General features: G+C 46.7%; 2 protein-coding genes across 2 annotated transcripts; one reads left to right on the top strand and one right to left on the bottom strand.

Annotated features, from left to right (window-relative positions):
* The first annotated feature begins 125859 nt into the window (after positions 1-125859).
* LOC119460638 (leucine-rich repeat neuronal protein 1) lies at positions 125860-233111 on the top strand. The gene is made up of 2 exons (XM_037721670.2): positions 125860-126256; positions 228787-233111. The coding sequence occupies exon 2, from the start codon at positions 228925-228927 to the stop codon at positions 231100-231102; it is 2178 nt and encodes a 725-aa protein (XP_037577598.1). The 5' UTR covers positions 125860-126256; positions 228787-228924; the 3' UTR covers positions 231103-233111.
* Positions 186412-189321, bottom strand: LOC125939738 (uncharacterized). Its single transcript, XM_049655116.1, has 2 exons — positions 187213-189321; positions 186412-186580 (listed from the first exon to the last, which is right to left on the bottom strand). Exons 1-2 carry the CDS (start codon positions 188286-188288, stop codon positions 186556-186558), a joined length of 1101 nt encoding a protein of 366 aa, XP_049511073.1. The 5' UTR covers positions 188289-189321; the 3' UTR covers positions 186412-186555.
* Positions 233112-288358: the final 55247 nt, after the last annotated feature.

Raw genomic sequence — 288358 nt, 5'->3', positions numbered from 1 at the left:
ATGGGTCGAAAAGACGTTGCGCACGACAAGACAGACAACAAGGGTGCTGCGAAAGCTCACAAGCAGTGCATGGGGCCTAAACGAAGGTCAAATCAAACGGCTCGCACAAGCGCTGGTCCACTCAAGGTTCCTCTATGGCCTACCTTTCCTTCCAATCACGCCGACCCAGCTCAATACAATTGAAAGCATCAACAAAACATGCATCCGGTTCGCTACAGGGCTGCCGAAGTACGCAAAGGACGAAGATATCTACGGAACAGGTCTACTTCTCCCAATAGGCGACTATACGTAGAACCAACACTGCAAGCCCAGATTGAGCGCCTCAAACTGACCCGCGCAGGAAGAGTCATCAGAAGCGACATAGGCGTTTGTAACGAAGACCGACCTAAAATTCTGCCCACCACTCCTCCATGGGAAGATATCACAGTGACAGACAACCGTCCATTTCCAAAGCATATGAATCAAGCCTCGGGTAAAGAGATGGATGGATGGAAACAACTTTATTCAAATCCGGCGAAGTTTAATGACCCGGGCTCAGGTCTCCCATGAGGGGACTTCGAGGCCTTGCCTCGTCGCCGCCTCCCGGGCCCGCTGGACTGCCCACGTGCAGTACTCTCTAGTAAGGGGGAGAGGCCACAGCGTCTTACGCAGCCGTTTACACATGCCGGAACGTGCACCGCGTTAGCCGACGCCATCAGCGTTTATGAATACGGGGGTGAGGCGGAGAGGCCACAGCGTCTTACACCAGCTTCTTACACGGGCCGTAACGCGCTAGCACAAACGCGTTAGAAACGCGCAGTCTTTCGTTAATGTTGGGTATTTATTGCCATCGTGGTGCGTGTGTACATGTGCTCTTCGTGGCGTAGTGGTTAGCGCCGTGCGTTCGGAAGCGAGGGGTCCCTGGTTCGATTCCGCTACGGACACAACTTTCGGAATTTTTTTTTCTCAGAAAAGTAGACGTGGCTACCTACTACGACTACGACGACTACTACTACTACATACTACAGCGGAGGGACAGACCCACACCCTAAGGAGCTTCGCCCCTAAAAAAAAAAATTCCGTAAGTTGAGTCCGTAGCGCGGAATCGAACCATGGACCCCTCGCTTCCGAACGCGCGGTGCTAACCACTACGCCAAGAAGCGCACATGGACACACGCACCACAATGACAATAAATACTCAACATTAACGAAAGACTGCGCGTTTCTAACGCGTTTGTGCTAGCGCGTTACGGCCCGTGTAAGAAGCTGGTGTAAGACGCTGTGGCCTCTCCGCCTTACCCCCCTATTCATAAACGCTCCTCGACTTGAACTTGACTTGCCACCGCCTTGGGCAGCGCGTTCGAAACGCGTTGAAGGCGGTGGCAAGTCAAGTTCAAGTCGAGGAGCGTTTATGAATACGGGGGTTATACTCTCCCAGCAGTGATGTGATGGCGTCGGCAAACGCGGTGCACGTTCCGGCATGTGTAAACGGCTGCGTAAGACGCTGTGGCCTCTCCCCCTTATAGAGAGTACTGCACGTTTCTAACGCGTTTGTCAGCAACCCGGCTGAGACGTCTGGAGCAGCTACACAGAGGCTTCATCAGGAGCGTGCTGGGGCTGCCCCGGACCTCTCAAATAGCAGCAACGCTCGCAGAGGCGGGGGCGTGGCCTCTGTCCCTAGTGCTGCAGCAACGTGGCCTGCTGCACATCGACAGGCTGACCCACGCCCCTGACGGAGAACGCCTGCTCACCCGCCTGGCGAGCCGTCCCTCCTCCAGGATGGGGAGCCTCGTCGACACTTACCTGGCAGTGGTCGGCCAGGTACCCCCAGCACCACGACTCCCGCCACCACACGAGAGGCCCCTGGTCATCACCACCTCGCTTGAAGGACACAGCAAGCGGCGATCATCCAGCTGCGTACTCCTTCAGGTGGCTACCTCCAAGCTGGAGGAAGAGCTGGCGGGGAGATTGCTCGTCTTCACGGATGGCTCCGTCCTCCCCGACAGTGGCTCAGCCACTGCAGCCTGTGTGGCCCCCGCGCTCGGCAGGGCATCGACCTGTCGACTTCCCTTCTCGGCCAGCTCCACCGCTGCTGAGATGGCGGGCCTCCACCTGGCCGCAGACCTGCTGGCAGCCGAGCCTCCTGGGGTACCGGTCGCAGTGGCCAGCGACTCGCGAGCTGCTCTCCAGGCTGTGTGCCTCCCGGAGAGGGCTGGCTTCAGTGCAGCCCTCCTGGTGACGAAGCTTCACGCCCTCCGTGCCAGTGGTACTGATGTCTCTTTGCACTGGATACCTGCTCACGTGGGGATCCCGGGCAATGAAGAGGCAGATGCCTTGGCCAAGGAGGCACACGGCACGGACACGGCACCCAGCCAGGCGGTCGTGTCATCGGACTACTCCAGGAGCACCTTGCAGCGACTGCTGCTGAGCTGCCACCCCGACGCATGCGTGGCAAGGCGGAGCCCTCCGACACGGCTGCCTGACAGGGGACTGACCAGAAGGGAGAGATCCCTCCTACTACGCCTTCGGATTGGCTGCTGCTGGACAGCCGCCCGAAGCTTCCGCCTGGGAAGAGCAGACTCCCCAGCCTGCTCTATGTGCGGGGCAGACGAAACACTGGAGCACCTCCTATGTTCCTGCCCCGCACTCGACCAACACCGCAACACCATGGTGGCTCAACTCCGCCGCATGGGCCTACCTTCTGGTACCAGCACGGACCTGCTGCATCCAGCCCGCAATCCCAGCCAAGTGTTCAAGGTGGTCCTCGGCTACCTTGCGGACACTATGCTGGCTGACCGGCTGTAGAGACACCCTGCCCGAGACGAGGACGACTGCCCTCTCCCTTCCACCCTTCTCCCACTATTTCCTTCTTTCTCCCCCCCCCATTCCCCTCCCCTCAGATGCTGAGCCGTGCTCCCTATAAGGGCTGCAGAAATATGCATCTTTTCCCACTCCGAACCTCTACTAACGCGTTTGTGCTAGCGTCCCCTTAAGCGGGAGATGGTGCAATTATAATGAAGGGCGCTGTTATAAAATAGGAATGACGTCACATATGGCGCGTGTCATTGGTGGAAGTCAATCGTCCGATTTAGTGCGGCGAGACTGGGCGAATTACACGGAAGATTCACGGTTTAGCGATGATTCCCTCCGGAGCTTCGCCCACTCATCATCATTCACCCCGTGGATATGCGGTGTTTTTTTTTTTTTTTTTTGAGCTTCAGTACAGGTGAAGCATCCTCATTCTCTATCACACAACCATGCAGGCTACCCGAAGCAGCCGAAGGGTACGCAATTGCGGAAGCATTAGCTTATTAAACTCAAACATACTCCTCGCCAAAAGCTATCGACGTCTTCACAGACTCTCAGCAAGTAATACAAACACTCCAAACACGAAGGAAGTTACCGGCATACGCCAGGTTCATCCTCAGCCAAGCCTCCCGACTACAAAATCGATTCATCCGAGTGAGAATACATTGGATTACTGGACACACCGATACTCCGGAGAAGGAGCTAGTTCATCAGCGATCCTTGCAGCATCAAAGCAAGGAAGAACTCGGAGATGACAGTTCGAACCAGTCCGAAACGTCCATCCAAGGCGACGCTTATGAAGCCAACTACAGAGCGAAAGTGCACCGCCGGCTAGAATTACGAGCTAACTAGCTTAGCAGACGCAACGAAACACGCAGCCCTACCACTAAGGTCCACCCGCCTCTACGATGTCATACTAAGAATAACAATAATTAAAAGGGACACCGACCACGAAAGTTGAAAAAATATAATAAGACGTTTCGGCTCCCGCACGGGAGCCTTGTTCACAATGAAGTTGAAAGCGGAAATGGTATGGTTATGTAGGCTTTAAGATGTGACGTAAGCAATGTGTGTACACGTGGGGAAAGTTGCCGTCGTTGCGATTAAGTGTGTGTTCGGTGGTCTGAATTGTCAGGGATTCAAGCAAAAGCCGAGAAGTCCAGTTCTTTTCTTTTTCTATTATCTTTGCGTTGTCCCAGTCTATTTCATGACGAGTCGCTTCTGCGTGTTCGGCCAGAGCATTTGTAGTTACGTGCTTCTTTCTTACATCATACATGTGTTGCTTGAGTCTTTGCGGAAAATTGCCTGTCTCGCCGACGTAACTTCGATCGCAGTCTGCGCATGGGATGCTGTAGACAACACCTGGGAATTTTTCTTTCGGTAGCTTGTCTTTTATGTTTACAAGGGAGTGTCTCAACTTTTTTGTAGGAACATGCGCTACTTGTACACTGTAGGGGCGTAGAACACGCGCCAAGTGCTCGCTGATCCCAGGGACATACGGCACAGGAGCACGCTTCTTAGGGCGCGTGCTGGAAGTGTTAGCTGACGTTCCACGGAGTGCACAAACGAGTCAGGGTAGCCGCTTCTTGAGAGTTCCCCATGCACGTGCTGTATGTCGGCAGATAAGTCTCCTGGTTTTTTGCAGACCCTGTTCGCACGGTTCACAAGCGAGGCGACTACGGATCTCTTGTGACAGGCAGGGTGAACAGAATTGAAATGTAAATAGCGACCCGTGTGGGTACTCTTTCTGTATACGCTGAACGACAAGCTATTTCCTTCGTGTTTGACGAGGACGTCGAGGAAAGGAAGCTGGCCATGCTGCTCCTCCTCTACGGTAAACTTGATTGCCTCATCCATGCCATTCAAGTGTGCTGTAAACGCAGTCAGCGCCTCCTTCTTGATTATGCTGAAGCAATCGTCCACGTATCGTAGAAAGGTTTTGGGTGCAGGGCTGAACGAATTGACTGCACGTTGTTCAAGCCATTCCATCGTGAGATTTGCTGCCGTAACTGATACAGCAGCACCCATTGCTGTCCCGTGTACCTGCCTGTAAAAGGAGCCCTCGAAAGTGAAGTATGTGTTCTCGAGGCAGAATCTCAGGAGTCGCCTCAAATCTGGTAGGTCAATAGGTGTAGTGTACAAGTAGCGCATGTTCCTACAAAAAAGTTGAGACACTCCCTTGTAAACATAAAAGACAAGCTACCAAAAGAAAAATTCCCAGGTGTTGTCTACAGCATCCCATGCGCCGACTGCGATCGAAGTTACGTCGGCGAGACAGGCAATTTTCCGCAAAGACTCAAGCAACACATGTATGATGTAAGAAAGGAGCACGTAACTACAAATGCTCTAGCCGAACACGCAGAAGCGACTCGTCATGAAATAGACTGGTACAACGCAAAGTTAATACAAAAAGAAAAGAACTGGACTTCTCGGCTTTTGCTTGAATCCCTGACAATTCAGACCACCGAACGCACACTTAATCGCAACGACGGCAACTTTCCCCACGTGTACACACATTGCTTACGTCCCATCTTAAAGCCTACATAACCATACCATTTCCGCTTTCAACTTCATTGTGAACAAGGCTCCCGTGCGGGAGCCGAAGCGTCTTATTATATTTTTTCAACTTTCGTGGTCGGTGTCCGTTTTAATTATTGTCATGCATATGCCCGACCAGACGGGTTTCCGTCCAACTCTTGACTTCATACTAAGAATACCACAACTGGAAGCCTCGCTACAATCCCAGCACTTCACCAGATTCACCCGACTAAATACCGCGACCCAATTTGTGCCTAAATACTTCCAAGCCCCTGCAACCACGGAGCATATTCTCTGTGTATGCCCTATTCATAACTCAAGCCGAGCCGCTTTTATAACAAGAGCCCAAACTACGCTACCAAACCTACAGCAAAAAATGCAGTAAACCGCCCACTGGATACTCGAAGATCCGCTCATGAGAGCCAGGCTGAACATATGGCGCAAAGCCTCGCGCATTGTGGCCATCCCCTGTCCAGCCCTTACAAGCTCACCCACTTAAGCTTTACAGGTGTGTTTTTCGACCATAGTGCTGACGCCGACAAGCGAGAGCACGCTGTATATAATCAAATAAAGTTTCATTCAATTCAATTCCCATTACGGAGCGAGCGATTGCACTGGCATTTAAAAAATAGAGGAGGCACTGGCTAGGCGACCGCATTGACGGAGCGGGTCTGCTGGAACGCGGTGTCGGCATTGGAACACGGTGTCGGTGTTGCAAGATGCGCTATGCAACGCGAAGTGACGCCATCGCTGGCGCGGCGGCAGAGGAGCGTTGCCGGAGCTAGGAGGAGCAAGGCGCAGCTTCGACTCGGCGCCGTCGCTTGGCTGGCTTCCTCGGCTCTCTGTGCAGGATCAGCTCGACGCCGGCGATTGTATTCTTGTTGGGCCAAGCGGCGTGATTCCCGGAAAGCGGCCTCTTCCTCGGGAGTGCGGTTCTTCCTCGGTCTCCCCATGGCTGCTACTACCGCCCGCACACTAGTACCCCGCCTTCACACCTGCAGCACGGAACGTTTATGGCAAGCGGAGCAGACGCGCTGCGCGCAGTGTCTAGGCGCCGAGTCTTGCGAAGCTATCGCACAGCTGGTATGGGGTTGCTAGGCAACGCCATGACGTCATAGCTCGGCGAGGTTTTGCGGCTCGCGGAACCAATTACGGCCGATTTAAACAGCTCCGCTGTTAAACGTTTTCTGCTCCACTTCTGCGTAAGCGGTGCTGTTGCTATTTCGCTGTTGTACTTTTTCGATTTTGTAACATTGTACTTTTTTTCTTCTGTACCTACTCCCGCTACATCCTGAAGAAAAGAAAGCAGTATGGGTAAATACAAAAATTTTAGTTTAAAGAATTTGAGTTCACTTTTTCCGATAGTGGAGAAGAAGGGCATATATATTCGTTCGCCCCTTTCCACCTACACTTCTGCTAAACATAACTAGGGCCCATATTCATGAAAAGCTCTTACCCTTTCTTTCTTTTTTTGTAAATTTTTTGCAAGAGCAATTTCTAGGCAATCCTGATGCTAGACATACAATTAGCGAAGGCAGTTGGCCAGCGGGAACGAGCACCTACGAACGAAAAGTTTAGTGAATTCGGTTCCAGGTGATTCTTCTGCACAGTGGCCGATTAAGAAACATGAAGCTTGTCTATAAAGAGGCGCCACCCATGCTCAACTTCTTGCAGTTATATTTGTTACGCTCACCTATACACGCCGTGGTTGCTCAGTCGCTATGGTGTTGGGCTGCTGAGCACGAGGTCGGGGGATCGAATCGCGGCCACGGCGGCCGCATTTCGATGGGGGCGGAATGCGAAAACACCCGTGTACTTATATTAGGTGCACGTTAAAGAACCCCGGGTGGTCCAAATTTCCGGAGTCCCCCACTACGGCGTGCCTCATAATCAGATCGTGGTTTTGGCACGTAAAACCCCATAATCTAATTTTTTTACGCTCACCTATACTGTAACCAGCTATCACAGTAGATGAGCGTCTAGTTTCAAAGCTCGAGCACGGCCGCTTTTAACGCAAGTTTCTGTAAGTTCACTAATAAAGGCATGCAGGCTGGCACGCCGGCAGCAGGCAATGGGCGCTGCTCCTCCAATTTCAACTACCGCTGTGGCGTTGTGCTGCGGTGCACAATGTCACGGGCTTGGTTCAGGATGGCAACGGTGGCCGCATTCAGATGGGCCCGGAACAACAGAAATTTTGTACTGAGCACTGCGTGCACATCAGAGAACACCGGACTGCTAAAAGTACCTGCAGTCTTCCATTATGGCATCTTTCGTAGCGCCAGGTGTGCTTTAGGAGGCTAAACACCATCAATTAACATTCACAATTGTAATATCCAGTAAATCCTCGTTTTAACCAATTCAACGATACAGAAAATTTATTTGATTATATGCGACATTTAGTTAAAAGCGTGACAGCAATAACAGTCATAGTAACGTGTCAAAACGAAAATACTGCAAATGATGCAATTTTTTGAATAAAGCGATATCGTTAAGACTAGAGCTTAATTAATGTATTTGCCTAGGGAAGTCCAGTAAGTTCCACGCAATTCATCGAAAAAAAAGAAAGAAATAATAAACCGATAAAATTTCAACAAGGGTTCCTGACGAGGTTATCTGCCCTAAACACGTTTTATGGCTTTAAACATAGCCGGCTTCAAGCTTGGAAATTTCTAAACTAATCAAGTTCGATCGCAAGTTAGTGCCTTAATGACTTTTAACACACAAAAAATGAGGTAATTGTTTCTGGCGCAACACTCTGGAGAATTCACACATTCTTCCATACATTTTCCACGAGCTGTTACAGAAAAAGAAATAAATGCAGAAGCTTGTGGTCCAGGACACAGCTCGAATCGAACTCAGCGGAACTAAGGCGGGCCCTCAGACCGAATACACAGCCTATACAGTAATGAGAAAACTGAAAGAAATTGTAGACAGCCGAATAAGGTAGCACACTAATGAGCACAACTTTCTAAAACTCATCAGAAGTACGAGTCGGCCTCGCTAGAAACGATTAAATTTCGCGGCGGGTAATAAGGCGCCCAAGCGCCCTAATAGGATCTCTGTGCGAGATAATTCGAAATCCTCTCTTCTAATTTTGTTTCTTGCTACCACTAATTACCGGCCCCGATATCTTGTTTCAAGCCCAAAAACTAAACAAGAAGAAAGGGAGACGCACCAAACCTGCCTGCACCAATGGAAAGCCATTTTATATGCGCTAAGGTTGAGCGCAGTTGGAAACAGTACAAAACCAGCAGCAATGGCTGCTTCGTGAATGTCAGTTGCTCATATGTTTTGAGCACGTACTTTGCCGTACGAACGTGAATGGATGGATGGATGAGTGAATGGATGGATTGATGGATGGATGAACGGATGGGTTTGACAGATGGATATAAGCTTTATTTAGTCTATCGGAAGGTGGTTGGGCCCCTAAATGTCCGTGAGCCCCTGGCCGACATCTCCAGACGAGCCCGGTCCACCAGAGAGTGCTATGGAGGAGGGGAATTTAAATGCGCAGTACGTAATTAGGGACCCTCGCGCTTCAGTTTTCCGAGTTCGCTAGTTCACTCTTTTGTCTCTCAGCAACAATAGACGCTTTCCGAGCGCTAAATAAGGCTCGTAATTCATTGATCTATATATAAAACGATAATAAGAAACCAAAAACATACGAACCACCCGAAGTGGAATATACAGAGTTAAAAGGTGGAGCAGCTTTCGAGGCATTAAGGAGAAAAATTGAATTTCCTTCCTCTCTTCCTTCCTCTCTTCCTTCTCCTTATTTTTTTTTTTTTTGAAATATATACTTGATGCCCAACTTCACCACAACCGTTCCAAGTTGAGCAGCAGGTATGCGCGCTGTTGTTAACAAGAAATGAAATTACCACTATTATTGCGAATCAAAATAAATAAAACCAAATCTGAATTAAATATAGTAGAATGAATCTGACACCATTAGCAATAAAAATGTTGCCACTTGTTAATATTGAATTAGCTTAAACAACCTAGGTTTGTTTGTTTTAGTACTAACATTGACCTTGTGAGTACACAAACGCAGATTTATTCAATAGTCTAAAACCAAAAAGCACCGAGAGACTGCCGCCTCAGCAGAGGAACTGCAATGACGACATTCACAACATGAAGTGAGCTAGTGCATGAGACACAAGGAAGGAGAGGGGGAAATGTTATGCAGTTAAAGAAGGAAAATTCCATAGATATTAACGCCTGGTCGCATCTGCATGCAGAAGATAATTTGCAGCCAAAAGAACACAGGGAGCTTTGTTCATAATTGAGTTCGCGCACAGTCGTAGACTTTACAGCGCATAAGCCACTTGCGCAACCCACCAACGCTTTTTGCTAGGCTCACAGCCCAAGCACTAATTGGTAAAATATATGTACTGTCCATTAACGCCTGTATGTGTGCAATGCTATTCTTGCACACAAGCTGTGCGTTGCCCGGATAATCTGGCACAGAAGTCTTCTGCGACATCACGTTTCATCAGCTTCCCGCCACCACGTGACCCCCGCATGGATCTTCCATTTTCAATCCATGAACTCAAGGCGGCGCTAGCTTTGTGCAGACACATGTCGTCACCCGGACCTGACGAAATTTCTTACAGAGCTTTGTGTCATCTGGGTGAGCGGGCGAGGAGTGCTCTTCTTGAAATCTATAATGAATCCTGGCGAGCTGGCACACTTCTCACAAGCTGGAAGACAAGTCGCATAGTTCCGCTACTGAAGGCTGGAAAGTCTCCGTTGGAGCTTTCATCGTATCGCCCGATTGCATTGGCGAGCTGCGTGGGAAAAGTGATGGAGCGGATGATCCTCGGACGCCTGGAGTGGTACTTGGAATACTACGTCTACCCAGATGCCATGGCAGGATTCCGACGCGACCGCTCGTCGATTGATAATGTCGTCGACCTTGTTACCTATGTTCAGCACCAAAAACGGTGTAAACGTCTGTGCGCTTCTTTGTTCCTCGACGTCAAAGGGGCGTACGACAACGTTACACATGAATCCATCCTCGCCGCTCTCGAAGAGATAGGCCTCAGTGGTCGGATGTTCCGATGGATTCACAGCTATCTCTCTATGCGATCTTTCTTTGTGAGCACCGAGGATGGCAGCACTTCTTTGCATTACACCTACTGTGGCGTCCCCCAAGGTGGCGTACTGAGCCCTACGTTGTTTAACCTTACGCTGATTGGTCCCTTTCATCACCTTCCAAACACAGTTAAATTATCAATGTACGCGGACGACATATGCGTTTGGGCGTCCGGAGTGACACGCCTATACTGTTGCGCGCCAGGCTCCAAAAAGCTGCCACTCAGACTGTACACTATCTCCGAAATCAAGGCCTGGAGATTTCATCTGACAAATGTGCACTTGTGGCATTTACGCGTAAGCCTATGACGCGCTACAGTGTTTTAATCAATGGGCAGATGATACCATTTGTACGGTCATATAAATTCCTGGATGTCATAATTGACAGAGACGTCTCATGGAGCCCCCATGTATTGTACATGAAAAAACGGTTGACAGGCGTCTGTCACCTTTTGAAATTCTTCGCTGGAAAGACCTGGGGAATGTCGACAAGCGCTATGATTCGACTATATAGAGTACTTTTTCTCGGCTTCTTGCGGTACAGCTTGCCAGCATTGGCAAACGCAAGTACAACAAGCCTACGTACTATGCAAAGTGTGCAGGCCCAGGCGCTCTGGATTTGTCTAGGTCTTTCTCGAAGTGCGTCAACGGCGGCAACTATTACAATCGCCAGAGATCACCTCATAAAGACCCACATCGCAGTTGAAGCAATAAGAATGCACCTAAGGCACCTTGCACGGACTCCTTGCCACCATTTAGCCTCTCTACCTGCGGAGAGACCACACGCCTCGTTCTGCCGAATGGTATCCGCACATCGCGTGAGGCTATACCATCTTGCTTCACACCTGCCGCGAGACCTTCCACTCATCCTTGGTGCCTCATTCAGCCAACGATCAACCTGACAGTACCTGGCGTCCGGAAAAAAGTAGATATGTCATCGCCGGCTCTTAAACAGCTTACCTTACTCCTATTATATGATAAGTACCGGAATTACACCCACATATACACCGACGGTTCCGTCTTGCAGAACAGCTCTACCGCCGCTGTCGTTATTCCAGAAAAAGCCACCACTATCAAGATGAAAACATCTCACTTGACAACGTCGACGGCAGCAGAACTAGCAGCGCTTCGAGTCACACTACATTTTATTAATGATGAACCAGCACACAAATGGTCCGTTTTCTGCGACTCGAAGACGGCACTGCAGAGTTTACTGTCAGCCTTACGGCGCGGTCCACAGGAACAACTGGTTTTCGAAATCACAGAGGCCATACACCACCTGACTGAGAAAGGAAACGAAATAATATTTCAGTGGCTGCCAAGTCACTGTGGAATTATTGGCAATGAACGTGCCGATCAAGCTGCTCGTTCAGCTCATGAACAAGACAACCGCCTATCGATCCCGCTGTCTAGGACAGATGCTGCAAGGATGCTCCGCCTACTTGCACGCCAATGCACTTCATTAGACTGGAATAAACCGCATTTTATGCACGCCCGATTATACACATTAGATCCAACCTTAAGCCTTCGACTTCCAACAAGACTTCCCCGAAGAGATGCGACCTTTCTGTGTACGCTATGGTTGGGCGTCGCGTTCACCAATGCCTACGCGTTCCGCATAGCGATGGCCGACAGTGCAGCCTGTGACAATTGTGGAGACGCGGAAACGATTCGTCATGTTCTTTGTCAGTGCCCGCAATGCAGTGTGCAGAGACAATCGCTCTCCGTCGTGCGGAAATAGTTGGACGACCAGCCGTTATCTGAAGAAAGAATTCTGCAACATCGACGCGACTCAACATCGCATCAGAAGGCCGTGCAAGCGCTCCTGCGGTTCCTGAAGTCCACTGGCCTGTGTGAACGTCTGTGATTGGGACGCCTGCTTTGTTACCTATGCCTGTGTCTTTTTTTTTCTTTTTTTCGCTCTCTCTCTCTCTCTCTTTAAACTCTCTCAAACCCATTTATCCCCCACCCCAGTGTAGGGTAGCAAACCGGAAACTGACTTCTGGTTAACCTCCCTGCCTTTCCTCTCTCGCTTCCTCTCTCTCTCTTGCATATAAAGCGGATGCAGATTTCCCATCATATGTGAGCTGAATACCGAGACCAACATCTTAATTATTCACAGCCTTCACACTTCATGCAAGCATTGCCAAGTAGTTGTACTACAGGTGTTATCGTATCGGTCCGGTTTCAAAAGCGCTGTACAAATATTCAAACGCGCAGCGTTTCAGGTGCAGTTAACTTCAGTGCCGTCGTTCAAAATGGAATCATGGTTTAGTGCACCCGTCTCGCTGCCCTTTTGTCAGCAGCTACGGCGGTGTGCACTCGTCTGCCTTAATGTCTCGTCGCGGAACAACAACCTCTCGCACAAAAGGAACACCGCGAGATACAGATACGATGCCAGGCAGACTGAAACGCAATAAAGAAAATGAAAAAATTCGAAAGCAGGCCCTATTTCCAGACAGGGGCTTTCAGTGCTTTCGGGGTCGCTTTCCCTTTAACAAGTGCGTAAACAAAGTGAGTTTTTTAAACGACGGCGAAAAAAACAGACACATCAAAAAAACTAAGCATTTTGGTTGCGTGCCTCACTAGTCTGGACGGGAGAGGCCGGGTGTCGGTCGGAAAGGCTGCGACTGTACGCCCTAAACAACGACCCCGGCAAATGAGCGCGCGGGCTCGTTGAATATTTAAAGCTGGCGTGAAATGGTGGAGTATTAGCGCGGAGCTTCTACCCATAAGCCTCGAGGAGCGACGCCAGCGGAGAAAAAGCTGGTGATTGATCAGAGTGCGTGCACCCAGGCGCTACTAAAAGCCTTCGGATAGAGTGGCCTTGCCTTGACTGAATACTCCCAGGGGCTTAAATAATTCTGAATCTATGATCCGGCGACGCTGCGCAGTCAACAGCGCATTTGAAATTGGAAGAAACAGCATTATGACGTCGCTTCAGACTCCATAGAGAGAGAGATAACTTATTCCGAGCGAAAAAGTTAACACAGGGAGCCGGGGAGGGACCCTCAGTCCAGGGCTCCTGCGGCCTGTCCGTCTTCCCGACCCGCCGCACCAGCTCTTGCTGGTCGCGCAGGTCCGAGCTGGACAACGTGGCTTTCCACTTCAAGACAGAGGGGCCGGGGACGAGGGGGAATGTTAGGTGTGTTGTAGCATGTCCATGTCATGTGCAGTAACGACGCGTGCTCCCCGCAGAGATGGACCCGGGCCCGGCGCGGGCCCGGAAATAATCTACGTTACCCGCCCGGCGCGTCCCGCCACCCCTTTACCTTAGGCCCCAGCCCGGCCAGAGCCCGGCCAGAGCCCGGCTCAAAACCGACCCGAACCCGGCCCGAGACCGAAAAAGATCACCGAGTGGCATTAAAAAAATAAAATAAAGAATAGAATGAAAGGAATTTATTCTTAAGGCATAAATACATGTCATATGCAATTACGAACACCATTTGAGCGGTCTGAGCGTAAATACCAGCGCGCGAAGTAGTACGAATGAACCTGCCGAGCAGTATCGCCAGCAGTTTCCAGCGGCGCGACCTTGATGCGGCCCAATCCACTTCTATCGCAGCGCCGCCACAGTATTTTTCCAACGTCGGGCGCCTCACTGCAAAGAATGCGCTGGCCCAGCAGCTAGGTCCCACTCAACCGTATTCTAGTACACTATAGCCGAAGCGCAGCCCCGACCGGTCGTTAGCGCAGCGCATGGATGGAGTAAATGGAGAAAGAAAGCTTCTCATTAATCCATGGTGCAGCGTAATGCGCTGCTGCTAGGTGGCCGGTTGAGAACATGCGTGCAATAATGGATGAACGCAGTGCCATATTTCAGCCGCATGACGAATTATCTTATCTTACCAGTCATCGTCGTTTTACCAATTAGCCTTTGAAGAATCAGCAAGTCGCGAACGCCCTTACACCGCGCCGAAAGCATGAATTACGTTAATTTAGGTAAGGAATACAATGGCATCCTTTGGTTTGAGGTGACTTCGGTCTTTCTGGACTTTTACATTCTGTTCAAACAGCGCAAAATACGCCAAGACAAGGGAAGTACAAAGGAGTAGCACTGCTAGCTTCCTGCTCCGCCGGGGAAACAGGTTTTTCAGAGTCGACACGCACGAGGATAACTCGCTGCACGTTACATGCACACCACCAGAAAGTCCGAGAGCGGCCGGGTCAAAAAGCACATGCCGTGCCCGAGCCCGGCCCGAGCACGTGAAAAAACTGCCCTACCCGGCCCGGACTTTCGGGTAAGCCAAAGCCCGTGCAGTGCTCGAGTTTGCACAGAAAGGACACAGGTGCAGTTCTTGAAGCAAAGAAGCGAAATACATACCTCGTATGCCCACGCACGTATACACCAAGATGCATAATAACACAACGCAATCACACGACCAAACACATTTTTCTCCAGACCTAGATGAGGAGTCGAGTGCATAAAAAGAATTGTGTAGTAATGGAAAACGTTGAAAGGCTACTACTAACACTTGAAGGGCGCCTTACTGCGCTGCGCTAAAACGCTGGCTTAACATGTGAAGAACTTCTCAACATCAGCAATCCCTCGACGCCGAGCGTGGAGCGTTTAATGTCACTATTCTATAACCACATCCGAGGTTCTCTCAAGCGACGTTTCCATCTGCATCTATCTGTATTCGCCAAGTAATGTTTCAAACTTATGTCATATTCGATGTAATGCTTCGGTATACCCAAGTAACATTTCTCGCCGTATCCCACAAACACACCTTACTTTACACAAGTATACACAAAACGAATTTACCAACAACCATAATTTTGATAATTCTGGACACTTGCAGAGGTGGCACGTTGATTTAACAATACAAGTTATCTCTTCGTTTGCGCAAAATATCTGGCTCAAGTGGTTGTACGAAACGTTTTGTTACTGTAATATTTAGTGTACCTTTTGTGTAAGTGCTTGGTACGCAACAATTTTTCAGTATGCCCAGAATAAGTAGACTAACAGTCTCTCAAACAAAGAACAGCAGGATAAAAAATTTAGCGTAGCTTGCACTAGTGGCGCAAGGCTAAAGAAACAGCAGATCTGATCGGCAACTAGCACTACCAAGTCATCCCCAGAATTTTCCGGAATTTATTGATATTGATCGATTATCGATTAGCTATTGTATGGCTGTCGATTGGCTATCGCAAGGTATTGGGCACGTTTTTGGGCTAGGCCTAAACACCTTCGCTATTTCACAGGGGCATGTGCCATTGCACTTGGACCCTTTCTGCACTACCGCCAGGATCGGCCCACAATTCTGTTCGCTCTGCACGGACTAAGGTCGCCTTAAACAGCTCCGCTGTTAAAGAAAAAAAAAAAAAAGGGGGGGGGGGAGGGGGGAAGAAAGAAAGCGTACAAAAAAAAAAACTATCGGCTTGCAATCAATGTTTGGAAATTTTCTATGCATTCTGTTTAAACTAAGTAAGAATCTGAGCCATTCCGCTCCGTTGTCGTCCGCTAAAAGAAAGAATACCTAAACACATTGCTTTTCGGTTGAAATAGAACTACAGAAAAACCATGTTGCCCTCTAGTAGTATAACCCGCTAAAATGCATATAGATGTGTCACTGTTGAAATTCCCTCTGATTATTTTAACAAGCAAAGCGCAATCATACAATTCTATTCCTCTCTGACGTGTGCTTTAGGCTAGCTTTTGGCCACCAATCGCAAAGCTTATACCTGGCCCCAAAGCGATGAAAAATAAATCGCACCACTTTATTTTGAACTATTCTCAACGTATTAATAATAACATAAGCAAACTATGAATTGGACTTTTGAAACTATGATATAGGTAGAGAGTCTGTGTATGTACACACTTTAATGCTTTTATGTCAATGCATACCGTATAGTGCTGTGTGTCTGTGTGTCTGTGTGGATATATCTCGTGTCTCCGTGTGCATTTATCAGGGATACTGATCAAGTAAATTATCCGGCAGCAGGTTGTTATTGCATTGTGTTATTGATGACGTTGAATCCTTTTCAACAAGGCCCATACCCGCCAGGGGATTGGACTTGTTAGTGTAAGTTATGAATGTAAGTTATGAATTTAGATCATAACTTGGAACGCCTAATTCTCGATAGCATACTTAGATTGTGACGTCTCGACAGCTGCGCGCGTGCGCGTGACCTAGCGCACTCTCATTTATCAAAGTGACGCTTATATACCTCATATCTCTTACTGACTTGCAATTTCGTGCATACTGTGACGCGCTCTTTCTTGTACGCTCGCACACCTCGAGTTTTCTGCTAGATATCTCCAAAGTGGGTGATGTCCTCCTATAGTGTTATAAATACATGAGTGACCGATAGTTCGACTGAACCTGTGTCTTCCAGCACAGCAGCTTAATGATATAACCACGCAGCCTCGATCGCTGGCATGCTTCTCGCGCTCCAATGTCGCTCTTTTAAACGTCTGGCGCAGCGTCACTTGCCAGTTTCTCGCATTCTCCTCCGCTAACTGCTAGCGCTATGAGACGCGCGCTGTCTGTCTCCGGGATTGGCCCACGTTTTTAGACCAGGCGATGATTGCTCTAAAGTTGGTGAATTCGACCTACAATGCTATTTCACTAAAAGGAAACATTTCAATGTTCCACTTTTTCTGATTTCACGTATACTATAACAACGACATGCTGTAAATACGCTGGAAATTAACTCCCAATATTTGAAACGGTGAAAAGCGTAGAATCATTGCATTCTACCGGTGCTAACATATGCGGCAGAAACTTGGAGGTTAACAAAGAAGCTCGAGAACAAGTTAAGGGCCGCACAAAGAGCGATGGAACGAATAAATGTTAGGCCGAATGTTAAGAGACTGGAAGAGAGCGGTTTTGGATCAGAGAACAAACGGGGATAGCCGATATTCTAGTTGACATTAAGCGGGGGAAAAACCGGCAGATCCCACGCCCTGTGGGAATCAATGTTATACGAAGCAGTGTGCGGAGGAGCCTACCAAGTTAACGAAACGACCATGAGAGCACCAAGACGTAGGCGGCTTTTTCATGACCTACATGACACAGCATGTCATGACATTCCCGTTATGTGTCCTGAGGAGTCCCTTTAGGAATGCCTAGGAGAACTTAAAGCGAAAGCATGAACCAGGCTCATGACTATGACTTCAACCACTGGAAAACCATATCGCCTGATAGTACACCGCAACAAATATCTCTTCAACGATAAGAACATTCCCCTAACGGACAAGCAGTGCTCATCTGAGTTTAACAAAATTTTTCATCAGTATTCACGAAGGAAGATTGTCTCAACGTTCCCTTGGCTCCGGAACTAGATTATCCATATATGGAACCCATAACGGTCTCCGCTGAAGGCATTGCATGTCTTATAAATAACCTCAAACTATCTACGTCAGCCGGTATAGATAATCTTAACGCTAAAATATTAAAAAATACCCTACCCATATCTAGTGAAATTTTGTGCTACATATTTAGGCAATCATTGTCGACCGTACAATCACCTAAAGACTGGAAGGTGGCTAAGGTAATTCCGGTATTCAAAGCAGGAAGCAAAAAAGTGCCAGATAACTACCGCCCTATTTCCTTAACGCGCATTTCATGTAAGTTGCTGGAACATATAATCGCATGCCACGTCTACAGCCACCTGGACTCTAATTATTTCTTTTTCATTAATCAACATGGCTTTAGAAAAAATATTTCCTGTGATACGCAATTGCTTGAGTTTACAACTGACTTGCACTTTAAAATGAACAATAACTTACAAACTGACAGCATGTTCCTTGATTTTTCCAAAGCTTTTGACCGTGTTGCTCATTGCAGGCTGTTTTCAAAATTAAATTCTCTTGGACTGGACTCTGCTAGTTTATCTTGGATTTTTTATCATTTCGACAACAATTTACAGTAATTAATAACCGCGCTTATTCTTTGGCTGATGTAACTTCAGGAGTCCCTCAGGGAAGCGTCCTGGGCCCTCTACTTTTCCTAATTTACATGAATGATCTGCCCAATAACATTTCTTCAAGTATAAGACTATTCGCTGATGATTGTATTGTTTACAGAAAAATAAGTTCTCCAGAAGATCACGTTATTCTGCAAATGACATTAACCTAATAAGTATGTGGTTTAGTAAATGGCAAGTGGTTCTAAACTCGGGCAAATGCAAACTGGTTTCTTTCAGTCGCAAAAAATCCAACTCCGATTTTTCCTGCTATATTAACAACTCTGCCATGAATCGTGTTCAGTCATACAAGTATCTAGGAATACACCTGACTCTAAACCTCATTGTCACCTCATTGATGAGTCATTGTCGTTTTTGCTGAGTCATGGTCATGACTATGACTTCTACCAATATCCTTCAGTGTTTCCTTCACTTAGCACCCACGTCAGAACCAATTTCAGTGGTTTCTGAGTGTTAATATTTTTTCGCTGAGTCATTGTCATTTTTGCACAGTCACGCTCATGACTATGATTTCTACCACCATCCTTTAGTGTTTCCTCCACTTACTACCCGCGTCAGAAGGCGTTTGAGGTTTGAGCGTTTTCTGAGTGCTAATATCTTTTCGTTTAGTCATTGTCATTTTTGCTGAGTCATGCTCATGACTATGACTTCTAACATAATCCTTTAGTGTTGCCTTCACTTAGTACCCACGTCCGAACCCATTTGAGTGTTAATGTTTTTTTCGCTGGGACATTGTCATTTTAGGCGGCTGTTTACGACCTACATAACACGCATGTCATGACATTCATGTCATGACCTATCATTTATGTATGACCTGTTGTCATACTATGCCATAACGAAACGACCATGAGAGCACCAAGACGTAGGCGGCTAGCTAGCTAGCTAGATAGATATAGATAGATACTGTTAAGTTACAGAATGGATAGAAGGGATATAATGGATATCAGGCGAATGGAAGAGAAGGGAAGCCCAGTCGAGGGTGGCAGAAAACTAGGGGGGGGTGACGAAGTTAGGAAATTTGCAGGTGCATGATTATGATTATTTGAAAACACAGGCGTCAAACTCACACAATCACAAATCCGTCCTACAGTGCCAGCACTCGGAGAAGACGGTAGCGGGGCCAACTGTTACCGCTTTGACGGATGTGGCCCATTCCCTGATGAGATTAGTCCTTGCTAGGCACTTAATTTCTTGAACTAGTTTTTCGGTCAACCAGAAATGTTTGTTTTCGGGGCGTGCGCAATGATGATTAATTTTAGGTACGAAGCACCTTATGCGCCCAGGCTGTCGGCGTCTCCTGTCGTCATCGTCGTAGTCACGGTAAGCAAGCGGCTCATGCTAGCGCTCGGCACGCGCTCGTGATCTATAGAGAGCTACATGGCTCGTGCCGAACGCGAGCCGAGCTTCCCGCGTGCCAAGCGCTCCCGCGTTCGTCGTCGTCGTCTTCCACACCTGGCTGCGTTGCCGCTCATCATTCCAGCGTAACATTTCACTTCTCTTCTGTCGTCGTAATGGGGAGGCCGCGTTTACGGGGTTTTGAGCCATTCCTTAAGGGTTTATGAGCCCATTAGCGGTGCATCATTGCAGGCTTCGCACCTCGTCAGGTTTCACGGCAGGGGAGCTGCATTTCGCTCAATGGGTCATTTCACAGTTACGTATACATTTAATTTTGTATGTAATATCCGCTGACAATCCTAATAACCAAGTAATTTCTTTGTTTTGAATTCAGGCATACAGTATATATATATATATATATATATATATATATATATATATATATATATACTTAGTGACGCCACCATGATTTCCTATATAAAATGGAGACCCGTCTAGCAACTCATTCAGGTCATTCTAAGAACTGCCATGGGTAGACCACGGAAATTAAAGACACCAGAAGAACAGCGTAAATACAATGCTCGACCATGTGTGGTGTTTGATACAGCATCGCTGGACATTCACGTTCGCAAGGCGAGATGGCGGCCAATTTTTAATTTTTTTTTTTATTGTGTGTACACGCGTCTGGATCTTCTCAGTTATTATGTCCCCTCTCATACACTTCTGTAACCATAACAAGAAAACTATAATTTCATTTATTTGCAAGCAGGCATGTCACTGTCTAATGTTTGATGTTTAAACATGAGGCACTCTTAAACACTGTTCAATGTTTCGAACGACGCTCACACATCTGACCCATTCCCAGAGGAAGATGTATTACCCATATTTGGCTCATACTAGCACAAACTAACTATGGCATTGAAAGGAGAATTAAGCAAAAATCGCAGATTTCTGAGCAACCTTGCTGAGCTTCAACACAAAGTGGCGTCATGTCCCATTCGACATAAAGATATTTAGAAGGTGGCAATTACCAAAACGAGTTACCCAAAGGAAAATTGGCAAATACACTGCATGTACTTTATAATGAACACAATAGAACTGGAATTTATACTTTAGGCACTACACAACGAAACCCTAGAATTAATTTTGCTCTGCGTAAATAAATAATTTCTTTTTAATTAGCTAATCATCACGTTACTTTACTTTATCGATGCACGTGAGGTTTGGTGTCAATCTGCAGCTTTCGTTAAGTTTACTTCTTTTTCGTTTTTCTTGCCATCTGGTTGATATGTGTTTCCACATTTATAGCGTTTGCTGATATTGCCATTTACACTGTACTGAGGGGTATGTGGGCTCCTGTCAAGCTGCTATTAGGAGCAGCTTCCACCCACAGCCTCCTCCATCATTTTGATAGAAATGAAAAATAAAATGCTATATTCTACATATTCTATACGGACCTCACGTCTTGTTTCGTCGCACCTGAAATCGCCCGCGTTGTCACGCACAAGAAAATTAGGAGCAAAATCATATACCATCGTAGATATTTGTAGGTCATCTACGGTCAACTTGAGCAGACATAACCTAATGCATTCTGCGAGGAAAACGAAGTTTCATTAAAGAAATCCAGCTGAGTTCCATCAAGTTGGAAGAGAGGATCTTACTTTTGCCATACCCGGTCCATCAGGTGGTCATCAAAGAGCCACCATAACGTCGTCCATTCGTGTCAAGCAAAATACGAGCGCTGAGCAAAGCACAGCGGAGAAGACATGCGCACGCTAGGCAACCGGCACGCGAGGCCAGATGGTCTCTGCAGGCCCTGAACACGGCCCAAAAAGGTTTGGTTGGCTCACTTCGTTCAGGGACGGAAATAGCCGGCGCGCCGTCCGAAAATTCGGAAGCGGGCACGCCATTGTTCGCGAAGAACTGCCGCCTCGGAGGCACTTGACTGTGTTTGTTCGAATGTAAGCTCATTATTTTTTCTATTGAGATCAGCATTGGATGATCTGGTAGCTCCAGACAGACGCTGGTTACTCCTTGTCGTATGATTAAAATTTAGAAATAGAAAACGCTACTAACATTCAACTACCAATAACACAAAGCACACTGACGCAAGTAAAAAAAAGAAGGCTGGTTCCTCCCATATTAAACCAGCAAAAGCGCGCTATGGACGGGACACACGCAGAGGGACAAGTACAACATAGATATCGAAGTGCTTGTTGCCAACTTGTTTTCTGTCCATAGCGCTTTCCCAAGTTTAATATGAATTACCAACTCACCAAAATTCGCACCTTGTTGATACGACTATCTGAAATTAGTTAGCTACTTTTGAAACACGTCACTCATGACATCATTCTTCTAAGTAAGTCTGCAACGCAGCTGATCGAGAGAGTGTGTAAATCGTATTTATTGCCCCCAACGTGAAGTTCTTGGTCAGCTCTAAGTCACAACTGGCTCAGGACAAGAGCCTTCCTACTTTTCAAACGCGAAGACTCCGTGCCTCATATCGAACAGTGGAATTTACTTGCGCTGCATGCTTAGCCGTCAGCTGCCGGTTCTGGCGTGGGACTAGCCGGGTGCGCGATGAGTGCCCATTGTCATATAAAGTTCTTTCACTCACACTGTCAGCTGATATATTACAGCCAAGGAATACATGGACGTATTCTAGCACAAAAAATCGCTCTATTTACGAACAGTGTTTTCATTTTTTCCACACAACAATTCTCATAAAGCAACGTAGTAACCTTACTGTAGTCTAATATATATTTACGAATCCAATGAATTTGCACTAACAAAATTTTATTGAGGGTTGGATGGGATATATAGTCTCTTTATATATACGAGGGACGTTCCGAAAGTAAGTTCCGTCATTTTTTTTTTTGAAGGGGAACATGGTACACCATGTGAAAAAACAATCGCCATAATAATCCACGCTCGTTGCTGGTTCAACGATGGAAGGAGCGTCAGCGGATGAGGAATGACGCATGCGCACAGCGCCGAAGAAGAGAGAGTAGCAGCCGACCGGCGTGCCCAAGGTTATTCGAGTACAAATCACCATGGCAGACAGACGTGTGCTGACAACGTGGTCGCCAATGGAAGTGTGCGCTATTATCCGGTATGAATGGGCACGTGGAACAAGTGTGTCCGTCATCCATGAACGCCTACACATCGTGTAAGGTGAAGAGGTCACGTTTCGTCAAATGGTTGGTCGCTGGTGTTGAATGTTCAGTGAAGGAAGGCAGAGTGTGGAGGATGAAGGTTGAAGTGGGCGTCGCTCCACATCCATGAGTGAAAACAACATTACTGGAGTACAGGAGAAGCCGCACTCTCGGGACGTCACTTCCAAAACAATGCTGAGGTGGAGAAGGCTGTGCGACAATTCCTTGCATCGCAGGACACCGATCTTTACCAGAGTGGTTTCTTAAATTGACTGGACGCTACGACAAATGTCTGAATGTCGGTGGCGACTATGTGGAAGCACAGTGCAAGTTGTATAGTTGACGATGCCATGGTGTAATGTTTTAGCAATAAAGCTTCCGTGAGAAAATAAAAGACGAAACTTACTTTCGGAACGTCCCTCGTATTTTCTACTAACAAAAGTATGACATATTGTGACAGTGAAACCGCACATGCCGTTAAGAACATCTACAAGTACTGAAGCTTTATGCTGTGGCGTTTGTTTATGTCAGTTACAAATTTCATGGTTATCCAAAATTTTACCAAAAAATATTTTTCAGTACATGAAATGACCCTCAAGAGATTTCTTCATAACACCAGAAAATAAATACGTATCGTAATATTTGGAGCCTATGACTTCAAAGAAATATTCATTGCTTGAAAATTTACACTAACTGCAAATAATGCATATTTGAGCATATGGAACAGGTCACGCTCACGACCTTGCTAAGTTATAATTCTCCATTCGCAGAGACTTATTTTGAATGAAACAAGGCAAGGGGGACACCAGCGCGGACAACTTTTAACGTAAACGCACTTTGCTCCTGTTCATCGCTCGCCCCGACCTCAGGAGTTTGCTTCACCACAAAGCTATAGGCACCTATTACCCGACCACTCAGAGTTGGCTATAGCGTCGGTACTACGCAGACACTGGCACGAACGATGAGTTCAACGGTGGTTTATACTGGAAGCCGTGGGAGGTTTATACTGGTGCAGCCTACCCTGTGTGTTTTTTTTTTTTCTTTTTCTGTGAGATCACCGATGCTATAGTGACACCTGTGACTGTGATTAGAGCCAGCTTCTTAGCAAGGTGGAATAATCCGCTCCCACCATTTCAAATCTACCTTTATCTACCACCATGACGGTAGATAAAGAGGATTAAGAGGAGCCGGTTGGGTGGGGAGTGTGGGCTAGTATGTCTATACCGGAGAACAAGGCAGCTTCTCGCAATATAAACGGCTGCCTGGTTGACTCGACGCCACCGTCATCGTTCATCAAGCAGTGCGGTCGCAGAGCGTGCGCAGTAATTGATAAAGATGACCTCACGTGTGGTCGTTCGCTGGTGACACTGATGTCCTCAACTTGGTGACAGACGGGGTTCCAACCAGAAATGTTTCCGGCTGCTGTAAAAGAGAGGAGTTCTAAATAAAGGTGACGTCGTAAATTACGCACGTATATAGTTAAATTTCTTGATGGGGCAGCTTTAAGACATTATAGAGATATACCGTGTGATATCTTTTTTATGAAAACAGATTAAAATAGGATTTAACGGATATAATAATGCTTTACTTGCTATCGTTCACTCAGCATGGTGGCCACTAGATGGTCGAGTAGCCGTCGCTGCTCGTTCGCTATTTACCAAAGGTTCATCATTAATTTTAACTCCAGCTTGTAATGGTAGTATTGGAGGAGGACGCCGCGGAAGCTGGCAAAGGCAATTTACGCAATTTTAAGAAAGCCATGGGTTGTTGAGATATTTGTCGACAAAAATTCGCCTTTCACCACTCTGGCACCAAAACTGTACGTGCGAGCGATGCTGTCGTGACGTAGAGCAGCTCACTGCGATGTCATGCTGAGGCGTCCAATCCGTCGTCACACGCCTGCACCGCATGCTACTGTTGGTCTCCGACACATGGTTTTCGGGAGGTAAAATAAGAAACGGGCGCGGGCGGTCCACTGTTTGACGTGAACAAACCAAATTAGGCGGGAAGAATCACATGGGCAGTTCTTCCAACGCTCCTCGTACGCCAGCTTTTGGTGTCGACGAGTATCGACGTGTTTCATCGACGAATATCTAAAGAACGGATAGCGTTTTTAAAATCACTCAAATTAATTTTACCTCCTGCCGCGTCCCTCTCCAATGCTACCATTATAATGTTGGCTTTAACATCAGTAATAAAAAGGTAATTAACCAGTCTTAGTTAATTAGCGAACGGATGAAGACGGCTACTCAATTATCTAGTGTCCGCCGTGCTGATAAAGCGAACAGTGAAAAAGCATCACAGTATCTGTTAAATACTATTTTTCCTTAAATTTGTTTCCGTTAAAAACAAATCACACGGTATATCACACAGTGCTTGCGTTATTGGGCCTACAATAAAAATATTAATAAAAATGATGGTTAGTTAGAGACAGAGAAAAAAAAGAAATATACAATAATGAGAACAAAATAAATGAGACTGGAAAGTGGATAACGGTTAGATTAAAGCCTCGTCACTTCTCTGGAAATGAAATATATGCTACATAAATCAATGTTCCATAAAAACATGTGACCTATTTGGAAGCTGACGTAAAAAATTAACAGGTGGCTTAAACAGCGACTGACATGTTCATTATCCTATTCAAACTCAATATTGTGCTATGCATAGGTTGTATTTTGGCCTGGCCCTTTAGAGAGAGAGACATAAAGAGGAATAAAGGCAGGGAGGTCAACCAGAGAGAGAGAGAGAGAGAGAATAAACTTTATGCAAAAGAGCACACGAGCGTAGGTAGCTCCTCCGCTCTGCAGTGGGTGGTCCCCTCAGTCCAGGAGTCCAGCGGCCTTAGCTGCCTTGCTCGCTGGTCGATCAGTCGAGTCGGAGCTGGACAGCGCTACCTCCCATTGCCGTGTGGTGGGGTGTGTTATGGGTGTGAGCTGTGGTGTGCTTGCGCAAGCCCATACCATGTGGTAAAGCGTTGCGCATTGATCGCAGTGTAGATATTTATAGGAATACAGCGCAGGGTGTATGGCGTGGCAGAGACTCAAATGTGGATGTATGTTTGTTTGGAGTTTTCGCCATATTACCGCTTCCTCTAGCGTCAGAGCATCGTGAGGCGCCGATAGTGTTCTTCGTGAAAGGCGATAGTGTCGTATGATGTGCGTGTAGGTTAATGGTATGCGCTCGGGATGGAACTGCTCGGCACGGCCCTCTCGCGGCTACCGGTGTGCATACGCTCGGGCGTAGGCGTGTGCCTGCTGATTGTCGCGTAAGGACTCATGCCCCGGAGTCCACACGATTTGTATGTATGATGGGAGCTGGTGTGCCCCATTCAGAATGCGATGTGTGGTCAGACAAGCGTCCAGTTTGCTCCCCTTCTCCGGGGGTAGGTGGAGAGAGGGAGCACTTGGTGTGCATACTGCACTGTGCGCTACAAAATCAAACCCAAGCAGCGATTATATGTCGTGTGCTGTAAGCACACGTTGGCTTGACGTCGTTCAAATCATACATATATCATAATCGGCAGCAAAGGAGACAAGAAACTTGCCTCTGGAGTGAATCTTGGTGCTTCCCCATTGCTGGTGATGCGAGTTGAGGACCCAGGGGTCAGTGGTGGTTAGCTGTATGTCGCAGTAGGTGCATTATGTGGTTAGCAGTTAATGGCGGCCATTTTGACTTCAGTGCGAATATTGTCACTGATCCTTTAAAACTTCAGAGCCCCAGTATGGTTACACAGTGGCTCACTGTTTGAGCAATGAACAGCACCTTAGCGATAGCAAATTGAACGAAATGAACGAAGATCGCGAGTTGAAACGCACTCTTAAACTCTCGTCGAAACTACCATTTCATGGGTGTGGGTCATATTTCGCAGGATTATCACCCACTTCCGGGAGCTTTCTTTTTTTTCCGCCCTAAAACTTGTCCGTAAAACAAAAATGCGTCAAAACCAAACATAAATTTCGCAGCGAGTTTTAGTGAGCTAATCTCGGGTGAATACGCTTTCTGCTATGTCGCACACCTCCACTAGAAAGATGGCTGCCTCCTTTTGCACAATACTATACAGACGAAAAATTCCAAGACGAACAACACCGAAGAAGGCATATTTGGCGAGAGAGAGAGAGAACTAACAGGCAAACTGCCACGTTACAGAGCGAAAAACTGCATGCGCCCAGCCAAGCATGAAATAAAGTATGGGTTCTTAGCGCCCGCGTGTTTCTTCTCTCGAACGCGTGTGTGCGTGCTACGGCTCCGAACGCACCAAGAGCGCGCACTAGTTCCCCCATACCGACGCCATATGGTGCCACAGGCTCGAGGAGTCTTTTGCTTCTGCTCGGCTAGCGCCATTGGGCCTTCGTCACAGTGGCTGCCCGGGCAATGCCAGCCCGCCCCTCTATCCCCCCCGTCACTCCTTCGTTCTCCCACAAGTAGACATACGCATGAAAGCGGGAGCAGTTATAGCCGAGACTAGCGACGGCAGCGCCAGCAAAGGCACGGTGCTGGCTCCCAAATGCTGCGGAGCTATCGAGAACACATGTCGCCGGAGCCCCTATTTTCTTCGCATTTCTGCGGGCAGCGCCAAGCCGTCGGCCTCTTTTTCGCTAGCGACGACGACCTCCCCTTTTGGGATCAAAGCTCCCCCGGCTTGTCGTTCCCTCTGCCATGAGTCCTCCCTACCCTTTCTCATGCCTCCTCTACCCCCTCCCCTCTTTCCCTCAGCCTCGCCAAAAAAAAAAAAAAAGAAAGGAGTGCTGCAACCTCCCGTTTCCCGTAAGGCGACGCAGCCAAGCGGGTTTGTGCGTTACCTTCTTTTTTTTTTCTCCATTTGTGAGTTCGTATTCTGTTGTTTCTAAGGGCTGCGAGAAAAAAGCATAGATGCGGTAAACGCTGCAAACAGCCAGTAAAGAGAAATAAACGAATCCGATACGTTAGGTCGTCAAGGGGGCGTTGGGGGCCAGCACCGGCTGATTCTTTATGAGGCCCTCGTCCGTGGCGCCGAAAGGGCGTACGTCATTGTTGTCTACGATGCCCGATGCGATCCGACCTGCACACTTATGGAACGACGCCGCATTCTGTTCTTTTGTTACTTTTGCCTCTCTCTATCTGCTCGTCTTTTTCATCTCCTCCGATATCGGGGTGCGTCCGCTTTTGGGCGCAACACACGCATGCACTTGTTTCTGCTTGCTCCATTCTCATGTTTTGTCTAAGCCTCGCCCGCCACCGGTTTCTTCCAAAGTTACTACTACTACCGCGACGTCGCTCTCTCTCGCTGGTGCCGCAGAAACGGGAAACTGCTTTGGCTGAGCACTGCTCGTTACGAAAAGTGCCATGTCATCACGTTTGCATCCTGCGTCGCCTCTCGTCGTTGTTTGTGCTTACTCGCCACGCTTTTATTTATCCGCCTCCCTTCTTTTGCCGGGTGTTCTCAGGCTACGCAAAACACGAAAGAAACGATCAAAGTAAGAAGATGCGGAAATTTATGTTTTCTTCTTGCCCGACGACGCTCACATACGTTCTTGGCCGATGGCGGGAACAAACTTTTTCTACACGGGCCCATTGAGGCAGCAGGGAAAGCGGAAACCACCGGGAATAGCGTCTGTTGTGCAGCGGACGTGCGCCGCCTATAAATGGAGCCCGCTCTTGGTGACAAGCAAAGATACGATGACGCCGAGGAGGCTGGTCGTCGACTGGTACCTTCGGCCTCACAAATAATTTTGCTTTGTAAGCTTTTGTGACCGAAATGGGTACTTTACTCGTCTGTAGTGTTGCCTAGTATTTGACTCGGGCATTCACTTGTTTAGTTAAATTGCATAGCCTAATCTGACATTAGTTGCTAAGGCCTCGAATTTTTGATGTCTTGGGAACGTACGTCGTGAAAATGGAAGCGTGGCAAAATAGAGAAAAAATGTATCGCATTAAAATGTTACGAACTTGCCAGTGCACAATTTCCCTTGCCAACACTAAAGTGTCAAATGTGGAGTGCGCAGAAGGTACCTGCGAGATTATGTGAGTTGGCAACATAACGTCTTACATTAGGAAGACACTTCACACTTGTACGGTATTTCCAGCTTATTCACTAATGTTAGTTTTGCGGAGTGCTTTCGGTACTCAAGAAGGACTTGGCAAACGATCTCGATTTCATGGCATTTCTGCACTCAGGAGAAGTGTAGCGTTGAAACCTGTGAAGGCTACCGGTGGATGCCATTTCTAGTCAAAGTGGAGAGATTAATGTCTTTGTCGATTGCGATCTGCCGCTATGTTGAATTTCGTACGTGGGTCATTCCACGCGAAACGTCTAAGCCCAAAAAGCAACCATCGTTGATTTTCTTGAGAAAAAGTGGGCTAGATGGCTATGGTATGAATAAGGTTTCACCAAAGTATTTTGGTCGAAAAATATTTTTTGATCACGTGAGCGCTCTTTGATGTTTCCGCAAAGAAGCAATAGTTGGTTGGATTGATGGATGGATAGATGGATGGATGGATGGATGGATGTAAAACTTTAATGAAAGTCCTGAGGTACGCGACTCAGCGCGCAGCGGGCCGCTCCTACGTTGGGACAGTCAGGCCATGCCCGACCGCCGCATCGTGGGCCCTCTGGACAGCCCATAGTTGCGCCCCGGCATCGGGGCTCTTGATAGCGGAGAGCCACTTGTCCTCATTGATTTGTTCCGTGCCTCGTAACGAGTGGCAACGCCAGAGCATATGGTCTAAGCTAGCGAAGATATTGCAGTGCATGCAAGAACTACTGGCATAAGTGTCGGGATAAAGCGTGTGTAATAAAGCCGGGCTGGGATACGAGCCTGTTTGCAATAATCTGAGGGTCAATGCCTGCGCTCTATTTAACTTCTTGTGAGGAAGGGGAAAGTCTCTCCTGTCGAGATAAAAGTGCTGCGTAATTTCATTATATGTTGTCGGTTGATCACTGTTCTCCACCACTGCGGGCCGGCCGGGGAGTTCTCCATGGTCGCGGAAAGCGAGACCTCGCGCCTTGGAGTGGGCCAGCTCGTTGTGGTTTGTGGGGCCTTCCATGATGGATCCCATGTGAGCGGGGAACCACATGAGAGTGTGGGTGGCGATGCTTTTGCCGTCGAGGATGCGACAGGCTTCCTTACACACGGCGCCAACGCTGAAGGCGCGGATGGCTGCCCTGGAGTCGCTGAAGATATTGGCATGTTTCTCGTCCAGGAGGGCCAAGGCAATGGCCACTTGCTCGGCCGCACATGACGACGTGCTTCGTACCGAAGCTGCGTTAACGGTCGAACCCCTGTGGTTGATGGACACTACTGCGAAATGTTTGCTGTTGCCATATTGGGCCGCGTCAACGAAGCAGCTGCCGCCAGGAAGTTCAGTCGCCCGGCGTAGGAGCGCCACGGCCCTGGCCTTCCTTCTTTCCACGTTGCGCTGGGGATGCATTTTGCGCGGGGCGGGGCATATGATGATGTGGTCTTTCTGCTCTTTCGGAAGGCCCTGGTAGGAGTCTTCGACCTTAGCCGGGGGGACGCCCATCTCTGTTAGGAGTCGTCTGCCCGCCATGGTGCCGGAGAGTCTGAGAACCTGTGCCATTTCTTGTGCTTCTGCAATTTATTCTAGTGTATTATGAATACCCAACTGCAGAAGTCGGTCGGTGCTTGTGTAGTTTGGTAGTCCGAGCGCGCTCTTGATCCCCCTCCTTATCATGGCATTTAGCTTGTCTCGCTCGGCCCTCTTCCAGACGTGCATGGCCGCTACGTACGTGAAATGGCATAACAAGAAAACGTGGACTAGCCTTATCAGATTGTCTTCACTCAGGCCTCTCCTTCTGTTAGCTACCAGCTTGATTAGACCGATGGCGCCAGCCGTCTTCTTTGCTAGTTTGTGAATGGTGATACTATTTGTGCCCGCCCCTTCAAGTGTCATTCCGAAGATTCTAATGAACGCGACTTTGGGAATCGGATCTCCGCACTTGATGTACAAATTAATGTCGATTTCGGTGGGGTGTTTTCAGTTCTGTGGCTTGCGGCCCTTTCTAGTTGAGCTGTAGAGAAGGAGTTCCGATTTCCCTGAGGAGCAGCGGAGTCCCGTGTCCGTTAGAAAGCACTCTGTAGTGTCAACAGCTTCCTGGAGAGCGGCCTCGACGTGTCCGTCACTGCCTCCCGCGCACCAGACAGTGATGTCGTCCGCGTAGATCGTGTGACCGATGCCCTGGATCTTGCCTAGGTATCTCGAGAGGTCGACCATTGCGATGTTGAAGAGGACCGGTGAGATGACCGACCCCTGCGGGGTGCCTCTTCCTCTCAGCTCCATTTTCTATGATTCCAAATCTCCAGCCTTGAGGATGGCGCATCGTTTGCTCAACAAAGACTTGACGAAGGCATGGAAGGACGAGCCCAGGTCGAGTTTGGAGATGGCATCGAGAACGAACTCGTGACGGATGTTATCAAAGGCCTTCTCCAGGTCCTAACCAAGGATGGCTCTCGTGTCCCGAGTGCAACGTTCCAGGATTTGGATCTTGATAAGCTTCATGGCGTCCTGGGTGGAGAGGCCTGGCCTGAAACCTATCATGTTGTGAGGGAAAAGGTCGTTGGTCTGGATATACTTGGCAATTCTGCTATGGATGGCGTGTTCAGCCACCTTCCCTACACATGACGTCAGTGAGATGGGGCGGAAGTTGTCCAAGCTCGGCGGTTTACCGGACTTTGGGATGAGTATGACCTTCGCCTCTTTCCATTGTTCCGGTACAATTCCCTCCTCCCAAATGCGATTTATCTCATCTGTGAGAAACTCGACCGATTCGTCCTCTAGGTTTCTGAGAGCCTTGTTGTTAATGTGATCCGGGCCGGGTGCCGACCGACCATTGAGGTCGTGTAGGGCGCGGCGGATTTCACGGACTTGGAAAGGCTCGTCCAGCACGGAGTTCGGCTTCCCTTTGTATACTGGGTATGCCGCCTCATCGGCCACAATTTTGAGCGGCAGGTACTTCTTAGCTAGCATCTCCAGCACTTCTTCTTCCGAAGACGACTTCTTGGCTTCGTATAGCGCTTGTGCGAGGACACTCTTTCGTGCGAAACTTCTCTGGTTTGATTTGGTGCCGGAGTCGTCGAGCAAGTGTTTCATAAGATTCCACTTCCCTCCCGTGCGCATCTGCCCGTCGATTGAATTGCAAATTTCGTCCCATTGCTGCCTAGACAGGGCTTGGCAGTGCAGGTAATTTTTGTTATTCAAGTCTCAAACTAGCTGTAATAACAAAGTTTATTTTAGAGCATTCTAGGAGCATCCTTCTTTTATATAATGTGATAACTGAATGCATTTTAGAATTTATCGCGTTTATTCGGCTCAGTAAAAAAGCATGAGATGTTGCGTTTTCAGAATTTTTTCACATAAACTGCGCAAAATTTTCAACTACAATATTTTTTCTTCCTTTTTGCATGTTGCTATAGTGTATGTTAAAAGTAATTTGAAATTCTTAGGGCATATATTTTCTTAGAAAAGCAACTCCGAATTTGGCAAAAAAAATGAATTTTTTGTGAGATTCAGGCCACATTTAAGCTTTAAGGCCCTCCAGATAAAAATATGTCAGATAGCTCAATATGCGCACCGACCTCTTAGCTTGTGATTTAGAATTTTTTTTCGAGTAAATTTTGTTTGAAGCGAGAAAAAAATTTTTGAATTCAACAACCAATATCACCAGTAGGCACTGCGTATGTGCCGCCGCTCCCTTCATCGTCTGCTCGTTGTCCGCTGCGCGTCGCCGTCGTGATCATTTTTAAGATTTATGGAATTTTTACAAATCGCCTGTAGCAGATAGGTGGGCGGTTACTTTTGTGCTTTTGTTAAATAAATCAATAAATCAATTTTGTTAAATCAAATAAATCAAGTAAATCAATTTTGTTAAATAAAGCATTTCGTTAAATAAATCGCAGTTCCGCCCGAAAGTCGAAGCATGGATTGCCATAGCAAATTAGCGGACAGCTATATAGGACGTAAGGATAGTAGTTTTATCGGTCGTATAAACTTGTAAACATAGGCATACAAGAAAATTAACAAGCATGGTGTCACGCATGCACAAGCAAACATGAACACATCTTACTCGATGACGGCTAAAAACGCGCTGTCAAAACGCTGGGGTGAGGCAGCGCGGCGGCAGCAGCGAGCGAATTGACCTTCATGCTGGCACTCCCATCAACGCGAACTAAGCTGCGAAAACACAGCGCAGGGCGGACTCTGTCCCCGACGCAGATCGCTTTCAAGATACAAGCCGCCCAGAGTAGAACGCCCCCCCCCCCTCCCTTTGTACTCCCCACGTTCCCTCCCTCCCTACTCGCAGGGTAGGGAGGGCAGAAGCCTTCTACTCCGGGCGGCACGAAGTTCAATTCGCTCGCTGCTGTAGCTGCACTGCCTCACCCCAACGTTTTGACAGCAAGTTTCTGCGCTTATCAAGTGAGATGTGTTCATGTTTGCCTGTGTGCGCGTGACACCATGCTCGTTAATTTATTTGGTACGCCTACGTTTACAAATTTATACGACCGATAAAACTACTATCTTTTCGTCCTATCAGCATCATCATCATCACCATCAGCCTATATGTCCACTGCAGGATGATGAGTCTCCCTGCGATCTCCAATTACCCCTTTCTTGCGCTAGCTGATTCCAACTTGGGCCTACAAATTTCCTAACTTACTATAGCTGTCCACTAATTTGCTATGGCAATCGATGTTTCGACCTTCGTGCGAAACTTCTATTTATTTAACAAAATGCTCATATATGCATTGAAGCACAAAAGTAACCGGAACACCCACTTGTTTCGTCCCACACTTTAGAATATATTATCTCAAAATTGGTGTCATCGTGGAAATGAATTTTAAGCGGATGCGTCTTTCAAACTCGGTAGCTACAATTCGTAAATTGCAATATGCGCTGTAAATTAATAATTAGGAAGTTAATTAGCATTCTTTGTTAATTAGTTCAATATTCGTTCCAATTTTTCGTGCAACTATTGTCCGCCTCAGAACAATCCAGCTCAGGGACGAATTACATCTGCTACAGGCGATTTTTAAAAATTCAATAAATCTTAAGAATGATCACGACGGCGACGCGCAGCGGACAACGAGCAGACGACGAGGGGAGCGGCGGCACGTACGAAGTGCCTACTGGTGATATTGGTTGTTGACTTCAAAACTTTTTTTCCAGCTTCATACAAAATTTAAACGAATAAAAATTCTTAAATCACATGATAAGAGGTCGGTGCGCATATTGAGCCATCTGACATATTTTTATCTGGAGGGCCTTAAGGCTTATATGTGGCCTGAATCTCGCAAAAAAATTATTTTTTGCCAACTTTGGAGGTGTTTTTCTAAATAAATAAATGCCTTAAGAATTTAAAATTATTTTTAGCATACACTATAGCAACATGTGAAAAGGAAGAAAAATATTGTAGTTGAAAAATTTGCTCAGTTAATGGGACAAAATGTCTGAAAACGCAAAATTTTTTGCTTTTTTACTGCGCTAAATAAACGCGATAAATCCTGAAATGCATTCAGTTATCACATTATATCAAAAACGGATGCCCTAGAATGCTCTAAAATAAACTTTGTTATTACACCTAGTTTCAGACTTGAATAAAAAAAATTTACCTCCAACCAACTATTGCTTCTTTGCGGAAACTTCAAAAAGCGCTCACGTGATGAAATTTTTTTTAACAAAATACTTTGTTGAAACCTTATTCACACAGTAGGCATCTAGCCCAATTTCTTTCAAGAAAATCAACGATGGTCACTTTTTGGGCTGAGACGTCTCGCGTGGAATGACCCACGTCCAATAGTTTCGTATAACAAGGTTCACTTAGTCGTATCACCGCCAGGCCACTTCGCCATAAAGAAGCGGAAAGATACTTGTCTCAGTATCATCCAATTCTTCCGCTATAGGCGTCTGGATTCCATCTACTAAAGCAACAATTTCGGTGACGCTCCGCCATAGCACGTCTACCGCTACGACAGATATCGCTGCTGTATGTGCTGCTTTCACTCACATTTTGGCACAGCCAGCAAATCGATGGGTGATCTTCACTGACTCTCGGGTGGGCCTTTTCTCCTCGTGGTCACCGCAAGCAAACAATTAGCTCGTTCGAGACAACCGTCTCGACACTACAGAGGCTTGTAGATTGAACCACGATATTGTGCTTCAGTGGTTGGCCACCCACAGCGGCGTAGGGGCAACGCTAAAACCGACCTGGCTGCTGGAGTGGCGCATGACATCTCATCGCAACTGGTGCCTGGGCCATTCTCTAAAAGGTACCATCAGCCCCGTGAGTGCTGTTGCATGGCGCTCTCAGCATGCTCTCAAGTGTGATGCGCTGCAGAAGTGTGGGCCCATTCCAAATATTGACCTCACATGTAATTTTGACATGCCGAGTGGCCTTTCGAGGTATGACAAGTCGACACCGTATACGTTTAAACGTCGCCTATACAAGCTACTTTTTACGCAAACTGCAACTGATGCGATCGCTAGTGTGTAGTGTGTGCAATGTGTGCGATGGCATAAACCATGTCTTGTGCGTATGCATGCGTTTTGCGGCTAATAAAGCCGTCCTAAAATCAGCTTTAGATTTATGCTAGCCACTCTAACAGGCTGTGGAGCTGCAACGTATGGGGTTTTTTGTTTTTGTTTTCTTAGCTGTAGGAATTTTTTTTATGTAGCAGGTAGCACAGTTTGAAACCTTCAGCTAAATTATTTGATGAGGTTGCCATTACATCTACGATAAATCATTAATTAAAATCAACACAAGTACACTAATTAACTTTTTAAATTAAGTACTTTACGACACTTAACTTCAATGTACGAATTGTAGATAGTCAGTATGCAAGGCATATCGACTTGGAACGAATTCTGAGGATGACACCGGTTTCGAGATATGCGCCATCAAACTTGTGGTAAAAAGGCACTTTAGCGGTTACTTTTTTAAGAAAACTCTTTTATGCATTGAGGCACAGAATTAAATGGAACGCCAGTGCATTTCGTCAGACCCTTTGAAAATTATTATCTCGCAATTGGTGTAGTTTTGAGAATTCGTTCCAAGTGAATATGCCTTGCAAACTCACCGGCCATAACTCGTAAATTTAAATATGTGCTGTAATGTAATTTATGATAGCGTTAATTAGTGTAATTAAGTTAATTATTTATTTAAGTCTTTCGATTTCTCGTAGAATGACCACCTCACCGAGTAATTCATCTCAATGGTTAGAATTGTGCTATCTGCCATAGGAAATTTTTAAATGTTTGGCATAGCTAAAAACAAAAACACCTGGTATTCTTGGACCTTGGAGCAGGGCTCGTACCGTTGTACGCGTAACGAAGGCGCCATTAGTCTACATCTGGGAACCTGGCCTGTACCTGGCGTGCGTTTAGGGTCTTTGAAGAACCGGCTGACCGGCTCTTCAAAGGCCCCAAACGCACGCCGCCTACGACACCTCTGAACGCTCACTAACCTGTCGCTCCCCCAACGCCCTCCTATGTCGTTTTTTTTAATATTTTTTACCCTGCCGCTTTCTCTCTGGCCCGTTCTTGCCCCCTCGTCTTAGAAACCACGCCTAGAGACAGTCAAACGACAGCGCTCATTTTCTTTTCAGTCTCTCCCTTTACAGCCAGCCGCCACCGACATCGACGTGACGTCACTCTACTAACCCGTTAAAGCTAACCTGCCGAGGATGACGAGGCCACCTTTGACGAAGGTAGGTCCTCTTATCGAAACGTTGGCCAGCTTTTCTGAGGCACCTTATTCCTGTTTATAACCTTTATATCACCTCCGCTGTGTTAGGTAGGCGTTCACTCTGTGTCAGGTGGTTTGTAGCTCTAATTAACTTGTTTTTATTTTAATTCGTCATGAGCGGGTACCCCTGGCTTAAGTGTGACGTCACTGATGACGTTCCTTCTGGTCTTGAAGTTTCACGGGAACCTGTACTGATGGTATCTAAAGTGTACAATTGTGTGCTTTGGTGTACGGCAATTGAAATTTCCTTAATTGTTTCTAATTATTCCTGACACATAATTAGCCCTTTACTGTACTAAACCTGTGCTACGATGTCATATCCTATCATCCACAATTATTAGAACCATTGATATCTACCTATTTTTATTTTTCTATGATTTATGTTTAATTTCGTCCCACCTCTGAAAAAGCGGAAATCGGTCCCTAACCGGAAGTTGTTGCGCAAGAAACAAAGAGTGTCACTCGGTGCTCGTGCCACTAAAAGAACAATATTGTAAACAAGAGAGTACATCGAACAGGGCGGAAGGCGAATACAAAAGAAAAATAAGGAGAAGGGCAGTTGAAGAATGTGCGAAACTATGAAACAACAACGCTACAATTACAAGCACCAAGGTACACTTATAAGACCAAGGGTATTCGGTCGTCAGAACTCTGATGACCGAAAACCGTAGGCCTTGAAATCGCAGCCTGCATTATGTTTTCCTAATATTTTCATTTTCGTTGAACAATTTGGCTAACGTTGGCTGGAACACCATATGTGCCGCATTTGTACAGCGGCATGAATAGCAGGGATCTTGCTTGAACGCTCCGTCGCTGCAGCGGCCGCCGTGGCCGGGATTCGAGGCCGTGGGATCAAATCCCGGCCACGGCGGCCGCACTTCGATGGGGGCGCAATGCGAAAACGCCCGTGTACTGCGATTTAGGTGCACGTTAAAGAACCCCAAGTGGTCCAAAATATTCCGGAGTCTCCCGGTACGCCGTGCCTCATAATCAGATCGTGGTTCTGGCACGTAAAACCCCATAACTTTTTTTATCTCGATACTTATACTCATTTGTTCTTCTTTCCTTCTTTTTTTGCGGTAAACGGCAAACAAATCGTGTAGCCGAGGTATCTTCTATTTCACTACAGCAAAGCAATTATAACGTAATAGAAAGGTTGACACAGCAAGTGCCTCGTATGCAGCAACTGCTGCATACCTTTATCTTTATCCCAGTATACAGAGTAGCCAACGGAAGTTATCCTATGGTTAACCTCCCTGTCTATCCTTTGCTAATATATATATATTGTCACAATGCACAAACAAACAGAAGGAACTGGAAAAACAGGGCAGGACACTTTAATTAGGTAAACTGAAAAGCGATCAGGCATGAACCTCGTCTTCTCTTCCCCAACGCGCGCTGGCGCAAGGAACCCTCGTTTGGGACCATCACTGCTGCAGCGCTCGTCGGTCCAGCGCTGGTCAAGCGATCATACTGGCCGCAGCGTAGACGTCACGCGTATAGGCCGCATAATGAATGTGGCATTATGTATATCATGCCCTGCACAAAAACGCTTCCATACCTTCATTGGACGCATGGCGTTGAGTCCGAATTGAGCGCTTATGCAGACATTGCAAGCTGCTCCCAAAAATAAAAGTTAGTCAGAAGTGTAAAGGAATACCATCACCTCACCAGCAGTACGTTTTCACATTCATCATATCTAAACAGAGTTCACGCCATTCTCGGCCATGCAACGAGAAATGTGGAGGAGTTTTCCATGAAACGGTGGCCATTGTTCTCTATAGTTTCTTGCAAACGGAACAGGAGAAATAAACAAAGGCGCTGAAGGCTGTTCATCGCTCTTGTATTGCCAGCTGTGTCAAGTGCAAGCCGAACGCGGAGAGGCAGTTTCTTGTCTTTCCAAGAAGCAATTTTCTCTCATAAAAGCACGAATTGCAGCGCTCCGGCGCTATGGAACATTGATTGTTCTTGCGTTCAGCGGGCAAAATTACTCTTTTCTCGATATTAAAAACAACAAATGGGAAATGCTGCCGTTCTTGATACCGTAGCTTTCATTATTTGCTCGAACAAGCGGCAAACAGTTCTCTGGACATAAGCCTACTATATGGTGCTTACGTAAAGGAACAGCGAACCATTCGCTCAATATCGTCAAAGTAAATAAAAAGGTAGAGCAATATTATGGGCGGATATTACGCGCCTTCGCTGAACTGCGCTTCGGCAGGATAAATGTTTGCTCCTGTCCAACTCGGTGCCGTTTCTCAAGCGGTCTCTCATTGCTCGAAGTATTTCTGTACAGTTAGCTGGTCGGGTTGGAGCGCCTTGAGGCACCGTTGCATCGTGTGCCTCGCATAGCCGAAGGCCGTTATAGTGGTGTTGATGGGTGAAGTGGGATCATGGCAGAGAAATAGATTATAATAATGTTATACAGACATCTACATCGTGAGCGATGATTTTAGCCAGGACTGCAAAAGAATATCAACACTATTTTGCGGTCGGATCTAACATTGCCCGTGTACCGTTATGCCATTCAGGAGAATGCTCTAAGCTGAAGCATGTCCAATGGTATTTCATTCTGATATTCGCATAAGGTATCCTGAAGTGCGTGCAAGGCTGCAAAAATCTGCGACGTTGATAACGGCGTACCTTATAAGGAAACAAGGACTAAGAATATCTCCAGAAAAATGTGCATTGGTGGCATTTAGCCGGAAGCCAATGACCTCGTACGCCATATCCATCGATGGACAATAAATCTCTTATCTAAGGACGCACAGGTTTTTCGGAGTAATCATCGACCATGAACTCTGTGAGAGAGAGAGATAAATGAGATGCGAAAGGCAGGGAGGTTAACCGGAAGGTAAATATCCAGTTTGCTACCCTACACTGGGGAAGGGGTAAGGGGAGACAGAAAGATAAAGAAAAATGCACACACCTAGAGAGGGAGATAAAGAAAAGAAAAAAAACACATACACACACACACAAAGGAACTCAGGAGCGTGACAGTCGTTCAAACAGGTCGCTTGACCGGAGGAACTTCAGTAGCGCCCTCGTCGCCTTCTGCTGTGAAGACCGTATCAGTCGGCATTCTAAAATCGTCTGCTCAGAAAGCGGCCGGTCGTCGAGGCGTGCCAACTCCGTTACGAGCGACTGTCTCTGGGAGCTGTAGCGGGGACAATGACACAGGATATGTTGGAGTGTTTCCTCGCTGCCGCAAGTATCACAGGCAGCACTGTCGGCCATTCCGATGCGACAAGCAAAAGCATTCGTAAAGGATACTCCAAGCCACAGTCGGCAGAGAGCAGTTGTCTCGATTCGAGGAAGTCCAGATGGAATGCGTAGTCGGAGGTATGGGTCCAGGCGGTGCAGTCGAGTATGTTGGAAACCAGGTGTGTTCCACATGGCTCGTGTGGAATCACGCGCGATTATGCGAAGCTTTGTTACTGCATCGGCTCTTGATAGCGGGATGGGTTCCTTCACAGCATTTTCGTGAGCCCTCCTCGCAGCTTCATCGGCCTGTTCGTTGCCCATGATGCCGCAGTGGCCTGGGAGCCACTGAAAAGTGATGTCATGTCCTTTTTCTGCCAGTTGGTGACAAAGGTGCCTTATTTCCAGCACAAGTTGGTCTTGTTGTCCACGACGTAGAGCGGATAGCAGACAATGCAGGGCGGCCTTTGAATCTGTAAATATGCTCCATCTTCGTGGTAAGTCTTCGTGAATTATGTGAAGTGCGCAGCGAAGTGCAGCAAGCTCCGCCGCAGTCGACGTTGTCTGGTGAGAAGTTTGAAACTGAAGGGTCACAGCTTTTGCGGGGAAGATTACAGCCCCTGTAGATCCGTCAAGAGTTGTCGAGCCATCAGTGTAAATGTGAAAATGGTCCTTGTATGTCTCGTGCAGCATGAGGAGAGATAGCTGCTTGAGAGCTGGGGACGAGAGTCCTGCTTTCGTTCGAATCCCTGGTACCGAGAGTCGAACTTGCGGACGAGCCAAACACCAAGGAGGTGATAGCAGTCTCTCGGCAGGCGTATAATCTCGAGGGAGGCAGTCACGGTACGCCGATATCGCCTGGCAAAAGGAGGCATTGGGTCGGTCATTCGGCAGAGTGGCGAGGTGATGGAAAGGGGAGCGGGCAATGTGCCTGATGTGTGCTCTGAGCACTTCCAATGCCATATGAGTTGTCACAGGGTAATCTTGAGCTATTGCAATTGTTTCCGTTGTCGATGTGCATCGTGGCAATCCAAGACAAACCCTTAGTGCTTGCGCCTGAGCACTTTCGATTGTGCGGATGTTGCTTCTGCAGGTATTGCTCAGTACAGGTAAGCTGTATCTCAGATATCCGAGAAACAGTGCCCTGTATAGTTGTAACATTGCGTGTACTGACGCTCCCCACGTTTTCCCTCCAAGAAACTTGAAAACGTGTGAAATGGCCATTAGGCGCTTCTTCAGGTAGGTCACATGGGGACTCCAGTTGAGGTCTCGATCAATGATCACCCCTAAGAATCTATGCGTCCTGGTGTAACAAATGTTTTGCCCATTGATGGATATGGCGTAAGGCGTCATTGACTTCCGCGTAAACGCGACCAGCGCACATTTCTCAGGTGAAATCTGGAGGCCTTGTTCGCTGAGATACGCCGATATTGATGTCGCAGATTTTTGAAGTCTCGCGCGCACCTGAGGACGTGTTACACCTGACGTCCACACGCAGATGTCATCGGCATACATTGGTATATGGACAGCATTTGGTATGCGTTCCACGAGACCGACAAGAACAAGGTTGAATAGTGTGGGACTCAAGACGCCACCTTGAGGAACACCACGGTATTTGCAGTGTAGAGACGTCGGACCGTACTCGGTCTGCACAAAGAATGACCTCATGTGTAAGTAGTTGCGGGTCCACCGGTACACGCGGCCACCAAGGCCAACCGATTCCAGAGCATCAAGTATGGCATCATGAGCAACATTGTCATAAGCTCCTTTTACGTCCAGAAACATAGCGACCGATAATCGTTTACATCTCTTTTGATGTTGGACGTACGTGACCAGATCGATGACGTTATCGATGGAGGAGCGGAGACGTCGAAAGCCGGCCATAGCATTTGGATAAACTTGGTAGCGTTCCAGGTACCACTCTAATCTGGCAAGGATCATGCGTTCCATCACCTTCCCTACGCAACTTGCCAGCGCGATTGGGCGGTATGACGCGAGCTCGAGTGGTGACTTGCCAGGTTTGAGGAGTGGCACCAGGCGGCTTGTCTTCCATTCTTGAGGAACGTTTCCATCCTGCCAGGATTCATTGAATATATCCAGCAAGGCATTTCGCGCTCGCTCACCCAGGTGGCACAAGATGCGGTACGATATGCCATCTGGTCCAGGAGACGACGGCCGATTACACAAAGCAAGAGCCGCATCAAGCTCCTCGGTGGTGAAAGGCAAGTCCATGCGTGAGTCCCGTGTATGCGGCTCAATGCTATCCGTACCAAGGGGGCCTGTGTAGGTTGATTGACCTGCAATCTTTCTGCAGAAATCTTCCGCTACCTCGATGTGAAGTCCCCATGGGGCCTACCTAAAGAAGCGCCTGACAGCCATCTCTCATTTTTTTTTAAAGTTTCTTGGAGGAAAAGCCTGGGGTAGAGCACTGCACGGGCTCAGGCCCAACCGAAAACCCGGGCCCGGCCCGGCCCACAGGCCGGGCTGGGCCGGTTAAAGTAGCCTTCACGGCGGGCTCGGGCGGGGACCGGGCCTGAAGCTGTGAAGCTGGGCCGTGAAGCCGTAAAGCTGGGCCCGGGCCTGAGGCGAGTAAGCCTCGGGTTTGAGGTGGCGGGCTCAGGTCGGGCCAGGCTTGTTCTCGCGTGGGTGCATGCATGCGAACGTTCCCGCGAGCGTTTCTGTGCTTGCACTTTCCGTCGTGGACAAAAAAAAAAAAGGTACAATTCTTTCATCGTTCAGGAAGGCGCACCGCTTCAATTTTGCTTCAATTTCACTACGATTCACCTCAGGAATTCCAAATGCATGCATCGCTGTATACGGTGACCAAGCTGCACCGAACCCTTTATACTGAATGCTATGTTTCGCCGGTTTCTCGATGATATAACCAAGGAATGAGTTCAATTATCAATGTGACGAAATCTTAGTGCTAATTTTATACTATCACAGCGAAGTAAGTACGGGGGAGCTAAAACCTCTTTGAGACACGGCCATATTACTCAGGGGACAAATGCAGGAGTCCCAACAAAGCGCTCGCATTGGTACACCTCTTGGTATACTGAACACTCCGCTGCGCAATCCATGCATTTTCTTCCATCGCCTTGCCTCCTCACGGCATCGTTTCACCATCTCCTTCTGCCTGGCTCTGGAAAGGTGGTTGCCATCACAACTTCCATCGCGTTATTAACGCGACAGCGTTAAGGGCCCCATGTCGCAGAAAATCCGGTGTCGGCGTCAGCGTCGGTATCGGCTTTGGCGCCCGCGGCCGAGAAAATCATCCCCAATCACACAGGCCCTCCAAATATATTTAGGTATGCCACACCATTATATCATTAAAATGACTCATACCTTGTCTTGCATTCTTGGCAAAGCTATTCCTCGGAATTTTGAGAATGACAATCCACAAACAAATGTCATGAAACAAAACACCTACAGAGCATGCCTTTTGTGTTAAATCTTCTCAGACTGAAATATTAAAAGCACAACACAAAAACGGAAACCTGAAAATTATGCATTCTTTTTGGTCGCCCCACGCAAGAGGCCGCGTTTCTACCAGAAAGCTCGCCTTCGTGCATATCATTCGCCGCCAGTGTTTCCCGGTAACCATTACGGTTGCTTAAGCTGCAGTTGTCGGGAAGCGTGAGAAGCAGTCAGGGATCTTTGAATTCCATCGCGTTCCGCTCTTAGAAGTGAAGCTTAAGCGTCCTCCCAATTTTATTTTAACAACGAGGCTGTTTAAGCCAGCCGTAATTTGTGGTTCGTGTCAAGAAACTATCATCATCAGCAATGAAGAAATAAATAAAAGGAAATAAATTTTCTTGCCAAGGCGGAATTCGAGCCCGCGTACCTACGGTCCCAAGGCGAGCATCGTAATCACTAGGCTATACAGCCACGCTTGCAGAACATGCATTTATGCGAACCATATGCTTGCGTTCGAGCGTCGTCGTGTTCGTCCACAGCTGGCGCGTTCGCACGCGCTCGTGCCAATGCTCTGCTAGCTGAAGAAGAGGTTTTGCGCGCTATGCTCGGGAGAGAGATAAAGAAAATGAGAGCGAGAGAGAGAGACGCATTCACGGAGCGGGTCTGCTGGAACGCCTTGTCGGCATTGCAACGCGGTGGAACGCGGTGTCGGCATTGGAACGCGATGTCGGTGTGGCAAGCGCAGCTAGGCAACGCACAGTGATGGCCGTAAGTCCGAGACGCGCGAAAAGACATTATCATCATCATGAGTAATAAGAGGAAAAGTACGCGCGCACTACCGGAAAATGATGGTCTACGATCGCCCAGCTTCGCTGTTTCAAGCCTTGCGCGGCCGAGTGCAAGGTTAAGCGTTTTTTTTTTTTTTTAATGTGTTTCGGGATTTGCCTCTGGTGGTGGCAGGATCTTCGCTTTACACAAATTAAGTTAACCGCCCTGAATTACACTAAGTGCGACAGATAAGTGGACAAAGAAAGCGATTGTCTGTAGCGCCGTTGGCACCTAATATCAGCTCAGTTTTAGCTGCTATGACTGTTTAGAGCACCGTCTCCACAAGACATCCTGGTATTCCGTAGAAGCTCGCGGAAGTATTCGGTACTCTATTGAACGATACAAAAACCGGCGCTGAGGGTGACTAAGGCCGACCGTGTGCGTGTGAGGCAGCAGCGCATCACTCCGGCTTGCATAGGCCAATCCCCGCATAAGCTGACCCGCAGATGGCTCGGGTGCAGCCAGAGGATTTCTAACGACGCGATGTGAGCATGACAAGTGCCCCATGCAAATCTAATTGTCAAATAATTGTTTTGTTGATATTTTTTACTGTATAGATAAGAAGCATATATATATATATATATATATATATATATATATATATATATATATATATATATATATATCATCAGCCTATATTTTTTATGTCCACTGCAGGACGAAGGCCTCTTCCTGCGATCTCCAATTACCCCTGTCTTGCGCTAGCGTATTCCAACTTGCGCCTGCCAATTTTCTCACTTCATCATCCCATCTGGTTTTCTGCCGACCTCGACTGCGCTTCCCATCTCTTGGCATCCATTCTGTAACCCTAATGGTCCACCGGTTATCCATCCTACGCATTACATGGCCTGCCCAGCTCCATTTCTTCCGCTTAATGTCAACTAGAATATCGGCTATCCCCGTTTGCTCTCTGATCCACACCGCTCTCTTCCTGTCTCTTAACGTTAGTCCTAAGATTTTTCGTTCCATCGCTCTTTGTGCGGTCCTTAACTTGTTCTCAAGCTTCTTTGTCAACCTCCAAGTTTCTGCCCCATATGTTAGCACTGGTAGAATGCAATGATTGTACACTTTTCTTTTCAACGAGAGTGGTAAGCTCCCAGTCAGGATTTGATAATGCCTGCCGTATGCACTCCAACCCAATTGTATTCTTCTGTAAACTTCCTTCTCATGATCAGGGTCCCCTGTGAGTAATTGACCTAGATAAACATATTCCTTTACAGACTCTAGAGGCTGACTGGCGATCCTGAATTCTTGTTCCCTTGCCAGGCTATTGAACATTATCTTTGTCTTCTGCATATTCATCTTCAACACAATTCTTATACTTTCTCAATTAAGGTCCTCAATCATTTGTTGTAATTCGTCTCCATTGTTGCTGAATAGGACAATGTCATCTGCAAACCGAAGGTTGCTGAGATATTCGCCGTTAATCCTCACTCCTAAGCCTTCCCAGTCTAAGAGCTTGAATACTTCTTCTAAGCATGCAGTGAATAGCATTGGAGAGATTGTGTCTCCTTGCCTGACCCCTTTCTTGATAGGTAACTTTCTACTTTTCTTGTGGAGAACCAAGGTAGCTGTGGAATCCTTGTAGATGTTTGCTAAGATATTCACGTATGCCTCCTGTACTCCTTGATTACGCAATGCCTCTATGACTGCTGGTATCTCTACTGAATCAAATGCCTTTTCATAATCTATGAAAGCCATGTAGAGAGGTTGATTGTACTCCGCAGATATATATATATATATATATATATATATATATATATATATATATATATCTTAATTCATTTTTAAAAATAATCAACTTGATATTTAACTAATCGTAACAGCAATCGTAAGAGCACCTGATAATTTTACATGTATACAGAGGACAATGAACATATGCTTGAAAGAGTACATTGCTTCTGGGAAACTGAGGCTTGTGTCAAAGCACGCCCAAAGTAACGTTTCGAAGAAGTTCCTTTGGGTTGTTGACTACAACACGTTATCTCAAGCAGGACGTGTGCAATGCACAGAGTGCAAGATCTTTCTAACCTCTGACACCAGTGAGACCGCAACGTCTCACCTGCACAGGCACAAGTGTAAATCAACGGGAAGATCTGCTGTGCTAACTTCCTTCTTTTCTGAAAGAAGCCTGCGGTTACGGCCAGTCTAAAAGATAGCTTGGCGGCAGCATGCGTCAGCTGGTGCGCTAAAGTGACCCTTGGATGCAGTGCGAGATGATCGATGTTTTAAGCTCGCCGCTGAGCTTGTCGCTGCTGTTGCGCGGTATGGAACCATATCTGCCAAAGAATCACTTGCGCACCCCACGACGGTGTCCCGCAAGGCAGCTGAAGTGGCCGGTGATTTACGAGAAACGCTGAGGCCAGTGGTCAAGGCAGCGATGGAGGAAGGCCATTGTTCCATGAAGGTCGACATGTGGACTGACGATTATCAGAAAACGGCGTACATCACAGCCACTGCTTACTGCGTGAACGACGACTAGGAACTAAAAAGTTTGCTATTATTTACGAGTGATTTTCTCCCCGAGCAAACGCCATCAGTGCAGGAGCAAGCGTCATCAGTGCACTTCGACCGTACAGGAGCATCAGCTGCACCGCACACGTCCTCAACACCATGCTCCGCCACATCTTTGAATGGTTTTTTGAATGAGCATCTACCACACGTGCGTGGGCAGTTGCAGAATGTGAAGGCCATAGTCGCCTTCCTGAGGGAGAGCGGGCTGGCTAACCAGCTACCCCACGGTGTAAATCAAGAAGTTAGTACCAGGTGGAGTTCAAAATGCACCAGTTGAATTCTGTGTACACGCAGTACGAGGAGGTAGAAGTCCCCTGGATTCCAGAGGAAGCTCGCTAATGGAAGAAGTTAGCAAAAGTACTATAGAGAATATATTGGACCGTTTTGGTGCCGTTTAAAGACGCAACTGACATGCTCGAGGAAGAGAGGCAATCTACCCAGCCACTCGTTCTGCTCTGTCAAACAAAGATGAAGAACCACGCCAGTTGACGCATCAACAATTGCAGCAGGGGAAACTGGAGCTGAGTGAACTCCACAAGACAACCTGCTGTTATAGCGGGAGCAGGTTCTACAAATCATTTTGTCTGATGCAAACTCTGCTCCAAACCGCCCTTGACGATTCCCACCACTGTATTTGCAGAAAAAGTACAGAATGCCGCAGCTGAATAAAGGCTCCTCGTACCTGTATGTCTGGTCATCTTTTAATAGCGAAGCTGTTTAAGCCAGCCGTAATTTGCGGTGCATAGCAAGACCTACCAAGAAAGAAAAGCAAATGAACTTTCTTGCCGAGGCGGGCGGGATTCGAGCCCGCGTACCCCAATTCCCAAGGCGAGCGTCGTAACCACTAATGTAGCTGCATCAACCACTACGCTATACAGCCACCCCTGCAGAGCGTGCATTTATGCGAACCATATGATTGCGTTCGAGCGTCGTCGTCTTCGCGCACAGCTGGCGCGTTCGTACGCTCGTGCTCGGAGAGGTGAAGAGGTTTTGCTTGCTATGAGAGCGAGAAAGACGCATTCACGGAGTGGGTCTCTTGGAACGCGGTGTCGGCATTGGAACGCGGTGTCGGTGTTGCAAGCTGCGCTATGCAACGCGCAGTGACGGCCGTAAGTCCGAGATGCGCGAAAATGAATTATCGTCATCATGAGTAATAAGATGAAAAGTTCGAGCGCATTTCCGGAAAATGCTGGGCTACGATCACCCGGCTTCACTGTTTCAAGCGTTGCGCGGGCCGAGTGCAAGGTTTTTTCCTCCATGACGATGTTTTCTAAATAAATTACTGAAGGTTAAAGTACTTATTAGCGAAGCATGCGCCAACAAAACATTGGTTGTTGGCACCTTGCTCTAGACGGCCTCCGTCGGGCCTGATTTGCGATCGGGCCGGGCCGCGTCGTGTAGGTAAAACAAAACCTTGCTATAGTAGCAAATACTGACTGCCAACATTGCTTCCTTTACATAAATAGTGAAAAAGACTGTTTTGGAAGAGATTCAAAAACTATCGAAAAATATGCGATATTCGATTCGAATCGATTGGCTTTCTGGCATATTCGTTTTTTGTTGAATTACGTCTCAAACATTACTGCTTGCCCCTACCAATTTCGTTCTCTTTTTACGCACGTCTTTCTAAGCTCATTATTGATTGGAAGGGTTACATGTCTTCTGCAGTATACAAAAAGTTCCTTCGCCGCCTCGTACAGTTCGCTTTCGTTTGGCGGTGGTAGCGATCAGTGTCCAGAAACAACACCAACAAAATAATAATAATAAAGTAATCAGAACAATAAGAAGAAATAACAAACTTGTCGAGAGTGAAACCCAGTATAGACCGACCGCTTCACCGCACCTGATCCAAGACCATGGAAGCTGTGACGAAAACCAGGCTTCCAGGCTTTCACTGTGGCTTAATGACAAAAATACGGGGGGGGGGGGGGGGGAAGAAATAAACAAGAAAAACGTCTAAACATACCAGAAGTAACATACAGCATGCTTCCACGCAAAAGAAATACAAACACGCACTTGAAGACGCTGAGGAGGAACGCTACGATGCTCGAAACAACAGCGAGAGCGGGACTCGCATGAAAATATTTTTTTTTGCGATCTTTCTTTCTCAACGCGGCCATAATCGTCATGATATGGAAGAGCGAGTGAAGAAACGGCAGAACGAGCAGAGAAAACACACATATGACGAGAGTCAATAGAGTGCGTTGGCTTAGAGAGCGGCTGAGGCGCAATCTCAAAACCTGGCAATGGCTGCCGTCCAGAGTCGCTCGCCTCTTCTCAGGATGAAAAGGGACGCTTCGAGCGGCCAGCGCACCGTCTGAAATCATCTTGGAAGCTAAATGCTCCGGTCCGCTTGCGGCGGGACGGTAAGCAAAAATTAAATGGTAAAAGATGTGTAACGCAGACCTGAAGCAACAACACAGGCTTGCCTCCATAGGAGCAGTCTCCCGGATTGCTCTCAATAGCTGAGCTTAGTACTCCAGAACTGCAATTGAGATTTTTTTCATACTTCTTATTCCTTCTGATCACTTCGTTCCAGAGCGTCCTCGCTCGCAGATGGGACAAAGGATGTAGGAGCATTCGGAGCGAGTGCCCGCGGCTTTCATTCGAAAGAAGTCCTTTTCTGTTCAGCTTGCGGCGCCAGTAAACGGCTCGAAAAATTGTCCCGTATAAAACGGGAGAGGCGTTAGTGCTGTAATAAGAGATTACAGGTTTCTCTTTTTCTTCTCGCGTACGCTCGGGCTCGCGCCAACGCTCGGGATGCTCTTGGAAGCTCAGGAGAAAGATAACACTAGATGGCTCTGTTTAGAAAACGCTGCCTCTTATCGAAGCTAACACGCCCATCTTTTTCTTACGCGTGTGTAGTGCCCGTGTGTGCGCGTTTGTGAACGTGTACAGGAGTATCTCTTCACACTTGCGTTCTTCTTGTTCAGTGTTTTGGTCGCGTAAAGAGAGCTCTCCGTTCGGAGCGCCATTCAACCCCACTCAACGACCACATCGTGTCCAGAGGAGCAACTTTTCTTGAGCGACATAAAAGAAATATTTAAAGCTATTTTTATTTTATGAAACTTTCGCAGCAAGACGTTCCGCTACACTGATCAGTTCAGGTTTCTGCCACACTGAACTATAAAGCACGCCTGTTTTGCGTGATGCAGTCATGCCAGCAACATGAGCTGAGGAGTTTGTAGAAATGCTGACGACTGCTTCCTGTGTGCACGTCACCATTCTAAGAGAATGAGCATTAGGGCATCGCTGCGAGAGAGAACATGGAGCACGAATCGTGAAATCTAAGCGCACCAAAGGACAAACTGCTGCTGAAACACTAGTACGATCGATAACCGTGCAGAAACGTCTAATCCTTCCTTCCCAGTAAAGATAAAAAAAAGCCCATGGCTGTAAGCAAGAAAGAAAAACACACGGCATAAATGCAGCAGGCGAAACCTAATCTCGGCACCACGCCGACGTTAACTTTTGGTTTACTCCCAGCTTTATGGATTTTTCCCGTCGCCGGTTGAAATAACTTGTATGGCAAGATGCACGCCCTCTCTGTTGCCAGGACAGATCAGGCGAGCGGAGGAGAACTCTGAAGGCAAAAGAAGAAAGCGGCCGGAGGAAAACATTGGGCGCCCTGGGATTACGAAAGAAAGATAGCCCTTTGATCTATGCGAGAAGGGTTGTCTTGGGACGAAAGATTTTCCTTTTCACCCACTTGTTTATGTGACCTATGTAAAAATTCAAGTCACGCGCCAAACTTTTCGGCCGATAGCTGAAGTCATCGGGGAGGCAGCGAACAGAGCGGTGGGCGGCGAATGCAATAGCAGGGTAGGCTCCATCGGCACTTTGGCGCCCTCGGGGCCTCCGGCTATCATGTTTTCGCATCGTTTTGATTCTCTGGTTCTCCGCTCAATTTTTATTGGCTGTCACTTTCTTTTCAGCCTGAGCCTCAGGAGTGCGGCGCTGTAGTACGGGCTGTCACGGAGCAGTACAATGTCGGATAACTCGCACTAAGACATTCTCGTAAAGACCGCTTCTTGTAAGTGCCCTCGGGCCCGCCTGCTATCTCTCGCCTGTCTACGGGATACCCATGGGACGCAAAGCCCGGAAGGGAAAAGAGAAGGAAATGTGCCGTAATTTTGCTCCCCGAAAATCAGCCCGAGTCAGACAAACGACCAGAGAGCCGAGAATCTTGGAAGAGGCCACACTACACGGATCTGAAAACCGAAGGGCAGTTCAGAACAGAGTTGAAACTAGGCGAAAAAGAGAAGTGGAAGTCCACAGAGACAACCACTTGGAGCGTGATAGAGATAATAGCACCTTCGTGTTACGTGGCTCTTAGTTTAATTAATCGCGTGCCGTGAATATTCTGCCCTCAGGAAGTCGAAGGTAATGGACAGACCGTAGTTACGCTTCCTTTACGCCGCGTACAGTCGATAGGATCATTACGGTTGCACTCCGACAGCAAACAGGGGGGTATTGAAGGAGTCCAGAGACACCAACCTTTGTTTACTCAGCTGAACAGCCGCGGTACTACGGAGCGCCGAGTCATCAATGGCGATGGTGCTGCAAAAGAAACAAAGGCGTCTCGTTACATTGGCGCGCCAGCGGAAGCATTACCTTGTTCTAATATTGATCCTCGTCACCGATGGCTGGGCAAAGCTATATCAAAAGAAGTGCGTGGAGAAAAAGAAGAAAAAACACAGGCGAGAGAAGGGGGGGGGGGGGGGGGGGGGGGGGCGATGGCTGATCAAACTTGTTTCATTGCTCTTGCCAGGGAAAGCGACCACAGGCACCAAATCAACGCGCTGCAATCACTCGCCGAAACGAATTGCGAGCGCTTCGCCCTGCATCGAAAGAAGGAAGCACACTGCATGCCATTCAGCTAAACAACTGCAGCGGCCAGCAAACGGCCGCTCGCGGAAGGATGCGGCAAAGGAGGCCATAAAACACAAGAGCGCTTTTCGGCGCACGCCGTAACCCGGGCCTGCGAAATTGCGTCCTTAATTACACGCCACTAAACAAGGAGGGTGCCGGGGCGTAGGAATGGCAGGGCGTCGGAAAGGGTGGGATGGCGACGAGGAAGGGAAAGGGAATACCTCCTCAATATACAGACAAGCATCCCCCACGACGGCGAGCACTGTACACATAGCGGTACGCCTTTGTGCGCATGCGCTCTCGGGCGCTGCGGCTACCGTGGCTGCTGCTGCGGCGGCAGAGTACGCCGGGGCTCTCTCATTAATCAGAGCCATTCTCGTGAGAAACGAGGTGCCCATGGCTATGGCCCGCTTACGACCGGGAAGACAAAGCGTCTTCAAGGCGCTAAAGAGAAGGCACGCCGTGGGAAGAGACCCATGCTACAGGATCTTGGGGAGACGCAGAGGAGGAACGTTGGGTGCCAAGGAAGTGGACGGCCCCGAAGGGAACACTCGCAGTCCTCCTCTCTCTCTCTCTCTCTCGTGGTTAGCAACCAGTGCTGGGGAAGGAGATCGTCAGCTTTGTTCCTCGACGCTGAGAGCAACCCTGTAATCTGGTAAAGCACGAACTATATGAGCCTTATTCGCTGCTACAGCGAGTAGCCACGCTGAGAACACGGAAAGGTGGAACGAACGGGCAGGTACGCGCTGTTATGGATGATCCCTTCCGCTAGACCCACGGTAAGAAGTAGCAGAGGTTAATACCGACCGTTAGGCACTTCAGTTCAAGGACTTGTAACGCAACTTGCGACGGACTTGTGATGCAACAACTGTGACGCGACAGTTGTTGCCCCTGCATATTGGGTGGATAGCTGCTCAGCAGACATTTTAAGAACTTTGATTTACACAAATCTCATTTTGCAGAACACTGACTTCCACTAATGGAAGTATCATGAGTGTCAATAAAGCAATAACCATTTTGAAAGAAATGACTTCACCATTTAGGAACTGAATATACAATAAGCCTAGTCGATGCAGCTCTCGCGGTTTCACTTCATTATATGTTCAGTTTCAGCGTCTTTTGCCTTGGTGTTCTGAAGAGTAGGCAGCCATTGTGTCCCTTACGCTGGCAGTTGCCAGCCTGCTCCTATCTTTCCCTTTCCTGTCTAGTGTATCATTATCATCAGCCTAAATTTGTGTCCACAGCAGGACGAAGGCCTCTCCCTGCGATCTCCAATTACCCCTGTCTTGCGCTAGCTGATTCCAACTTGTGCCTACAAATTTCCTAACTTCATCATTCCACCTAGCTTTCTGCCGTCCTCGACTGCGCTTCCCTTCTCTTGGTATCCATTCAGTAACTCTAATGGTCCCACCGGTTATCCATCCTACGCCTTACATGGCCTGCCCAGCTCCATTTTTTCCCTCCTAATGTCAACTAGAATATCGGCTATCCCCTTTTGCTCACTGCTCCACACCGCTTTCTTCCCGTCTCTTAACGTTAGGCCTAACATTTTTCGTTCCATCGCTCTTTGTGCGGTCCTTAACTCGTTCTCGAGCTTCTTTGTTAACCTCCAAGTTTCGGCCCAATATGTTATCACCGGTAGAATGCAATGATTGTACACTTTTCTTTTCAACAACAATGATGAGCTCCCAGTCAGGATTTGGCAATGCCTGCCGTATGCCCTCCAACCCAATTGTATTCTTCTGTAAATTTCCTTCTCATGATCAGGGTCCCCTGTGAGTAATTAACCAAGATAAACGTACTTCTTTATAGACTATAGAGGCTGACTGGTGATTCTAAATTCTTGTTCTCTTGCCAAGCTATTGAACATTGTCTTTCTGTTCTGCATATTAATCTGCAACGCCTCTCTTAGACTTTCTCCATTAAGGTCCTCAATCACTTGTAATTCGTCCACATTGTTGCTGAATAGGACAATGTCTTCTGCAAACCGAAGGTTGCTGTGATATTCGCCATCGATCCTCACTCCTAATCCTTCCCAGTCTAAGAGCTTGAATACTTCTTCTAAGCATGCAGTGAATAGCATTGGAGAGATTGTGTCTCCTTGCCTGACCCCTTTCATGATAGGTAACTTTCTACTTTTCTTCTGGAGAACCTAGGTTGCTGTGATATCCTTGTAGATATTTGCAAAGATGTCCACGTATGCCTCCTGTACTCCTTGATTACGCAATGCCTTTATGACTGCTGGTATCTCTACTGAATCAAATGCTTTTTCATAATCTATGAAAGCCATATAGAGAGGTTGATTGTACTCCACAGATTTTCCGATTATCTGATTGATAACATGGATATTATTCATCGTGGAATATCCCTTCCTGAAGCCAGCCTGTTCTTTTCGTTGACTGAGGTCACGTGTTGCCCTGATCCTATTGGGAATCATCTTGCTGAATATTTTATACAATACAGAAAGCAAGCAAATGGGTCTATAATTCTTCAGTTCTTCTTGGCCGCAAGCTTTTCAAGCACGATATCTCCTCCATCTATGATTAAATCGACTGTTATTCAACCTTGCCTAGCAGCTTTTCCCCTGGTCATTTCTTGAAAGGCCCTTCTAACTTCACTGCTATTTATAGAAGGAGCCTCTGTATCCTGTTCATGATTACTTCGAATGAAAGTAGCTTGGCTGCTCTGGGCACTGTACAGGTCAGTATAGAATTCTTCCGCTGCTTTTACTATGTCATCGAAATTGCTGATGATATTGATCTGCTTATCTTTCAATGCATACATCTTGCCTTGTCCTATGCCAAGTTTTCTTCTCACTGATTTCATGCTGCGTCCATATTTTACTGTTTTCTCAATCTTTTCCACGTTATAATTTCGAATATGCCTAACTTTCTTCTTGTTAAGTTTTGACAGTTCAGCGAATTCTATCTGATCTCTCGAGTTTGCCACTTTCATGTTTTGCGTTTCTTTATTAGGTCCTTTGTTACTTGGGAGAGCTTACCTACTGGTTCTACTGGTCTAGTGTACATATGCTTTCAAAACGAATAATAATAACAACAGGTGTGCAAGTGAAATATGGTGAGTCATTTATAGTCGTACACGAATTCCCTTCCATGTACAAAAATTTTCAGTGATGAACGGGTCTAGGTAATGAAAAGAGGACAATCGAGACAAAATGCTAATATTTGCTGGCAAATGTTCTAAGAAATTTCAGACATCAGCATTCATGCGATAATTGTCAGTGGGAATCGGCGAGTAGGTTAGGCTTGATATATAATTAGCTGTTATCATTATTATTTGTATTGAAAACATGTATACACTGGACAGGAAAGGGAAAGCGAGGAGCAGGCTGCCAACTGCAACGGGAAAGGGCAAAACGCCTGCCTACTCTGCAGAAAGAAGGAGACAGAAACATACAGGAAGAAGTGGACGACAAAGGAAGTAAAAGAGCAAGATGACAAATTTCAAAGAATAAAGCAGAACACACACAGTAGGGCCCTGTCACTACTGGTAAAGCTACTAAAGAATGTTAAAAAATAAGAAATGGTGTCGGAGGTCTTGCCATTTGCAAACAGAAATAAGCTACAAACTTGAACCTAAATTAGTTACTTCTAAAAACGTAAGGAGAGCGCGATGAGCCTGATTGCTTGATGAGCCCTGATGAGCCCTTTTGCTTTGTATCGAGGCTACGGCGTTTTTGGTCTACGCGCTCGGTCTAAGCACGCAGCGATCCACTGGAATCTAGCGCATAACAGCTCCGCTGTAAAATTCGTAATACGCTTAAGCTTCGCTTTCCGAGTGGAACGTGATAGCAGTCAAAGATCCCTGACTGCTTCTCACGCTTCCCGGCAACTGTAGCTTATGTAACCATAATGTTTAGATGCAAACGCTGCCGGTGAACGCTATGGACGAAGGCGAGCTTTCTGGTTCTTTCTTTTTTTTTTTCTCTCCCCTGCACGGTGGGCGCCGCCACTGCCGCCGATACGCAGAGGCGAGCGCCATGTTGATGGTGCTGCAAGGAACCGAGAGGGACGCGCCGCTCCCATTAACATAGACCTGAAATGGCAGCCGGAAAAGGGGATTGTGTTCGAGTTTCCGCGTAACGGAATTATGTTTTCTCGTATATTCATATTATAATCCGAGTCCGACGCTATCATGTATGTAGGTTGTGTGTAAGTTGTACTTTACAAATTTTCTGATGCATTTAGCTTTCAGAAATTCAATTAGTTCACTAACGCCTTTACGCCCCGCGGAGGGCCTGCGTGGTTCAGGACATTTCTCTATCAGACAACGCCGCCGTCGCCGACACCGACGCCAGATTTTCTGGAACACGGGGCTCTAATCGCTGTCGTGTTAATAAAGACGCCTTTGCGCGATCATCAAACGTTTTTTCGCAGGGAGCAAAGAAAACTCATAGCATCGGGTGTCTCGTTTGTCGCGCTGTTATTTTCTGTCAATACCCAAGTATGACAATAGCTCTCGTGTTCTTGGCTGCTTGCGTCCACGTTTTTACACCGTTCCTTTTTATGATAATTCTTAATAAGATTATTACTTACCCAATGTTTGTTAATTAAATATAATGCAATAATTATGTGCCCACATTCGAACTGTGTAACTGAAGCCAGTTAAATGTGCAAGCCGTACCTATTGTGATAGGAAACAGGAGACCGGCGTCTGCTTCGACATATCCGTCTTGAAACATCCGGCTAAATATGCCAGCGTCGTACTAGTTGTTTTATTGCGACAGCAATTATATGGACACTCCAAGCGCATTTTGCCGTCGCCGTCGTCGTCGCCGTGAGGTTCCTTATCAACCCAGATATGACCGAAGATGAGAATATCAAGAACGTCTTGAAAAGCATAGAAGATGACGCCTTCCAAATGCTCTTGGCAAGGAATCCTCAGACGCTCAATGACCTCATAACGCTTTGCCAGAGCTATGAAGAGCTACGCAAACAACGGCTTTCTACGCGCCGAGCTCTCGTTGCGGATGTCGCGCTTTCAGCTCTGAGCGACAGTGCCAGTGCTACTCCTTGCATTTCAGCCATCTTCGACCAAATTAACCAATTTGTACGAGAATAAGTGGCATGCCAACTCTCTCTTCTGCCAGCCAGTCAAGCGTCAGTGTCGCCCTTGTCTCCCGATCTGCGTCAGCTGCTCTATTGTTCTAGTCGCGAACGCTTACTTCCCAAAGTGCTTCGCCACAACACATTAAATAAAATACATCTTTGAAGTAGTGAGAAGAAAAGCGTAGTTCTACGCAATACGCGCACTGGGGCGACGATGGCTATGAGATGGCGCCAGTGTCGCGCGCGTCGTCTGGGAGGGCTGTCTGAGGAGGCTGCTGTGAATCGCGCCCACGCGTCATCCACGCGTTGCTTCTCGCGATCTCCCGATTAGCGAGGCAGTCGCGCCACACTTCGCTTCGTTTGCTACGTGCCGCACGAGACAGATTGTCCCCGCCAGGCAATACATCGCCAAATGAACGCACCTATACAGCTACACTCAAATTTCGCATTAGGGAGTGTCATAATCGTCGGTGAATTTTATTTTCTGGTGCATTCAAAGTGCCATGACGTCACTGCGAGCTCAAAACATTTTCTTTAACGTTATTTGCATTGTCATTAATTCATAACTGCTGTTAATACATTAAATAAAATACATCTTTGAAGTCACTACGTGATTAACTGTTGTTTCGAAAGGCGGGCTCCCATCGCTGGAAAAGAAAGAGGGATGGAGATCCGATAAATGGCAAGGATTTCACAATTGGAATTCTTTGCTTCCAGGGAGTTCTAAATGGCACCGGTACTTTATTGTTGAGTATTCGTGTGCACTGGTGTGCGCAAGTGCGTGCGTCAGTCAGCGAAAGGAGAGCAAGAAATTATACAATTACTGGTAAAAACCATTAAAAAATGCACAAGAATCACCCAGCAAGAAGCATTGCACAAGCCGTTCCGAAGTAGTGCCCATAATTTTTGCGGAAGTAACGCGAACGCACGCAACGTATGTTTCACACAAGCTGTGGGAGCGAAAACGAAAGCCGAGCTGTCTGCTGACAGAAGTAAGAGTGCTACACCGAAACACTCCGAGAGTGAAGCATACGGAAAGAAAACAAATGTTAATAATTGAAGACGCAAAGCTAGACCAGACTAGAATGGGCAGCAGAGCAAGCTGGTTGAACTTACGACATCTGCTCATTTTCTCCTAATGACTCAAACAGAGGCGAGTAAACGTTATTTACGGGGCGAAAACGCTCAAAAGTGCGATAAATGAAGTCCATGTTCAACAGTCTGAACATTCGCGACCGAAAGCATCTTGTGAACGACGACAATGTTGAGCATCCAAAGAGACAAAGAAAACACTCAGGATTTTAACGCTGACAGGTGGGCTTTTGTCTAGAGCGAGCGAGACGCTGTTGGAGCCCATGTTTTTGCCTGCTTCTGCGTTCATAGAACACGTAGAAAGCAATACGCTGAGTGCCAAAAAATTGGTATAGATGCCTCGCTGTAATCAGGATAAGTCGTTGTGCGTCTTACACCGTGCGCTTTTTTTGTGCTTTTTTTTGTGGAGGAAAACTATCATATCCTGGGCATCTGAGATTCCGTTCTGTCTTCCATTTTTGGCTCTGTACTTGATCGGTGGATATTAGACTTTGCTTCGTCTCCTTACAGACGAAGGACAGGCGTTCAGTCTATGTATTCGAAGTGCAGTGCGGCGCAATATTACAAAAAGCTCCTAGCGTGTGCAAAGGCGAGAATTACTTTGTGAGTACGTTAGCAATGTGTTCGACTGAACTGCAAATATACTTGCATGGTGCACATCCTACATTCACCAGGTTTGAAATCACTTAAGACAAAACAAGGTTCGATGCATGAAATGCTGGTATTTTCTAACATATTTCCTGTTAATGAAGAGAACAACATGCACTTCTACACGTGCGCTATCTGCAATTGAAATTTTTGAACATGCGCATCCATGTGGACAATCGAAGGTGAACCCTGAAAAGGGAAGGAGGTGGCGAACGATGGACATGGAGCAAGCGATTCGAGGAGCCCTAACAAGGCTAGCAACCACTCGGCTACGCCATGTGTGAGAGGAGAAGGCAGGAAGAGGAAAACGTGGTATGGTCCATGGAAAGTGAATGCGCGCTCATAGACAAAGGCACATCCGCCTCACCTGCCCCCCCCCCCCCCCCCCGCTCCTCTCCCTCCTCGTGAATACCACTCCAACACCCACTTCCAAGAGCGCATGCTCAAATTGAGTCAAACATTAGGTCTTTCTTTCTCTTCTCCTTCCCTGCCTCCTCCCCTCTCTCCATGCCACGTATCTGGACAGAACCAAGATAATGCTTTTCGACGTCGCTCGGAGATACCCAAATTATTTTTTTGCATTTTGCCTAATTACATAATTAGTCTTAATGAATTATTCATCTTCTCAAGTATTATAATTACATGAAAAGAGTCAATAAGAAAATTGCACAGCAACATAAAAAACTCCCGATACAGCTTTCTGTTGTTAAATATGTGCTACATAAAAGTGTTTTTCCGAGCGTGAAAGAAGCCCGCGAGTACACGCAAAGTGCCCCGAGCGGCCAGTCGCGCGGCAATTTTGCGTGTATTCGCGGGCTTCTTCTATTCGAGGATAACAGCAATATGGAAATCTGGAATACTTGAATGAGTACCTGTCTAGAAAGATTGTACTTAACCTATACAGACTAAGCATTTATCGTTCATCACTCACAACAAGCTTCCTACTCCTGCGAAATTTCAACACCGTGCGTTGCATAGTTCACCGAGGAGGCTTGGGAAAGCAAATGCATGCATTGCATAAATCATAAGAACTGGCAAAATATGAGTATTCAGTAAATATATTCGAAGCGCATAATCACTTCAATTTTTCGTAAAGGTCACCCATATCATCATCATCATCATCATCATCATCATCATCATCATCATCATCATCATCAGCCTACATTTATGTCCACTGCAGGACGAAGGCTTCTCCCTGCGATCTCCAATTACCCCTGTCTTGCGCTAGCGTACTCCAACTTGCGCCTGCGAATTTCCTAACCTCATCATCCCACCTGACTTTCTGCCGTCCTCGACTGCGCTTCCCTTCTCTTGGTATCCATTCTGTAACCCTAATGGTCCACCGGTTATCCATCCTAAGCATTACATGGCCTGCCCAGCTCCATTTCTTCCGCTTAATGTCAACTAGAATATCGTCTACCCCCGTTTGTTCTCTGATCCACACCGCTCTCTTCCTGTCTCTTAACGTTACTCCAAAGATTTTTCGTTCCATCGCTCTTTGTACCCATATAGTACCCATATCTTTGTACCCATATAGTATCTCCAATTTGCTCTAAATGTGAGATCGCGATCATTTTAAGTCCTCCCAAAGAAGCGGGGAAACTTTTTAGGCGTTTCGAATAACACCTTTAAAAGAGAGAACGAAGGCTTAGCAATTTTCACGTAAGCATTAATTGACACATAGTTTCGAAATTTGCCAGCATATTGCCCCTAACATACTCCACATGCTCTATAAATATAAACTTCGTGACTGATATACTTGCTTCAGAAAAGTATCAAAACTGGCATAAAATATTTTTGAGCGCTTTTAGTCGCGTTAACAACGTAGCTGTACATTTACAAGAGATTGTTGGTGCGGTAGACCTCACAAAATAAAGCAATAGCAAGCTTTCGCGGCACGGGAGAGAAGCATGACTTTTCCTTACGAACAACACTGTGGCAAAAGAAAATCGCGACACCAGTGAAATCGCACGCTGTGTGACCTGGCCCCTCACATGGCGTACTATCTGCTACAAGTACTGTGCATACCATCATCGAGGTGACATGCATAACGGGAAAACCGCACGTGACTGGGGCGGCGTTGTGTTCCTAGAGCAATGGAGTCAAACTTTGACAACTGAGCATACGAATTTGTTTCTCTTCGCCTAGTAGTTGGCCTGTCCCGGCACTCGAGTCGAGGCGTCTATGCAAAGCGTTTCCGTCGTCGTCCAGGCGCTGTCAGGTGCACGACGTGACACTAAAGGCTACGCGCACGAACAAGCTGGCCCTCAGCCAACGCCTGCCAGCAACCAATACCGGCTGGCATTGACATTTCGACGCTAGGGTTGGGTGGAGTGGGGAAGGGGGGGGGGGGGGGGGGGAGTTGCATCACTCTACCTTTCGTTTTCAGCCCCTTTCCGCTAAAGCCAGTTCAAGGAAATAAGAAAAAATTAAAAAAAAACACAAAAGACAACAAAATCGAGCGCGAGACATTAGCGCTCTAGAATGTCCGGAATAACTTCAATAGATGCCGACGCAGCCTCGCTGAGCGCGGAAATAAGTACGAAAAGCAAGAAAGAGAGGCAATAAAAGAAAAAGCAACCGCAATCAGCATAAAAAAACATGAACATAAAGGCAGAAAAGTTTGAGCAAAAGACGAAGTTCCTGATGCCGCGGACGGCTCCGGTGCCGTGTGCCTCTGTGGTGCATTCGGCGCTTGTCACGCTAACAGCCTGCTTCCGCCAGGTGCGCGAGACAACGGTGCCTGCGAGTATAGGCTGCCAATTTTCGGCGCTGCGAGCTCACGCTGCGATCGAAGTGAGGCGAAAGGCATGCGTGGGCGTGCGTGCGTTGCCTCCGGCCGCGCACACGCGGCTAGCACACGCGACAAAGAAAATGAAGAATGAGCCGTCTCGCTTTCCGACGCTGCGCATCTGTTGCTAGCACTTCCGTTCCTTACGCCTCTGCGCCACTAAGACCACGTTGCACTGCGAAAGCAAGATGCGGCGCCAGCTAATCAAGCGCCCGCGTGCACAGCGCTGCAAGCTCGTAAAAAGGCTTCGTGATTATCCGACGCCCTCTAAGTAAGCTGTCTTGATTGACCAGCGCATGGGCACAGGTACAGATCTTAAAGTCAGAAAATTTTTATACGTATGAAAAACTGGGTGAATGTGGGAGAATTCATGAATGCTTGAGCTCATAGAAACCGTTTACTACTGGCCGACTGACTGCCTTCGCTAATGCGCACTTTGAACACAGCGATCGACGGCAGCAGAACTCGCAGCGCTTCGAGTCGCACTACACTTCAATAATGATGAACCAACACACAAATGGTTCGTTTTCTGTGACTCGAAGACGGCACTGCAGAGTTTACTGTCAGCCTTACGGCACGGTCCGCATATACAGTTGGTTTTCGAAATCACAGAGGCCACACACCACCTGACTGAGAAAGGACATGAAATCATTTTTCAGTGACTACCAAGTCACTGTGGAATCATTGGCCATGAACGTGACGATCAAGCTGCCCGTTCAGCTCATGTAGAAGACAACCGCCTATCGATCCCGCTGTCTAGGACAGATGCTGCAAGGATGCTCCGCCTACTTGCACGCCAATGCACTACATCAGAGTTGAATGAACCACATTTTATCCACGCCCGATTATACACCTTGGATACAGCCTTACAGGGTCCCGAACCACCCCTCAGGCTTGGTGAAATAACATAGCCTGCGGGTAGCATACGCTGCCATGAACATCTCAGCCAAGTTTTGCTGTTGTAGGCGGTGCGTAGAGATCGCAATCGGAGCGCGAAGTTACATTTCTCTCAAACGCTTTCGTTTCAACAGAAACCATGATCCTCACTCTCTTTTGTGTTCTTTATTACGTAATAAAGCACATTCCAATACGCGGCTGCTATTGGTCGCTCCGGTCGGCTACACCGCGGCCGCCGTGGGGTGCCGCCACGAGTCCAGTGGCTGCTCGCTGTGGACAATCGCGTTTGTCTTACGTTTAGTACGTCGTAGGCACCCAAATCGGAAGTCCTGACGTCTACGTTAACATTGAAAATGAAAATTGAACTGCGCACCACGGTGACATTTCGAAGGCGGAGCGTTGTAGCGCCCCGCTCCACTCCGCCGTAGCCTTCGCAGTGCAAGGCATTGGAGGAAGGGGAGCACAGCGGAGGCTGCGTTCGATTGCCAATAACTCCGCCTCTGCTGAACGCATTGAAGTACTTTTTGCGGCAAAGTATTTCTGAAATAGCCTATTTTCACTTCAAAGTTTTTTTCCACTTCGATAAAAAGTGGAAAAATTTAATGCTTTAAGCCCTTTAAGCCTTCGACTTCCACCAATACTTCCCCGAAGAGACGCGACCCTTCTGTGCGTGTTGTTTACCAATACCTACGCGTTCCGCATAGGGATGGCCGACAGCGCAGCATGTGGCGATTGCGGGGACGCGGAAACGATTCGGTATGTTATTTGTCAGTGCCCATAATATAGTGTGCAGAGACAATCGCTTTCCGTCATGCTGAACCAGTTGGACGACTAGCCTCTACCGGAAGAAAGAATTCTGTAACATCGACGCGACTCAACGTCGCATCAGAAGGCCGTACAAGCGCTGCTGCGCTTTGTGAGTTCGACCGGCTTGTGAGAACGCCTGTGATTGGAACGCCTTTTCTGTTACCTTTTGCTGCGTTTTTTTTTTCGCTTCCTCTTCCTCTCTCTCTCTCTCTTTGCCCTCTTTCCAACCCCTGTATCCCCCACACCAGTGCACGGTAGCGAACCGGAAACTCGTCTCTGGTTAACCTCCCTGCATTTCCTCTCTCGCTCGCTCTCTCTCTCTTGAACACAGTGATGATTGACCTGCGCCTGTTTTTCTGAAGTGCTCGAATGTATAAACTGCTTTGTGAAAACAGGCCCATAGACTGAATTGGATGTGTTTTTTTCTGTAAGAGCTCTTGGAGATGGCTCAGTAGTTTTACCACCAGTGACCGGTGCATGTTTAAAGAATCGTTATAGCGTTTACTGAGTGAACTCCGAAATCCATAAATGCTTTTATTTTATTCACAAAATCTGTTTACGAATGGCCGGTAAATTCTCTGTACTCTTGTACAGTTTCCCGTTGATTTTTTTTCACGTTTTAGCAAATGCTTTCATGAACAAAGGGTAGTGTCAACCAGTGTTGCGTAATTGGCGCCCCCATTCCATTCCAATTCCATTCCGGGGAATTAGAACTTGCCGCAATTAAATTCCTTTCAATTCCTCGGAATTAAAAAAAAACATCCCATTTCCACTCCGGGAATGGCCGGGCAGTTCAATTCCATTCCTGTAATTCCTCAACGTAGGAAAGGCATATTGATAGTTTTATCGAGTTACCGATGAACGCAACATAAAGCTGATGTCATCAAATGCGTTAAGAACTGAAAAAAATGTCACAGTTTCGCCCTAAGGGCGAAGCAATGAATGCGATAGCAACACAGCAATGTCATACGAAGTAAGGTGAGCGGCTTTGGTAGCAATATGAATTGTAGTAAACATGAGCTGATTAAGTAAGCAGGTGTGCTGCGGCGTAAGTAGACCGACATGAAGAGAGACTCGACGACCACGAGAAGGCGCGTGTGAAACGGTGGTGTTGATGAGAAGCGCTTCCCGTGGACAGCGCGTGCGAAGGGACACACCTGTAGCGCTGCACTGCCGATCCCGGCAGCATTGCGTGTGTAGCGTGCGTTGGAAAATGTGGCCCGACTATTACGAACTGAATGAACAAGCGTGGTGTGAGCGCGCACAAACACGAAGAGATCACACTGAATGACAGCAGACAACGACTGTCAAAACGCTGGCAGCAAGCATACGCCGTAGCGGGCGAAGGTACGTGCGGTCTATCGCCTCAACGGAAACTGAGCGGCGAACGCCGTGTGGAGATAAGAGACGGTGCGAGCGAGCGACGAGCGCGGTTGTTGGCAGAGAAGTGCGCCCCCCCCCCCCCCCCCCCCTTGCTCCCTCCGGCGCTGGCTTCCTGCTTCCTTGCTTGCCCGTGGGTGATTGAGTGCGTTCGCTCTCCGTGATAGCGCGCGTCCCCGCACGCTTCCTCTCAGGCATACGGCGCGCGGCGAAGATTTTATCTATAGAGAACCTCACGGCGACGGCGACGACGACGGCGACGACGACGACGACGCCGACGGCAGAAATCCGGTTCAAGTGTCCATATAATTGCTATCGCAATAAAATACGCAAAACACGTTACCAAAGTCGAGGGATAGTAGCTTGGTCAGCATGTTTTAACGGCTTGGGATGTTTTAATATTGTTTAAGCTTAAACATGTTAATGCTAAAATGACGACATAGCGTACTTTTGTGCTGACAAAACGTAGTGTTCAAGAAGACGTTATATTCACTAAGCAGTTTTGTCACGCGTCTGGAGCGGTCGTGAATATGGAGAAAACTAAGATTTGGTTAATGGGCAAGAGAACCCTCCAGATCTGCTGTTATTAGTTGGAACAGTGCACTGCTCGAGCGCCTTGTCGTGCCTTTGCATGAAATACGGAACACTGGGCCGCACAGGTCGTCAGCACTCACAAATGTCAAGCGCACCTGGCAAGCATGGATGGGGTGAGGAGAATTTTCTGAGTTCGCTTGTGCGCAGGTATGCAATGTCTTTCTCGTCGCAAAGCTTATTTACGTGCGTCAGGTACTAAACTGCGCGCGAGATAATGTTCAGGCTGTGCATAGAGTATTCGCGACTTTCGTGTGGGGGTCTCAATGCATGGGAACGATTGCGCAGGGATAATTTGTTTCTCCTTTCAGTATCCGCTGGAATAATGCATATGTTGTACGCTAGCTTATGTCTCGGCTTTTCTTTTACAAATTGGCAGATCGTTCACACTTTTGCACCACGCCAACCCTTGGCTCTAGCTAACTAAAGGTGGACCTGGAGAATGTGTTGTGGCCTTCGACTTCGAAAGAACATGTACTCAGGCCTACATGACTAATTTGAGCATGATATTACAGAAGTAGCAATTAAGGGAGTAGCAATATTATAGACTTAGAGGCTTATAATTATTATTGTTAAACTTGTAGTTACGAATTGTTTGAATCCCTCCGTCTCGACAACACGAAAGGGCTCCATGTCAGTGCAAATCATGTTGATTATGGCTTCGTCAAGAGCAGCTGTTCGATGAACATGCACAGAGCTTCACCCAGCGGTGAATGCCGACGTTATCTTCGGTTGGCTTGCCTGCCCTTTCTTTTGTTGCGTGTACTCAAGTTCGTGCTTTCTTTTTAAGTACCGAATCAAATTAGATGAAACTCGGGCTACAGCATGTATAATTTCGGGGCAAAGCTTGCAGCGTGCAGCTTGTATTTTTTTTTCACGGGTAATTAAAAAAATTGTTTCTAATGTGCCATGTTGGCACGACTTACTGTGTGCGTGAGCCGCTGGGCGCAGGAGCCAGTGTGGCAGTGCGTTATGGAAGCGCTATTTATTTGCATTAGAAGGCTGGAAAGGAGGATGGGGGTGGTAGCACAGAAAGTCGAGGGGGATGCTTCGATGCGATTTTCTAGCATTCAGAGTATGAGCGAGCTACTAAATGAACCATTGGGCTTCTCCAGCTACCAACAGGCGCCTGCGCGGCGGCGGTTCCCCCCGGATCCCCCCCCCCCTTCCGCCCCACCCTAGAACAGAGCTCCCTAGAACAGAGCGAACGTGGGTTTTCTTCGGCGCGAATCGTCGCGTCGGGGCTCGGAAAGGCGCTGCCGTGACCGCAGTTACGTGGGCTCTCCTGCTTCGGCTGGCTTCCCGAACCAATGCTTTCAAAAGTTTATTCACTCTCTCTTTGTATCCATCCATCCATCTCTCTTTGTATGGAGGGAGAGGACGCACAGCTCATCGTGTACGACTGTGTGCTGCGCTGACCTGCAGACCTTCGTCGACAGTTTCGGGCAAAGGCGTCCATGTGGTTAGACAGGGGGGACAGTATTGCAAAAGGGTTGGGGGGCGAGAGGAGTACGAGGTGAGACGGCGCGCAAGCTGGTGTGAAAAAGCTTGCAGTGGACACAAGCGTCGCGCCAGCGTCAATACGCATCACAACTTAGAGAAGCGGTTGTTCGAATATGCGCCCGAGTCGCCGACCACGACAGAAGCAAGAACAAAACTGAAAGGTGGGGAGACAGCAGGCGACCGGGGCGAAAGCGCCGCCGAGGTAAAAAAACAAGCTGCACGCTGCAAGCTTTGCTCCGAAACTGTACAATCTGTAGTCGGAGTTTCATCTAATTTGATTCGGTACCTAAAAATGTCGCTGTTTCGCCCGAAAGGCGAAGCGTCAATTGCGATAGCTAATTAGTAGAGAGCTATTCGGAGTAGAGATAGTAGTTTTATCGGCTGCATAAACTTGGACACATTCCCTTACAAACTGAATTAACAAGCGCGGTGTCAGAGCGCACAAGCAAACATGTATAGATCACACTGAATGACCGCAGACGACTGTCAAAACACTGGCAGCAAGCGGCGCAGCGGGCGAAGGTTCGTGCGGTCTATAGCTTCAACGGAAACTGAGCGGCGAATGCACAGCGCATACAAAGGTCAGAGCCGTGCGGAGATAAGAGACGGTGCGGGCAACCGCCGCTGCTGGGCAAAGTGTAGAGGAGTTGTTGGCAGAGAAGCTGCCCCCCTCTCCCTCCCGCGCTGCCTTCCCGCTTTCTTTCTTTCGCGTTGGAAATTGAGTGGCCAGTTCCCCTTGCGCCCGGTTGCAAGATAAGCATTTGGTGCCGCAGCAGAGCGTCGCCCCGCCTGCCTCCCTCCCATACCCCCACGGCCTTTCGCGCGACGGTCGCGTTTGCTTTCCGCCGCGCGTTCGCTCTCCGTGACAGAACGCGTCCACCGCGCGCTTTCACTCGCGCATACGGCGCGCGGCGACGATATTATCGCCCTCGGACTTTATACGGAGCCTCACGGCGACGGCGACGGCGACGGCAGAAACCCGGTTGAAGTGTCCATGTAATTGTATCGCAATAAAAGAAAATCACAAGGCGTAAGGGCGGGGCGGGGGGGGGGGGTTATTATGCCGCCGCCTTTTGTATTCAAAAGTTAGAGGCAGTCGTGTTTCTACAGAGTTCCATTTGCCAGAATTCTTCTAGCGTATCCGCGTAGCTTATCTCGGTATAACAGAAGCTACCATCGTTACAGGCTGCGCGGTTTCGTGTTTTGATAGCCGTTCCGAATTCTGCGCTTTGCGATTACGCCAGCCGAGAGTGAAAGGGGGGGGGGGGGGGGGTTACTTATCCCTTTTGCCAATGACTCCTGCCCTTTGTCAGATTAAACACCGTACGCAAAAGGCGCGTCACATAAGGGAGGAGCTTTGCGCCGGTCGTCACTGTATTGCATGCACCATCATGCGAACGGCAATTAAAATTCGCAGTTCAATATCTCAAAGCACGGATACGCTAGAAGAATTCTGCCAAGTGTAACTCAGTAGATACACGACTGTATCTAACTTTTCAATACCAACGTCCCTGCTTACTGCAGCCAGCCAAAAGTTAATTATTCAATGTTTTTCTTGATTGCACTGCTAACAGCGATAATTATAATCTGACTTTGTGTCCCCCTCGCCACATAACCATACTGTAGAGTAGGGTGATGTACGTGATGACGTACGTCTCGGCGCAAAATTCAAAAAAAAAAGAAAAAAGAAAACTTGTCAACTTAACTTTGATCACCCTGTATATATTTTAATCTTTCAACTAGAGCCCGCGCCCATACGCTATTTTTGCGAAGAATTCTGAGCATGCAATACCTTGTAGGAACGCTTCTCCCACGAGGATATTATTGTCAATTGAATATATTTATATTTTTCCGCCGGAATCCCTGGAAAACGTATGGTGCGCCGGGAGATCTTTCTGAAGCAGTGCGCTCAAAAGCGGATAATACGCGTCAGCAAGGAATGCTGTTCCTGTCGTACAGTATAGATTAAAAAACTTTATTTTTTCTTGGTAGAAAAAACGCACCGAATTAGGAGAATAAATAAGGTTTTTATTTCTTGCAGGGCTTCTAGTTGGGCACTTTGGAATTTATGCCTTGAAGCCAGTGACTGAATTACTCACGCCCTCGGCAGGCCTGAAGCGCACAAATGGTGAAGCGCACTAACTGAAACAACGGAATTAAGCTTGAAAGTAGATTGTGCGCCTATTCGTACCGAAAGAAGCCTTTCCTTTCTAAAAGCAAAGGTCCAGTACACACACACACGCACAAGAGAGAGAGGCGTAGTGAAAGGTGCCGACAGCTATACTTGAAACCACTGGATCGGCTGGTTGCTTTGGTCACGGACGTTATCACATTTTCAACATTATACTTAATCTATAAGTACACCACTGCACAAACCCCCTTATGCAGAAAATGAATCAAGTGTTTCAATCTTACCTTTTGCGCCTGTAAGTTAGAAGTGTAGCTGGCGCCCTCTACAAGTATGAACATCTCCTTGAACTCAGAAAATAATAATGAGAAAACAAAGTTGGAATTTTTAGGACATCCTGAGAAACGGACATAAATCCGCGAAATGGCCGAAGTGCTTTCTCATTCCATGCAGCTTACGCTGTCGTGTGATCCTTTTTTATATTATGAATACAATTATTCACATATACTGAACACCGATGACTCAGTGCGTCACGCTTAATCGCAGTGGATCACAGTGTCTGCTGCTTCTCACTGATTCAAGATTTAAAACATGCAGGATTTAATGTCATAAATTGTTTTCATGCGACCGTTCTTTGTTACGAAGCGGCGCGCACGCGGACACTCACATGTGCGATGTGGAGTTGCCTCTCTAGCAAAATGCTCGCTGTCTGTCCCCATGAACCGGAAGGCGCGTCTGAGCAAATTGAATCAACAACAATCTTGTCACAGTAGCGAGTGCAGGTTACTTATGGCAAGTTGTAACAGGACATAAAAAACTGCGTAAAAATAAAAAAAAGGCTATATAGCTAACGGCTGTGGAAGGATGGCGACAAGGGGACCGTTCCGGTCGCTCAGCAAGACTGGCGCATGTAGCGCGCATTCATCGCGCGAGTCGACAATGGCCACAATGAAAACGTGCGAGGAGCGCGTAGCGAGCGGGGGAAGAGAGATGTAAAGGGGATCCTGCCGCCTCCGCACTGCCGAGCTCCACTCCAAAGACGGCGCTGCACCGACAGGAAGAGACAATGCGCCATTTTTTGCTTCGCCACAGGCCCTCGTCACCCTCCCCACCGCCATTCTTTCTAGTCGGGCCGGACATGCTTGTTCAGCACAGACACGTCCCGGCTGCTTCCGCTACAAGAAAGCACGTGCAGCCCACCACAGCGATAAGCTTGGGCGAGCCTGTAGCACAGGACTCCAGGCGGGACGAGGTAGGAGTGGGAGGTCTAGGGTTGCGAAACGACTCATTAGCAGTCTAATTAAAAGCGAAAAGCACAAGTAGAGGAACCGAGGGAGGACGGAGCGCCAGGCTTAGGAAGGGACGAGCGAACGTCATTGTTTTCGCGGCGGCGCTGGGCAGAAAAAAAGAAAACGCGCTATCGAGGAACTTGCAAAGGGGCAATGTCTCGCGCGCTACGCTGTTCTCTTTCACTCTGTATGAATACTCCTGCGCAGTGAATGCAGGACCGCTGATTGTGGCTGGTCCAATCAGAAGAGGGCGAACGAGGGAGAACAAGCTCCACCGCTTTGTATTAGTCAGTCGCCAGACAGGCTTTTCTCCCTACCGTTGGCGAACTTCCAGGCTCAAAAAAAAAAAAAAAGCCTGACGAAGGCTTACCTATTATTTTCTGAAGATTTCGCGCGCTTAATTTAGCACGCACTTGACTAACAAATGTCAACACAGACGGCCGTGACAGAAAACTACTTCACCGCTATGTTGCTTGCTTCCGCACTGCTGAGTATACCGCGTGGAATTCCTGAGACCCTGTGTAAAAGGTTTTTCGAACGCTCCACATTTTTTCGTTGCTGTTGTCGGCTGCACATTCATCTGATTGGGCGGCAGCATTTCCGCCACATCTATAGTACACAATAGTACACAAAATTTCACCCATGCAAACAACCAACATTAAAGAGAAAATGGGTTCATACGGGTTCAAACCTAACCCGTATGGGTTTCCTTTGCAGCAATTGATACGATTGGGTGTATGTCTCATTTTCCCTTTAATTACTTCTCTCCACCTAGCAGGTTTCCACTGAACTATTACATCCAACAACCAACATGTTTGCTATGTTTCTGCTACTATGTAAACGGTAAGAATCAGTGCCATAACCGAGTGCTCTTGGCGTGCGAACATACATAAAGGGTACACGGTTATGGGGAAAGCGCGAAAAATACAAAGGCGACAGAACAGGACACAACAGAAGCACTCCTCAGCGCTTGACGAGAGATAGAATGTGGATATTGTACAACACAATGGTCAATCGGGCTAGATGATTTATTTGCATCTTGAAAACTTTTATTGCGATAGCAATAATATGGACACTTCTACTGGATTTCTGCCGTCGCCGTCGCCGTCGCCGTGAGGTTCCCTATAGATAAAATCTTCGCCGCGCGCCGTATGCCCGAGCGGAAGCGTGCGGGGACGCACGCTATCACGGAGAGCGAACGCACTCAATCACCCACGCGCAAGCAAGGAAGCGGGAAGCCAGCGCCGGAGGGAGCGCGGGAGGGGGGGGGGGCGCACTTCTACGCTGCCAACAACCGCGCTCGTCGCTCGTCCGCACCGTCTCTTATCTCCCCACGGCTCTGACCTTTATGCGCCGTGCATTCGCCGCTCAGTTTCCGTTGAAGCGATAGACCGCACGTACCTTCGCCCGCTGCGGCGTATATACGCTCGCTGCCAGCGTTTTGACAGTCGTTGTCTGCAGTCGTTCAGTGTGATCTATTCCTGTTTGTTTGTGCGCGCTCACACCACGCTTGTTCATTCAGTTAGTAATAGTCAGGCCACATTTTCCAACGCACGCTACACATGCAATGCTGCCCGGATCGGCAGTGCAGCACTACAGGTGTGTCCCTTCGCACGCGCTGCCCACGGGAAGCGCTTCTCGTCATTACCACGGTTTCACACGCGCCTTCTCGTGGTCATCGAGTCTCTCTTCATGTCGGTCTACTTACGCCGCAGCACACCTGCTTACTTAATCAGCTCATGTTTACTACAATTTATATTGCTACCAAAGCCGCTTACCTTACTTCGTATGACATTGCTGTGTTGCTATCGCATTCATTGCTTTGCCCTTAGGGCGAAACTGACATTTTTTTAGGACCAGCGATGGACAGTACACGATAGAAACAACATGGAAAAGGCGCTTCCCCTGCTATTTGTATTGTGTATTGTCTATCGTTGTACTAAAATAGTTTTCAAGAGATTGTACGTCCACATGTTGCATGCACCACTAGGCGGGCCAAGAACGGAGCTGAAACCACATCTACATTGGCGACGGTGATGCTCACTGGCAGGAGGCGAAAGGTGTCCTGTTGACGAAGGTTGCTCCACAGGGTTTCACAATCACTGAGGCTTACTACTGCGAGAAGTGGAGCGTGCTCATAGAGAACAGGAGAAGGAAAAAAAATACGGCAATAGACTGTCACCCTCCAGCACATCCCCGCATATCCCGCAAAAGCACGCCAGAAATTTAACAATAAGAAGATCGCATGGGTTGTAACGAACAGCGTATTTTCTAAATACAGCGCAAACATATCATACAGGTTGTATGCATTTTTATAAAATAAATGGGATTTCACCAAACTTTTCTACGTTCTTTCTAGACGGAAGCTTCGTTAGAATAGGTGTCATTTTATGTCAATGCTGGTGTCGCGTCCTGTTTATCATATACTCCGAATTTGTCCATATAATATTCTTAACTGTCGCCTTTGCCTTACTGTGGCAGGACATACAAATGCAATAGGCTGTTCACGATAACCTTATGTACTTTGTATTTGCTTTCCAAAGATGTACTTTTGCCTGAGCCTAATGCGAATGTCTAAACTTCAGGAGAAATGAAAGGGGATTCAAGCATTGTATAATCTTCATATCTCCTGACTCTGGGCGTTTCACTTCAGCTCTCAACCTCTCAATTCAAACAGCCATCAGCTTCCTAAATCTGAATTTTTCGAGCTCAGCACATAACGCATGCAGAAACCGGGCTGCTCTGAGAACTCATTGAGCCTTAGATGAGAAGCGCTACGTAGCGTCTTCTGGGAAACAAAAGACGCATGCATAACCGAAGCAAGTGCAAAACCCAAGGAGTGTCATTCTTGCATTATGCATGTATGCCGAGCCTGTGACTACGGTTTCTGGCTTTGATTTATAATTCATGCACCGAACTGGGGCGCATACTTTTCTTGTCATTATGCCTTTTTATTCTCTTCTGACTTTTTTATCCAAACATCCGTGCTTTGATTTGTATGCCGTCTCAGTCCTTTATAAACTTCTGAGCCTCCATTGCATACATTTCTATAGCACCCGCTCGTTTCCTGCTTTGCTGAATCATTCACGTGTTTCTTTTACTGCTACGCACGAGTTTCTTTGACTGCTAAGGCGAGTTTCGAGGGACTTACAGAGGCCGGGGGCGCAGAAATGCACTCAGGTATAGTGCAAAGTGAAAAGTTAAGTGAAGTCATAGAAAAGAAAATATGATAAGCATTGCTTTGCTTTCATGACACAAACTCTACCTACAGTGAGTGAGTGAGTGAGTGAGTGAGTGAGTGAGTGAGTGAGTGAGTGAGTGAGTGAGTGAGTGAGTGAGTGAGTGAGTGAGTGAGTGAGTGAGTGAGTGAGTGAGTGAGTGAAGTATTAAGTACACCTGGAATAAATGGTCAGCAAAAAACTGAGGCTTCAATACATGCTGTGAATGTGGTTGGACAGCGAAGCTGTAAACGACACCCACAACGATTGCCCATTGTGACGTCACTTGAATTAACACATTTGGCTCTAAAAAGAGTGAAACCAGAGGCAAGTGAAATCTACTTAACCACACCCTTTATTACTTCACAACGACATTATATTCACGCTGTTCTTCTGGCGTCTTTACTTTCCATGGTCTACCTATGGTAGCCTGGAATGAACTGAATGAGTTGCTAGACCGTGGTGACGTCACTACATGATCTCTATGCTGTTGGGTACTTTTACACTAGGAGTAGCTTACTCAACCGCTATCTTTACCGGGAAAGAACACACGGCAGAAGGAAGGTGCTTCGCATTATTCGCAGACGTCATTAGCATACATTATACGATTTGCACTTCATACGAGGGTTTTTAATGACGTCAACCCCATTCGAAGCAGCTGCAAGCTTAATTTTTACCGGAAAACGTAGAGGGTGTCCCCATTGTTCACACGCGCCTTATCATCCATTATGTGGTTTTGATGCTTGTTTTCTGGTTTTTCTTTTGAAAACGAGTGCTGAGCTGTATGCTGTGAAACCATCATTTTTTCTTTAACTCACACAGAAATTTGGCCATTATTGACGCCTTTCTTACTGTTTTAGTTTTCATTAGTTATGAGAGTTAGCACGGCTTAAGTCGTAGGCTCGGTTTGAGTGCTGAATTAAATTGATGCGTAAGTGTCAAATGATGCATTGATCGAAATGCAGCTCCACTAACGTGAAACCTGGGGAGGTGCGAAGCATGCAGTGATGCACCGTTAATGAGCTCATACTGCCATAAGCAATGGCTCATAACCACGTAAACGCGGCCTCCTCATTACGACGACAGAAGAGAAGTGAAATTCTACGCTGGAATGATGAGCGGCAACGCAGCCAGCTGTGGAAGACGACGACGAACGCGGCCATTCCGAATTTGTTAAACGGGGAGTGGCACATTTGTGCCCAGGAAGTTCCCCGCAGAAATCTTGCCACCACCTGGTGCAAGACAGATTTCAAGCGCAGGTTGAACGGCTTCGACAAGCCGGGCATCCCGACCCTCTCGTCGCATCCCTTGCTGAATCATGTCTGCAAGCCACAAATCGGTCCACGAGCGATGAGGGCCAAGAACAAGCCGAGGATGCAGGAAATCAGTTCCAAAAGACGGCTGCAATTACATAGTCTCATGACGTCTCCTATCAGTTAAAAAAAGATCGGAGATCGGGCAGATGCCAAAGTCACTTTTTTAGAGCGCAGCTCTTAGGCGCCCGCTTCTGGGGCGAGCGTCGGTGACGTACCTCGTAACCACGGTGTAAGAACATTTAGGTGTTGACACTGCGCGCGCGCAAGCGCCCATAATATGTTCGGCAGCGCGCGGGCGCACCGAGTAGCTCGGCTGCGAGCCGATAGATGGCGCCGCGTTCAGCGATCCCAGCTTAGCGGCGCCGGCGGCTTGACATTTCTCTGCCTCCCCTAAATTTTCGTTCATAGTGGAGTGAGTAAAACTCAAAGCGCGAAGTAAATTCGTTCTTTCAGATTAAAGGATAAGTATGCCAGGCTTAATGCTTCGCTAACATGAAGGTTCCTTGTGCAGGGCGTGAATGACGTGATTACAGATCGATCAGGCAACTCTCAAAGCCCACTCAAGTTACGCTTGCGCGCACAATTTGTATAGTCTGGTCTAGCCGTTCATCCAAGCATAAAAAAATAAAAGGGTTAGCTCACGTGCTATCCCTCGATCAGAAGAAAATAGTAACTGCACCGGAAAATGTCTGTTCTCTACTATTAACGATCAGTCATTGCTGCAGGATAATTTAACCTTAATCCAAAATTGGTGTTCGACTTGGCTCATGCAGTTAAATGTATCAAAATGTAAGTTCATGCACGTGTCTCGTAAAATATCTAACCTACACTTTTCATACACGCTAAATACTACCGCGCTATCACAAGTGGAATCTTATAGGTATCTAGACATAGAAATAACAAGTAATCTAAGCTGGTCAAAGCACATCACGTCGCTTTCTGCAAGCGTCTCTAAATCACTAGGTTTCATCAGACGATCACTCACTTTTGCTTCGCCCATGGTTAGACTAATCGCATACGAAACTTTCATCCGTACCAAACTTGAATACGCTTCCCCTATCTGGAACCCCCCTCAAGAGTACCTAATCCAGGCGTTAGAGGCAATACAAAATCGAGCTGCTCGTTTTATAACGTCCAAATATGATTCTCAGTTGAGCGTTACTAACATCAAAGCTTCGATTGGTCTAACCTCCCTAGCATCCCGTCGTAAGATAGGAAGTCTTTGCCTTTTTCATAAGCTGTATTATAATTTTCCTCATTTACGTGAGAGCCTAATTCTGCCGCCCATGAGATCATCACGACGACTTTTTAATTGTCACAGTGTTCAACGCATTCATGGTTCAACTAACGCTTTCAGTAAATCATTTCTGCCGACTGCCATATCGGATTGGAATGTACTTCCTGATGGTATCGTCAATGAAACTAATTCTGTAAAATTTAAACAGTTATTATTACACCAGTGTTGTCCACAGCCACACTAGTAAGCCCTTTTTTTCGGCTTTCTAATTTTCATGTGTTTACTGTGTTTACCTGTTTTTGCAACCTGTATTAATGTCTTTTTTGTTTTTGTTTTTATGTGACCCGAGGTTACCATTTGTTACCCCCCCCGCCCCCTTATGTAATGCCCCATCAGGGGCCCTTAAGGGCAAATAAATGATGATGATGATGATGATGATGATATGATGATTATGATGATGTATTTCATGCTTATCGCTGCTTCCATTCACACTCAGAAAACCGTTCAAGCATCGTTGTGCGAATTCAGTGTGGCCGCGATGTAAATTAAGAAATGAAACGGCGCAAGCTTGCGATTTGCAGCGCACTAGAGCAATGTGGCTGTTCATGGCTAGAACTTATGATGAGAATGCACCATAGCTATGTAAAAACTCTTTCAAATGGGAATTTATTAGGCTGGACGAAGGCAGGCGTCTTATCTTGGATTACAGCATCACTAATAGTTTACTGATGAAACCGTGAGCAAATGCCTTTTATTGCGATAGCAATTATATGGACACTTCAACCGGATTTCTGCCGTCGTCGTCGCCGTCGCCGTGAGGTTCCGTGTAATGTCCAAGGGCGATAAAATCGTCGCCGCGCGCCGTATGCGCGAGCGAAAGCGCGAGCGAAAGCGCGTGGGGGACGCGCGCTATCACGGAGAGCGAACGCACGGCGGAAAGCAAACGCGACTGTCGCGCGAAAGGCCGGGGGGGGGGGGGGTATGGGAGGGCGGGAAGGGGCTACGCTGTGCTCCGGCACCAAAGGCGTATCTTGCAACCGGGCGCAAGGGGAACTTGCCACTCAATCTCCCACGCGAAAGCAAGAAAGCGGGAAGGCAGCGCGGGAGGGAGGGGGGGGGGGCGCAGCTTCTACTCTGCCAACAACTGCGTTCGTACGTACGTTGCCCGCGGCTGTGGCGGTCGCTCGCACCGTCTGTTATCTCCACACGGCTCTGACCTTTGTATGCGCTGTGCATTCGCCGCTCAGTTTCCGTTGAAGCTATAGACCGCACGAACCTTCGCCCGCTGCGACGGCTGTGCTTGCTGCCAGCGTTTTGACAGTCGTTGTCTGCGGTCATTCCGTGTGATCTATCCATGTTTGCTTGTGCGCGCTCACACCACGCTTGTTAATTCCGCTAGTAAGCGAATGTGTCCAAGTTTATGCAGCCGATAAATCTACTATACCTACTCCGAATAGCTCTCTACTAATTTGCTATCGCAATTAATGCTTCGCCTTTCGGGCGAAACTGCGACATTTGTTTTTATTTCAATTGCAATTAATATAGACCATGTATATTATTCATTTGTCTTTCGTCCATTGAGGACTGAGTGGTTCTTGCGAGATTAAAAAAAGAGGTGACATTCTTTTTTTTTTAATTGCTTATGAGAATGTGCCAATGTAAGCGTGTTTGACGATGCATGCCACAGCCTGTCCAGAAATACACTTACAGCCACCACACAATAATCTGATATATCTTTTATTTTATTTTTTGCAAAGAAACAATACTTTAAAAAATTGTGCATGAAGCAGCTCCATAATTTTAATAGGGGATAGCAATCCCAGAAGCTTACGCTCTCGTACAGCAAGCGTGTAATATACACCGCACGCGCATTGTAAAAAAAATTCAGTAGCCAGGATGGAACAAATTTGAAAATCAGGCACACATCTGCACAGCAAACGGCAGTATACAGGGTGCACTAAGATTTAAAGTTATGCAAATGTCACGTAGCTGGACAGAACCATAGTAATGTTGTTGCCGTCCCTTGGAGATACTCAGATTATTTTTACGTGCCGCCGAATTACATAATTAGTTTTACTTAAATAATCAAATTCTCAAATAATATTATTAGATTAAAAGTGTCAATGAGAACATTGTAGAGAAACATGAAAAACTCCCGTTACAGCTTTCTATTGCTCAATACGCGCTACGGAGAAGTGTTTTTCCGAGCGTGAAGGAAGCCCACGAATACAGGCAAAGTGCCTCGAACGGCCAGTCGCGCGGCGAGTATTCGCGGGTTACTTTCACGCTCGGAAAACCCTTTTATGTATCAGGTATTGAGCAACAAAAGGCTGTATCGGGAGTTTTCCATGTTGCTGTACAATTCTCTCGTTCACACTTTTTATCCATTTATAGCGATGGAAAAGTTTATTTGATTAATCAATATTGAAAATAGTTATGTAATTAGGCGGAATGCAAAAAAAAAATAATCTGAGTTTCTCCAAGCGACGGCAGACAACATTACCTTGGTTCTGTCCAGCTACGTGACATTTGCATATTTTAAAATCTTGGTGCATGATAGTTAAGACACCCAGTATATATCTTGTACATGGAGCAAAATTTACACAAACTGCTGGGGCACACAGGAGGTTCTCTCTTCCGCAGCGGCTTTCGGGGTTCATTTGACCATGTGCGGTTCTTTGGACAGTTCGGAAATAAGGTGGGAACTGTATTTGCAGACAGAACAGGGCTCTTTGGCGAGTCTAGCAGCACCCTTTGATCGAGCTCCGCGTATAATATGCTGTTGATATCGTATCCTCTGAAAAATTCTTGCCGCAGACATGGTCGGTAGGCATTAGAGTTCGGACTGCCCTCAGATTTGAATGTCGCCACTGCTCTAGACGACCGCTGTCAGACGGCGCTTTGAATAAAGGCACACGCTCCACCCAAGTCCGGTATCCAGAATTACAGTTCGGAACGAAGCACTTTCTACCCATTTCAAACGCCCCTCAGAAAGACGCTACCACCTTTGTCGTGGGCCCATGGCGAAAATATCCAAGAACAAACTCTTGAAACGCACGCGAACAAAGAGCGTGCCTTCAAAAAAGCGTGGCCGCACATGCAAGCAGGAAAACGAAGCAGTGGCAGCACAAGCCTTGCCGCCGAGGTTGGGACTGCATTCCGCAGCGCCCCCTACGACGCCGCCGACCGAGATGTAACCGAGCCGAACATAATCTGGACGCGAGGGGGCGGCGCTTTCGCGCGCGTTGTGGGAGAGTGTCAGCACCTCTCTTGCTTATCTTACACCGTGCTCGTAACCGAGCGAACGAGCAGCCGGCGATGAAAGACGGCGAGAGCCAAGAGAGCACGAGGAGGAAAATGGAGGATGGTGAAGCAGGAGGATGGTGAAAAATTTCCGCCCATGAGGCGGAAATTTTTTTGCGTGTGTTTTTTTCAATGAATCCCCAACACGCCCAAGCTTCCACGCTAAATTGGCGGGAAGTGTCGCCGAAATATTGTCAACGCGATATATTTGAAGTTGACGGTGTTCCTTTGGATGATGAAGAGAAAATTGCTAACGCATTTCACTTCTGGTGATGGCATATTACCTGCTTTAGTCAATCCCTTGCCCCTATCCCTGATCTGTTAATAAGTGAACGTGGCATATTCCACGTGCTCTTAAAGCAAGACATCCTCAAGGACACCAACCCGATGCATTATTAGGTGGCGCCAAAAATGCACTTGGTATGAGCCGCTTTCAATGAACACCGTTCACCCCAACGCTTTAGCGATCTACGCCATGAATGCACTGGGTATGTGCCACTCTGCAATGAACCTCTCGGCAACTTGGCTCACTGAGTATGTGCCACTTAGTGTGCGGCAAGTGAGGGAAACATTCTCTGCGTTCGCAAGCACCGGCGCGCCACAGTTCTCGTCTCAGAGACCACGCATGGACTTCTTGGCAATGCCACTAGATAGCGCAGTGTGTCCAGAAGGAAGCGCTAGAGAGAAGCCCGGTTGCCGCATGACGTGTTTCTCAGCGTTTGCACGCAGCGGCGCACCGTGCATTTCTGAGGCCACGCGCAGGCTTCACGCCGGCAGTGCTAGATGGCGCCAAGTGTTGCTACGGAATCGCGAAAGAGGGATCCCACTGCAGTACACGCCTCATACATGAGTCGTTTCGACGGTGGCAATGCGTTGTGTCGCCGTATTGATTCAATGCTAAAGGCATTACCGTCGACAGTCATCGTGAGATGTGTTCCGCCGATATTTTGTCTCAGTTGTCTTACTATAAATATCTTGGGCTATGGATTTCAAGTTGTCTTAGTTAGACTAAACATACTGACCGCGTAACAGCTAACGCATATATACCGTGAGTTATTTTGCTTGAGAATAGCCTTAGCCCTAGGCTGCCCCAGTTGTTCGAAGATAAGCGCCACAGGTCCATTTTCTTCCTAATTTTAGACTATGTTGTTAAAATATGGGACCCCCCCCCCCAAAAAAAAAAGCTAATATTCGGAAAGTTAAGTCCAGAAAAGAGCGGCACAGTTTATTAAGGCGAAAGCCTTATATGCCTCATCGTTCAGCCGACCTTCAAAGTCCTTGAGCGAAAGCGCGTCGACGACATGAAAGGTACAAAAACTATCATCATCAATGGCTCAAACCCCGGTAAGTAAGCAAGATGGATGATAAAGTGAATTAAATCGATTACTCAGGCGAGTTAATATAATGAAGATTGATGAATAAGCGATTTAAGAGGATGAATAAGCGAATTAAGAGGATCACTAAGCAAATTAGACTAATTGAATTAAGAGGATGACTTAGCGAATTAAGAGCGATGACTAAGAAAATTTGACAGAGCGAATTAAGGGGGACGACTAAGCGAATTAAGAGGATGAGTAAGCAAATTAAGAGGATCAGCAAGCGAAATAAGAGGGATGACAAAGCGATGTAGACTAAGCGAATTAAGGTGGATGTGTACGTCATATCTAGACGTGAAGAAGGGCCACCATGATGTTATTTGGACCCGTCTAAACTCGTTGCTACATCGTAAGCAGTCAAAAAATCATGTGTGCAGTTTAAATATTGATGGTAAAGAGCTAACGGGAACTGAACTCCCAAACGCTTTCAATGATTTTTTTACAAAAATAAAAACTAATGGGTCGTTGTCGGAAATATACGAGTACATAAACTTTCATAATGGCAATACAATATTTCTAGATCCCGTGACAACGGATGAAATACTAACGGTTATACTCAGCCCAAAAAAATAGCAGATGCCGAGACATTGACGACATTCAGATAAAGCCTGTAAAATATGTTGCAGATATTATAGCGCCAACTATCACACATATAAATTTGTTTAGCTACATCGGTATTTCCAGAACAAATGCAGATTGCAAAGTAACTGCTTTATTTAAAAAGGCAGACAGAAATGATTTCGGCAATTATAGACCTGTGTCCGTACTACCTGTCTTCTCCAAAGCACTAGAGAAAAGTTTGCACTCAAGATTTACTAAATTTATAGATAAATACAATTTGCTAACACCATGTCCATTCGGATTCCGAAAAAAAAAACAAATCTACTGAACTGGCGCTTTTAGAACAAAAAGAGTATATTTTGTCACAATTTGAAAACCGAGCTTTTATTGGAATGTTCGTCGACTTCACAAAAGCGTTTGATCTTGTAAACCATGAATTACTTCTAGAGAAACTATGGTACTACGGAATTCGAGGACAGGCTGCAAAAGTAATAAAGTCTTACTTGTCTAAAAAGAAACAAACGGTTGACATACATAATGCGTACTCAGACATAAAACCTGTTTATTCTGGTGTCCCACAAGGCAGTATATTAGGGCCACTATACTCTTCAACATTTACCTTAATGACATTGTAAACATTAACCCAAATGCCAGATTCATAATATATGCAGATGATACAAGCATTTTTTTTTCTCCGGAAATGACATTCACGAACTGATACAATCGTGCAACACGACAATGATCTCGCTGGAAAAATGGTCCCAATGTAATCATATGTGTATAAATGAGAGAAAGACAAAAGGGGTAATCTTCAGGCCGAAAAATAAACCGGTTTCCCCCGCACAATAGTATCATATTTAACTCCAAACAGATAGAAATAGTTGATCATTTTAAATGTCTCGGTGTAGTATTTTCTTAAACTATGTCATGGACAGCACATGTGGACCAAGTTGTCAAACAATTAGCTAGAATAACTGGTGCAATTGGCTGCATCAGATACATTCTTCCTAAGCCAATAAAACTGCTTCTTTACAAATCATTATTTTATTCTCACATTAACTATTGCCAGCTGGTATGGGGCACTGCAACACCGTCCTGTCTACAGAAAATTTATGTTTTGCAAAAAAAGTTCCTTCGCAATGTCTTCAATGCAAATTATGGAACAACCACCAAACGCTTTTTTCTTGAAACTGGTGGAGTCAGAATCGTTGATTTGTATCAGTATCGGCTCAGCGTTCATTTTAAAATAGAAATAAGAAGTAATATAGGTCACATTAGGCATCTAGCAAACTTACAAGAAAATAAAAAGAGTTACCCTTTCAGACACCCCGAAAACTGGTTGGTGCCAACATCACGCATCAATACGGGGAAAGAGCGCCTGCAACACACACTTCCTTCCCTTCTCAACGCGTACGAATCTGCTAACATCAACTTGTTTACCTGTACCCAACGAGATATACGTTCCATATGCAATTCATATGTAAAAGAATGCACCATTGAGTAATCTTTAAATACAGTTAAGCTTAACATAGGATGTTTTCTTTGTTCTATTTATATTGTGTCTATTATTCTTTGTCATTCGTGCTTTTATTTCATGCATGTTATTTGACGATTGCCTTAAATATGTGTAATCACGCTTCTGATGAAGTAATCTGGTTTGTGCCCATATAAGTGTAGATAAGATTTTATTTGGTCTTACGTTCTTGCTATATTGTTACTTTTTTTTTTTACATGAAGCCGTCATGTCTGCAATGAGATTGCCTGTCGCTGCTGCTTTGTATTTCGGGGCTGCGGCCAAGTCAAGCTGTTTAGGACAGCTTTTTCTACAGCTCCTCTGTCTGTATTCCTTGAGGCAGAAACAAATTATTATTATTATTATTATTATTATTATTATTATTATTATTATTATTATTATTATTATTATTATTATTATTATTATTATTATTATTATTATTATTATTATTATTATTATTATTATTATGTGTCCGTCTTTAATGCATCGGCACTTGGGCTTTTGCCTTCAATTTGTCTTAGGGATAACATAAGAAACCCTATGAATTTTTATAACATTTTCATACGCAGCTCAATTACCTAACTTCTAATACGTGCTAACCTAACCACCTTATCCAAAAGAAACCACTCATAAGACCAATGTTTTGTATCAGATAATTAAAGGACACTGCAACGTTAACATTAGTGAATGTTTTCTTTTTCTTTCGTTTATTCGACACGTTAGAGACATGACCTAACAATAAAGATTTTTGGCTCCTATAATGACTGCTTTAGGTACTATTTTGTTCCGCGAACAGTCAAGCACTGGAACTATCTTAGCAAAAACGTTGTCCTAAAAGATTTATTATCTGTGTTTTTAACTTTTTCTGATAACTGAAATATAATTTATTGTATTTTCAGCGTAATTTTATATGTTCGCTTTGTCTATATAACACTGGTTTCTATTAATGTGCTTGTTTTAGGCTGATTTTGTGACTTCTGGAAGTTCCTTTCTGCTTTATGTGAATTTTATGTTACTGTGTATCCCACCTTGCTAAAACCATTGCAATTCTCCCCCTCCACCGGTTGCATAATAAATAAATAATAAATAATAAATAAATAAATAAATAAATAAATAAATAAATAAATAAATAAATAAATAAATAAATAATGTTTTGTAAAGAACATGTATATTGCATTTGCCGGAAGCATTCAATTGTAATGGTTACTAATATCTGCGTAAATATTCCTCGAGCTGAAATTAGCTTATTAATTGTATGTACGCTTCTTCTGAATGCCACTCCACTCCTAATTTCTTTTATTCCAAATCCATCGCTGTCCTCTCAATCCAAATCCACTCATTCTTTCTGCAAAAGAAATCGGCCACTGCGCACACTGGCAGACATGTTTTGCTTACCCGTGAGAGCTCTACAAGATAAGGACTAGTATCTCAAGAAAATGTTCATACGGCACCTGAGACGTACCTGAGACACAGCCTCTTCTTGATTAATAAGTGTCCACCATCACTCTAAAAAGCCAGCGGTGACCGCAGCCGTGGCCTAGTGGTAGAACGCCCGCCTCGGCTGCGGGAGGCTGTGGGTTCGATTCTCACCGCCGCCGGGCACCCACTGGTTCAAAAGGGTACAAGCGTACCCCGGCCTGGCGTTCGGCTTCCTTCAGGGGTGATACGCTTGGGAAAGGAGCCTGCGCCCTGAATTCCCGTCGAAACCAACGTGAGCACGGAAGCCTGCAGTTAAAAAGGTTGCTAACGGCCATTTTTTAAAATATTACAACTACTTCAGACACTGAACATAAATGAACCGAAGCACAGAATGTAATTGCTTTACAAGATGTTTCCACCTGGCTTGTGTTAAGATACACTCCGAAATTTCTCCCCGCTAATGGCCGCATCGGAGAAGAAATTGGCATCATTTGTGTTTGTGATTTAAAGAATGGGGCGCGTCTCAAGAGCCCCAGGGCAGTTTTTAGAAGCGTTCCGTACTTTCAAGTAGACCGGAGCACCTTAAGTGCTTTGCGGAACTTTCTTTCATCGCACGCTGAAAAAACACGCTTTTATCGACTCTCCTCCTACGAACGACGTCCACTTCACAACGTTATGGTTTCTAACGACGTTTTCAGAAACGACCGTGAGAGCAGAAAGGAGACTTTCCTGCTTTGCGACATAGACTCTTTGAACGAGGTCTGTTTCCTTGAGTACCTGCAGGCAGAAGGTATCTTAAAACATATCCAAGTGTCCACCGTTCAGAAGACATACCAGACGGGATGCCGATATGTTGCCACTTGTACTCAATAGTACACCAGTATTAAGGCACAACATCGCGCTGAACCGATCGTAGCCAGCGTAATTTCATTCATAATTATAGAAGTAGAAGGCTTCAAACGAAAACAAGCGAAAACAATTCAAATAAGTAAATCGCAAAGGCACGCAATGGTTCAGAAATGCAAGCACGCAATGCTGTGCAGAACATTCTACAAGTATTTTTCTTCTTCCTGAACCGGTAGAAATGTATTATGCCCTAAAATAGCACAGAGCGACTGTCGGGCTGAAATTATCACGCGCGTTCCTCATCGCATGAAGCAGTATTCCTGTGCAACGCAGCAGTGTACTTCTTCTACAGCTGGACCAATACGCTGCAAAAGTGAATGTAATATAAATACTATAAATACGTAGAAATACTAGCAAGAGTAAGTGTTAAGAGACATGCCAGGTTATTAAAATGGCAAAAACTTATTGTAAATACTTTTAGTGCAGGTATAGACAGGCACCAAAGGAAGACGTAGACATCATGGTGCGCTATTTTATTTTTATTACTTCGGCAATTTATTGTGCGCATGATCACATATCTATACACCAAGTCTTCATTCGGTCACCACACCAGGTAGACACATCACACTACTCTATGCAAAAAGTTCTTCCCTTTATCTGGCAAGTGAGCTGACGCTGCGCCATAATTTCGCCATTCCTTCTGCGTCTGCTTGTGATATTCCTGTAACAATGGTTTTTTTTCTGTGTGTGTGTGTGCGTGCGTGCGTTCGTCTCACTAGAAAACGCATTCTTTGAGTATGGACGCTCATCTGCGCCCCTGAGAACGAACAGAGAGGTGACCGTCCTGATAATTCTTAACTTTCAGATTCTGCTCTCTAAGTTTGTCAATTAGGCATTTTCCTGTCAATACAATATATACTTCATTCCACAAAATTATGGCAGCTCGTAGACAACCGCCTCTGGACCTCAGCGTTCAGACGAACAGCCTCCCTCATGACACAATCTTAAAAAGGAGACCTGAATTGAACCCCTTGTTCAACTATCCAGGAAGCTCTCCATCTCTACAGATGTGTAATCTCAATCAGAAAGATCTGAGCGAGTATTTTGTTCATACAAGAATAAAGTCTCGCTCGGAAAGGCTGCTTGCCGAATTTGAGTTTTTTATAACTCGCTCTCACTCATCATGTCTTTATGTTTGTTACTTCGTTGCACGGTCATCACGTACATCAAAAAGTAGCTGTTCATGTTCCCTCGAGATGACGAATGAAAAAAAAAAAAAACATCTGGGGCCAGAGCGGTGGAAAGGAGTAGTAGACCGAATACGGTAAGTTGTGCACTAGTCCAGGCGCCCAAGAACGCAGATGAAAAGTACAAGGAGTGGTGACGACCCACTGTTTGAAGCGAAGAGGGTAATCTCTCGCCAAAGCATGTAGCAGGGATAACAAGACAAGGGCGAAACCCCAATGGTGGCAAAGGGCGACGTTGTGATGTTTCAAATTTCTTTGATAGAATGCATTCGAAGAAGAAAGGTGCAGGTTAGGGTCTTCGCGCAAATTTAAACAAAATGCTGCAGGCCATAGCTCGTCAAGGGACCTTCTCAGACGTACACACCCAAGTGTTATCCCAGCCAAGTAACTACACTGCGTGTATTCGCATATGTTCGCGGTGACTCGCCGGTACGAGCACGTTAACTGATCGGTCACACACAGCTGCGAGCTCATTTTTATGCGGCGTTTAGGCAAGTAAGCAGCGGCGCCGCTTCCTACAAACGTTCTACAAATGGCACCGGCTGCAATGTGTTAAAAATAAAAGGAAAAAATATGCAGATCTAATCCACATTAGAGCACTGCACGGGCCGATTTTTGCGGCCCGGGCCCGGCCCGGGCCCGTTTTTGCATTGGGCGGCCCGCCCGAGCCCGATCAAAACTTTTATGGCGAAACCCGGGCCCGGCCCGGGCCCGGAAATATTCTACGTTACCCGCCCGGCCCGGCCCTCCACCCTTTTACCTTAAGCCCGAGCCCGGCCCGAGCCCGACTCGAAACCGGCCCGAACCCGGCCCGAGACCGAAAAATACATGTTTTTCAGAGTTGAGAAGCCCGAGAATAACTCGCAGAAAGCCCGAGCCCGGCCCGGGCCCGCGTCAAAAAACCCGAGCCCGGCCCGGGCCCGGGTCGAAAAACACACGCCGTGCCCGAGCCCGGCCCGAGCCCGTGAAAAAACTGCTCTACCCGGCCCGGCCCGGCCCACGGGCCGGGCCGGGCCCGGGCTTTCGGGTAAGCCCGAGCCCGTGCAGTGCTCTAATCCACATCCTGGAGTGTGAGAAACGAAGCCTTCAAGAAGCGGCTGAAGAAATCTCATGCAAATGATTATATTCTGCACATCAATTTGCACGATAGCGATTACCTGCCGGCTAGTGAAGACGGCAAGACGCGGAGACCCCATCACGTGAATTACGTGACTGCGCATTGTACTGCCTCTAGCCTTGGCCTCCCTTGCTATGACATTGGATCCAGGATCGGAGCGTCGACTATTGCGCGGGTTGATCCTGTACATCGTGCAATAGTAAGCTCCACTTTACTCGGTAAAATACCGACCAAGCGCCAGGCTCTAAAACCTAGGAAAGTAGGCATAGAAAGGTTGACTTTATTAAAGGAATTGTGTTTATGATTACGCATATTTGCTGTGATGTGGTTATTCAGGTATTTATTTTATTTATTCATTAGTTACCTGCATCGCCCCGTAGGGCATTACAGCAGGGAGGTTACAAATTTAACTAAATGCATGAAAAAATTATTTCAAAGCGCCAATGAACTATAATTGCACCATCCGCCACAGGCAACATTTAAAAATGTTTGAACGTGTTCGCTGAAACACCCTGTATAGTAGCTTTCCCAGTGCCCTCCATGAACCAAACAAGGCACCTTGTTTATATTTGTTTAACATCAGGGGCAGGTTATGGGTGACGTTTAGGTGAAATTTGAAGTCTTTGGAATAATTACGGTCTTTGCAGTAAATTACGAACGCAAGCCATCCGGGGCGTTATGTGTGTGTTTTGCGAGCACCAGAGATAACCGTGAACGCAATCGACATCAAATCTAGCGAAAAGGGAGAGGGAGGAGGGTTGAAATATTGTGGCCAATGTTCTAGTGATGAAAGTTGTGTTGTATAAGTTGCGGCCCTTGTGAAAGTTCTTTTAATTACAGGCAACTGAAGGTCTTATTATAACTGCTCAAAAGAAAATGCTTCGCTTGAAATTGGGATGTGAATTTGCAAGGTCGCACAAAGCTGCTGTCTGTTTCTTTTTATTTTTATTTTATTTATTTTTTCATCTTACACGGAAACAGCGCAGGAGCTCGCCGAGAATAATAAACCAGTGTTAGTCACCGCTATCAGTTGTCTATTTCGAACAATGTCAGCGTCCACCTTCTGCTGTGTTTCGGCCCCAGATGTGACAATAATTAACAATTTTAATTATGGGGTTTTACGTGCCAAAACCAATTCTGATTATGAGGCACGCCGTAGTGGGGGACTCCGGAAATTTGGACCGCCTGGGGTTCTTTAACGTGCACCTAAATCTAAGTACACGGGCGTTTTCGCATTTCACCCCCATCTAAATGCGGCCGCCGTGGCCGGGATTCGATCCCGCGACCTCGTGCTCAGCAGCCCAACACCATAGCCACTGAGCAACCACGGCGGGTTCCAGATGTGACAACGGCGCCGTTCCAAAGCGTGCTGACTTCACACTTTATTTTTGAGGTGGAAACAGCTCCAAGGGCAAGGACAAAGTAAAATTACATAAGTTACATAAGAAAACACCACATTGTGTTTACATGACACAATAATTTATCACTTTTTATGTCACGTTACCTCGTCCTGGTCCTCAGCGTTGTTCCCTCCTGAAAGTGGATAACTAATTAGCAAATTTTCTCCCGTGTGAAACCGTAGGTTACAGCCCTTTACAAGTCACAGACGGATAGGAAACGTCAAAGCTGCTGTAAAAGGATGCCCCCAGCTCAGCAACACTTAATTAGTCAACCAAATGGAACTCAAGCACATCAACTTTGACGTGACAACATTTTACTGCAGCTTTCGCAAAACACATAGTGTGTGTTTCACAATGGGGAACAAAACAAAAGAAAAACGAACGCTTATCTACCTCTTGCTCCGATTGAATTCAGCCTTCTGGAAATATTACTTCTCTACTCTGTCGGCTTGTCGTTGAATGCATTTTTGTGCCATTTTTTGCGCTTGCTGGCTTTGTTTGTTCTCTGAACTGACTCGCGAATCCACCAGCGGGCGCCACAGTGGACACACGTTCCTCCAGCTCTGAAAGGAACGTCTCGGTCCGTTGTTCACGACAGTCTATCGAGCCTCACGATAAAGCTTTCAGAGCCGAGGCCCGAACTGATTAGACTGTCGTGGAGCAGAGCTGTACGGCAGCCGTTACAATGGCAGCGGGAGTTTCCCGAAACGCAGTCAGACAGACAATGAAACAAAAACAAAATGGCGCATCAAAGCAAACGAAAAACAAAGCTTTCAGAGGTCTCGGCAGCTCGCGCGGGAATTGAGCGCTCCGCGGCATTGGATCACGTTGCAGGATCAGAGCCGAGAGCCATTCGTCAGGAGAGAAAGGAGGTGAGGCGGCGGGATGTGTTAATTGGCTTAAAGAAGTCCGTCTCTCTTCTTCAGCTCTCACCATTTTCGTCCGGACGTCCCTATTCACTTCGGGAATTTGATTAGCCCCGTTTTCGCTCCGCAGCCGAGCTGAATGTGGCCCGCTACGGTGGAGAAAGCCGGCGGTCGCACGCCTGCTTTGCCGCTTATTTCCACCCGCTATGATACACACGGCGGGGGGGAAGGGGGGGGGGGGTCGTAGAGGTGGGAGAGAATTTCCGCTGCCCAAAATTCATGCTGCGCACGCGTGTGACCCGTTGTCTAACTCGCACGGTAAGTAAGACGACGATGTCGTGGACCGGAGCAAGAAAGAAGAGTGCACAAGCTGATATAGCTTGAGCCGATCATACCAAGTTGGGGGACTCGATTCTCGTTGCATGGGTCACGCACGGGTTTCGTAAAAATAAAAAAAAGAATATTAAAGCCAATAGGAACCTATTTAATGCTGAAAGGTGGGCTAGTTGGGTGACCGTGCAACGCAGCACGATTTTACGTGCGAGAAATGTTTAAGAAATAAATTAGAGGCAGACAGTAGAGACGCTGGACTTGCAGATGGTTATTGCTGCAGCAGTACAGTTCCAGGCCGAAAAAAAAAGACATAACCAAAAAACCACTATGCTTTAGTGCCAACCCCAATTCGAATGAACGAAACCGCTTTCCTCGGGAACCAACTGAAGGAATACGGATGCGATTGTCAGCTTAAATATGTGTGCAAAAAGCTTCATAAATTGATCTTTCTGTATTCAGACTGGTAGTGGTTGCGGATGCGCGCATCATTAAAGGGAGGAAAACAGCGAAACCTAGCTTCGGTCATATCCCTAACTACATAACATTAAAAAATTAAATGCTGGTATTTTACACGTGCCATAACTACAACATGATTTTAAGGCACGCAATAGTGGGTGACTGCGGATTAACATTGATTTCCTGGGGCTGTTTGGCATACATGTTCATAAATTAAGGTAGACGAGCGTTTTTTGCATTTCGCCTGCATTTCGCCCCCATCTAAATCCAACCGCCGTGGCCGGGATCCAACCCGCGACCTCAAGCTTAGGAGCGCAACGCCATATCCAGTTAGCTACGACGGCGCGTGTATTCGCCATCGTTTTAAAGAAGTGAACACCTTTTGCTTTGCACAGTTATATAGTACAAGTAGTAAATAAGGCTACATGCTTGATTGTAAACAGCTTATTTCATCTATGTTGACCTTGTAAACTAAAGTGTGCTTTCTTTGAATTGACTTTAGACAAAACTAATTTGCATGTATCAGGTACATTATATTGCGTCATATTTAAGAAAATGATAGCTATAGAACGCAAGGTTAGCCTCTTAACATGGGCATCTTCTTACATGAACGACACAGAAACTTTAGAACTGGCCGTATTAGGCTTTATAAGACAGAAAAAAAAAACAGTGACACTTCAGTTCTCAATTGGATACATGAAAAAAAAATTAGCCAAGTGGGGGCCATCAAGTACGCGTATTCCTGCAGCAAGAAAGGGTGACTCCTTCCTTCCCTTCGTGAGAGTGACAAGGCTGTTGAAGAGGAAAAAGTGCAGATGGAAAAACCTCTGCAAATACAGTCGGCAATTTATTTTGTTTGAGTGCCCCTTATCAATTGGGATAAATTTTGAGCAAACGGCGAATATAGAATCTATTCTTCACGTACTCACTAAAGTACGTCACATAGCATACAGGCAAGATTAAGGGGAAGGACAGGGATGAAGAGGATGCAGTATGCTTCCAGCCATCCCATCTCATTTGTCCTTGCTTATCCACCCATTCGAGTCCATCGTTCAATTACAACACTCACAATCTCTTAATCGCGGAGAAATTTGGCGAGGATCCAGAACACCTGCAACCTAAATATCCAATAACCTCGGAAGAACAACGCCACATTCGTCTGTTAGTAGGGCTGTTCTACGCTTCAGTCCACCGTATAATAATTGAAACTCTGGAACTAATCCAAGGAATTTGGCAAACGATGATCGAAATAATCTCAACGTTATCAGTACACTCGCGACAATGACGCGTCTTGTACTATTTGTACCGCCGCATTAGATCTTGAGCTGGAAAGAACGATGAGAAAAATCTGGATTACAATTTTCCGTACATTACGCAACGGGCATAGAGGTGTCCCAGCTTTGTGGCCTGAGGCTATGACGCTTTAAAAAAACCTTGAAGTACACATCTTATGTTAGGAAAGCATGAAATATCGAGACACTGTTACACGCTATTTAAGGTGGCGGTCCCACTCCGGTGGCACGAGCCTCCCGTTTTCAGTACTTTTGTAGCAGCCGTAGCGGCTATTCTACTTAAGATATAAAGTTGTCGTATATACCATAAAAAAGCTTAATTCTTGTAGATTCCAACTATATATAATATAAAGAAATTGATTAATGTGATATAGTAATAAATGTTCAAGAACAAGCATGAGATACACGTTTTTTGCAAACTGTGTCTCAGTTGTGACCATATTTAAAAGAAACTACCGCATTTACTGCATTGTGGCTTGCTTTGTAGCTTCAGGACATATTTATATATTTCCTAGACAGCAAAATAATGTTAATTTTACTTTTTGGATAATTGGCTTTTGAAGATTGACAAATATTGCAATCTTCTGTTGTAAACAGCCCGGCAACTACGCGCTCAAGGAAGCTAAATTTTGGATAAATTAGAGTCCAATGAATTTCCATTTAGGACGCAATAATCATTCATCTACTTTTATTAGTTTTCCTAATAATGTGACCGAAATTAAGCAATATTTAGAATTCTGGTTCTACTTTTGCCCATTTTTGCGGGAAGGTACTTAAGCTACGAAGCTGCGGTTTAAAACTAATAAAGGTACATGAATGAAATTTTGCGTCCTAAATGGAAATTCCTTGAACTCTAATTTATAAAAAATTTAGCTTCCTTGAGCGTGTGGTTGCCGGGCTGTTTACAACAGAAGATTGCGATATTTGGCAATCTTCAAAAGCAAATTATCCAAAATGTTAAAATTCAACATTATTTTGCTGTGTCTAGGAAATAGATAAATATGTTCTAAATAAAACTACAGAGCAAGCCGCAATGCCGTAAATGTGGTAGTTTCTTCTAAATATGGTCACAACTGAGACACAGTTCGCAAAAACCATGTATCTCAAGCTTGTTCTTGAACATTTATTTCCAAATCACATTAATCGATTTCTTTATACTATAATATATAGTTGGTATGTACAAGAATTAAGCTTTTTTATGGTATATATGACAACTTTATATCCTAAGTAGAAGAGCCATTGCGGTTGCTCCAAAAGTACTGAAAACGGGGGGCCCGTGCCGCCGGAGTGGGACTGCCACATTCAGAAGAAATTTATACAGTATGTTGACATGTGTGCAGTATACGTACCCACGTTCTATATGTATTTCACGGAACGACGCGAGCAGTGTGCGGATTTCGAGCTTTTGTTTATATTGTGATTACACTTGGCAGCAGGGTTTTCTTACAGGAGTAGATGGCATCCGCAAATTCTAGTATGTAATCAAGCATGCAACCATATTCACACCTAAACCCTCAGCATTTTAAATAAAAATATCGGGACCCGTTCGCATTGCATCGTTCGCATACGGCAAGTAGGCTTCATTCGCTGCACCACTGAACGTGGGAAAGCCAGCTTACAAAAATCAAGCTTACACTAATTTCCTTAAAGTTGGCTTCCCATTTAGACTGAAGTGCATTGCTGGAAAGAAGTTTTCTAGGGGCAATATAAGTGGTATTATATTCAAATGTGAAGGCCCTAGCACCTTTTTTTACTATTTTAATAATTGTTTGCTATTTCCCCCGACGCGCGCAGGTCTGGTAGAAATGCTGGAAAAGGGGTTTGTGTTTGAGTTTCCTCGTAGCAGAATTAGGCTTTCTCGTACATTCAAATTACAATCCGACGCCGATTGGTAAACAATCCGACGGCGAATCCGACGCAGAATGGTAAAGTCGTACTTTACTATTTTTCTGACGGATTTCAATGTGAGAAATTCAATTTTTGTTCAACAGAACCTTGCACCACGTGGAGGGCCTGCGCAGTCGATGTGGTTGGATGATTTTCTCCGCCACCCTCGATGACACGCCGGTTGCCGACGCCGGATTTTCTGCGACACAGGGCCCTAAACGCTATCGCATTAAAAAGGAGGTTTCAGCGACTCTATCTCTCAGGATCACAGGAGGCATCTACTTCGACAGCAATTACCTCCGCGGGTACACCCAACGACCCCAACATTTTGCAAATCACCTGCAATCCTGTGCAGCATTCCCCGACTTTGTGCGACAACGATAACTGCAATACGATGACGCGGACGATGATGGTATACGAGCGATGGAAACGACGACAACACGTCGTTAATTAAAATACAAGATCTAGAAGAACCATCTTTTGAAGAGGAATAACGCTGAGAATGGCGATTGCGCTAAAAATCACGCTACTAACGACTACTACATCGCACGCCTGCTATGCTGCATAAGCACATGGTAGCGGGGCAGTTATTGAAGCCCTTACCGAACTTTAATGCGAGAGGCTGTCACGGAGAGCACTGCTATCCCATCAAGAACAACTTTTTCGAGATACACAACCGTCTTTTCCTTGAGCCACAGTATGGCCTTCTGTGGCGCCTGAAATACATGCACAGAGCGCCAATTTCGTAGTCTGTGTCGTGCGCAACACCACGCACAAAATTCCGAGAGAGGAAGCTGAGCGTTAGCTGATTCGTTAGCACGTCCGGTTCACAGCTGCACATTCAGGATGCTGTAATGTGAGGCAGTGGATTGAGGATGAAGGCCCCTTAACGATAAGGCAGCGTAACGAAAGGTAAAATCAGTTTCGAGCTTTTATTAGCTATTGTCACAGTGAAACTTGAGTGGATTTGCATGAAGTAGCAGAAGGTAAGCTTAAGCTTCTAAAACTCACCTCGCCAATTAAACCTAAGCTATATACAAGTGTGAAAAACAGAAAAATGAGATGCGATAGGCAGGAACGTTGACCGGATGGCAAACATCCGGTTCAATACGTTACACTGGCAGAAGGCTCAGGAGAGAAAAGAAAATGAAAACAAAAGCGGATCAAGAAACCTGAACAGAAAATAATACCAGACAACAGACGTAGGAATGTTAGAGGAAGTCATTTGAGCTACGTTTATCGGAACCCTAGCAGCGGTTTCGACGCTTTTTGGCGTGATATACGCTTAGGGCACCATTCTCACAGCACCGCTCCTAAAGCAGCTGGTCATTGAGACGTGCTAGCACATTCACGAGTGACCGTCTCTGCGTACTGTAGTCAGGACAATGACAAAGAACGTGTTCGATGGTTTCTTCACCTCAAACAAGTGGCTACCATCTGAGAAAATGATCACAGGCTGATCGCAGTCTGTAAAAGCTTCCAGGGAAACTTCGGAATTTTTGATGTCGGATATAACAACCCGCAAAAAGTGAGGGAAACAAAAAACCGGAATGGAATATATTGTGTCTTTAAATTTGGTGCCCATCTCACTCCCCAAACTCTATTTGTTGTATTGAACGGGATGAGAATCTGAATTGGAAGTTTTTTTTTTTTTTTCAAGGACGTTGGCACGGTGGTTATCGCCACTAGCGGGTCATCGTGGTGTTTTCGCATACCGCTATCTGGTGGCACTGAAAAAAAAAAAAACCGGATAGAGCTAGACACACAGCATCCACGCAACATTTATTACTTGTGGCAAATCACAAGATATTGTCTTTTTTCTTTGTGTCTTAAAAGATCATGTTCTTATTTCTCTTAATCTGACAGCATCATCCCCTCTATTGATTATTTCTTCACCCAAGAGCGGAAGTGGAGAAGGAAAACAAGCCATCAAACATGCGTCTCATCACGGCAAATAACAGACCGAAAAGATGAAAGTCCGCCATTGACTGTTTTAACGCAACTCTTGAACCTTGTAAATATGGTAATATAATGTGTGTCTCAGCCCAACGACCATGACCCTTTGTTCAACACCCCGCCTACCCCAAGCCCCCCCGCTCCACCCTTATTTCTCACGAGACAGGAACCTCTTTTCTAAATCTCTCTCCCCCCCATTTTTTTCTTCTCCTTTTTTTCCTAAGCACAAAACAAACAGAAACGAGACAATAAATGTGCCCTCAACCGCGTCAATCAAGCGAAGGATGGAAAAGTCATGTGACAAGTTTTGGTCCAAGGATATTTGTGTTATGGGCGATGGATAGCGCGCGAATGCGAAGCAGATTAGCGATGAAAATATTTACTAGACGCTAACCAAAATTTAAGCCCACCTTAAAAAACGCCTCTAAAAGTCACATCTGCTCACAAGTGAGAATCTGAATAAATTTGCACATCTTTCGCTCTCCCTCTAGCGCTACGTAGCATCTTCGGTTCCATGAATTGCTATTTGAAGAAGTAAAGTTCTTTCAAATTTTGTTGTTTAGCCATTCTGACATTGACATTCTTGATAAGCTATAGTCGAATTTTATTTTATTTGATAAAAAATCCTTAGTTTCGGAAATTGTAGCACCTGCATATACTATAATCAACCTTCAAAGCAAAGCTTTCTTCTTTTCCTGCCCGCTTCGAGAATAGTTGGATTCCGTTTACCCTTCCCAAGACTACTACCTGGTGGTCAGTCACGAGCGGGCAAATTTATGTACCTTTCAATTAACAGTTTGTATCTGTCTCCTACATATTCAAACTGCGCGCTTTTTCCGACAGAAGGTTTACCGGCGAGGCTGATGTGAGGTTAAGCGGAGGTGGCAATACTATATGGCTTCTTGTCGAAGAAACGCGTTGAGTCTTGGCACCGTGGAATTAATGTCTAGTGGAAAGCGAGACGGTCACGTATGAAAGACCCCTACTAAGTGAGTCCTCCTATCAAATGGCAGATGAGACAACGTGCGCAAGGTGTTACGATGACGTGATTATCTGGGCTACGTAAGCAACGGAGGTCACGCTTCACTTCACCGCTGCCCCACTGCTGACCGACAAGACAACTTTGAGGTTGCATGGATGACCTTCCGGGCCGGAAAGTAAACGCTGAACTGACAGCCATCCTTATCAAAACATTAGGCCACAGACAAACGTCTAAGCTGCACGCCATCACCTTGTAATGCTATTACATCTACACCATGACATCATATTCTGAAAGATGGCCCCAGATTAAATATAGATTCATCTTAGTTACACTTAACGCTGCAGCAGGCTGTCTTAGCTCTTTACGTATATTTCGAAGGCATAGTCGGGAGACTGGGCCAACAACAAAGCAGAGTTGTTGCTGCAACAGTAGGTTGCTGCAAAAGCCTTTCAATTAAGCGTGTCTGCCAGTAACTCTCAGCTGGGCTCCACTTAAGGTCCAAAGGCCTCGGTAACCAAGGACACAATTCTCACGTTGCTTGAATTGGATAGTTTCCGAATGTATTCCGGCATTTACGAGCACCCTTTCAGGCAGGCAAACGTAAGTGAAAAAATGTTGTCGCAGTTTCACCTGAAAGGCGAAGCATCAATTGCGATAGCAAATTTGTAGAGAGCTATACGGAGTAATGATAGCAGCTTTATCAGCTGTATAAACTTGGACATGCAGCAGCACCGGCAACACGCAGAACTGTTGTCGACGCCGTCGACGTTTTGCCCGCGTTCGCTCAAAATGCGTGCGGCGTTGGTGACTGTTGCCGGAGCCTCTGATATAAATAGGCACTTGGTGCCGCAGCTAAACGTCGCCTCCCTTCCCTCTCCCTCCCCCCATCTCCCCCACGGCCTTTCGCGCGTCGGAAGAAGGCACGTTTGCTCTACATATATGATGATTGTAGAGGAGGAAAGAGACGCCTACTTCAGCAGCCCTTAAGGGGAGAAGAAGAAATAAACTTTATTATAACGTGAAAGGGTGAATGTGGTTGGGGCCCTTAGTCCAGGGCCCAATGGCTGCCGCCACCGCTCCTGCTCGTCGGATCAGGGCCAGCCAGACCTGAGGCTCGGAGCGACGGAGGATCGCCTCCCACTGCGCATATGTTGGTTGGGGGGACCCCTTAAGGGAGCACAGCGCAGAACGCGTGTTTGTTCTCCGCCGTGCGTTCACTCCCCGTGAAAGCGCGCGTCCCTCGCGCCCTTTCACTCGCACATACAGCGTTCGGCGCGCGGCGACGATTTCATCTCCATTGACGTCATACGGAACCTCACGGCGACGGCGACGGTGACGGCGACGACCACGGCGACGACGACGGCGACGACGACGCCGACGGCAGAAATCTGCTTTTGAGTGTCCATATAATTGCTATCGCAATAAAACTGTCATCCCTTCCACTGGGGTGGAGATGTAAGACCAGTGAAGCTGTACTATGGTGGGAATTATGTATTATTAAGATGTGATGGTGTAATTGGTTATTTGAACTATTAAATAATTAGAAATATATATGATCCGGTGGTTTTCATTTATTTAGTGGCCACAGGGACGGTGGTCTTATGGTCGCTACTGTACACCGGCATGGGGTGTACGGAAAAGGTTCGCACGTTCTTCATAAACGTGTCACCAACGCCGCGCGCGTTCTCTGCGAACGCGGGCAAAACGCCGCCGCCATCGACCTCGTCCTCGCGCGCTTTCACTCGCACATAAGTCTCCTTTGCTCTCCGCCGTGCGTTCGCTCCCCCTGAAAGCGCGCGTCCCTCGCCCTCACGCGGTTTCACTCGCACTTACAGCATACGGCCAATTAGAGTTTTTTTTTCTATTGCCGGACGCGACCATCGAAGAGTGAGCCTTTAGCAGCTTCGCTGTAAAAGCTTCAACATTTTACTCATTAGCCGACTAGTTCACGATTGGTGCGTTTGCCTTCACTATCCATTTTCTACAAACAGGTTCCTGCAATAAAATAGCCTTTCAGCGTTTCTTATTTAAACATCCGTGGATATTGTGCGCCTTTCAGTTGCCAGAATAACCTTCACAATACGACCTATAAGAGCACGCACATCTTGAAGCCCAAACATGCACCAAATAACTCTGATGTTCTTAGCAATTGTAAGCGGCTAGGCTATACCTACACTGAAAAAAAAACACAAAAATAACATACCTGACGTATGTGAATTGCAGAACTAGACATCCAAAATGTGTAGCATGTAACTTAACAACACATCTTGCCGATAGCATTTTATGCTCTGTAGGTAAGAAATGCAGGCAAGAAATAAGTCTCCTTTATAAATAAATCTTTAACTAAAAGTGGTGGCATAAAAAGTATTTTGAAGACAAAAGGCCATGTCCACAAATGTGTACACAAGTTGCAAAAACACTTCCGGAGTTGCTCGCAGCTACCTTCTTTTCGTTTTCTCTTTTTTTTTCGCGCCTGCCTCAGACAACATATGGCACCCTTATTTAGAAGATTAGTAAGCCATGATCAAGGCAGAGAAAGGCGCGCAATTTTAATGTCTTGCAACGTTTCTCTCAGAAGTAGTTAGCTTTAGAAAAAGTGTCCACATTTGTGGACACTGGTGGACACTTCAGTTGACACTGCAGAGGAGCGCTGGCATGACGTTGTTCCTCTTACGAATACCTCAAAATATTCATCGCAGCGGGTTATGACAACCAATTATGTCTTCTACACTATACTCTTTCAGGCAACTTTTCATGATTTAATTGCCCTACGAAATGGTGCGTATGGAGATAGGAGACGTTAAAACGGGCGAAGGCACTAGAGAAGAACTGGTGTCATCTACAAAACTGACAACATATAAAAGAGTCTAGTCAAAGATTTTGATAGATTGCCAGTGGCTTCTTCCGGAATGGATGACCTCTGACACTTACACTTTTTTTTTAGTTATCATTCTTCTTCTTCTTCAATACGGATTTGCGCACTTGTGCCTTGGATCAAAGATGTTTTCACAAAAATCGATTACAGCAAGAAAGAAAGAAAGCAGTATTTCGATCTGGAACATAAGCACGTCTTGGCCGATGCTCGAAAGCATAATCTTCAAGAACCACTTGGTCTCTGACAAAAATGGTGACCGCCAGAAGGATCGATAAGAAGTACGCAGCAGAAGAAGCGTATTGAATTTTGCTTCTTTACTTTGTTTTCATCCACGGAACAGACGTCACTTTTGGAGATATGAAAATCAATCCGACAACGCTGCCATAAAAAGGGGCCCTTTATTTTTCAACTATATGAGTTCTAAAGAACAAATAATTTATGTGATTGATCAGGACAACCAACAACATTGAGGCCCCAGAAACTCCAACAGGTCTTCATTCTTGAAGAGGATTGCCTAATAAGAGCGAGAAAACCTGTAAAGAAGGCCAAATGGCCAAATGTCAGTCAATCGTGCCGCAATAATCATGTTGCTCAGGTATGTGTTGCATAGGTTGCCTCATAAAAATCTTGGGAAGTCAAAATCCGCAAAAAATATTGAGTTTCTTCCAAGGCTAAGCACATTAAGAAGAGAATCAACATGTGCACATACATGCAAAAGCGCATTACAGTATACCTCTACACAGTTGCATGGTGCACCCGTACAACGCAATTTTTGTCACCACTGGAGCGCCTCAGTACATTTCGGCGCCTGCCTGCCCGTGTCGTCGGCTCGGTAACCTCATGGCGATGATGACGTTGATGCTTATAGCTATGGTGTAATCATGGTCTAGCGCATTTCACCGTAATCATTCGCATAGGGGCCACAATGCAGGTCTTCATCAGCAAATGGATGAACGCAGTGAGATGCCGGTGATACTTTATGAAAAGGCCCTCTCTCCTTGGCGAAGCAACCGGAGCGAAGACAAAAGAGAAGGCGGCTGGCCGCAGCGGAAACCGAGGAAACTCGAGCATCGCCAATGTTCCACGGTGGGAGAGCAACGAGAATGGGCTGCTTTTCTCCGCGAACGGCGATCTCATTGTCTCAGAGCGAAAGGACCCTGCCGGGCCCTCGGGCAAACTTGGTGCATCGGCATGGATAAGGGTGCGAGAGGGTTGCGACCGGATTTCCCCCTCCTTTTACCGCTGTGCGGTTTCCCGGCGGCAACCGGAGCTTTTGGAAACGTGAGAAGCGCGTGCCACTTCTGGCGGCTCTTCGGCTGCTACAGACTGTCTGCCTAACCGCGAAAGTGGTCCGATGTATATTTTAGTCGGGGAGAAGAAAGAAATTAGATGCAATGCTCGATGCCTCCCCTTCGAGATCGCCTGCGCATTGCGGAAACGATGGCTTACGGAGAAACTCAGCAAAAAAGAAGTATTGATAAAGGTTACGCAGATTCAACATACATGGTGAAATTTGTCAACCGAAGCTTTCGCGAAGTGGTTATATAAATACTATGAGACCTCATGGCAAAAGCGAACTTTTTGTTTGCGCGCCGAACAGGTTACAACTTAAATGCCGTGCAACGTTTATGTTTATGCCCTAATGCCACTGTACTAATGTCACAAAAGAGCGCGTAATCCAAGCGCGCGCCGCGTGTCACGCAAGCCAGCGAAAGAACACGCCGGCCCCGCGGCAACTTCAACAGAGGGGGAGAGCGCATACGCCTCAAACAACAACGCTAACAACGGCGCCGAAACGTCTAGAAGAGCCTCGACGAAGCGACGTTAACCAGAGAGAGAGAGAGAGAGAGGACATGCACGCGCCGAGACACCTTCTCACCCGGCGAGTCGAGAGAGATAACTACAACGTGAGCGTGCGCCAACAGCATGAGTCATCACCCTTTACAAAGCTCCGACAGCAGCGGTCGAAGGTACGAGAAAAGACTCGAAGGTTCCCAAGCTTTGGCCATGCTACGAGATCACGACTCCGGTAGGAATGTTCGAGAACGCCTGTGGAAGCTATATAACCGCCGTGCGAGAACCAGAGTGTGGAGTTCGAGAGTTCAGTCCGCACCGGTGAAGTGATGTAACGTGAAGACCGAGCGTCTGCGGAAGAAGGGGATTCCCCGGCAAGCTAGTCGACGAGTTCATCGAGCGTCTACATTTCCCGGAAGAAGTTCCTTCTTCGAGATTTGTCCCGAGCTACGCCGAGATCGTCTGACTCGAAGACCAACACGGGTGAATAGGATTGGACACTTAGTGTTCCTTTTTGTTTTGTACTTTACGTGTTGGACTCTTAGTGCTTGTCGTTAATTATTTTCCTGTGTTTTGTGAATACCCATCTGAATTGTATTGTGTTGTGCCTAGCCTAAGTGTGCAAGTGTGTGTGTAACTGCCTTGTGTGAAGAATATATTTTGTTGTGTTTTGACAAGCTCTGGGCTCTGACTCGGTCTTTGGACAGCAACCGGCGTTCGCTGGCGCACCAGAGGGCCCACTATTAATTGTCCTTGCTTTCGTGGGATTATTTTCGGAAGCTGATAAGTCGGCTTTGGAATTTGGTCCGGCGTCTGCGCCTCGTTCACGGGGTCAGTGACAACTAAACAGCTCAGCAAGCAATGCCGACATTGCAAACAGCCATTCAGGTTGATGCATGGTGTGAGACGTCAACGTCAATTCGAAGTGGTTTTATGTTTACTGAGGAAACTAGGGCGAGGGAAGGTAGGCAGAGAAAACTATGACACTTATGCAGGCAGGTTTAAGGCTTCCATACTGCCTGTGTCACAATAGCATAAGTGCCACACACCCCGTGGCCCATGAATGGCGTAATCCAAATAAAATGAACATAGGAAATTCAAGGAAGCCGTTGCACATTAGGCGCTATTTCATTAAGAGGTATGTGCGCTTTAGAGATACATGAGGTGGCATTATACTTGCAGCTTTTATGGTACTTTGTCGGTCAACGTGCAATGATAATATAGGCCGGTTTGCGCGAGCTTGTATTCGGAGCGCCCATATAACGTTTACACTATATAAATTCTCAAATATATCTGGTGACGGACCAACCAACCGACCGACCGACTGACCGACCGACCGACCCTACCGAAGAAAGACGTGGCGCGGCATACAATAGGTTTTACACCATGCCAGCTGCAAGCCTCCCCACTGGTCATCATATATCAAAATTCAAAGCAATCACTACTCCGCGATAACTCGCGTTACATGTGGGCAAGCGTTCTAAATTGAAAATTTGGACACTGGATCAACAAATACCTGTGTGCGTTTTTTTTGTTTACTTCAAAGTATTTGGTTCAATAGAATTGGTTCAATATTAAAGCGCAGCTTAACTTGGTGCAAAAGAGAGAGAGAGTGCAAGGAGAGGAAAGGCAGGGAGGTCAACCAGAAGAGCATCCGGCTTGCTACCCTGCACTAGGTGTAAGGGAAAGGGGAGATAGAAAGAGAAAAATAGGGAGAGAATGAGCACTGAGTACACGTGGGACGATGTACAGGGACACTATAGGCGGTCTCTTAAACCGGTGCACTTCAAATACAGCACTAATGCACGCAACGCTTTTTATGCCAGTGACGGGTGTAGCCACGGCCCGAGTATCTATGACTCAGAGAAGGGTCTCGAGTCCAGCCGGTTTAAAGTTGTCCTGAGAGAGAGGCGTTGTACGTCGTAGCGAGGACAGGTACACAATAGGTGCTCGATGGTTTCCTCGCACATACAGGAGTCGCACATCGGGCTCTCGGCCATTCCCATACGATGTGAGTAGGCGTTCGTGAACGCCACTCCCAGCCACAAGCGGCACAGTAAGGTTGCTTCGCCGCGGGAAAGGCTAGATGGCAGTTGTAGCCGTAGCAAGGGGTCCAACATATATAATCGGAAATTGGAGGCACTTGAACTCCATAAAGCTTGTGACGTTTTGCGTGCAAGCAGACGAAGTTCCCTGGCAGTGTCCGTCCTCACCAAAAGTATTGTACGTGTCTGAGTGTCTTCCTGGGCAGATCGGGCAGCCCTGTCAGCAATGTCGTTGCCGATGATGTCACAGTGAGCAGGAATCCACTGGAAGACTATGCTGTGCCCTGTTTCCAGAGCATGGTGATGTACTTCCCTGATGTCGGATATCATCTGCTCGTAAGTTCTGTGATGTAAGGCTGATTTGATACTGTGAAGGGCTGCCTTAGAGTCACAGAATATGACCCATTTCTGTGCCGGCTCTTCGGTGACGTAGGTCACAGCTGCATGGAGGGCTGCAAGTTCTGCCGACGTAGATGCAAGTACTCTAACAATGTCACTGAGCTATTTTAACCCAACGGCTGTTTTTCATCTGGCTTCACTCTAGCCTTCCTTAGCGTCTTTCGCTTAATGGCACGAGTCCCAAGACAGCGTAAAAGAAGGTATCGAGCAGATGCCGCAGCCAGAAGAACCAGGTATTGTTTATGTGCTTCTTTGCTCACAGCAGTTTCTAAAGGTTGTGAGCTAGTGGAAACAAAACAAACGAGACAGCGAGCTTTGTAATGTCTGTGTACATTTATAATATTACAAGTGTTTAAATTAAACAGCTCACGCAAGGCAATGATAAACTTCTTCAAGGCAGTATTATCAGCATCAGAATGTAATATTCTACAAAAGCGCTCAAACGGAATTAAGATAGATGTGTACAGGGTATCACAAAATTAAGATGGACGTATTTTACATTTGAACATATTTTACGGTTTGTTTTGCTTCTTCATCATAGTTTGGCGTTTTCCGTCGTGTCCTCGCCAGATACATTTGTGGGCTTGTATAGACAACTTGGGTCACTGGACGTGTGCCCATATATGCAACTTGCTGCTGCTGCTGCTGCTGCTCTTTGGCCTGATGGGCAACTGGGCCTTTGGGTGTGTCCCTCCGCTTATGTGCGGGATAGACAACTTCGGTAGTGGGAATTTGCAACTGGGCCTACACCCCTGACTATGAGCCCTATATTTACATTGTACGCAGAATGGATGCACCCAGACATGATCTGCCACTTGTGACACAAGGAGTGTGAAGCATTAAATATATTTAGATATGAGTTCTACTTATCTGTACCATACACCTCCTTTCACTAGCATTCTTCCCTCAACAAGCACCATACATCACTGCGTTTTCCCCCTTGTTTTCTCTTTTCTTTTTTTTTTTCTTCCTTTTTTTTTTCTTTTTGCTGTCCAACGAAAGCGAAGCGAAGCTTCAACAGGTTATCCGTCGAGCTTCATATAGTGAGACCCAGCCAGGTATCTCGATCAATATCCTGACATATCTGTTCGCTTTCCTTTCGAGTGCTTCCCAATTGTTTTCCCCTTTTCCCCTTCCCCCAGTGTAGGCTACCCAACCAGGCTCAGTCCAGGTTAACCTCCCTACGTTTCACTTATCCCATTCCCTTGATCAGTAGAAATGTTCGTAACGCATTATGCCCCGGCTACGAACAATACAGTCAACGCGATTGTTTTGGTTATTCCCAACAGATGACCATGAGAGAGGGAGAGAGAGTAAACGCTTCTTTCGAGAATCAGCGTGAAAGAGTTCTTCTTTCTTCGCCCTGGGTCATTGGCGATCGCCGGTTCCCGTGCCTGGTTCCCCAGCCAGCGCCGATTTTCCAGGTCTGAGGGTGCGAGGGAAGCCTCCCACGATTCTTCACGATGCTATTCCGTTTAGTCCAGGTTTTGCGTGGCGTCTGCTTAGTTGCTGGGTGCTGGGTGGCACAGGCACTCCACCATCATGTGGTGGAGAACATTTATTTGGACCATCGAGGTCGTTGCTCTTGAGGTCGAGTGGGTGGTGTCCTCATTTCAAGACTCCCCTGACCATAGCTGCTCGACGGTGTCGGGCACTCCGCAGTAGCCGTTGAAGTATGCGAAGTGGGTGAGGTACATTATGATGCCATGCACATAAGTGTTGGTCTGGAAGCGCTGCAGGGCCGAGTTTAGGGTCATATGGTGGATACGCTCTTCTTTCTAGTTGGCAATGCTGTAGGACATCCAAATATTTCCTGGGGATGTCCTCGTGCCGCCATACGAGTCCCCTTTGGCGGGAAGGCGCTGCTTGTGTGATATCATGCTATGGCTTGTGCCACTTTGTATCCCGCCAAGAGTTCATAATCGGGGATCCAGCCGACGTAGGTCTCGGGGAATTGATCATGGATATACGACCTTCCTGATAATTTCAGCCTGCCGATTGGGAGTCGCTTGGGAGTCGCCTGTCGATTGAGAGTCGCGGAGCTTGTGGTGCTTACTGCGTAGGTGGCGAGACTTTAAAATCCTTCAGACACTTTCGTGCGTGTCGTGGCTTTTCAGTACACAAACTCATGGCCTGTTCCTGTAAAAATATTTCGTTTCGTTGGAAGACCCTTGCTAGGTTTCTTGGATGACCTGAAACGTTTCCCGTTGTCCAAACGCGAATGTTCTCAGCATATATCGAGAAGATGTTCGGTGAAGAGGGCAAGGCAACTGCGCCATCCCATTTGTTGAAAAACGTGGTACTCCAGACAAACTTCTGTGGGACACCGCATGTCACCGCATGTTTTCTGAGGTTCTTTCTTCCGTTGCCAGACTCCACGTAGGTCCGTCTGCCGGTAAAAAAAAATAATTACGCGTAGTGCCCTTTATGAACAAATACAAGGATAGCAGTGTAGCCCGTCCTTTTAGTGTGCACAAATATTGAAAAATATTTCTTTCGTGTCTTTCATACTACACAAAGGTAACTAATACATAAGGATACCCGTATTACAGACCCCGAACAAAAACGAGATAAGTTTTGATAATGCCCCTGTTAGTCCCTAAAACTCTCTGCGTGCCAGTATAGCGCGAGGAAGATAGCTAAGGCATTGATGTTCATAATTGCCTATTATCGTAGCGGAGCCGGGCATTGCAACGCATCAACCCAAGATAATCCGACCGCCATGACCTGCAGCCGCACAGAAAGGTGAGCGCTAACAGGCAAACGTGCAGTCGGGCAGAATAACTGAGCGCAAGAAGACCGCTGCTGCTAGCCGTCTTCGGCGACCAGTAGCGAGGACAAAGGAGATGATTACATTCTGTGCGTTATCGATATAGAGCGCCCCAATATACCATGGGTCCTCGCTTGCTCCTTCGGGAACGTGACACGCGAATCCGCGATCATGTATTCTTTTCCTCTTCTGCGCATTATTCTAGGTCGCAGTCTACATTTGTACTTTTTTCCCGCTTTCTCTTGCGTGAGCTCCGGCGCACGTTGCCTGACACCCTCCGGTGACGCCCCGCTGCCTTCTGCGCACAGGCAAAGGAGCGGGATTTGTGGATACATGCGTCCAATCGCTGTAATGCGATCGGAGTCTGGGGGTAACGGCTACCGGCTGACCACTCTAACCCGATTTGCTACTATGTATACATCATTTATATGCATGCAGAGTTTGAGGACTAAGTAAAATAACTTTAAAAACGTGTTCTTCTTTTTTTTTTTGAAGGCGTGCACAAGTAAAAGTTATATAACGGCTGGTACTTTTGAGTTCAAGATGTTCTTAATGCCGCATAGAGCATTTGACGCCACTCCGCCTTCACGCGAATTATTTGGTGAGGTGGGCGTTACTTAGCGAAGAATCGTAAAGTTCAGGCGACCATTTAAAAACATCACTAATTTACCTGTTTAAGACACGTCTGCTTAGCAGAAAACCTAAGATTAGCGCCGCTTTCTTTATATCCGTCCCCCGTGAAGTTCAGTATTCGTCCACAGTGAAGGTCATCCCCAACTGCTTGGCGCAAGCGTTTGGTAATCTGTAAACTGGAAATCCAAATCCAGTCGCTTGGCCAGCGATCCTTGCACAAAAGTTTCAGCAACATCAACATCTAGCCGCCTCTGGAAGAGCGCCAGCACTTTGAATGGGAAGCGTTGTTCAGGGAGGGAACGCAGACCACGTACGGTTCTCCAGGTGTGGAAAAGTGGCTGCCGGGGGTCTAGTGACTGGACAAAACATTGTCCAACGTCGAGATACCAGTCTATCCATGTGACGCTGCATTTTCTTTTGTAGTCGTCTGGCTGTCCTAAGGTCATCGATGGGTTTTGTACGCCGGTATCACCGCTCCGCACGACGACGGAGTGCACGAAGCCGCTCTAACTCTATATCCGACTATGTGTGATTAGACGAAACTGTGACCGTGCGCGTGGCGTCTCGCACTGCACACTTCATTGTTTCCTCTAATCCAGAAGGACAAGCCCTCTCGGCAAGCATCTTCCATTGCGGAGGTAAAAGTAGTCCAGTCAATTAATCGAGTGGTGTTCCGTGAGAAGGACCTGGACATCTCTTTGATGATAAGGTACGTGGGAATGCTGATCACTGCCGTGGGTCACGATATCCAAAAACCACTTAACACATCTTGTGAAAGAGCTGGATACGAAAGCTTTAAGACAGCTGCCATAGTTCATGCCCCGTAGGAACGTTGGGCTGCCGTCATTCAGGAGCGAAAGGCCGTGGTTGCAGGCGAAGTTTGCTAGTCTTTGTCCTTTTGCATTTGTCCTTGTGCTTCCCCGTGCCATATGGAAGGTATTAAAATCTCCGATTATGACCTATAGAGCAGGATACGCCGCCAAGATGTTTGCTAATCTCTTCGAATCAAACTTACCTGAAGCCGATATATAAACGCCTACAAGTGTAAACGTGACCTTGCCCTTTTTAACTGTTAGGCAAACATTGATTGTCATCATGAGGTGGAATCGGCTGGCGAACATAGGTCTAAAGCGAAAAAAAAAAAAAACCAGCGAAAACGAAGATGCAGAACCAGAAGGAGGCTCGCACACACACACACAGTCACCGGAGACATAAGCGAAATGTCGGAACATAGGTGATCTGACGACGAATAAAAATGATTACTTTGCTGCATGCACCATTTGTCGGGGGCATAACAGCTTCATATCCTGATCATCTGACGTTAGGCTCGCATATTACAATGATTGGGAACATATTCGTATATATTAACTGAAGAAAGTCTTAAAGGTGTTATTTTAGTCCTCTTGCGTTCCACTGGATGATTAAGGCTCCCTTGACTTCTTCTCGAAAGGATGAGTGATGGTTGGCCATGTTGGCCAACCATCAATGGCCATCAATGGCCATGTTGGCCATTCGAGAGATTCATGCACTGGGCTTAAGGCGTCCAGTACTTTCAGTGCACTTCGAGCAGACGTGGTTTCAAGGTTCGACAAAATCACTCGAATGGTGTCTATGAGGCGACGCAGCATTGAAATTACTTTTTGGTCAGCTTTGGGCGTGTCATCAAGAGCATGAGCTCTTTCATTATCAGGTATACCAACAATGAGAAAATATCCCCTGAAACGTAATTGGAAACCGTTTGTGTCTCTTGCTTCCGGGCACATCACACCTATTCCTGCTCGTGCTTTTCATCCCCGCAATCCAACCACGATTTTTTATATTTTTTATTTTTTTTAATTTACATATACTGCCATCTTGCATAGAAAGATATTGCAGGAGTGAGTGCACATGTATGTCAATCAATTGAGGAATACATTTTGGTGGCAAAAAATAAAACAAACAATATAGAAAAATCAAATATCAGGAAGAGCTAGTTAATTAATGAACATAATTAGGAAATAGGTCGGCAAATTCATCACTCGATAACTCACGCAAGGACCCGTTAAGGCCATTCCAAATCGTAATTGTATGTGGAAAAAAGGAAAACTTAAAACAATCAATCGATGGATTCAAAGGTACAATGTTAAGACGATGACTTCTTCTGGTGGGCCGAGAAGAAGGGTTTGTGAAAACAATAGGTGCATTGACGTAAGTTTTCCCATGAGCAATTTTATGTAGCAGAACAACCCGGTCACAAGTACGTCTATGGGCCAGAGGCTTTAGTAGCAGCTTACTAGCATGTGATGTCGGTGAGAAATGGCGGTCATAACGATTAAATATAATCTTATGATAATAGTATCTCTATAGATTCCAGCACTTAGCTTCGAGCTCTTTCTCGATCACTTGGCCGCTGTGGTCCTCCTAAACCGCAAGTGTACTTCAAATGTTCGCTTATGTCAGGTAAACGAAAAGCAATCAGCAAGGGAGCCTCATAGAGCACTTACAGAGAGGCAAGGCTACGTACGGAATCAATAATTTTAATGATGTTGTGGAAAGAGCTTAGTCCGACATAGTAAGACAGCGTTCACCTGCTGAAAAGAAAAGTAATATAAAAAACATTGTCCTTCTTTCTAAGAAGCAGTCGGAATTCGCACTCCAGTTTGCGAAGCTTACAAGGGTATCATTATTTTAAATAAATTTCTACACATACAGGATAAGTCGCTCGCCACTTTAGGGACCCTGAACCGCTTTTTTTCAAAGTTTAGAAATGCATTTGAAGTTAAAACAGACCATTTCAGAAATACTTTGCAGCAAAAAAAGTACTTCAATGCGTTCAGCAGAAGCGGAGTTATTAGGCAATCAAAGATCGCGTGTGATCTCATTCGCGGTGCTTCCGCTCCTCCTTGAATGGCTTGCACTGCGAAGGCTACGGCGAAGCGGGGCGTCTCCTCAACTGACCGTCACCGCGGCCCGCAGTTCAAATTTGTTTTGGATGTTCACGTAAACGCCACTACTTCCGATTTTGGCGCCTAAGACGCCCCCAACGGGGTTGTCCTCAGCGAGCCGCAGTGCTATAGTTCCCTAAAACAGTGCGCTCAGCGAGCGGATCCATCATGGCAGCCCGCGGCGGTCGCGTTATCTACGCTACGTAGCAGACCGCAGCTACATGCAACTGTAGTGCGTATTGGCAGCGTTTGCTTTGTGCACGACAGGGCTTGAGTTTGCGCTCGCGCTCATATGCTCCAGTCTGGCCGGGCTACATGGTGCAGACCGACTTCGTCCTGCACCAGTTTGACCGACGGATAGCAACCACATCCAACTTGTTCATTTTGAAGCGCTATCAATAAGCTCAATAGGAAGCCAAGTCTGCCAAGACGTCTAACCAAGAGCGGCCAGGAGTGAACGCGCGCTGGCAAGCATGCGTGTGATCTGACATTGAGTTTCGCTTGGTTCCAGGCTAGTTGAGTGTTCAAAAGAAATTGACCCGACGGCTATTACACCGATAAGCAGTGCGGCAAAACGTTAATTTCTACAAGAGCGGCCGCGGCCGAGTGTGAGAACACGATAGTCGACTTTTTCCGGAAGTACGTAATTCTTATCAAAATTCAAAGGCTGATTTTTGCTTACTTTGCTTGCTTATTAAACTGCGTCGATAAATATACACAGTAACAGAAGGAAGAAGCGCATTGATCTAAACACCTGCCTTGACTGATGTTAGCTATTGGCCAATAGCAGCCGCGTATGGGAATCTGCTATATTACGAAATAAGGCGTCCAGAAAAAAAGTGAGGAGCAGGCTTCTGTCGAAAAGAGAGCGTTTGAGAAATACTTGGAGTACGCTTAAGCTTCGCCTTTAAGAGTGGAACGCGACAGCGTTATTGACGCCGAGGACGCAGACACCGACAGTGTAGTTTCTGCGACATGGGGCCCGATCGAAATTTGGGACGGCTCGCTTCTCAGCATTCCCCTCAATGTTGCCTAGAACCAAAGTACAGCAAAACGTGATAGCATTCAAAGATCCCTGGCTGCTTATCAGGCTTTTTTCTAGTATATTCAAATTACAGTCCGACGCTATCATGTCTGTAGGTTGTGGTTAAGTCGTACTTTACGATTTTTCATACGGAGTTTACTTTGAGAAATTCCATTTTTGTTCACTAATGCCTTGCGCCACGCGAAGGGACCGCCTGGTCGGGGTTGTTCGGGATGATGTTGTTCGGCATGATTATTTCCGCCAGACGCCGATGCTTAGGCCGACACCGACACCGGGTTTTCTGCGACACGGGCCCTTAACGCTATCACGTTAAACAGGTGACTTCGCGCTCCGCTTGAGAGCTCCAAGCACCGCGCACGACTGCTAAGTTTGGCTCAGATGTTCACAGCAGCGTATGCTATGCACGGACTGTGTTTTTTCACCAAGCCCGAGGGGTGGTTCAGGACCACTTTAAATGTATTTAAAAATCAATAAAATGTCCTCAGGGTAATTCGGTTATGATTGGTGTTCGGGAAACAGGCCGGAAGCACTTGTACGGGATACGTGGCCAAGGGTTATCAACCTCCACTATTTTGTAATTTACCGCAAAATGCTGATAAGTGAATAATACATAAATACTAAAACTTGTCACACAAACGGTGCACCAAACTTGAAATTATACAGTATGTCTAGGCGACACTCGCGCGTAGCATGGCAGCGAAGAAGCTGACGCATTTGTTGATGCATGCATTCAGCAATGTAGTAACAAGTGAAAATGTAGCAGCCTTTTTTACCATGGGATGGTGATTCCAATGTTTTCACTGGCTGTAGTGTGATACCACGTGGCTTCGAGTTATACCCGACAGCACAGGGGAGCGTTGATGAACAAGGGAGAGTCCAAGCGATTTCTTTATAAGCAAGAAGCGATTCTCCTCTCTCAAATCATGAGCGGTTTGTGTGTGCGAATCGGAACGCAATGAACGCCGATAAATATGAATCGAAAATTGCTTCATATCGAGCAGAAATTACTTTCACCAAACCGGGAACATTAAAAAGAATGCCCAATTAGTTAACCCTGCTAAACCTGCTACGCGTCTGCACTCAAATTGGGTAAAACTGCTAAGCAGCGTGCCAATTTTTGGTGCCAGACCACCATGAAGGAAAGCTTTCAACGCGTTACTAGTAGATCAAATGGCTGAAATTCGCGGAAGATCATTTTTATTTGTTTTTCTAAAAACGTATCAAGAGCAGGATGGTGAAGCGTACCATAGTTAACCAAAACTCATCATGAGTACTTAAAAGCATAAAGACAAGCGAGAACAAAGTGAACACTTTCGAGCACTTCCAAATGTTTGCCTCCACTATTACTTTCTTATTTTTAACAGGTTGTCATGCATTGTGTAAAAGTATCTAAATAAAAACTATCTGGTCCTCACTCATGTAAATATTAATTGGTGGATGTTTACCAGTGTGCTTGCACCCAATCTATAACGGGAATGAACGGGCAAGAGTTGTAAAGTTTGTATATGTCTTTGCACGCTCGTGTCGTCTAGAAACTGCCTTGAGGTGCTGTACTGCGCTTAACGAATCAGCACCGGCTATTGGCGGCGATACAGCCTGCAGCTCAAATAGTAAGGATTCTGGTCATTTACATTCGAGCCTCCCACTAATTCAACACAATACTTCCAACATATAGGCATAATGTATCCTAATTCAGCTTCCACAATGTAGTATAATGCTAAACAATGTGCTTGAAATTTGTACGCTCCGTTTTAAATGGACCTGTCAGTGCCTAGTACCTAATGGTTACTCTGCTGGGACGGCTTTTATAGTGTCCTGAACGGCTACAAGCTCCAAGGAGACGGCGACAATGTTGGAGCTTGTGTTCGAAATGCTACAGAAGCCGTCCTAGTTGAGGTAACCAATGAGAATGACGCAATAATCCTCACAACCCGAGATTATGGCTTTAAGAGTGCACAAACCGCCTTCGTCTGCTGACGCATGCAATAATTTCTCCGTGATCTGTGGTGGTCCCTAGTGGCTTGAACAGAAAATCGGAGGTGATTTTGCGTCGGCTTCGTTTGCGTGTCGCACTAACGCCTCATATCCCGGTCAGGTGGAGGCGCCGAAGTTAACCTGATGGACGAAACCAACCGACAAGTATTGTTCCTCTTGACATCAGGTTGATGAGCCGGTGGACGCACAGCACCTGGTATGGACTTGCTCGGTAACCACCATTACTCGGCGTCATCACGCTGCCCAAGCCGAGATCAACGCTCAGGCCTGCAAAAATGGTTACATGGTCCATACTATAGAACGCTCCTCTACCGAAAGTCCATTTAGAATCCTTCATATAAGACTTGCGATTCCTTACCCCAACCCTTCTTAAGCTTTCAGGTCATTCCTGTAAAAAGACGTTTTCATCAGTATACCAGTGTCTTATTACGTCGACTCAATAGTGTACGCGTTCTTTGTGCAAATGTACAAATTGTTCGACCTTGGAAAACTGCGGTGTCCTTTTTGTTTTTTCAGTGTAAGAAAAAAAAAACATAGAAACCGATCGCCCCATCTCGTTTCGGCACTATGTTGTATGGAGCACCGTACGCACTCAAATTGCCGAACAAAAAAATACCTGCTTGACCTTCTCACGGCCGCTGACAAAAAGCGTATGCGAAATCCGAGTGCGAAATCATTTCGTACCAGACAATAAGCGCGCAGAGAACAACCGCCTCCGCACCCTCACACTTTGCTGGCTGAAAAGGGCAGCTCTCGCCGGCAGGCCCATCGCGAACATCAGAATTGTGACGTTGCTCTCTTCCTTATGCGCATGGAAAATGTTCGCCATGAGTATTACTCAATTATGATAAGGAAATATTGCTATGCGTTCAGGAATACGTCGTCACAGATTTCTTTTGCGCCAAGCACTGCAAGCCAACTCTGCGAATGCTGCTCTTTGACTCAAGATGAATGCGGCAGCGTAAACATTTCGTAATACCAGGTTGTGTAACGTTCTCAAACTCGGGCTGAATTACAGGGCTTTAATGAATATTATTTCGCAGATAAAACAGAAACGTTAACTTTTTTTTCGCTATTCCCACTCAGCGTGTTCTATTGATTCCTTATTCCCTTGTACAACCTTAGCTCTTTGTTTTTTTTTCTGCTCGGTTACAAATCGGTTGATGTGAAGAGATTGAGGTGGACAGTACATCGGTAACATTTAGGTTTTACACTAAATGAATTCGAGTTGACACTCTCGACGCTCCACTTCCTCTTTGTGGGGTGTTTATATATAGTTACATGATCAATATTAAATGTTATAAATGAGCAAAATAATGTAAGCGATTGTCTTCGGTGAACCAACAAGAATCGCTGTCATTCTGATAATTTACCCGCACTTCAAAAATCCTCCACATCTGTTGTGCTACTATATCATAGTCCGGTTTATAAATGTTCAAGTTGAATATTTCAGTACTCTAATTAAATGGTTTACCGCGTTATATTAAGGGTGTCTGAGTATGTCATGGCCGCGTAGAATACCTGACAAAAATAGCAGATTAAATTTTCGGAAGGAAGCGGTCGCCGAATATACGAACTACTGATATGCTTTTACCAGAAAGGTCATTTCTACTAAATTTTCAGACGAGAGCTACGATGCGTCTCTCTATCACATGTACAGATTTGTCTTTCTTATTTTTATTTTTATTACATTTTTACATCGACCAATGGACACGTAAAGAAGGAACTTTTTTTTTCCTAGCTAGGATTTTTTTTTTCAATCATGGATTGAATTTGATCTAAATAATTTTGGCTATTATAAATGTGTTCAATAGCAATGCGTAACCTTATAAGGCGAACTGGGCAAAGAAAGCAGTACTTTAAGTAACAAGTACTGTGTATATATGGGTACAATAAGTAATTATTAGTATTTGAGTAAATATAATGCAATTACCAAGTAAATATATTACCAAGTAAAGCATATTAGCCACGCACGATGGTCCATTTCTCGCGCACTAAAATAAACAAAAGTTGACCATACTGAATATGTAGCTTATCTCACAAATATCATTAAAATGACATGCTTTGCTGTTAATGGCGGCATTGAAGTTGCGCTTACCCCGCGGAAAAATTAAGAACGACATATTTTGAAAATTCAATTTTCACGACATTTGCCGGGAAAATATTCATATTGATTTATGAAAGCTATGTGAAAGAATGTCTGGCATCAATTTGTCATACGTTTAGGTTCTTAGCAGGAAAAAGCTGCGGAGTGTCCATACGCCCGCACGTTGTGTCCATACGGCCGTACAGGCTCCTATTTGTTCAATTTCTGGGGTATAGGCAGCCTATAATCAGGATGAGGCATAGCGAGCCCTCAAACGACATAAGCTATTGCAATCGCTCAAGATTACAAAATCAGAACGCACATTGTGATTGAGACAATGCGCGTGCACGTCAAGTACTGCCCCGGGCCCCTACTCTTCACCTCGCTATAGTCTCCGCGTTGAAAGGCCCTTACACGACATACAGCGTGACTCTGTTTACACACGGTGCCTGGGGAGTACGCACCTGCAGTAGGCCGTTTTTCTTCCATGTGATGTCTGAGCCAATCTCATGTACATCTTAGAATTCTAGGGCGTCAGAAAATCTTGCTTTCCCTTGTCTGCACTCGGCTCATATATGACAAATGCAGTGACCACCCGCACACCTATATTGATGACTCGCCTACATCGACAAGTTTTGGTGGCGCTGAGGTCTTACTGACAAGTGGAATAACACAACGCTTCAAGACTTTGCATGTCACAAATCTAGAACTGCAAAACTCAAAGGCTCTTTAAGTAGTAGACACATAATGTCTGGAAATCTGGTCGTCTTCTGGGACTCAAGGCCGGCATTACTGTGCATGCAGTCGTTGTGCATATGTAAAACTCATGACCAGTTGACGTAAGAAATTGTGGAATTTCACCACCACTTAAAATCAAAAGTTCGCCAGACTGCTTTTTTATTTTTTTAATTGTTACCCTGGTCGTTGCAGGATCACTACACTGATCGGACAGACAAGGCTGCTGATTAATCACATTAATAAGGCCACTGCGTCTAGATTCCATTCTCTAGGATAGACATTGCGATGCAGATTCTCCATCTGGTACGCGCACTCTCGTAAGCCGAGCGGAATACCACACTAATCTGCACAAATATAACGTTTCGCTGCAACTACGACCACCACTCGGGCAACGCCGAATCAAGACATCTCTTCTGTGTTGGTTGTGGTTGGGAATTGCCTTCACGAGGGCTTATTCAGCGCTACTTAGACTGGCTGACAGTGCTGCATGTGATGTCCACGGCTGCGAAGAGACATCGACCCCTTATTGTGCCACTGTCTACGATTTGATTCGCAAAGGCAATAAAAAAAATTGGAGGACGCTTAAGCTTCGCCTTTAAGAGCGGAACGCAATAGCGTTACCGGGACCCGTTCGCATCGCATTCTTCTTTGAGTGGGTTTCACTGCAACACAGAACTTGCGAAAGCCAGTTTACAAAGACCAAGCTTACACCGATCCCCTTAAAGTCGGCTTCACTTTTAAACAGAAATGCATTGCTGGGAAGATGTTTTTCCAGGGGCAATATAAGTCGTCTTATATTAAAATGCGAAGGCCCTAGGACCTTTTTTATTATTTTAATAATTGTTTGCTATTACCCCGACGCGCACGTGTGTCCAAAACACATTAGGCATGCCAAGTCCCAATTTGACCTGCTGAGAATGCGAGCGCCATCTGGATAAGATTTTCGCAATTAGCCTACCCGAACGCGCCGCTGTTGGTATGGTAGAAATGCTGGCAAAAGGGGATTGTGTTTGAGTTTCCTCGTAACAGAATTACGTTTTCTCGTACATTCAAATAAAAGTCCGATGCCGCGATGTGTGTAGGTTGTGGTTAAGTCGTACTTTACCATTTTTCTGACAGATTTCACTGTGAGAAATTAAATTTTTGTTTACTAGCACCTTGCGCCACGCGGAGGGCCTGCGCGGTCGGGGTAGTTCGGGATGGTTCGGAATTATTTTCTCCGCCACGGACACCGACGCTGACACCGGATTTTCTGCGACGCGGGGCCCTTAACGCTGTCGCGTTAATAAACAATGCACGGAGGCGGCTATACGATCGTTCACTGCGCGTGCAGCCGCTATACTGTATACCTAACGATCATCGACCCAGAGGGCAGTGAAAGCTTTTTTTGAGAATGATTAACTTGTACGAGGTCATTTGACTGCATGGGGCCATCCACATGCGTTCGCACATTCACTACGCTTTTCCGTCCTCTCTCTCTCTCTCCTTTCTGTTCCCAATTTTCCTTTCCCCAGCGTAGGGTAACCAACCAGACGCTTTCTAGGTTAATATCACGGCATTATTTTGTTCTTTCTCTCTTTTTTCTCTCCATATATAGGTGCTTTTAAGCCCCACTTTTGCTGTGAAGGATATCTGTGTGCCATGGTGAAGGGGGCGCATTCGACTTCCATTGACATGCGGTCGCCACTACCGTGATTCGGCCGTGTGATATCGCGGGTAGCGCTAAAACGCCATCGCCACTAAAGGCCCAACCGCATGCACGCGATATTCAAGCGACAGCGACAAGCGACGCGACAGGCACACCCTGCATGTCGCGCTGTCGTGTCGCGGCGCGGAGCAACCACATGAACGCGACATCGCGAAAAAGAGTAGCGACGGATTTACATGGTTGTGCGAATAAATGTTATCATGCGCGCGTAAAGAAATCTCAATTTTATCAAAAGGTCAACGTTTTATCTAGATCTAGCTAAAATATGTTATCATCCCCAGTGGAAATCCGTCCCATGACGCCAGCGTAAAATGCCGTGGCGCCAACTGTTGAGTAAAACTTAAAACACTTTCTCGGCTCTCGGCGGCGTCTCAGGCTTAACAGCGACAAAACAAACAACCGATTTCAATAATAACGACAAGAGAGTGCCGATACTTAGTCCTCAGCTAGCGATGAGACGAAGCGATGACTGATTGTACTATTTATTTTTTGCTGGCACAGCAGAGAGCAAGTTGCAAGAACGAATTCAGATCGAAGCGGGCAGACTGATTGCTGCCATGTTGTTGTGCAATCGCTGTCCCCAGCGGATGTCGTCGCGCTGACTTCCGGGCGACGAGCGATATTTTCTGGCTGGCCAGAAACCGGCGACGCGACCAGCGACAGCGACGGATCGCCCTCCGCGACGGCAAAACCTGTCGCTCGTCGCCGTCGCTTGTCGCTGTCGCTCGAAAATCGCGCGCATGCGGTTGCGCCTTTAGCCATCATGGCTCAAGCCACCTTTTGAGTGCTGTCGTTTTTATCCGTGTGCAAAATGCTTTGAAGCGAAAGTGATACGTGCCAGCTTCATTTAATTCCCGCACGCTATTCAAAACTTGCTTTATGACGTCAGTGATTTATAGAATATTCGAAAGAAAGTACCTAAACAAATCACCCCAGAAATAAAACGTACACTGTATTTTAAGAACACATACGAAAATAGGCTCCAAGGAAGCAAACAGAATGGCTACCAAGACACAATAATTGTCCTGTCCTCCAATATTGAAATGCTTAGTTGTTGTACAGGGCGTGCAGCTGCTTGCAATAAAATGAAACAATCCGGATAGAAGTTCTCTTAGGACTGAGTCTATACGTTCTGACGCTAGCTGGGATTGCTGTTATACAGATGCAATGTTCTTCATACCATGTCATACATTATGTAAAAGGAATTTGAGAATAAGCCTCGTGTTCTACATTTGAGGCGCAACCACCCACATGTCCAAGCTAGGCTTCATGCGTATTAAGTTTAGTATTCCTCCTTTCACTCGCACGCTTCTGTATTCTTATCACTCCCAAACGTTGACAAGTAATTATGTACCAGTCACTGTCACAGCAGTAGCTTCTTCGGGCCGACAATGTTTGACTAATAACCACGTACATAGAAAAAAGTCGCTTTCTCGCCCGACGGGCGAAGAATTAAAAGAAATAGCAAAATATTAGAATATTACACGAACGCTCGTAGTTTTATTGGCTGTATAAATTGCAGTGAATATTCACTTATTAACTACAAGCACGCGTGGTGTCACCCGCCTAAGCGCACACATGAACCGAGTTCACTCGATGACGTACCACGAATGAATGAATGAATGAATGAGAACTTTATAACTGGTAAAAGTTGCCATTAGGTTATGGAGCGCTGACTTTAAGGCTCTGCATTGTGAACTTTTTAATGTTCATCTAGACGTAATCAACTAGGCAGCATTGGTCGTGCTGGGTTTATATGAGAATGAGCAGGTCCGCTGTAGGGTAGAATTGAAGGTCATACAGCTATAAGGGAGGGAATGGGAAATAAAATGCACATAAGATGTATTACCGGCATTGGTAGCTTTTGAATGAAAGAGACTCATATTGAAGATATGACTTGGCAGTGTATCGGTCTATGCCATCAGCATACGTTTGAGCACTCGAAAACACAATGCTGGCACGATGAAGCGCGTTGGAAGCGGGGAGCGTGCGTAGCCGTCTCCAAGTTAACTTTCCGTGCTGCCGCTCTGTTTACTATTTCACTGTACCGCCCCTGAAACTCATCATATCATGTGACCTTCAACACTGGGCGTGCGGGAAGACTGCACACATCAAGGCACCAGCATTCTCGGCTCACCCTCGCACACGCAGCAGATCATATGGCTACCGACATGCGGACGCACTGTCGCACCTGGGACAGCGCTGTGGTGACGGCGACAGCACGAACGCACCCATATTCTAGGGTTTTGCATGCCCAAACCACGGTCTGGTTATGAGTGAGGAACTCCGGAATAATTTTGATCCCCTCGGGCTTTAACGTGCCCCTAATCTAAGTACACGTGCGTTTTTTTTTTTATTTTTTTCATTTCGCCTCCATCTGAACGCGGCCGCCGTGACCCGTATCGGACCCGCAACCTCGAGCGCAGTAGTGCAACGTCATAGCTACGGGGCTACCATGGCGAGTGTGTATTTGCTATCGGAATAAAAATTTTCCGGATACTACTCGACATTCACGAAGGGTGATTCGTCTATTTCCGATACTGGTCGCGGGCCTCTGGCGGACGCATACAGTGACTTTCCTTAGTGAATAATCAAGCATATATGGTGGGACGTGACATTCGTTGGCAGCGTTGTTCTGTAAATCTACCACTGAGTCTCTTCGGAACAGGGCATCATGTTTACGCTGAACTTTCAGGCTTCCGCACTTCGGCCTCACTGTCAGTTTCACCAACTCGCGAAGACGTCGTGTAAACTTCGCCCTGTGACCACGGAAGAAACGGGGAATGCGGGAGATGGAAATTCAAGACGATGAGCAACACGAGAACAAGGTGAACATAGTGACCACAGCGCTTGACAACAGCGCTTTCCTCCTCCAGTACACCTTCTGCAGTCATTTGATTTCCATTGAGATTAATGAGTATGAGATTCAAACGCCATCTATCTATACGTGAAGGACTAAAGCGGCACACATGATTGACTAACAAGTAACGGATTTTGAGGCCTGGCCGATACATCATCCGAGTGGACCAGCATGAGTTTCTACCGAGCGCGAATCTTTAACCCAACATGAGTTTCTAACGGTGCCTGCGCCGTTAGAACGAACAAAGAGATCCGTAACTGCTAAGTTGGAAGAGTTAGGTAGCTTCCGCGAGAGCTTGAAGACACATGTTATGACTGAAGTGGTCACCACTATTGCATCTGGCGATGTCAGCAGCTTATGTTTTTGTTCGCTATATGTGTAATTTTATGTCCAGTCCGATATATGCGCACACATTGATTGAGTAAAAAAAAAAGTGTTTGTAAGAAGATGCAAAGTGCAATATGTGTACAGGTTCAGGCTTGAACTAGTCTTGCCACGCATAGGCCTTTACGATCAACCTCAGCAGTTTTACCTCGATTAAATCCTCTCCTCCTCTTGCTGCCGAATAACAAGCCGCAAGATGCGTCGAGTTCTCGCTGAGCGCTTCAGCTGGAAATAACGCTCGGCGCGCGCATCCTCGCAAAGTAACAAGGGCTCCTCCTCCCTTCGTCTCGACAGAGGAAGTCGCACCGCACTGCAGCGCCCACCCGAGCGAGTCCAATCCTTCAAACTCAGCACCGCGCGCGCTTCAGGCGAGCGGCGTCGTGCATCAACGACGCGGCGTGAACCGAAGCCGAGACCGCTGGCGCTGGGGCACTTTCCAAAATGCGTGCCTGCGCTCACTCGCACGCACACACACACACATGCTTCACTGGAAAGCGAGTTGGAGTCTCGGGAAGGCGAAAAATTGAACGTAAAAAAAAAAAAAAAAAAATACACGGCATCAGCGAGACTGCTTCAAAACCTGCAAAGAACTCAAAGCTTGAATACGCAAATAGCACCCGAAAAGGAGTGCATCAGAAAAGAGAAGATGGGGAAAAGAAGAGAAAACGCGAAGCTATACAGAAACAGAAAAGTAAGGAAACCTGGCGTCAACCAACAAACTCGCGTCGAAGCTCGGTGCACATCCCTTCTGAGCCGGGAGGAGAGAAACGCAGGGCAAACGAACAATAAATGTTGACGCCAGGGAGATTAAGGTACGGCGGGGTCGCATATAAAGGAGAGGGCGAGAAAAACAACGGGTACATCTGGCAACGCTGCATGCGAGTCGAGCACACTGTTTACATTTCGCTTGCGCCGCCGTCTGGACACATGCGAGGAGTGTTATTTAAGCTGTCGGCAACCACATCAAACGAATTGCTGGTTTACCTTCGCAGCCGCGTCATGGCGCGTGTTCCACGTACGGGAATTCCCAGGATATAAACAGTAACAGTATATAGCCTGGGATGCGGACAAAGCCTGGCAACAAGTAAATGCTTTCCTCTTCTTCCCAGGCTTATTATAACAAATGCTAAAATGTTTCTCACGCGGTTGTGTCGCCGAGTGAAACCCTCTCAATTTGACTGCAATGCCGTTATTACGCCGTCTTAATAGACGCGCTCACGCAGAGCTAGAAATACGTCAAAAAATAACGCTACGCGTACTCACCGGTCTGTGCTATACGTCAGCGCATGGAGCGGCAGAACAAACGCGATGAAATACAATGTGTCGCAACTTGTCTTTGTGCGTTCCTTTATCCCAGCGAAGGAGGGACCTGAAATTAAATCCCGGGGCACATCACAGTGGGGGACTCCGCATTAATTTAGACCACCTGAGGTTCTTTAACGTGCACTTAAATCCAAGTACACGAGCGGCATTGCGTATCACCAGCTTCGAAATGCGGCCGCCACAGCCTGGATCGAACCCGTGACCTCGAGTGCAGCAGCACAACGCCAGAGCCACTGGGCTGACTCGGCGGATGGCGGAGGTATATGTTGGGTAGAGTGGCGTCAAGCCGTTTTAACAGCGGAGCTGTTTAAGCTTGGCAAAATTCCGGTGTGCAACGCTAAAACTGGTTGAGCGAGGAGCCTGGAGCGAGGAGCCAGCAGCGAGGTTGAGCGAGGAGCGAGGAACCTGGACATTGACGTCATAGCTGCGCTGACCATGTTTTCAGAAGAATCACGTGACCGCGCTAATGAAAGCGTGCGCCTGGCTGCGCCCGGGCATTTCTCCGCTCTACTACAGTGTTGTAGAAGCTTTTCAGCCTTCTAGTACACTGTAGCTCTACCGAGATATGGCTCGACCTAAGCGCACCTTGAGGCCGGAAGAAGAGGCTGCCCGACGCGAGAAGCCACGCGGGAAAGGAATCGCCGTCTTCGTGCCGATTCAGCCTACCTCGCCAACAAAGCCGCCGATATGCGACGTCCCCGAGCCGATCCGGAATACCGAGAACGCGAGAATCAAGCCAAGCATCAACGCCCAGCCTTGCCATGATAGCCTAGCCTTGCCATGATAGCACAATCTTTCCTGGAAATATCCAAGCCAAGCCACGTTAAGCCTACATCAACTAGTTGCTAAGGAACGGCGCCCAGCTCCGCTGTTTCTTCCGTCCTGGCACCGCTAGTGGCCGCATTTTTTTCCTCCCTCGCACGAAGCCCACTACATCATTGAACAATAAAACTCCACGAAAAACAGGGTCAGCTTTTGATATAGTGTGCATTAATACAGCGATGTGTCTCTGTTTCTAGCTGTCGTTTTCTTCTAAATCAGTGATCGTCTTTGAATCGATGGACGTGATGCGCAAGCGATTCGTCTAAATATCTTTTATATTGTTCTGGAAAATAATTACTATCGATGTTTTGCTTTCGCATTTTGCCACTAATATGTTTTCCACTCTTCATGTTCAAGAAGCAAGAGCAAACCGCTTAACACTCAGCAAAATAAAAATAAAAAATAACAGAAAAAAAGTGGTAAACTCAGCGGTAATGCAGTTCCACTCAACGTGAAAATTGGGGAAGTGCGGAGTAGTGATGCGCCGGTGTTCCCCTTGTGTTTTCCTTGTGTTTATCTTGTTCTATCCTGTGTTTATCTTATGTTTAGCAATACATCATCCATTTTGACACCTGTGCTAAGGCACAACTGGTGGGAAACCGCCGCCACGCACGTGGAGCCAAACCACCACGCACATGGAGCCAAAGCTTTGCTGGTGATAGTTAGAAGCGATTTTAACGAATTTCTGTTAATTAATGCGCTCAATGTTTGATAATTCCTGTCTTTTAAATTATTCTGAATCATGTTAGTTTATTCTGGACCGGTTTTGATCAATTCTGCACTTGTTTCTACTCTGTTTTGAGCCCTTGTTTTTGAGCGTGATCACGCGACAGACGCCGACTGCTCGGGCCCCTAAAGTTCTTCGCACCAAAAATAAGCTCCACAGTCTGAGGTCCCTATGGGTGTCTTGTAGGTTTTCACAGCAAATGCTTTTTTTTTATATGGTTGTTTCTGTTGTAGAACAATAAACACTGCAACGAACGGACAGCAAATTTCATCGTGATTTAGTCAGGTATAGCGATCCTGGAAATATAGAACTACGTGTACATTAACAAACCTAAACACCACCTCCGCAATGTGCTGGAGGTGAAAGTATTTAGCTCTTTGATCGGTGCTTAACATGTGGAAAATTCTCGTTCACTCTACTAGCATCCCGTTAAGAATTCAAAGGTGAGAAGCATTTCCTTATCGTGTCACTTTTGTTGATGAATCGGTGTCATTGGATATTTCCGCGCAGTTATTTCTTGCGATTTTAAAAAGTGGGTTCAGATTGACGTGTTGCACTAAAGACGCGAAGCTACTCTTACTGCAACGTTCTGAAACTCTCGTCGCCTTTTGTTTTTATGTTGGCAGCCTTTATATAACAGTACGCGTCACTTTCATGCAGACTTAGACTGTTCCACAACTTTTTAACTATCAGGTAGGATCACAGTTAACAAGAACAACACTAAAAAGACATGTCTACGATTGATCAAAAAAATGTCACAGTTTCGCCCTAAGGGCGAAGCAATGAATGCGATAGCAACACAGCAATGTCATACGAAGTAAGGTGAGCGGCTTTGGTAGCAATATGAATTGTAGTAAACATGAGCTGATAAGTAAGCAGGTGTGCTGCGGCGTAAGTAGACCGACATGAAGAGAGACTCGATGACCACGAGAAGGCGCGTGTGAAACGGTGGTGTTGATGAGAAGCGCTGCCCTTGGGCAGCGCGTGCGAAGGGACACACCTGTAGCGCTGCACTGCCGATCCGGGCAGCATTGCATGTGTAGCGTGCGTTGGAAAATGTGGCCCGACTATTACTAACTGTGGTGTGAGCGCGCACAAACAAACATGAATAGATCACACTGAATGACTGCAGACAACGACTATCAAAACGCTGGCAGCAAGCTGCGGCGGCGAAGGTACGTGCGGTCTATCGCTTCAACGGAAACTGAGCCAGCGCATAAAGGTCAGAGCCGTGTGGAGATAAGAGACGGTGCGAGCGAGCGACGAGCGCGGTTGTTGGCAGAGTAGAAATGCGCCCCCCCCCCCCCCCCCCCTGCTCCCTCCGGCGCTCGCTTCCCGCTTCCTTGCTTGCGCGTGGAAGATTGAGTGCGTTCGCTCTCTGTGACAGCGTGCGTCCCCGCACGCTTCCGCTCGGGCATACGGCACGCGGCGAAGATTTTATCTATAGGGAACCTCACGGCGACGGCGACGGCGACGGCGACGCCGACGGCAGAAATCCGGTGGAAGTGTCCATATAATTGCTATCGCAATAAAAGCAGTAGAGAAGGGTAAGAAAACATTAATACAAATGGCTGTCTTATGTAGACAACTTGATACAAACTGCGACCTCTCTAACGCCTTCTGATAGGTTCTATCGTGAGCGTGTAAGCATCAATATAAAAGTAAAACGAAAAATACATTCCGTTGAACATAGTTATGAATACCACGCCACAAAACGCCTTACATACCACCCATATAAGTTTAATAACGCTGAAAGTTTGCGTAGCGCTGGGCATGAACGCGCATGACCGGCCTGTTCGTATAGTATACCGTCCAATCAAACTTGTCAAAAAGGGCTATTCCACGTATGTGAAGAGAGGTAAATACAAGAGGTAATATGAAATAATACATGCACCACACTTTAGCAAATGCAGCCAATCGCATCATCCCTGAATCTCATTATATGCAACAGAGATTATATACTCTACTTGAGAACATAATTTACTCTACTCTATATACTCGCAAAAAATATTGAAGGTATATAGTAGTTTCTAGTTTATCGACGCACTTTTGGCAACTTACGAACTGAACTTTACTCATTCAGAAGCGCCAGGAATAAGTAACCACACTGGCTGCTAGTAAAACGTCTTCAGATTTCAGCTGCTGGCCGATACCACAATCATAGTTAAAACGCTGCTCGTATTTCTCAAATATAATTTATGTTTTCTCATAAAAGGAAGCAAACACTGTACGATATGCAAACATGGTAAGCCAGGAGCGCAGACAGTCAACAGGGTTACGTTAACAACAGCACTTGGCATTTCTATTCGCGTGTTCTGCCTCCGTGTTCTGCTTCCTTCGCCATTGGACCGACGTTACGTCCCGAAAAATACCCATCCCCACATAAAGATTCAGACACCTACTTCATATTTATGTTCCGAAGAATGTTTGCGAAAGCGAACGTGCTCAGATAAATTTTTCTCGCACATCACTGCGCGCGGCCGCCGCGGTAGAGGGCACAACCACCGAGGCCTCCCTCGCCCGCCTCCTTTTTTCTTCTTCATACCGTAAAGCGAGCACGTGTCGCGCGCGGACAGCAGCGAGCCGCTCATCGCGCGCGCGCGCGCCGGACACCGAGCAAGGAGCCTCTCCCGCATCCCGCAGCCAGGCAGGGGAGGAAGGGGACGGCAGCTGCGAAGAGCGCGCCCCCGTTTCGGGACGGCTCCCTCCTCTTGGCGTCGGGGTTGAGCGCATGCGCGCTGGAGGCAGGCGCCCACCAGCGGCCGTGGAGAAGAGGAGCGTGGGGAAATCGATCCCGGGCCGCCCCGAGAGTGGGACACAGTGCGCCGTTCGGTCTGCACCGCGCAGGGAGCACGGCAAGGCTGCGGCGGCTGGGCGCTCTGCCGCGGCGGCGAGCAACGACGCGAGGATAAGAAAAGAGGCGGCGCGCCTCCCGCGTGCGAAGAAAACAAGGCGCCAGGGCCTGGCGGTGAAAAAAACGGCGCCTCCCTGGCGCGGCGCGCGTGGCTTGGGAACTGAGCGAAGACTTCGAAGGCAGGCTGTCGCCGCTTGCCGCTTTGGTCGTCTGCTAGCGCGTGCGGGACGAAGACAACGTCCCGGCCGGCTTTTCGGGCGGCGGCATCGACTGACTGTCTGCACACGCAAGCGCCCCGGGACCCCGCTCACATTTGTCTTCGACGGACCGGCGCTGCCGCCGCATGGTAGGTGAGCACCGTAGAGTTGTCTCAGAGCGCGAAAGTATGCGAAACGCGACGCCGATTGGGACGCGCTCGCAAGAGGCGTTATTCGGCAACGAATGTCAGAGTGAAGGCCGTTCACGTGCTCCCGTTTCTCTATGCGGACGGTTTCGCAGCCACGCCTTGCCCGCTGAAGCCTAAGACACGACAGTTCGTTTAACGAAATTCGAGTGTCTACCATACAAACACGGTGCCGTTGATTTGCAATTGGAATGGAAGGATACCAATGCTCTATCTCGGATGTCAGGAGGCATTACTTTCTCGGCTGCGTTCAGAGCACTCTACATTTAGGCTATGAGTGTCAATAGTGCATGTTGTGAAATTGGGTCAACTGCCTCGTACTTCGTAATTTTTTAACTGTTCGCGATATGACTCGGTTTACCGCGGTAGATGCACAAGGATACAAAGTCTTTCTTGCCCTTTTCGTCACTCAAGAGTCGAGAAGCGGCAACGTTTGAGTAACACTTCCGCATCACAAAGCAGTGAACGGTGTCGGCAAAACAGAGAGCTGTCAAGATTTGAGATCAGACGTCGTATAAGCCTCCCAAGGATGCACTGACATCCAAACTTCCGCAAGTGGCAAAGAAATGTGAGAGGACTCAGTATACGTACGCCAGCAAAGCTTATCAACGCTGGAAGTGAGGCCACATCGACACGTATGCATTCTTTCGTGTGACAGGCGCATCTTTAATTCAATTCCCCGCTTACTTGTGCGTGTATTGAGTATAATTAGGGCACAGGTCAATGATATTGCGCGGCCGGATCTTCTAGATGCAGTAGACTGCTTGTTTTCGCATTGCCTCTGCGCAGGCTATTTCCCTTATTTTTTCCCTAGAATTTACGACAATGAAGAAAACAGTTAGGGCTCGTATTACGAAGGAATTGGTAAAACGAAACTGCTAGAGCGGGTAAGACGCATAGGCGATGAAAGATAGTTCCTCCGGAATAATGTGTTTTGCGAATTCTGACACACAAGCGCACTTTCCCAGCAAGATATTTGAGCTATTCTTTGACGGAAATAAAATTACAGCACGGTACGTCTACAAGCCTTGACTTATTAAAAATCGGCCTTCTGGGTCAAAAAGCATGCCAGTGAAAATAGTCGTGCCTCGGGAAGATGCATTGGCAGAATTTCTACGATGCGATAGATTAGAGCTTTGTTAAGTTTTGGATGAGTCGCATTCTTCACCTGGTATATAGGATAAAAATAGACGGATGCGTTATTAGTTTGGACGGCAGGAACTCAATATATGGTTTTTATATTTATTTGATATTTACCGGTAAGGCAGAGCAATTCATTATACGTGTAATTCAAAAAAGTTTGCCTCATTTATTGGCGCCGGCTACTTCTCTTCGCAAGGCCGGCGAAACTTAACACATGAAAAACACTGGAATAGTATGTATAAAGTCAAATATCACGAACATCTGGAACTTGCAGCCTCCAGATACCTTTTTTTTTCTTTTTTTTTATTTGCATTTCACATGACCCTGGTAACGACCGTCAGTCGCGACGCTGTAAGCACTTTCAATTTAACAAGGTCGCTGTTCGGGGCCCTCTCGCTGCTTCCCGTGGGAGACATTTACGAGCCGAGTGACGTCTTGCGTAAAACAAGAACGAAGTTCAGCCAGACATCGTTTTAACAAACTTTCATGTTCGCTTAAAACGCGCGCCGAACGAATCACCTGGGTATTTCGCAAAGCGCGACGCTTCTTTTCACGTTTATTTCAAATCTTTCTCCCGTTAAACGCGGAGTTCCACAAGCTCTAGTTTCTCTGTTCCGCAGAATGCACACTTTACTTATTGAAGCACACATACACACACTCACACACACACGCACATACACCCGCAAAAAAAGGAAAAAAGGCATACCACGCATTTAGGACCGACTGGATGCAATCAGCATTTTCCAGGTGCGTGCAAAAGGGGCAAAAGGGTCCAACTGCAACAGGAGAGAATGAGCGGAACGTGTCGTACGAACAAAAGACATGCAATGCAAAAGATAGTTTGAAGATAGTTGTACAAAGATAAAATTGAATTAAACAAAAGGTCTTGGTCGTGGTTACAATACTCATCGTGGTTGAAGCCATGAAAAACCACTCTGAAACTCCCTGACTAATACAAACAAGTAAACAATAACAAGTTGTTTCGCTATGTAAACTTTTTCTTTGTATTCAAGTTCGCTTAAGATATTTCTTCTATTTGTTGATTCTTCTTTCTTTTAGTTTTTTATACAGATCACTTTCTTCTTGCGGCAAGCAATAGGACAAAATGGACCAATAACACGCGTACTAACAGTATAGTATACGGCGTATTGAAATAGAAAAACGTTTTTGGTAAAACCGCAAACACTTAATAATTTTCATTGCCAATTCTCAAGATTTTCGCCTGAATTTCGCCCTTCACAGCAGCGATTACAAGCCATCTCTAGCGCTCTAGCATTCTGCCGACAATCATCACTCATTAAAGACCAATAAAGTAAACCTCGGTCTCGTACGTTAGAGTGCACAGCGATCTATTCAATTGTTGTGTCGTAAACATTGATGTTTTACATAGTTTTCATGTAACCACCACCAAAAGCGTTCGCGCGCTGGGAAAATTAAGTAACCGTTGCTAATTGGCGATCGATTCGTTATGCTCGACTCTTGCGAAACGAATAAAAGTGAGTGCGAAGTAAGAGAGACGCGACTGCATCAGAACAGGACGAAAGCTTCACGTGTATCAGAATACAAACTGTAAACGAAGCACCACGCAACAGTACTACGGCCTGCAAGCGAAGCGACAACGTCAAATAAAGCGAAACCGGTGTTAGAAGCTCATCACTCTAGGCGAAACGACGAAGACTGGGACCTTCTTTCGCCACCATGGCTAGCACACTTTCGTTTGTGCGAACCGTACTCTATAGAGTTTAGAGGCAGTCTGCGCAGCAGCCGCAGAGTAAGTCATCGTCGAAGATTTCCGCAGAGCAAATAATACCCGAAGAGAAGCAGGCGAAGTATGCTTTACTACTGGCGCCGTTTTGGCTATTCGAAAGCACGAGTCCCTCGCCTGTAGCGCGTAGTCTGTATGCATTCGCCCGAGCGTGCCTTGGTGGACGTTGTTGTTTTTTAAAAGTTTTCTTTGGCGCTTTCCTTTTTTCAAGCACTCGAACCGAAGCGCGCAGCAGCGTGGAGCAACTGCAGTCTTCCGGTCGCACGAGTGCGGGTTTCCCGTTTTTCGCGAAGCACGCGGTGCTTCTCGGCACTCGCGCCATAATATGGACTTTCTCCGGGGTTTCTGGAAGTTGCTCCCAGGTTTCTGTCGACTCCTCTCTGTAGTGCTTCACCGAGCTCCGCTTGCTAGCGGAGCTGAGAAAACTATTCGACTTTACAAAAAAATATAGCAATAATAGAACGCGTTGTGGAGCGAGACCTTCGTCACTAAGGCACCATTTTTCTCACTAAATTCTCCCAACGCCATGTGCTATCAAAATTGAATTATTATTATTATTATTATTATTATTATTATTATTATTATTATTATTATTATTATTATTATTATTATTATTATTATTATTATTATTATTATTATTATTATTATTATTATTATTATCAACAGCAGCAGAAGCTGCTCTCCCGCTTCCGTACAGTTACGCTGGAAATATTATGACACAGGCATGCTGCAGCTGCAATTAAGGATTCCCGACAGTCCATGCTTTTTTTTTTTTTTTTGCTGAACAGTTAAATTATATGATTCCAGCACCGTCGTCGTACGAGCCGCCACTGGTGATGTTGCAAAACAGTGATCACTTATTCATTTATTCATTTATTAGGTACCTGCATTGCCGTTTGAAAGGCATTACAGCACAGGGGATACATCAAGTTAATTAGTAGCAAGTACGTTTCTTTCATTTAAAGAGCGGTAAAGACTACATTTGATGTAATACAAACTTCAAAAGAGTTCCACTTTTGAGTGGCACGAACAAAATAACAAAATAATTATGACGAAAAGCGTCACCTCTAAAGGAAATTTCACTAAAAATCAAAGTTTGGTCGTTTCTTCTTGGTAAGTATTGTGGCTGCCCAATGTACTTTTCACGGTCTATTCCTGTCTTAGAGTGACAAATATTGTGAGAGAAAAAAACTTTAGCCCTTAACCTCAGGCTCCTCCTGCGATATTTAAGCGGTTTTCACTGCAATTGTCAACATGTCTCAGATGATACAATCTTCTCGGCCGTCATTTGCTCCTCCGCACTTTAATTTCCTCGTTAAGTGTGTTCGTTGCAAGCTTCAGCTCGTGTGTATGTGAAGATTACGGCAAATGACTGGAAGCCACTGCGGCTGCGACCAAACCTGTCTTCGCGCGCCCATATTGGCACCTTTATAAACCTTTCGCTGATCGAAAGGTAACGAGAGGGTCAGCGTTCCCGATATTAGTTAGGTGCGGATCACATCAATACTTCTTTTTGGGCGAGTTGGTACATCTTGAAACTTTGGGTAACAGCGCAAACAGACGACCACAAGAAGAGAGACACGGACACACAGGCGCTGTGTGTCCGTGTCTCTCTTCTTGTGGTCGTCTGTTTGCGCTGTTACCCAAAAGTGCGGATCACAATTCACACTATAAAAGATGAGTGTCTCAAATTATCTGGTAATTAAAGAAACTCGCTCCGAAAGCACTATCAAAGAGAGCACGCAAAACACTGTCAGTTGCTTCAGAAATTTCGACAAACGCTGAAGGTACATTACAGGCAGAATCGCTTTAGGGTGATTGCCCGAGCATGAGTGGAAAATTTAGTTAGGGCACAGTTCAATAGTTGCGGAGTAGAAAAATTGTCGAGGAATCGAATATCCGGGTTAAGAGAAACAACGACAAAAAGTGCTAAAGCAAGTTTTCACAGCCGGAAATGCCTTGTGTAAGAGGACCACTGCGTCATGCTTTCGAACACGCTAAATTTGTGAAAGAGAGGTTAGCCTATACCTACATGCTTAGCCTACGACTCCTGGTATAACTACGGATGAGGGATAAAAAGAAGAAAACGCATGCACACAACCGCATCAGGGAGAGCGAGGGAGAGAGAATCGGTTACTCTGTACGAACATATATATCTTATTTGCCAGCGGTTGCTCATTGTGACTGGTAAGATTGGGAGCTCTTGATATTTAGCAAACCCAATCGACTTTTCAAGCAACCGTATTGTAATTACTTTACCGACCAACCTTGTGAACGGAAAGCGCGTAATTAACCTTCTAAAAATCAGCTACATATACGTATTCTCTAGATGCACGAATAAATATGACAGGTCTCTCGCAATAATTCTCTAGCATTTCATCGGAACAGATGACAGTTTCGACAAAACAACGAAGAAATTCAGCGTGCTCCTTCTCAACTTCCTTTCAAACATCATAAATGTATACCAAGCAGCCAGAGTGAAACCATGTTTTACTTCATTGGCCGTTCGATTCCTTACATCTATCCCCCCCTCCCTTCTTTTTTCTTTCTTTAACGCGGTGGAACGTTCGAGATCTGCTGAAAAAGGTGACTGCGGGAGCCCGTCGTTCAACACGAACAATACCCGCGCTGTTGTAGCGCCAAGGATCGCGGCGTGGATCAGATACCGCTGACAAATAAGGCCGCGGGACCGACGAACAGGGGGGCGAACGAGCAGCCAAACGAACCCAGCGGCGCGATATCCCAGCCACGTCAAACACCCCAGCGCGAGGGGAACAAACGGAAGGGGGAAGGAAAAAGAGAGCAGAGAAAGCTATTTCTCTACTGAGCAGGCAGAGGGCGATCACAACCTCCAACAATCCCTTCGACAACAAATATAAAGAAGGCAAAGTGAGGAAACCGATGGAGGACGTGCGGCTCAAGTGGACTGGGCGACGTGAGAGACGGAACAAGAAGAGTTATTCGCCAGAGAGGGGATTGAAATAAGAATGGACAGACGACGAAAGCAGGGAAACAAGCAAGGCTGCGCGAAGCAGAGCAACAATGAGTAAAAGAAGAAGAGCGAGAAGAAGGCGAGCTGTTAGGGCGGCTGCTGCGGCGCCGGCGCGACCTTCCTCAAAGCAGAAAACGAGGTCGGCCGCACAAAACAAGTAAATCTCGGCCTAGTAGCAGAATCCCAGCAGCGCGCCGTGCTGGGCGCTCAATACTGGTCCAGAGACTGCGGCGCACGGTTCCGACCACCAACGGGCGCGCCGCCTCCTTCCTTCGTTCGTGCGCCTAAGTCTTTTATTTCCGCGTCCTGGGGGGGGAGGCGAGAGTAATAAAATTACGGCCGCGCGGACTCGCTTGTCCGCGCGTTCGCCTGGGCGATTCGGTTGGCTGTGCCGCCAACGAACGCGGTGGGGGCGACGCTGCTCCTTCTCGCACAAACTCTCCGATCCCAGGGTGGTCGCAAGCTCTTCCGCCCGAGAGAAGTTTAAATACGCTAAGGACCTTTGCGATGCGCCCGGAAGACGAATAGACTGCCGCCACGGAACAACGAAAGAAGGGGTGAAGCTGAAATTCCTCCAATCCAGCCCGCCGAGATAAGGAAACAGCTATGGCGTTACGTGGATGTTGGTTGATCTGGTGATTACCAGCCTATCCTGCCAGCCTGTGGTAATATTCTTTGCGCAGCGACGTGTAGTGGTGTATCTAAGATCTTTCCTGGCATATGCGCTATCACTGCGGTACCACTTTCCTTTCGTCCAATAAACGGGTCCCCTAAATCATGAAAACGGTTCGATACAAATAAGAACTCTGAAGTAGGAAGTGCATGTAGAGAAGGTTAACCTGGCCCACGGTTAAATGTAAAGATTCATTGCACCTCTCTCCATTCCGTTCTTGTCACCATCGTTTACGGCCGGCGGATCCCCATGGTAAGAACGGAGGAGTGTCGCCCGGACCACTGAGGAAACGTGAAAGAGAGTCACATTGAAGCAGAATCGTGGCATTATCCCATTACTGATGTAGAGCAGGGCCGTGCACTCTTGACGAGCGTTGAAGGGCCTCCTATAGTCTCGTCGAGGAGAAGCGTAGTCGCAAGTTTTCCCGATATTGTGAAGTTTCGGCATGAATTCGTCGTAGCTTACGAAGTCACACGCCAAAGGAAAGGAAAAGCGGCAAAACTTTGCCACAACGCGAACGCGAAACGCGCTTTCAGTGGAACAGCGACTCCTTTGTCGCGCATCCGAAAAAAAAAGAAAGGAAAAGAAAAGAAAGCCGACGTACGTGCACAAAATCTTTGCACATTAATAACGATTTACAGCCAAACTCAGGTACAAGATTTTTCTGTGCTCCGGACCTTGGTATTAGGACAACAAATATTACTGCGCGTGTCATCCCATTCATGTTGATGTTGAAACCCTAAAACATGAAACATACGTACGGAGCGGATTGGCCACACCTTTGTTTATTCTTGCTAATTTCATCATTTTTAAGCGAAGCTTTATAGGCTCACAAGTGTCGGCGGTTATAGTGGTGGTGTTACGCTGCAAAGTGGGCCGATGCTGGCGATAGTGCAGAAAGGGTCCAAGCTCAATGGCACATACTCATGTCTTGTGGGCCGATCCTGATGATGTGCAGAAAGTGTCCAAGCTCGATGGCACATACCCGAGACAAGAACTAAAGAAGGACGGAAGGAAAGAAAGGAAGAAAAGAAAGAAACAAAAGAAGGGAAGGAAGACAGAAATAGAGAAAAAAAAAAGAAATCACGTGCGGCGCGCACGCGCATTGATATGCTACACGCGTTTGGTGTGTCGCAAGGCCTTAGGGACATGGAAGGAAAGCGGGATGGCGCGCGCTCCTCCGGGCTTCCCTCGCCTCAGATCAGTTTTGGCGAACAGATGGGAAGGCCACACGTGGTGCGCTGTGTAAATGAGCAAGCTGCGTTTGATGAACGCCGGTGTGAACTCGCTCGGGAAAGGGCTCGTCGTCGACGTGCCGATTCTAGCGTGAGGGCTTCCCTAGCCGAGGCTCGCCGTCAGCGAAGAGCCGACGATCCCGAGGCGATGGCGTCCGAAGCCGACGCCCGCCGTCAGCGACGGCTTCCGAACGTTGCCCTGACGAAGGTCAGATACACACACGACAAGCTTCGCTTACCCCTCTTTTCCCGACAGGGAAGGGCTGGTGATTTGTTTTTTGTTTTTGTTTTTTATTCTCAGAGAGTAACCCTCTTTGCAAGAATCTGCATATTTCGAAATCGTGCGATTCAACTTCAAATGGCGTCTTAATGGCTTTGCAATTTTGTCCAGTGTTCTTGCGTATAAACTACAGAGCTTCCAAGACGCAGAGCAGTATTTGTTATTTGGCCGTGAATTTTATTGGGGACTTTTATCGCACGCGCGCAGATGTTAACCAGTCGCAAGGCATACTGTCATTAGCCGAAGGGGAAGCAAATATTTTTTAAGTGGACAGCTGGTTTCAGGTTTGTTTGTTGCTGTTTTATTGTTTGCTTGTTTGTTTTTATTGTAAGTGGAATTATGTATTGCTAAGTATAACTTAATTATTTCTTCGGAGACAGTTCATGCAGTAGTAACAGTATTTTCCCTTTCGCATTGAGTCGCGTCAGTGGTGAAGTTGTACTGACACCCGATCTGAAACTCAAGCATCACTCTTTCAATCTCAGTTAGCGCTATGTTGTGTTTTTTTAGATGTGTTTAAATGGTTACAGTCTATGTTGAAGCCACGTAAATCGTAAATTAAAGATGCGCCGGACGTTTCCCAACTAGCCAGTATCGTCAGTGATATAACTATCTTGCGCCGAGCCACATAAAACGCATTGGAAACGATAAAAGGCAGAAAGTAGGAGTAAAATATAAACAGCCATGTCACTGCGGGGCGTTGCAGTGCGTTTTTCAAGCACTGAGATGAATTATGAATGAGTGGAACGACTCCATCCTTGTAAGCTCACATTTTTCACCAATTAATGCACCGCCTCGAGTCCTGCCAGTGGAGGGAAGCGCCGTCCCTCCGCCCAACCAGTAACGGCATTTCAGTGACGCTCCTCAGATATTCGCGCTCTGAGATATGCATACCATTTCACCTCGCTGAAATTATTAGCTCTGATATTTCACACATTTTGGCTCAGCTCATATGTTGCTGGTGTACAAGGTATCCAAACAAAGTAAGTGAAATTATGGCTTAGATATTAACACACGCACGCACGCACGCACGCACACGCACGCACGCACGCACATGCACGCACGCGCACGCATGTGCGTGCGGTCACATTGTTTCATTTTGTTTCTAAGCTTAAAGTGCCTCCGGGAGAAAATAAATCTGCAAAGTCTTTTACGGGTCACATAGGATGGTTTTGGCGGACTCGGCTTGATCCCACAGGCGACAGAGGGAAGAACTGAGGCATGGAGCGGGAGAGAAAGTTCGAGAGATTCGCTTTGTGCCTGCGTCTTGTCGGCAGTGCCTGCGCATGGCTCTTGGGTGGACAGCCAAGAGGCGCCGAAATACATAACCTACAACCGTGGCAACGCAGAGGTCCCCTGTGGAGCACGTCGGTTGACACATCCTCGCTGCGGCAAGGAGCGCAGCGGCACGTCGAGGCGGAAAGCCGCGGCCCGCTTTTCGGAGCGCCTCGGCTGCTTCCTTGCCTCCCTCGCCCTTTTGCGACGCCTCAGCGGCGCGCTGCTCCGAAGCGATGCGCTACGTGAGGAAGGAGGAGGCACGCGAGAGAATACGGCCTTCCGCTCTGTTTGTTGCGTCGTCTCGCGGAGGGGATTTGGCCGCAGAACGCCGGGGCCGCGGGGCGGGGTTCTGGGGCAACGAGGCGCTAATTGAAGGCTTGGGATGCCGATTCAGCGCGGACCAGGAGCCTCGGGACGCGCTCCGGCCTGCCCTTGCCCCCCACGAGCAGCCGAGCGGAGCTGATTAACTCTCGGGAATGCGCGCCCCTCGCGTGTGTGCGTGCGTGCGTGGACGACGAGCTTGCCCCCGTCTCCTGGCACTTACCTCTCCGTTTCATAATGAAAAGCAGCGCGACGCTATCTCCTCTCGCGGAGGGCCTTCTATCTCCTGCAGGTTTCTGTAGCGCGGGACCCTTTGACTTAAGCGGGGGACGAGACGAGGAACACAAGTTAAACAAACACGAAACTGTTCCACCATTATTAGGCTAATAAATCAAGACAGCTTCCTAATGCCTGTTTGGTAGTGGTCCTTCATCGTATTCACCTCGAAACGAAAAGTTCCTGCCCTAAACCTACAGCGCAGGGAGTAACACGGAGGCTGAGACAACACAAGCGCTGGCTTTCAGCAAAGTTGTGCCGGCTTTCAGCAAGCTTGCGCCAAGTAAAGTTTGATGTAACAGTGCGGCTCCTGTATCATTGCTATTTTTTTCAGTTGTGTTGTAGTCAGCATGAGGAGGTACGCCATTCTCGCTCAATGTATGAGGCATGTAGAGAGGCCTTGGCCTAGGCAGGAGAATGACAATGTTGGGTAGACAACGAGCGGTCTCGTTGATGCTACCTGTCCTGCAGGCATTAAAGCTTTATACATACTCACGCAACCTTCTCTTGCGTGTCTCTCACTGCTAAATTAATCACACGCTCTGGCTTTAGGTTCAGCTACCCTACGAGGCGTAACGAGGCATTTCCTTTTGCAGTTGGAATGCCCGACGCCACAGCGTGTGCCACGGTAAAAGTGCTGAAGGAGAAAGAGACTGTACAAAATTAATGAAAGCGGCAGACCGCGCGTACTATGTGCCCCATATGTGTGTACAAGGTGTTTCACTGTGGCAATCAGCTCAGTTCTCCAGGTTCCTGGCTGGCCTCCTATAGGATAAAATTTGTAAAAAACGATTGGTGGAGCTGCATTTCTGAAGGACAACGCAACTATCTAAAGTTTGTTATAGTGAATTCAAATGGGTGCCTACTTTGCACCTCCCTCCTGGTCTGTTTCCTTTCTTATCTTCATCCTCTCTCGTCTTTCAACTTTAATGTTAATCAAAAAATGTTAGCCAATTCCGTTTCTACTGGTTAGCCTCCTCGCTTTTTCTTATCTATGTTACCGCTCAGTTGGCGGAGACAAGAAGAACGGCAGAAGCCAAAATGCAAAAGATAAATGTTTGAGTTTTGTTACTCTTCCTCGCAGAAGACTTTGGGTCAGGTAAGCGCATTCCGAAATAATGCTGCCGTGCGGGGCGTAATCTTCATGACGTAAAAGCAGCGCAAAGCATCGACGTTCAGGAAGAAACATCGGAGTGCGATTGAAGATCTAAATTGATTATTGCCGTTAAAATAACTACATTGTAGGTGTTTCACGAAATGCATTCGAAATTACTTAAGCAAATAGGGCAAATGCGATAATTAAGTGATTTCTCCAGTATTCTTGTTATCACAGAGATGTACTATCGACCAAAAACGTTTACAGACCACGGGATGTCAGAAAACGCTAAATATCTGAGCAGCCGTTAAAAGTAGCCAGTAAAACCGTACATCCCAATGTTGTCCACATATACCAGTAGAGGCTGGAAATGGGAATACCAGGCTGCGTTTTGAGGCTGCGGAGATATTCAGCTTTTTGTCAGATCCCTTGGTTCGTAAACTTTTTTGGTCGATAATAAATTACAATATGACTCGAGGTAGAAATTAGGCCAATTCTTATGCCAGGAAAATCCAGAGGAAATCACTCGACATATTGTAAAACACCCTGATAAGGAGAAAGAAAGTTCGTGGGTTATCATGCACCATTTCCCAAATACATGACAACTTCGGCGAGTCCATTAAACAGCAGCAACAGTTTGCCGAAGGCGCACTATCGGCTCGGTAACTATGCGCGGAGTCGGTAACACTATCAAATGCACATCCGACAAAGTTGACTACTATTTTCTCAGATCAGAATCAACAAGCACAGCGAGTAAGCATTAGCATAGGACCGATGTTCTGGTTTTCATTCGATATATATTAAAAATGTCAGCTGAGGCGCGAATATAAGGCAACGCTATATTCGTACTGTTTCCTGTAGAAAGCGCGCTTCTGCAATAGGTTCACTCAGGGCATCTAGCCAAAGAAAAGGCTTATGTTAAAATGAAGCAAGGGAACAACCAGCGCTCAAGGCAAAATTTATGTTGACCACGACATCTGCATTCCGCTTCAAAGAAGATGTTTTTCGGCCCCCATGAATCCGTATTTATAATTTGTCTTGACAATCAGGGCGGCTGAAAAGTCTATTGCCAAAAGGTTCCGACATTCGCCAGAAATGAAAATTCTCTAAACTGCGTGGCGTCTCCTCGAAGATAAAGTAATTCCAACTAGAGCCGATATTGCGTCGCGCCTTACATAATCACTCGAGTGCGAGCGCAGCGAACAGCCCACTACGATGTTCCATAAAGCAGGAGATTAAGAGAGTTTCGCTGCGCGGGAAACGCTCCGACTAATCAGATTATCTGTTGCCGCTGCACCACGCGCTCTGAGAGCACGTGATCAACCGTCTGAAGCGGCCTTTACTATAGGGGCACATAATCTCGGCTTAAAAAACGCACGCCAGTGCCCGAGGGCTTGCACCGTCTGAGCTGTGCTTCGTGCTCTAGACGTGGCTATGGCGCGCCGTTCGCTTCGGAAGCCCTCCCTCCCCGCTGCCGCTCCGTGACGGTCCTCTCCACTCAAAGTACATTAGGCGTCATGTCTTTCTCCGTGAGCGCTTAAGCACGCGCACTCCGCCATGTTAGGCCGAAGCTGCGTCGCGGTGGGAGTCACGTAATGCCGTGACCACCTCCGAGACAACCGAATGGCTTGACCCACCAGAGTTTTCTCTCGGCTCCAGACGGTGCAGAGACTCGAGAGCGGGCGATCTCGACATAACTGCCTGGACGCACTTATCTTTCGCGCCGGTGTGAGCGCATAATCTCCATAACCATTGCCAGATATTAATTTCTTACGAATTGTGAAACTCGCTATAACGTCTGATTAACAAAACAAGTGATTCGATTTTTCTTCTTTCGAATTACGGCAGCTCATCGAACGGTCGTGGCACTCACGGAAAACGAGCGTAATAAAAAGCCTCGAGATGATGAAAATTGGGCCGGAGAATTTCGTACATCTTTTTTACCAGAATAAAATACGCTGCTTGTGTCTGCACCAGCCTCTTGTATGGCGGTTTAGTCAGCGTGAGACCAAGGGCAGCCAATATTTTTTTTTTTTTTTTACACTTCGGCTTTGTGCTTGAAAACGTCGTTGCGGTTTTCTATATAGGGTGTCCCAGCTAATATTAGCCAAACTGTCGTTTGTTTAATTTGATTAAAAGTTTTTTACTAATTACTAAGTAATAAATACACAAAGGTCTGTTGGTAGCCGAAGAGGACATTCACGGTAGACCGTATAGCTCTCGATCAGAACCGCATTTCCCTGGCAATTATCAGTTTATCATTTCCATGGCAATTATCATTTAAACTGATAATTGCCAAGGTACTGGCAATTGAATTTCCAGGATTCCAGGATTGAATAAAATGAATTTCCAGGATTACACCAGTTTCGAGATATTGTTTTCCAAAGTGTGGGACGAAATACATGGGTGTTCCAGTTACTTTTCTGCTTCAATGTATAAAACAGTATTTTGGTAAAAAAAAGTAAGTGGAACAACAGTACATTTTTACGGTGAGTTTGATGGCGCGTATCTCCAAACTGGTGTCTTTCTGGAAATTCATTCGAAGTGGATACGCCTTACAAGCTCACCTGCTACAATTCGTAAATTACAATATGTGTCGTCAGTTAATTAACGAAGAAGTTCATTAGTCAATTTTTGTTAATTAGTTGAATATGTGTTTCGATTTCTCGTGCTACTAATGTCCGCCTCATCGAATAAGACAGCTCAATGATAAGAATTATGCTACCTGCCACAGGCGATTTATAAAAATTCCGTAAAACTTAAAAATGAACACCCTGCATGTTCACTGTCTAGCGCACAGTGTCAGATACTAAATTAGAACTAGCCCTTTAAAAAACAGAAGATGCGCTAGTGAAGTAAGTAGAGTCCCAGCTAAGAAAATTGGAAGTGAGAGCAGCCCGAGCTTCAGGTAAAGCGTAGTCATTGCTATCATAGTAAAAAATGTTGCTTCATACTTTCGTCTGAGCTCTTCTTCGGAAGTAAGCTTTAAAACTAAACCCGCCCTCTTTTCTCGCATCACTACTTGATTTTTAAGTCCCTAAGTCTCACGACTACTCGTGGGGACATCGTATACTCGTCTATCCTGTTGACACAGTATATAGCAGGTGACCCTCGGAACCGTACGGCGAGGAAGCGTTGGAACTGCATTCTCGCTGGTCGTTCACATAAAATCTCTTGTTGTTGAAATTCAAGATTGAACTGCCTAAACGCCTAAGGAAGACTGTTTTCACAGGTGAGAGAGCGAGAGATAGAAGACCGTGAGGTAAACCAGGTCAGAGATTCTGAAAGATTGGTGAGTGAAAAGTGGGGCATATGCAGTGCAGTAACGGTGGTGGGTGGTGAGGAGCGGGATCTGCACGGACGTGCCAGTTCGGAAGCAGCAACAATGCCTAGGACGCACAAGGGAGGGGGGGACTACAGTTGTTCAAGGTTGCGCCGGGTTTGCAACTCAACAGTGAGGGGGGCGGGGAGCGGTAAAAAAAGGAAAGCGATAATAGGTGATGCGCGCGCACACACAACAGCGTTCACTCCGTTCCCAAAGGCGGTCGCAGAGAAACACACAGATGCCCTAAGAGGTTGTGATAATAGCGTAAACATAAAAAAAAGCATCGGAAAAAAATAGGATAAAACGAAGACTGCGAAATATGTTCTAGGCGATGCTCATATCGATAAAAAAAAATATACAGGGTGTTTCATTTTAGTTGCACCAATTTTTTTTAAATTGCCTGTGGCAGATAGCACAGTTATAATCCTTGATCTAAACTTAAGCCTAGCAAAATTCGCCTAAGTATTAGTGTGTTCCACTAAAAGAGAGGCCCCGTTTTATGACACTGTATTCTTCTAGAACATTGTAACTACTTGCAGAGCAAACCTTTTTCAAAGGTAATCAGACCTAAGTCAACTTGTTTCTGACGCATTTTTTTTCACCTCAGCGTCTGTTTGCTTTTATGGAAGCTAATTAACCTATAGGAAACTTCTACTGCCAAGATACTCTTCAGATTCGCCTCATACATACATAAGAGAAACTCATGCAACCTTGGGTGATGACATGAACTGGTGGTGATATTTACAGGTTTGCTGGTTATAAAAGAACATAGAGTGTTAAACATAAAAAAATACTCGGAAACCAAAGGAAAAAAAAAAACGAAAAGTGCGAAATACGTTCTCAGCGATGATCTGATAAAAAATATACAGGGTGATTCATTTTAGCTGCAAAAATTTTTTTAAAATTGCCTGTGGCAGATAGCACAATTATAATCCTTGATCTAAACTACTCGATGAGGCGGCCATTACTTCCACGATAAATCAAAACGCCTAATGGAAGAGAATTAACATAAATACGTTAATTAACTTTTTCATTAATTATTTTACGGCATATCATTCAATCTACGGATTGTAGCCGCTGAGTTCGGAACGCGTATCCACTTGGAACGAGTTCTCAGGACTGAACCAGTTTCGAGATAATGATTTTCAAAGCGTCTGACGAAATGCATGGGCGTTCCAGTTAACTTTTTGGGTAAAACGCTGTTTTATGCATTGAAGCACAAAGTTAACTGGAACGAGCATGCATTTCGTCGGACGCTTCGAAAATCAATATCTCGAAACTGGTTCAGTCCTGAGAATTCGTTCCGAGCTAATACTCGTTGCGAACTCGGCGGCTATAATTCATAGATTGAAAGATGCGTCGTAAAATAATTAATGAAAAAGTTAAGCAACGTAATTATGCTAATTGTTCAATTAGGAGTTTTGATTTCTCGTTGAGGTAACTCATCGAGTAGTTTAGATCAAGGATTATAATTGTGCTATGTGCCACAGGCAATTTAAAAAAATTTAGTGCAGCTAAAATGAAACACCCTGTAGATCTCTGCAATACACGTGATTCCCGTGGTTGCTGGTCAATTTCAGCGTCAGAGAGTCCTTTGAAAAACCTATACAAAAATATACATGTCCAAGCATTGACGCTCTGATTTCGCCAGCGCCTTTTTTTCTTCATTTACGACGCGCCCACGCCTTCTAGCTCCCCTAAATCGTTCTCAGATTATTGCCGCATCTAGATTCGAGCTGCGCTACGCTGGCATGATGAATGAGCCAAGTTATGGATCGGCTCAGTTATCGACTTATCTTGGCTTCAGATGGCGTTAGTCCTTCAGCTCAGACAATTTTGATCAAGCCCCCCTATCGAGCGCTGGGCCGTCAACGCAAAAACCTTCTCACGGCCGCACTCGCAGGCACTGAATTAGGGTTCAACCTTAGAAGATAGGATATATATATATATATATATATATATATATATATATATATATATGGCACTTATTAGCTGGCCACGAAAGAATGTGTTTGACAACCTAATCGGCAAGATTTAATTCTTATTGCTCAAAATTTCTGCCCCCTTTAAATTTCCCATGTTAACTTCTGCGTGGCCGGCATTTTATTCGCTATACTGACCTGAAAAAATGACTGCGCAACTTTAAGTGTAAGAAAGTAATGATGCTCTTTAGTCACAAACAGAAAATATTGAATCAAGGTAGGCTAGTCGACAGCTCCTAATGATCATAAATTAGGCCAATCTTAAGGAAAGTCGACTATTGGTAGAGCGGAAACGGCACAGACTAGACGGCGAGTGGTGATACCATATAATGATATACAGGGTGATTATTTTTAAGTCTTATAGTATTTTAAAAAATCGCCTATGGCAGATTGCGTAATTCTTGTCCTTGAACTGGATTATTCGAAGAGGCGGACATTACTAGCACGATAAATCAAAATACATGTTATACTAATTAACAAAAAATCACTGATTATCTCAATAATGAATTTCTTTATGGCACATATTTATATTTACGAATTGTAGCCGGTGAGCTTGCAAGATGTATCCCCTTGAAATGAATTTCCAGAATGACACCAGTTTAGAGATATTATTTTCCAAATTAAATTAAAATTATCGAGTTTTTACGTGTCAAAACCACGATCTGATTATGAGGCACGCCGTAGTGGGGGACTCCGGAAAATTTGGACCACCTGGGGTTCTTTAACGTGCACCTAAATTTAAGTACACGGGTGTTTTCGCATTTCCCCCACCGAAATGCGGCCGCTGTGGCCGGGATTCGATCCCGCGACCTGGTGCTTAGCAGTCCAACACCATAGCCACTAAGCAACCACGGCGGGTATATTTCCCAAAGTGTGGGACGAAATACATGGGCATTCCAGTTACTTTTCTGCTTCAATGTATAAAACCGCATTTTGGTTAAAAAAAAAGTAAGTGGAACAAGAGGGCATTTTTACGGCGAGTTTGATAGGGGATATCTCCAAACTAGTGTCATTCTGGAAATTAATTCCAAGTGGTCTTGCAAACTCACCGGCTACAATTCATAAATTGCAAATAAGTCGTAAAGTAATTCATTCAAAAGATACTTAGTGTTTTTTTTTTTGTTCATTAGTGGAATATGTGTTTCGATTTCTCGTGCAAGTAATGTACGCTTCTCTGAATATTCCAGCTCAAATCAGCGAAAAAAGACCATGTTACGTCACAGCTTGCGCGAGGATAATAAATCGCTCAACGTAGAAACATTATATATATATATATATATATATATATATATATATATATATATATATATATATATATCAGTGAAGTAAAGAGTAACCGGAGCCGGCACAGAAGTAGTGCAAAAAAAATGTTGCAGTGGCTTAGCTCGGCTATGCCAGGATATACGTAGCGTTAGCAAAGGTTCAGCTGATTATTCTTAGCTTTCCTGGTTGTCTAGATTGTCAAGGATTAGCTTGATTGTCATGCTTACTGCTGCTCCAATGACACACACAAACGCCAGTCAGAAGCGCAGCGGCTCCAGCGCAGTGTCAGACGGCGACTGCACAGCGAACGCGCGCCGGCGCCAGTGCGTCTACCACGGCTACGGCGTCACTCCTCTGGAATGCGCCGACCGGCGGTGGTGAGTCGCGTGCGGCGGCGGCGGAGTGCGCGAGAGGTGCCGGCTCCGGTGGCTCCGGTGCGCAAGCCGTGTGACATCACTGATCCTTGCGCATGCGCAGCACGGCTCTTGATGTGCCGCGCGAAACGGGCTTGGCTAGGCCAGTGTAGCTAACGCTACAAAATAGAAGCACGTAGGAAAAACATAACAAGACTTTACTGACGTTTCGGCCGGGGTCCGGCCTTCATCAAGAGTCAACAAGTCATCAAGACTCTTGATGAAGGCCGGACCCCGGCCGAAACGTCAGTAAAGTCTTGTTATGTTTTTCCTACGTGCTTCTATTTTTTGATATATATATATATATATATATATATATATATATATATATATATACTCTACCACAAGCGGAGTGTATCTGTGGTTGTTACGTGGCATTTCTCTCGACTAAGGGCACCCGAATGAGTCAAAAGAGAAAAAAAAAACAATAATTCGTGCCATAGCGCAGCAGCGTCGTCGGCGCCGCTAATCAGGCTTAGCGATACGCGAGACAGGGTTCCATACACGTTACGTATCGTTTTAATATCTCAAACTCTTTAATTTTGTTTGATCGTAAAACGTTTGCTATTAAATATGCAGTGCTTTCCTCCAGCAGGACAGAAGGAATAGATCATGCAAAAAGAACCAATAAGAATACTCGCAAGTGACTACTTGTTCCTTAGCGACCTTTATTATATGGCAATGCTTGACTATAGACTGCACTACGCCTCACAACCACACACAGAAAACAAGCCAACACAAAGATGTGGTATTATGAAGCTAAACTTGCGCAATGTAATCACGGTAATCAAAACATTGATGATTTGTACAAATGCGAAGACCAATCCGTAAAGGTCACTGACGTTGTCTTAAAAGGTTGATAAGGAACAAAGAATCGAAACAGAGCACACATGCGGCACAGCATGCAAAAAAAAAAAAAAATGAAGAAGAAAAGGAACGAGTGCGAAGAAAAGAGAATGTTTGGCATGTCGTGAGGTATATACTTGGCTACTTTGGCATGTTGCACTGAAACTCTAAGAAAAGTACGAATGCTACAATTAGATGTAGAAAAAAAAAAGAAAGCAAAGCATACGAAGAGAAGAGAACGCAAAGAAGTTCAAAGTATGGCATCCCGCATCCCAGGTTGGGTGTCACCGTGTGGACGCTTTTCGCTGCAAAGCTGCCAGAAAGTAAAGTGTGATCCAATATATAGCCTGCCACAATCTGTCAAACCAGCGGACCGATGCCTCCTAGTAACGTCAAAAAGCCGCATGCGTCGGTCTCTGCTCATTAGTGCGTTTGTATTTCTCTCTCTCTCTCTCTCTTAAGGTGAGCGAGTGCAGCCAATCTTGCGTCACTAGGGATAAAACCAGGAACATATGACGAGGAGCTCAGGCTGCACGAAGTTGGCATCGTGAAGTCTTCAAGGACGATGCTTATGTAGCGGACTGCAGCGGTCAGTGTGCACCAAAGAACGGCAAAGAAACGATGATGCGTGCGCCGTTTTCTTTTTTTCTTGTTTTCTTTTTTTTTTTTTTTTGCAAGTGTACTCCACTTACAACTTAAGGTGAATAAACAGGTTCTGTGGGCCTTAGTGATAGAGGGCTACGGATGAACCGTTGCAGTTCTAACGGCCTACAAACCTGCACGAGCGACTCAAGCACTGACAAGTGTAAACTGCTGTCCTGTGCTGTGGACAGCAGTGATTGTTGGACGTGCTCTGTTTCTTTCTGTGTGTGTTTGCTTCTTATCTTTCTGCATTCCCCCTTTCCCATCCCCCCACTGTAGGGTAACAAACCAGATTTTTGTTCTCGTTAACCTGCCTGCATTTTCTTTCACCGCTCTCTCTCTCGTTCTCTCACTATTCCTCTCTCCCTTTATATCTGTCCACTACACGTGTGTGTTTACGAACTGCCGTTCCCGAGTTCGATGCTTTCCGGGAGCAAACCTTGGTCGTTATAGTGTAAAAAATAATTTCGCTTGATTCCATTCCTTTTTTTTTTTTATCGTTCAGGGCCAGCCAATCCCGTTGATAACGTGGGAGAGCGCCGCTCAGAGAAGTGACGAAGTGCAAAAAATAAAAAAAAATAGTATTAGAACAGAATCGGTATACTGGCCCTGCTGACATTTGAAGGAACATTGGGCGAACTCTTTTAATGCGTGGAAAACTAGCACTGACGTTCGTTGAAGTTTCGCTGACGGACACACCGACTTCGTTATACCTAGGATGCGCCGTTCGAAAAGATTGCAGACCCGGAAAAAACGCCTCATTAAGAATAATTACGCTACCATTTCGGTTTAAGCTCACGGCCTGTCATTAACGTGCGCTGTGGTACATTTCTCAGCATCATCATCTCTCCACGAAAGGCGTGTGGAAGTAGAAAGAAGCAGCAGGATTAAAAAAAAGAAGAACGCAGCGAACGGATAAAACGCGCGTAAAAACGAAGCGCCTGCGCGAAAACAACAAAGACCTCCGCGTAACACACCGAGAGATTAGCGAGAGAAACAAAAAACAAAAATTACTGCTAGCTACTCAGCGGGGCGCCAAATTTGCATGGAAACAAACTGCCGTTCCAAACGTCGCGTCAGTTTGGGGGGATGAGCGCGCGAAACTGCTCTTCAAAAGAGCGAGTCCCGCTTTCTTTCTCTTTTTCGCTTATTTATGACCCGAGCGCAGCGCTTTCATTTATTTCCGCCAGGAACGAAGAGATTGGGAGAATGGGCGTGAAGGAATGATGCGCGCTTTCGGAGAGAACGGCGTGACGAACGTAATGAGTACAAGAAAAAGAAACAGCGCCGGAAGCGCACAAGGACAAAACCGGAAGAGACGCAGCAGCAAGAAAACCAGAAAACACGCATGCCTCAGTTCTCTTCCCCGAACTCACCTTATTTCCCTAAAGCTGTCTTCCCCCTCCCCCCACGCTCTCTCTGTTCATGCCCCGGAGTCGCACGCAGAGACGCGAACTTACGAAGGGGAGGAGGAGGAACTCGGCTGCTTTACCTGTTCCGTTTCCTTGGCGTTGTGCGAGGTCGTTTCCTCGCGGGACTGAGGGAAAGAGGTTTCGTGATAAACTACAAGGCGCACCACGCCCTCTCCAAGCACGCGGGGGAGAGGAGTAGATGCGGAAGAAAAATGGAGGAAACGAAGGAAGGACGATGCTCCTGGTGCGAAATCTTTTGTGACAAACGCACGCCAAGATGTGACCAAGAAGAGTTACGGAAAGGCGAATCCGGTATCTGCAGAGAGTGGAAACGTGTACGGGGCTTCCAAAACGTCGTGCAAAGGCTGAAAATAAGCAGAAGGAAAAGAAGATGAGGAGACAGTCTCATCGACGTCATGGGCATTGAGGAAAAAGAAAAAAAAAAGCTGTCTGAAAAACAAAATAGAATGGGAAAAAAAAAGGCTTAAAGTGCGAGTGAACGAGACACACCGCCGCCTCGTTTGTTCGCATTGGTGCGCAATTGTGCGGCGGCTCTCTTGCAACTCGGTGTCAAATGAACTGGCGAAGATTGAGGGACTGAAAGAAGAAAATAGAAAAGAAGTGGAAGAAAGGCCGAACATGAAAAGTACCTTTGAGAAGGAGACTCATCCCACGCAGCAGCAAAAAGAAGATATAAAAAGATATTTTGCCGCGTGCTCTCTGTATTACTGTTTCGCATTCGTTTCTTGAGCCGCAGTGTTTCTTTGTGCGCGTCCTTTACCGGCGGTACATTTAAATTTTTCATCTTTCCGCGGGCGCGCACTTCGAAATGCATAGTAAATCATTCTCTTTGTGCATTGCATGGCCGCAGCTCCCTCATGGTGAAGCGCTCGTGTACAGTTCCAGCCGCACTTCGTTTTCTTCCCGCTTCGCCGGTTCGTTTTTAGGCGCGCTTTCACTGCTTCATTCTGCTCAATGAGCGAAAGATAAGAGGAGCGCCAGAAAGAAAGAAGAAAGAAAAAAGGTGCGTTTGTTACTTTCAACACGCGATAAAAGTGGAAGAACGTGGAACTATTACAGCGTGAGTGCGAGGAATGAGTGTTGAAGGAACAACGCAAGATGTATACGTCAAGCACCCAAATCGGCAAAACAAAGGGGGGGGGGGGGGGGGGGGGGGGCTGCGAGAGGGGTGAGGAATCTGAACATTCGTCAACTTCGCTGACGCTTGTGAGTAAAAAGTTCACGTTAAAAAATGTACGAGCAGAGAGAAAGCAGTATAAAGCGAACAACAGTGCAAAGGAAAATCCTGACAACCCAGCGCTGCCTGTTTCTGACATCTCTGCTGTCAAAATGTTAAAACTGGCGCGGAAGCAAGTGCCATTAATTGCGTTCTTCAGACAGGCGAGTCCGACGAGGGGAAACATTTGAGACAGGCTTCACGCAAGTTCGACCACCCCGGTTTCGTACGCATTAAGAGTGTTACTGCTTTTATTTTTGCGCGTGTGCTTCTTTCTAAACATTACCTTTATTTTGTCAGTTTAGTGGTATGAAATTGCATCCCAGCTGGCATGGAAGTAAGAAGAGTAATGTACGATCGTGCCGTCCGAAGAGACTGAAAGAAAAGGAAGCATTATCAGGTGTGCTATACCGGCTATAGCGTTACCTAAGCAAATTATTTTTCTGTCGAACAGAGCGGATGTCGCCGTCGTAGGAAAGAGTTTCGTATGAAGCAAGTCCAGATCGCCAAAAAAAGTTTTAACCTGCGATGCTGTTTTATTTCAGAGCGCCGTAACAGTCCGATCCCGTGTATTCGTTCGTAACTTTAGAGGCAAAGCAAATGACAGTCGTACTTTATGTACCCAAACGAAATTTATAAATATACGCAAGCAGTTTATTTTACCAGCACCAATGTTTCTATTGCTATCAAGAGCTCTTTTTTTTCTTTGTGGGGTTTTCTTTTGTTTTTAAGATTAAATTTCATGTTTTCAAAATTCTTCAAAAAAAAAAAAACACATTTATCCGCTGGTAATTTTCGTCTATGTTGCCCGAAGAACTCAATTTCTTGTAATCATACACCACTAAAATTATTGTTACCATCGTTTAAAATAGAAGCAGGTGGTACGACAGAAGTAAATTATAGATGTGTAGACTACGGCACATAAGTGAAAGTGTTATTCGTAATAGTAATTGCTAGTAAGTTGTATTTTCGCACTATACAGTATTGCATGTTTTTGCGTGTGTCTTTTTATGTTGTTTGTAGAAAAATATGTCCAGGCCGGGAAATAAATATATGTTGCATATCGGTGTCATTCGAAGCCACACAGAAATCACGGGCTGTAGGAGACGCCGTAATGTTGGGCTTCCGATTTGTTTTCACTACCTGGGGTTACTGAAGGTGCAAGCAGGTGCCGTCTGACAGAAAATTATTTTATAATATAACTCGCATAAAATGTCTGCAGAATAAGAAAAAAGGATTCTGGTGACGTACGGTAAGGTCTTCATTTGTGTCTTTGCGCACAGTTATGCAAACAGTTCGACAAAGTAAGGTAGACAGCATAGTGGTTATTCACATGATACACACAACGGCGGAATAGCAAGCCACACGCATCCACAGTGTGCTATTCCTGACCCCATTGGTTTCCCTGGATTCAGTACGTGTCACGAACCTGACTAATTCGGAGCAGCTAAGACACCAAGTTCATTAGGTAAGAATGACATCGGCTATCGCTGTGTTTCGGCTACATAACACATACACTCGGAATATAGAAAGACATTTCTATAACAAATAATATCTGCACTACAGACAGGTATGCGCTTGACAGTGCAGGCCACTACCAGGACAGGTCACGTGGTGTGTGCAGACTTTGTCCAGTGTTATGTCACAGCGCTTCTCGTGGAGGAAAGTCTACATTTCAATGTGTAAACAAAGAAGTGTGATAATAAGCGCACGCATTAAGTAGACATTCGTGTACCATATCTCTACCGCGCCTCTATACTAACTACAGCCGACAGCAGATCGGTGACACACGACTCACAACATTTAATTCCCTCGATATGTATAAAGTTCAAATTCTGGCTCTAGCTAGAAGGCAAATTATAGAATTCATTGTTAAGTGACTTGCAAGCTAATTTATTTATTTATTTATTTATTTATTTATTTATTTATTTATTTTATTTATTTATTCATTCATTTTGGTAGGTCACATTACACGTACTTACCACTTTTGTTGAGCACTTTGTAAAATGTACATGCATGCGTTGTTGTTGTTATTTAAAGAACTGCTTCGTGCGAATGCTGAAATCATTTTTTTACTGATTAAACTATATTTTTAATCGGTACCCAGCGGTGCCTTTGTTGTATATATGCCATATATGAACCGGAAAACTTGTCATCCACCTGAATGTATAGCACGAAGCTTCTCAGAAGGAAAGCTTCGCAGATGGCGAAAACTTTGTCATGTTCCGGGAATCGCATCCAGGAGCAACACCTTTCAAGGGTGGTCGCTTTACCATCTGAGCTAATTAGGAGGCTAGCAGATAGCTGATGGAGGGCGGAATAATGAACAACTCGAAGCAAAGTCACGCTGAATATTAAAAATCAGTTCTGGGGAGTCCCGTAAGGTGGAGGAAGGTTCATGAAAGGGAAAGGCAGTCATCCACCTGAACTTCGTGGCACGAAGTTCAGGTGGATGACTCGGGTGGATGACAAATTTTCTCTTTCGTCAGCCTCCCTACACCTTGCGGGATTCCCCAGAACTGGTTTGCCAAACCACGTATATCTATGTGTGCAAGATACACTGAGAGAGCTCTTTATTTAAATGCAGAAAGGTTTGCCGGCGAAGAAGTATTCACTACTCCACAAGGGTGTGGTAGAAGGGAGGGAAAGGCTCTAAGAGGAGGAGGAGGGATGTATGAAAGCCAATACAGTGTTCTGACACTTTTCTTGGGCATCTTACTTCGTCTGACGACAAGCATTTGTTCTTGTACGTTGCACCTTTGATGTGTGCATTGCTTTCGTGAGCACACGTAGACTGTTCCTGCTTCACTTCAACCATAGCTATCTGCTACTGTGCGACGAATCTAAACCTTGATAGGCCACACATAAATGACCTTTCGCCGCTATACTTTTTTCACAGTACGTCGCTCTCGTAAAAATACAAGTATTTGAATTACAGATGTGTGCAAAAGAAGCAATCACTAGTAGAAGCAATCCCTTTTGTTTAATGCCGAGTTTGGCTCTACTGACCGACGTACCTCCGGGCTTTCTCATCAATACACTTTCTCTCTCCCCCACGGGACCCCTTTGTGCGCACGCCGTCATCAAAAGGCGTACATGAAAGTTCCAAGGATCAACACCAATACTGTCTCACCGTCAGTTGGCCTGGCGCGTGCATTCTAGGTGACCTCATGAGTTCACAAAGACACGCAAAGGCAAGAGCGAAGAGGCGGCGAGCCCTGCGGTGGCATTCCGGGATGCCAGAAACTGTGCGTGTTTCGTCTTTTGTTTCCCATTTTTGATTTTTGATTTTTCTGTCGACGTTGGCGTTTTCCGACACGGCGACCGAGTCCAGTCAAGCGTGCGCCGCACACTGCCCCGGGCGTCAGAACCGCAGGAGAAAGCGCCCGGAGCTGCAAATAGTGATGGAGGGGGAGTGAGGAATGCGAAGAGAATGCGCAGGAAGGACTCCCGGTGGGAACAACACGAAACGAACACAAAATCTGTCGCGGAAGAAAGCGGAAGAAAGGCACTGCGATGTTTGGCCCAGAAAAAGCGGCAACGAGACGGCTTTGCGCACCACGGCGATGGCTGCGAGTGAAATACAGAGAGGGCCGAGGGAGAACAACAGGGGGCGAAACAAAAACAAAAGAATCGCTAGCTGCTCGCGTCAGCGGATCGTTCGTCTCGGCCAAGTGGGCCGTCCTGGCAGCGACCGAGCCCACTGTCCCGTAAAGCTGCTGCGAAGAGACCATTTGTGTTAGCCTCGGGGTTTCCCGCTGCGGGAGCCGAGCCTCGAGCGCCGCTTTCGAACGCAGTGTCAGTCGCTCGTTTCATTCAGCGCCTGTGGAGATTGACCGGTGAGATCAGACGTCAGCCATGAATAAACGGTGAAACGCAGAGAGAAGCGAAGAACAGTGCCCGCGCGTTGTACCGCGGCATTCATCGGCCACACGTATCTAGCTGTGGCAACAACAGCGGCAACAAAAATCTGAAGTCAGTACGTGCGAACTGAATACACCCGCACCCACTGGTAATTTTATTTTTCCTATTTCACAGAGATGAGTGTTTTGGGAGGAAGGGGAGGGGCTGAAGTCGGTGACATGCGTGCGCAATCGACTTGTTCCGCGCACAAAATACTAGCCGATTATAAGTAAAGCACGCTCTCACAGTCACCTTTGATTATTAAGTCGATTTGTTCACTCTTCGTCTGTAACGTTTCCTTTACTCTCCCCGCTGCGTCATCGCAATCTGAAAAAAATATTATATTTACCAAGCCGACATTTTCTTCCTGTAACCAATGTTCTCGGTACCTATTGTCCTACCCTCAGACGTTAACTGTACAACCAACAGCAGGCAACTGCTGTTGGTTGAAGCTGTGAGAAGACGCGGTTTATCTTTTTAGGTTCGTTATTCTCTGATGCCAATTTTTCGTGGGCATGCAATTAACTGAAAACTGTGTTATCAACTCCGCAACACAGTTCAAGGTTCTAAAACTGAGACATAAACTGATATTATACGCCTGATATGTCGTAGGCCGTACAATATATGCCAAAGTCACAGCGGGACTAAATCACCTCAATTTGAGGCGGTAAAAACAGCAGCGAACTAGGTGCACGTCGACAGCCTTATTTCTTTAGCAAGCTGTTCCGACAGGCCAATCGCCATTACAGCGCCGCTAATGTGCGTGTATGCTCCATCATTGTTTTATTGCGATAGCAATTATATGGACACTCAAAAGCAGATTTCTGCCGTCGGCGTCGCCGTCACCGTCGCCGTGAGGTTCCGTATGACGTCAATGGAGATGAAATCGTCGCCGCGCGCCGCCGAACGCTGTATGTGCGAGTGAAAGGGGGCGAGGTACGCGCGCTTTCACGGGGAGTGAACGCACGGCGGAGAACAAACGCGCGTTCTGCGCTGTGCTCCCTTAAGGGCTGCAGAAGTAGGCGTCTCTTTCCTCCTCTACAATCACCATATATGTAGAGTAAACGTACCTTCTTCCGACGCGCGAAAGGCTGTTGGGGAGGGGGGGGGGGGAGGGGCAGGGAAGGGAGGCGACGTTTAGCTGCGGCACCAAGTGCCTATTTATATCAGAGGCTCCGGCAACAGTCACCAACGCCGCACGTATTTTGAGCGAACGCGGGCAAAACGCCGGCGGCGTCGACAACAGTTCTGCTTGTTGCCGGTGCTGCTGCATGTCCAAGTTTATGCAGCTGATAAAGCTGCTATCATTTTTATATCGGAGGCTCCGGCAACAGTCACCAACGCCGCACGCATTATGTGCGAGCGCAGGCAAAACGCCGACGGCGTCGACAACAGTTCTGCGTGTTGCCGGTGCTGCTGCATGTCCACGTTTATACAGCTGATAAAGCTACAATCATTACTCCGTATAGCTCTCTACAAATTTGCTATCGCAACTGATGCTTCGCCTTTCAGGTGAAACTGCGACAACTTTTTCTATAGCTGGCGACGTTGACAATCTGTTTTCATTTCACGCCATGCGGAGCATCAAAGCTACATCGCCTTCGCATTAGGTCTATATCGACTAAACACCACCCCTGGCTGCGGTTGAGAATGGAACTCTCGCACCGTAAATCAGTGGCATTCCGCCCCTTCCAAGAAAAGCGCCCCGAGGAGGGCATTTCAATGAAACGACGAAGCGCGTTCCCCGCTAATTCGACTCGACGCACTGTTTTCGCGAGAAAGTTTTTCTTTCCCGTATGGCTCGCAACGATCGGGCAGTAAGAGGACGTAGTACCCCTATCGGCATCTCTCTCTATCCACGCCTCTGTGCCGTCTTGCCATACGCACCGGGCGAGTGCGAGCCGGCGCTGCAGTGCGGCACGGAATGCAGCTAATGAGAAACTTGAAAACCGCTGCGGCGCACGACCGAGCGAGCGCGGGCAGTAAGGAGGGGAGGAGGACGAGAACTCCCATTCCCGGAGCTACGTGAAGCGTTCGTCGCCAAATTCGCTCAGGCGTACCAAAGCCCCTGACGCGCTCTCCACGCTAGCGAGTGTTTCGCGGACGGAATGCCTGTTCGGGCGTAAAAGCCCCGCTAATAAAACCGCATAACCGACCTTCTCCCGCGAGCTACTCGTAGCGCAGCGAGGTCGGGAAAACTTGATGCGAATGATGCGAATGCTTTGATGAAGCCCTCACCACTGCCGCTTCGCGCGTTCCGCGGCCAGGACCGACAAGCCTTGGGGAGAGAAAGGTATTGGGCTTTTAGGGAGAACTCAATTTCTGAATGCTTTGCATATTTGATTCGCGCTGGAGGAAATCTATAGAAACATAAGACATAAGCGGGCTGCTTTAGAGTCTAGCTCGCGGCTTTTATCGGGGAAGCGGGGTTAATAATTGATTCGCGCACTCTCTGTTCGCGCTGCAACCAATGCGTTCTCGTGCGCCCAATAGAGCATAATGGGGGCACGCGTGGCTGCACCTGAGTCACTTTCAGGTGGTACGAGCAGTTCAAGTGAATCTTGATCTCGGATATTTTTTTTCTTCTTTGTAATAGAGCTCTGAAAAGTAATAATCAACGCGATGGGCTGTCATTTTTCGTATGTTGCACATACTGGGCGCTCTTGCATCGCTGTATCCGAAACTTAACGAAAACGCAGCACGTTCATTAACAATACACATTCAAGACACTCCAGAGTAGTGTTAAGAGTCTACACAATAAGAAAGTGACTGACTGCGCGCATTACTTGAATTTCATGAAGAGCGTGTAATATTTCAATTTGCGCATGCCACCGTTTTCTTCTCGCAAAAGCGGTATACCACTAAGGACGCTTCGCGTATTGTTAGCTTAGATTAATGTAGTGCCAGAAGTTGAAGAGTTGTGCGCCTAATGCTGGACGATAAATTCTTCTCGAGCAAAATATTTATTTCAGTTCTTTTAGGGAAGAGACGAGGATGGACCGAATGCGTTAACGCAGTGATCGTCCATGCAAATATCGGGACTTCGTGCATCATACTTATCTGCTCAGGAAGCATGGCAACTCAAAAAAAAAAAATAAAAAGAAAGGAACGTCATTCAGTTAGCATGTGCGGCTGCTGCGATGCCCTTTGTTGCTCTTCATCAAATGCTCTTCATCATATCAACACTTCATAAACTACCCTCTTCCCAGATGTCTAAACAAGCCTAGATTTAAATATTTTGTACACGATGTCTCAAAGTTGTAGCTAGCCTATTAGGGACATGTAATGGGGTGAGAGTGGGGAAGTACTTTTTGCTTGAAGTATTCACCAAAGTACTTTTTACCACGTGTGGCTTCTTAGAGCGCACCGAATATGCAAATCACATTCTTTGAAATGAATTCACCGCAAGAAAAGTATTCAACCTGCGGCTTTGTGCTCAAAAACATAGTAACACCTGAGACATGATGATGATAACTTTGCTCTAATGTGAGTAAAATTACCTAGCTCCTAGATACCACCTACTCAAGCAAGGATGTTTTCTTCATATAAATATTGTTTTTTAGTGGCTGTCGGCCAGTGGTCGACATCTGGTGACAGCATATATAATTCGGCTTCGGTGAAATCTTAACACGCCTTTAAAATATTTTAAATCTCGGCCTGAACTCACGAAAACGTTACGCTAGAGCGGTCCGTAAGTACAGCCATACACCAACTAATCGCATTATCGAACATGTTAATTAATGAAGGCGGCTTGGCAAACCGAAAAGAAATGCTGTGTGAAAGAAAAGCTTTGTCGAAACAGCTCCAGTACTTTAGTCAGCAGGATCAATTTCTCGCAAAATACTGCCTTCTGGACATGTAATAGCCATTAAATCAAGAATTTAATGACCAACCGTTTTAAATATAGTTAAGCGTTGTGAAAGTGAGACTAAATTGTTAATTTATTAGTCCCTGCGATAAAATATTTACTTTACCACTTCCCGCCCATTAATATACTCTGTGCATCACAAAGTGCCGAAGGCGTGCTCTTACATAACGTAGGTTAAATAAGTTAGGTTAAATAGCGTAAGTTTATTTCACCTCACACGTGTTCCTTGTGGCACACACTCCGAGTCTTCCGCTGCGGAGCAGCTTCCCGTGAGAGTCGTTTCCTGCGCACTTCCACCAGCAGCCCTTCGCCAGCAACAACAAAGCATGAATCGCAATTCTGGTGGCACTGATAACGACTACTTGATACTTTCTGGCTTCGGCACCTTAAATTTAGTCATCGGTTGCCAAAAAAACATGCACCAATAGTGAAACAAGCAAGTCTGGACGCAACACGTTTAACGAATTATAATGAGCTGCCTCGGTTTCCGACGCTATGCGGCACGCCATACAAGGCGCAACTCCGGCGAGAAAAGGCGAGGCTGCAAAAGTTACGGGCCTCGAAGGCAGCCGTACCTGAGGCGAGCACGGATGGCAGGCGTCTCTCATACGACAGGGTGTGCGACGACGGAGCGGATGTAATTTGCTTTCCCTCAACCACTTTACCTTCCGCAAAATGAGCATAACGACAGCAGTGCGCGGCCGCCATCACCGACATCCGTGCCGCGCGCACCGCCGCGCGTTCATATTAAAAGTGGTCGCAGCTTGCTGACACTAGCAAGCGCGGCTGAGCTGTGTTTAGCTGTCTGGGGAGCCGCAGCGCGCGCATCGGTTCCCGCAGTGGCAGCAAGCAGCGAGGAGCAGCAGAAAGCAGCGAAGCGAGAGATGGAAGCTCACGGCTCTCCATGCCGCAAACACAAAAGTCCTACCACAAACACAAGACCTGGCCGGTGGTGGTGCGGCAGCGGCCGTGGCGGCGGGGGGAACTCATCATGCAAATGAGCGATGCCAATGCCTTCGACGCACTCAGCGGGAGCCTTGCGAGGCTATTTGTGAGCCAGCGCGTGCCTGGAAGAAGAAGCGGCGTCGACGAAAGCGCTTTTTCGTGTCTCTGCCCCTTCCTTCGGCTGCGCGCGCCCCTCTTGCATTCTCTCTCGCCTTCTCGCTTGCCGTTTGCGCGGGACTCTTGCTGTCGCGCGGCACGCTTTCATGGCAGCTTCCGCTACGCGCTTTCTCAATAAAAAAGTGCAGCACTGGCTTCCCCTACAACTGCCGGCCGGCAGCCAACACTGGCCGAAACCTACCCTGTCCGAACTTACCGTTCCAGTTGCTCAGCAATGGCTAATAGCAAAAGTCAACGATACCCTACGAAGAGCGCTAGCCAATCAGAAAGCGCTCTCAAGTGGCCTGACGAGTTCGATTCGGCTGCCGATGAGCTTATGGCAGCTCTATAACTTGCACAGCGCTGCGTGCTTCTAATTGTGCGCGTGGAGGGCAGCAACGAGCTCGCTGTTCTCATCACCGCCGCATGCGGCCTGTTTTCTCGCTCTTCGATTTCGAGTTTCAGGAACGCGTTTTGCTACTTTTTTCTGCCTCTCTTGCTTACCTTTTCTCGTCCAACCTGTAATGGCGTGCGAGTGCGGTACGGAACTATGTGACGCGTAAGCTAAAACATATTGCATGTTGCACTTACGCTGTGATGTTGGCCGTACATGGTGCTTGTTCGAGGTATAACATTAGAGGCTCAACATTAGCGTCTCCTATTTGGATAGGATGAAGGCGCCAAGAACTTTGACAAACGAATCACTGTGCCTATCCGGATTTAATTCTTAGGGGTTAAAGCACCAACGAAGAATAGAACGTGGCTTTGACGATTTCTCGCGAGGCCGAAGCGGACGTGTGTGAATGCGCCTTAGGCTCCCATTGTCTTCCCTAGCGGTGTTTTTCAATAGTTACCCTCCATCGCACATTTATGGCGGAAGATTACACGGAAACGTTGGAAGCACGAAGGTTTGTAGAAGAAACAACATTTTGAAATCTAACCGCATTTTCATAAGGCCACGAGTCATAACATGAAGCGCATTTCCCCGTCATATGCCCGTGTGATCTATGCGTTTAAACATTTCTCATGGGCTTAATGTTATCGACTAGTTAGCGTAATATACGCATTAAATAACATGTACATAATAAAGCGTAGAGTGCTGCTCTGAATAAAAAACAAAGCGATTGCGATTTTCGATATTACAGTTTCTATGGCGAATTCTTAGAATACTTCCCACATTCTCCACTATTTATCTAGGTACAAATCGAACCGTTTTCTTTTCTTGCTGCTGGTTGTGAGCCACTGTTTGCGTGCCACTACAGGCATGCGCCACTGAGAGAGAGAGAGAGAGAGAGAGCAGTTTATTTGAAGAAAGTCAGAGAGGTCGGCTTGAGCGTTAGTTTGCTCTGGCCTTCTACTCTACACTGGGGAAGCGGGGGGGGGGGGGGGGGGGGGGGGAAGAAAGAGAGCGATGAATGATGATGACAAGATAAGGACGTTATTATACAATATGTCCATAGCGTTGAGGCCATACTAGAGTCGTGTGTCGAGTCCAGTGGCTTGAAGGAAGGCTATAGTCGCTCCGATGACCACAGCTGCGCTGTTCGCGTCAGGCCAAGAACCTAATACAATGTCGTCAGATATTCGTGTTTCAGTCACTCGTTGAATAGTACAAATAAGGCTCTGCCGTTCTCGCGCGTACGCTGGGCACGAGCAAAATATGAGCCCAAGTGTTTCTGGCGCTTAGCAGTGATCGCAGTTGGGACCAATGTCACTGCAGCCGATGATATGCGTATAACGCCTCGTGAGTGCAACACCAAGAAGAATCTGGTGTATCACACTCGTTATACTCCTCTTCAGTTTATGAGGCATGCGGAACTTCATTTCTGGGTCCCATTTTTTCAGTCGCCTGTGGTGTCGTCGATCTGAATGCGCCACAGTGTATGTGCTACGCTTCGATGAACCGTTCGGCTTAACATGGGGTTATGTGCCCCACTTCATAATAATCATCATAACATATAAAACATATTGCCAAGAGACAGCGAATGGGCTGCTACTGTCGGTCGGACGACGACGACAGCCACGAAGTGGCCAGAGGCACGCGAGAGCATTGCATCCGTCGCAAGCAAAAGATCTTCGTCAGGTCTTGCTGTCCTATTCCGATATCTTTGACCGCGAAAATCGCCCACTAGGTGAGACCACAGTTGGTAAGCACACCATCCATATAGGCGATGCAAAACCGATTCACCGGCGCCCTTATCGCGTTTCCCCCGCGGAACGCGGCATAATCTTAAAGGAAGTCGAGAATATGCTGGCGAAGGACATAATCGAACCGTTCTCTACTCTATGGGCATCTTCTGTTGTGCTGGTCATGAAAAAGGACAGCACCTTGTACTTTTATGCTTATTATTGACACCTCAACAAGATAACGAAGAAAAACGTGTACCCTTGCCCCGTATAGACGACGCACTCGACTGTCTTCACAGCGCCCAATATTTCTCGCAGATTGGCCTTTGCTCAGCTTATTCGCAGATTGCTGTTGATCCATCGGACCGCGAAAAACCGCATTTGTAACGCCGGATGGCTTCTATCACTTTAAAGTCATGCCTTCTGGATTTTTTTTTCGGATAAATGATCATCATGCCCTCTGTTGGCTTGCTTCGCTCAAAAACCCTACTACCGCCTTGGTCGTTGGTATCTCCACCTCCAAGAATACTCGTTTTCGGTAGTGCGCAAGTCCGGTCAGCTCCACCAAGATGCCAATTTCCCGTCACGGCATCCCGTGGATTCCCCTGACATCGTCAAGCAAGACACCGACGCCCGCGTCTTGTCTATCTCGGACCTCCTTAATATAGGGGATGAACAACGCCGGGACTCGGACTTACGTTCTATCATCGACAGTCTTAGCTCTGCCACACCCAACCCTTCATTCCACTTGAAGACGGAGGCACCTTATACCGTCTTAATTAATATGCATCCCGACGGCCCTCAACGCGTTCTCGTCATTCCTGCCCATATGCAGTCAGCTGTCCACCGCCAGCTTCACGATGAGCCCCCACCGGTCACCTTGGTGTCACCCGCACTTATGATCACGTGAAGCGCCGTTTCTTCCGGCCTGTTCTCTACCGCTCCGTGGAAGGATATGTCGTTAGCAGCGACCAATGCCAACGCCGCAAGCGGCCAGCTATGCTTCCAACCGGTCTGATTCATCCTATCGACATCCCCGCCGAACCGTTCTTTCGTGTTGTGCTCGACCTTCTTGGTCCTTTTCAACCTCGACGTCAGGCAACAAGTAGATAGCCGTCGCGATCGACTACGCGACGCGATACGCCATTACCCGCGCCCTCCCAACCAGCTGCGCTACGGATGTCGCCGACTTTCTTCTTTGTGACATCATCTTGCCTCATGGTGCTCCTCGACAGCTTCTGACCGACCAAGGCAGGTACTGTTTGTCTCGCGTCATCGAGGACACCCTTCGTTCAAGCTACACCTGCCACAAGCTCACAACCGCTTATCATCCGCAAACGAATGCACTCACAGAGCGCCTGAACCGAACTCTGACCGATATGGTTGTAATTTATAGACGTTTCCGCCGACCGCCGCGATGGGGAAGCTACTTTGCCGTATGTTACTTTCGCCTACAACTCGTCCAGGCGTGACAACACTAGCTACTGACCCTTTTATCTTCTCTATGGACGTGAGTCTTCCCTACCTCTCGTCACTTCTCCCTGCTCTGCTGCTCCTTTACTATACGTACGTTCGCGATGTGAGCGCGCGCCGAGACAGCTCGCCAGATCGCTCGTCAACGGCTCGCAGTACCCCGTGCTTCCCAAAAAGCCCCGTATGACCGTCGCCACACAGACGTTTGTTACTTCCTTCGTGCTACTGTGATCTCTTTCCCACCGTATCGGTCTCTCCGAAGAGCTATTATCCCGCCACGACGGTCCTTACAGGGTATTACGTTAAGTCACCGACGTAACACACGAAAATGAACCAGTCGTCGAGCCAGTGCTGTCTACGTGACCGCCCTCGGCTATCGTGCACTTTGTGAGACTTTAGCCGTACGTGACGGCCCACTCTGCTTTGTCCTAACAAGCGCCGGGTTGGAACTCTCACCCGGGGGGCTAGTTCCACGAGACAATGGAGGGGCTGCTACTGTCAGTCGGACGGCGATGACAGCGACGAAGTGGGCAAATGCACGCGAGAGCCTTGTCTCCGTCGCCGTAGCCTTTGGCTGTTGTAAATACACACTATTAGTATATAGCGACAATTTGTAAATGCACACTATTCCCGTACAAATATCATCACCAATTACACACTCATGACAAGATTGATTGCCAATCATCTCCAAAGGATGAATGCGCCACCATTGGTTTGTTTGACCTGAGAAGACTATATATCTTGCGTATCATCAACCTTTTGCACAATCATTGGTGCAGACCAATTGAGGTGACTAATTTGTACATAACACAGGGTGGCTTAACTTTCTCACTTATCCTACATTACTGCGCACCTAGAACTGGCGCCGTATTCACGAAAATTTTCAGTTGTATGTGTTGTTTGCAGTTGACCGGATGCTTTCGCTAATATTGTTTTTCTGCTTTCGCTAATATGCTTTCGCTAATATTGTCGCGGTACAACGCGAACAGAAGACAGGGAGACGTTCTTCACGAACAGCACAGGACGACCTGTTCCAACAAAACAGAACAGAGACACGTCTTCTTCCTCTAAGAATCCCACTGACCCACTAGACGGAGTCCGCTAATGCCCCCATCGTCGTCCTCGTCGTCTGCCTGTAGAGCACGCGTGTCAATATGTTTTCGCTAATAACGATTGAACTGGGAAGATACGAAGGATTTGGCCCGTAATTTTTATTACTTTATTTATTCGTCCTATTTTAGAAATATATGCCAAATGAAATACGAAAACGCTTCTTGAAAAACTAAGCGAGATAGAATAGGTCAGAAATATTGGTAAAGGTAAATGTGTACTCCAAGACTATGAGCAAAACGAGAACAAGCTGATAGTAGGAGCCAACGCTTGACAAGTGGACTTGTCATTTTTAAGGCGACATAAGCTCTCCTCTGCGCAGTAATGCCAGGTGTTCAAAATTAAGCTTTACGGGATTTTGAAAAATCGTCTGTGGCAGGTAGCATAATTCTTATCGTTGAGCTGGGTTATTCGAAGAGGCGGACGTTAGTATCACGAGAAATCGAAACACATATTGAACTAATTAACAAAAATTGACCAATGAACTTTTTAGTTAATTACTTTACGACATATATTGCAATTTACGAATTGTAGCCGGTGAGTTTGCAAGACGCATCCACTTGAAATGAATTTCCAGGATGACACCAGTTTCGAGATATTATTTCCCAAAGTGTGGGACGAAATACATGGGCGTTCTAGTTACTTTCGTGCTTCAATGTATAAAATAGCATTTTTGTACAAACGTAAGTGGAACAACAGTGCATCTTTACGGTGAGTTTAATGGTGCATAGCTCCAGACTGGTGTCGTTCTCAAAATTCAGTCCAAGTGAATACGCCTGACAAGCTCACCGGCTGCAATTCGTAAATTGCAATACGTATCGTTAACGAATTAACTAAGAAGTTAATTAGTGAATTTTTGTTAATTAGTTGAATATGCGTTTCGATTTCTCGTGCTACTAATGTGAGCCTCATCGAATAACCCAGCTCAATGATAAGGAAGGAAGGAAAGAGTGGAAAAGGAAAGGCAGGGAGGTTAACCAGTTCAGCACAGCCGGTTTGCTACCCTACACATGGGAGCGGGTTGAGGGGGAATGAAAGATAGGGAGGAGAGAGGTGTACACAGCACAGCACACACGTCGTCAGTCACAGTCCGTCACTCTTGCGTGGTACGCGACATCACTGTCACAGCCGCTTGTCCAAGCCCGTTTCTTTTAAAAACCGAAGTAGTCCCTTCGTCGCCTTCAGCTGCGATGTCTTCCGTCGACGACATATGAGAATCACTTCAACTGACATTGGTCTGTTGTCAAGTTGCGCTATAACGGACGCCAGGGACTGTCTCTGAACATTATATTCAGGACAGTCGCAAAATAAGAATTATGATAAGAATTAAGAATTATGATAAAATAAGAATTATGCTACTTGTCGCAGGCGATTTCTAAAAGTTCCGTAAAACGTAAAAATGAACACCCTGTATACTGTGCCGAGGAAAGCATATGTCGCCTTGAAAAAGACAAGTCTGCTTGTCCAAACGTTGGCTCCTGCTTTCACCTTGTTCTCGTTATGCTCATCGTCTTGATTTTCCTTCTCCCGCCTGCTCCGTGTTTTCCCTGCACTCGAAGACTGGTGTTTAGTACTTGCTTTCACAAGGTCAATGTGTGTTCGCGAGATACACCTCTATAGAGATAAAAAATAAAGGCTTGCTTAAACAACGGAAACAATTTTTGCAGTAAGGAGAAAATGACCTCCACTTGTGCTAACGAGAGAACCACGAAGTCTGCATATTTTGTCACCAAAACAGCTGCTGATTCTCACATTCGAAATTTTTGTAAGTATTCCTATTTTGCAAGTAGCTAACTAAACGTAAATTTAAAGGCACAGACTAATATTTGGATTTGTCTTGTTTTTGCAGAATGTTTTTGTTAGGTCAACAATATTGTTGAGCTGCCACTTAAAGGGCGAATAGCGTTTTCTTTTACGAACAGTTCTAGGGTAAGTGCTTTCTTGAGAATACCGGCCCAAATCGTTTGCTTTTTGTTGGCGGTTTTTAAGCAGATGCTGCTCGGCTTTCGTTGTCCCTCATGTCAGAGACCTAACACTCTTTCTTGACGGTCAGCGAACTTTCTTGTAGCGCCCACAACAAAATAACAGATAACCAGAGACGCAAATAACGCGATCTGGTCGTGCACAGAAGATGCCAGCGTATAGCAAGAGAACCGAGATAGCAACTTGCGAAGTCAACCAGCCACAACAGAAAAGACAACGCCACGCTGGGGATTACGGATCCGAAGGGGCACATAAATAAAACGCGGCGTCTCCGACCCTCCCAGCGGTCGCTTCGTTCGAGTCGCGTGTGCATCCTTTGTAATGCTTGTTCCTTTCCCTGGGCGCCGTTAGAACGTAATTGCCGGTAATTAATGAAACGACTGCTAGATCCCTCCGCGGCCGCTACGGGCTTCGCTGTACGTGCCTCTTTTGCAAAGCGCACGCTGACGCTCAGCTTGGAAGCGGGTACAAGCCGCAGGTTGACGGTGGCCACGCAAATTTATGAACGCGTCGTGCCGTAAGGAGAGATGCATGGATGAGCCGCGCTGAACGAAGACGACGAGCAAGGCAGCTTTCGGTAAGGGAATGCCCGCAGCGAGGCCACCGCAAGAAAAAGTTCCCAAGGGGGATGGATCAGCGTTGGGTTTGAAACACGCGCAGAAAAGAAAATAAAGACAAACGAGAAAGTGCGTGGTGCAGGATATATAGCCGAAATAGACATGGAATAAATGGCGCCTGATGCAGAGTCCGGATTTGTGCATGGCGTCGTACGCAATAATGATCTCACGTATCCTTGCGAAGCACTTACAGGGATCTCTTTCCTCGCTGAGAGTAGAAAACGGTGGTGCGTTGCACTCCTGAACCGACTGGCACCGTATAACTGCTGCGTGCCATTAACCTGACTTAGCCCGGCCAGCCGTATCTCTTTATGGCTTCAAACACTTGGTTGCTGCGAGTAGGCATCACTCGTGCCACCCGGTTTGCACGCACAAAGTCAAGGCGATTTTGTGGTTACACTAAAGGAATATGAGATTGCACCACTCGTAGGTATCCTCACGTTTGAGTAGCAATAACATGTTAAAACTGGTGAAGTGAACATGATCAGATCACAGGTCCTTTGCATTATTCAAGTCTGGCAGTCTTGGTGGCACAGGTAGCAGAAGTGGCAAGTATATTCACTAGTCAGTCGCCTTATTTTTACTTGGAGCTCGTTCTACATGCTTCCTGAAGCCTCGAAAAAAAAATCTGCACATCCACTAAAATGGTCAAGACTGGTTTTGGCTATTGCTGTGAAAGAAACAGCAGGAATTTGCGCATGTTCTTGCTCACGTAAATAGAGAACAGAGTGGTCACAACCATATAGTTAAGATTGCGTGGCATCACGCACAACTTACAGAGCTCTCGACAATCCTGGCGTGTATATTTTCATACCTTTTCCTTTTTTCATGCCTTAATTTCATTACCTGCCGGTCTACATATAAAGCAAGAGCCCTTCTTCTTCAGCCAAAACACCACAATTCCTTGCTGTTTCCTCATTCATTTTGAAAGTAATACCTCACTTGTAACTTGTTTGATGAGAGTCTTATTGAATATAGTAGTATACTATAGTAGTTCCCTATTATTGATTATAGTAGTGAACCGGACAGTCCCGTATGTTTAAGCTGCCACCTCTCATCTTACACATTTCTCTTTATTTATCTCAATTACTCTAGCACACCTCCTTTCACGTGCTATTTCCGTTCGTGCAGAAATCGGCGACACAAGCCTACATTCAGCAAATCAAGAATAAGAGCTGAAATGTAATTTTCAGCGGGCAAGTTACATTGAGTGCTTAAGCATAGATTTAGTACTTATATGTCCACATTACAAGCACCTGTCTATGTTGTTTAGTTTAATTCTTATCGTAACAACAAATGAAAAGACGATGTTAACTTCAAAGAAGTCCATAGGGCTTCTTTAAAAGAAATCTTAGCACTTGAACAAAAATTCACCCCAGTGAAGAAATCTAATCCGTGAGCGCCGTCTTTTCATGGTAGCCACTCCACCATTGGAGCTAACCAAGATGCAAGCACCTGGAGGCATTGAGGTAAACTAATCAACAACTCGACAAGTGAACGAAGTGATTGAATGTTCTGTCGTAGGAGCCTAGTATTTACGATCACACTTTGATTACGTTTATTTATTGGCATTTCTATTTTCCTCTAGAACAGAGAGAAACAGTGTAGCCAAAATATTTTCTACCCAAACCATTGGCAAGTGCTAGATTCCTGGTTGTAAGATTCTCATTACAAAACCAGCAGCAGACTTTAAAGCGGAAACAGCTTAACGAAAAATAAGAAAAGGTTAGGTATTTCTAGCACGCGTTATTTCAGAGACAGTTGTTCATCAGGCTAACGAAAATAAAATAGCACGACGACTCTAGGAGAAAAAAAAAAGAAACACAGGCAGACTCAACTCCCGTTGACATCTACGTAAAGCGAAACATTCTTGGTGTGACTGTTTCATGAATCACGTGTATGCGCGTATGAGAAGTGTAATTTTCGGGTCATAAATGTTATTATTACAAAGAAACATGTTGTACGAAGAAATGATTTCATTTGCCGTGAATTATAGACAGGCTGCATGTTATATACACATAAACATACGGTACATCATACATAAAGTATTTGTTTAAATATTCAGTGGTGGATCTATAGTGTCGTGTTGCACCCGTGGTGTCTCTGATGCGTCGGTTTCTTCTAGTGCAACTGCGCATGCGCCAAGCGCGTCAACGTGCTGGATTGCCCGCGAGAAAGAGTGCGCTTGTCGAAGCATGCGTCCGCGGCGTTCGGCGTTAGATGCCGGATCCGTAGAAAAAAGCGCCTGGAACTCGGCAACAAAGATTCCCTTTAAATACCTGCACAAACGAAAATTATAAGAAGATTTTAAACTCCTTTGTCGTATTTCAAGATGTACCCGTCCATATCACGTTTAAATTGATTTGAAATGTATTGGCCACTAGATCAGACCAACCATTTTAATGAATAATCCTCCGGCTTGCATGAAGCACCGTATTTTTTACTTAAAAAGATAGTAATTAACCAGTGCTCCTTTCAGAACAGAATATATTCTGTATTTACAGCCGTATTCGCCAACACAAACATAATTGTAAGAAATTCTAAAGTTTGCTTTACGGCACTATGATACTTTAGGTGGCAAAGCACGCTTTACAGGACAGTGTGAAGAGAAGTTAACCGAATGTATTTTATCCAGCACCTACTATATCGGCTCAAGAGCAACTCTTGAGCATATACTGTGGGAATGCCAAGGGCTAACGAGTAGCAACGCGGAGACAGCCTCTAGCAAAAGCCTCCGCGCGCGTTGGTGTGCTGTGCTGCTCAGCTCAGCCCCAGAAGATCAACTGTGGGCAGTCCAGCGGGCCGACGACGCCGCCAGAGCCCAAGGGCTCGTGGCAAACGCCTTGGCAGGGTGAATGAAGCCCACCCTACTAGCTTGCCGGACAAAAAATTGACCGCCATCCCTCCCTGCGAACGTGAATGTCCAGCGAAGCTGTATCAAACACCACACATGGTCGAGCATTGCATTCACGCTGTCCTTCTGGCGTCTTTAATTTCCGTGGTCTATCCATGGCAGTCTTAGAATGAACTGAATGAGTTGCTCGACGGGTCTTTGTTTGGTGACGAAAAGGTTACGAAAGCGTGGTGACGTCACTAAGCATATATATATATATAACCGCGAAGTTTTGCTTTTCATTGTGCTCATTGTTCTAAATACGCAGGGCCCATTGAAAAAATGTGGTTGATCCCTCTTATATAGGAATCGGTATAGAACACGAAAGTGAAACGTGTCTTCACAGAAGTAGTGTAATGTTTATTGCACATTGATATATAATGTCTATTGGTGTTTTGTGGCTAAAGCGCCCTTAGGCGTTGATGCACCCACGCTGACGCCTGGTGGCACGTCTCCTCCATCACGACTACCAACGTCGATGACCATGAGCAACCGTCGTGCATATGGAAGCTGCACTACGCTGCACACGCTAGCACAACGCGAAAGACGAAGCACGTAACTGACACACTAATACAACGCGCAAGACAAAGCACGTAACTGAATCGTCACCGAGTCAAATCAGCGCGTACAGCGCGTCGTAATTGCAGCCTCCGCGATCAACTTCAGAAACATTTTCAGAGCTAATTGCGGAGGCCACGCTCCGCTGTGCTGAGTACGGTGAACGCCACTACCAACGCCACCTAGGTGGCGTTGGTAGTGCTTCTTGATGCCAGCGTCCCTTCGAATGCTGGCATCGAGGCGTCGTAGTGCTGAGACCACCGAAGCGTTCACTGTCGGTGCGCGTTAGTGTCATAATGCAGTACTTCTCTTTTCTGCTCGTAGGCGGCGGCACCGCCCCGAGCAAGAGCGCGGGTACACGGAGGAGTGTTAGATATATAAGGCGCGTCTGTGTAGCTCTCTGCAAATGCGTTTGTGGCGCAATGGGTTAAACGCTCGGCGATCTATCGTCGCGGACCGAGAGGTCGTGGGTTCGATTTCGAAATTTTGCATGTTTGTGGAACTTTTTCTTCTGGTTTCTTTCTTTGTATTATGTTCTATGACGTATTTCCGTGACGGAAATACGTCAGTGAAGTCTTGGTGGACCCCGGCATAAAACACTTTCGTGTTAAAATCCAGTTACTGTATATATATATATATATATATATATATATATATATATACAGTAACACATATATATATATATACACACACATATATATATATATATATATATATATATATATATATATATGTGTGTGTGTGTGTGTGTGTGTATGCGACGCGGTGACGTCACTAAGTCACCACTAGGTCGGTGGATCGACCCTTTTCAAGGGATCCCTTAAAAAGGTCGGTCCACCGATCGAAACTGTTGGCTAAATAACCACAAGATAACCGCGAAGTGGCGCTTCTCATTTATCTAAATGCGCGTGGCCCGTTGTTATATATATATATATATATATATATATATATATATATATATATATATATATAGAAAATGTATGCCTGATTGCAAAGAAAGATCTGCCGTTTGCCTTCAATTGATAACCTGGAGCTTTGTGTTTACGCCACGAAATTTTCCGACCGACGAGAGGTATCCAGCTTCGCTGTAAAAATCAAGTCTTTACCTACCTACCTACCTACTATTTTACTCTCCGTTTCATACATTGCGTGAAAAATTCAGTTTAACTTTGGCGGCTTAATATCTAAAGTAAAGAGAACAAGTATGAAACTGTACTATGAAAGCATCTTTTCGACTGGAAAGTAAGGTTTGCGAAAGTACGGCGTTCTTGACACTAAAAGCAAAGTCATGAAGCTTTGAGGGACCTACACTCTTTTTACCCAAAGACCCGAGTGCACCATGGGGCATTCAAAAAAGTTGAATCATGCACCTTCGTGTTGATAATTCTGATTTCGTCGACTTCTAAGAGGGAAAAAAACGTTTCCTGATGTCAGAGTTTTTAATAAAGTTTATTCTCTCTCTCCTATTGTCAACTACATCGCATGGTTTTATGCGTGGGTGCACTGAAAGCGCACAGGGCGTAAATTGCAAACAAGTACTCGTTCACTGATTGCTAGCATATTGTTTCCGCTGTAAGTTTTTCAGAAACGCGTACGCCTAGCATTCTATTTCTTCTTTATGCTGTGTGGCTTTTATGCCCTATTGGGCTGCTACTGCTAAGCCACATTGTATGCGTCAGGTCGTAGTTGTGTTACGATTATAATAAGCCCTAAAAGTATTGAACTAGCGCATTATTTACAGCAATATGAAACTGAATAAACGCTACATCAGACAGTTATGCTTAAACACCCCAGCATTGCTCTTTCATGCAGAGCATACCTCTTTGCAGGGATAGCCTATTGCGTCATCCACTTTTTTTTGTCCTTTTCGCTTTTTCTTTGTTCTTCAGTACGTTTTTTAAATGCGTAAGCATTTCTATGCCTACCCAACGAGGAAACCTGTCCGTCCGTCTGTCACGTAAGATGAATTGCTATAAAGAAAGAATGTATAAAACAAAATCAATTCGAAAGGAAAAACGCTTGAGATGGAGAGCTACGAACCTACGAACCCACGCTCAGAAGCTGAGTGTCTTCTTACCCAGTGGGCTAAAGACCCACGCTTGCAGTAGGTGAATATATCTGAACGATGTGAATGTGTTTTACCGGTGATGCAAAACAGACGTCACAGGAGAACAGCTTCTATGAATGCGTTCTTGAAAAATTGGTGATGGTGGAATAAAAGCCATCTCTAGGACCACATGTACACCCGACTTGGAGCATTGTAGGCATAAGGAAAATTCCAATTTTGCGAAAATTTAATGACAAACACGCCACATCCTATATGCGTATCGGTGGTCGCAGGATGCGCCTTCCGTTGGGGCGTTCCTTCACCAGCCGAAATGCCGCCGATGTCTGAGCGCTCACGCGCTTCACGTCGCGCAACACAGAAAGATAAGCAATTAGTGAGTTGATAAAGATAAGCAATTATGATGGGCTATATGGGTCTAATCACGGTTGATAATGGTTCGACTCCGATGGATAAGTTGCTAAAGAGCACTGATAATGGTTGAGAAAGGTCGGATCAAATCTGCTAAAGTTGATAAGGACCGATACGAGTCGGATAATGTTCGATAAAGTTGATAAGGATATATAAGACTTGATAAAGACAGGATCGATTGCGATAAGGTTGATAACAACCGATAAGGGTTGATAATCCTCCAATCGAGACCGATACGGTTGATAACAACCGATACGGGTAGATAAGAGTCGGATCTTGTCCGATAAAGTTGATAACGACCAATAAGGGTTGATAAGTGTTTATACTGGTCGGATCCAGTTTTATAACATTGATAATGACACCGGGCTGTGTGGAGAAGAGCAAGTGGCACAATGTTTATGCATACTTAGACAACCTCCAGAGGAGTTCTTGCGTAATCCCCCCCCCCCTTTTTTTTTTAACTCACTTTCTTCGGCCATAGCGGCTCCGCTAACGTATATCAATGATAAAGATCTCTCCACCTTATCTTCCAGTCCACCATGTATACCTATTTACCCCAAAACCAACACGGCGCAATATAACTGTACTATGTTCGTCCTAAGGAATTATTTACAGATGCGCATTCAATGCCCCTCACAATTTTATAGTGAGCGCACTGTACTTGTGCTATCTCTCTAAACAATATGGGTAGACCTTCTTACCTCCCTTTGCAGTTACTGAAAAGCGCGCAATACGCCCGCACTAGTCTTCCAACGGATACCCAGCCATGCAGCTATTTACAAAGAAAGAAAAAGAGAAACTCAAACCTGAAACAATTCTGCTGGAATTGGTAGCTATAGATATGTCGAATAATAAATCATAAGAGTCAATAACAAGTAGTTTGTTAGAGAATGCTGTAGGGTTTCCCTGGAAATGATAGCTTTGTAGGGTGGCACATGATCATTAAAAACAAGACCACATTACTTATTTCGTAAGAATTCTGCCGTCACCACTGTCGTGAAGATTAATGGTTTCGTTCCCGCCTAGCTAGTAATACCCCACTCAGATGGGCAAATTTACTGACACTTCGAGTTATTACACTTCGCCTGGAGTGCCATTCGCAGGCTGTCAGAGGGAGAGGTCTAGATACACTTGTTGTAGAGTGCACTTGGCAGAGAGAGCATTCGATGAACTCACTTCGCTGAGATGAAATGTGTAGCCTCCATATCAGTGCTTCAAAAATATATAACTAAATGTTCACAGCAGAGTTGGCACTAATTATAAGAGCACCTTATCGTGATTTTCAATATTATGAGCATCCTTGCGACACTATTGCAGCCGAAACAAGGTGAACACGTTCATTTTTGGCCGATTCCGCCCTTTTGGCTCTGTGGATCTCGGATATGTTGCTTGCTTGTATGGGCTCAAAACAAATAGACGTTAATAGGATTACGGTATGTATATTTCTGATTGCAAAGGTACTTGTAAATCAGCATATTCTTCGTGATAAAACGGTAACCCTTTCTAAAACTTAAAATTTCGGTAATCATATCAACTTCATAAATTGTCATTGCCATCAATGCAGAATGACGCTTAGTTTTGATTTCTAGCCCCGCGGCGCCGAAGTTCATTCGCTCGAAGTGTCAGTAAATTTGCTCGTCTGACTAAGGTTATGAGCCTCATTTTATTCTTAAACCTCAGTTGCGGCGTTTCAACCTGCGGTGGCAGGCAAGTTGCTCGGCACTTCCGGATCGTGAAGAGCATTTTAAAAATATTCCTTCACGCGCCGTCAGCCGCTGCCCTCAACCGCATCATAGCAACTTCACGTATTGCATTAAAGTGTGCAGATTTTCCTTCCCAAATGCGCCATGCATCTTCCCTGAATCGCACCGTGCGATGAAAAATAGAGCTCAACGAGGCTTGGCCATATGGCTGTGCCATAGGAAAGCATTCCAGGCAAACAGAGAAGCCCGGACAGATAGCTCCTGCCAAACCCTCCGAACGCAGAAGAAGACATTACGGTTGCTGGCGTGGAAAAGAGTGGCGCAAGACACACGATGAAAGAAGAAGTGCTCTAAGAAGTGAAACAAGAACGACGAACCGAGAAGCCCTGCAAGCAGAATAAACAAACTAGGCATCAATGCAGGGGCAAGAGAACGGCTTGCGAAAGAAAGGCGTCGGTGCGCGTGAAGACGCTTCTCAACGGCTCCGCGAGCGCACGGCCATTACCGGGCGCAGCGAAAGAGTCTCGGAAGCAGCAACATCAGCAATAGCGAGCGTGCGTGAGTGCCGAAAGAGAAAATCAGCCACGCTGAACCAGCTGCAGGGAAAAGACGAGGAGGAAAGTAACGGGGAAAATAAGGGGAAACGGAGGAAGGGCACGTGAGCGGTGGGAAGGGTCCTCGCGCATCAGGGCCAGAGTGTGGAGCCGGCAGATAAGCAAAGCCACTTAACCGTGTTCGATTCCATTTCCGGCGGACGTGCGGGGGGGACGGCAGCGCGAGTGGGAGGCCTGCGGCGGGTGTCCGGCCGTCGGCGCCGTCCTTCGCCGTGGATGGCCGAGAGGAGCAGAAAGGCTGATCCTATACGGAGTGTGGCAGAGGGAGGAGGCTTTCCTTCAGAGCCTGCCTGTCCGCACGGCGGCACGAATACGCTGCTCCATTCTCCTTCGAGGAACGAGTGCTCTTTCTTCTCTCTTCCTTATTTCTCCCGCCGACGCTCTCGTCGCCCACGTCGTCGCCTGACACTGACAGCGCGACAACGCGACGACGACGCATCGCAGGTGTTCCTTTCCTCGCCGTCTCGGCTATAGTACGGAGTTACGTGCGTCGGTGACAGGACGCAAGCGAGTTAGTGAGGGGATACGAGCCTGCGGCATTCGCATTGGCTTCGCTGTGTCACCGCGGCGGCAGTGGGTTTCCTTCATGTCTGTGCGTTCTCGGTGAAGAAGCGGTGGGGACGATGTCACGTTCCGTTCGCTCTAGCTGAGCGCGCCCCGGTCTCTGCCTTTCCCTCTTTTCATCGGAATCTTAGTTCTTGCGTTCCCGTGTTGAAGGTCCAGCCGCCAGAAGCGAGCGCTAAAAGGTATTCCGCAACCAGAACTATATCGTCGGTTCTACCGCGAGCGACGGTGGCGTTTCCCCAATTACGTGAGGCACAGGTCGGGCGTGAGTGGCCCGCCACCGCTCCCTTTTTCGTGTGCCCGCTGCCACCGCAGTTTCCGGCGCCGCGAGAAAATGACGGCTGTCGTGGGGCGTGTCACGCCGCTGGGAAACGGGACATGACAGCGCACGTTGCGTGCGTCTGTCTGTACGTGCTTGCCAATGGCGCTGACAGCGTTCATTGAAAGGAAATAAGATGGCCGATACAGAGAAAAGGCAGAAAGAGAAAACGACGCACTAACCCTGGACTGCTGCTCCGGGCGGTAACAAAATGTGTCACGTCCGTGCCACGGCTTGACGTTGTCGTTTCGCGGCCTTTGTAAGTGTCCGCGACAGCCTGCCTATGCCTCTCTGCCTCATCTATTGATGGTCTTGCGTTTAACTGTTTATCGTTCCGTGGGGTTCTAGCCGATGTAGTAGTACGTGTAGATGAGTGCTCAAGTTATTAACAGCAGGTTGGGCTAGCACGAGCATGTGCCGTATAACGTAAAACTATTCCATTCTCCTGACGTCAATTTACGTAATCGTTGACGCAAGCATCGGGCCACGCAGCGTTGTTTGAACAGGTCAATGGAACGCTCTCCTCGCTTATAGGAGGTCACGTTTGTTTGCTTTCAAAGCGGATAACATTACCTTACTTGCGGGTTTTCTTATCTAATTGGCTGGCCACAGGCGAGGAGAATGCAGAAGTGGAGAGGGTTCCAGTGGGGCCGGGCTAGCGCAGTGAAAGTAGGTCACCTGATGAGGATGGTGGTGCCGGCGTCTTCGATTGGCCCGCTTTTTCCTCAGCTTTCAGTGTCTGGTAGAAAATCGCGGCAGCGTGCAACGGAAGGGTAAGCATGCGGCTCAAGCAGATCCTCAGCGAAGAAAATTTGGCAGAGCGATGTCGTGTACGTGCTGAAAGGGCTCGACAACGTTATACTGACACGCAATAATATTTTTATTATACGCAAATAAATCCATTCTCCCCGGCAGCTCCGAGTAGCCAGAGCCAGAGCGATCGGCGGGCAATCATCTTCTATACATTTCGGAATGGGGCAGTCTCCGTCTACTCCGAAAAAGAAGTTAATTTCCGGCTGTTCCGAAAACTCACTTTAACGCGGTGATTTTTTGCAGTTTTGGGGCGTCGCGTGACTGACAAGCGAAGTGGCCCCAGCCACAAAGCGTTTGACCAATGGCGGAGGGCTGATGGTGAAAAAGGCGTAGAATCGGAAATAACAACTTTTCGTTTATTCGATCCAATAATGCATAATCAAAGTGTACATGTCATATCAGATTAGGAGTTTCCGCGGTTTTCCTGACGTCGCGTGACAGATAAGCGAAGTGGAGGTCACCCGAAAAACATTTGACCCATCGTGGAGGGCTGATTGCAGAAACGGAACAGAAACAGTTTAGAATAGCTTTAGTTATAGCACCCCAGATTGCATAAACGGCGATAAAACAAGGGCCGAAATTCTGGGACCGAAAGCCTTTCTTTTTCACGATCTGTTCGGCATTAGATGGTTGCCGTCGGTAATATTATGTCCACTACCACTATACTGGCTGGCACTTGTTCTCGCGAAATAATCTGGTGTAAAAACAGCTTCGTGAGTGCGCCAGTTAACAGGCGAGTAAGACTTGAGCAGCAATGATAGAATCTATTGAATCGGTGGCGGGATGTGCAATTAAAAGAATTTGCCTCTGCTTGGCCCTTATCAGATCATGAGTATTGAGGGAAAAGATGGCAGTGAAATTCTATGTTGCTTGTGTTAGATAAATAATATAATTCCATGTTTAAGCATTTCTAGAGGTTACGCACCGCCTAGTTGTTAGTTCGTTGTTTCTTACATCGTTAGTCACACAAAGGATGCTATAGTCTCACCGGACAGTATCTTTTATTCTTTTCTTTATTTTTTGTCTGTGATATATTCAATAATGCTTTCCTGCTAAAACGTCGTACTCCAGGCATAGAGTTTCTCACTATAACACCTAGAGGGTAAACTGGCGCCACCGTCTATGCGAGTTTCTTAAAGGGCTGCCGTGCCCTCATGGGAATGACGGGATATGTGTCTGCGAAGCTTGTGTTGGCTGGTGTTGTACGAGGCTTCGACTAAAACGTGGATATGGCTACACAAATAACGCGTTCTTAAAATAAAATCTACATAAAAGGCTTTCAATCACCCATATTACATCTCTCAATAAAGTTTACTCACCTACAATGCAGCATCAAGCGAAGAAAAGCAAGAACAGACGACAAGTTCTTCCAAAGCGAGCGAGAATCTTGTCGTCTGCCCTCCAACTTTAGCGGCCAGCTGATACTTTTTACGTTTCATAGAATTGTTCATCCAATAGTATGTCCTCAGAATTAAACGAAACTTGTTTTTGTGTAATAACAAAGCTAAAGCAATTTTTACGTCCTGTTTTAGCAGGAAATTAATCATTGTGACAGACGGAACGGTGCTAGCCAGGCGCGTCTTCAAGGCGTTCTTGCTCTCCAAGAACGATGCCAATCCGAATCCACAATATACCGGCATTCCCTTGCATACCACGGCGTAGCAGCGCCACATTTCCCTCTAGGTTTTATAGTGTGAAACTCTATGACTCCAGGAGAGGACATGGTTGACTATGCATTTCCGCTTTATTTACTTTACCATGGGCTAGATTACTTGATAGCCGCAAATTTCGAAACGCGCACTAAGAACTTTCAGCGTTGCGTTTAGAGGTCAAACAAAGGGAAATAAAGTTTACCGACAAGTTTCGGGCTATAGATAACGAACACATGCAGGCTTGTAACAATATTGTGTGGTATGCTACTCTATAAGTGATAGCTTACACAGCTTCACTCATAATGTAAGCACTATTTCAAGAAACAAAAGTTTGGATGTTCGCGTCTTTGGTGGCGCCAGGTACTCCTCTCTTCAGAGCGAGCAAGAGAGAGACACGTGCCTATTCGCAGTTCAACGACAGTTGCTACTGCTATTGTCAATTCAGCTCACATCATTGTTTGCATTTAGAGTTCACAAATCTTCCCTGATACTCGTCATTTGGTTCCTAATGCGCAAACTTAAAAAAAAAATTGGGCGAGCTATGCAGAATATTACTACTGCAGTTAGTCATTTATTTATGCAATACTTAAGGAAACTTTAGACCACTTACAATGCTGATTTACGTTCTATTCTAGCTACTACAAACTCAGCGCCCGCTGTTCGTTTCTTATTGGTTGCCATAAAAATTAATACGAGATATTCGTTCGCCGCAATAAAAAAGTGACCGTACGTTCCAAACATTCTACACAATATGTGCTTGAACCAGTATATGACATTGTTCACCCATATATATATATATATATATATATATATATATATATATATATATATATATATATGGGTGTGCATATATGTATGTACGCATGTATGTATATATGCATGCATGCATGCGCGCGCGTGTGCGTGCGTGCGTGTGTGTGTGTGTGTGTGTGTGTGTGTGTGCGTGTGTGCGTGTGCGCGTGTGTGCGTGCGTGCGTGCGTGCGTGCGTGCGTGCGTGCGTGCGTGCGTGCGTGTGTGTGTGTGTGTGTGTGTGTGTGTGTGTGTGTGTGTGTGTGTGTGTGTGTGTGTGTGTGCGTGTGTGCGTGCGTGCGCGCGTGCGTGCGTGCGTGCGTGTGTGTTTCAATGCATGAAACAGCGTTTTCCTCGAAAAGTTAACTGGAACGCCCATGCATTTCGTCGCACACTTTAAAAATTATGATCTCGAAGCTAGTTTTTATATATATATATATATATATATATATAGGAAAATCAGAAGCACAACTTCGCGGTTATCTTAGGTTTATTACTTACCCAACAGTTTCGGCAGCTAGTCCATAGGAGCGCCAATATTTTTTAATTTTCGCGCCTATGGGTCACCGGTGACCCAAGTTCTATAGGCACGGTAACGAAAGAGTTTAAAGTAACAGTTGCTCCCTGATGGGCACTATACCCTTTTGTGCAGCATTCTTGTAAAAACAAAAGGTGGTATCTTCTTACAGTTCAGTAACATACACTTTTAGTATGTCAAAAGGTCGGTCAGTGGACCGACCTTTTTCAAGGGATCCCTTGAAAAAGGTTGGTCCACCGACCGAAACTGTTGGGTAAATAATAAACCTAAGATAACCGCGAAGTTGTGCTTCTGATTTTCCTTAATACGCTTGGCCCATTGAAAAATCCAGTTACTACTATATATCTTATCAGTTGTAACGTTGTTTTTCTCGAAACTAATCCTTTAATCGACATGGTTAGCTGGTGATGTAGTCATCCATATCTTACTTTTTTTTACGCATTGATGGATCTTTGTACTAACAGAATCAACGAATCGCAAGAGAACCCTTGAAAGCGACCACGCCAAGGCACCGTCGAGTTTGAACTAATGGGAAAACAAGTAATATATGGTTCATAACTAGAGACTGGATTTTAGGCAAATGCCTTTTTTGTTCCTTGCGCTCCTATCGCCCCACTTTGATATATGAGCATGAATAAGAGGTTAAGAAGGGCTTCTATAGTGCTTTTAGTGTGCCTATTTGGGCGTTTGTATCTAAATGCTTATAAATGTCTATAAATGCCTATTTTTTATAACGGCGCATATATGAACACTATTTAGCCTCAAGTTTCGCTTTCAAGTGCAGTTAGAGACCGTTATTCATGTTACCGGCCAACATTGACTGTTCGGAACTCTATGGGGTTCAACTTAGTCATCTTTTTCAACCAACTTTCGGAAAACAATCGCTAGCAGCAGTGAAATGGGACGCGCCGCGGTTGGCGAATGCGAAACCGCGGAGCGCCGTCAGGGGAAAGGAGAGTAAAGAGCAAAAGAAAAAAGAAAAATGTGATGTGCACGCGGCTTCTGTTTTGTTTGTAATTTACTTTTTAAGGTGTTCACTGCCGTCAAGCGTTCCTTCTCAGCGTACAAAATCATTCTCAGTGACAAGAGGAACAATTTTGAATCGAGAAATCTGGAGATGGTGGTAGTTTGCTATTGTTTCCACAATCTTCACACTGATTCTTAGACTACGTTCCGCGTGCTCTCCAAACAGATTTCTTCAAACACGTGCACTTCAAGTGGGCGTAAGTGTATTTGGCAGTGTTGGGGCGTTTTGCCTGTACAATTCCGATAATGTCATTGTATATGAGAAAATTGCCAGAGTTGTACCTAACAGTCCTTACGTAAGAACATGTTCATTTCTTAATAAATTGTAGTCTCACTTGCATTTATTATTTGTCTGTTTCTGTTGTGTCTTAATTTAATTGCGTCAGGCAGACATAAAGTAGCGCTTTTTTTTAATCAGTATTCCCAGCTTTCAAGTATTTTTTTTTTCATGCTTGTTACACTTTATGCAACGCTCGAGTACAGTGGCCATTGAACATGAATATGAGCAGTGTGCTTGTTGAATTATGCCCAATGATCATCATTAGTCCAGCAGTTTTATGGGACAATTGCACGGCTATGTTCAACTGTTCGCGCCTTTGTGCTATCACAAACAATAACATTTTTTTTTCTTTTCCTGTCGTAGATATAGGTCGCGCACGTCTTCGTTTGAAATTATTTGCATTTATGTAAAAATTTATTGCGCCTATATTTACGACGTTGGAGGCCTAAAACGTTGATTTGCCTGCCTATTTTTGGCGCCTAAAACGCGCTGTTTTAATGCCTAAATATCCGGCCTCTATTCATAACTGTTAAGAACATCGATGCATGGTGATGTGTGAGGAGCTATACATCTGTACCTCCGTTGTTCCCGGCAATGCCGTACGGCTCTGTCAATGCGAATATATAAGCAGGCAAACAGGTCGCCTAAGGCAGTGACGACGATCAGCAAGACTAAGCCCAGATAACTGTCACCTGTTCCAGTTCCGTCGTCTTGTCCGTGAGCAGCTGCCTCGCGTATTACAACGTACGAAGCACAATGCGCTAATGCGCGAGACATCTGGCAAAGCATCATTGTCTTCGTCCTATACGCGCTGTCACTTCGTGTGATCCCGCTACATGGCCATATCTCGCACGTATACGCTAAAGCTTACGCACGTCGCCGGATAGTCGCAATCAATACGACCAGGTGCTCTCGCTGCTCTGTCGCTTCACATGGCAATAAGCTTTGGCAGCACCGGGCTTCTTCGGATATTGCTCTCGTTCAGCGCTGGCAGCCAGACACACATATTGAAACGAGCGGAACAATATCATTTATGGGCCGAGCTTCGGGGACCGCTCGCACGGAATAACCGAGCTCATTTATTCGCCCCACGGAGGGCCGACAGCGGTTCCAGGATGGAATTTCTTCCAGTCAGCTGTAATTCTTGGTCGTACTTTTTTATCTTTGCGCGAGCAAGCGCGCGTACGTGGCTGCACGTTTCAGATCGGAATTCCCCACGTGTACGGGGAGCGCCTCCTAACTTCGTTCGTATACTGCGTGGTCGGCTAAGTGCTGCTCTCTTTCCGCTGACGTTGCAAAACTGTTCAATATAAAATAGTGGGAAACGCAGTAGCATTTTAGGACCATTACACGTCTCAGTGCTCCCGCGTTTTATTTTCTTTCTGCATTTTCGGCTAGTCTGAAGAATATATGCTAGCGCTGCATGCCACCTTATTGCACTTGGGATGTTCTTCCTGAAGATGTTCTTCAATCACACCTGACATGCTTAGAAATCATAATGTGGAAGGAGTTAGGAATATCTCAGAGTTCGTGTTCGGGTTTTTCCTCTTCGTTACGCACCATAGAGTTTCGTGCAACTACTGGAGGGAACTGTGGCGGTAATGTCTACGGGAGCTTCAGGCAGGGCGGTTTCGCCAACAAGGGAACGATGGTTAGTGCATGGATTTGCCTAAACTTCGTCGTTCCGTTACACGGCTTCTTTACTTTGCAAACTCATCATTTTCAACAACGTACCGCGGTATAAATTGTTAAATAAACATTATTAGATTTGTACGATGGCAGGATTCGAACACAGAACCTCCAGCCCACAAGCTCGATATTGAAACCATCACGCCACCGACGCATGGACAAGCGGAACCACTGCAATTAGCAGTGCTTAGGCCTTTTCGCAGAGTCTTATGCCTTCTGCTTAAAAAAATGTATATATTTCTTTGAAATTTAGGCCAACGAAGGCAGATAAACCGCAAAAACGAAGCCACAAGAACGTATGAAGCCACAGAGCTTGAAGATTCGACAAATTAGACCATCATTCCCATCATGACTGAACGATTGCAGTGCCAGTGTTCCCTGTAAGAATTATTGTAGAAAACTATGTTACGTACTACCTGAAAACAATTTAAAGTATGTTCTATCTTTTTAAGCGAATGGTCATGGCGCTGCATGTATTTGAAAAAAAAATTCGGCAGGAAAAAAAAAACGCGAACAATACCTTGAAGATATAATACCATTAAAAGATCTCGGCTAAATTAGCTGATAATGTCATCAAGAACTTCGATAAACAGTGTTTTTATAAAGCGGAACTTTCTGTGCCTGCCCTCTCGGGTTTGGCGTGGCGGCGGCTTCTGCTGCTGCTGCTAGCTCGGTCGCCATCTCGGTGGATACATTGGTGGATATATATCCGAATGTTATATGTGCGCCGAATGCAAGTGCCAGAACGTCCCCTTTCATGAGACGTAAATGACACCAAGACACGTACAAAAGGCCACTGAATTGTATGAATGACCTCTTCTACAGAGGAATCGAACATGAAAAAAATGAGGATCACGCTACTGAGATTATTTCGCATAATTTATCTCGAGTCAACAAAACACCTTGATTCAATAAGCTAAACTATTTCACTTCCAATACAATCGCACAACACTGGTCTCTGCGGGCGGTCATTTTTTTTTTTACCGGTGATTCATTTAACTCCTAGTTCTGCAAGGCGGTATAGCTGCGGCCTAAGCCTCGAGAATTTCGGGCACTCTCATATACCGACATCGTATCTCGTGTCCAGGCAAACAATATTAATCAATTCCTTCCGTTTGACGCTCGAGCTGTCTGCAAGGGCATACCAAAATACCGCCCCGTTATAGAAAAGTAACACAGAGACCGGAATGAGAAAGAAACAGTCAATCTCAAAGATACGGGAGCATAAGAAAACCAAGGGGCCCCTTGGATCCAGGCAGCAGCAGAACGATTCATCAAACACTGCAAACAGTGGCGCGCTTGGTCTATCACGACAGACACGCAATGGCGGCCCTTTCATCGACCCCTGCGAGACCCGCTGCTTTTCATCTACGCCGACCTATCGCTCTCCTTCAGCGGCCCTTTTCTGGCGCTTATTTCTCGTCTAGGCGGTCTTCTCTTCCCAGTGGAACGTGTTCGGCCAGAGCACAGCACGGTAGCCTCGTAGTTCACCATGCTCCCACACCTCCCCCTCCTATCCCGTGGGCTGCGCAGAGATGAACGAGTGGTCCCCAGCGGGTGGTGGCGGTGGTGCTAGTGGGAAGACCTCTGGGCACAAAGGGAGGGCTGCCCGCCTTTATGCGCCGACAACGAGAAAACGGCGATGTGTGCGCGATGTCCTGCGTTCGCAGGGACGAAGACGTCCTTTTTCTTCGTGAGTTTGCGCGGCGAGCGGTTAAAGAGCTGCGCCTGAGCCCGAGATCTGAGCGGCGGCACGTCGTGCGAGTAATAAAAGCACGGAAGACCACCGTGAAATTGATGTCGGCGGTGGTGGTGTGCGAGCTTGCCAGCGCTCGCGTCCTCGGCCTTCGTCGGAAGCCCGCGAGCATTTTGCTTGTTTTTCTGGTACCGTGCCGCTTTCGCGCACGATCACGAGACATTGCTTTAATATGCGACTAGGTTCCTTCATTATTTTTTTTTTGCATCTCGGCTTCGGAGCTGCGCTGCTGATAGCTTCTCGCTCTCTATTTGACGATAAGGTGCGCGCGCCAGCAGGTCGTCCGGCTAATCGCTTCTGAGAAAATGGGGAAGATCTTATGGCTGAAGTAGCGAGAAAAGACGTTTGTTCTTTATGTAAAACTTTCTTGACGCATTCAGGCAAGCCAAACGCAGTGCTAAAGAGATACTGGGCTAGTTATTTACTTTGTTTTTTTATTTCTTGATTTGTTTTCTCCAGAACCGAAGGTGGTCTCCTGAATTGAACCACTTCAACAACGCTTTTAAATTAATATTGTCAGTTTATACGATATGGGTTCAGAAATTTTTAACCTTTCTTTCCCACGTAAACCGATGAAGTGCAGAAGGTTTCCTTCGGTGGAGATATGGCGGAGACATTCATGCGCATGCGTGCATTTTTTTTCCACCCGCAGAAAGGATCAGTTGCTGACAGCCCGCCTATAAGTGAGGACATGTAATGAGTGCTTGTGGGATTCCAACAAGTTGTAAAATTACGGAACAACATGAGAGACAATACTGCATCAAATTTTCCCAAAATCTTGGCGATACCCAAGTGGAAACCATTCACAACATTCAACAGGCTTTCGGGGACGATGTCATGATCACCTCACGGATAAAGGAGGGGTACAACCGCTTCAAAGACGGCCGCACATCAGTGTGCAGCGAACCGCGTTCAGACAGACCCTCAACAAGCCCAAATGAAAATGTCATAGAGCAAGTGCGAACTTTTGTCATGAAGGACCGTCGCACCCCAGTCCGAGAACTTGTGAACCAGATAGGCGGAAGTATTGGGTCAGTACAATTCATTTTGACCGAGAATTTGGGCATGAGGAGAGCGTCCGAGAAATTTGCACCGAAACTGCTAACAATGGAGCAGGAACAACCCCGTCTGGAAATCGCACAGGACCTGCTAGACAATGCAAACAGTAATTCCAACTTTCTGAACACCGTGATCACGGGCGATGAATCGTGGGTTTATGAGTATGACCCAGGAACCAAGATCCAGTCGTCACAGTGGAACCATCCGACATCCACGAGACCAAAGAAGTTACAGAGGCACTTACGTCTCCTTACGTGCATTGAATGCGAAAGCATTCTGGGTGTGTCGACTATATCGACGTCCATACTATTTGGACGTCCATGTCACGTGACATTGTCACATGACGTCTTTCACTTGGTCTTGTGACCTTGCAAATTAATGTTCTTACTTACTCACGTTACGTCACGTGACGTGATCACTTGGTCATGTGCTGGAATTTGGCAAAGTAAATTTTTGGTGAGGGCCATCCGAATTTTTGTGGTGGGCCAGTTCGGTTTTGAACGTGTGTCAACTTAATTTTCGAATTGGGCAAAGTTAATTTTTGGGTCTGGGCCAGGTAGGTTTTAACTTCCATTGAAACTTGACGTCATCACTTGGTCCCTTTGGTTTTGGCACTGTGATGTCAGGTTCTTCGGGAGTGAATTGTTACACTGAGGCAGAGCCTCCGTTCAGGAAAGACAAAGCCATTTTCTTTTTCAAAACAAACTTAATATTCAACGCAAGGAAAGGGAGGAAAAGAAAAGAACACTAAACAGAACACAGAAAGTACATAAAAACCAAAAGTACAATTAACCCCGTTAGTCCACGCGAGAAGAGTCTCAATCAAAACAAAGAAACAAAAATCATCGAGTCTTAGTTACTCGGGCACTTGCGTTGACGGCAGTAGTGACGTGGCGGGCAGTGGCATGCGAGGGACGTGGACGCACGGTAGAGCCAACCCGGACGTCCGAGTCCAAGGTTGTCGGAGTCGAAGACCGACCAAGTCCGACCGCTGTAGCTGAGCGGCACCCGTACCGGTTCCCTGGTTCGCGGCTTCGCCCTGGCGCCTCTCGTCAGCGTCGTTCCAGGCCTCTGGTCACCCCCAGGTGACCTCTGCTCTCCGCACGGCGGCTCAGGAACCGCAACAGGAACGCCAACCGGAACAGGCACGCCAGCAGGAACAGCAAGAGGAGCAGGAACGCCAGCAGGAACACGAACGCCGGCAGCAGCAGCTTCCGCAGGAATAACCGGGCCTTACGCTCGGTGGATCCCTCCAGGGACAACCGGGGCCATGCTGGTTCTGTTGAGGCTCTCGGGTTCGGGTCTGGACCCCGACGACACCGACCTCGACACCAGCGATCCTTGCACCCCGTCTCCGAGCGATCTCTCTTCGAGCCTCCCAGTCTCTTCTTCTTCCTCGTTCCTCGTACCACAGCCTGTGGTTTCGTGTCGACCACTGATTGGTCGATTCTCTTTCCCCCTCGTCTGGTCGCTCGTGCCACCGCCCGCCAACATCGTCGTCTTTGTCGGCGACTCGATGGTGTTTAATTGGAGCAGACGCTCCTACGCAGTGCGTTGACGCTGTCTACTCACTCATGACAAAGAGTCCCCCCCGCGATAAGTTTTTTTTTTCATAAAAAAAAACGCAGTACAGAGTGAGGGGTATAGCGACACATGTACAATGAAGTTGCAAAGCGACACATGCACAATAAACACACACAGTAAAAACGGTAGACCAGCTACGCTTGCAGTCTACTCAAAAAATCTGCGCCTACATTCTCAGAACCTTAATAAAGTTTTTCCATTCCATACAGTCTCAGAACCTTTTATGTGCTCTATCAGGCCTTTTTTTTTCAGTGGCCGTGGCTCTACCTTAAAAGAGTACTCTTGCATGAGAACGGCCTCTATCCCTTTGTCGGACGCGTCGGGTTGGACTATGACTCTCTTATTGAGGTCCGACGCCTTGACGGTAGGTTTCGGAGCCAACGCGCTCTTAATAGCTTCAAACGCTGCTTCTCGATCGTTCCGGGGTCCTTCTCTAGTCTTAAACCTTGGAATTGGGTTATCCGCTTCTTCTTCTTTAAGCGCAATGAATGTCGATGCTTGGACTGTCTCTAATGGCTTGCGTTCTTCGTAGCGTTTCAACATATTGATGTGAAACAACTTCCTGCTTTTGCCAAGGTCCAACCAATAGTTGAAGTCATTTTTCTTTCCCGTGACGACAAAGGGTCCCTTCCAGTGCATCAGCAATTTGTTATGTTCTGTTGGGAGCAGTAGCAATGCTCGCTCCCCAACCTTCAGCTGTCTGCGACAACTCTTTCTGTCGTAATATTTCTTTTGTGATGCTTGTGCCTTGGCAACGTTTTCATGGGCTAGTTTTAGCGTTTTTTCCAATCGTTCCCTTAGATCCAGTACATATCCGTAAGTGGTCTTCGCTTCCTCATCGAGTTCATCTTTAGTCCACAGCTCCTTCAGGACGCTCAATGGCCCCCTTGCCTGATGACCATATATCAGTTCGAAGGGTGAGAACCCGAGACTTGTCTGCGGCACTTCTCTGTATGCGAAGAGAAGAGGCGCAAGGTATCGGTCCCACATCTTCGGTTGCTCTTGACATAGCTTGCGCAGCATTCCCTTTAGAGTGCCGTTAAACCGTTCAACCAAACCGTTGCACATTGGATGGTAAGGAGTAGAGCTGAGGTGTTTGATCGCAAGCAGTTCATTCACTTCTTTCATTAAAGACGACGTAAAACAAGAAGCCTTATCGCATAGGATTTCTCGTGGAAACCCGATCCTAGAAAACATTTCTAGCAAACCTTCAGCTACTGTAGCTGAATCAATAGCCGCTAGCGGTACAGCGTCAGGGTACCTCGTGGCAAAGTCTACCAACGTTAATATATAACGATTGCCTTTACTAGAAGTTGGCGACAAAGGACCTATGATGTCCACTGCCACTCGCTCGAATGGTGTATCTATGAGCGGCAAGCGACCGAGTGGGGCTTTGCCGAGTTTTCCTTTGGGAAACGTCCTTTGGCAGGAGTCGCAAGATCGAACATATCTTTTGATCTCTGCTTGAACGCCGGGCCAGAAGAATGCACCAAGTACTTTCTCCGTGGTCTTCTTAATTCCTCCATGTCCGGACAATGCATTTTCATGCGCGAGTACCAAAACTTGGCTACGAAGTTTCTTTGGGACCACAGCTTGTTGTACCGTCTTTCCGGGACAAAACTGGTAATCGCGATACAAGATCCCTTTATCCATGTAAAACGACTGTGCCGTTGATCCCACGCCAGGAAACGTTTTGCCGACCTTCTTCCTGCAGACGTCTAAACTCGCATCTTGTTCTTGTTCCTTTTGGAACACCTGCCTGGATACTTGAAGCAAGTCCAAGACGGTCGTGCGCTGCTCAGTCGCGACTTTCGCTCCCACCATAACTGGGTTGTGCTTTTCTCCACAGTCCGTCCTTCTACTTCCAGGGAGGATACTGGTGCTGCTAGGAGGCTTCCAGGCTGGGTCGGGATCTGTCGGGTCCCGTGATCCTGTAACATTCCCGACTATCACGTCGTATAGTGGGGTTCTCAAACATTTCACGATGGGAAGTCCTGAAAAATATGGCGAAGAGATGTGAACCTTCGCTTCCGGCACTTCAATGGTACTTCCATCAGCGAGCAGCAGCGTTGCCTTGGTGCCGATCATCGCGTCATCCGGCACAAGAGACCGGCGTACGACGAGACTGTTGCTGCCCGTGTCGCGTAGTACCGATACCGTTTTTCCATACACTTCTCCTGGCAAAACAGGTAAGTTGTAGAGTCCCGTCGGTTGATTTGGAGACACTTCTGTCGCGTCTTCCCTGTCAAACTTAGGCTCTTCTTTCTTGCAATGAACTTCGACAGGTGAAGAAAGACAAGCCGATGCTTCTTTTGCATTGCCCCCTTTTCGTTTGCAGGACTGGACGTCATGTCCCGTTTTTCGGCAGTACCCGCAATAGGGCTGGTTGACCCTTACGCGGCAATCTGATGCTTTGTGTCCTGATTTTCCACAAACAAAACATTTTATGCTCGACCTCACAGTTTGACCAGCGTCCTTTTCTTTGCTTTCATCTTGTTTCTCCCGGAAAACAAGCAAGTTGCTTTGTCGCTGGGCTTCCATGAAGTGGTCAGCCGCTTCTGCGATTTTCTCAACCGTCTGACAGTTCCGCTCACGAAGAAACAGTGAAAGACGACTATGGCAATTATTCAAAAGCTGTTCAGCGACTATTAAGTCCCGAACCGCGTCAAAAGATTTCCCCTGGACACTCATCTCTACCCATCTGTCGAAAAAACTGAAAAGCCTAGTAGCATACTGCTTAGCAGTCTCATTATCGTAGGGCTTACTCCGACGAAATTTTTCTCGATAGCCTTCGGCAGTACAACGAAAGCGCTGGAGCAATGCCATTTTGACCTTGTCATAGTCCATCGACTCCTCAGGCGACAAGCGGCCAAACACTTTCAATGCTTCCCCATCCAGACACAAACTCAGTGCCGTGGCCCATTTCTCTTTAGGCCATTCCTGCCCATTGGCGACACGCTCAAATCTCTTTAGATAAGCGTCTAAGTCGTCTCGATTCTCATTAAACACAGGAATTAAGTTGTGAGGGTTCACAAAAGATGAGCGACTTCTTTCCGATTCGCGGCTAGGAGTTGCCAATTCTGTGCCACCTCCTGCCTCGGCTAACTTAAGGCGTAGCTCCAGTGCCCTCTGTTCGAGCTCTAAACGCTGCTTGGTTGCCTCGCGCTCCGCGAGCCGTTCCTCACGTGCTTTGGCAGCCTCCTCCTGCGCCCTGTCGGCTTTCTCATCTACCCACTTTCGCAACTCCGCGCCCTGCAGACCCATACGCTCGCCCAACGCCGTAAGCTCTGACAAACTCATCTCGATGACTACACGGTAATGATAACTGGAAGAAATGGCTTTGTCTTGTCCTGTCCTAGCGGACGCCAATTTTGTGATGTCAGGTTCTTCGGGAGTGAATTGTTACACTGAGGCAGAGCCTCCGTTCAGGAAAGACAAAGCCATTTTCTTTTTCAAAACAAACTTAATATTCAAAGCAAGGAAAGGGAGGAAAAGAAAAGAACACTAAACAGAACACAGAAAGTACATAAAAACCAAAAGTACAATTAACCCCGTTAGTCCACGCGAGAAGAGTCTCAATCAAAACAAAGAAACAAAAATCATCGAGTCTTAGTTACTCGGGCACTTGCGTTGACGGCAGTAGTGACGTGGCGGGCAGTGGCATGCGAGGGACGCGGACGCACGGTAGAGCCAACCCGGACGTCCGAGTCCAAGGTTGTCGGAGTCGAAGACCGACCAAGTCCGACCGCTGTAGCTGAGCGGCGCCCGTACCGGTTCCCTGGTTCGCGGCTTCGCCCTGGCGCCTCTCGTCAGCGTCGTTCCAGGCCTCTGGTCACCCCCAGGTGACCTCTGCTCTCCGCACGGCGGCTCAGGAACCGCAACAGGAACGCCAACCGGAACAGGCACGCCAGCAGGAACAGCAAGAGGAGCAGGAACGCCAGCAGGAACACGAACGCCGGCAGCAGCAGCTTCCGCAGGAATAACCGGGCCTTACGCTCGGTGGATCCCTCCAGGGACAACCGGGGCCATGCTGGTTCTGTTGAGGCTCTCGGGTTCGGGTCTGGACCCCGACGACACCGACCTCGACACCAGCGATCCTTGCACCCCGTCTCCGAGCGATCTCTCTTCGAGCCTCCCAGTCTCTTCTTCTTCCTCGTTCCTCGTACCACAGCCTGTGGTTTCGTGTCGACCACTGATTGGTCGATTCTCTTTCCCCCTCGTCTGGTCGCTCGTGCCACCGCCCGCCAACATCGTCGTCTTTGTCGGCGACTCGATGGTGTTTAATTGGAGCAGACGCTCCTACGCAGTGCGTTGACGCTGTCTACTCACTCATGACAGGCACCATCGGATGTTCTGGGTCAGGTGGGTTTTGGCACCATTGGATAATGCTTTCGCATTAAAAAGCACAGCAGGTCCGCTGCAATGTCATATTGACCGTTTTCTTGGACTCCCGTGGGGTGGTGCACCATGAAAACGCACCACAAGGCTAAACCATCAATCACAAAGGAACACAACCAGAAGGTCCTTCATTGCCTTTGTGATGCTGTGCAGCGCAAACAACCGGATCTGTGGGCAGAAAAAAACTTGGCAGGTCCATCATGATAACGCACCTGCCCATTTTGCGCATATGATTCAGACTTTCTTCGCCAAACACAACATTCCTGTGGTTCGTAAGGCTCCTTACTCCCCCGACATGGCTCCGTGTGACTTTTGGCTATTTACCAAGCTGAAAATTCCGCTGAAAAGAACCCGATTTGAGTCAAGAGAAGACATCATGTGGAATGCAACGAACCGGCTGATCACCATTCTAAAAGACGCGTTCCAGAAGTGTTTCCAACAATGGCGGGAGGGCTGGCAGAAGTGTATGCACTACCAAGGAGACTACTTTGAAGGGATTAGGGTTTTGTACCTCGTAATCAATAAATGTATTTGCGCTGACCAAATGTTTGATACTTTTTGAACACATCTCATACTTAATCTCCGCAGTTAGCTTTGCTCAATGAAAGCGGTACACCTAGAGAGACCAGATATGAGATCACGTCTTCAAACTTAACACTGTTAGCTCAGTCATTCTTCAATGTCTGATCAGTACAGCAGTTCTGTGATTACTGGGCTAAGAAACAGGAAGACGTGTCCAGTCAACATCACGCCTAAATAAAGATTCTACGTCCAATCATTCTTCATAGCTTTCTGATATTTTAATGTTAGTGCTTGATTTTGTTTTGCTAAAAAAATGGTTTAAAGGTGCAAAAGTTTAGAAGCGGTCACGAAGCAACGACGCCGAAGTTCATTGGTCGTTTTCTTTTTTTTCACGTTTTTGTTAGCTGTGTACATATAGCTAGCCTAAACGACTTTGCAATTTCCTTTTGTCCGATTGTGACATACAAAATTCACGAGTGTGTGTTAGGCACTGTTAATATTCATGCAAGTTTATAATAATACCCCCGCGATGTCTTACGTAAGAAATCATATGAGATCCCTTTTGGCCAAAGGAACGATAGCAGTGTTTACGTTTGCTAACTCGACTTGCTAACTCTTTATTTCAATGTTGAATCTAGATAATCAACAAAAGTATCCTGATTTTATAATGGAGCATGTTGATACCATAAATGCCCAACCGCCTAGTCAGCAGACTCGATTATATTTAGACGCAATCAGTGTTTGTCCCTGCGGACTTCATGCTTACCTGTTGTCACATCTCCTGATGCAACCACAGTTAAGAGCTCGAAATAGGGTTCTGATCCTCAATTCTTCTACCCATCCGTCCATTACGTTACTCTATATCGTCGTGCCATGATTTTTGCACTACCTTATTATTATAGCTTACGGATACCATATACAACAGTTTACTGCGAGAGCACTTCGGAACTCAATACAAAGTTTGCTACGTCTGTTCTTTTACGGCGCGGCGTTTTCCCGGTACCATCGTTGTCGTTATCGTCGTCATGGTGACGCCACCGCGGCACGCCCTTTCGTCGGCGGCGTATTGTCGTAGCGTACAGTGCCAGAAGTTTGCACAGTATTGCAGGAGTTCTGCGCAGAGTTGGTGGCGCATTTGAGAAAGACGTGGGAGTAACTGCTGTCGCTATAGATCGTCGAGTTGAGAACAGTACTAGAATCACTGAGGTCGTCTGGTATTCTAGATTATTTATTTTTTTATCGACGTTACGTTAAAGAAGAGGTCTGCATATCGTCTTTTATATGAAATATTTATTTACCAAAGACTCATTTCATGCTTCCAATGGCGAGCAAAGATAAAGGCATGCTTCAAAGATCAATAACCGTCTGAGCATATGTACAACGAAAATCATTAAGCAATTGTACTTTAAAAATAAAACTGTAGTCACCTTTCTTTCCCGTATGCGCGACACAAATTATGCTTCATTCTGTGAACACAAGGGCGGGATGAAATAGGAGATCAGTTGTGCTAGCCCAGTAAAATGAATGTGTTTATTTCACTCTTCGGAGAACAAGCGTTTGAGTTTAGAATGATAAATGGCAGATAGTTCAAAGCCGCCGTAAAACATTTGTTACAGTTCATATAAAACAACAAAAGTACTTAACTATGAGCGAGGTAGACTGACTTTGGAGAACAAGGTATTCTAAGATGATGTAATCCAGAAAACTTAGCTTGTGCGTGAAATTCTATTCAATAGATGCGATCAAAGCGGCTCCAAACGCTAAAGCGTCTGTAGATGAAACATTTATAATTTACAACATATGCGGAGCGCTTTCAGACGCACGAAATGTAGACCGACTGGAAGTAGTTTCTGTGCCTTAGCAATACACTAGATAAGTCAATGAATGAGAAGTAATGGTTTCGCTTCTCATTGAACTTGTGACATCCAAGTCTGTTTGAAGTCAGTATCTGAAGACATGAAATCGCATGCACAAGGAAAAAAAATTCCAATTATTGTTCGCTCCAATATATATATATATATATATATATGGAAACAGTGACACCATCAAGACCATAAGCGAAGCCCCTTCAGTGACGCTTTTCAATTTTTAAAGAAAATTTTCCTCTTTTACTTCTACGGGCTCGTAATTATATGCTACCCACGAATTTCCTTTGTCTGCTATAAAATAAAGAGAGAGAGCGAAATGTTGAACCGAAACTGTGAATGGTTCAAAGAGAGCCGCTTTCTGTGTCTGATCACTATAATCAGCGTGGCCTGCCAGCGATCTCAGTTTTGTTCAATTTTGGCCATATGAAATTTTTTAGCAAGAACAGCAGTCGAGCAAAAAGATGCATAAAACAAGTGTATCGTCATTACCTGCGTGATGTTAGAACATAGCAGACTTACAAAATAAAATAAAAAAAACAAGCGGTTCATAGAGGCACAGCTTTGTTATAAGAGGCTACGGCTATCGCGAAACAACTTGCTAAAATTGACACAAATGAAAAACAGAGACACGTGATATAAATAGGTGTGTCAAGGGAGACATTCTCGACATCTACACAACGCCCATATCTAATTACAAGTTTCGAAAAACGGCCCCCTCTTAAGGAGAGCCTCCCAAAGGCAGCAGAAACCCGGTATCTCTTTCCAGAGTAGAACACGTTAGACAGCTAAATCATTCACATTGTCTTCTTCTACAGGGCGTTTTCGCACTTTGAAAGCCATTAATTCTTGAACAGCGCAGATTACAGCTGGAAGGCTGCAAAGACGATGATATGCTGGGCATGCATGTGCGCTGGAAGGGCTGGGTGTGGGAGGGGCGTGCAGTGGACAGGTAAAGATTTTGTAATTCTTCCCGTCTAAGACACAGGGCTAGCTATTGCGTGACCAAGGAGAGAAGGCGGCGCGATGATGAAGTTCACGTGGCCTCCCTTTTCAAAATTCCTTGCTTTAATGAAGTGCACGGTGACACCGGAGATTGAGCGAGGTGTTCAACCCGCGATTTCAGGCTCCCACTGGTCGTCAATGGGGCGACGAAGCGGCGACGTTTAACAGCACCACCAGGCAGTGTATAGCGAGCCTGCCCGAGATGTTAAGTACACTAGCGATTAGAGAAAATTGCGCTCGCTGTAGGTGCCGCATCTTTAGCTGCGATTACTTCAAGATAACACTGGGATAAGCATAGGATACACTTGGACGGCAGTCATAAAGACTCAGCCATAATAAACAGTGTCATATCCAAGCCGACATGTTCGTGGCGTTTTCTAGGCGCGCTGTCACGCGGAAACAAACACGATAGCAGCAGACAGTAGACAGCAGGGCGATTAGCCTCAGGTTGGAGACCAAAGGGAACGCGGCTCTCCGTTTACCACGGTGTTCCACCGCTCCGAATACATTTGAGAGTTTTAGATTAGGGGGACGCAAGCGCTAGCGGGCCCCTACGCTTGCGTCCCCCTAATCTAAAACTCTCTATTATCTAGAGTCAAGGCGCAATTTGCTGTTTGCCGATCGGCACCAAGCTCTGTGGCTCGGGGAGTGCAGGCGCAATTCCAGTTTCGTTCCTGGAACAATCACTCTAGCCAGACTGCAAGCAGTATCTGGTTCGGACGTCGTAGGATCACTCAAGTACCTCTAGCACCACATTGTCTTGCGCTTTTGTGCTATCGACTTCCCTTACGTCTGCCATTGCCTGTGATTACCGACACCACGCCATCCTCGTGCCACCCGTTTCCGGCTCTGTGAGAAGGTTTGAACCCCCTTACTTCGTGCGGACTTTGATTGCACGTAGTGCATCGCTTATGTTGCAAGCATTTTGTTAAGTTCCTCACAATATTTCAAGTCAGGCACCGCGTATAATGCATGCCATGATGTCCTAAACGCGTTCCATGATATTCTACTGCTGTTCCTGTATTGATCAGTGGATACCAGGCCATTGCGGTATCATTTGAAATGATGACGCAGATAAGGCAGCTCGAACGTCAAACCAAGAAGACCGCCGCGTCCCCATTCCTCTCACCGACGCTGCGAGACAGCTTCGCATTTTAGCACGCACACTCTCGTTAACTGAGTGGAATACTGCACATACAAGGCGCACCAGACTGCACAGACTAAGCCCTTCGCTGCAACTCGGACCTCCGGCCAAACTGCACCGACGCGAGGCGTCTCTTCTGTGTCGGTTATGGTTGGGAGTTGCCTTTACGAAACCTTATTTAACACTAATTGGAATGGCTGGCAGTCCAGCATGTGATGTCTGCGGATGCGAGGGGAACATTGACCACTTATTGTGCCGCTTTCCTCAATTTGAAGCAGAAAGACCATCTATGATTAACGCATTCAGGCAACTAGATGATCGTCTTCTGAGTGAACAGATTATACTAGAAGACCGTCCCCACCGACCATCGGGTCAGAAGGCAGTGAAGGCACTTTTGTGCTTTCTGAGAGCGTCTGGTTTGTACGAGAACCTTTGACTCTGCAGTACGGTCCGAGCCCGTCTCCATACCCCCACCCTCTCTCTCTCCCTTCTTTCTCTTCCCTTTATCCCTTCCCCCAGCGTAAGGTAGCCGACCGGACTCTTGACTGGTTAACATCCCTGCCTTTCTTATACCCTCTCTCTCTCTCTCTCTGTATTGATCCCCTTTCCCAGTGCAGGGTAGCCTACCGGGCTCAGCCTGGTTAACCTCCCTGACTTTCCCTTTGGCCTTCTCTCTCTCTCCTGTATTGATACGAAAGCATCCAATGGCCCATTAAGCGAAAAAGCCGGCGTCTGTGGCAGCGAAATGGCACCTAAATTCCCACTGGCTGCGACGCCACGTCACGAGCGCAGCGCGCCTCGACAGAGCGCGCTCGTGACGTCGAAAGGGTGTTGCGTGAGAGGAAACGGCATCGCCGCGACGCCACGTCTCCAGCGCGCCTCAACGGAGCAGATACGGCGACGAGACGCCGCGGGCGAGACGGGTTGTCGTCGGCGAGGCAGTCGCGTGACGTGCGGGTGCCGCCGTCTCGCTCTCGGAAGCCGGCGCGCAGTCCATATCTCTGTCTCTCTCTCTCCGACTGGGCTTTGCTGCTGTGCGCGCCTGCCGCCTTTGGTGGTCGCTGCTGCATCCTCGGCCTCTCGTCGCGCCGGACGTCGGTGGCATGCGGCGTTTGGCACCGCAGGCTGCTGCTGCTTGCAGGCTCGGGCCGCACGTACGCTATGGTACATTAGTCGCTGCGCAAAACAGGAAGGACCGCTCCACGGCGTTCAATTGGACATTAATGCTTTGGCATTCACAACTCATAGGAAGTGCTTGGGTGTCCTCGGATTTTTATGCCCTCTCCACGCAGCATATACTAAAGAAGTGTGCTTTGAATTTATTTGCTCAAAACAAAAAGTGACCCCTCCCTGCTTCTTCTGTTCTTCGCTTTTCTTTATTACGCAGCAACACGTTTAGTTTAAGTGCACTTCGAACCTTGCTCGTTTTATTGAATCCAACAAACAAGCTACTAGCCTGATGACAACTGTCTACGTACCTCTTCCACCGTCAACAGAACCATAGGCGACGTACAAGGTCTGCAGAGTGTGGACATCTGAGACAGCCAACACCATAACTTAGAAGAGTCTATTACACCAAACTCGTATTCAAGGAACGCCTTTACGCTAGAACTCTTCGTAAGATCAGATGGTAACCAATCGTGATGCAGGACATCTCATTAGTGTAGGCAGCCGGCCAATAGCAAAAAGCTCTTAGGAATGAAAAGCTTTGGGAATTAGGCCCCTCATGTTTAAGTTGCATTCCAACCGTATACCTGTTCTATTTCCTTGTAAAGGTTGCTTTTATCTCGGCTACTTAAGAATGGAGCTGAACGGTGGCTCAGAGGCGGCGTTTACATAAATGCGACAAGCGGGCCATCGCATAGGATTGCTTGCGCATCAGGAGGCATTTTCACAAATATTCTCCTTCATATATGTGCCCTTTGCTATTGGCCGGTCGCCTCGCTAATAATATGTCCAGCACCAGAATTGTCTGAAATTTGCTTTTACGAACAATTTTAGCGTAAGTGATTTTTGTAAGTACGGGCCCACATCCATGTAAACGGCGGCAACGCGCTAGGAGAGAGAGAGAGAGCAAGCGAGAGAGGAAAGGCAGGGAGGTTAACCAGAAGTCAGTTTCCGGTTTGCTACCCTACACTGGGGTGGGGGATAAAGAGGTTGGAGAGAGTGCAAAGAGAGAGAGAGAGAGAGAGCGCGAAAAAAACAAAAAAAAACAGAAAAAAAAAACACAGGCATTGGTAACAAAGGAGGCGTTCCAATCACACACGTTCACACAGGCCAGTGGACTTCAGGAACTAGGAAGAGAAGCTAGGAAGAGGAATCGCACTTATGCGACAGGAGAGTGCAGTTCGAGGCGTTTCACGCGGCGCATGTGAACGCTTGCGTATCGAATTGAGGGAGAGATAAGCCAAGTGAGACGGCTGCCGCCGTATGTTCTCCTGTGGACAGCGCAACGGAAACTGTCGGGTACAGGTTCCGGTTTGGTTCAGTTGAAAGGGGGTGGTACCACATATAGACGCTGTCGCATAAGTATTAGCGTGAACCGCGAAGAAGTGCCATACGCTACTGTTACATTAACGTAAATGCGGCTAGACTGTCGTCAGTGCATTATTCAGTCAAACTATTGACTGATTAAAGAAGTGTTTTATTCCTACCTCCTTGACGGAATGCCGTGCGCACGGATCGAATATGCCAAGTAATGAAAAGACGAAGAAAAATGTCTTGTATCTAAATTGCTCCACTGATTTGCACCACGGATTAAATCATTGAGGTCACTGGTCTCCAGGCACCTCTAGCAGTCCCTGATAAAATGACACCTATATTCGCATTTAGTAAATACGTGCTGGAAGTGAGTATTACTATTCCACATATGAAAGACGGCACAGTTCAACTTTGCAAAACAAGCTTCGTGTCCTACACAGGATCAATAACTACAGTGAAAGGCTGCAAAAAATATTTTTAATGTAGTAGAAGTGATGAGACGTTGGTGCCATCGACCTATGTTTACTGTCCGCGCCAAAAACTGGGAAGCTGCGAAGAACCGTAATAATCCTCCCTTGAATGCGAAGCTCCTCTATAACTGCGCGGTCGTAATAAGAAACTGAGCTATCTCTATGGAGAGCGTGTTTCGCCAAAATACCTTGAAATCACATGATCAAATAAATGCGCGTTCACAAGATGAATTGCTTGCATTACAGATTAAAATATAAACTTATCATGCAATAAACATGAAATACGACTAAAACAGTGCCATTCTGAACAAAGTGCAAGTAAATAGCACCTACATTCTAACATCTATTGAGAGCTTAAGTACACTCATTTCAGCCATCAAGCGAGCAAAATTGCGCGAGAACTGCACATTCAAAAAGTCCAATTTAAGCCGCGGCGAGTGTTGCGAGTATCGCGTACTCCGTCGAATCTGCGGATTTTGCTCCTCATATATAAATTAAGAGGAAGCATGCGCACACAGTTTCAGAATTCTTTCGGTGATGTTGACAAGTATTGATGAGATCGGGGTGCAGCACGAATTTCAGCGTAAAGCGTCCGCCACCCTTTTCCGTCTCTGGTGCTGCCCCCTTTCACTCTCGGCAAATTCAAGACTCAGCGCCAAAGCTCGAAACATTTGCGCGACCGGCTGGCGTCCCGTTGGGTTTCTGGCTCGTAGGCTTGTTTGTCGAGCGCACTTGTTTGCAGAGCATACAACGACGAAGGGAGACGTCTCTATCAAATTTCATATGATGAAGCGAGAAATGTACGGTGACAGCACGTATAAACGAATCGCTGCGGGCTCAAATTAAATCGCTATGGGACCCGGTGAAGAGTATACGGGATGCTCGTCGCAACTAAGGTCGCCCGAAAAGACCCCTAGAGGGTCTTTTTTCATTCCTGGGATGTGATTTCCCATTTCCTTTGTTGTCTCTTTCAATCATTTAAGCGAAATAAATGTAGACGATGCGGGTGATCACTAATTGTCTCACGGGTTGCAGACAGACAGACAGAAGAGAGCGAAATATTTGTCCCGTCAGCACCACCTATTGATCCATAGTTGAGACCCCCTGAGGCGTTCAGCTTCAAATATGCGGGCGCAGAGAGCATTCAGCCGTGCCAGACAAAAGGGATCCGTAAAGTATCAAACGGCGCAGAGACAAAAGGACGTGCTGCAACAGTTTCTTTCCGAATCGCTACGCTGCCAGCACTCATGCAGAGAGCGGGACGCATCGACTTTTGAATTCCCCGCTTCGCTTTGCATTCTACTGGGTTCGGCCGCCGACTTTACGATATTGCTCCCGAGCCCGCCTGCGCGAGCGCTGTCAGCGATCAGGCTACAACTCTGCACTTGAAATGCAAAATTTTATTCCTCGCTGTTACACGTCTTTCTTCTTTTCCGCCTATCGCTCTTCAACGCGTGGAATGCAATTACTGTGGGCGGATGTATGCTGACAGAGCGACAAGGGAAATAAAGCGGCCATCGTACTCCCATCTCAATAATACCATGCAGTGCCCCTGCATTTAGTATCGCAGCTAGAATTATCCCTGCATTACATAAAAAGATGTCCGCACGTCACGACGGTTCCTGTCTAACTAGTTTTATGACCACCATTACACCGGTTCGGCTCATTAATCATGGCGTGGGTGGCGGCCAATCGCAAGTTGTTTCTGTATACGTAGTTTGTATACGGATTTTGGCACCGGATAAGCTGGCCTTGGCTACAGCATTGGCAACACTGCACGGTTATATTAGAACTGTGTGTGTGTGTGTGCAGGGCAGCATACTTTAGTTTGTTTCTTTTCCTATGTATAGGAAAAAGAGAGAGGGGGGAGATACAAGAACAAAGGCACTGTTCCATGAGATCGCAAGCAAATGAAAATAATAAATATCGCAGTGGAAGAGAGCTATCTTAATGTGTGTGCTGGAGCCCACAATGCGGCCGTTCCATTTTGTGCTGGATACGTCGTGTCGCCACCCTATACCATTTCCACCCCGCCCGCTTCGCCGGAATAGCCCTCCCTAGTCTGCGACTGCTGCACCTCTGTACTTTGCGAGCGTCACGTGGTAAGGCGTGCGGAGCGCAGCCGCCGCGCTCATTGCCGGGCCGGAAGTTTACTTGCCGGAACCATCTTCACTTCCGGTTGGAAAACGTGGCTTCCATTCCCTCGGGGACTCCCTTTACCGCAAACTCTGGCGTGCGTGGAAGGCAATTTCGCTTCCTCAATATCTCGCGTCGTTGCACGGCCAGCTTGCCGCGAATCTGCACCGATTTTCCTTCTTTTTTTTCTATTTTATATTCTAGAACACGAAGCAGCACATATATACGTAAGAAAGATGAAACTTTCATGCAAGGTCTGCTGCTTTTATAGATAGTTCTCACCTGACAGCACGGACGCAGCCTTCTCACTATGCTAGTACCAAAACATGATCAAGTAATAGACAGCGCCAGAATATGCACAGGACTAACGACGAGTAACGAGACAGACACAGGGCTTCAACGTCGAAGAACCAACTAGCCCAAAAACACGTCCTTACCAAAACATGACCGTCACGATGACATTAGTGCACCATGTTATCACGCGTGCATTGTTTTGCTCAATGACAGTGACCGTTTTTCACCGGATTACAGCTGTTATGGACTTGTCGCTAGGCGCAAAAGGCACCTGGCGCGCAGTCACCTTTCTTGCATACGTAGCTTTTCCACGTGCTAGAATCCCAACATGGCAGCCACGATGACGTCAACGCAAACAATCTATTGACTTAAGTGAGAAAGCGATACACCCGACAAAACGAGTGCTAAGGCCAGCAGACACATTCTAAACGTCCAGGCTGAAGTGATGGCAAAGTTTTCACAGATTATGCACAGAAATATGCCGCGCTTTCAGTGGTCAGACCACGATGGTAGGTTTATAAATTTGAAGTCTGGGAGTCATGGCAAAGGGCCGAATTCTGCACACAACAAGAAAAGAACAGTACACAGAGCGAATACATACCATTCTTTTTTTCCTTCTCTAAATATGCTGGAAAGGACTGAAACCTCTTGCTACGGAAACACTCAGCCAAGGTTATACCTTCACACGGTGTACATTATAGCAGAACTCGGGTAAAGCTTCCGTTTATATATATATATATATATATATATATATATATATATATATATATACAAAAAGCTCTTAGGCTAGAATTCAAGCGAATAGTGATGCTGGACACGTTATCAGTGGTGCCCTACGATTTTTTAAGCGTGTCGCTAAAGGGAGACAAAAAAGTCGCCAAATTTCCGCTAAATATTGCTTCAACGTCGATAAAATTGTCATTAGAACTTTTAAGTAAACTTTAGGTAACGTAGGCGCTTCGGAACACTAAAATGTAAGCTTCTCCTCTTTCAATCCCCTTTCCCCATTCCTCAGTGCAGGGTAGCCTACCGGGCTCAGCCTGGTTAATGAGCCTGCCTTTCCCTTATGGCTTCTCTAAACCTTGACGTAAATGATTCACCGAAACGTCACATGTTTGTCTACAGGGTCCATTTCGGTGAGGAATAAACAGTGAATTTGCCAGTTTGCCAGCAGTGTCTATAGCGGCCTCTCACTTTACCACTATACTTACACAACAATGGACGATGACAGCTGAAATTCGGCTTTATTTTCAGGATGTGAGGTTGCAAAATGTAGCACAATACAAAAGAACACGAGTAAGCTGAGCTTCCTAGCATGCAAAGCCACATGGCTCCACATTATCCCAGCAAGTTTTCTAGTTCTCGGTGCTCCTGCAACGACAGATAAATTCTGCGAAACGCATTTGGTCGAATGTTGCATAGCGAGGCGGTCGTCGATTACAGTTACGATTACAGTTACTTGAACTTCATAAAAATCAAATGCCCTACCGCCCCTACTCTTGAAAATGTCCTCTAAGCCAACGTACTTAGTGATAGTGCAGAACACCGACCGTTAAGACCCATTCAAATCGGTTTCGCAAAAAAAAAAAAAAAAAACTGAAAGAACGTGCAGTTTGTGAGCCCACTTGGAATCATGTGAAGCCCACTATGCAGCGAAGGACATATTGAGAACCACTGGCAACCATTACTTCAATATAGTCACTGAGTCCGCGCGTCGTACAGCCAATTCCGGCCGTTGACATGCAGCTTTTGAATAATAAAGTGCGTTTTAAAAGGGCCTTTTCGAAGCAACTTTCATAACCTTCTAAGTTGCTAAAATGTCGTCAATTTTTTCTGTGACGTCGCTAGAAAACTTGCTTGTTACTAAATGTAACATTTGTCGCTAAACAGACAAAAAAGCTGCTAAATCAAGCGACAAAACTGTTTATTATGTGTTTTTTTTTCTTTCCCCCACTGTATCCTGTCACTGCTTTGCTGCCAGGGTGGCACGGCCAAGTCAGGCATTTCCTCAGCCTTCAGCCGTGTCTCCCAAGGCAATTTTGTACCGAATTTGCGTTTAATAAACGCAGAGAAAGAAAGAAAAGAAAGAAAATGACAACACTGCATGTAATTATCGAATACGGCTAGCCACTGGCAAAGAACAGAAAGAACGAAAGCTTTTGTGGATTCGGCCCATGTTCATACATTTCATATTTATTTATAATAACTTTGCATACTGTCGTTTCATTAATTTGACAAGATTACCTGAAGTGCCAAATGTACGCCCCAGAAAATGGCCCAGCTTATACGTCATACTTAGAAAGGAAAGTAAGAGGTGATAAATGCGGGAATCCTTTCGAAAGGTAATAAAACAGGATCGCAGGTAAAGCTGTATTACTTGAGGTAGCAACATAATTAGACATGGGCGAACATCAATTTTTTGAATATGAATCGAATGCGAATTGTAAGTATTGAATATCGAATCCAATATCGAATAGTCGCACACAGACGCGTACACCTAGTTACAGAAGGAATATTTGTTTTTGTATAATTACGCACCACGTATGTGGTGCGTAAGAAAAAAGGCAGCTATCAGGGACAAATAATAAGTTTTAACCACAGGATCTCGTATTTTCATTAAAGAACTGCACGAATAGCATCTGAATATCTATAGACCCTCGTTGCAAACAGGCTTTCTAAGAATGAATGGCTACTGTGTGAAATCAAGCTTTACAAAAACGCTAAATAAATGGTTGTCGAAAAACGATGAGAAGTTGAGAAAAAAAAAAGTGTGAAGGACTTGCGTCCTGTAAACAGATGTGAAAGTACCCATTGCAAGAAAAAACATCACTGATCGCAGCGTAAAAAAATAAAAGCCTCTTTCTTAAAGAAAGATGGTTGAACGCGAAGCTTTCTCCACTGCAAACTGAATCAAAGTCCAAAGCCAACGACCACGCAACGAACCCAAGAAATGATGAGGGACCCGATGCGATGCATATGTGATTTGATTGCTTGTTTATGATTGTATTTTTTGAACGTTGGAGTTGAATGGAGACACGTTTCGTCAAGTTGCATAGCCTTTATTTTAGATCATGTATAGCCGTTGATTACACGCACACACTCAGACTTTCACGGACGACTCTACACTTGCACAGTATTGCCTTGTGATCACTCTAGTAGACGGTCAGAGGCTCTGCCGTTGCCAATACACGGGATCGGCCTTACGGGCACGATCACGCTCGCGCTTACGTTCGCGTACAGCAGCCTCTTCTGCCGTCCACTGCACCCGCGGCTTACCCATGGTGACGGCCGGGAATGCATTGCGTGACGTGCGTAATGCAATGCGGATATATATATATATATATATATATATATATATATATATATATATATATATATATATATATATACAGTTCGTCTGTGTAGCGTGGCGTTGCAGTTCCCATTGTTCTTGTTGGCACAACTGCGAATGTACATTGTAATGTTCTACAATACGTATGCCGTGCGCCGTTGTTCTATTGTGTGCGCAAATGCGCATATAGTTCTATTGTGTAAGTTGGATTTTCTGCAGTGTGTTTTCGGCGCTCACGGACAAATCAGTCTGACATAGAAAGCTTCGCTGTAAAAATGGCACCCTTCCATGAGTAGACTTCCAAAGACGCGAAATGACAAACTACATCCAACGCTTGCCGGTTGACATGAGGGCTTCCGCCGTGAAATTGAAAACAAAACTTGCATTATCTACTTTCGTTCTGTGTTCCTTACAAATAAAAGCTTGTCGTTGTTTCACGTCTGATAACTTGCGATACTTTGCCTAGCAGACGGAGAATCGTAACCAAACTTTAACATTAACTTATTGAGAGATATTTGGTTAGTTCACATTATTCTAAAGTACCGAATAGAATTTGAATAGTTCGTGTGTCCGATTAGTATTTGAAACATCGCCCCCTCCCCGCCCTTTAAACCCCCCCCCACTAGATATAAAACTTGGAGGACGCTTAAGCTTCGCCTTTAAGAGCGGAACGCGATAGCATTCAAAGATCGCTGACTACTTCCCACACTCCCCAGCAACTGCAGCTTATGTAACCGTGATGTTTACCTGCAAGCGCTAGCGGCGAACGGTATGCAGGAAAGCAAGCTTCTTGGTTCTTGTTTTTGTTTTTGTGTTTTTTTTTTTCTCGGCGGGATCCGCCACTGCCGTGGACACACGGAGGCGAGCGCCATCTGGATGATGTTGCAAGGAACCGAGCGGGGCGCGCCGCTCCCACTAAGACAGACCTCAAAGATCAGCTGGAAAAGTGGTTTGTGTTTGAGTTTCCGTGTAACATAATTCGGTTTTCTCGTATATTAAAATTACATTCCCTAGGCTATCATGTCTGTAGGTTGTGTGCAAGTCGCACTTTACGAATTTTCTGACGCGTTAGTCAGTAACGCCTACGCGCAACGCGGCGGGCCTGCGGGGTTCGGGTTGATTTTTCTCTCATGGACAACGCCTGATTTTCTGTAACACGGGCCCTTAACGCTATTACGTTAATATTTATTCTGCACCCGCATGATCTGCAGAACCTTGTCAGATATATGTATACAGAAATATGCAAGATTGTTCTCTCATTCCTACAAAATCATCAACTTTGCATCCATTCTTTCTTTCCAGGGCACTTTGTTTAAGATAATATTCAACGTCACATGCTCTCGTGTTTGCCCAAAAACTTAAATATGGGGACCACATGAATGCCCATTAGAATACTGAGATTCATGGTTAAATGAAAAGCCCGGTGACGACTCTTAGTTCGAACCATAAACTAGTCCCGCTCCGTTAGTTTTAACCATGAACCAGTACCAATTTGCCAAGTTTGCTCTCCTCTTCAAGATACCGAGGATTGGTCCTCCAGTCACAGCAGATCCTCTATGAACTGTCACTTCATGATTCAGACGGTGAGGCCTACAGGTATTAGTGAACATGGAACTTTATGGTCCGTTACTTCAGCATCCGTGGTTTCGTATCACGGAGTCTCCTGCGCACAACCCCCAGGTCACGGGGCCCTGTCTAATAATTTTCAGTTTCCTTTTGTGTTACTTATCATTGAATAAAGACGTTCAATCACACACTCACATTTACATTACATTTAGCTGGCCTGTCCAAGAATCACTCAATCTGAGAAGCCCCACCCCCTCTTTTTTTTTATTGTCAAGTACCATCCTCGTCGTCCTTTAGCAGGGCCCGACCGTACCAAACATAACTTTGAATGTTAGTTCCATTCAATTTATGCCTTTCAGCATTTTTAAAGCATGCCGCGAACGACTTGTTTGCGAAAGATGTCGACTTTTGTTGTCTTCGGACGGGGGTTTATCACAGGTAAGAGCAGAACCCCTCATTAAAACCTAAGCCATGCATTTAGCTGCTTTCCATCTATCCATAGTTAATACAACAAAAGTAAGTACCAGAGCGTGGACCGATCGATTCTTCCAAGGCTAAATATTACGCTGACCCTTATTATCACAAAATATTTGAAAGCGCTGAAGTATTACTACCGCGAAAGCCTTTTCTATATCAAAATGATGTTCAAGTGAGTGAGATGTTACAAAAGAAGGCGCGTCACGCTTTCTGCGCACGCCGAAGACACGACAGAATTCACAAAGGCTTGCTTGAGGGCACTTTCGGCAGCGAATCTCAATCTTATCTCACAGCAATTGGTACCGCAAGGCATTTTTGTCCTAGCCATTACTAGTCTGAGATGAGCCAGAAATTGCGTACAGGAGAGATAAATTATGCACATGCAAACACATCTCTTCCCTCAAAAAGTAAATGTCGGTCATCAAAAAAAAAAAAAATGGGAAGAAAAAGGACATGCCTGGAGCGGTTCAAAGCTACGCGGACAAAAGTAGCGGTGCCCGAAGCGACGTGTAAATACTAAATACCGAAAAAGTTTCCCGATTTCTTTATTTAATCAGTATTAGTAATACTTTTTTTTGCGTGCTATGCGCGCTAGTGCGAAGGAAGTGGAGATGGGGGCCGAGGGGCGAGGAGAAGGGAAGGAGTATGACTCTGGGTCGATTCGTCATCACCAAGAGGAAATGGAATTTTTTACAGCTCAAAAATATCCCCGGGAGCCAGCAGTTTAACGGGATGAGAGGCGCTTGGAGAATTTCCTGTCGGTGCAGTCAACCGGCGCATGACCTCCATGCCGTGGAGCGTTCTCGTGACAAAATCGGGAAGAGCAGTAAACTAGGGGGAAAAATGTGTTCACGAACAAAGACAGCGGATGCTGGATTAAACTAGAGTGAGAGACAGAGAGAGATAGTACTAGCACCGCATACAATGAAAACGAACGAAAACTACACTGACGCCATAGTCCGGTTACCAACACCCCCTACCAACTTTTTGCAGGTCTCTGCAGAGACATTGAGACCGATGATCCCATTTCTAAACTTCAATCCAGTTTTGATCTGTCCCATTTTTATCCAATATACTACTCTAGCACGCCTCTTTCGAAACTTCTTTTTTATTTTATATTTTATGACTCCCGTTTTTCTTTTTTTTTTCTTTTTTTTTATTCTCGCTGCCCTCAAGGCTCGTTGAAATCGTGGCGCTGCGCGTCTCCAACTGTAACGACGTATTGATCGCATCCGCGAGAAGGCGGGCCAAATTGCGTACCGCGCATCACTTGCACGAAACTCGAACCGTTCGCCCAAAAACATGCCGGTCTCTCGATGCGTCTCCTCCGTGCCGATCGTGCCGAGTTGCCGTCATCAATATCAATTTTTTCAAAGCGGGCCCGCCCGAGCTACGGAGGCGAGTTGTTTTTGGTAAACAACCCCACTGGGGATAGGAGGGGGGGGGGGGGGGGGGGAATGGGACGTGCTCGGGACTACTGATGGCGCGGATACGTGATTACTTCTTGCCAGTCGATATAAGCAACTGGAAGCAAAAAAAAAAGAAAACCTTGATCGTTTTTTGCTCACAGCAATCTAAGCCACAGTTTGTACAGGTATTAATACAGATTCTACAAAACGGCACTGGTGCTCCCTCAGTAAGAATATAATGAACGCCACTGAGAAATATGCTAGACGCTTGTTACGAAAACTAAAGCATCCTTGAGGTCAACTAAAATAAGCGTAACCGGAAACTCATGCCTCTACCCACCTCATGTCACCTAGCACTTTAACGCAACGAATTTACGCATACGCAAGTTTTGCAGCAAGTGCCACCTCATGAAATCAAGAGAGCACACTGCCTCAATCTCTCCGTCAAAATGCGTATATTGATTCTTTGTCACATTAAACCTGCGCAGCATCGTGAAAAGTTCGGGAGCCCGCATCCACTAACGCTTGAATACGGACGACAGCTTTCCGAGTTAGGGTCTGATCGACTTGCGCCAAATCGACTACAGTTTTCAAAGCGCTGGACACGTTAAGGGCACGATGTAAGTGCGGCGACACGCAAAGATAACGGCTAGTCTCCACGCCATACGCTAACTGCGAGACGCAACGCCGGTCCGCCGTCGGAGACACAAACGTGCGTACCGCAGCTGAACGAACGAAGCGCTCCGATGCATTTCCCGCTCAATCGACGTCGCGCAAGCGGCGCAAAGCGAGCAATCACCTCTTCCTGACGCGTACCTCGGCGAATCAACCCCATTCTAGGAGCGTACCGTGTCTTATTCCGACGTCAGAGACACGCCCACTGTCTTGCCGCACCGGCGCGGTCTCGGGGGAAATTCGTTTCCCATTAGCGATCCCGCCGTCGAGTCACCTTCCCACTCTCTCTCTCTCCCGCCTGACAACCTTTCTCGCGCCAGAGCGCTCTCCGAGCTAGACGAAAGTCTTAACGCCAAGTTTGCGAACTGTGCAACGAAACACCTCGGAGTCGTCAGCCGCGCAGGCTAGAACTGGCATCGCGCTGTGTACTCGCCTTCTTTCACGAGCAGGTGGCGGACAGGTCAATGTTCTTCGATAGAAGTCTCGTACGAGCCGTATTCTCATCCGCTGAAAACAAACGAGCTCGGATGGGAGCGGGCGGTTTCTGTGGAAGCCGTCGTGCGCAATGACGTGCGCCGTATAAACCACTTCTATGTTGCGAGCTCTTCTGGAATAGCGTTTTCTTTGCGTCGATTTAGTGTTCTGAAACACAGAATTTTGGCTCGCGCTTTTTGCTTTCGTCCGCCGCCTTTTCTTCTCTTTTTTAATGCGCTTTCATCGATAACGTTATAAAATGACCACCTTTGAAACTTGGCTGTCGTAACAATATTGCGCGATCGCATCTTGATGCAATGGCACCTGCAGTGTTGAAAGACCCAAGCGGTTGTGAATACGACGACTCATACGATTCATACGACACACCATATAATATTCTACAAGTAGTAATGTCAATATTATTTGCTTTGTTTACAAAATATAAATATACATTAAAAATTTTACGATAATACATTTTCGAGTGAAACTTTTCCTCTTTCTGGAAGCAACACACGATATTAGCGGCCAGCGATGGCTTCTCGAATTCAGACTCGCGCAGCTTGCGCAATAAGATACTTCGGTCAATGATAAAGACATTTCACGCCACTGCTTTGCCATAACGTAAGTGAAATTTCGAGCTTATTCCAGTAGAGAGTGGACTCTACGCACATTTATCTCTCTTTTAGTGCCATCGTCAGAAAAGACATCTCAAAACATCGCATCACTCGCGACTTACAACGGCTCTTCTCTATCGCGCCATTTGCCTCAGACTGTATTTATGGCTCCGAAAGCGTCGGTATTCAGGACAAAGAGAGCCCTCGCGGGTAGAAGTGATAGGCTTGCCGCACTGACGTTCGATTACCTCCTTGTGTCTATTCCATAAGAAAGCCGAGTAGTTCCCGCACCGATAAGCTCCTGCTCCTACTGGCCTGCCCTTCCATGTATATATAAATGCCAATGCGTTGAAGGAGGAAGGGGGAGGTAGAAGGGGGGAGTGCACGAGCAGAAAGCGCATTACAGAAGAAGCATAAAACGCCCACTTACTTTCCGCCAACGTAAACAAAGAAATCTCCGGGGACTCAAAACAGCATCAGTCCTGGCGCGGCGGCTCTGTTTCTACCATTTCTCTCGTACACAAGGGATCAAATTACGCGCTCCATCGGCGCCTTTCGGACCCCGGGTCTCTGCCTCGCAGAGCCTCGGTTCCCGCCTTCCCGAAGCTTATTCGCGCGCACGCTTTGAGCAGCCAACCCTATCCAGCACCGCACTGTGCCGAGAGCCGCTGTCTTCGCATGAGAGAGCGGCAGCTTGCCTCGGCCCGGTTCACGTGACGGCTGGCGCCTGTGCCGATTCATCGCGATTGTTTTCTCTCAGCGTCATTCCTCCGCCGACTTACTACTTACTGTTCGGGCGCGCTTTCACTCGTCGATCGACGCAGTCCTGCTTGCTTATGAAACAACTCTTGCGTAGATCACCTCGGCTCGTAGCCAGTCTACCGTGTAAGAAAGCAACTGGAGAGCAATCGAATCCCGCAGCCAGCGGTTGCTGATCAGTAGGGCTATCAAAGCCAAAAGCTGCTACTGGCAAAACGTTGTGTGGCCAGCGTTTCGAACAATGGAACGTTGAAGCAGGCCCGCATGAATGCTTGGAGGTGAGGTAGGGGGCGGGGTATGTAGAAATGAAGCAGGAATCTTGGACAAAAGTGAACGACGTGTGGCGAAGACACTGTATACAGTATAGATAACAAGAAAGAACGCAAGATTATCGTTGCCTCATGCCGGCAATATCCAAGTATGAGCTGTAGAGTAACCTCGTTTGACACGAAACTACAAGGAATAAGATATAGTATATTAATGCTTGTACAGGCGTGTTGTATCATTTCAGGCGATAAATAGAAAGTGGGGAGGTACCGGTCTGCTTTATTTTCTTGAAAACATACGTTACGACCGGTTTATTCTATCAATTCTGTTTCTGAGCCTCTTAACAAACTTTCCCGGCTACCGCTCTTCGGGAGTTCTTCCCCCTTTCTTCACAGCGTACTCGAACTCATTACATCGCGTTCGGTCGATCCCGTCCCGCATCCTTATTTTTTTCGCCTTTTTGCGAAGAGCCCGTTGGCCCCTCATGTTTACTACCAGACCGCAGGTCAAATGAGAATAGGCTGAAACAGCATATACATGTATAAAAGAAAGAACGTCACACAAGAGAGAAAACTTGCTCAGAAGAGATTGGATTCTCGTATCTGTATCGAAAGACGGTGGATGGCTCCGCGGAAATCAAGCGTAATGGGAGCCAAACTCTGATTAGCCCGGGCGCACAAACGGGCGCAGCCGGGTGGGAGATCCACAGCAGATAAGGTCGTCCCTTCTAACTGTCTCCCTATAAATGCCGCGTGCGCCACAGCATGGCCAAGCCATTTGTCGCTAATCTGATCTCCTATACGAGAACTTTTCCTTCACGAGCGCAAGTCCCTCCTGCATTAGGCTTTGAGCCGGAGCTTAAGAAGACTTTAGTACAGCGGTGCGAAGCACCACGTCAAGAAAAAAAGTGCTGGAGGGACGCAGAGAGAGGGGACGGTCAAGATTACCGAGAGTACCGAAGGGTCAACTCGAATGTCGCCGGCAACAGGCCTAGCTGAAGCCGCCGCCATGCGGGCACGGCCGAGGAAGACGTTACCCTCTGTCGTGCTGTTGCCTCAGCAGGTCCGAGAAAAGGGTAAGGAAGAACGGAAGGACATTCCGCTTCATCTTCATTCCGCAAAGACGACCGGACGTCGACCGGAACCAAGCTTTCGCGCTACGCAATGCGAGCCCAGAGCAAAACGGGACACGAGCCTCACCGCCCTATTACGCTTCGTATTTTCCTCGGAGTAATTATTTTCCTCCTCTAAAGCCAATCCACATAGCGGCTGTTGTTCACGCTGGACTATCACGCGAGACTGGACTATCGTCTCCAACATATAAGGGCCACTAGGGAACAGGACGAGGGCTGCAACCGCGCAACGCTAGGGATTACGCAAGACCATGTCGCCTAGAGATGGCGACTTATACATGGTGGCGTCTATACGATGGCTCTTTGTCTCGCCTTTGAGAGAAGCCCGTCACGCAGCATCACTGGCAAGTAATCACGCTGACAACTTGTTTGGTGCCTGCCGCGGCAGCCCAGTGGCTACGGCGTTGCGCTGCCTAACTTGAGGGTGGGGTGCTCTATCCCGGCTGCGGCGGCCGCACTCCGATGGGGGTGGAATGCGCGTGTACCGCGCACTCCGTGCACATTAAAGGACCCCAAGTTATCAAAACCGGACCCCCCCAATTACAGCACGCATCATAATCAGATTGTGTTTTTGTACACATAAAGCTCGAGAATTTTATTAAATTAACTTTTTTGGTACCCACCCCAGTTCGCATAACTTCCTTAAAGAAGCCCAGGGGGTCAAAATTAATCCGGAGCCCTCCACTACGGCGTGCCTCATAATCAGAACTGGTTTTGGCACGTAAAACCCCAGAACGAAAAAAAGAAAGAACTTCTTTGATTTTGCTTCGTATATCTCTCCCCATTCACATGACGGCAATATTTCTTTATCGGACTTTCCAACTACGTTCACAGCATTGCCGCAGGTCATGGCCGTGGGCTGTTCTCGTTGCAGATAAGAGGTAACGATCGTCGTCGCATCCTCATGCCAAATAGAAAATGAAAGTATTCAGGGAACGACGACGTTCACTTCCTCTAACCATCCAACGCAACAAAAACATAACATTGTTTTAAGACGCTTTATGGTATTTAGGGGCACGTTAAAGAACCCCAGGTGGTCAAAATTAATCCGAAGGTGCCCAACTACAGCGTGCTTCATAATGAGATCGTGGTTTTGGCACGTAAAACTCCGTAATTTAAGACGCTTTATGGTATTTCTTGTACAAGGAAAGGAGTTAAGTGCATCAGGTATATACCTAGCCGCTAAAATAGCCGTGGTCGCGTCTCAGAGCACAGACCAACAAATGCGCATAGCATCGACGAAGTACCAGCGTTTGAACCAGCATTGCCTCACAAAGCATCGTTTGTGGTGCACGTCACCGCGTGGAAGACAATGGTGATCAAGTTTTATTAAAATGTGGAAGGCTTATCAGCCTACTAGGGTTGCCCAATCAGAAAATGCCGACACGGCCAGTTATCAAAAAATTTGCTTCGTATTTCTAGGTTGTTTGACGGTGGCACGTTCAATGATTCACGGACAGCTATAACAGTGCAATCGTCAGGACGTCCGAGACGTTCTCGATCCCAAAAGACGTGCTCTTGGGCGCGGGTGGTGGCCGCATCAGTAATGCAGCACGAATTTGAAAGCAGCTAGGCGATACCAACGGCAGAAAGAGAAAGAAGCAGGCAGTGAGTCTTCAAAGCAAAATGACCGTTCAGCATTGGGAGTGTCTGCTGTGTGAAACACACCAAGAAGCTGTGTTTGAAACGCTATATTCGTACTTCACAAGAAAGTGAAACTAAAAGCGTAAAAATTATTTATAGCTAAAGTTCGGACTGAATTCACAGTCATTTTTTCGTAAGCGAAAGCGTCATTGGCCCGCTACATTTGCTAGTAATATGTTCCCTATAAAGATTGACGCCTGTCCTATACAAAACGTCTTTGCGTACAATGTAGCTGCTTAGTGAACACGAGGTCTCGGACCGTATTCCTGATACTTCTTTTACTGGGTACCATGCAAAATCGGTCTACGCAATTACAATGCTCTCGTTATCATGCATCTATTACTTTCTGGAGTGGAGGGCTCCCGAGTTGTGACAAGTAATCAATGCGATCAAATCTTTGAAATTTACTCTGATAACTCGTACAAGCAGTGGTGTTAGTCTTAGGGGTTAAATGACGCGATGACACGAAATTACATAATTCCCAAACAACGGACTCTACAATAAAGATCGAAATGCAACTGTAAAAAAAATATCGAAATTGCATATCGATGAGTACACGCAGTCAACGTTGTGCAATGCGCACCAGTTTTCTAGTCATTTTTCCTCGGAAACTCACTAGAGCAATGACGCCCATGTCATGAATATAAATGACCCAGCGAGGTGCATATTAAAGACAAGCTTCTATAGCTTTTAACTTATTGATTTGGCTGTCAGATATTACGTCATTTTTTGGGTGTCACGTTTTACGGCGTGCCGTGACTGCTGATAGCTGTCGCTTGTCGAAATACAATATTCCCAGTTAATAAAATGGTCGCAGCCGACCAAAGGAGGCTCTCTGAACGAGAACTGGGCGCTGCACCATTTTTTAAAAGAAAGAAAAAAAAAGCAAATCTGAGAGCCTAGATCAGGTAGGAAATGGGAAGAAAGACGAACGGGCTCGCGGCGTTTTCTTGGAGGCTGACAGCCGGCTACCGGTAATTTATTCCCTTAAAAGCCCGGACTAAACCTCGCAAAGCTCAGTGACGCCGGCGGCGCCATTAGCGAATTCATCAAGAAGCCAGAACTTTCCTTCTTCTCATTTCGCCGCCCAATTCAGCGCTCTTAAGTGATTAAACATTTTCGTCCTACGTTACCTGCTTTTTTTTTTTCTCCCCGCTCCTTCTCATATCGTCCTTAATTTTGCGCCGTACGTGGGGAAAACTAGAAAGCTCGGGGAGCATAAATCAACCGACGGCATGAGAGTTAAAGAGGGTGCCTTTCGAGGAGAACGCAATAATAATTTTTTTCAACTTGTCAGAATGGAATGTGCGTACTCGAGACGCTGCGTTCAATGCAAATGAAATGGCTGTCCCTGCACGTCCACTTTGCGTCACGCCGACGAAGGGTGACGGATTTAAAAGCCACCGGCGCGCGCTCTCTTCTACACATTACGGTTTCAGCCTCCCACCGCGGTGCGGTTCTTCGCCACTCGGGCGCAGCATCCCGTGTGCACAGATTATTCGGGAGACGTACGTAGTTTCATCCTGCTTCGTTTCTTCCTTTCATTAGTGCTCTTCCCAGCGCACGGCTATACCAGACGCGCTTCCACCTCAATTCGAAACGCGTGAAGGGAGTCGACGACAGAATTCCCCGATGTCTTTAGCCGCCAGGACGAACCACTTCTTGCGGCTTCGGCGGCTTCTGCGCAATTAGATATCCTTCTTTGTGAAGCGTACCTTTCGCTCCTGGTGATGCATCGGCTCCGTCTTTTTTCTTGTGTTGTGTCCAAATTATTGCCTCGACTTTTGTGATTTTTGGACCACTGGTGCTGTAAGTCTTCCGCTGTCGAACGACACCTCTTCAGCGGAAATCGGACCTGCCATCTTAAATTCATCGCCGATTCTTCGCAACATCCGCACTCCCGCGCCCCTGCCGTGCAGAGCCGGCAGTGTGCGTCGGCGGTAGCAGCTGCAGCAGGCATGAGCCAAGACGACGTCGTCGATGCTGTCGACATGACTCCAGAAGAGATCATCGATTGGCGTGAGAAATTTGTTTACTCTGACACCAAGGCCTCTAATCGGAACACCAAGAGGTGTTCCGATTAGAGCATCCACACAGAGGGTGATGGCCACAGCCACAATCAATACCTTTGAAGAATTAACCGAAGCACATCTATCATCGCAATATCACAGACTCTCCACCACTGCAGCTGGGCGTGAGATCCTGAGACAACTTCACTACGCCCCACCACTCAACGAGAACAAGCGACATCAACTTCCTCCGAACATACACGGCCAATACCACATCCAACCTCTACCCAGAAACATGCATCCCGAATTTCACGTCGAACGCCGGAAACTTCGAGCCAAGGCGCTACAACGCAGCTATGGACAGGCAGAAGGAGTTTACTACGTGGACGCCGCAGCCTATAAAACTAAACATCGTTATGCTTTAGCGGTCGTAGACAAGCAGGGCAACACTGTTCGTTCAGCATCAGTCAGGACCACCTCAGCGGGCGACGCAGAAGAGGCCGCCATTGCACTCGCATCGGGGCTACCTGATTGCGATGTCATCATCAGTGACTCGAAGACTGCTATCCGGAACTTCAGTAGCGGCTACATTACAAACCTCGCGCACTCTCTACTAGTCGCTCACCCGCCAAAAAACTACATCGCTCTCATCTGGACTCCAGCACATCAAGGACTACCAGGCAACGAAATGGCTCATGCCGCTGCTCGAGGATTCACGGACCGAGTGGACGGAAATGTGGGCCTTACCCCAGAAGCAAATGACTCCCAACAACAGACCAATAAAGACGCACTCATCACATTCCATGAAATCTCCACACATTACAAACACCAACGCCTAACGTATCCACCTCTCTCTGTGTCGAGCACGCGCCAGAGAGAAATATTGTGGCGCCAACTACAAACTCGCACTTTTCTTACCCCACGCACTTTGAACTTATTCTTTCCCGACACATACCCGACACCCAAGTGTCGCTTCTGCCCTGTCCAAACAGCAGATCTCTCCCATATAATGTGGAAATGCCCCATCAAATATCCCCCCCGCAACCTCAAACCATTAATTAGTAGCGAGGAGCTGTGGGAGACTGCCCTGCGCAGCTCCGATCCCACCCTGCAGGACCGAGTCCTGAGGTGGGCTGAGGAGGTAGCGGAGGCCTACCACGACTGGTAGGCGGACGTCTGGCAGCACAAGGTGCTAAGACTGGAGCACACAGGCCTCCCTCTCTCCCCCCCCGGCCCCTCCCCTTTCTTAAAAAGGGAAATAAAAGTTCATTCATTCATTCATTCTTTGTGAAGCCGACGCCGTGTTATGCTGAAGGGCTCTTTTGTTTCATTTAGTCGAAGCTACTGCGTGAATTAGGGCCGAGTGACAGCTCGACCTTGAGTAACAAAGAGGGGTCGCTTTCTACAATTTGTTTATTCTTCACACTGCTTACTTCATTACACGCTGATACAGCAAGCAATTAGTTAAAGTTCAGGATATTTTTTTCTTTCTGGTCTAAAAATAAGGGCGCAAACAAACGTATATCACTCTCTTCTTTTTGTTGTTTAATAACTGCTCACAGATGGGAAGGTAACCTACATGACAGCCGACTCGCTGCAGTATATTAGCCTGTGTTTTCTTTTAATGTACTCTTTATTATTATTATTATTATTATTATTATTATTATTATTATTATTATTATTATTATTATTATTATTATTATTATTATTATTATTATTATTATTATTATTATTATTATTATTGATAGGACGTGTTATAACATACGTTCTGAGAGAGCACGAATGCATAAGACACACCTGATTGCAAAGAAAAGCCTGTTCAAATAGTCCTCATACAATTTCACTACAACTCATGTGATTTTTCAGATTGCAACTTCAGAAGACTGCACGGTAGCTTCGTCCGACAACGGCAATTTCTCTAGCTCCTTATACCAAAGTCAAAAACAAAGTTCCATCGTTATTGAGTACTAAGAAAGAAAGAAACAAGCAAAAACTGCTTGTTGCACACATCTCTACTTTGTGAAATAGTCGACAAATACGCTGTTATTGTGTTTAATCTTTTTTTCTAATAGGTTTTTACAGAAGCTTAGTCGGCATTTCTGCTTTTCGAACTTAATTAAAAGGAAACAATGGTTAAACTTCTACAATTTCCCCTAGAAACCAATCAATGAACGTTCTAATAAATACCAATATGCTGCGGCAAATCGCTGCCTAAGCAGTCACGCGAGACCAAGTGTGAAACAAAAGCTAGTTAACAGACGGAAAAATAGAAGAAATGAAAATCAGGAAGGCTATTTCACTACCTTGGTTTACGTACGTACTAAGCAAGCTCACAGCGTTACAGTCAAAATACAAACGCTTATTCACAGACGTTCGAAGCTCTGTACGAGACACCCTATAGTGCACGTCGACCTTCCCTGACCTGTCTAGCGCGCTGTCGAGAATTGTGCTTCTCCATCCCATGCGCGCACTGCTGGAGGAGGACGAAGAACATGTCCCCGTATTTCCTTGAGCCCATTCTGCCGCCGGCTCGTTCTTCGCTGTCCCAAGCCAAATATACAAAGACGAAATAACAGCACAAAATTATGCCCGCTGAAGTCCGCTATAGTGATCGCACGGGACATCTGCGCAAGACAAAAACCGAAGGCAACAACGCTGTGCCCGTACGTCTGCGAGCCGTACTGTGACTGTCGGTGTCTACAACAGCCTTGCGTGCCAAAAACGCAAGACTGATTTCTTGTTCTTTTTTTTTAACAGCCTTGCGTACCAAGCGATGCCAGAAGAGACAGGAAAGACGATAGAGAGAGTAAGCAGGTGGCCATCAGAGCCATGTTTCTTCTCTGCGGCCCCCGTTACAAGTTCTTCCTCGCTTCTCTCCGTCTGAGCTCATCTCTTCTTTCGCTCTCCCCAAGGAAAACGACGAGGGATTCGAGTTTCAATTCCGTCCGGTTTAGGACAAGGGGCAGGGGGTGACCGTCGAAACAGGATATGGGAATGCGTGTTCTCCTGCAGCAAATGCCGACGCCAGAGTGCTAACGTGTTTCCATGCTTTCTGCTCCTTGTTTCCGCCTTTTCTGCTCGTTTTCTTGTTCGACTCGGGTTCAGCGGTTTCAGAATGCCAGCAGTTCTGCTCTGCTGGTTTTCGGTCTCTTTCTGCTTTGTCTCCATTGTTGCAACTTGATCCGACTGTTCCCTGTTGATGACGATGATAGCACTGTTACCGTGATAGCGAGAATAATGGCAATGCCGCCGGTCAGTGCACCTTGCGATCAAAAATTTTCAGGTACATGTTTGGGTTTTTGCGTGGCTTACAAGTATCTTTTTCCCTGCTGTCGCGTTCTCATCGCGTTTTTCCCCCGATCGCTCTCCCTTCTCCCAGGGCAAGGTAGCGATCCAGGCTCAGTTATGGTTCACATTAAAGCATTCCCACAAAACAACGCCAGCTTCTTGAACCCCCATGGGAATAGCATTAAGGAGTTGTCCTTTCTTGTTAACACTCGCACAAAAAGTGCATAGATCCAAATAGCTGCAACCTCCTAATAAAATAGCGCATGATATTCAACCACTTCTGTGATCTTGTTAATTTCCTTATATTTAGGCTACCACATTCTTGGTCCAACCAAATGCTCTAAAGAAGCCTTAAATATGTTAACAAAGGTATCGCGTATTTCTTTGTGCTTACAGCTGCATTCACCATCCTTCCGCAACCAAGCATCCAGTATCGCGTTCGTCCTCGTGACATCAGCGCGTCGACATCTCACTGTGAACACCTGCCTGAATTGGTGTTTGCATTTCCACATAGTCTGTGTACCGCATAAACATTAACATTGAATGATTATTATATACACGTTGCACAGGTAAAAAATATGCAATCTTACACGTCACGCTTACTTGAAAAGCATTTATTTATCTGCTTCGCGAAAGCTTCGCGTCTCACAGATTCCAACATGTGCGCTGGGCCTTCATTTATTTTCCCGCGCTCCGCATGCCCCTCGAACGTTCACCACTGGTAATTACTCCCTATCTGTTGCAAACATTGTGTGCGCGCCTCTCTTATTTGGAGCTCTATAAAGTGCCACTCTGCTGGCTCACCCTGCTCGCGATGCTTGGGCAGCCACCGCTTGCCACCTATCTCCGTCACTTGCCGTCTGATCGAGCCATCCCTTCGCTCCGCGTTCTATAAGAGGCTCACTCAAAGTAACGTGAAAACTAGGGTTTACTTCTGCGTGACGTTACGCCCAGCACGAAACCCCACTGATGAGATCGGCGTTCTCCCTGCTGTCTCATCCACTGAACACGTACTAAAAGTGCTATCCGCTTGGGTGATCGATCTAGAAAACGGCCCCTCAACTGAGCGCAGATCTGTTTGTAATCAACAAGGGTGAAGATGCGGGTTTGTTGGTACATCTAGAAGTTGTGGGTTCGATTCCCACCGCCGCCGGGTACCCACTGGTTCAAATGGGCACAAGCGTACCCCGGCCTGGCGTTCGGCTTCCTGAATTCCCGTCGAAACCCTCGTCAGCACAGAACACAAAAGTGGTTGCGCGCAGGGAAACGCAAGGACAAGAGAAGGGACATTAGACGCACAACCGCTGTGTGCTGGACGCGCAGGGCCTGTTCAAAAGAGACCGTGTTCAAACTGCGCATAAACAACCACATCTAAACCGTGTTGCAGTATATACGTTTCACCGCTAGCACAGTTTTCACCACTGATACATTCTTGTTTAAGCGGCGGTGACAGCCTCAGTGTTCTCACGTCGTGTGCGCTACCGACCCGGCGGCGATACACTAGAGCGTGTGCCCGACGCTTCCGCGTGTGCTTGGACAAATAGTGTCCCGCATCCACTGTTGCCACGTTATGTGCGCGTTAGTGCGCTGTACGGCGTCAGCGTGCAGCTTTCTCAAGAGCTCCCTGCCATCGCTTTAGCACCGAGAGCGACTCAGTGTTTTCTTTACGGCGAAAAGGTCCAGTACCTGCAACGTCTGTGGAAGCACCTCGCGCTGGTCGCTCGAAGATCAACAAGAGCCCGCGCTCTGATCGCAGCGGGTGCGAGCGCTCGCGTTGCAAACATGCGCGCGGCTGGACTCAAACGATGTTTGCCACGCGAGCTCTTCGAGCAAAATGTTTTCCAAATATGCTCCTCGTGCGCTCACCTGACTTTCTTATCTTGAAGCTTACTTTGCCAAAGGAAAACAGCCGGCTACGCGGAAGTGGCTTTCGGTTGCTTTCCATTAGCCTTTTATATTTATCTTTTTATGGCGCCGTACTGGCCCATTCTATAGCAAGAAGACGAATTCGAGGCGCTTACTTGAAACGTTGTTCGCTCATGCGCGCCCGCCGCGAGTGCGCTCATCAGGATTAAGCAGAGGCGACATAAATGCCCATCTACAACAAAACAAGCGCATAGACATTATCGTCTTATCGCTGCTCCGCTTTGCCAAACATAAATGCCAGCTTTCATCCCAACCGCATTATTTGCCCGGCCTTCGGCGCGAACGAAAATTCGCGCTTTTCAGTTTGACTATCGCTTCGCAAACATACTTTACTGTAAGCACTACTCGCGTGGCTCAAGGTTCTGACTCGTGAACCGCTTCCTCCAGGTCCACGAAGAAACCGTTTCGCTCGCAACTTTACGGTGGTGCACTCTGCGCCGCTAGAAGCATGCACAGTAGTGGGAAGCTTAAGCCGTCTGTGGGCCCAGCTAACAAGGACGTCTGTGCGTGACAGCGGTCACGAACGAAAGAGAGCCGGCTAGCACCTCAGCGTAAAAATCGTGGCGGTCACTGCCCAAAAACAAGAGTGACAAGATATGACAAGCGAGGAATATAATGAACGATGCGACAATGCGCCTCATCTCGACACACACGCACGCACGTACGACAGCAGGCACGCGTGCGCATCTGTACTTAGACAACGAGAGTGATGAGACCGTGGCGGCGCACTATTTGCATACTCTAAGCATTTTTATTTGTATACCAGAAACCATGCCCAGAACTATGGCTTGTGATCGCTCGTTGCAGTGCTCGGTGTTTCATCAGTCATCCAGTGCACACAGGTTCCGTGCATGGGCGGTGTGGTCAATCACTTACGGGTTGTTTCACACCCTGAACGTTTCTTGCATTCTGCCCTTCGTTAGTTTATGCACGTTCTGGCCTTCGACACACTGCACGATACTAGGGAGGCAAGGTTTAGTTTTCCCCCTCCACTCCCTGCGTCGCAGCTCTTCTCTGCGCTTATCTCTGGCGCGTTAATCGGATTTTCCCTGAACGCGAAACAAGCCTGGATTACGCTTTCAATTTTTGATTCCACCGCGTGAAACGTTAGAACAGAGCAAGGGTAGAAGTAAACAGAGAAAAAATAGCTGAAAGCGAGCGCGAACGCCAGACGTATATAAGGGACTTAGGGCTGCCTCGTGCTCCGCCTTGAACACCGGCAGAAGTTTTCCCTGGCAAAGGAAGCAAGAACAACGGCGAGTAAACATCCTCCAAATAATAACGCTCCCACTCCTGGGCCGTGGCAGCACTACATAGAGACCCTTTCTTGCCAGCAATGCTTTATTTTCGATGCTGATGGAGTGGAACGCGAGTGGAAAGCAACGCGGAAGAATGCAAGCTGTTTATCACAGGGGGCGCAGCTGTTGCTCGCCCGAACCTGTTTCCAAAGGCAGCATAAACACCTGAGTCGTTCATGCCTGCGCCTCGTGTGATAGTTCCCCGAAGTGCTGTGTAATCCTTACGTAAGTGTGTAAGCTCAAAAACGCGCAGGCAAGTACGCCATTTGCGCTGTTGGACGGGTGTTCCTAAATGTTTACCTAATGTGCGCGTTTAAATTAGTGCGCAAATTGAGCGCCATGCAGTGTTTACTCATTTTTCTTTTTGCTTGATCGGTGGAATTGGTGGCGCAAGTCACACATTACTAAGCGTAATATTCGCATTTTATTTCTTTGCATTGAAATTTGTTATTTTCGTCCTTGTTCTTATTTTTCCCGACTTTTGTTGTGCATGCGCCTTCACCGCCTATTGTGCATGTAATCAAAGAAACAATATTTATTGTTTATTTATTGATGTAACATGTCATAAAATGTTACATCTTTGATATTATTGTTATCTTTGTAAAAACAAAATGTAGTATTCCCTCCCCTAAGGGTAGCTAGAATAAATAACAAAGAAAAAAACATTTATTTTGTCATTTATTATTAAGCGAACAAAAATGGGAAAGTAGAGCTCTTGAGGGCCGGCTATACAAAATTCCCAAACATTAATCAGGAAAGAAATAAAAAATTCGGTAAAAACGAGACCAAAATCGCAAGTAACAATAAAATAGAACGAACACTATTATTATTATTATTATTATTCATGTGGCCAAAAGAAAGAGGAGCGGGCTAGTGATTGTCGCCTGAAAGGGACACCGCGGCCACCCGCTTGAAGAGCAGAGAAAACAATCAGAAAGAAGAGAAGTATGAAATAAAAGAAGGAAAAAAAACGAGATACAGGCACACGAGAAACACATCACACAGTCACACGCAGAGTACGAGCCATGCAGAAGAGGGTCTAGTCCCGTGGTTGAGAAGAATTCTATAGTACAGCTTTGTAAGTCTCACATCAAGTTGAAGCGTGACCTTTGGGAAGCAAGAATTCATTAAGCGCAGTTCGAGCAAGATTAAGTTGATGGAACTTTCTCGGAAGCACACAGCAATAGCTGAAAAAGCTTGGACGCGACGAACCTTATTCGAGTCAGTGAAGAAAAAGAAATGGAAAGGATCTGGGGCTTATGTCTGTGTTTTTACGTAGAGGAAGGCATTCTGGCAACGATCTTGACCTAAATAAATGCCCGAAAGGATTGCACAAACGTGGGACCTTTCTACGTAAGCGAGATAAAACAAATTGAAAAACGTAGTTCTTTGCAGCTCAGCCCTTTCATACTGACTGTTTATTTACTGCAAATTATCTTACGTATACACGAGTCACGTGGTTCATCTTTTATTTTAAGTTGTGAATTGTGCTCTTAGTGATGCCAAATATCATTAAGATAGTTGTGTTATTCTCTTCATCTCCGGTAATCAGTGTTACACTCCGCACAGAAGAGTGGCGATGTTGTCGTGTACGTGAAAAGAAAAAACACTTCAATCAATGTTGAGCTGCGATTGAATAAATGTAATTCCAATTCACAGAGCTAATATATACCACTATGTTCATAACGCGTCACCATCGCTACAACAGACGCATTCCAACGCAGGTGGTGTGCAGTATTCTCGCGTACTGAGATAACATCATCGTCCGCCTATTTTATGTCGACTGCGGGACAAATGCATCTTCTAGCGATCTACGGTTACTCCTGTCTTCCGTGAGCCTACTCTATCCTTTGCCTCCAAACTTCGTCACACTAACTATTCCTCTGCCGTCCTCGGCTGTGTTTTATTTACCTTGATACCCACTCTGTAGCCCGAAGAGACTTGCTGTGTGTACTACATGACATGCCTAACTTACCATCGTCCTCTTAATGCGAATTGAAACGACGACTACATCTGCTTGCTCTGCGATTCATACCACTGTCGCTCTGTTTTTAGCGTTACGCCTACGATTCTCTGCTTCACTGCGCGATGTGTGATCCTTCGCTTCATCGTCAACATTTATTTTATCCCTAAGGACACTTTCCAGGAAGCGAGAGAGCAAAATGAGTGAAAGTCGGGGAGGTCAACTGGAGACAAACATTAAGTTTGCTGCCCTGCACTGTGGAAGGGGTAAGGAGAGATATGAAAATAAAAAGTGCGCTTATAAAGAGAGAAAACACAAACACACGCGAGCACAGGCATGTATTGCACAAGGAAAAAGGGGCAGGGTGACGATCAATAACATAAAAGGCATGTCATAAGGCTAATGCAATAATTAACAGAACAACAGCTATTTTTTGAACAACTAAATACAAAGTGAGTACAACAGAATATAATACGTATCTCCTTATTTTCAACCAACGTGGATTGTGCACAGTAACAGCAGTAGTTAGAAAAAGTGAGTTAAATCAGGCAGTACATAAGGGGGGTAGAAATGAAAACGCAGGAACAAAAATATATAAAGCGAGAACAATGACTAACAGTAATTACACGCTGGCAGTCTACCAGACAATGGCATACAGTGACAGTCGAATAATGGAGTCTCGTTTCAAGTATGTTTGTTGTACACTAAATTTCAGCTCCACAGCTAACAGTGGTAGAATGTGCATTGTATACGGAAATACAGTTCAAGAATGAGAATCGCAAGTCATCGTCATCAACACACAAACTATAACAGCTACTCGTTAATGAACCCCAGGAGTTCGGCATTATTACTAAGCCCACTACGATAAGTGAGCTCACAGGAATGTGTTTAGCGTAGCGTCATAAGATACCACCGAATCAATATCCATGAAGCAAAGAACGTTGCATGGGCCTTCAGCGTCTGCGTCTACAGACAACCTTCGGATGATGTAGCAAAATGTCTTTTATTTTCGACCAAAAAGTATCCTTCGTGACTATTGGTGTTTTAGTTTATTGGGCACGTTTGTAACCCAGCAACTATTTCTTTTATTTTACATTCTTTAGTAGCTTGACCTGCAGGGACGGGCCCAACTGTATGTTGTACTTTATTCTTTGAGATTTGCCATCTCGCCCTTTCTTTCCTCTTTCCTCCCCTCCTTCCTATCTTTCCTTTCTCTCCTCCTTTCCGAAGACTAGGCAGGCGGTGTGCCCTTCTGGTGGCAGCTGCAAGCCTTGCTCCTCGCTTTCTCTTTCCTGTGTATATGTTTACAAATCAAATAATAATAATAATAATAATAATAATAATAATAATAATAATAATAATAATAATAATAATAATAATAATAATAATAATAATAATAATAATAATACATTCTCCTTGTCTGCGTCGACGTTTAAGATCATCTTTGGATAAGCGGTGCGCAACAATGTATTCTGTTGTATTCAAGTGTTCATAGAAGCCGTAGCCATTTATCGTCAGACGAAGAAGAATCTAAAGAGTGGACACTATAAAATACAGAAGTGAATGTTTCTTCTTTTTCTTTAGGGGTATTGCAAATATATTAGGCATATGAGAATATAGCTCAAGTTGTGGAGTTTTACGTGCCAAAACGACGATCTCATTATGAGGCACGCCGTAGTGGGGGACTCGGGAATAATTTGGACCACCTAGGGTTCTTTAACGTGCACCTAAATCTAAGTACACGGGTGTTTTCGCATTTCGCCCCCATCGAAATGCCGCCGCAGTGGTCGCGATTGAATCCCGCGACCTCGTGCTTAGCAGCCCAACACCATAGCCATGAGGAATATACATCGACAACGATCCGAGAGACTAGAAACTCGCTGCACAGGGCCTTGTACAAATAGCCTGAACTCCGCAGTGACCGGCATGCTGACTTCAGCCCGTGAGTTCTAAAGGATTGCAATCCCACAGCATTACAGAACTTCTATCAGGGTTGCACCTATTTATACGTTTTTATTTTAAATTTTATATTACTATTTCTTAATACGTCCTCCCTCGAATTAAGAAAAATGTGTCTATGTAGTAGCCACTGGTATAGCACCAAAATTTTAATTGTATATATGCGCCCTCTATGACATCAAACACGAGCTGGCAACTTGAGTAAATTGTGTAACTTTCGGATATCATCACACCGTCACCTCGAGCTGTTCCGCCATTAATACAATTATCATTTACTAAATGTCCACCAAACGCCTGAATGACTCTTATATACGTCAGCTGCCGGTGCTTACATATGAATTAAATTGAATAGATTTTAATATTAAATAAGTGAATAATCCAATTAATTAATATATTATTTAATTGGGTTAAATAAATTTAACTCTTTTCTTGTACGTGACTACTTGGCTACACAAACGATGAGTTTTCTGGCGATCAGTGGACTACTTCTGTGCAAACGTTACAATCCCATCTAAATATAGAATTATTTTATTTCCGTTAAAGTTAAGCTGCCCCTCTTGTCATCCCGTAGTTACGCTCGTTCATAAACCGTATTCCCTTTCATTGTGCAACTCGCTTCACCCGCATGTTCAATTAGAAATGGTCTTATTTTTCTCGCATTTCAGTGTAGAAAAACAAAAGAAAACAATTGTTTTTCTTTTTTTTTTAGCACAGAGTTAGCGTTTTGCAAAGCTTCAGTTTCACTTCGTGTTTATTTCTAGTTTGAATCCAACAGAGTTGAGAAACGTCGCTCCCAGTTTTCAGCCTGCATTCCCGCCGATGTGATATACCGCGGCCGGAGGATGGCATAGAGCCTGGCATTTTGCTCGTGGTGTGCGAAGGCCCCGCAATATGGCAGTCACCTTATCGAGGAAATAAATCAAGCGGGCCCGTCGAGACGAGGACAAAAAAAGAAGCCTCTGTCCGGACTCATTTTTCAAGACAGATTGAAGATGCAAGAAATAAAATTTAGAAAACATACATCTGCGAGAGCGCAGTCAGCTAAATTAATACCCCGGCTCTCGTTTCTTTACAAATTGGATGACAGGGGCGGAGAGAAAATGAAAGCGCAACATCAGTACTGGTTGCGCCAATCTGGGCTAAACAACGGCGTCACCGAGTCCACGGCTACTCGTACAGAGCCGGTCGCAAGAAAATGCAGAGCTATGACATGCGGAAGGCACTAAGCAAAGCCAACAGACTAGTGTCGTAACGCGGGGAAGGAAAAAGTTAAGCGCAAGAAAACAAATAATGCCGGGAAAGAAACTCCCGATAAATAATGGGGGAAAAAGATGATCTAGAAGCTAATGCGTAAAGCATACAGTACTCCGTTCCTGCGACCGACGGCAAGGCAATCTCTTATCCAATAGGCGCAAGGAATTCATGAGCCCCGATGAAGCGGCGTTAGTGAGAAGACCGCAAGCACACACTCCAACCGACCATGACCGATTGCCACGAATGAGCCAGTGGCGAAAAGCAAAAAGGACGTGCAATCCAAGCTCGCGTGCTTGAAGGAAGAAACGTAAATGAAACCCCCCTCACCCTCCCACCTGTCTGCGGCCTTCGCTTCCGCTCTTTGCAGTCGACAACACGGTGGAAGTTGCGCGAGGGGAGGAGAATACAGTGGGCGAGTGAATGGGGGCGTAATGGAAATGTTTAAGATAAGAAGACAAGAAGAACAGTTAGGGAACTAAAGTTGGTGCAGAGGACGAATAAAGGAGGGGCGGAATAAGGGGGCAAGCGAGAAATCAGTCCGGAAAGGCTTCGGAGAGCTCCTGAAAACGTCATAAAGCCGATGTCTGAGCGCGCGGGGGCAAAAGAAGAGGCAAGAAGGAACAATACGCAACTGAATGAATGAAAGGGAGGTAGTTGATAAGGGATGAAAGGAACAAAAAGAATCGATAGCGGAGGAATCGCAACTAGAGAGGGAGGACGTTTAAACCACAGAAAACGACAAAGGCAAGCGAGAAAATAAAGAAAAAATTGGGATAACAAAAAAGAGGAGAGAGTGGGGCGTGGGATCCACGGGGGAACAAATATATAGAGAAAGGATTGCGAGGAATAAAGGCGCGCTGCAAACCGACGCCGACGGCTCAGAGGCGCACATTAGGAGCGGTCGACATCAAGCGAAATGAGACCGAACAGCAGAGCCGAGAAAATGAAATCGTGTTACCTCTGGCTAGAACGAGAGGGCGCTTTGCCTCCCCCTCCTTGCGCTCTGCGACCGACCTCGGCTTTCAAATCGAAGAGGCACGCTTGCTGGGCCAGTGTGTGCGTGTACGTGTGTGCGTGCGTGTGTCCGTTATAAATGGCTGTTGAAGCAAGAATGCGCTGGAAGAACTGAGGGCACTCGTTTGACACGAAGAGCCGCCTGTAAGCTCCTGCTGCGACCTTCCAGGCCCCCTCCCCGCTTTTTTTTTTTTTTTTCTTAAAGAAAAACCCTCCACTGTCCGGTCTCTTGACGCGTCACGCCGAAGTTTGAAAGAGGAGTGTTAAAAGTGCCGCTGTCCAGTGTGTCGATGCTTGTTATTTCGCCTGTTTCTGCTTTGGTCTTATCTATTTTTGATTCTGCTTTGGTACGTGGTTTGCGCGGGAAAGATGAGAACACACTAGATTGAATTTCAAGTGCACTTAGGCGACTGAGAGGGCAATCTTCCCTAAGCGAAAAACATCTTTTTGACGCCGTCTATGCGTTGAGGAGGCGCCAAACTACAAAACATGGAGGAGCTTGCTGGGAGTATAGCCTTGCTCAGCAGCGCTGGCTTCACAGAGGATATAAGTAATGCTTTAATTTCCTACGCGCGAACTATGACGCCACACACAAAGTAGTGCGTTTTATCGCGAGATCGACGGAGAGGTGGCCGCACTCTCACTGCGTTATTGCGTGGAGGAGGACGAACAACTTCATTAAAATCACGAATAAATGAATGCCAGGAAAGAAATCTACCTCCCCCATCGCCCTTAGCCGGAATACCTTGAGACACAGCAGCAGCAAGGGCTTGACCGATGATGTCCTGCTGGACGTTGGGGTCTGGGCTGCGGAGCAAATCATCCCAGGATTCTAGAGTGAGCGAGCTATCATGCTTAGACGGACATGTCCCCACCAAGAGAACCAGATTTGCTGCCTCATCACAGAATTTGCACTTTGACCTGAATACTCCTGGATGCCACAAAAAATTATTTTGGGCAGGCGGTGGCGGTATGTACATCGAATATGAAAACGTCGCCGTCATTTTAAACTGGCCGTTTGAGCAGAAACCAAAGCTTTCTTCATTGCAGCCAAAACTTACATTTGTTGGCACGGATAGGGAAATAATTAGGCGATCTTTAGGTTTCTGTATGTTTTATTATTTGTGTTCACGACCCAAAGGCAAGGAAGGAAACGAGCTTTAAGTCGGAACTCTCAGGATCGCATTCGTTACGACGTTGACGGGCGGTTTTCTCGTAATTAAACGTGCTTATTTCATGGAACTGATACTGCACTGTCCTCTGACGACCCATTTTTGCACGAAAAGCGCATAAGACCCTATTCAATATGAAGTCGCAAACTGCGAGGCCACAAATCATTCGCCATGAGCTATGCACAATCCACATTGCTGCAATTTCTAGGCCCTCTGTGACGCGTTCGGCATGCATCCTACCTATCCGGTTACACTGTCGTTGCTTAACTTGAATTATACATGTTCCGTGATGAGCGTATGTTAGGCTGCACCAAGGAGTCCCAGAAGCTTATGCGCAGGGCACTCCCAAGAAAGCCAACAAAAGATTGGCTGCGTAGTCACCATATCGGCATGAGTATTCCTGACGTTCCTTGTGACTTAGATATTCAGTAAAGGGTCGCGCTAGGTGGCGCTACGCCCGTCGCTGGTAGTATTTGTAGAGCTTAGGAGGTCGTGCAGTGGCAGCAGGCACAAAATTCGCAACTAGACGGCGAAAACTCCAGAGGGACGAACGAAACAGGCCAAACGTTTACTTCGACATCACCCCTAGCAACCTCCGTCAAACACAGTTTTTCTCTCATATATACCTGTTTCCAAATTTCTCATAGGTCTACGTTTCGGTATTGGGACACGCTGATCATCCGATTGGACACGATGAATGACTGTCGCCTACCGTCTCCACTTTCGTACAAGAAAACTAGCTACAAACTTCCGCGCTCTAATATGGCTTCACAAGAAGTAAAGTGAAGTTGTAGAGTTGTGTAGTAAGGAAAAAAGGGCGCTCCCGACTCGGGCATATATACTGGTAGAAATATTATGGCGTGAAAAAAACAATGACAACAAAAAACATCGGCAGGATATTGCACACATTGATCAGTGATATTCCAGCGCCAAGACGATAGGGTTCGACCAAATGGATCTATTGACTCTAAAAAAAAATTACAGAAAATGTATTTGCAAAGGCTGAACAATCATGGAACAAAGAGTATTTACAAGATATGCGTATCATGCATAACACGAGAAATAGTCCCTATTGAGCGCAATTCCCCCAGGACAAAGCAGGTTGACACTACATTTGGTCTCCCGTCAAATAGTGCGGTTGAAAACAGCCTTGAACTCCAGATATGATATATTTAAAAAGAGATCTGTCGTGTAGTGAAGTTTGCTTCAAGAGCTAATGTGCTGTCCTCTCTCTCTCTCTCTCTCTCTGCAGATGAGTTCCTTGGATGACACAATGAGGCCATCGGCAACCTCGGAGCCAGCACAGGCGGTGTCCGGCTGGCGAGCCTCCAAGCCACACACCTGAATCATATGGGCCAGGCCAAGTCGCCTGGAACACCCGTAACGCACCATGAACCGTCCAAGCTCTTCAGTTCGCGCGACGACAGCACCAGCACCTGAGCAGTCCAAGAAGGCGCTCACGAGGCTGGACCAGCTTGTGGTGTTTTTACTCTCGTGTTGCTACGCGCTGTGCAACAACGCAACCGGTGAAACAACGTGGGATGTGCAGTGCCCCGTAGTGTGCAAGTGCAGCGTCGAAGCGTCGATGAACATGGGCCTCAACCTGCGAACGGCCAACTGCTCCGGCCGCGGACTGAGGACAGTGCCTGTTGGCCTGCCGCACGACACGCAAGCACTTCTGCTGAACAGCAACCAGCTGACGGACCTACACAACCAGATACCAACGCTGCGGAATCTGGTGGAGCTGGACCTTTCGCGGAACCATATCAAACAGCTCGGCCGCGGCATCATCTTTCATAACATCAGCAGGCTAAAGTTCTTGGACTTGTCTCATAATGAATTCAAGACCTTGTTCAACGGTGTCTTCAGAGGAATCGTGCACTTAGAGACGCTGCTCATGAACAGCGTTCAAATCAAGTTCATCGAAGAGCGCGTCTTCGACGGCATGCGCCAACTGCGCGTACTGACGGTAGACCGCAACCACCTGCCCTCCATCTATCCCGAATGGTTTCAAGACCTGCTCGCCCTCGAGAGCCTGTCCTTATCGCACAATCACATCTCGTACGTATACCCACGCGTATTCCTGCTGCTTCACCGGCTACGCTACCTGTCGCTCGCTCACAACCGCATTAGAGGCCTCAGCGATCAGGCGTTCCTAGGCTTGGACAATCTCACCACGCTGCACCTGGACAGCAACCAGCTGACGCGGGTGCCAGCCTCGGCACTACAGAAGTTGCAAGGACTGCATACGCTCCACATCGGTAAAAACCCGTTCACGGGTTTCCGCTCGGGCAACTTTGTGGGTCTGCCTATCGTCGAGCTGTTCGCGGACCACGTTCCCACCCTGACGGTGATCGAGCGCGGCGCATTCCGCGACCTGCCGCGACTACAAGTGTTGCGCCTGCACGACAACGCGAGGTTGCAGTACGTGGACGCGCAGGCTTTCGTCAATGTTCCGTCCCTTTGCCAGCTGCTGCTTCACCGCAACAACATCTCGGCGCTCAGCGAAGAGCTCTTCCGCAACCTGTCTGCCCCTCTGAACGTTTCTCTGCACGGCAACCCACTCCTGTGCGACTGCAACGTCCGCTGGGTGGTTGAGGCCGTGTCGGCCCTATCAAACACGTCCGTTCGCTTTATGCAACCCGAGGAACTGGCTTGCCACAAGCCACCACCGATGGTCGGCCGCGGCCTCCTCAACATTTCGCTGGCCGAAGTGCCGGCCGAGTGCCCACCCTTCCTCGTCGGCACCGTCAACAGCACCGTGCAGCGAAAGATCGGCGACGCCCAGGTGTTCCAGTGCTACGCCCTCGGCCTTCCCGAGCCCAAAGTGCGTTGGCTGCTCCCAAACGGTCGTGTCTGCAATGAGACCGGAAACGACGTGCACGTGCAGTTTAAGCCTCCAGGCAGCATCACCATCTACCACCTGAGGCCGGTCGACGTGGGAGCGTACAGGTGCGTCGCCGAGAACAAGCACGGACGCGTGATCAAGGTGGTCGACCTGGTCGTCGAGAACATCGACATTCACATCTTCCCGCAGGGCATCCTCTCGACGTCGGTGACCGTAGTGTGGAACGGCACTGCGCGCAACACATTTCCCCAGTACGAGATCCAGTACAAACCGGATGACGGCAAGGACTCGCTGGTCGGCGCGAGCCCCAAGTCCGTGAGCGGCGCCGAAGAAGGACGTTTCGAATCGGTGACCGTGAGTCGCTTCTACAGGTCGTACACGATCAACAACCTCCAGCCGGAGACCAGCTACGTGTTTTGCATCGCAGTGAAGGACGACGAAGGGGACGCGCACATCCAGTTATCGTGCACCCGCGCCCGAACCAGGGACGCAAGCTTCATGCTCCAGGGCATCCACTACACGAGCAACGTGGCCGTGGCCGTTGTGTTGGGCATCGTGTCTACCGCGATTCTCGTGCTGTGCGCGGCCACGATGGCGGCGCGCCGCTACAAGCACAGGCAGTACGAGACGCCGCAAAAATCGCTCGTCAGCAATACCGCGTCGCAGGTCGTGCCGCTAGAGAGTCTGTACAGTCCACTTATGGCCAACGTGGGCTCATGAGGACCCGCACTGCGCGTCGTTTTGCGCCAGCAAGGTGTACGCGAGTCGCCTGGCGAACGCTCGACGCGCCCCTTCCTCTGGAAGCAGAGGCACGCGAAAAGTCGCAATGAATTTGTGTAGCACACTACAGGAACGCTGCCGTTCGCCCACGCGTTCGAGGTGGAACAGAAATAGAAGGCCTACCTTTAAAGTAAGCACTATTGCACCTGAAAGTAAGCGGGCAAAACACAACTGCATTAGGGATACGCCCACTCAAGTGACTGCCAGTTATGTATTTACAGTATTTTGCGTCAGCGTGATAGCGCAAGGCGCTGTGTGAGGTTCTTGGTACTCTCCAGCGTTTTCAGATTAGGCGAACGCCGGCACTTCTAGGCAGCCCGCATAGATGATGGCCAGAAACAACCATAGGTCTCATTGAGGATTTTGCCAGTTCCTGTTCGAAATAATTCCTGTTTTTTAATTTATGTTCTTGCTCTAATTCAGTGGACTGCCACTGCATCAAAATCACACTTTCCATTTCATACAAATTTCTACGCTAAGATAATGCTCAATGTGAGTGCCAACAGTAGGAATAGCTTTTTATTTTGGAAAACTGGTCAGACGATCTCCCTTAACTTTTTCTTGGTAAAGCGTAAATATGTAAAAGTAATTTTGCAGAAACTTATGTGTCAACGTTGTTCCTCTCACAGCAGTTCGTCGGGCGAAGCGGACTCTTTGCGGGAGCAAAACGGTTCAGAGCGCAGCCAGAGAACGCAGTTCGACTAGACTACAAGTCTTCGTAGAGCGAGGACAAAGAGGAGAGAAATAAAGCGTCTTATGAGACAACAAATACTCAACGACATCATCTAAAAGCAAAGTATCGCCTCTCCTACACGCAAAGCTAATCGTAGCGCATCTTCTTTCGCTGTTCGTTTCTTTTCGTCTTTCTTTTTGCGTGTAGGTGACGCCTCAATCATTGCCATTGTTGGGAAAGTCAGGGCGGGGAAGAGGGAGACACGGGAAGTGTTCGCACGTGTCTCAGCATCTGCTGTTTGTCGGCTTTCTGTGAGTGCAAGCAAAATGAGACAGCTACGGCATCGCGCAGTTCCGCAGCGTCGCAACTGAGCGTTCGCGCGCCTTCGTACTGCCGGTACTTGTGCTATAAGCTTCTTTGTAGCTTGTAATATAAGGTTAAGGGTTGTTTCCTTTTTCCAAAGAAATATATACGTACTGTTCTTGAGCACATACATACACGCAAATTACACATACAAGCTTTTCTTTTTCTGTTCGCAAATAGAAATATAACACGCAAAAAAAAAATCTGGGGCTACAGTTCTTGGCCAATGCTCAATGCGGTACAGCGCAAATGGCACAAAAGACAAATGTTTAAGGCGTCAAACAGGAGTTCCGGAGTCACCACTGTGTTGCCGATGCCTAGCAGCCGTTGCTTTTGGAGTATCACACACGAGCCGATCTCCAATATTGTCGCATTTAAAGTGAGGCCGCACCATGCCGCCTGCCATTAACTTGCTGCCAATTTCATTCTAATGCTACAATATTAAACTTGCCTACAAGCTACAACATTTACGAGCTGTGATTCTGCGCAAATGTTAAACTATCGATGCTTGTATTCGCTTTAACCATTAAACGCCCCTTCTGTAAAATGTGCTTTCGTAAGCAATCTTAATAATTTTTCGTACAATACTTATAATTATCCAGATCAAAGGACGTATACAGTTGTGAGGGAGGAACGTGCTGCATATTTGCAGGCGTCCCTCTTGCTTTGTCCTTCTATGTTACGCAGCTCTTCATTATCAGTTTATTTCACCTGTTGTGGTAATGTGGCTCAAGTTACAGCAAAACTGCCTGAAAGAGAGGTGCACACATATAATAACGTTAGACAATACATCTACTAAATTGAAAATTTAGTCATACTACCCACCAAAAGACAAGTTGCCCATCTATACTTCAATAAAGTTGGTTATGAAATAAATGCTTCACTATAATAAAGTTTTGATGGTTATTCAAATCTTGACAGCTTCTGCTTTTTTTACTGAAGTAATGGGCTGCAATGTATACCAGCCCCAATTAAAGAAGTGTGTTTACACTCGAACACGAAGGTATGTATGTCGCCAATGCGCTATCAAAACCTAAGCAACAAGCCTCTGATGCCACCGAACTTCAATTTTGTCATCCAAATATTTAAAAAAAGTACATAAATGCTGGCGTCTTGACGAATGTGTATCACAGAACAGTGTTGGTCTGGTGAATAAATGAATCAGAATTACGACAAAACGACGTGGCTTGGAACTAGTTCGGTGGTCTTCAGAAATTCCTCAGAATTATAAACTGGGCGCCCACCCCAACTCGATCCCAGTGAGATGAAAACCAAAGTTAAATGTCCACAATGTTTACAGCAGTATATCACCGTGCCGAGAGTTTATCTTAAAATCTATAAGTAAGGTTTTAGACAAGGTAATGATTATGTTTGATACTTGACGTTTCAAAGGCAGTTTGCGAAATGACCTGGAAAGAGACGTGCTACTATTATGTCAATTTTGACCACCTGAGGTGCTTCAACGAGCCACGAAAGAGCAGAACATGAGCACACAATCACCCCCATCGCAATATGCCCTCCGCTACAAGGACTCGAACACACGACATCGTTCTCAGCTGCTGTCGCCGCAGCCACCTAGCACATGACGAGTTCAAAATTGGCGAAGAGCTGTTGAACTACAAAATGTGCGAGGAGCACTGATGCCAAATGTCTAGAACATTACAGGAACCAAATTGAAGTCGATGAAGTGTTTGCCTCCTGGGGTCATTTATCATTTTCCGTGTATGTTGATTCAAATAACGGAGCTCATTAAAATTAAATCTGCTGCTTAAGCAGCCTGCAAGCAAGGTGTAAATCAAATTCGGTACGAAACGACTGTGGAGGTTGAAAGAGTGGCCGCGTTACACAGCGAATCGTGTCATGATCAGTCTCCATCTGTTTTGTGCATTCAGCACACACAATCCCAACTTCAGCGTCGGTGTCAAAAGACTGAACATCCAGTTCAAATTACCTGAAAAGCTCTGCAAAATAATAATGTCACAAGATTAGAGAACAACTAACACGTATACCACTGAACACGCGCCACCTACTCAACGAGTATATTACCACAGCGGTGGCCTAGCGGTAGAGCATCCGCCTTGTATGCGGGAGGCACCGAGTTCAAATCCCGGTCCTCCTGGGAACCCACCGGCTTTTATCATGTGTAGAGAGGTCCCCTGGCCTGGTTCTCGGCGGTCGTGGGGGTTCACATCTCGAAAGAAGGCCCAATAGAGATTTCAGGACTTGTCTCTGGGCGCCTCTTGTCCAACCACAGACTGCCTTGTTGACGAGCATCCGCCGCGGCTGTGGGAGGCAAGCGCTGCCGCCGGGCACCTACCGGTAAAATAGGTACAAGCGAGCTCCCGGCCTGGTGCTCGGCCGTTATGGGACCTCAACGCTTGGAAAGGGGTGTTTCTCCTCAACCCGAAGGCGTCCACACCTCAATAGGTGCTTGGGGCGCCACATGGGAAATGACCGCCATGGGAGCGGCCCAAACATCACATGTCAACGAGTGCATGTTCAACACTGAAAAACGCGGAGCAAGGAAGGCTACTCAGAAGTAAAAAAAATTAGAAATACGATCACTATTTCCAAGTAGAAATAACAGTACTGCTAAACCGTGACCTCAAAACAGCGTGTTTGCGTTCTATACGCACGCACCGTTACAGCCCATTGACTGGATTTCGAGAACACCGCCAACTTGTTCTTTGTATTTTATATTAGCCCATTTTCTCTTCCTTACTTTCATGCGAAGTTCTATCAACGATTTCAAACTCTCGCAACCACAGTCATTAAGGAATGTTCGCGCCAATCGCCATTGCGCCAATATTAATGCATGCAATAATTAAGATTAAATGATGCGGCTTTGGCCAAGTACTCGTCTCAGGCTGTGCAACGCTTGCGACGGTGTTCGAAAGAGGAGGGAAATAAAGAGAGGGATAGACAAAGCGCTTAGCTAATACTGGCTGGCTACCCTGTACTGAGGAAATGGCTAAATAGAATAAACGGTGATAGAAAGAGAGAAGCGATAAAGAAATAGCAAGAATAAATTGACATCATCGGTCTTCCAGCTTGAAAAACTTGAATCGCAGTGGCATTGAAAACAAAGAACTGTGAACCTTTATGGTTCGCTAGTTTTGCGTGAACCAGCAACGGCGAACAAAATGGTTCAAAGTACGTGATTTACCATTGGCTTCACCAGCAACGATATGACGGGTGCAGCAGTTGGTTCGACAGGCTCGACTTCGTACTGCCTTGATTGATTTATGTGCCTCATGCTACCTTATAACAAGATCCAGTTCTGACCAAAGAAATTGCCGCAGTATGTCAGCCATTGTTGGCTCTTTGTTGCTCCATGAAAAACAAGAAGAGTAAAGAAATATCAAATGCAATTACTATCACTAGTTCACGATATTTACCCAGACCTCTAAGGCGAGTGGGCTGATCAAACGATCAATTTCTACGTAGGTAGAAACTGCCCGTTGCTCTCTACAACAAAGTGCTTCTTCGAAGGAGGCGAGGCAGTCCCCCCGAGCGGCATCAAGTAATCTTGTAAGTGCACCCTGAAGCCCTGTTGGCGGGCGACCGACCTTTTAGGCAGATGCCCGTAAATCCTACTGCGTAGCGGACGCTGCGCCCAGCCCACTGCTTCAGATCGTCCTGCCAGATGACGCTCGGTGTGCAAGCGAGAATATTTGTTCTCAGGCCACGGTGGTTCGCAGACTTCAAAAGCTTATACTGGAGGCTTTCTTGCTTGCTGTCTCAAACCTCAGGATACACTGTGCATGCGCGCCACTAACGTACACTGTCGTGGTGTAATAACGGTGAAGAAACAGAAAGAGCGAATAAAGAATCAAAATTCACTATTGGACGGCCTCGCGCCCAGAGAGAAGAGCAACACTTAATAACAGTCACCTTCCAAACAAAGCACTAACAGACAAGGGACGTAGTAACGCAAACAAACAGTACTGCCCTACATTCGAGAGCACTTGATTGTACTCGCATCGGTCGAGATGAAAGCATAGTAACGGACCATCAAGTTCCATGTTCACCAATACCTGTAGGCTGCACCGTCTGAATCATGAAGTGACAGTTCATGGAGGGATCTGCTGCCACTGGAGGACCAATGCTCGGTATCTTGAAGAGGAGAGAAAACTTGGCAAATTGGTACTGATTCATGGTTAAAACTAACGGAGCGGGACTAGCTTATGGTTCGAACTAAGAGTCGTCACCGGGCTTTTCATTTAACCATGAACCTCAGTATTCTAATGGGTCCCCATATTTAAGTTTTTGGGCAAACACGAGAGCGTGTGACGTATGAATATTGTCTTAAACAAAGTGCCCTGGAAAGAAAGAATGGATGCAAAGTTGATGATTTTGTAGGAATGAGAGAACAATCTTGCATATTTCTGTATACATATATCTGACAAGGTTCTGCAGATCACGCGGGTGCAGAATAAATATTAATGTAATAGCGTTAAGGGCCCGTGTTACAGAAAATCCGGCGTTGTACATGAGAGAAAAATCAACCCGAACCCCGCAGGCCCGCCGCGTGGCGCGTAGGCGTTACTGAACTAACGCGTCAGAAAAGAGAGAGAGAGAGAGAGAGAAACGTGATAATTTGTAAAGTGCGACTTACACACAACCTACAGACATGATAGCGTCGGAATGTAATTTTAATATACGAGAAAACATAATTATGTTACACGGAAACTCAAACACAAACCACTTTTCCATCTGCCCTTTGAGGTCTATCTTAGTGGGAGTGGCGCGCCCCGCTCGGTTCCTTGCAACATCATCCAGATGGCGCTCGCCTCCGTGTATCCGCGGCAGCGGTGGATCCCGACGTGAAAAAAAAAACACAAAAAAAAACACCGCATATCCACGAAGTGAATGATGATGAGTGAGCCGGGGGATCATTCGGGTAACCGTGAATCACCCGTACATTGCCCACTCGAACATGCAAATGAGTGACAACACATGTGTATAGTATATACAATGTTGTTTTATTGGTCGTATATGGTATTCAGGTGCGGACTTCGTTTTCCCTTCATTAAGACTGCCTTGTGATCAGTACAGCGGCACGGCGACACCGGCAAGCGGACCCAGAGGCGGCGAGAGCGCGGGAAGCGGCGGCAAAGGCTCGGCTCTAAGGTGCTTCGCCCCAAAAACAAGAACGAGGAAGCTTGCGCTCATGCATAGCGTTCGCCGCCAGCGCTTGCCGGTAAACATGACGGTTGCATAAGCTGCAGTTGCTGGGAAGTGTGAGAAGCAGTCAGGGATCTTTGAATGCTATCGCGTTCCACTCTTAAAGGCGAAGCTTATGCGTCCTCCAAGTTTTATATCTAGCGGGGAAAAGGGGGGGGGGGGGGGGGGGTCGGGGGGGGGGGGGGTCGACTATAAAGGGGAAGGGGGGGGGGGGGGGGGGGGTCGACTATTGAATATTTCAAATACTAATCGGACACACGAACTATTCAAATACGTATTCGAAACGGCACTATTCGGCATTTTAGAATAATGTGAACTCACCAAATATTTCCCAATAAGTGGATGGTAAAGTTTGATTACGATTCTCCATCGGCTAGGCAAAGTATCGCAAGTTATCAGACGTGAAACAACGACTAACTTTTATTTTTAAGGAACACAGAACGAAAGTAGATAATGCAAGTTTTGTTTTCAATTTCACGGCGGAAGCCCTCATGTCAACCGGCAAGCGTTGCATGTAGTTTGTCATTTCGCGTCTTTGGAAGTCTACTCATGGAAGGGTGCCATTTTTACAGCGAAGCTTTCTATGTCAGACTGATTTGTCCGTGAGCGCCGAAAACACACTGCAGAAAAGCCAACTTACACAATGGAACTATCTGCGCATCTGCGCACACAATAGAACAACGGCGCACGACATGCGTATCGTAGAACACTTCAGATTACATTCGCAGTGGTACCGATAAGAAGAATGGTAACTGCAACGCCACGCTACCCAGACGACTTGTATCTGTCTGCGTTGCATTACGCGAGTCACGCAATGCATTCCCGGCCGTCACCATAGGTAGGCTGCGGGTGCAGCGCACGGGAGAAGAGGCTGCCGTACGCGAACGTAAGTGCGAGCGCGATAGTGCCCGTAAGGCCGATCCCGTCTATCGGCAACGGCAGAGCCTCTGACCATCTATCATAGCGATCACAAGGCAATAATGTGCGAGTGTAGAGTCGTCCGTGAAAGTGTGTGTGTGTGCGTGCAATTAATGGCTACATTATCTAAAATAAAGGCTTTACAACTTAACGAAATGTGTCTTCATTCAGCTTCAACGTTCAAAAAATACAATCCTAAACAAGATATCAAATCACATATGCATCGCATCGGGTCGCTCCGCATTTCTTAGGTGTGTTGCGCGGTCGTTGGCTTTGGACTGATTCAGTTTGCATGGTAGAAAGCTTCGCGTTCAACCATCTTTCTTTCAAGAAAGCAGCATTGATTTTTTTTTTCGCATTGACTTACCTAGTCATTACTAACAGCAAACCCCCCCGCCTTTCTTAATGGGATACGGACACAAAATCTGAAAATTTTTCGAAAATGCTGAAAATGAATCCTTCGTGTGTGATTATACAGAAAAGAAGTAGTCACTTAGCTCATTTTTGAGCCGATGGCTTTATTTTGGCGTTTTGTGAGCGCGCGCCTCGCCGCCCGACCCGCGGGCGACACATCCCCCGTGCGTAGAGCAGCGACGCTGCTCTCAAACGTGATGCAACCGATTAGAACGCCCTCTATGCTTGACCCATAGGTTGCACCGCTTTCGCAAGGCGTTTATCTTGGTATGGCCGCGAAGTTCATGCTAGAGGTTGGTCTCGCGTCTGAGGGCACGACTGTTTGTGACAGCGGTAATCAGGCTGCAAAGTCCAAGGTATCAAAAATCAGAGCACAAGTTATAGATTTTCCACGTAAGGCTAACCCAAACTTGCAAAACCACAATCTGTTTATGAGGCACGCCGTAGTGGGGGACTAGGGATAAATTTTGACCATCTAGGGTTATTTACCGTGCCCCCAATTCACGGTAAAAATGGGGCGTTTTTCATTCCGCCTGCATCGGGATGCGCGACAGCCACCGCAGTGATCGAACTGCGATTTTGTGCGCGAAAAAATTCGACGTCGTACTTACGATAGAAATTGTGCAATACAGGGTTTGGAATCAGTTTGTTCATTATGTATTTGTGAGCAGCACTGCTGCGGCGCACAAGTGGGCAGCCAAGTAGTCTTTCTTTATTATTATTATTTTTATTTTATTATTACAGCCGAGTCATCTTTTTAAATTATTTTTTTATTATTACTATCGCACGTTGTATACTCCGCGCGCGCCCGGGCCGCTGGATCTTGAAGGCTATCTGCGGCAGGGACAGAGTCCGCCCTGCGCTGTGTTTTCGCGGCTCAGTTCGCGTTGATGCAAGCGGCAGCGCGAAGGTCAATTCGCTCGCTGCCGCTGCCGCGCTTACCCATTACAGCGTTTTGACAGCGAGTTTCCGCGGTCATCGAATGATATGCGTTCATGTTTGCTCCTGCGCGCGTGACACTATGCTTATCAGTTCAGTTAGTATGCCTACGTATGTTTACAAGTTTATACGGCCGATAAAACTACCATGCTTACTTCGCATAGCTGTCCACTAATTTGGTATCACAATCGATGCTTAGCCTATCGGAAAAAACTGACTTTTAAAGCGAAGCTTTGTACCTCTACCAGCCAAGGGTTCTGTCGTGTCCGTCGTTGTAAGCAAAAAACGATCCCGACGAACCGCTAACGATTGCAGGTATAGCAGTATAGCTTACTTGAATTCAGGCATTCAGCGTACAACTAAGCACTCGTTTTCGCAAGAAAAACCACAAAAACAAGCTTCAAAGTGATGAGCCAACATGATGGATGATAAGGGCTGCGGCAAACAACGGAAACAGGCTCGGCGCGGTCCGTAAGATTAGATTGCAGCTGTTGCAAAGCTTATGCAGCTGCTTGAAAGAGGGTTGACGTCATTGGAAACCCTTCCAGCCTAGTAACTGCTTCGGTTCATTTTCTAGACTACCCCACTATGGGGTAGTCTAGTAGTGTATATCACACCGATCATAAAGCAGTAGTGAACATTGTTGTGAAGTAAATAATAATAAAGGCCGTGGTTAAAGTTACGTTGTAGTGTGTCAAATATCAAGTGCGCCGCAGTCACCGTGAGGGTGGCGTAAAAAGCTTCGCTTTCCAACCACCTTCACAGGGTGGATTGGCGGGCAATTTTTTTATTGCGATAGCAATTATATGGACACTCCAAGCGGATTACTGCCGTCGTCGTCGCCATCGCCGTCGCCGTGAGGTTCCTTATAAAGTCCAAGGGCAATAAAATCGTCGCCACGCGCCGTATGTTGAATGTACGAGGGAGGCACATACAGCGCGCGAGGGACGCGCGCTTTCACGTAGAGCGAACGCACGGCGGAAAGCAAACGCAATGTCTCCGTCACGCGAAAGGCCGTGGGGGAATGGAAGCGAGGGAAGGAGGGGGACGCCATTGTGATCCGGAACCAACTGCGCATTTAGCGAGCCGGCGCAAGGAGATCTGGCATAGACTAATCTGGCGATTGATAGTCTTATCATCCGCCGCTCCCGGCCGGCTGATTCCGTTTATAACGTGAGCGGACCGTCGCTCTGACCACTGACCAAGCGAGAAAAGCACGAAAAGGCATTATCATTGGAAAGGCATCGCTACAAAATAGCGGCCCTGTCGCGCGCACCGTATCTTGAAAGCGATATCCACACGCCTCTTACCTTTGTATGTGCTGTGCCAACACCACCTAGATTAGAGCAATGCACGGGCTCGGGCTTACCTGAAAGCCCGTGCCATGAGCCATGAGCGTGGTGAGGGCAGTTCTTTCATGAGCTCGGGCCGGGCTCGGGCACGGCATGTGCTTTTTGACCCGGGCCCGGGCCAGGCTCGGACTTTCTGGTGGTGTGCATGTAACGTGCAGCGAGTTATCCTCACGCGTCTCGACTCTGAAAAACCTGTTGCCCCGGCGCAGCTGGAAGCTAGCAGTGCTACTCTTATGTACTTCCCTTTTCTTCCGTCGTATTTTGCGCTATTTGAACAGAATGTAAAAGTCCAGAAAGACCGAAGTCGCCTCAAACCAAAGGATGTCATTGTATTATTTCCCTAATTCAATGTAATTAATGCTTTCAGCGCGGTGTAAGCGCGTTCGCGACTTGCTGATTCTTCAAAGGCGAATCGGTAAAACGATGACTGGTAAGATAAGATAATTCGTCACGCGGCTGAAATATGGCACTGCGTCCATCCATTATTGCACGCATGTTCTCAACCGGCCGCCTAGCAGCAGCGCATTACGCGGCACCATGGAGGAACGAGAAGCTTTCTTTCTCCGTTTACTTCATCCATGCGCTGAGCACACGACCGCGGTCGTGGTTGCGCTTCAGCTATAGTGTACTAGATACGGTTGAGTGGAACGAGCGGCTGGGGCGGCGCATGCTTCGCAGTGAGGCGCCCGACGTGGAAAAATACTGTGGCGGCGCTGCGAAAGAAGTGGATTGGGCCGCATCAAGGTCGCGCCGTTGGAAACTGCTGGCGATACTGCTCAGCTGGGTCATTCGTACTACTTCTCGCGCTGGTATTTGCGTTCAGACCGCTCAAATGGTGTTCATAATTGCATATGACATGTATTTATGCCTTAAGAATCAATTCCTTTCATTCTCTTCTTTATTTTATATTTTTAATGCCGCTCGGTGATCTTTTTCGGTCTCCGGCCAGGTTCGGGCCGAGTTCGAGCCGGGCTCGGGCCGGGCTCGGGCCTAAGGTAAAGGGGTGGCGGGTTGGGCCGGGCGGGTAACGTAGATTATTTCCGGGCCCGGGCCGGGCCCGGGTATTGCCATAAAAAGTTTGGTCGGGCTCTTGCGGGCAGCCCAACGTAAAAACGGGCCCGGACCGGGCCCGGGCTGAAAAAATCGGCCCGTGCAGTGCTCTAACCTATATAGCACAAAGCCTGCGCACTTCGATCTATGACGTCATGCTACCTGGCCCGAAATTTCTATTGTCAAGGCTGGCGTGACGAAAGCGGTGACGTCAAAATCACTGTTACTTTACGCGGGAGCATCCCCATTAGATTCTATGGCACTCGGGCCAAGTAGCATGACGTCATGATCGGAGTGCGTAGGCCTTGTGCTACCTAGGTTGTGTTGGCTGTGCTTTCGTCGCTCAGTTTCCGTTGAAGCAATAGACCGCAGGAACCTTCGCTCGCTGCTGCTGCGCACTTGCTCACGCCAGCGTTTTGACTGTGGTTGTCTGCAGTCATCGAGTGTGATCTATTCATGTTTGCTTGTGCGCGCTGACACCATGCTTGTTAATTCAGTTACTAAGCAAATGTGTCCAAGTTTGCGCAGCCGATAAAACTACTAACCTTACTCCGTATAGCTCTCCACTTATTTGCTATCGCAATTGATGCTTCGCCTTTCGGGCGAAACTGCTACTTTTTTTTCTTAGCTTAGAGCGTAATAGCTGGGATACTTGGTACAGCGTCGGGATAATGATCAGTACGATGTTACATGATATATATCTATATGATACAATAAAAATTGGCCAATCAATCAATTAATTAATTTATTTATTTATTTGCTTATTTATTTATTTATTGGTTGATTTGTTGATTGATTGATTGTGGGCGAGTTAGGACTTACATGCTGGTCGACAATTTTCGTCAGCTTCTGTTATAGTAAGCGGCGTAGCCCAGCGAATGCAGTTATAAAGTGAGACGCCCGGAAATGAAACTAAAGATAGTTTGGTGGTTCATGCAAGGCTGCGTTTGTCCAAATCAAGTTTCACCACTGCCATAAAGTACGGCATAGCATCAACGTAATCTCGTCTTCGTTCGCTTTGTTCACTGATCCAAAGGCGGTGGCAGCACGTGCACTGGCGCACGAACTTCTTCGACGACTGATATTTCAGAATTCACGAAACAAATGGCTGCGAAATGCGATCAAATTATTCGGCGAGCAAATGAAGCACGAAACTGCAGTCCCGCCGCCGGTTTTCGGAGCTCCTAGAGCATGTCACAATTCACAGCACAACTGCCGCATTATACCGCATATATCCCGACTAAGCTTTCTAAACCAAGGAAATCAATAGGACGGGATTCGACTTGCTGGTACACGTATGCCTACAGCTCACAGTATCTTCAAAACCGAAATGTTTCTTTTCGTTTAACTTATCGGTCGCGAGAGTTGTTCGTTACACCATTAGATGTCGCTGTTATAAGCATTCTTATAATTGCTCAATTCATTACTAGTGCGCTTTTGTGACCTATTTAATGATGGGCCCAATTCTCAGTCAAATAACGAAGACCCGATGAGCTCGACATTAGCACTGATGAGTTCGCTCATGATTGTCAATAGGTTCAAGACATCCATGCAGCCACTGCAGCTGCTTTCGTCATAATTAAGCACCACAGCTTACGGCACAGTGATGGCAGGGCCTTTTCTGCGTATCGCTATTTTGTCAGGGAACCTAACATTTCCGCCGAATTGTACGCGGTTGAATACAGTACATCCAGCTATACCATCGCGGGCCGCTCAGAAAGAGTGCCATAGTCGGTCGCGCTTCGCTGCGCTTCCGCGCGTCGATCGCCCCGTGCTGCTGTTTCCAACTGCCATTGCTTCCTTTCGAAACGAGCGACGGACTTGGCGGCGACGAGGGCGACTGCTCCGTAAAATAGTGAACCTTCCGCGTCGTTGGTGACGCAACGAATGTCCTCACGTTGCGAGCGAAATCCCGAATTCGGCCCTCCCTCCGAAAGCGCCGCTCTTGCCGTCTTCTCTTCAATGCAAGAAGCCGCGCGCCTCATCGAGCACGGATATGGCTCTGGCGGCACGTCGCGAAGCGTTGTTTCAGGGGCCGTTTGGGCTCGGACTCGCGCGGAGGCTTTCAAGACGCAATCAGGACTCCGCCCGGCTACCGTTTCCAGTCGAGAAAGACGGCCTCGCAGAGAAGCGAGTGCACGGCGCTGTCAGCTTTAGTTACTCGCACGTAATGGGCCGTGGCGGAGTAATTACAGAAACGAATGTGCCCCGCTGCTTCCAGCCCCACCAACGACCGCTTGCCTTCGAGTTTTGCCGATTGCCTTTGCGGCTGCCCGTTCCCCAGATACGAACGGCCTGTATATACGGACAAATTAATTCTCGCCGTTTTTAGGGGCCGGAAACGGCGCCCCTTGAAGCAAGCTTCGAACGCGTGTCGTGCTGAGACCGAAAAGACTGCGGGATTCGTTTGCAGGCGCAGATGAGCGATGGAAGTGCGAGCGCAGGAAAGAGCTGTTCAGTCGCGGCGGACATTCGATTCCCGCAACGCAGAGTTTTTAAACGAGCGCTTAATTCGACTGCTGGCAGGGAGAGGACTGAAGAACGTGCTCCATTTTCGAAAGATCGAAGTAGTTTTGTGGCGTTGGTGCAGCTTCGTAAGAGCGACGCGAAGAACTAGTTCTTGTATCTAAATGAGCAGTGCAACTAGTACCGGGATTCCAAATCAATATAGGATTATTTCAAGGACGTTGCCATTATTAGGCAATAACAAGCTGCATCCCCACCTTCATAATTTATTCTGCCTTAGAGATAGCTTAGCATATATACAGCATAAGACACGATAAAAAGCAAAGAAAATAAGCACGTGATTGAAAGTTTTGCCACTGGTTCACAGTGGGAAGGTTCCTTCTTAAATTTAAGAACTATACTGAAAGCAATTTTGAAGAATCAGAGCCATACGTCACAAACTTATTAAAAATAATTTCTGAGCAGCTGTTTAAGTTTCCGAAGGTGGCACTTAGTTGACGACTTTCCGGTGGTTAATTCCATCTATACAACTATGGTAGGCAAAAAGTATTAAGAGATGATAAACAGTAAAAATGCTACGTAACTCAAAGTTAAACGGAAGCTTTTTGGAAGAAATGTACTGGCGCTTATTGATTTACTTTTTCTTGCTTTTTTCATAGCCCTGAATAATTAAATTTATTTATTTATTTATTTATTTATTTATTTATTTATTTATTTATTTATTTATTTATTTATTTATTTATTTATTTGCACAATATAAGGTGAGCAAGAATACGACAAATAATTTTATATATTAGAGTAGCAAAATGTAAGCACGTGGAACTTGAAAACACGAAACCGAAGCTAATAATTCATGAAAGTATGGACTTCTTTATTGTAATCGGTACTGGTTAAAAATAACAAGAAGCGATGCAATGCTAAAATTGCCAAATAAATTTTCTACACTCCTCTACGAAGTCGGGGCAGTAAAAAACAAGAAAGCTTACCAGAAAGAAAAAGAAAGAAAACTACCATTTTCACGTGACCATATTGAATGCTATGAAGCACACTGGAAAGACTATATAGTGCCAAACCTAACGAGTTCTCTGCTAACACTTAGCCTTTTAAATTTCTCTTCCACTTTCACACTCTCAATAAGCTTTGCTCCACTAAAAGCAAATGAAAAGAAACCATTGAAATGGGTACGAGTCCGCCACGCTCAGGTCATGGCAGACTAGCTATTCTCCATTAACTGACATCATTACATTTCGCCTCATTCTGGCTGCACGACAGTCGGCTCTGATTGCCTGAGAGGCAATAGCCCCCGCGTATAATATCATCGTTCAGGTTTTCTCCGCGCAAGAAGCGAAAATAGGCCTAAACGACCCGGCGGCGCCTGACTCTCGCTTCTGAAGAAGAAGAGCCAGGTGGAAAGAGAAGAGATAAAAAGGGAAAGAGGGCCGGAAACAAAAGCCATCGAGAGAAGCAAGGAAGCGAAAAAAAAAAGAAAAAAAAAGTGCGAATAAGTATAATGGCTAGCATTTTTCGTTCACAGCAGCTTCATTTAGGACGGATATATTTCACAGTGTCCAAGGGTGTAATTTTCAAAAGGCCGAGGCGCTCTCAACGAGAAAAAAAAATGGAGAATGTAAAAAAAGGGAGAAGGGTTGTGCGATAAGGTAAACAAGGCTGACAGTAACTGGAATGAAAAGTTGCCAAGAGAGCGGCTCTGCATTGTTTTTGATTCTTTCGCATTCACGGGTGCCCTTTTTTCGTCCGACGGGGAGGCGGGAAGAATACAAGGGAATCGAATGGCCCAAGTTGGAGGAGAAAAAGACTGAAATGCCAAGCCCTTTAGAACACCCGAAGAGAGAGAGAGAGAGATCTTTGGGCAACAGAGACGTGATCTGTGAACCGGGCATCTCGCGCAATCGAATAAGCTGGCAAACTAACGAACCGCGTCTGGGTATTGCGGGGAATTGGGAAGAAAAAAATTATACAAAAAGAAAGACAAGGCTCTTTCCAAGAACTCCTCATGGATGATATAGGGATGAAGTTAAAACCGGGTATTCGTAACCAAAGGGTATCGCAAAGTACATCCATACGTTGATCACTGATGATAATAATAAATACTTAAAAATTCTGATGCGCTGCATGATTTGAGCCGTGGTGCGTGTGTGGTTTTGCCTGTTTTTCAACAGACGAAACGTTTAACATTATAACGCTAAAGAACCGTATGAGGCGATGTTTAGAGCATAGGTTTAGTGCGTAGCATGTGTGTAACCTGCGTTTCAGCTTAAAAAATTCACCAGCCCTTCTCCTGTCGAGAAAATGGTGGTATAAGCGATCGAAGCTTGTCGTGTGTGTACCTGACCTACTACTTTTGCTTCCCTTTCCTACTACATTTCCTTCCCTTTCGTGCAACATTTAGAGCCTCGGCTACGGAAGCCCTCACGGTCGTGTCGGCACGTCTATGGGTATGTCGATCTCGCTTGCGTTCGATGTCTCGAGTTTGCTCGGCTGCGTGGTTGGCAGCATTCGCCCGCCATTGGCAGTTGCGATCATTCGAAATTAAATTGCTTCAAAATTAAATCTGTCCGTTACGCAAGACAATGAATGGCTCACTCCCGCTTAAGCAATGGCTGATAACCCCGTTAACGCCGCCTCCCAATTACGACAACGGAAGAGAAGTGAAATTGTACGCTGGAATGAAGAGCGGCAACGCAGCTCCCGTGAAAGAATACCGCGACGACGAACGCGGGAGCAGTGGCACGAGCGCGTGTCAAGCACGAGCCCGAGCGGAACCCTAGGGGCGCCAACCAGCCGGCTGCGGAAGACGACGACGCTCGAGCTAATCAATGCTGATTATGATAGTTTTCCGCGTACACCGACCCTGACACAAGTGAACCGATAAAGCTTCGCGTAAAAATGCGTCCTTCAATGTGGCTGCTGTGCATAATTGTAAACATTCCACGCGCAGCAAACTCTTAAATGTATGGCTTCACACCTTTGCGCTACCACTTGCTAAAGTTAACTGAGGCTACACAATTATCCAATGGTAGACTGTATGTAGTTCCTACCCTAAAAGACGGGCAAGTTTGCACTCGGTCGCGCAAAGCTTAGGCACAGAGAAACTTACTGGCTGCTACTGCTAGGTATTAACTAGGTTGCTGCTAGGTCTTAACTTGGTTTAACTTAACTACGCATGTAGGAAGGTATTCTCGAGCGATCATTTTTGGAGTTACCTTCCCTTTCGTGACATTTCGCGTGACTAGCGCTGGACGCGTGGGCGCCTACGAGCGACAGCGCTCCTGGCATGCCACAAACGCAGGCAGGCTAACCAAGTTTGATACAGTGCCAAGAACGCTGTCGCTAGCCGACGCCGAACGCGTTGGCGACATTTCGCGTGACTAGTGCTGGACGCGTCGGCGCCTATAGGTAGCGAGAGCGTTTCTGGCATGCTCACAAACGCAGGTAGGCTAACCAAGGTTGGCACAGTGCCAAGAACGCTGCTGCTTGCCAACGCTGAACGCGTTGGAGGCTAGCCGCTCGATATCAATCGGCTAGCTTCGCTGTGTCCTGAGCTTTGCGCGGCCTAGTGCAAGCTTTCGCCTTTTTTTTTTCTCCTGGCTCAGCCAACACCACCTAGAGAGTTCTAGGTGGGGTTGGCTCAGCGCGCTGCGAAGAGAAGAGAGGCGGGGCTCGGGAAGGCAGAGAGCTGCCGAGGAGGAGACTGCGTGCGCATGCACGCGCTCTCCTCCGGGTTGCCATGGCTACGGTGCGGCAGTTTCTTAGCCCGCACCACAAATTACGGCTGGCTTAAACAGCTTCGCTGTTAAAATAGTTTCGAAATCGTTTGAACAAGTGGAAAACCAAATTCGTGTTGATGAAAACTACGCGGGGTTGTATGCGGTCCTTGGCCTTTGAATATGTGTAATCACACTATGTGCAAGAACGAAGACAAGGATTCAAAGAGTTTTGGCACTTAAAACCCCATAATTTTTAAGGATTCAAAGAGGTTCGACATCCTTCAGCACTCTTTATGGGAGAATAACTGAAAATAGTTGTTCCTTCAACGATAAGCATCACTGTTCGCACGTTTCTTTGTTGTTGTCGAAATTATGTGATATCAGAGGTTAGCCCCTTTAGGTGACACCGGCTGCTCCTCATCGCTTGGCAAATAAAAATACTATCACAAAATTTGTAACAAAATGTGGCACAAAAGTTTCACAAAAAAATCAGTCAGCAAATTCACAAAGTTCTGTACATGAATCCACAGAAGGTGAACATATATCTAGTTGCATATGTACACACATGTACTTCGTATTGTCAGATAACACATAAAGAAGTTCCGTTTCGCAGACGAGTGCACAGACCGTAGGTATACCCATGCATAACATACTATATAAATATGTTACAAACCTAACAAGCATGGACTTACGGCATACATGTATCTTTCAACAAACACTAAAATTTAATACATTGACCAAGATATTGGCGTTTTCGAACAAAACGTTTAAAGCGGCAAGCGCTTTTTTCTGAAGCACCGCTGTTGGGCATGGGTCATGCATTCTTTTTTAGGGTAAATGGTCGCCGATATAATAGCATTAAATCTGCCCTCAAATTTCGTCTTGCGGTTTCGTGTCTTGGGCACTCGAGAAGAAAGTGGCGCACATCTTCGTCTGGGTGGCCACAACAGCACTGCGGACTAAGGGACCGTTTAATTCTGCACATAAAGTGCCGCGAATATGCTCTACCAAGTCGCAATATATCAAATTTCGTGTCACCTCTTAGTTTTGGTGGAAGTGGCAGTTTTATACATGGGTCAATAAAGATTAACTCGGAACTCTTAGACTGTCCATAAAACTAGGTATTTTGCGGTGTTCGTACTGGTGAACCGTACCTGCGTGATGGCGTGCTAAAAAAAATCGTAACAAGTATACTCATGTTCACGTGTAATGTTAACGTAATAGCCTACGCGTTTGTTTGACGACGGCAGGAAAAAATTGTGCAGCGTTACCTAGTTAAGCAAAAGAGATTTGCTTTCAAACCTATGGAAAAATGAGTTTTGGTTAACCAAACATCCACTGTCTTAAAATCAAGGTGGTGCGATCGTATATGCGCTGGCCTTCAGCACTGAGCACATATTCACTTTTATCTAATGTGAACAAAACAACAACAAAAATAGAAAGCAGTTACGTTATCACGCCTGATATCTAGAAAATGTAGAGAAAAAGAATATGAAAGAAAGAAGAGATAATCGCACACGCCCAGACACATACGGAGGTTCAAATGAAACAAAGGGCTTACAGGAGACGGCGGGCGAGCAAAGTGAGCCCCTGTACGAAGCCATAGTGCCCACAAGAAGACTTGCCTTCGTAAGAGCCTAACTGGCATGAAGATAAATGCTCTTGAAGAAACGTTGGCTCCAGGCTTCACTTCTTCTTTCTGGGGTTTTACGTGCCAAAACCAGTTCTGGTTATGAGGCACGCTGTAGTGGAGGGCTCCGAATTAATTTTGACCACCTGGGGTTCTTCAACGTGCACTACAATGCAAGCACACGGGCGTTCAGTTCACTTCACTTGTTCGCCCATTGGTGAACACATACGGAGACGTACGAAAAACACACATGAACTAACTAGAAAAGAGACAAAGGAAGACCATTAATTCAGAAAGAAAGAAAGAAAGAAAGAGAAAAAGAAAGAGAGAAAGAAAGAAAGGAACGGTGTCTAGAAATTTATGTGTCGTCATCAGGCTGTCGCTCGTCATCTAAAATGTAGCGTGCTCGTCCTTCACCGTCTATTAGGAGTGCAGCGTGCGGTTGAGCGACATTACTCGTTATGTTGTGACGGCACGGGGGACGCAGGCAAACGAGAAGGCGAAGTAGAAGCAAGGAGAACGAAAGAAACATTGTGCAGCAACAATATTATAACCCACAGCCTCGTTATGCTGTCCTGCTCGACATTATGTATGGTGTCAAAATTGGACTCCTCACCCGTTTCCCCCCCCCCCCCTTCCCCCCCACGCACGCACATGCTTGTTCACTTTGCTGTGCATGGTAGCCTTGGAAATACGAGAAAGGGGCTTCCGGATGATTGCACGTTAGCTTGCAATTGCGACACCGTGTTGGCTCTCTCTGTCTTTTTTCATGCCGGTTTCACCTTTGAAAATTTGCTTTCTCAAATTACCTCGACTCCGCGCGCGCCGTTCTTGAGGAGTTATACAAAGAGACGTGGCGCTGCGACGTGTTTAATTCGCGAAGTAAACAAGAAGCAAAAAGAACAGGGCGATGTGCTTTTAACTCCACTACGCAACCCCAAGCTTATTTTTTATTTAGTTCTTGTGCGAGCTTTGGTCGCCCTTGTTAAGTTGTCGTTTCTTTATACTGCCTAATCCTGGAATGGTGCCAGATGACCTAGTATAGCGAAGTTCGAACGTACTTTGCGTCTAATTTGCTCATCATTCCGAAGAGACGGTTGCATAATGCAAAGACGATCTCTTAAAATATGGACACAGTTCTTATGTTTTTGTAACGATTAGGTGAGTGAAAGGCTAAGCCGAAAAAAATGAAAAGTGAGTATCTTCTTACTCCATTATTACAAGCCGCGCGGCTTGGGTAACAGTTCATAGGTTACACTTGCGACATACAAGTGACATCTTTCGCCAAGGTGCAGGTGCTTTTAGAAAACGAGAAATATGTCCTGAGAAGCTGGATAGCACTCTTGAAACGAAATATGTAAACCCTTTTTGAAATTGTTATATTGAGGCGTCATCTCGGTGAATTGCGCGCGTGCTCTCTCTCTCTCTCTCTCTCTCTCTCTCTATATATATATATATATATATATATATATATACAGGGTGTTTCAGCGAACACTTTCAAAATTTATTTAAGGTTGCCTGTGGCAGATAACCTCATTCTAGTTAATGAGCTGGTCTACTCGAAGAGGCGGACATTACATGCCCAAAAATTGAAATGCATAATCGACTAATCAATAAAAATTCACTAATTAAGTTTTTAACTAATTACCTGATGGCCCATATTGCAATTTACAAATTGTATCCGTGGAGTTCGCAAGGCGGATCCACTTGTAACGAATATTTGGGATGGCACCAGTTTCGATATAATAATTCCCGAACTTTGCGGAGAAATGCATTGGCGTTCCAGTTAATTTTGTGATTAAATACCTAAAGCAACGTTTCGTTAAGAAACTAACTGGAACGCCAATGCATTTCTCCGCAAAGTTTGGGAATTAATATCTCGAAACTGATGTCATCCTGAGAATTCGTTCCAAGTGAATTCGCCTTGCGAACTCCACGGCTACAATTTGTAAATTGCAATATGGGCCATCAGGCTTTTAGTTAAAAACTTAATTAGTGTTTTTTGTTAATTATTCGATATGCATTTCAATTTCTTGTGCAAGTAACGTCCGCCTCTTCGAGTAGACCAGCTCATGAACTAGAATTGTGCTATCTGCCACAGGCAACCTTTAAGAATTTTTGAAAGTGTTCGCTGAAACACCCTGTATATATAGTTGCTCGACTATTACTTTATTACAAATGGCGTCACAATATGCGCAAGACAACTTGCTGGAAATGGAACCATCGTTTATGCATCACTCAGAACTGGTTAAAATTTCAGTTTTGCACACTCTAAGTTCTTGGTTTTGCGAAATCTTGGCGTTACGTCAGGAATGTCGTATGGAGAGAGGTAGCCAGATTACACACCGCGACTAAGTAAAAAAAAAAAGAAAAACAAGTAGTCTTTCAGCAAATAACTCAGACTAGTTAATATACCACATTCAACACGTCATAGACGCGACGTCGTAGAAAGCAAAAAAATTAAAAAATTTAAAAAAAATAAGAACACTGCTTTACTTTGTTTATTACACTTATTCAAGATACTCAAACGCGCGGATGTGCAGAAAAATCGACATGACAGCATTTATGTCTTCACTAATATACATACGAAGCAGCTGTCAACACAAATATCAATGTTTTACTGTGGAGATTAGATGCAATGTATTGCTTTCCTTATCAACATAACTTGAGAAAGCATATTATGATAGCGGACCTCAAAGCCTGAATAAAAAGAAAAAGAACATGCGTCTGAGCGCAACCGTTATCGTGGTTTGAGTGCATCTACCGGCCCGGTGTAATAAACAGAGTGCGCGAAAAACAAAGTCGATGTGAATCACATGGGCGCGATTAAAGCAGAAATACGTGCATCCGTGAAAAGCAAGTTTCAGCCATGAGAACGCAACAAAATAATAATAATAAAAAATAATCATGATGAAAAAAAAGCGCGCATAACCTTTGCACGTTTCTATCGTCTCTCCCCCCCTCCCCAGCTCTGTTAGGAGAAGGCAATATTTGTCAGAGTAGCGGCCCGACGTTGTCGGACATCTCACTCTCGTGAGCAGAGTTTATACATGCAAATTCAATACATGGCCAGTCTGTCGGCCGCCGCCGTCGTGTATCGCGCAGCAACTCGACCGGCCGTGTCTACTCTCTCAGGACGGCGGCGGTGGTGGTGGTGCGGGCATCAGCGGGAGCTGCCAACGCAGCTCTAGAACCGTTAGCCCGTCAGGCCACCTATGCCACCAAACCGGGTACACTTTACGCGCGTGACTGAGCTCTTCTGTTCGGCGACTTTATTTATCAGGCCCGATGCGACACCAGCTTCTCGGCAGCCACTCTCTCTCTCTGCCTCCCTTTCACTGGCTCCGCTCAGAATATCGTAGCAGCTAGTTGCAGAGAGCTGGGAGGAACAGGGAGAGAAGGCCAGGATTCTCTGCTCTGACAAAGATGGATGGCTCTGGATCTCAAAGTCGCGGCCCCACACAGCCCCGTACGGGGAAGGTTGGGAGGCCCCGCCGTCAGCGCTATATACGGGAGCGGGAGTGCGCACAAACGAGGCCTGGCATAACCGGAGTTTTTGCCCGACGCTCGCTCGGTTACAGCCAGGCCTGGCGGGGACGCAAGCCGCGACGTTCCTGTGCACCGTGGCTGCCTCTCTCACGCACCGCCCTTCTCATCCTCAACTGTCTCTCTCCCCAACTTCGGTAAAGGCGCCGTCTTCCCCATTCTTCCCTGACGCTTATCGCTCCCGACCCTTCCGTTCCGAGGCTGCGGAAGACTATAGGAGAGACTCGGAAGAACGGCGCGGACACGCCGGCGCTGACCTATGGAGGCAAGCTTATCCAGCGGGCTTCTTAAGCGAGCGCAGATAGAGAAAAGGGGAGGCTGATGCCTTGCTTCGTGGTACCCTGCCTAGGATTTTTGGCCTCCCAAGACGAATGATCGCTTAAGCAAGAGCGGGAAACGCCACCACGCTTTTCCTCGTCACCGACCTGCCTCATTAGAAACCCCGGCTGCACGGTCGCTCCTTTTTCTGTCTTTCACCCATGGCTGTGCTTCGCCCTACCCTCGATGTCAGTCGGAGGCTCCCGCTCATACGGTAGCAGCCAAACTCATTATTGCGTGCGCGCGTGCCCTTACCTTACGGCCACATGTGCGTACTAAGCCTCTCCTTTCTGACGGCTGGCATTGCAGAGTCTTGAGAGAGTACAGAAGCGGCCGGCTAGGCGTCAGGGAAGGGAATTTATGACCGCAATCTCCGGGCGAGCCCTTTTCTAAAAACGTGTTCCGCCCGGTCGAGCGCAAGCGACTTGGACGAGTCCTGCACTTGTTAACTGTATATCTCGGGGCTACTTTAGAGACGGCAGCCGCCACTGTTGCTCCGTGCTGTTTCTAAGCGGACAGTCTTCTCCACCTGGCCATCCCAACCGGAACGGCTTTCCACTCGCGAGAAATTGCTGCAACAAATCTGGACGCCTTGGAGGACGCGCAACGTTTTGGCACTCTCGAAGCACTCTGGATTTGGGCGAGACGATGCTTTATACTGCGTCCGGAAATTTGGCTGAGACTGTTTATCCTTGCGCGGAAGCTGAGTAACAAATGTTTTCCTTCAGAGCGTAATGCTACCTAATACACTCATTTCCGTACGTCCTGTCCGTGTGAGGTTTACCTTTTGATAAATAACTTTGTCCTCGTCTAATAAAACTTAACGGCAGAGTCGAGGTGTTTTGCGGGCCTATAAGACGCACATCATATACGCAGCCAGGCGGAAGCAGAGTGCACAAACAGATCGATTGTGCTTGCTCAGCGCAAGCTTGAGTGATTTTCGCGTGTAACTTGCTTGACATTAGATAACAATAAAATGCACTAGAGCTTGGCTATACACCGCGAACAACCAGCATTGTTTTCTGTAATGCTGCTGCTGTTAAGTTTTGATTTTGTACTGGAAAGTGTTTCCAAGTTTTGATAAATTTTGATGTCGTGCAGATAAGTAAAGTATTTGCTTTTTGTTAACGCTGTTAGTTTTATTTTTCAGACGTATAGTTTTGGCATTGTAAGCTTGTCGCATAGGAACATTTCCTGTTGCCCCTGCCAAAGTGCAATTATCGAGTACAGACCCCGTCAAACCTTTTTTGGATTTTAGTCTGCGCCCCCAGCATTTTGTACATGCTATAATGTACCATAATACCGAAATAAAATGAATGAATGAATGAATGACGTGTGTGCGCGTGCGCGCGTGCGTGCGGTGCCAACACGACGAGCCAACACCTCTTGAATTGACCTGCTCGTCATTGATCTTCACCTGCAGAAATGAGACCACGGTCATTTCCCAAATTACCCATTCCGGAAGACGAGCGAAACACACTCGAGTCCTATCAGTTATGCAAACAGCGCGGCACTGCTCACTCAGTCAAGCGCGCGCAACATTCCACAAGGTCGGCTCTCCGGAGCTCGGACAAATGGAGTACGTCAGCGCGCAGGAGTGCCGCCCGTGGACCTCGGAATCTATTAGCACGGGTTTTCCGGCCCCAACTATACTGCTGCACGAACAGCGATAGCGCAGTGTTCGGTCCATGCAAACCGACCGTCTCAGCAACACACGCGCCAACGACGCTTTCGCACGCCCTCGCAGTACACTCAACGTGGCTTCCGCACAGCGGAGTTTGTCCGACGCTCTTCCTTCCGGAAGTGGGACGCCGATTTAATTCGCTCACAGCTCTTCCGCTCGCCACGCTGACCAGTAGCCGATTATGCCAGACACGCTGGGACCGCTTATCGCGCGACCTTAATTTGGCGCCCGCGCACACAAAAGGACGCAGCGTCGACTGGAATTCCTGCGAGCTCAGCGGCGACGGCAACGCGTTCCGGGGAGCCAGTTATCCGCCGTCGTGGCACAAAAGCGTGGTAATGACTGGCTCCGCTGTTCCGAGCCCTCGACTGAACGCTGCCCCACTGGCAGTGTGAACTCCGCCTTGTCTTTCTCTCTCCCTCTATTCTACCCTTATTATTAACACTAGCTTCGCTATATGCGAATTGCTACAACGCATTGAACCTCTTGTAACTCAGCCAGTCTCTTTAAACACGATAAAAACCAGCCGAAATTCTGGGGTCACAGCGAAGCGAGAAAATACTGGGAAGGGTGGGGCGGAACTGAAGATCGTCTTGCGCTGACGTGCTATTTCGACTCAGGGACAAGTTACGCGAGCATGGTGCCTTCGGTGGAAATGTCACGCGCAGTAACGCTATATACAGAGACCGTCTCCATGCATGACAGTCACTCACCCGTACATGCAAGCCGCATCCCTTTTTTATATATAGAATGCTAAGGAGATGTTGGCACCTTAAATTGGCGCCGGCTACGCCTTTTCACATAGAGATGCCCACATAATAAGGCAGACAGGTATGAAAATTAAATCAATTAAAGACACTAAAAGTAATAGTCAACTCAGAAATACGGTAACACAAAGACCAGTCACATAAGTACACTAAAGTCACGCTAAAACTGAAAGTCAACTCAGAAACACAGCAACACAACATCCAGTCACGTATGTACACTAAAGTGAACTCAAACGTCCAGTACGTTAACTACACCCAAGTCAGGGCCCATAAGAAAACACGGAATAGGTTCACACGAAGGCTCATGAATTCAGGCATTGAATGTGCCAAAGTAGGGCCGAATTAAACACAGAGTGAGCTTAGCACAGATAAATTCTTTACTCAATAGTTTCCGAGAATATCTCTCGCCTCCAAGAATATTTGGAGCGCCATTAACGCTCGTCTTCTCATTAACTATGTTGGCCATAGACCAAACATATTCCTGTGTTTCAAGGGCCTGCGGCCCAATGCCATTAAGTCCCGTGTTAAACGTTGTCCCTGTGTATCGTGCCACGGACATTCTAGCTGAAGATGTTGTATATCCTCATCCATATGACCCCAAGTGCATTGCGGACTATTAGCTCTCGAAATTTTATGCAGAAACTATTTTTCTACGCGGTACCGAGCAGCAGACGGCGAACAGCGTTTCAAAGGGTCTGCTTGTATTCAACGTGGACTGGGTTGGCCTCTTGACGTGGAAGGCGTATACCGTAGTTAACTGTCGCGGATATTGTTCTGCGAATAACACACTTTTGTAGCGCGTTCGTTTCATCTCAGGCGAAGCATACGGCATGGCAGAAAGAAATGAAATTGACCGCAAGGTTCTTCAATTCAGTTTCTTCAAAGCACATTGCACGTGCTTGATTGGGAACTGAGAACAGCAATTAAAGCATTATCTCTGTCAAAGGACTGCTTTCTTAAACGGTCAGTATTTCTGTGGGAGCGTGCTTACATTTTGCATTAAGTGAAATTACGCCTCAATCAGCTGAAGCAGCGTACTTTATTTAGACAGCAGTTGTTTTGTGATTCCCCGACATGAAGTCACAAGACGTAGCTACTTGCGCCAAAGAAGTATGCATTTCTGGAGGAAAGCAATTGTGACTCTTCTCCAGTACAACAGAGCCAGTAAAAGTGCCCTCTTTGTACCATTTTCAGTAAATACTCTTACAATGAGTCCTTGAAAACTATGGGGTTTTGCGTGCCAAAACCACGATCTGATTATGAGGCACGCCGTAGTGGGGGACTTCATATTAATTTGGACCACCTGGGGTTCTGTAACCTGCATGCACCTGCATCTAAGGACACGACTGTTTTCTGCATTTCGCCCCCATCGAAATACGGCTACCGTGGCCAGGATTTGATCCCGCGACCAAGGAGTCCTTATCAGATTATTTTATTACTATTATCACAAGACCATTGACATGGTGAAGCCAACGTTGGTAAATGGAATCTATTATCCAAACCTGTAAGTGAGCCTGGTGTAGTTGTAGACCTCAAAACGTGGTTTTGCGCAACCAGTTCGGCACCGCTAGTTCATTACATTGGCACTGATACTTCGCTTTTAGGAAATGCCGGATCACAACATGGATGGTGACTGCATTGCGCATTCTCATCATGTGTATCTTCATTGGTCTCCTCTATTTTTTGCTCCGCGCACGGCAGCGAACTGCAATTTCTTCTGGTTAATGCTGATCGCATTTCTCACCCGCGTTGTCGGTAATCCTCGCATTAAGCGCGGATGCTCTTTCACGATCAGAAAAAGCCTAACGTCAGCATAAAGAATATTGACCAAATTTGAACGCCTCTGACGCATGAGTAATATGAAAATTAATAGTTACTCTGCTTCTTCCGTTCTCCTAAAATGCTCCAAGCGCCACAGCACCACGTCCTAACTTCTACACCGCTTCTATATCACAGACGATGGTGAACACGAATGAAAGAAATAAAAAACGCCGCCAAATTATTTTCACTAGTCCTAGTTGCACTTCATTAAGAAAAGACAAACTTCTGACAACTTCTCATTACCGCGTCATTAAAAATGAGAAGCTTTGACAGAAAGAAAATGCTGCACATTCAAAGGAACAAGAGTTCGGACGCAGCTTGCCTTAGGCCATTTGGGCCTTGATGACTGTCACGACTCCGGATTGCCGCTAAGGCGTCTAATTGCTTCGTCTAAAGTGATAATCAGAGACGCGAGCACCACTGCCTTACAATTAGGACGGCGACGGCACACCCTGGACGCGCCAGGACCAGACGACAGGGTAGAGCAAATCATAATCGCGTTAGCGCGTTCATTTCACCAGAGATCGATGCCACGACAGCAGCGGCTTCTAACGCACGAGAACGCCTGGTGCCCTGCTCCTTCCCGCTCGTCCCCCTTCAAGCTTTAACTCCCAACAAAAATAGATTAGGTACCAAGAACGAGCTTAGCCACTAAAGAAAGGCGAAATGCAGGAACGTCGAGCGCTGTCACCCCGGCTGACATCGCATTTCCGTGTTCTGTTCGGGAACGTCTCGGGCGCGTGAACGAAAATGGAGAAGTCTAAAAACAGGCCAATGGGGAAATCTACGCAACAGACGTCCTGTCGTGCATTCTTTACCCAGCATTTTGAAGCCGCTGAAGCCCTGATAGGACCCATTTGTCAGCATCCGGCCCCACGACAGTCGGTCGAGTTCAACAAACATCACCTAGTGCTTTCAAGAAACTTTTGATCTACTGCGATTACCCGCCGGGGTGACTTAGCAGCTATGATGCTGCACTGCTAAGCAGGAGGATGCGGGATCAAATCGCGGCCGCGGCGGCTGCATTTTGATGATGGGGAAGTGCAAGAATGCCTGCGTCCCATGCATTGGCGGCCCGTTAAATGTCCCCTGGGGGTCAAAATTAATTCGTAGTCCCCCCACTACGGTGTGCCTCCTAATCAAATCGTGTTTTTGGCACGAAAAGCCCCAGAATTCAATTCAATCTCTTGTGACTCTACTCAAACTAAAACACACCCCGGATTACGCAGATGTGCAGTGACTACAATACGTTGAAAAAAAAATTTCACCAACGATTACGATACTCCCTAATGCGTTATTTGAGAGCAGCTCTATACGTGTTTTCATTTCGCGATATATTGGCTGGCGCGGACAATCTGTCTCGTGCGGCACGTTGGAAACGGAGCCAACTGTGGCGCGACTGCCTCGCTAATCGTGAGATCGCGAGAGGCAGCACGTGGGTGATGCGCGGGCACGATTCGCAGCAGCCGCCGCATACAGACCGCTCATGCAGCGCTTTGTTTCCATGCAGACAACGCGTGCTAGTCTGGCGCCATCTCGTAGCCATCGTCGTCGCAAAGCCCATCTTGCGCGGCACTACGCTTTCCTTCTCAGGCTTTCGTCATACCATCCTCCGCCGCTTTTCTTGTCGCGCTCTCTTCGCTATCGCCGTCTTTAATCTCTCGCTGCGCTCCGCGTTCGCTTCATCCTTCGCTGTGCTCGTTCACTCGGTTACGAGGGACAACACCGACGCTCGCCGCAGGAACGGGCGCCTAAGAGCTGCTCTCTAATACAGAACACTGTTTCGGCCATGGCATCACCGTGAGACTCCTGCGAAGTTCGAAAAACGTGCGGACGCCGTGCACAAACGTCGCAAAAGGTACGTTCTGCACGCACTGCTTCGTGCTTCATTTTGTCAGACAAAGAGTCAAACTTAACACGGCCTGTCGTGGTGTCGTAGTGGCTTTGGTGTTGCGCTGCTAAGCCCGAGGGCGCGGGATCAAACCCCGGCGGCGTCGGCCGCATTTCGATGGACACGAAACGCAAAAGCGCCCGTGCACCTTGCTTTGGGTGCACGTTAAAGAGCCCCAGGCGTTCAAAATTAATCCGGAGTCCCCCAATACGGTGTGCGTCATAATGATATTGTTGTTTTGGCACGTAAAACCCCAAAATTAAAATTTTAAACTTAACACGTAGTATATTGTCTTGGTTCGCAGGTATCTCTCACATTTTTCGGTTATTTGGCAGAAAAAGCTAAGAAATGTCTGTGACTGCTATGCTGAAATTATGCAGGATGCTTTTTCTCGGCTTTCTGCGGCACAGCTTGCCAGCACTAACCAGCGCAAGTAAATCATGCCTACGTACGATATACATTCAGCTCCTTTGGGCGTGTCTAGGCCTTACAGCAGCCGTGACCTTCCTCTAAGTGCGTCAAATGGCAGTAACTATCGCAATCTCTAAAGACAACCTTGAGGAAAGATCCATATTGCAAAGCTTTGCCCCCGAGACCAAAAAGAAAGCAAAAAAAGTGGGGGAAAGCCCGCACCACCGGGAAGGTATAATGGGCATACAGGCCAATCATAAAATAAATTAAAAGGGATTGTCACCACCGGCATATATCCCTTGTCTGAACTCTTTGCCACAATCTAGCGCCTCTATCTGCCGACAGGCCATACGCCATGACTGTGTGACATCATCTTGAGGCCTCATCAGTAGGAGCCAATGTTCTCTACTGTATGCTGCATGAATATTTTGTGCGATCGTTTCTCTATTTTTCAGGCGAAGCTTGTGTACGCTAGCCTGCGCCGGCGATGTAACGCTAAAAAACCAGCTGCTCTTAGAGCTGCTCGAGCGTTGTCGTCTTCTTCCGCAGCTGGCTCGTTGGCTCGTGCTCGACCTCGGCACGCGCTCGTTCCACTGCTCCCGCGTTGGTCGTCGTCGTCTGCTTCCATAGCTGGCTGCGTTGCCGCTAATTATTCCAGCGTAGAATTTCACTTCTCTTCTGTCGTCGTAATGGGGAGGTCGCGTTTACGGGGGTATGAGCCATTGCTTAGGGGGTATGAGCCATTCATTGTCTTACGTGATGGAAAGACTTAATTTTGAAGCAATTTATTTAGAAGAATCGCAAGCGGCAATGGCGGGCGAATGCTGCTAACCACGCCGCCGAGCAAACTCGAGACATCGAACGGAAGCGACAACAGCGACGAGCAGAGAATCGTACAACGCAACGGAAGGGAAAGGTGCACGAAAGGGAAGGAAAAGTAGAAGGAAAGAGAAGCGCAGGTAGTACGAAAGGGAAGGAAAAGTAGTAGGCCAGGTACACACACGACAAGCTTCGCTTACCCCAATTTTCTCGACAGGTGAAGGGCTGGTGATTTTTTTTAACAGAGCCGTAATGTGTGGTGCGTAGCAAGACACTACCAAGAAAGAAAAGAAAAGAAACTTTCTTGCCGAGGCGGGATTCGAGCCCACGTACCCTCGGTCCCAAAGCAAGCGTCGTAGCCACGAGGCTATACAGCTTTTTTTTTTCCTTTATTGCCGGAACTTTCACTTAGCCAACACCAATTGCATCAATTTTTGCCACAGAAAGCAATGCATAATTATGCATATACACATACTTTCATTCTTTCATGCATACATGTAGTGCGGTCAGCCACATTTTTGCTGGCACTGTCATGTCATGTTTAAATTTTTTTTTAAAGTTGCGTGGGGCTCAATCCTCGTCAGCCAATCCGGGGGGCCACTACGCTATACATTGTGCATAACTTTCATACACTAGGTTATACAGCCACGCCTGCAGAGCAAGCATTTATGCGAAACACTCCTTGATGCGAACCATATGATTGCGTTCGAGCGTCGTCGTCTTCGTCCACAGCTGGCGCGTTCGTACGCTCGTGCTCTGCGAGGTGAGGAGGTTTTGCGCGCTATGGAAGCGAGAGACACGAATTCACGGAGCGGGTCTCCTGGAACGCGGTGTCGGCATTGGATCGCGGTGTCGGTGTTGCAAGCACCGCTATGCAACGCGCAGTGACGGCCGTAAGTCCGAGACGCGCGAAAAGAAATTATCATCATCATGAGTAATAAGATGAAAAGTTCGCGCGTACTTCCGGATAATGCTGGGCTTCGATCGCCCAGCTTCGCTGTTTCAAGCGTTGCGCAGCTGAGTGCAAGCTTAAGCGATATTTTTATTAGTGTAATCTGTCATGGACATTAGCCCCTATATTAAGTAGAGTATCCCAAGAAAATCACACAGAAGAAAAAAAGAGAAATATAAAAGAAATCAGCGTGTTCCTTAAGTGTACATAACAATGCCCTGGGAGTATACAAGCGAAGTGATTTTCATCAGGGCCACGCCAGTTGCTATAGCTACTAGATGCTGCACAAAGCGCTTGCAACCGGGCCCGTGACTTACACTAAGCTCTGCGAGGTGGCATCACGCTGCTACGTCAACGTTAAGCAAGCAGGGGGAGAGGCAGAGCTAGAAGGCGCAAGTTCCGACCAGCTATTGCTGGTTCGGTGGACAACAAGGTAATCCTTTACTATCACCCACACAATGTGCTTTATAACGCCCATGTGAACACGAAAGCTGATACTCAGGGTATGAAAACAAAATATTTAATAAGTGAATATTTACGTAACCCGCAATATTGTCGGTCAGCACAGCAGGCCAGAGGGATCACTGACAAGGCTGCCAGCAGTAGTTAAATAATAACAAAAAAGGTTTTAATCCATGAAGCTGAAGTCCAACTGTGTAAACGTTTGGAAACCCACCGGCAATCACGCGGAAAGAAGAGCAGCGTGAAAAGTTGGCTTCACTGCAGCCGGACAGACAACTTTGGGCCGCGTTAGCTCAAGCAGCCATCACCAACAAAGCGGGTAAGCTTGGAGACAAGGTGGAGAGATCGAGGCAGAAATAGGAGGAGAGAGAGGGCAGAGGTGGTCAGATCAGGAGTCAAGCAGATGCCGTGTCAACATATCAGCTCGACCTCTCTGTGTCGGCCCCCTATGGGGCAGGGCATTCCATTCACCCGCAAGCTGAGCTGGAGGCAAGCGCCGCCGGCGCTAAACCCATCTCGCCCCGGTCACACACAAATCCCCCTCGGTTTTTACGCTCAACCTCAACGCTCCTCGCCGAGCGGCGGAAAGTACGCGCGCGGCGTCGGCCTGAAAGGGCGCGGCGCGTATCGCGCCAGGCGCCGTCGCCGCCCTACGCTTTTTCGCAAATATTGACTGAAACGCCGAGCCAGCGCCGCCGCTATCGGCACGAGTGGAACGGGAGCTCGCTTAGAGGCGTTTACAGGCCAACGCGTGTGTTCCTTTCAGCTGAGCTCGGAGGGGAACGCTTTAAAGTAATAGTGTATATTCCCTCCTCGCGCTCCGTCGTCGCAAGCCCTTGAGTGCACCTGGGCGAGGTCGACACACCCGGTCGCCGTCAAGTAAATTCGCGGCAGTCTCGCAGCCGTCGCGAGTTGGGTCGAGCCAATCCTGGCCGTCAAGTAAAGGAGTCGGCGAAACGGAGACCGTAAACCCTTTGATGTAGGCGGCACCGTGCCTCGGCTAAGAACGTTATATTATGCCGGCGCTTCAGGAATGCAGAACCCGAAACCCTACTATGCGCTTTCTAGGAACGCGCAGCGGACTCGGTGCAAAATGATAGGCAGCGATTTCGGGCAATGCCCTTGGCGAGAGAGTCACTTGCGCTAATGCGTCGCTGTCCTTAAATAAAGTTACGACAGGAGCTATGACTTCAAGGAGCTTCTGACAAGGGGCTTCCGAAAAAAAAAAGTAAATTTATAAAGCATGGCTTCACCTAACGCACGTTCGGAAATACGCCTCGCCGAATTTCGATCGGTGACGGCCTAGCTGAAATTCTTTCATCTAAAAAATGAAGTAAATAGCTCGCTGTTGGTCGAACAAGCGCTTCAGGTTGGCTCATGTAACTACGGAAGCTGCGGAGAGCATGGCTGCTGATTCTTGGGCTACACTCCCATGGCGCCCTCCGTCGTTTGACTTGCAAGGCACAGAAACAACCGGGAGTTCGCCCATCAGCTCCCGAGAATAAATACCGAAAATTTTGTGTCCGCAGTTGCCTGAATGAAATAACGAGCGCGTCACGAGAGCGATGAGGCAGGCGTAGAGCTACACTCGTCCATTAAGATTTCTATGCTCAAAACTTGTCCATTACGGGACACTGGACACCTCACTCTGCGCCGCTGCAAGTGTGGAGCACCGAGACTAAGGGTTGGGATAGGCTGCACGGTTCTGATGGACGGCCATTGTCCCTCAGAAAACAATTGGGAGTAGTACAAAGAAGTATTTCAATCTCACTGAAGATTTTAACAGCGGAGCTGTTTAAGCTCGTGGTTGCATCGCGCAGCGCGAACAAAACAATTAGCGTAGCGTGCACTGGAGGCACAATGCTAAAGAGACAGCGGAGATGATAGGCAACTAGCTATTCCTGGCTTTTGGGTTAGGATAAGAACTACCAAGTCATCAACAGCGTTTGCGGAATTTATCGATTATTGATCGATTATCGATTAGCTACTGATTGGCTATCGATTGGCTATCACAAGGTATTAGCCACGTATTTGGGCTAGGCCAGCACTACCAAGCCATCCCCAGCATTTTCCGGAATTTATTGATTATAGATCGATTATCGATTAACCATTGACTGGCTATCGATTGGCTATCGTAAGGTATTGGCCACGTATTTGGACTAGGCTAAGCACTACCAAGTCATCCCTAGCATTTCCCGGAATTTATTTATTATTGAGCGATTATCGATTAGCTATTGATTGGCTATCGCAAAGTATTGACCATGTATTTGGGCTAGGCTAAGCACAACCAAGCCATCCCCAGCATTTTCCGGAAATTATTGATTATTTAACTATTATTGATTAGCCATTGATCGGCTATCGGTTGGCTATCGCAAGGTATTGACCACGTATTGGCTTACACTAAGCCCTACCAAGTCATCCCCAGCATTTTCCGGAATTTATTTATTATTGATCGATTATCGATTAGCTATTGATTGGCTATCGATGACTAAGCTTAAGTAGTCCCCTAGATTTCGCCAGACTGAGCTTCGCTAGTTCACAGGGGTATGGGCCATTGTCCTTGGACCCTTTCTGCACTACCGCTAGGATAGGCCCACATTTTCTATTCGCGAATCACGGACTAACCGCCGGCTTAAACAGCTCCGGCGTTAGAACTGCTCCTGGCGATGACGTCACCACGCGTTGCCTAGCAACCACCTCGCGGAGCGGCGTGTGCTTTGCCTCCTCTCCGTGCCGCGCACATGTTGCCTTGACATGGGACGTTAAGGAGAGGGAAGGAGAGCAAGTGCGCGGCGCGCGCTATGCTCGGCAGGAAGAGAAAATGAGAACGAGAGAGAAAAATTGTAGCAGCGCCAACGAGGCAACGCGCAGAGCTGCTGCCGACGCCATCCCCGCTTAACCGTTTCCCCCCGCGTTCACGCCGAACGCGTGCGGTGTCCGTGACTGCAGCCGGCACCTCTGGCGGCGGCTCGGCAGGTTTCAACCAGCCACGCCCCGGCAAGTATGAAGGCGCAGCTTGGCCGTGACGTCACCGGGAGATAAAGCTCGGAGCCGCCGCGACGGAGGCAGAACTATTGTTGACTCTGCGGCGAGTACATGTAGCCTTGACATGGGACGACAAAAGAATATCCGGACACCCGAAGAAGAAGCCGGTCATCTTGAAGCGCGTCGCGCTGCCAAGCGAGAATCTGCACTTCGGCGGCGAGCCGATTCGGAATACCGTGATTGGCAACATTTAGCACTTCCTAGCAAAACTTAGCCAAGCTTAGTAAAACCTGGAAGAAGCTAGGTCGATCACCAGCTCTGCTGTTTGCTCCAGCCTTGCAACACTAGTGCAAGCTGCCCACATTTTTTCTAGAAGGTTAAGAATTCGGGGGAATATTTAACGTGATCTATGGTAGTTGAGAGAGTATGTTGACATATATATCGTATAATCTGTCTTGTTGCTGAATACGGGACCAGGAGCCTTCCACGCCGTAGTGCAGGGGTGCGGGGCCCATATTTATAAAAACCCCGTACGCTAAGAAAAAAATCCAGCCAATCCTAACACTGGACATATCATCGGCGAAGGAGACCAGCCAACGACAAAGAGAGCTTACGAACGAGAAGCTCTGTGAATTTAGCCGCAGATTATTTTGACCACCGGGGGTCACGGTGGTCAAACGTGTGCCTAAACCCAACTCATCATCATCATCATAATCATCATCAGCAGCAGCCTATATTTTTGTCCACTGCAGGACGAAGGCCTCTCCCTGTGATCTCCAATTACCCCTGTTTTTGCGCTAGCTGATTCCCAACTTGCGCCTGCGAATTTCCTAACTTCATCACTCCACCTAGTTTTCTGCCATCCTCGACTGCGCTTCCCTTCGCTTGGTATCCATTCTGTAACCCTAATGGTCCACCAGTTATCCATCCTACGCATTACATGGCCTGCCCAGCTCCACTTTTCCCGCTTAATGTCAACTAGAATATCGTCTATCCCCGTTTGTTCTCTGATACACACCGCTATCTTCCTGTCTCCTAACGTTAGGCCTAACAGTTTTCGTTCCATCGTTCTTTGTGTGGTTGTTATCTTGTTCTCGAGATTCTTTGTTAACCTACAAGTTTCTGCCCCAAATGTTAACACCGGTAGAATGCAATGATTGTACACTTTTCTTTTCAACGACCGTGGTAATCTCCCAGTCAGGATTTGGCAATGCCTGCCGTATGCACTCCAACCCAATTTTATTCTTCTGTAAATTTCTCTGTAATTGACCTAGATAAACGTACTCCTTTACAGACTCTAGAGGCTGATTGGTGATCCTGAATTCTTGTTCCTTTGCCAGGCTATTTACCATTATCCTTCTCTTCTGCATGTTCATCTTCAATTCCACTCTTACACTTTCTCTGTTAAGGTCTTCAATCATTTGCTGTAATTCGTCCCCATTGTTGCTGAATAGGACAATGTCATCTGCAAACCGAAGGTTGCTGAGATATTTGCCATCGATCCTCGCTCCTAAGCCTTACTAGTCGAAGAGCTTGAATACGTCTTCTAAGCATGCAGTGAATAGCATTGGAGAGATTGTGTCTCCTTGCCTGACCCCTTTTTTTGATTGATAGGTAACTTTCTACTTTTCTTGAGGAGAACCAAGGTTGCTGTGCAATCCTTGTAGATATTTGCCAATATATTTGCCGATAGATATTTGCCACTCCTTGGTTACGTAATGCCTCTATGACTGCTGGTATCTCTACTGAATCAAATGGTTTTTCATACTCTATGAATGTCATATAGAGAGGTTGATTGTACTCCGCAGATTTCTCTATTACCTGGTTGATGACATGACTGCATGAGCGTTTTTGTACCTCGTGCAAATTCCCGTATTGGTGGTATACATTTAAGTGTACATACATGACCGGTAATCGAACCCGAGACCTCCTGATCAGTTGCAGAACGTCATGAGCACTGAAATACAGCAGCGGGTTAATCTGTGTTGTGGTTCATGCCTACCACGATGCTGTCTGTCCGTGGTGGTTTACAAACTATGAGCCTAATTGACTTGACAGGTTTTTTATACGGTCAGCGATCGTAGTGCTGTACTCGTTTCAGCTTTGTCAGTAAAAACTTTCGCGCTGTACTTTAATATAGAAAAAACCACGCGCCGCATAACAAATAAGTCCAATATTCCTATATAAACATAGGGTTAGTTTGTACATAAAAATATATTTTAGAACTGAAGCGCCAAAACACAAATTAGTTATAGAGAATGAACATCACACAGTGCTGGACTAATATCTAATATTCTGATATTTATTAGAAATATGTGAAAAACGATATCTAGAACAGAAAGAAGTTACCGGATGCGTCTGAGGTATGACATAAAAACCAAAACAAAAAACAGTAGAACCTGCCAGAATATCATAACCTCCTGTTAAAAAAATCAACTTCACAATCGAACATTGTGATTGGTGGCATACTGATAAACATTTATCCCAACACACTGGCAATTGTCGTTGCATTCCCTCCAAACGTCAATCCTAAAGCAGCCAAAAGAAATGTTCACAAGAGCACTGGCAAAACTTTCTTATATATAAAAAAATTGCCATTAAGAATGTTTGTGGAGAGAGAGAGAGAAAATTATTTTATGAAAGGCAGGGAGGTTAACCAGGACTGAGCCCGGTTGGCTACCCTACACTGGGGGAAGGGAAAAGGGGAGAGAGAGATTAAAGGAAGAATAGAAAGTCCGCTGTTGATATCGCCGACGTTGCAACAGATCGATGTTCTATCACTGATGATCAATCAGTCCGGATCCATAGACGGTCACTCAGTCCTGTAGTTTTCAAAAATCGCAGCAGCGCTGTTGTGGCCTTTTGCAGCTGTGATACTCGAGGCCATGGTCCCAAGTAGAGCACTGCACGGGATCGGGCTTACCCGAAAGCCCGGGCCCGGCCCGGTCCACGGGCCGGGTCGGGCTGGGTAGAGCAGTTTTTTCACGGGCCCGGGCCGGGCTCGGGTTTTTTGACGTGGGCCCGGGCCGGGCTCGGGCTTTCTGCGAGTTATTCTCGGGCTTCTCAACTCTGAAAAACATGTATTTTTCCGTCTCGGGCCGGGTTCGGGCCGGTTTCGAGCCGGGCTCGAGCCGGGCTCGGGCCGGGCTCGGGCTTAAGGTAAAGGGGTGGCGGGCCGGGCCGGGCGGGTAACGTAGATTATTTCCGGGCTCGGGCCGGGCCCGGGTCTCGCCATAAAAGTTTTGATCGGGCTCGGGCGGTCCGCCCAATGTAAAAACGGGCCCGGGCCGGGCCCGGGCCGCAAAAATTGGCCCTTGCAGTGCTCTAGTCCCAAGATCTTGCTCAAGGTGAACGGTCTTCTATCTAGCCTATTGAGAACGTTGCAGAAGTCATGTCTTTCGTTTTGAAATGATGGGCAGTAGCATAGTAGGTGTTCTATAGTCTCATCGACACCGCAGGCATTACACTCGGCGCTATCAGCCATTCCAATCAAACACGTGTAAGCATTGGTGAATGCAACACCCAAGCGTAAGCGGTACAGCATTGTTTCCTCATTTCGAGGAAATCCAGGCAACAGCCGCAGCTGCATAGATGGGTCGAGAGAATGCAACCGATGCTGGGTGAATTCAGTTGTATGCCACTTCTGCAATGTCATACTGCGCGCTAGCTTGCTTAGGTGTTGGGCTGCGTCAGTCCTCGATAAAGGCACCGAAACAAGATTTGCTCCTTCGTGTGCTTTCCTAGCAGCTTCGTCGGCGATGTCGTTGCCGGAAATACCGCAATGACCCGGCAGCCACTGAAACACGACGTCGTGTCCTTTTGCGACCGTATGGTGGTGCATTTCTCGTATCTCCGAGACGAGTTGTTCGCAGGAATTGGTGGAGAATTCAGTTTGTTGAACACAATGATAACAAACTTCAAAATTTTGTACCTTAAGGGCAACATTGAGATTCCCCTAAGCGTTAGGATAAATGTGAGCCCAGTTTAAAACATAGTTTTAGTTGTCACTAAAATTCGAGTTTGCTTTCGGAACATTAGTAATTTGGCTACGAACTTGGGACCTTTAGAATTTTTTTTCGCAGCTGGCACGTTCCCCTGCCTAAGTGGAAAGACACACCAACTTTTTTTAATTATAATTATTAAAGGAGGCTGAATTCCTCACAATGCTTTTCATTTGTAAGGGCTGTTTTCCAATCACCGGCCACCTTCAATAACTAAAGCAGTTCTTTATTATTTTAGACTATATATAAAGATCTCCTGTGGCAGAGAGCATATTTCTAGTCATTGGGCTGTACTACTTGGAAACTAAATTTACTTGCATGATAAATTAAGAAGCATAATCAACAAAATGAGAGATTCACTAATTAATATTATGAAGGAGTTTTGAGTTTGGCACGAGTTTCGGGATATGCGCTATCAAACTTGCTGTAAAGACGGTCTGTTGTTCCACTTACTTTAAACAAAATGCCATTTCGTATACCATTGAAGCAAAAAAATAACCGGGACACTCATGTATTTCGTCGCACACTTCAAAAATGATTTTCTCAAAACTGGTGTCATCCTGCTAATTTATTCCAAGTAGATACGCCTTTTGAGCACCGGCTACAAATAATGAACTATAATTATAATTATTACCTCATTTAACCAGGATAATTCCATGCGCACGATTAAGCGACGCCGGACGCATGCAAGTTAATTTTCTGGGGCTTAAAACGCACTGCACTAATGTTGGTCCGTCACAAGCTTTTATTTGGCATGAAGTTGGGAGTCTGAAAAATGTAATCAGGACGGAAAAAAATATGAATAAGACAAAACAGGCGCAGACTAAGATTTAGAAATTATTATTGTGATAGATGGACACTCCAAGCGCATTTCTGCCATCACCGTCACTGTGATCATCTGTATAAAGTCCAAACAGGATAACATCGTCACCGCGCACCGTACGCTATATGTGCGAGTGAGAGCTTGCGAGGATCAGCCGACGATCGCGGATCAATCGCGCACTCAAGGGAGGAAAGCAGGGAGGAAGCGCGCTGTCTTCCGTCGCGCGCATGGTACGGGGGAAGGCGAGGGTTGTTCTACTGCGGCGGCTGCGGCTTAGAGCACGGCCGCGCGGGCGGCGTATCTTGACAGCGATCTGCGACGTGGACAAAGTTCGCGCCCGCGCGGTTTTCATCTTCAAAACTATCTGCGATGTGGACGAACTACGCCCAGTGCCGGTAGCTTCATATGCGCTGTGCTTTTTGACGTCTAGTTGGCGTTGAAGCGAGAGACAGCACGAAAGTCAATTCGCTCGCTGCTGCTGCCACGCTTCCTGACTGCCGTGCTTTGAACGCGAGTTCCCGCGGAAATCGAGCGACATGAATCACGTGAAACCATGCTTTAGCACGTGAAACCGTGTTTGTTAACTTAGTTATTAAACAAATGTTCGCAAGTTTATACGGCCGATAAAACTAATATCCCTACTTCGTATAGCTGTCAACTAATTTGTTATCGCAATCAGTGATTCGCCTTTCGCGCGAAAGTGTGGCTCTTTAATAACGTCACGTTTCATCTCCCGAGCTGAAACCCATCGTGCCCTACGTCATCAGCTCAACCGCACATAAGGTTGTGCCCTTCCTCTTTCTCTTTCATTGTGAACAACCCTCTCATGGAGCGAGGGGGGGGGTGAAACGTCAAGTTTTTAAGTTGTATTCATATTATTTATTTTTAATTTGTCTGCGTTGCAACAAACCCTACAAACTTTCAAGGTGACACGTCAGGCATTAGTTTAACCGTTAACGGTTCAGATGATATCACAATGAAATAAATCTGAACGGTGAAAATGAACGTTATAGCGTGGACAAGTGGTAACAATATACAAATTATTCACTTAGAGTCGGGCTATTTCTTGAACTGTGTGCATATTTAGTTGGAAAACACACAGTGGAGAACAGGACAACCTCGTGATTCACAATTTCAGATTCTTTTGAAGAGCACTCTTGTCATAACTGCAGAAAGCAGCGCGTTGTTGGTGCATTTATTAAATGGAATACCGTAAAGATTGGAAGTTATACACAAAGACTGTGCTTTCAAAAACCCGCATCCACATCTTAAACAAACACCTAAAAATGAACAGCAAAAAGAAAAAGTGATAAATGTTATCTACGGCTACAACAGGCCTAAGGGGAAATCATTCGCTTCCTTCATATATAGATCCAGGAAGAATCCCCGCGCCCAAGAAAACGACCATACATACGTCATAGGAATAGAGAAAGCAAATAATGAAAGGACGCTCGCCAGTACAGGGAGGGTGTCAGAGCGGGTTGAGGCTGAAGGACACGAGTGCGTCCGGCCGCCGGCTAGGCGCCAAAACAAACAACGCCGCAGGCACTCAGGTGGGCAAACAGCGAGATCAGTTCGTTTGTCAGAACAAATACGCGACAGATTTTGCTTCCTCTTGCGTCTTCGCTTGCCGTCGCTGTTCGCTGGACGTTAGCGCCAGCGTGAGTGCCTGGTTCGCTGACAGTGTCGCCCGCAGCAGTCGTCATTGCTGCACTCCAGAAAAGACGATCGCGTCGCTGAAAGACAACCCCGTTCCTGTGGGTGTCGCCGAACAAGGACCGTGATGTCTGGCTGGTTTAATATAATATTTGCGCTTTTCTTCGGCTTTCTTTAGGCTATCTGCTCGTGCTTCCCGTCAAGAAATGTCGACCTACGGGCCAGTTGGTTCATAAGCAACAACAACAACAACAACAAAAATTGGAGGACGCTTAAGCTTCACCTTTAAGAGTGGGACGCGATAGCGTTATCGGTCTCCGTTCGTATCACATTTTTCTTTATGTCTAGGCTTCACTGCGACAGACAACGTGAGAAAGCCAACTTACACAGACCGAGCTTACACTGATTCCATTAAAAGTCGGCTTCACTTTTAAACACAAGTGCATTGCTAGGAAGACATTTTACAGGAGCAATTTCAGCCGTCTTGCATCAAAATGTGAAGGCCCTAGGACCATTTTTTAATTATTTTATTAATGGTTCGCTGTTGCCCCGAGGCGTGCGCGTGTCCAAAATTTAGAAAGGCTCGGTTTTCAACATTCGCCTCAATGCTGCCTAGCACTAAAGCAAAACGCTTAAGCTTCGCCTTTAAGAGTGGAACGCGATAGCATTCTAAGTTCCCTGGCTGTTTATCAAGCTTATTTCTCGTATATTCAAATTACAGTCCGATGCTATCACGCCTGTAGGTTGTGGTTAAGTCGTATTTTACGATTTTTCTGACGAATTTTAGTTTGAGAAATTCAATTTTTGTTCACTAACGCCTTGCGCCACGCGGATTGCCTGTGTGGTCGGAGTGGTTTTGGATGATGTGGTTCAGCCTGTTTATTTCCGCCAGACGCCGATGCTTAACGCCGACGCCGAAGCCGACACCGGATTTTCTGCGACACGGGGCTCTTAACGCTATCACGTTAAAATAAATAATTAGAAGCTATAGGTTGCCCAAAGACAGATGAGAGCACACAGAACGCAATGTCTCTGCTCTCCTCTTTGTCTTGTCACATCAATCAGCGCTGTTATATTAAGAAAATATATAATTTATCTATCTGAAACTAGATAGAGCTCTGAGTAATATAACCAACAGTAAGCAAAATGATGGTAGATTTCGACCATTAATAGGCAAAGAGAAATATATTCGCGCGGCGCTTCCTTGGTAGTCTCCTGCGACTTTCTCCTAGCTTTTATGAAAATTCGCCTTCCCGTCCCAACGTGGGAGCGGCCCGCAGTCTTGCCCCCATAAAAACGGGGTGAAGATTCTTCAGGACCTAAATAAATGTTACCACCACCACCCACCCTCTTTGCAGGTTCAATGCCTGCTTTACTAGTAGAAGATGAAGAAGAAGAAAAGAAGAAGAAGAAGAAGAAGGATAACTTTATTCATAGCCGGCGAGTTATTCGGGGAGATTTATGTAGAACTATATTTATGTAGAACTATATTTTATTCAACGGTGCCATTATGCTAACCGTTAATACTGTTATGCTCGTATTCCTAACAATCATTAAAACCAAATTTGCTGTTAGTTTTACCATGAGAGCGCTTATGTTTATTTTTGCCCGCATCTAGTTTGGTTCTGAAATAAAATAGCGCTCAATTTAGGGCTACCTGATTTCTAAACCAAACTAGGTGACTGCAGAAGTTGGAGCTGGTAAGAGCCACATAAACAGTGAGAGTAGCCACAAAGACATGTGCAAGTAGCCCGTGGTTTGCGGCCCAAGCCGGACCCTTCCTTGGGCGGCGCTACCTAATTCGGTCACGTGAGCTCTTTCTCCTTGGTGCAGCGTTTTCTCACGACAGATCCATGCCGGGTTGTTGCAAAATACCGCTAAGCGACGATCCGCCCTGTGGCCTAAAAATTTGGGCCCGTATTCACAAAGCTTCTTGCTCTGAAGTGCTCTTTGTCATTTACCGGCGGCCTTCGCTAACAACATGTCCGACATCAGCATCGGCTGGTATTTTTTCGTAGGAACCATTCTAGCGTAAGAACTTCTTGCGAATACGCGCCCAGAAAAGCAACTGAGTTTTCTCTAGCCTCCAGTAGTCCCTAACAGACGCTGTCCACGTGGCATGAGTTCCGAGCAGCCAAAGCTGCAACTCGAAACCTGACTTTCGTTTTTGTCTTTACCCGCCGCGATGGCTGAGTCAGCTAAGGCATTGTGCTGCTGAGCACGAGATCGCGGGATTGAATCCCGGCCGTGGCGGCCGCATTTCTTGCATGTGCTTGCGTTGTAGTGCATGCTAAAGAACCCCAGGTGGTCAAAATTAATCCGGAGCCCTCCACTACGGCGTGCCTCATAATCAGAACTGGTTTTGGCACGTAAAACCCGAGAAAGATGAAGAAGGTCCTTGTCTCTTTCAGATTCCCAAGACTCCACTTACAGTAAAACTCACATTTATATTATTGCCGGAGTTTGATCTAGCAGTCAAATTTAATGTTGAATTTCTCTTTACCGTCCATTTAGCTCAATTATTGCGGACATCAGGCGTGGCCTTTTTTATCAGAGATACATATGTGACTTTGCAAAATCTTTAGTCAAATATAGCAGCGAAGTTGTAGAGCTTTCTTGTTAAAGCAGATCGTGCTACTGCACCGCGCCGCACACTTTCGAAACACTCTGGTTGTCGCTACACGTGCTAGTCACGTGATGCCTCCTCTACCTCCGCCAACGGTGAGCGTATGTCCCGCTCTAAATGAAGCGCTTTGGTATTTCTAATTTTGGAAAGCTATTTTAAATGATCTTATTGCCTCGCACTGTGCCTCGCACGCACAGGACTCAACTGTGCCTGTGCACGTTTAAGTTTGCAGGAATATTCTCATGCCAACAGGAGCAATTCAACACTATTTTCGCTCCTGTACAAGGCCTTGGGAGCCCCCGCTGCAACATGTAATTTTTTTTTGTCTCCTGTAATAACCAAAACATCCAAAACATTTTCCATAGATGTCCTGGCATGTCTCCCGTTGTCGTCAAAATGTTTTGACCTGGTGCAAGCTTAATTTTTACGGCTATTGTTGTAGCATCGTAATTTCTGCTGCGAGCTCCAACCTGCATGCACGAACAAATAATGTGAAGTGTACATAAAAAAAGGGTTATGTGGTGTAGTTCAGCCTTAAATTAACTGCCACAATTATACTGAGATTTCCATGCCTTGTTCTTTTTTTTTTCAGTGTAAAAAGAACATGGTGCACTACGCCAGCTCCGTGAAACAATAATTAAAGCGTTCATTTGTTTTAAGACTTGTGTGCGTTACAGGAAACCCCAAGGTGGAATTCACCTCGACAACGAGAACCGTAAATGTGCGTCTCTTTTCAGTGATATGCTGTCAAGACGCCGTTAGGAAGTGACAAAGACGCCATCCTACGACGCCTAAGCAAATTGCTTTAATTACCGCGGGCGCGTAAGGTCGGTCTTCTCGCTGCCTCAGGAATGTTTTCTTTATCTTTCAGTGCTTAAAGCTCCGAAGCGTCAAAGCACGTAACAACGCAATTATCACATTAGCCTTCGTGTCTGAAGCAGCCACTGCCCCGAAACACGCGCAAATTAAGGAGCACAATCTAATGTCATCGCGAAGGGGCAAGGAAACTTTCACAGGTCATAAATGCGTAGCTCACGGTTGATTTTCTCATGTATTGCTATGCGTCTTATTATGTATATATGTGTACACACGTCAGCACTTATGTGTGTGTTTTGAGACTATATTGTGCACTTTCACTTGTTTGCGCAACTGTGCGTGGCCCTTGTGTCCTTTTCCTCTCTTATGTGCTTTACTTCTAGGAAAAACGTGGCAAATGTTCGTGATATTTGACTGTCTCCAGTGGGTTTTACCTTTTTTGTGCTTTTAGTTTTGCTGACCCTGCGTAAACGGTGCCAATAAAGGCATCAGCTCCTTCTCTAATTTCGTATCAATAAGATAAAAGTAACAAACATAACGAAGCACGGCACAAACCCGGTATCAAGTAAGGTTCTCCTTGTCACATTTGGCCCCTTAATATTTGGTTTGTCTTCAACAATGAATTGCTTTGATCTGGCTCAAACCAAAGAACCGCTTTCGTTTTCGTGCAGTCCCCAAAAAATGTCGCCCGAAAAATAAAATCTGTCCTCACACATCAAAAGATTCTACAGAAAAGAAAACAGAAACTACAAGTCATGTTTTTCTACCTTCCAGCGAGCTCTCAATTCCATAGCGCTGAAGGAAATTAAGAAACGTCGAACTTTCCCCGCTGGTACTTTAATTGCCTCGTGATCCTCTGATTAGAAATAAGGCCTTCCTTTAGCTTTTACTTGTGACGTTGTCGTTGCAGCGCCACGGACCAGGATAGAATTAATCGGGCTCTCAAGAGACATTTTTTCTTAAAAAGCTTTCTCTTAGTCCGGATGCTTCCTGAAAAGCTTCTGCGACCGTTTTTGTTTGTGGCAGTCTGGCAACGTTCTCAGAGTGCTCCTTCATTGGCATAAAATACGTGTTTATTTTATTTCTCCCTTTCACACAGACGCACACACACGCACGCGCGCGCGTGCACTGAACAAAGAAACAGTGATATACCAGGTGTAGAAATTCCGTAAATTAATTCTGTTTTTAGAAATTCCGTAAATTAAGCTTTGCGGAATTTCTAAAAATCGCCTGTGGCAGGTAGTGTAATTCTTATCGTTGAACGGGGCTATTTGATGGGCGGACATTGGTAGCAGGGGAAATTGAAACTCATATTCCACTAATTAACGTCGTACTGAATTACTTTACGACACATAGTGCAATTTTCTGGGATGAACTTCAAGAATGACTGTGTGTGTGTGTGTGTGTGTGTGTGTGTGTGTGTGTGTGTGTGTGCGTGTGCGTGTGCGTGTGCGTGTGTGTGTGTGTGTGTGTGTGTGTGTGCGTGTGCGTGTGCGTGTGTGTGTGTGTGTGTGTGTGTGTGTGTGTGTGTGTGTGTGTGTGTGTGTGTGTGTGTGTGTGTGTGTGCAATATTGCTGATGAGCAATTTCTATCGAATACTCGGTGTTCGATTATCAGTGATGTTTGCAATACAGAAACCTGCGATATTTATTTTACTCCGTTAAAGCGTGCTCTGTTGTAGTACGACAGTCCATGCAACAAAACCAACTTTACAAAGTTGCGACGGGCAGCAATGAAGCGATTGGTGACTAAATGCCTCGCTTCGCGGCTGGACGCCGCAAATAGGCTCCTGTAGGTGCAGTTTATCTGAACGTAGGTCGGCAATGAATGGCAAGCCATGTTCTCAAATCGCGAAGCCTTAGTGTGACCCAATTGCAAAAATATTTGAGCGTGGTGACTCAGTTCTGGCATGATGGAAACTTATTGAACTCTTTTTTCTATTGCAATAGCAACTATGTGGACACTCCAGGAGCATTTCTGCCATCGCAGTCGCGGCGACGTTCCGTATAAAGTCCAAGGGCAATAACGTCGTCGCCGAGCTCCGTATGCTGTATGTGGGAATGAAAGCGTGCGAGGGTGAGCCGACGATGGCAGCTTAATCTCTCGCGCACAAGTAGAGTGTACTAGAATATGGTCGAGTGGGACGAGCGGATGCGGCGGCGCATGCTTTGCAGTGAGGCGCCCGACGTGGAAAAATACTGGGGCGGCGCTGCGGTCGAAGTGGATTGGGCCGCATCAAGGTCGCGCCGTTGGAAACTGCTGGCGATACTGCTCGGCAGGGTCATTCGTACTACTTTGCGCGCTGGTATTTGCGTTCAGACCACTCAAATGGGGTTCGTAATTGCATATGACATGTATTTATGCCTTAAGAATATATTACTTTCTTCCTCTTCTTTATTTTTTATTATTTTTTAATACCGCTCGGTCATTGCGGGTGAATTGCGGCCGCAGTGTCGGCTTTCATTCTACTATAATATTGCACGGTTCCCTTCGGAGAAAAAAAATATTTTTCTCGTTCTTCAAGCAGCATGTATCTCTCGTGTGTATTGTTGCGCATAAAGTTTTTCATCAGTAGGTCCTGCGAAACGCAGAAGCAGAAACATATGCAACCTGCCTGCTTGCGCCACTTCAAGCAAATAATACATAGCTGCCCCATCCGGCGCCTTGTCCTCAGATTTACGGGAAGTATTGTTATAGAAAAAAAAAGCTGCAGCGCAACATTTCATTCAAATTTTCGCCTTTATCGCATAACAGAATGCGGAGGAATAGGTAATTAAGGGGTCATTTATTGCAGCCGGACCTCGAGCGCCGAAAACGGTGTTAATTAATTAAATCAAATCAAAGGGGAATATTATTAGACAATAATATAAAAAATGCGTACAAAAATATTTGGTCCCTTAGCCTAAAGCGCCCATTCTATATGCTAATCTTTGGCCGTAAGCTGTACGTGGAATTCTTTTTCCAGTCGATACTTCAAAAAAGAAAAGAAAAAGAAAAGAAAACCTGCGCGGTAGCCTAATTAGTGGCTATATAGTATAGTGGATACGGTCTTGAGCTCGCGGGTTCAATCCAGGTCGCGGAATTCGATGGGAACGAAATGGAAAAAGGCTCGTGTACTTCTATTTAGGTGCACGTTAAAGAACCCCAGGTGGCAAAACTATATAAACCGGGTGCCTTAATCATATCGTGGTTTTGCCACGTAAAACTGAAGAATTTGCATATATTAAAAAAAGAAAAAAGCAGGTGGCTGCGTTCTTCGGCTTATTTCTGGGGGTGTCAACAACATAAATTATGCTCGAGTCTGATTTCCGAGAAAAACATGTTACGCTTATCCTACATTTCATGCATAAATGTAATGCCGTTCCCAAATGTATGACCGCTTAACTCAGCAGATTGTATATTATAAACAGCTGCTTTCAGTTATTCGGTGCACTATCATAACGACCATAATGAAACAATTAAAGGAACGGCATGTCTCACATACACGTAGAGATATGTGCAGATCTGTTGCGTTCGTTGGAGAAGATAAGTGTGGCACCACACGGGGCACTCAGTTTTAATAGGTTGAAAACACGGTGAGACTGTCAAAAATCCTTGTCTGAATCAAGTTAGCAGATTTACAGGCTGCCCTAAAACGGGGCGTTTATATTGATTGAGAGCTAGGAACTTGTTAAGCAGGACTTATTACCACCCGTCCGTTAATTCTCTCAGGAACTGCGCCTCTGCGCAACAGCCACGACCCTCCGGCAGCACAATCATTCGGAATGACTGCCCTGACTTGCATGCAGTCACTCCCCTTTGAGACTTCAATAGTGCCGTTATGCGTTACATTCGAACGGAAACGACTATTCGGCGTCGTACACACTTGCTCTCTCACACACACACACACACACACACACACACACACACACGCACACACACACACACACACACACACACACACACACACACACATATATATATATATATATATGTGTGTGTGTGTGTGCGTGTGCGTGTGCGTGTGCGTGTGCGTGTGCGTGTGCGTGTGTGTGTGTGTGTGTGTGTGTGTGTGTGTGTGTGTGTGTGTGTGTGTGTGTGTGTGTGTGTGTGTGTGTGTGTGTGTGTGTGTGTGTGTGTGTGCGCCCCCTATGTATATATACATAGGGGGCAGGGTGTTTCTTCAAGCTGCACTTGCAGCTTTTCTTCCCTGTCTCCCCCCCAATCTGTTGGAAATAAATAAAGATATATATATATATATATATATATATATATATATATATATATATATATATATATATATATATATATATATATATATATAAAAGATGGTTTTGCGTGCTATGAATATTATTTCTGCGAATGCGAGTTTTATTTGCAGCAATCACTAGTAAGTGTGTTTGTTACTGCAAACACGTGCGCTTATTCCGGTCGGGATAAGCGTACTGCACAGAAGTTCTCCGAGAAAAACTAGGCGTCCCGCGCTCGCTAGCAGACGACGCGCTCGACAACGACAGCAAAATTGAAGACGTCGCGTTGTATAATCCATGCCTCAAATATATATATGCTTGGCAAAATGGTGTAAACATAAATTTGCAGTGGAAATAAAGCACTATTTTAAGACCGTACTATGCGAAATCGGCCTCGGTGCCCGCAGCGAAAGTACGTTGAGTATGCCGCGGAGCGCGTCTCCGCCCCAATCCAGTTCACTCGCAGCGCCCTCGCACTATTTTTCCACACGCGGCGCCTCAGCGGCAGAGCGCCGTTCGGCCCACTCGACCATTGTCTAGTACACTCTACGCACAAGGAAGCAAAGCGGGGAGGAAGTGCGCCGTCTTCCATCATGCGCGAGGCTCAGGGGGAGGGAAGCTAGGGAGGGGAGGCGCGTTGTACTCCGGCGGATGCTGCCTAAGGCGCCGCCGCGCGGGCCGTTCTATCTTAAAAGCAATCTGCGACGGGGACAGAGTCCGCTGTGCGCTGTGTTCTCGCGGCCTAGTTCGCGTTGATGCGAGAGGCAGCACGAAGATCAATGCGCTCGCTGCTGCCGCCGCGCTTCCTCACTCCAGCGTTTTGACCGCGAGTTTCTGTGGTCATCGAGTGAGATGTGTTCATTTTTGCTTGTGCGTGCGTGACACCGTGCTTGTTAATTTAGTTAGTAAGCCTGTGTTTACAAGCTAACACGGCCAATAAAACTACTATCCTTACTTCGTATAGCTGTCTACTAATTTACCATCGCAATCGATGCTTCGCCTTTCGGGTAAACTAGGACTTTTTCTATTATTAGAACAGCGAGAAAAACATATGCATGCTCAGGCACTGTGGAAATCAATGTACAGCGAAGCATTTCACAGGTAGCTGGCTATCTGGCTTCGTTTGTTGTTCTACAGAAATTACTGGATGAACGAACGTGTCTGTGTAATATTGTGTGTGTGACGGAAGCTTATGTGTGATAACAATGGCATGACGCAAAGGCAAGACGACGAAGACAGGGCGGCGATGGCATGAAGACGGAGGCCACGACAATGGCGTGACGGACGGCCCGTGCCTATTGCATATTGACCCTGCATAACAAGACAACTAGTTTACCATTATTATTGCGATAGCAATTATATGGACACTTCAACCGGATTTCTGCCGTCGTCGTCGCCGTCGCCGTGAGGTTCCCTATAGATAAATCTTCGCCGCGTGCCGTATGCCCGAGCGGAAGCGTGCGGGGACGCGCGCTATCACGGAGAGCGAACGCACTCAATCTCCCACGCGCAAGCAAGGAAGCGGGAAGCCAGCGCCGGAGGGAGCGGGGGGGGGGGGGGGGGGGGGGGGCGCACTTCCACTCTGCCAACAGCCGCGCTCGTCGCTCGCTCGCACCGTCTCTTATCTCCACACGGATCCGACCTTTATGCGCCGTGCATTCGCCGCTCAGTTTCCGTTGATGCGATAGACCGCACGTACCTTCGCCGCTGCGGCGTATCCGCTTGCTGCCAGAGTTTTGACGGTCGTTGTCTGCAGTCATTCAGTGTGATCTATTCATGTTTGTTTGTGCGCGCTCACACCACGCTTGTTCATTCAGTTAGTAATAGTCGGGCCAGATTTTCCAACGCACGCGACACATGCAATGCTGCCCGGATCGGCAGTGCAGCGCTACAGGTGTGTCCCTTCGCACGCGCTGCCCACGGGAAGCGCTTCTCATCAACACCACCGTTTCACACGCGCCTTCTCGTGGTCATCGAGTCTCTCTTCATGTCGGTCTACTTACGCCGCAGCACACCTGCTTACTTAATCAGCTCATGTTTACTACAATTCATATTGCTACCAAAGCCGCTCACCTTACTTCGTATGACATTGCTTTGTTGCTATCGCATTCATTGCTTCGCCCTTAGGGCGAAACTGTGACATTTTTTAGTTTCGACACTTTCATTTTGATTATTTGGATAGCCAGCCCTGTGGTGGCTAGCTGGAATTCCAGGATTTTACCATTTGATAAATAGCTTGCCGCCTACCGCAAACGTGCTGCAAGAGACAGAGGTGGAGAGAGAAAGCTGCTGACTTTAATGAAGGTAGAGATGTTGGTCTGGCTGATCATTCGACCTGCTATTACATTCGTTGGGTGATAATTATGGTATACACAGTGATCACACAAGCAGCACATAAACCCAAAGACACGTGCGTACACAATAACGCTATTCACGTGAGGCAGAAATTGGTTCGAATTAAAAACTCGGCGTTGAAAAATGTCTGTATTAAATACCGACCTATGTACTTCTTGTTGATCTACCGCGCCAAGCAACATATATTACAGACCGAAAGCAGCGCAACAAAATGGTGTGTGTTCGCATAGGCTTTGCTCTTTGCAATGTGCGTGTTCCAGACACGTCCTTCTAATCATATCATTTACTTTTTGATTTGATAAACACTTAGAAGCCGACATTTATCAATATAGTTGAGTAGAAAGAAAGATATAAAAGTCTAATAGCTCAATGTTACAAATAAAAAAACTACGTTTTATGTGAGAATAATGCCCGAAGAAGTCAAGATAACTCGAGATATTGGGTCGGAATGCTCAAAAAAAAAAAAAAAAAAACAGAGCAAAGGAAAGTACATCTGGAAGCGTTATTCATATGGACGTATTTAAACACCATAATACGTTCTTATGGCATATTCACGGTACCTTCCCATATATCTTTCGCTGAACGAGGTGGAATATAATATAAAAATAACGTAAAGATGTGACCGCCTTATCTCCAGTACTAAGCGACTACGAAAAAATTCCACTTGGAAGCCATCCCCGCAGCTTTCCTTATCCAACTGTACAAATAAAAGGGAAAATGTCTCTTGAAGGAATCAGCCGAGCGCTTTCTCTGGCGAAGACGATCAGATAAGAAAAACAACTGTTCTCGATAATCTATAAAAACTCGTATCTATCTGCCAACCTATTGAGAGCAACAAGGGGAAATAAAAAGGCCCAAGTAAGAAGTGATCGACTGATGTGACAATTTTTTTTTATGCGTCACTCTAACGTTTCGCTTAGAGGGTCAACCCGGGATATCTCGCTAGCATCTAGAAAAGGCAAAAGAGGCAATCGGTCCGCCGCGCGAGAACGACCGTCCGGAGAAGAAACGAATAAAGCCCTCGGGCCAAGCGACGTGGGGCCGTTCATATTTCACTGTCACTGCGTATCCATTTCAAACGAAGTGGCCAGCGGACACGCCAGCCGCGGCATCCATCTCCTCAGGTCACCCGAGGTCCAGCCTGCCTCAAACCATTTCGCTACAGGGGTTGCCCTCCATGTCCCTCTCCTGTACTCGGCGGCGCTAGATCGGTGCAGATTTACGGAAGCTGGGGCTCACACCAGCCAACCATGAAGGCGAGTGTCCGCAGGGGCACCACCTTCCTTCACTGCACAACATTCCCGGGGACGTCGACTGCTGACAAAAATAACCAGCGAACGCGCGAAGCGACACCGAAGCGCTGTAATAAGCAATCATTCTTTGTAAAGTTTGCATCAAAGCATGGCAAAACATTCGTATGTGGATTGGCACAAACCCCTCCATCACTTTCCCACGATCCTTCCCTGAAGCATGCTTCGTATAGCTACCGCAACGTTGCACGCATTTAGTGAGACAAAGTATAGAGGTGGCGTCCTTATTTCACGTCCTCCCTAGCTGCAAGAATCCACCCTTTCTGCTTCGCACCCTTCCTCACACGCATCCTTATGTGCCTTTTTTTTTCCTTTTTTTTCATCCTTCTGTGGGAGAGACTTCGACCTCAGACTGCTTTGGCCCCGAGCCACTCACGTTTCTCGGTGCTCCCGAGAAGGATGGATGCAGGTGACACTGAAGTCCGCCGAGCGGAACTTGAATAAAATATCGGGCTGAGAGGTCTGTCAACGAGCCATTCGGCGGCAGCTCCTAAGCTTTCTTCTGCGTCTTTTTATTCGTCTCCTCTATCCATCGGTACCTTTTCTCCACGCCTCTCGTAGCATGTGGGAGCCTTCACTTGGACGGTGGTTTCGTTGCCTACAAAGAGATTGATCTTGCAATGTTTCTTTTCTTTTCTTTTCTTTTTGTCCAGCTCTGAGCCAGGTTGGCGTGGACTACCGGTGCACAATCGTAGTATATTCACTTCGATCAGTGCTATTATAAAAAATATACGTATTTCAAGGCTGCTAGAACCTCGGACAAGACTCACAAGCCGCATGCGGTGCTTCCACTCGAAACGACTTGTGGAAAGGTCATGATGAATGGAAATAAAAGCGCTAAGCGAGACATGGACTTGGAAAAGGAATGAACGTAACAAGCCCTTGTCACATCCATTTCTATTTTTTAAGTCCACGTCTTTTTTCGAACTGTTTTTCCGTCATCGAGCAACCTTAACAACTCGCCCAACTAACTGCACTGGTCGGGAACGTCATGCTGGGAGCAAGAAGTGGTCGATTGAAGAAGGAAGATGGAACGCGGCTGACGTGACGTTATTATATGGACAGAGAGCTCCTGCGACACTGTTAGAGCAGCTAATGTCCAAGACGGGACGATCACAGGAGGCAACACTTTCGAGAACTGTGGGCCTGCGTAAACAAACGACAATTCCCCCTCGTCTTCGTTATTTCTGCACTAAAGTATATTCGGAAAACGAATTAGTAATGGCCATGTATTAGTTCCGTCCAATATTGTAACTCTGAGCGATACCTAGTATTTTTGTTCCACTCTCTATTGAGGATGATTGCATAATTAAATATTGCCCTGAAGCGTTTTCTTCTAAGGCTAGAAAGAACTTCGACTATTACGCTCAATATCTACGCCGATTAGTCTGCGCTACTCAAACCACACCGCTCCAGGCATAGGCGACAGCTTTACCAAAACGTCGAGTATATGCAGGTCATTTCGTGACCCTCAAGCACCTACATTACAACGCGGTATGACCACACATTCGTGACTCTGAAAACAGACCATTTGAAAACCTTTCTCTACATCTTGCAACACAGCCTCCCCAGTGAAAGCAAAAGACACACTCAAAGTAGGCTTCGACAGTATCTGGATCGAATTTTGAAGATTTTTATCTGTAATTACAAATATATTCAAACGCTATTCAGACGCCGTGCCTCAAAAGTAAGCTACTTCTACCAACGACTGCCACGAAAAAAATTTATGAAAGCTGCCTCCTAAACAAGCTCTTCCGAAACAAGAAATGCTTCTCACAAAATTTTTATTCCTGTCTGTTCGTAAAACAGTTTTCACGGAACAATGATCAGAGAATGTATTTTACTTAAGCAGGAAAACGATGTCTCACCGCAGTGGGCAGCACTAGGAAAACAAAATATTCGCTGGGACGCCTCGTCCGCACTAAATCCGGCGCCTCGACATCTTCGTTAGCCATGCGGGCCGCCACTGAGAGATTTCATCGGTCAATGATGTGGAACGCTGTAAAACGCCTGCTGCGTGACCCATAAAGTTTAATCGACCGGAAGAAAATCCGATCGCCCATAAACCACGGCGGCTTCGACGCGACACAATGACGTTAATCTGCACTTGTAAAAGACGCGTGCTTTGAAAGCACTGTACTTCTGGTTCGGCTGGAATGATTCTTGCGGATATTTTGATGTCTCAAGCGTGTCTACCATGCAAAAGCAAGAACGTTTAAGAATTCACCCTGACTTCTTGTTTTTTGCATCTGATACGGACTGTACATGGCATTGTGAATTGTTATTCTGAATGTGCAGTCACCGTCATACTTAACACGCCCCAAGTTTATTTCTGCTTCCTCTGCGGAGGTTGCTGGTGATTTCTGGTGGCGCTCTGAGTGTGCTAGATAAATGCGTCTTCTTTCCAAATCCTTCTATGTTTGCTCCTTTCAAGCCCGCCTTTCTTAAAGTCAAGTCTCTATTGAAGTGCATTAATTGCTTCGGTTAGGTCTGACGGTGGCTGCTCACGTTGAGTAGCGATTGACCAGCTCTTCTTTAGCACTGTTGCCAACGGAAAACATTTGAAAGAGCACAGCACAACTATCTTACAAGTGATTTGGATTCCCTGTGACGTTACAAATATAACAGAATAATTTGTTAACATTATCGGTATTCCAAGAGTTGCAATTAATAGTGTCACAGTATTACCAACGAGGCCATAACTGTATGCTTACAAGACAACGAATGTGAACCCCGCATTCAGAATTGCGGCTTAACTTGAAACCCACGCTTGGCTTGATTTACATGACGCCTGGCGCGAACGTGCCCAAAACACTCATTGCGGTTCCCCTTCGGCACGCTCACGTCAGGCGTCATGTAGCTCAAGTCAAGCATGAGCTTGAAGTAGTGGTGCACCAACTATTGCTCGAGGGGGGGGGGGGGGGGGGGGGCTACTCACGCGAGGTGCATTCCTATCTTGCACAGAGAGTGAGCATGTATATATATATATATATATATATATATATATATATATATATATATATATATATCTTCAAGAAAGGAATACTCACACGTTTCAAAAACACTATTATTTTACCAATAATAGTGATTTTGTTGTTAAACGTGTGATTATTCGCACGCGTAATGCGAAGTAGGGGGTTCATTCCCCAGCTGCGGACAGTTGTTTTTTCATCCATTTTGATGTCCATCAATTTATTATCATTTCTGTATTTGAATTAGTAAGTACAATAATTTCTGCTATGTTGTTCTTGGTGTCATTGTTTGTTGGCTTCTTATGATATGATTATATATATATATATATATATATATATATATATATAAATGAGAAGCCCTACTTCACGGTTCTCTTACGTTTATGTACCCAACAGTTTCGGTCGGTGGACAGACCCTTGAAAAAGGTCGGTCCACCAACCGAAACTGTTCGGTACATAAACCATGATAACCTGGAAGTTTATATATATATATATATATATATTATTATAGAAGATTATATATATATATATATATATATATATATATAATGACGAAAAGAGATTTCGACGTACGTTGTATTTGCACAGTGTATTTTAGTAACGTTGCGGCTGGTGGACCACCCTTCGCCAAAGCCACCAGCCAGCCATCGACCAGCCCGAACGTTAGCAAAATATCCTGTGCAAATACAACGTACGTCGTACTCTCGTTTCTTCATTATACTACCAGGGCTAGCGTGATTTCCGTATGCACAACTATATATATAGTGCGTCTGTCAGTTATTTTTATAGTTAGTAAACACAGACCTGATTAGCTATCACACGCGGTGGTCTATGGGAGGCCACATAATTATTTAACTTTCAATTGATTCGTTGCAATTATATGTTATCTCAAGATGCTACAGGAATAAAAAGCAATGAGTGGCTCATCGAAGTCCCGGACCTAGCACAGTAGCAGCAGTACAGCGCACATAAGAAATATACATATTTTACAAACAATCTTAGTAATTAAACAAGGAATGGTACTTCGTGCTTAAGTCTATAGCGCAAACATATCGCTAGTTAATGCAATAGTTCTGTCGTGGTCAGAACCGTAGAATACTTGTAATATTTAAAAAAAAGAACGGCCGCAAATATGCGCGACCTTGCAGAATTACAACCCAATTTCCAGCGAAGCTGTTTCTTTCAGTCAGTTGCAATAAGAGTTTCAGTTTCCAGCAATTATGTCACATCCTTTAGAAAGTTGCCAGTATATGACTGCTCCATTTGTAACCTTACCAGCATGTAACGCTTTCGAGCACTTGTTGTTAGGAATTTTTAAAAAGTCCGTAATTCATCAACACACATTAGACTTCTCGTTTGGAGCGTTCAATCCATTTTAGTGATATTTCATCTCGGTGGCAATTGTAGCTCTGCCAGGGCAGCAGGCACACTCGGCAGACACACTCATAACGCTCGAAAGTACTTGCATACAAAATGTATTGCCAAGGCCCCAATTACACACCAATTTTTATCTATCTTACACAGACCACCCATTACCTGTTCTTTAGTGTCGCCAAACATAAGGATGCTGCCTAGTTGAGCTCATTGTGGACGCCAGGCTAACCCATTATATTGCCACGGGGATGAGAGTAGTCAAAAGGGATGGGAAATTGTATATATAGGATATATACAGCTTGAGACGGCTGCAGGCAAGATGGCACAACAACACGAGCGCTACTCCGATCGTCGTCTTCACCGTCTTTCTGCGCATTCTTCCATGCTCGGCACGATGCGTACTTCAGTACACGGGAATAGTGCGTAACATAGAACCCCCGCCGTCGAGAGCGCCGTCTCGGCGCTTAAGGAGCATTAGGATCGTGTCCGGCAACATAAGGCTTAAGGCGGGAGACGTCGACCATCTGCCGTCGACGCGGCAGATGGTCGACTGTCCAATGGAGTGACCTCGTACGTGACGTCAGTGATCTGGCGTAGGACCTTGTAAGGTCCGGAGTGGCTGGAAAGAAGCTTTAACGACAAGCCAACGTGGCGGTAA

This window comes from Dermacentor silvarum, chromosome 8, assembly GCF_013339745.2.
Source record: "Dermacentor silvarum isolate Dsil-2018 chromosome 8, BIME_Dsil_1.4, whole genome shotgun sequence".
Lineage (NCBI taxonomy): Eukaryota > Metazoa > Arthropoda > Arachnida > Ixodida > Ixodidae > Dermacentor > Dermacentor silvarum.
This window is presented reverse-complemented; position numbering and strand designations above follow the sequence as displayed.

What these genes read in the sequence shown, in the direction of transcription:
- LOC125939738 (XM_049655116.1), bottom strand. Translation starts at nt 188,288, where the DNA reads ATGAGTTTGTCAGAGCTTACGGCGTTGGGCGAGCGTATGGGTCTGCAG. An exon ending in AGGGAAGACGCGACAGAAGT is followed by an intron (nt 186,581 to 187,212) that starts GTCTCCAAATCA and finishes CGGTACAACAAG; the next exon opens with CTGTGGTCCCAAAGAAACTT.
- LOC119460638 (XM_037721670.2), top strand. Translation starts at nt 228,925, where the DNA reads ATGAACCGTCCAAGCTCTTCAGTTCGCGCGACGACAGCACCAGCACCT.